Source organism: Cajanus cajan, chromosome 7, assembly GCF_000230855.2.
Source record: "Cajanus cajan strain Asha chromosome 7, NIPB_CcT2T_4, whole genome shotgun sequence".
Taxonomy (NCBI): Eukaryota; Viridiplantae; Streptophyta; class Magnoliopsida; order Fabales; family Fabaceae; genus Cajanus; species Cajanus cajan.
The window spans coordinates 46672257-46925629 of record NC_138523.1 but is presented as its reverse complement, the minus strand read 5'-3'; the positions used below and the strand labels follow the sequence as shown (position 1 = coordinate 46925629).

Here is a 253373-nt window from a genome sequence, read left to right as displayed (position 1 = left end):
TTTTATCAGACAAAATAAAATTATACGGTAAAATACTCTTTTAGTCCCTCAAAGTGTATAATATCGTCACATTAATCACTAAAGCTAAATAAATTTTAATAAGTTTCTAAAAGTGGAATTTATTAATTACAGTAATCTAAAAAATTTTAAAAATGGTTATTTAAGTGTAATACTAGCATACGATATGTGATTAAGTTTAAAAAATCAAATCAAACATATAAAAAAAAATTCAAAGACTTATTTAAAATTTGTTTAATTTAAAAGAGTAATATGATAATACGTTACACTTTTAAATATCAAATAATAATTTAGTCAATTTTGTAGGAAAAGAAAAGTGTAAATATCTGTTTTTGTGTTTTTATTTAATGAAAGTGTAAATAGGTATCTTCATAAAGCAATGAATGAAACAGCAGGCAAACGGATCTATGTGTATATCTATAAACCACACACATACATGATGACATGGTTATATTATATCTATGGGGTATGGACCAAAAGCAAAATAAATTTCATTTTATATCAATATCATGATCTAGCTACTCCTCGTGTCACATTTAAAAGTATGAGTTGTGCACTTTATTTTCAACAAATGTGACTTTCACAATTTGTTCACTCTTTATTATGTTGCATATATAAAAGAGGAAACCAATCTGCCCCAAAGCTGACGTTATTAAAGTCTACCCAAAAAAATATTTTATTATTAATTTTATATAAAGAAAAAGTCATATATATATATATATATAAGGGGAGATTTGTTTACTCGAAAAATAAGTTTATCTATACTTACTCTGTTTAAAACTCGTGTTCTATATTGAATTTAAAGTTTTTAATTCATAAATTAAGTTTGCAAATTTTTATAAAAATTTGAAAATTATTTGATACTTTGTTTTATTAATTCAAATTCACGGATAATCATAAAATTATTTTATATATTAATTTGAATTAATGAAATAAAATATCAAATGATTTTCAAATTTTTTAAAAATTTGCAAACTTGATATATGTATTAAAAACTTTAAATTTAATAGTTAGACTATTGAAATTTGATGTAAAACATGAATTATTAAACAGAATAAATTTAGGTAGACTTACTCCTAAAGTAAATGGTTCACTCATATATATATATATATATATATATATATATATATATATATAATATAATATAATATATATATATATATATATATATATATATATATATATATATATATATATATGGGGAATGCTAATATACTCTTACCTATTTTTTAGTGGGAGTATATTAGTAACCTATACCAAAATTTTAGAACAAAAAAACCACTCATTTCTTTTGATTTGGTTAATTCGTACAAAGGATATTATAGTAATTTAATTTAATTTTAAATGAAAATAAAATATTTTCTCTATCTTATTAATTTCATTCTCTAATTCATTTATTTTTTCTATTAATTAATTTTTATTTGTTTAGAGAGAGAAAGGAGGAGACATCATGAGAGATGAGAGAGAAATGAATTAAAGAAGGAATTTAATAGGAGAGAAATAAATAAGTTAGAGAAATAATTTAATAGGAAAGAGAAATGATTTGGAGAAGGAATTTAATAGGAGAGAGAAATGACTTAGAGAATGAAGTTAATAAGAGAGAAAATATTTTATTTTTATTTAAAATTAAATTAAATTACTGTAATATTCTTTACACAAATTAACCAAATCAAAAGAAATGAGTGATTTTTTTGTCCAAGAATTTGGTGTAGGTTGCTAACATACTTCCACTAAAAAATAGGTGGGAGTATATTAGCATTCCCATATATATATATATATATATATATATATATCATCTTACATCATTATCCATACAACTTATTCATCATCAATCAACTATAAAATAACTTTAAATAACCAATTTTTATCATGCAACTCACGTTTGACGTCACTTTAAGGACACTAACGCCATTGAGTTAAGGAACACTCTATCTCGCTCATGCTTGATGACAAACTACCCACATCTGACATGGTTGTAGCAAAGAGTCTTCCACTCTCTCATGCCTAGCGTGGTAAAACCCATGCTTGACCTCAAATCAGGTACAGGGTCTTTACTTGACTCATGTTTGACGCCATACACATTAGAACCTAACACGAATCCTAGCAGAGACGAGTGTCTCTCCTCATGCTCGACTTCATTCAACCCACAATCAACGTGATTCCAACTTGAGATGATTCTCTCTCTTACGCTCGACATCACCGATCTTATGCCTAACGTGAGTAAGATAGAGACCCATCTTAGGAGTCACGTTCAACACCTTGAAGGCACATTCAACGCGATATTAATTTTGCACTTATGCAAATACTATTTTCATGCAATCTACCTGAAATTCAGAAAACTCTCAACTTGCATTGCAACATAATACATATAAGCATCATGAGTAACTCAAAGCAAGGTCAAAAGTCAACATGCAACCATCTCATAATAAAAATTTTCCCCATCCCTCAAGTGCTTCAAGAAAACCCCAACACCCACACAACTTCATCGATTTAATCATTCAATTCTTCGTAACAACCAACAATCTACTCATTTGAGCAACACAACCACAAAATGCACAAAAGTATTCAAAATTACAACTTCCCTCACCTCTTGAAGAACCAATCTAAAAGAGGAAGAAGAGAAGGAAACTTCGTACGACTCCAAGGTGGAATTTCAACTCCATAAGATTCGATCTCACACTCAGCTACCTTGAATTAACTACAAGGAAGTAATGAATGAGAGTTTTCAGTTAAAAGAAGAGAAAAAAATTCCTAGGTTTTTTTAGAGAAAACTCTTACTAACCTCTCTTTAATTTTTCTAAAATTAGAAATTATAAGATTTTAGTTTTAAGAAAATCTTAAGTACCTTTTCTTCTTAAGCTGACTTAACTTAACCAAATCCATCACTCGGTATATACTCACACAATTAAAGTAAATAACTCAAAACAACAAGCATAACCTTTGATCATGTGATAATGGGATAGAAACTTGGATTAAGGTTCCATTTGATTTATTATTTAGAAGGTCTTTTATATTTATAAGTAAATAAATGAATAAATGTTTAATATTTTTAACCTTTTCAAAATTTATATTTTATTAATAAATCAAATAAAGTAAAAAAAACAATTTTTTTTCTATTGCAATCGGTTTAGTCATACATGCTATTGCTATTGAGACCCTCCCCAGTGAGGATTAATAAGCACATTAAATATTCTTTATATAATACTAGTCATTGGTCATGTGCTACATTGATTCAGAATAGTACATCATCCCCATGATCATCCCATTTACACACACCATGCTGTATCATTTATCCAAAAATAAATACATTAGTTCACTTTGTTTGAGATATAAATAAAATATGGAAAAAAAATGTTAAGAAAAACAAATAAATAAATGTGTTATTTAAATGGATACGATAAATAAATCCGTAAAAAAGGGGGAAAAGTAATCTTATTTAAATGAGTAAATGAGATAGTGAAAAAAAATATATTAGTTAAGAAAATGAATTTAACCCTACAAATTTAAAAATATTACCTTTTTTTTCTAAACATTAAATTTTTTTATTTTTATTTTTATGTTATTAAAATATTTATTTTCTAAAAAACCTAAACAAATGAAAATATCCCCCACTTTCACACCTCTAGATGACGGATTTTTTTATTTTTTTTTATCAAATAAATAATATTTTTAATGGTTTTATTTTCTATGTTCATTTTTTCCCTTCTATTTCCACAAATGCGAACAAAGACACTATTTTCTGTAAATTTCAGAAGTAAAAACGTTCCAATTTTGAAAGTTTAATAGAATAAAATTAAGGTATACTATAAATTAAATAAAAAACAGAGATTAATTACTATTGTGTTCTAATAAAACATGAATATTTGAGGAAAAAATATTTAGCAAATTCTGAGAATTTTTTTTATGAACTTGAATAAATTTATGAATGGTGTGCAAAACTCTAGTGACGTTATTAATAAGTAATAATAATATAAATGAATGAATACAAATTTTTTAATAAAATGAATAATATTCTAAATTTTTGAATATTTAATTTAATATAATTATGTGAAACTTCGGACCTTATGATATTAAATTTTGACTCTTTTGTAATTAGTCCTTCATTTGGGCCGATACCGAAAAGATATGGTCCACAATGCATGAAGGCTCATGATATATATACCTCTTTTTTTTTTATAAATACACCTCCTTTATTTTTTTTTAAAATTATAAAATATTTGTAATTTTTTTATTTTTCTAATTTTATATCTTAAACTTTTAATTTATTATTTTCTTTTTTCTTTTTCACACTTTTTTCTTTTTTAATTTTCACATACACTATTTCATCTCCCTGTAATTATTATCTATTATCGAGAAAGCTACATATACCTATAATATTATTAAAAACTAGTTCTACATTTTACATGTGTGTGAAAATTAAAACCGGGAAGAGAGAAGATAAGAGTAAGAAAATTAAAAGAGGAGGGGAGAGAGTAATGTAAAATCAAAAGAATTAAAATTACTTACTAAAATAGGTGAGGTGAAAGAAAAGTAAGGGGGTGCATCTGAAAATTGAAAAAATGAGGAAAGATGGGTAAAAATAAGATACTAAACTAAATATTGTGAATGTAAAATTTAAAAATTAAAAATAAAAAAATTAAAAATATTTTAAAAAATTAATTATTTATTTAAAAAAATGAAAGTGTACTTATAGATAAAAGGAGGTGTATATATCAAGAACATGCATGAATCCGTTTTCACTCTCTTCAAAACCCATGTTTGGCTTGCCTATTTCACAGCACTACCCACATTTTTCTTCCATTCGTTTTCTTTTCATGTGCATGAGTTTGAGTTTCAATGACACAAACCGTTCGGCTCTGGACACGTCCCGTCAAAAGTCAAAGAAAATTTGATAGTTTGTTTCGATCAAAATTTAGAAGTAATGTTAATTTTTTATTAAAAATAAAAAATATTTTTAATAAAAATAATTCTTAAAAAACATGTCTATCTTATATTTAAATAGATTTTTAATTGAGAGTGAGATAAGAGTGACTTATTTTAGCCAATTATTAGACTCAACATAATCGAAAATGAGATCTAAGTGATTTTTGTGGGCCAATTATTAGTCTCAAAGCATTTTTTGTTGCATTTAATTTTAGGAAAAAAAGTAAAAGAAAAATAGAAAAAAATAATTACTTTAGTAAAAAATTAATTCAATTAAATACATATTTGTGTTTAGAAAAAAAAAAACAAAGTTAATTCAATATCAAAAATAATTAATCAAAACATTTAGTACCCGACTAGAAACTTTTAACATGTTCAAGTTTAACAAATTGAACTTGATATATTTTAAGGATGAGTTTAAGTTATTCTTTTAGATTGTTCCAACTCAATTCATTATTTTGTATTTGATTTTTTTTAAAATTACTACGTGTTAATAATATAACATTTTGACTTAATAAATAATATTTTGTCTAACATGATATTATATTTATATTGATATTCAATCACTAACTAAGGACCTAGAGGAGACTCAACACACCTCAAAAGCCCACTCCGAGAGACACACCTACTCTAAGAGGATTTTCTAACAATGACCTACTTGAGCACCACTTCAAGATTTCCTTTGTGGGATCTTCAGTTTTCAAAATAATTTTCTTTCCTAAAGTCTTAAGTTAGCCAACATGTTTTAATGGTATACTGCATTTTCAACATCTACACTTCATCATACATCTACTATATACATCACATCTAGACAATGCATATAGAGATCAACAACATCATCCATACATCGCATATCAAGGCTCTCCAAAATCATACATCACACATATGCACAACACACATATAATCACCATTATCCAACACCATACAAAACATCTATACATGTCATATCTAATTAACATATGCAAAACAATTGGCATACAATATGCAATAAAACTTAAAACATCTATTAATGTTCACACAAAATCACAAAAACACACTAAACATCCAAGCATCTTGCACCCAACGCAACTTACCTTGCGCTTGGCATCATCAAGGCAAAGAGCTCTCTACCTTGCTCACGCCCAATGCCATCCAAACCGTGCTTGGTGTGACTAAGGTGGAGATCCCCTAGGACATCGTGTTTGTCATGACAGAACCCACACTAACCTCTAATTAGGTAGAGACTCTCTACCTGACTCACGCCTAGTGTCATCATACTAGCGCTCAACGTTATCTAAACAGAGAGATTTGGTTTGCCCACATTAGACATAACTCAACCTTGAGTTCGACGTCACTAAGTTAGAGATCTCCCAAAGCACTTACGTTCGCTGCCATTCAAACAACGTCTAGTGTCATCCCAACTCGAAACAAGTCTTTCATCTCAATCTCGATGTCATCGATCTTGCGCTTGGTGTGATTGAGATAAAGCTCTTTGGTTAAAACTATGTCTGGCGCTACAAAGGTGTGTCCAACGAGACATCAAAAATCTGCAAATGCAAACTTCAAAAATCTCCCCAACTTACCTGAAAAATAACCAAATTACACATGCAACAACACCAAACCCATAGGTACTCCATATAACTCATATCTAAGTCAAATAACAACATGCAACACCAATCATTTGAAATCACCCAAAACACCTTCATAGTTCAAAAACACTAAAACTCATCCCCTTTCAATCATATTTTCAATCACAATTTGCCCATAATTGATGAGAAAAATGACACAATTCTTTAATCAACTAACCAATTCGTTCTAGCTTCCTTTACCTCAAACTCTAAGCAATTTGAGAATGAGAAAAAAAGAGAAGATGAACTTTTGAGCTTCTACAAGCTTCACTACTGCCCAACTTAGATTCTCATCCTTCCAAATGCTTTGAATCCATTATCCAAACATAATCTTCATGCACCAGAGGGATCTAGGAAGAAGAAGAAAAGAAGAACTGGGTTAAAGTTCCTTTCTCTAGAAATCTCTCAAAGGTTTTGAAGGTTATGAGCTTATGAAGCTCAACTCAAAACATAACCTTATATACCTTTTTCTCTTTAGGTCAATTGGACTTCTGGCTAGAGACCTTCACACATACCCAACTTACCTGAGTATAGTGTTACAATTCTCCCAACAAATAATAATTTTTGTTTCTGAAAATGGACTTTCTTGGAAATAAGAATGGATATTAAGTCTTAAACTGCTTTTCAACCTCCTAAGTCGCCTTACCAGTAACTGCATCCCAAAGAACCTTCACCAAGCTGATGGACTTATCCCTAAGCTCTTTCAACTTGTGATCAACCATAACTATTGGCCTCTTCTCATATGTCAAGCTCTCTCTAACTTGCACCTCATCCATCTTAACCCACATGACTCAAATATTTGATATTCTTCCTCAGTTGAAACACATGGAACACATCATGTAGGTTGGAAAGAAACGAAGTCAACGCCAACTAATACACTACAAGACCTATGTGATGAAGGATCTAGTAAGAACCAATAAACCTATACATTAGTTTCTTGGCTCTCACAACCCTTCCCACTCCAATAGCGGGTGTCACCCTCACGAACACATGTTCCCTCTCTTCAAATTCTAGTGGCTTCCTCCTCTAGTCAGCATAAGACTTTTGTATGCTCTAGGCAGTTTTCATCCTCTTCTGAATTTGTTTCACCTTCTCAATAGTTTATAGAATCAACTCTGGTCCTACAACCACTGACTCACCTTCTTGATACCTACATAGTGAAGTCCTACATCTCGTGCCATATAATGCCTCCAAAGGTGTCATACCTATGCTCGCATGATAACTATCATTGTAGGTAAACTCTACCAAAGGCAGCACCTCCTCCCAATTACCTACATGATTGAGCACAACTCTTAACAAGTCCTCTAACGACTGAATTGTCCTCTTTGACTGTCCATCTATCTGTGAGTGATAGGTGGAACTCAACCTCAACCGCGTTCCCAAAGCTTGGTGTAAATTTTGCTAGAACCTAGAAGTGAATCTTGGATCCTTGTTAAAGATAATACTTGAAGTCTCATCATGCAATTGTATCATCTCCTTGATATACAATTGAGTGAACTTCTCCAAAGACCACTTCATGTTGATAAGAAGAAAGTGTACCCACTTGGTCAACCTATCAACAATCACCTAGACAACATCACTATTCTTAGTCAACCTTGGCAATCCAACAATGAAATCCATCATGATACTATCTTATTTCTACTCAGGAATCTCCATCATCTACAACAAGCCACCAGACTCTTGGTGTTCAACATTTGCCTTCTAATAAGTCAAACAGACTGCTGCATACTCTGTCACCTTCCTCTTCACACTAGGCCACCAAAAGCTCTTCTTAATGTCCTGGTACATTTTAGCCATATTAGAATGTATGCTAAAACCACTCTTTTGTTTCTCCTCCAATACAACTCTATATATTAAATACAAACTTCTATTTTGTACAAAAGTGTTTTTAGAAGTTTTTCTTCAACGAAAAAGGTTTGTAGAATTTTTTTTATAATTTTTTTCTAATTCAGATTTTATTTATCATAGTTATTATGAATTAAATATTAATATTTTAAAATAATTTAACAATAAAAAAAACAAAATTTTATTACAATACAAATTATTTATCATAAATTAAAAATATAATTTATATATTTCAAATATTTATATATATTAATTTTAAATATAATTTATATATTCAAATATAATATATATATATATATATATATATATATAATTTTATTTATGTATATTAAACATACATGTGGATTATACAAACTAAAATCCCAATAAAATTAAAAGGCGTTTTCTTTTATTTCGTCCACGACTTATCGTAATGATATTTTTCTCATGATCTAATCTTTGTATATTAAGAAGTCACATAGAGAAAAACCTAGAATATTCAATTATAGTAATCGATTAGAGTGCCAAAGCATAAGCATGACGTTAATTCTCCGCATTTGTTTTTGGCATCTCTCTATCACCTGATTTTTGTCCAAGTGAAGTTAATAAAAAAGCAGTTATTTAAGCGTTACGTGGCAGTTATTTGATACTCGTTGGTTGTGTTGTTCTCTCTGTCTTTCTCACTCAAATCTCAATCACACACTCAATTCTCCAAAAATCTCTTCCACCTTTCATGGCTTCCCTTACCCACTCTCCACCTTCGCTCTCTCACTTCTCTTCTCCTTCCCTTCACAGGCCCCGCCGCAACCTCCATCTTCTCGCGCCAAAACCATCTCAACCAAGGCCTTCTCTTGTTATCAGTTCCGTGGGTGTCGCTGACCCTTCTCCTTCTTCCTTTTCCTACGCCGGGGACACCTCCGATTCCATCTCCTCTTTCAAGCTCAATCTGCTGGTCACTTCTTGCTCCTTACACTATCTTATCTTATAATATTGCTTTTGCTGTTGATTCTTGTTTTTCACCTTTTTGGGTTCCCATTTCCCAAAAGGCCAAAACTTGATTCTTATGGTTTAGTGATGAATAAGTGCAGAGTGCGGTTTCTGGGCTGAATAGAGGTCTTGCTGCAAATGAAGATGATCTTCGAAAGGCAGATGATGCGGCTAAGGAACTTGAAGCTGCTGGAGGAGTTGTGGATCTCTCGGTTGGTCTTGATAGATTGCAAGGAAGATGGAAACTCATATATAGCAGTGCCTTCTCTTCTCGTACTCTTGGTGGGAGTCGCCCTGGACCTCCCATTGGAAGACTGCTTCCTATAACTCTTGGACAGGTTTCTTACTTACCAATCACATATCATAATAGTATGGTTTACTTGCTTGCATGTTATTTAGACCAGCAAAGGAAACCTTTTAATTTCACATTTAGTATTTGATCATGTTTCATACATGATAGCCTCTAAAAGGATAAATTATTAGATAGTTCAGAACCGCCAAATTTCTATGATTTTAACTAATTACTATCTATGCTTTTAAGTTTTTCAACGTACGAGAAAATTACATGTCATGTATGGATTAGTTGGGCATCTTTTGTTACAAGACTACCTAATAATTTCTCAAAAGAAAGAGGATACTTGTGAAAAACCAAAAGTGATGCACATTGGTAGAGCACGTTTCAGATTCTAATGAAAGCCTATGTTCCTCCTATTCTTATTGTCAACTTTAATTTTAATGATACAATTATTGGTTGCACTATGCTTCTTTTCTTGGATTGGAAGAAGTTGTATCAATTTGGCCCGGCAGCTGAGGGCTGAGCTAGATATTTGATTAATTTTATTCAATAGATAGTTTCCAAATGCTTAATGTTTATTGCATTAATGCTCTTCTCTGTTGATAGGTTTTTCAACGAATTGACATCTTAAGCAAAGATTTTGATAACATAGTGGAGCTTCAATTGGGTGCTCCATGGCCCTTGCCACCCCTCGAAGTAACAGCCACATTAGCGCACAAATTTGAAATCATAGGTTGGTTTATGTTTCCTGCTTTTGTTTATTATCTTTATATGTGTAGTAGTAACTTTTGTATGATTGCTGCTAATCGCTGGATATGAGAATTGTAGTGTTTGAGACTGCCTTTTTTTTATTTTATTTTTATCTTGTTTGAGTTTTGTAAATTCCCCAGGATCTTCAAAGATAAAGATAATATTTGAGAAAACCACTGTGAAGACGGCTGGGAATTTGTCACAGTTGCCACCATTAGAGGTACCTCGAATTCCAGATGCATTGAGGCCTCCATCTAATAATACAGGAAGTGGTGAATTTGAAGTTACATATCTTGATGCGGATACCCGCGTGACAAGAGGAGATAGAGGCGAGCTAAGGGTCTTTGTGATTTCTTGAGTTCCTGGTGTATGCACTATGCATTTTCTCTGTTGGACTTGAAAGAAATGTTCCAACACTTGTATCTGTCATTTTTTTTTCTTCTTTTTCCTGATAGTATTTGTTATAAGTGCTTCAATTTTGTAAACATGGATTTACAGATGGAACTAAACCCTACTATTAGCTTCAAGGAAACAGGATACTTTTTGTTTAAATGTAACATATTTCTTTTGAAGGAATAATTGCTTATAGATCATTAGATATGGACACTTGAATACACTGTTGAGAGAGTTCCTTTAGTTTTAGACCCTGTTCACATTGATACAATGTTTTTTTCTTTTGCTCTAATATGTTACCGTGTTTCCTATGTTTGTAAGTTTGTTCACCATAACTAAAATCCTTTATGGCAATCAAATTCAAATCCATTCTTTTACTGCTTAAAGTTTTAAAGAAAATATTTTTTAAAGGAAAGACATATTAAGATTGGTTTGAAATGTTATCAACCTGATGCTTCTTTGCCTCTGTAATATTCTTTGGAAATATTGGCCCTTTACTCTAGTTTGGGCCATGTCTTTAAATTCATGATCATAAATTCATAACCTTGCCGTTTTGTTTATTGTTTATTTCGAGGTAAGGACGCATTACATCTCAAATTTCAATATCCATCTTAGATGCTTTTTTATCATTTAGTTTGCATTTAATTATTTCATCTTGAAATGTTTGCTTATGTGATTCCTTGAATCAAATAAAACTTGCTTGTCATTCTCTTTTGGTCAAGAAACATCTGTGTCTATGATGCACCGATACGATACGCGTATCGGATACGACACGTATCTGATACGACGATACGATTATTTAAAAATATATAGGATACAATACTTGTAAGATACGTGTTCATCAAGGACCAATAATTCTATGTTTCTATATTAAACATGTTTATATATCTTATTTAGTTGCAATGGATATTTCATAATTTTTCAAAAATTTGAACACTTTATTGATACGTATCACTAATAAGTATCGGTGAAGTATCTGTAAGTATCAAAATTGAATAAAAATTTTATAATATTTTTAAAGGTTAAGATACTTTATTGACACGTATCGGTGAAGTATCCAAGAGTATCGTGTCGGATACGTATCGGATACGGATACGTGAAGCAAATTGAAGTATCCGTACTTCATAGATCTGTGTCTTACACTTACAACTCCCTTGCATTGCTGAAATCACAATGAGTCTCTTGCCTTGTTACTTTTTGTCTCGTGAAATATCAAATATGGTTATAGTGAATATGTAAAAGTAAAACAAAAGTAGTAGAATTATTGAATATTGATCATTTTAGTGCTTTTATTTTCTGAGTTGCTGAATAATTATATTCCTTTGGGCATTAATGTTGTTGACACCTTCCAAACCTTTGACTATCATTATTATCCCACATTATTCTTATGCACTAATACCAAACACCCGGAATATGTTTCTCTGTGTTCTTATTTTGTTACTGAATGCTGTCTTTAAAATGCGTCCTACACGAGGATTAGAGGATTTCGTACTTTCTTTCTACACATACTAACCTCTGTCCATCTTGTTGAAGCATGAATGTTCAAATATTGTCTTGTGAATTGAAGATTACCTGAAAGCTCGTTTCTTTTATAAAATATTCTCAATTACAACATGGAGATTTGTTGGATTTGCAGTATCTCTAACTTCATTGTTGGTCAATGGTCATTAACTATAACCCTTAATCCTGTATGTTCTTGAAGATACCTCATGTCCTATTACATTACTTTAGTTCTGCTCCTGCCTCAAGCATGCAAGGGGTGGATGATCTTTAATGTCTCATTTTAGGGTTTTCTCCAATTGGTTACTAAACATTGGTAGCTTCTCTCCTTGACCTCCTCATTAAGTTTTCTATCTTCCTTGTAAGCAATAGAATTTGGCAACAATTACCTTATTTGAGCATGGATTTTTTTATGAAATTTGTTGCATACATTTTAGGGAGATTTTTATGCTATCAGCTTTTATATTTATGTATATATAATTGAGGAATGCAGGCCACTAGATACACTTAGCAGCTTTGTATTTTTCAAAATCTTTGATCCCAATAAATTTTCTGTTTATTGCTTCTTTTATGCTACTGTTTAGTTTTGCAGATGTGATTAGTTTTTAGCTGCCCATGAGTATAGTTTTGTTCTGAACTTGGTTTTTTTTTCAAGCAATTACATCGGTGTTGATGAACTAATGTATCTTTCAACAGAAAATGCTTGTATGTTAGAGGTAAAAAGCTATTTCTAGTGGCTCATATCTTCTACATTAGATCGTGAATCATCATTATTTCACTTACGAGAATCATATATAGTGAGTGTGACTCAATTAGAAAACACATAATTGTGGATGGAACTCAATTTCTCATGTTTCATTTCATAGGATGTTGCATGTTGGTATCCGTTGAAATCCAGTATTCTAAGAAATTTTGAATCAAACTTTAGAAGTTTACATTCATGAGCATGTTGGTTCCATTAGAATTTTACATTCATCGTCACATTTAAAAACATTTTGAATATGTGAGAGTAGTGAAACATTTCAATTTTGAACTCCATGTAGATCTTGCTGTCCTACCGGTTAATTTTAACTTCATTGTGTCCTAACAATTACAAGCTACGGGATGGCAGAAGCTTAATCTTTGGAAGACATCAACGGTGAGTTGCAAATGATAGCAAAAATTTATGAAGAAAATGTTCTATCGAAACTTCGTTTGACATGAGCACCTATTATTAGAATGTGTGATTTCCAGTTAAAATATGCAGGGGTGGTATGGTATGATTGCTAAACCTCCGTGTGATGGTGAAGAAATTAGGTTTGAGAAGTTGAATGTTATACTAGTACTAGGATTCATGGATGAAGTGGATGTAAAGTGTAAAGTGCAATGGCTGTGACTTGTCATGGCTCAAACACTAACATGACAGGGACTTAACTCTTAAGGCATCACCCGTCAGAGTTCTTATATAGGTTCTTAATTTTTATTATCATTACACGTCCATGTGTTGAACCGATTCTTATATAAGAACTACATTCTTACGACAAACAAAGATGAAAGTGAATCTATTGTGGAATTTACATTAATTCAATTAAGAACCTAAGTTAGGTTCTTTCATTAAAAAAAAAAATCTTAAATCTTACATGACATTCAAAGATCTATAAAAATTACATTAAGAATCTAAAATTAGTTATACAATTTCTTACACGAAAAATACAAAATCATGATCGTTTCTTTTTACACTTCCATTTTTTCTCTACAGGCCTTACCATTGTTTTTGTTTTTGTTTTTTAATTTGGACATTTTAAAATATCAAAACTATTCTCCACACTTCTCAAGTGAATCTATTAATTTAAAATATCATACATCAATATGATTTGGTTGAATATTATTTAAAAAAAAAATGAAATGATAGATTTTCTTGAGATTATTTTTAAGAAAAATGAAAGAAAGGACCATGAATTTGTGCAAATAAGGTGGTTCATAATCTTAATTTTTATGCTAAAAAAAGAAATGGATCAAGTTGGCTCTTTGAATTGGTATTATTTTTTAAATTTGATTCCTACAAAAGATACATGTATTTTTTTTTATACTAATATATATAAAGGAGAGATTCACTTGGTTCAAATAAACTTATTTCATTTAATAATTCATGATTTACTTCAAATTTTGACGATCTAACTGTTAAATTAAATATTTTTAATATATAAATCAAGTTTATAAATTTTTAAAAAATTTAAAAATTATTTGATATTTTGTTTAATTAATTCAAATTGACGAATAATCATAAAAATAATTTAAATTTATATAAAAAAATATTAAATAATTTTTAAAAATTTTAAAATTTGTAAATTTGATTTATATCTTAATTTTTTTTAATTTAATGGTTGAATATTTGAAATCTGATGTAAAATATGAATAATTGAGTGAAATAAGTATAAGTAAACTTACTCTCGAAATAGGTGCATCCCTCCTCTCTCTCTCTCTCTCTCTCTATATATATATATATATATATATATATATATATTATAAAAGTTATTAAATTGGAAACTACTTATTCATTTATGAAAAAATTGAAACTTTGATTAATTATAAAAATAAAGAGGTTCGCTTGTATTTTTATTCTTTGTATTTTAATCTTGAAATTTAGTAAATATAGTCCGTTTGAATTCTCTTCTATTTAAAACCTTTAAAATTTCATTTTTAATTCAACATCCTTTATAAATTAAGTTGGTTAAATTACTTAAAACCTTTTCATACTCAAAACTCACGAACCAAAATATCATATTTTAGTTAAGATTAAAAAAAAACCCTCAAAGTTTTCCCGATTTCAAGTCCTAATATCATATCTTATAAAATCTTTAAAATTTATCATTTTCTTACTAAATTTTTAACTTCTAAACTGCTATAAGCTTATATCTCACTCGCAAATATTTAGATTAAAAATAATAATTTGAAGACTTTAAGTTAAAAAATTGATAATATGATCGTATTTGCATAATTTGAATTAGATACATTAAATAAGTTAAAATAAATTAAAATTTTAAAATTATATAGATTTTTTTTCTTACTATAAGTGTCTTCAAGTCTATTAGATCAAACAATAAACTTGTTTATAGTATTGTGATTATCGTTAATTTGGTAAGTTTTCACATACAACATAAATTAAACACAATTTTAAGTTAAATAAATCATTTTTACAATATATAAGTATGTGGTGCCTAGTAGTAGTCACTATGCCAAAATCATTAAAATAAAATAAAATCTTAAAATTATACACAATTGTTTTTTGTCCTACTACAAGTGTCTTGAAGTCTACTAGACACTAATCTCATTTATAGTATTATAATTATTGCTAATTTAATAAGCTTTCATGCAGAATATAGATTAAACATGATTTCAAATTAAATAAATCATCCTTGCAATATGTAAGCGTATGATGCTTAGGGTTTAGGGTTTAGGGTTTAGGGTTTAGGGTTTAGACATTATGCTTAAACACGTTGCGAAAATCACTTAAAAATTACTTTTAACATTGTACTATTTTAAAAAAAAAATATAATTTACTTTCAATATATTATTTTATCTTTAAAAACAAATTGTCTATAATATACTTAAAAATTAGATTATGTTATAATTAATAAAAAGCAATGAATTGAAATGTAAAAATTACATTGAAAGTACGTTAAAAGTATTTAAGTAAATTATAATATTTAAAAAGTATAATGTTAAAAGTAAATTAATGAATTAAAAAATAAAAATAATGTCAAAAATAATAAAAATAATTATTCATAATATTTTAAAAACTAAAAATAAATTGTAAAAACAAATTACAAGTAATTAACTTATTTATGTAAAGATTAAAGATCTTATTTAATTAAATTACGAGCTTGAAAAATAATATAATTACCTTAATTTAAAATGTTTTTTGTTATTTTGATTATCCTAATTAATATTTTTTATTTTGTTAACCAAGTCAACACTAAGCTAATTAGAGTTAATTGTGATGGGGCTTTTAGTTGGAGAAATTTTTTTAGTTTTATAGAAATCTTAGGTCAAAAATATTAGTTTTTTATGTGTAATATTTATTAAAAAAAAAGATTTCAAGAAATATTATTTTCTAAGAATTATTTTTATCCTACTTTCTCACAAAAACATTTTTATGAGAGATTAAGAATCTAACTTTTTTTATTAGGAGAAAAAATTTTAATTATATAAAAGACTATAATATCTCTTTTTTAAAATAAAAAATAAATAATTGAGTTTCATTATTTTAAATTATCTCTACGACTCTTTCCTTCTATTTCTCTTTCCTCCTCTCCTCTCCCTCTCATATTTCTATTTTTTTTCTTGTATCTTATTAATTCTTAATTTTGTCAATTTTAATAATATTATTAAAATTTATTTTATTTTTATAATTTACTAATATTTATTAATATTTTTTTTAATTTATTTGTTATTTTTAATAAAATAATATAAAATATTTTTATTTTTCTTAATTGTAAGACAATATTTTTCTTTATTTATTTATTTATTTTGTTAAATTCTATATTTAAATAGTTTTAACTATAAGTTTTCAACTTTTAAAATAGTTTAAGTTTTATCAAATGTAAATATTATTATATAAAATATTTTTTTATATATGCAATTAAATTTTTTATTATCTTTGAAAAGTAATTAAATCATAAAAAAGTAATGTCATATTTATAATAAGATTTGAGTAATTATATCTAACGAAGTTTTTTTTTAATAAAAAATATTTTTGTAAAAAGTATTTACATATCCAGAAATATACTATCATAATTAAACATGAAAATTTTTAATTTTTAAGAACCATGTATATTCTTAAGAACATTAATAAGTAATTAAATTAATTTTAATTATTCTTGAGAGTTTTAATTTTCAAAATTTGTAATTTTTAAAATTTATGTTTCCTAGATATAAAAAAACTTATATCTTATGAGATAAAAAAGAACATTAAAAAATATCAAAATTCTAAAATTGGAAATAAATAAATTATAAGAAGTAAAATAAGATAGAATCTTATTTGCTATTCTAAAAATATATATTTAAGTCAAATTAAATTAGTTAAAAAAATATTTTAAACATCTTATTGTACTTAATGTTGATTAAAAAGATTCAGATACTTTGTTTTTGAAAAAAGATTAATAGTTACTTAAAATTATTAATAATACTAAAATTATTACTTGATTGGTAACTAACTAAAAAGTAATTTTACCAAAAAAAATAAAAACAAACTAAAAAGGAAAAAAATGAAATTTTATTTTGTTTGATATAAAAATTCGTAAGATGCGTGTTCCACAATAAAAGATAAAAAAGACATTGATACTTAACCACAACAAGATGTTTAAAAATCAAAATTCAAATGATATTTTGTTAATTAATTTAATTTTTAAGATTAAAAAAAAAACAATTATGCTTTTATATTAACAATGATTTTTACAAACTATTTATAATTTCTTTTTTATTGTTTTACTTATATTTACAAACTCACACGAGATTTTCATCATCCAAATTTAAGGCAACAGTGTATCCCGTGAAATAGTAAAACAAAGATAGGATTTTGTTCAAATTTATTCTATGAAGGTCCATGCGCTAAACCTTATAATTTTTATTTGGACTCATTTCGTGAGTCATTTATTGTTCTTTAATAAATTAATTAATTTAGGTTAAATTGATTTTCTCGAGTGAAAAATAATATGGAACACATATAGACGTTGGAAATTGTAACGGCTACATTTTCTTTGAAATTTCAAAACCCTGACTTGTTTCTCTCTTTACCATCATCATCTTCATTTCTAGCTTTTGTTTCTTGCACGACATTCTTTCTCCTTTGTGGGTTTTAATTTCTCACAACCATGGCTCCCACCCCTTCTTCGAAACCAAACCACCCCACTCAGTTGAAGACTCCACAGTCCAAGCACCGTCTCAATTTCAATGGCCTCAAATCAGCACCGCAAACACACCCTTCTCCCAACCCCAATTCCGTTGCAAACAAGGAGCCCCCACCTGAACACCCAATTGAAGTCATTGCCAGGATCCGTGACTACCCAGATCGAAAGGACAAACCTTTATCCGTTCTTCAGACCAGTTCCACCTCGAGTTCCATTAGGGTCCGCGCGGATTTTGGGTACCGGGACTTCACGCTTGATGGGGTTTCTGTATCGGAGGAGGAGGATTTGGATGTGTTCTATAAGAAATTTGTGGAGTCAAGGATCCATGGGGTTAAGCTGGGGGACAAGTGCACCATCATGATGTATGGGCCAACTGGTTCTGGAAAGAGTCACACTATGTTTGGGTGCACAAAGCAGGCAGGGATTGTGTATAGGTCTCTGAGGGACATTCTTGGAGATGGGGATGCAGATGGAGATGGTGGTGAGCATCTTGGGGTGGGAACTTTTGTTCAAGTCACTGTTTTGGAGATTTACAACGAGGAGATCTATGATCTATTGTCCACCAATGGAGGAGGTGGGGGAGGAGGGTTTGGATTTGGCTGGCCTAAGGGGGGTAGTGCTTCAAAGGTAATATAATCTATGTTGCTTCTCCAGTGTATTTTGCTGGTTTTTGTGCTCCAGAATGTGTATGTGACTGTGGTTTTTATTTGGCTTGCTTTCGTTGTATGCTCATGAAACTTACATTTTGTTACTTATTTTCATAACTTGTACGAAATTGGCTGGCTAAATTTTGCTTGGCTGTGTGGTTATATCATTTATGCTTCTCTCTGAAGAAGGGCTTTGAAACATTGAAACATTTCTTACTTCAGAAAATAATTCTCCCTTGTTGGTATGCTTTCTTCTCAGAACAGATGAGTCTTGACTGGAAAAAACATGTGTTAGTAGATGCTTGCTAAAACTTAGTAAAAAAATTTATATTGTTTCCCTGAAAAGCTTGTTATGGAAAAGCATAAGTAAGCTGATTGCATTACTTAATGGGATTTGGATTGGAACTCGATAATGACAAAAGCGAGCAGTTTCTCTTATTTACACACAAACAAAAACGTGATGTGGATAATTAGATTTTAGTTTGGTTCTTTAATTAATTGTCTGTCCTTGACACTTAGATGGGGTTTGCTTTCTTACTTTTGCCTATTTCACTTTTAGGTGAAACTTGAAGTGATGGGGAAAAAGGCTAAGAATGCAACCTATATATCTGGGAATGAAGCAGGGAAGATCTCAAAAGAAATTCAGAAAGTGGAGAAGAGAAGGATTGTTAAAAGCACACTTTGTAATGACAGAAGTTCTAGAAGTCACTGCATGGTATGGGTTGCTTTGGAGGATGATTCTGTTACATTTATTAAGATCCCTTGGTTGGTTGGTAACTGATTACACTTCTTCTATTCTGATCAGGTAATCCTTGATGTCCCAACTGTGGGAGGGCGGCTAATGCTTGTAGACATGGCTGGGTCAGAAAATATTGAACAAGCTGGTCAAACTGGATTTGAGGCCAAGATGCAGGTAACATTTTTGCCATTTTTTATTCTCCTTCTTGGACCATGTATTTCTCTGCTGACTATTATACTGGCAATGAATAATAGACTGCAAAAATCAATCAAGGAAACACAGCGCTGAAGAGAGTGGTGGAGTCCATTGCAAATGGTGATTCACATGTGCCTTTCAGGGACAGCAAACTTACCATGCTTCTGCAGGTAAATAATACTGTCTTTTTAATTGAGAAAATTGCTGAATTCATCTTATATGTTATTTGAGGTTTTATTTGATGTCAGTAATTTTTATATCTTCCATTTTTAAGGATTCCTTTGAAGATGACAAGTCAAAAATCCTAATGATACTGTGTGCAAGTCCTGATCCAAAGGAGATACATAAGACAATCTCTACACTTGAATATGGGGCAAAAGCAAAATGCATAGTCCGTGGTCCTCATACTCCAGTCAAGGATGACGAATCTTCTTCTGCTGTCATTTTGGGATCAAGAATTGCTGCAATGGATGAATTTATCATGAAGCTACAAATGGAGAACAAGCAGAGAGAGAAAGAGCGAAACGAAGCCCACAAAAAACTTATGAAAAAAGAAGAGGAAGTTGCTGCGTTAAGAGCTAAACTGGACACTGTGAAAGGCAAAGGAACTGCAAGTGAGGAGGAAATTAACCTGAAGGTAAATGAACGAACCCGGCTTCTGAGACAAGAGTTGGAAAAGAAGTTGGAAGAGTGCCAAAGAATGACTAATGAATTTGTTGAATTGGAGAGGAAAAGAATGGAAGAGAGGATACTGCAGCAGCAGGAGGAAGTTGAGACTCTGAGAAGGAGACTGGAAGAGATTGAGTTGCAGCTATGTTCTTCAAGGCAAGCAGGGTGTAGTGAGGAAAATGACTTGAAAGAGATGGAGTCAAGTGGGTTTATGAGAAGGCTATTGCGTGTTTACAAAAGTGAGGATGATCCTGGAATGGTGAAGTCAATGGATTTGGACTTGGATGATCAAGAACCCCTTGGCCGCGAAGTAAATATTGTTGGTGGGGTTGTGTGCAGGAGTGATTACAATGTTAAGCAAGACTTTTCAAATCAACCTTGTCCGAATACTTTAAATGTTGTAAAAGAAGATGCTCATGTTTTTGCACCAAACTTTAGCCAAAGAGTGTGCCTTAGTACAGTATATGAGGAAGAGGGAGAAGAAGATGAAGACAAAGGGGAAGATGAGGAAGTGGAGAAAGAAGTCATAGAAGAAAAGAGGGTATGTAGTGTTGTTGACAAGGCTAGTGGTGCAGGCTCCTTGGCAACATTAAACCTGTCTAACACAAGTCCAATGAAAGATGATTGTTTTAAGGCAAATTCAGTGGATGACAAGGATCTTGGGTCTTCTAGACTACTGAGGATTCAAAATATATTCACTCTTTGTGGAAACCAAAGAGAACTCTCCCAGCACATTGGAACCCCAGTACCCACAAAAAAGATGCCTGATGAGTTTTCTCCTGCCAAGACAAGTGACAAGGACTCCGTTTTTAAGATCTCCAATAAGGAGAACTTCGAACCACAAAATGTTTTGGGAAATTAGCTCTAATGGTTTGTACAATTATCAAGTTTCTTTCTGGAAACGTGACTATTTCTTCGTTATCTAACACCCCGTTATTACTATGTCTTTTTGTGGTTTTCTTTTGAGAATTTGTACTTTTTTGTATACAGTTTTCATCCGATTGTTGTTTGTAGTTTGTGTACTAGTTTGTTCTATAAATATAATTCTGTCAGCCCTTCTTTGTGCTGTTTCAACTAATTTTGCATACAACTACTTGACGTGGTGTTTTTCCTGTTTAATCAATAGTTAACAATCATACTCAGCTCCATTGGGAATGATCAGTACAAAAAGAAAAAAGAAGTAATTTTGCACAAATCAGATTCATCTCAATAAGTGCACTTTATAATGAAATAGAAAATTTGTTACATATTTAGTAACAATTGGAATCCAGAATCACATGGATCCAAAATAGGCAGTGACACTATTTCAAAAATGAAAAGGCAAAAAAGGGCCGGACAAAATGGATGGAAGGTTTGTTATATGTATGGTTAATAATTAATTGTAATGGAAGCATAATGAATTTGTTGCCCCTGAAATCTCTCTCTAAACTGAATCTGCTGCTGGTCCACTATGACGGATGATCTCTACTGAGTTCCACTTCCAGAATCTGAAAAGGGGAATTCAGTTAAGGAACCTCCCTTGGATGCTCTTCGAGTTCTGGGTGCCCTCCTGGAGGAACCTTCCTTCTCCTCCGACGTCGTTTTGGACTTCCTGCGGTGCTGTTTTGTTGCTGCCTTCTCTTCTTCCGACGAGTGGCGGGGGGCCCTTCTTGTTACCTCCGACGAATGGGGTCGTCGGCTGGGCTTTGTCCCCTCCCCGGAGGCCGATATCTCTCTCCCCGGAGACTGCCCTTCTGTAGAACGAGCCTTTGGCTTTCTTACTTTTTTGCTACTATCTTTTTCTGCATCATACCAACACTTCACTCATATAATATCAAATATAAGCAAGATATAGTATACAATAGTCTCTTACAAGTTAAAAACATTTTTTCTTAGAGTTTTTCCAGTAGAGCAACTCTAAAAAATGTTTATAAATTTGTATTTAAACAGATTTTATGTTAAGTGTCTTTGTATACCTTCAGGTGTTGGCTTAGACGAAGGTTGATCTGATGATTCTTTGAACTCGGTCATCTGCAGAATGAGATTTAATTAATGATAAGGTACAAGAGAATGAGTTGAAGGAGAGAATGGTAGGCACTACCCACCCAGCTAGGTGTAGCTGCTACGGCATTTTCGCATCCAATGTGTGCCAAATGCTTTACGTCTGTTGGGAACCCAATTTGTATCTCCTTGTTTTCCTCCTCCTCGTCTACAATGCAACTTTATTCTTTATTTTCAAATTCATAACAATTTTAGACATGCATGCATGCATGCATAACGTGCAATTAGAAGAATGTGTGTAGTTACCAAATATTTGGGAGATGTATCTAAGCCCCTTCAGGAGGCCTTTCATCTGCCCTTTCACCTGCCCTTTCACCGCGCCTGACGTCATTGTTGAAGCTCTTATGTATTTGCACCTTCAAAACTCTTAAGTGTCTCTAATCTTCAATGGAACCAGCTACAAAATTCTGAAACCAAAAACGGAATATATTTGTTCTCTCTCTCCTTTCTATTTTCATACAAGGTCATGGATAGAATCATCATAAGCACTAAAAAGCTCACATACTTGCATATTTTCACCTCAAAACCAAACTAGAATGAAATTACACTTTTTATTCGCAGGAATTATAATGAAAATAACAGAATTTAAATTTAAGATCTTGTATATACTATTTCAATTTTCTATCATTAGATTATCCTTAGTGTTCAAAATAATGTTGCACTAATAGATCATGGGTTGATGTTCTCCCATTTCTATTTATTTTTAAATTGTGATTGTTAATGTTTTGCACTACCTAGTTATTTCAAAGGAACAAACAAATAAAATACACCATCTTGAGCACATTCAATATAGAAAATTCGAATTGAAAATGAAAAGACAGATAAAGAAAAAGAGATAGGAATGCATGTACCTGACCACCTCCAGGACAATGGTTGAATGAATCATATATATGATGTTATTTTCTCAGTGTTGGGACTTGGCAATGAAGAAAAACATGGGAAAAAATGTGATGGAAGTTTAGTAGTTCTTGATTGGATGTTTGGAAGAAGCATCCAAATCCAACCAAAGAAGAGAGAGACTTCAGGTTGGAAAATCAGAAAAGTGTTGAAATGAAAGCGCTGGAATTTGATTTACCGCCCCCTATTGGTGGCCAGGCAAAATCAAAACCAGTAACTCGAGAGGTATTTTTTATGGAACCATAAAGCTTTCATTGTAATTTTCGTCTCTATAACCTTATTTCGGACAAATCTTTTACTCCTAATTCTAGTCAATGTGCGACAAAAACGCCTTCAAAACCACAATCCTATGCCATTTGTGAACCTAAATTAAAAGGACAGTAACAAAAAATATATTTGTGTAAATTTAGCTGAATAATTGTTAGATATATAGGGTTAAAAATAATTGCTAGATATATTTATTAAAATAAATAGACAATAATGATACATGAAAAAAATATTCAATCTCAGCCATTTATTTATTTTATTATAAATAATATATTTAATGATTTTCTTTTTAACCACACACAGATGATTTAATTTTTTTTTTTACCCACCACACCTTAGAATTCACTGTAAATTCAACTTGGCCCCTTTACTAAACTTAGATAAAATGGCTCCCTGTGGTGCGGCGCATATATATTCACTAATTACAACTTCAACATAACGTCAAAGGTTCACAAATTTAGTCTAACTTGTGAGAATAATTTGGAGTTTTTTTTTTTTTTTTTTTAAGTTGCATTGATTAATTTTAAACTATTGAACATAATTAAAATGTGTCTAAATTTAATTATACAACTGAACTCAATTATGCACGAGATTTTCACTATTTAATCAATAAGTTTTAATATGGATGTTAGTCACACACTCACATTTACAACATACTTTAAAATTCTCTCTCTCTTTATATATATATATATATATATATACTTGTCTTTCTAAGAGTAAATTAGCGAGCTAAAATTTTAGAGTAAAATTCTGGGGACAAAGCATAATATGTTTCAACAAAAATTAAATGTATATTTACTTTACCTTACTTTTGTAAACAGCCGTCATATATTTTTGCTCATGAATTGCAATTATTTATTTATTTTTTATTATGCGAATCGAATTGGTAACAGGAGTTTTCAAAACTCACTCATGAATTGCACTTCAATTCTTTTAGTATTTGTTTAGAATAACAAAATTGGGAGAAAAGAAAAAGGGCGAGAGAAAACACAAATTTCTGAAGCTTTTCTCCTTAGTTGGTATCATAAAGGTATAAGAAAAAAAGAGAGGAGAGAAGTCAAGAAAGAATATTAGGCAACAACTAACTTCAAAGGTTTTTCTCTAAAATAAGAAGGAAACATGGAAATCAAGTATATTACCAACCCATGTCTCTTAAGTTTTCTTATCTAACATGTGTTTTTAAATTTTAAGAATATATTTTAACTTTTAAAAGAAAACATTTTTTTTTCTCTCATTACCTTTTATTCATCTAAACAAAAGAAAACTCGGCCTTTCTTTATATATTATTTTTCTCTCAAATCACATAATATAAAATTCCAGTCATTTTGACCTTTTTCTTTCTTACCATCTTCTTCTCCATTACTGAACAAAATTCTATTTTGAAATATGCGATTTTAAATTCCAAGTTATTAGTATTTTTTTCAAAGCTAATTTAGTTTATTTTTAAATTCAAGCAAATCTTATCATGTCACCAGTCTTATACTTAAAACTCCCGTGTGTGTGTGTTTTCAAATATTTAGGAATTTACAATAAATTTGAGATGTAAAATAATTTCAAAAGTTTTTAGCTTGCAATTTAGTGAATTTTTTTTATAAATATAGGAAGATTTTATTGGATGAGATTAGAGATTGAACAGGAAAAGATTGAGATTTTTTATTTTGGAAGAAACACAATGTTTTGATTAGTTAGTTGAGTAAGAGAAAATTTAAAATGGATTAATCAATTTGATTTATGAAGATTTTGAGTAAAAAAATGAGAAAAAATTGAATTAGCTAAAAAAATTAAGAAAGCAAAACCATGCATAATACAAACTAAGAGTAAGATTGAGCCTAAAAATAATGACTGTTTTTATAATAAGAAATTAAACTAGAGTTCAACAACGCTTAAATCAAGATTCTATACCACCAAGCAGAAAACAAGAAATTTGCGGAACATGATTAAAGTAATTGAGTTTTTATCATGTGAATGGGACTGGATGCCAACAAAGAAAATGGACTTTAAGGACTCAACATGAGAGTGAGACCAGGTCTTCATGATGCCTTCATATCATCCAAGCCAAGACGAGCCTGTGCCAGAAGAACAGTAAGTCTTTAAGTTTCTACATCCATTTAAAACTATCATCTTTGTCGTGGAGCTGCTAGATGTTATTAATTGAATTCTTAGATAACGGGATTAAATGAACTGCATTCGTTTTTAATTTAATAACACACACACACACACACCAGAATATATGTGGCTTAATCCAGAACATGATGCATGCAGTTCAATGTACTATTTCAGGCCAGTTAGATACATGCTAGTTATGATCATCGAAAAGCTAAATAAATCCAAGGCATCTTACCAGGAACTTGTGATTCTCTTCAAGGATTGGAGAAAAGTCAGCACAAAATTTCTCCATCTCGGCCCTAACATCACCAGTTCCACTTCCTTGTATCACCTCCATGAATTTCTTCCTATCAGGAGCAAGCTTCATCGCTACCTGTACGTAGAGCATTTATTACGTCACAAAAGAATGTCGAATACCATATACTACCCATCATCTAGTAGACACCTACAAAGATGAGAGTGAAAGTCGTGCACCCAATTTTGGAGTGTAAATAAGTTGAGATAGAGAGAAAAGAAAAAGACAGTGAGAAAAAGTAATAGAAGTAATAGATGATGTGATAGAAAAATGAGAAATAGGATAAAAATGGGGTTGAAAATGAGATGGATATTAGAAAATAAATGTATAATGAGTATTATCTTAGAAAGACAGAAGGCAGAGAGAGAAATGAAGGTATGATAAGTGATTTAATATGATAGATAAAGATAGATAAAAATAAACGATGAGTTATTCAGTAGAAAAAATCAATTGCCAGAAAAAAGGTAAATAAAAGCATAAAAAGGGACCAAAGACATTACAGTGTAAGTTGAACTAAGAAGTATTCTTATGTACTGTAAGGGTATTTATAAATTTAATTAAATTTTCAAAAATTACAAATAAAAATATTACAGAGAAAGACATTGAAATTATAAAGGAGAAATGTAACTAGTTCCGACAAATATCTCTCTGTTTCAGTATCAATCTAGATATCTATTATACATGTACATGTGTGTGTATAAAGGGGAAAAAATTAAATTATAAAGACAACATATTAATTTATTGAAAATAAATTAAATTTAAAATTATAAAGCAAAGAAGCTATAAAATGACATATATTAATCGTAAAAGGATGTATGGTTTTCAGAGAAAAAATCATGTGTTTGATGGAGAAAAAAATATATAAAGATTGTCTTACTTTCAAAGTTTAAATTGCATTTTAGTTTAAGTCACATAGACTTGTGCATAACTAAAAGATATGGATTTTAGTTTATTTATTATTATCACTATCAGAATTTAATTGCTTTTTCTGGCTGAGAATATCGTTCAGATCATTTCATCCGGCAATAAACTTGTACCGTGATATGCTACATCTCTAAATTACTGAATTTTAAATAAGCAAAATAATAACTTGAATAGATGAAGCAAGATTCTTCAATAAAAGGGTTCTGTTTCAATGAAGAACTTTCAAGATTATAAAAAGGAAGAAGAAGAAAAAAGCATCAAAAGAACATTACAGTGAAGCTTGAACTAGCAAGCCAGCCATGCCACTTCTTTAGAGTCTTGTTATAGGAATCTGTACAGACTTGTGCCATCGTCCAATCCGCATGATCAGTTAAGTTTTGGAACAATGCCAACAAAAAATCCATTGCTCTGAAAATTTTGCAGGTCAGAGAAATAAATGTATCATAAATTATGATAATTAAATGCAACCAATAACCATTTCTTGAGATCTCTGGTCACTAAATGAAAGTTAAAAACTACTATAATCATTGATAAATGTCCCCCTATTACGAAGGTTTACATTAGAAGAGCTAAGGGGAAGGTCATTGGATTAGAGGCCCATGAGAGCCACAATGAGCAGGGGAAGGGAATTAGATAGGAGTGACCTTCTCCAATGTAATTTGCCTGTAATGTGAAAACCGTTAGGTGACAATGACAGTGGCATTCTATTATTGGAGGAGGGTAGATTTAATGATGAGAACATTAAGAGGGTAGGCAAGCATTAAGTGGTAAGGTGTTGAAGGAAAGAGGTCCCACAAAGAAATTTTGTGCTTTCTTTCTTATGTTTACAGTACTTATCATTATCATCCTCATACCTTTAGAAAGGTAAACTCAGATAACAGAAGCTCAATAAATTAAAGAAAAACAAAAGGCTTTATTATTGAAGGTGGTGAAAGGATCCATCATTGAGCTGAAAAATAACAAAAACAATGTGAATTCTCCATATTCCATAACACCTTGAAAAGTGATTCAACCAAAACAGACAGGAAACAAATTCTGGCTTTTGATCGTTTAGAAGAACAAGCCAGGATCAGATTTTGTTGATCCACAACAAGAGTTACTGGAGAATATCATGTCAGATTTTTGATAATAAACGTCATTACAAATGCACACATTGTCATTCTTAATAGTATCTCTATTCATTATGGCCAGGTTCATGTTGCATTTTGGTCCAAAATTTGGAAAGGACGTGGCTTTAACATGACTTTTTCTTTTCTGTTATGAGATGTGTTGCTAAAATCATTATTTCCATGCACATCTAAATACCTTTTTCATCCTAATCTTTTTTCTTTTAGCTATACGTTTACTCATGGACAACGGACTCTGCCAGAAATATTACAAGTCAAAGAAATAGTCCTCCAAAATGTCATACCAGTAAGAATTACAAGTTAAATGGTAGCTACTTGGTGTTCTTTACCTGGTAAGCCAAAGAAGTCCATTGGTACAACTGGATGATGCCTTAGCCGTTTTAGTTTCAACCTCTACTTGTACCAAACTGTACAAGTAGTTGAATCTGGTTGTATTGGAGTTATATTTAGATTCCAATCTCTGCCTCAAAAGGTCAACACAATATAGAGTGAGAATATATAGTATTTGATGTTTTGAGCCAATATTAATTGTTTATGTATGTAATACATACCAAAAGCTGTATAAAAAGTAAAGCATAAACATGTTTATATCAGCCATTTACACATGAATTAGAAAAATGAACCACCCAAGCTATATAAAGCTGCAAGCATGCCTAAGATGACCGGTATATACCAAAATGATAAGCAAATAAGATAAAAACAGATGACGAAAACATACCGATATGTTACCACCTATGTCAGATTTAACGAGGGACATAGCAGCTCCAAACTTATCTGCCATAAGAAAAGCATTAGTCCATCTAATCATGGTACAAATATTAATCTTAATATTGTCATACATCTAACTGCAAAATGCATTTTATGTTTTAGAGATAGATTGTAACATACTACTTCTACAAATTAACATATGTATATAGTTTTTTGATCCTGAAGGGTTCATGAACTTACTGCTTTTTACTCCTTTTCCTCTTAATGAAATCTTTCGTTATAAATTTTAAGTATACAGAATTACAGACAGTTGAATAGCCAAGAAACATGTCAAAAGCATACGGTGATACTAAAAGCTAGATGTAATATGGATGCCAAAAATTGGTAGGTAATATAAGATCAACTTTTTTTTTTCTCCCGCGTTAGATACAAGTCATATAACAATACAAGTTTGGATAACTTTTAAGTAAGATGAAGATAGCAGAAGGCCAAGAGACTAAGGGAGCAGAACCCAGCCCACTAAGGAAAAAATCACTTATATCCTTCTTCCTATCTTGTTCAAAGAGAGAAAAATCCATTAATATCTAACAAATATAATGGTTTTTGTTCTCTTCACGTTGTTTAACATACTGTCGAACATTCAAAAGGAGCAAGGGACCATTCCTCTGTCAAAATAAAGCACAGCAAACAAAAGGAAAAAACACTCCAAAAAATGTCCAATTAACATCTTTGCCTTTCTATATCTTTGCCTCGCGACAATAACAATTTAAGGGACCAAGAACATGTACCTATAACAGGCAGTATTTGCTTGCAGGCATCCAAGAAAGGCTGAGTCAGAATTTCTCCTTGGTCCGATTTTACAAGCTTAATTCCTTCCAGTGCAGGAGTAAAGACAGTCCCCTCCATTTCGTGCTTTGCTACACTTAACATAGCCAAAACCCAATAAATAGATAAGTAAAGCACCGAACAAATCAACATTTAAGCCAATACTATTAAAGCATATAAATATATTCCCTTTCTTTTATCCATCTGATAAATTTCAGAATGTGAAATCAAGGGAAGAAAAATACAGCACTTGCATCAGTAGCAGACATGCATATGCGAAATTTAGACTTGTAAAGGGATGCAAAAGAAACCAATTTAATGAAAACTGCACCAACAGCGGATCAAAAACTTGTTGAAGACAATAACTTGTGGTGAGCAGCCCCTATTTTCAAAAATGCTTACAGCTATGTGCAATTGTACATCTATGATCTAACTCGTATGTGATCATCATAACATAATTAAACTCCACCCTTTTGCTCATCAGTCATCACCAAATGCAAATAGAAGGCAATAAACCCCATTGAAATTATATGGATCATGGATAGAAATGGAAGGTTCCGAGGTCAGATCAAAGAATATAAAATTTACTGAACAAAAGCATGAAGAAATAAGAATGTCAGATCTCGAATCGCAAGTGAATGTGTTCAGAAGCATCCCATGAACTAATTTTTTTTTTTAATTTTTTAAATCTCAGAAATTTTGGATATTAATTTTATAGGGAAACAAAAGAAAAACAAAGATTGTGGATGGAAAGGAAGAAACAATTACGATTGAGATAGACATACACTGAACGAGGAAGACCTCGGTGATCTCAGACTAAGAATAAAAACTGCAGGCGTATCACACAAATTTATAGCTATTTTTTTTAATTTTGTTTTCCAAAGGTGACGTCGAATTTATATCTCAGAATTTAAATAAGGAATTACTAGTTACGCTCTTAATCCATAATATACTTTGTCTTCAAAAATATAATAAATCATCTTGCAGTATAAAAGTCAGTAATTTTATAATAAATCATTATTCTTTTGATAATTTTTCCTTGAGTTCTTATAAAGAAAAAATAAAAGTATTTTCTGTAAATTAAAAAGAAAAAATATATTTTTTTGGTTGAATAGAGTGTTTAAATTAGTGCAAACTCAATTAATACTGAATTTAATTTTACAGATTAAAAAATATGAGAAAATTTTTACAAATAATAATTTATAAAGCGTTATTATTCATCAATAATTTTTTTTTAAAATAACACTTGAAAATACTCTAGTTGAATGACAAAGAGTTGACAAATAATTACATAATTTTGATCTGTTGTTTTTTCGTGTTTTTGGTTGTTTTAAAAACGGGTGTCACAGTTGAAAAATATTAAATAATTAAACATGGTATTATATATTCAGCTAATAATTTTTGTTCATGTTCAGATTTGAAACGGAACGTGCAGAGATGATGAATTCGAAAGTGGTACGTATAAAAGTTTGATTGAGGAATCTTCCTGAATTTCGTAATCTTACAATAATAGTGTATGTAGGGGTTCAGGGACCAAACCAATGAAGATCTGTTTCTTTTTTTTTTCATTTTTTTAAGCAAGGCTTTATTTGCCTCATCTTCTCTATCAAATTGTAAGCAAGCTTGTCAATAAGTTTTTGTTTGGATAATCCTAATGTTTTGTTCGGATAAGACATTTTAACCAGAAAATGTAATTTAAGTAGTGATTTTAAAAGAAATTGTATAAAACCTGTTTATATATAAGTTTAAAGTGTTTTTACAATTTTCTATTAAAAATAACTACTATTTTTTACAATTTTTTTATTAAAAATAACTACTATAGATGAAGTAATGATCTGTAAATAATCAATAAACAATTGATATATATATATATAAGTAGTAAGATTAATTAATTCAAAAAACAATCATATATCAATGGTAATTACTAAAATACATATGTATTTAGAATTATATACTTAAAATACTAAAAATAAAAAAGAGAAGATGATATTACATTGGGCCTGGAACACGAAAGGCCCATGTTAACGTGGATCCGAGTCCGACGTTGTTTTATAAAACATTCAGAAGATGAACACCGAAAACCCTAGTTACTAGTTAGTGTTCCATCTCCCACCGTCTCTGCCGAAAATGGTGATTCTTCATTCTCTCTTCTCTTTCGTTCTCACATTCTAACCTAACCTAACTCTGTTCCTTGTTCAGCCTTTCAAGAGGTTCGTTGAGATCGGGAGGGTTGCTCTCATCAACTACGGCAAGGACTATGGCAGGCTCGTCGTCATCGTCGATGTCATCGACCAGACCAGAGTAACCCACTTTTCAAGCTCTCTCCTTTTCTCGCATTTATGCATCCCCCTTTCTCACTATTGCCTTTTTCCTTTCTTCATAGGCTCTTGTCGATGCCCCTGATATGGTCAGGTCCCAAATCAATTTCAAAAGGCTCTCCTTAACCGACATTAAGGTTGACATTAAGAGGGTCCCTAAGAAGAAAGATCTTGTTAAAGCCATGGAGGATGCTGGTACCTTTCTTTTCTATCGCTTATTCCTTTCTTGTTCTTATTCTTATTAGGTTACAATTGAAAATGTTTGTGAATTAACAGATGTTAAGAACAAGTGGGAGAAGAGCTCATGGGGCAGAAAACTCATTGTCAAAAAGAGAAGGGCTTCCCTCAATGATTTTGATAGGTTCAAGCTTATGTTGGCCAAGATTAAGGTATTCTTTTCGTTGTCATTTTGTTGTATATGGGTTTTGTCAATGTGTGTCATTGTTTTATTGATGGTAACATTTGGCTTCTTAATTTATGCAGAGGGCAGCAGTTGTAAGGCAAGAGCTTGCTAAGCTGAAAAAGACCGCTTAGGCAGACATAGCTTTCCCATATATTGTTCAAATTTTTCTTATTAAGTTGCTTACTTTGGTTCATGTATCATTGAGACACTAGTGAAAAGCTTCATCTTCAGATATTTATATTAGGGATTGGTGACAATACTTTTTAAGTTTCCTAGTTTTGCCTTTGCTTGTGCTTGCAGATTTCTTAATATTATTTTTTTAAGATAAACTTTAATTGTTGCAACTGATTTTCCTCCATAATTTTATATTTTTAAGTTACATCTGCTTAACGCTGGTATAATGGTATTTATGCTATGTGAAGTTGAACAAGTGGTAGCTTGTGGGCATTGCGTGGTTGTGTATGATATTGAATTTCTTGATACATCCTTATATTAATTTGCACGTTCCCCTAACCCAACTACATGACTCAGTTTGTACTTCTTGTAACTATATATGGCCTTCTGTGTTTTCTAAAACAAACTCGACCATATGTGTATTTCGTTATATTTTCCACATCCTTAATTTTTGTGTTCTCGATCCTTCGCACACGAGTGATTGAAGTTTAGTTTGATGTGATAGATGTCCCTTGAGATTTTATCTATGGAGAGGCTGCTTACACTATATCAATTTATTTCGGGGTAGGGGACGGGTTGGTCACAACTCATAAGACTACCGCATTCTTAAATCTTAATAGTACATTGTGTTGTGTATTTTAGTTGAATAATCTTTTCTAATATTCTTTTTATCATTGGTTGAATATAACTTTTAATGAGTTTTTATTACTAAACTAGATTAGGGGACTCGTTATATATTTTATCGTCGAAATCTGTGGCATTGAACTGTAAGTTATATGCTGAACCAAAATTATGATGTGGAAAATAAATTATCTTTTAGCTGGAGGGAATCCATACTTGAAATATGGTCAAAATTTTGAAATCTTCAATTTGGAATGAGTTTTACCTAGTTAGTACCATTATCGAAATAAATTTGGTTTCAGGATTACGTAGTTTTTATTTAGTTTTATCTTGTTGCAGATCGTCCACATATTTTATTCTTCCTCAACTTTTTTCTTCTCTCTTCTCCTAACTACTATCTTATAACTAAATAAATTGTAATCTTTTTTTATCCCTAGAAAATCAACTAGAATATACATTTTAATAAGTGAACCTCTCACTTTTTTCAGTTTTTTTTTAATACCTCTGAATATATATTTCACACAGTAATTAATTGAAAATAACTTTCATTTCTTTTTAACCGTGTTTCATTTCAATATACTTCTTGCGATCCTGAATATAAGCTTAAAAAAAAATAAAAAATACAAGGGTGTTGGATTAAAATAAATAAATTTTAACTATTTTGATCTTATTTGACTATATCATTTCTAGAATATCTTCTTCTTCTTCAGTTGTTTTTACTTTTTTATTAATAAAAAAATAAAGGACTAATTTTTTATGTACTGAGGTGCGTTCAACATCGAGGTAAATCTATTTTATGTATGCTTTCTTCAACATATTTGTTTTAAATAATTAATATTTAAAAATAATCTTGTAAGACCATTCAAATTATTATTATAAATTTAAAATGTAACTTATATATTAATAATTTTAAAAAGACATTTGATATTTGAAAAGATTTTACTTTTCTAAAAATCTGACGTAAAAATGTTAGTTTTTTATATTTGGTTTATTATTTAAAAAATAACATTATTATTTTAAGAATGATTTTTACACATTTCTCAATTCTCACAAAAATATTTGCATGAGGCGTAGAAAACAAACTTTTCTAAGATAAAATTACCTTTATTTACTTATTTAATGCAGTATTCCCAAGTAACATTTATAAATATTTCTATAAATATTTACAATAAACCAAACATATTTTCATGATTCTTTGAGATTATGATTCCCATAAATCATGATTGTCATACATGAGAAAATTTGATGTGTACTAATCCTCCTAAAAATGTTAGATTGGGAGAAATTAAAAATGAAAAAATTAAATAATTTCTTGCAAAATATTTATTTATTTTAAATTTTAATACTCTCTAGATCCATATATATATATATATATATATATATATATATATATATATATATATATATATATATATATAAACAAAAATAACTAATTTCACATAGATTAAGAATGTTCATTAAATATATTTAATTTTTTTTATAATTTTTTTATAAAATATATATTACATTTTCTAAAATATTCTTAACCACAATGACGTGCATGATTAATAATGCTCTCATTTATCATCATAAGAGTATTTTTGAATTAAGAATATTAAGGGAGTGTATTGGTTTAGGATTTCCTAGGATTTTAAAAAACTTTTTTTTAGTAAAAAAATTCATTGATATTCAATCAATATTTTATGTCACTTAAAAACAATTCAGTGGTATTCAATCTGAATTTTCAAGATTTTTTAAAGAGTCCATTAAAATTCATTAGTATTCATTTAAGATTTTTTACAACTTAAAAACAATCCATTGGTATTCAAAAATATAACGATTTTAAAGGATTGTTGTGTGAGAGGGATTTTGAAGGACTTTCTAGTGTTATCTATAAATACCAAATTCATAAAACAATCCCATCCAAACCCATCGAATTTTGAAGGATTGCTTGAAGTGACTTTTCAAGAATTTTCAAGTGAGTTTTTCATCTTTTTTTCCCTATGTTCCTGTCTTCTCTATTTTTTCTCTGCTAATAATATTGCACTATTGTTCATTGCTCATATATAATATTGTAGTACTGTTCTCATCCTATTCCCCTATTTTTGTGAAACTCCGATATGTAAATGATAGTGTCGTTGATTTTGCTTTATTTTTCTGTTCGTTCTCTTTAATTGACTTGCTTTATTTTATTCTATGTAGTTGAATTTGTTCCTTTATATAACACAAATTAAAAAATGCTTGAAATTTCAACTTTTAAGTGGTAATTTTTTTTATAACACGTCAAGAATAGAAAAAGGTGAAAGATGAAATTTATATCATAATCTCTACAATATATATATATATATATAAGATGAATTTGTTAGGATTTCTGTGAGTAGAATGAGATGAAAATGAATCTTAGTTGGGGGAAGAACCCTCTCAGCATAAAAACTGCGATTTCTCTCCTTCCTTTAAGTTTATTACTCTTATCCCCCTCCTTTTACGACTCAACAATTATTTTATTTATTTTACTATGAATTTTTATTTTTATTTTTATATTGTGAAATTAGGACTTTTTTATATTTTAAAAAAAGAAAATTAACATAAGACATTGCAGTATCTAATTTTTTAGGGTTTAGGATTTATGTCTTCATTAGCTTATTTTTTAAAAGAGAAAATATTGTTAGAATAATTTACATTTATAAATATCATTAAAAATTATCATATAATATATAACTAAAATAATATATACATATATATATATATATATATATATATATATATATATATATAGGGAGCATATCAAGTGAGAAGAATTTATTATGAGAAGGTGAGAAGGTTAAAATATAACCCTTAGATTAATTTTCTCTCACTTGATTAATATAAGGGTTATATTTTAACCTTCTCACTTTCTCATAATAAATTCTTCTCACTTGATATGCTCCTATATATATATATATATTCTATATATCTAAATGTTTATTCTTTAAATAATAATAATAATTATTATACTAATATTATATATATTGCATATGTAATTAGGTAAATATTTTTTTGGTGGATTGTGGATTTCCTAATCAACGCCAATTTTTAGCTTCATTTCGAGGTGTAAGATATCATCTACAAGATTTTGCAGGTCAGGGTAATGACCCTAAAAATAAGAAAGAATTGTTCAATCTTCATCATGTGTCTTTAAGGAATGTGATCGAGAAAATATTTGGTATTTTTAAATCAAGGTTCACAATTTTCAAGTCAACACCTCCATTTTTATTTAAGACACAAGTAGAACTTGTGTTAGTATGTGCAACACTACATAATTCTCTACTTTCTACGTAAAGAATGTCGTTCTGATGAATTTCCAATTGAAGCGGTGGATGAACCTTCATCTTCAACGTTACCAGTTAATGAAGATCATACTTTTGAACCTATTATTCAAATCCAAGAGCAAGAGCGAAAAGACGCTAATGCTTGGAGGACTAGTATAACTATGAATATGTGGGTGAATGCTATTTAAGAGGATAAGATATTATGAAGAATTATTATTATTATTATTTATCTAGACATTATTATTTTTCATTATTTTTGTCTTTGACTCTTTTTAAATTTGAATGTATGAAATTTTTTTTTGAAATCTTATCAAATGTAAAAAATCCACGAAAATTTTACAAAATCTCACAGAATCCATTAAAATCCTGATTTAAAAGTCTTGCAAAATCCATTAAAATCATGATTTTAAGTTTTGTAGAATCCTGCAAAATCTTAAAAGTCATAAAAATCCTACAAAATCTTTCAAAATCCGCAGGATTTTTTTTAACTAAAAAAGTCATTTAAAATCCTAATCCAATACACCTCCTAAATAAAATTGACTTGATTAAAATTTGTTTATATTTCAGTCCAAAAATTTCAAACATTTTTTTGCTTATATATAAATTCAGAGGAAAACTATATAATCTATATAATAAATATATTTATTTATTAGGAACATTAATCATGTAAAAATTAAATATTTATTGTATAGAAACGTGTGCACATGAAATCTTGAAAAGTCAACGGAGTCATCTCTTGATAGTTAATGCTACCTACGGTTACCCACTTACAAATCGGGGAAAAAACAGAAATTTCGTATTGATCACTGACGGAACATTTGGCACGTCCACCCAATTAAATACTAGATTTAAATTTCATTTTTTTTCTGAGTTTACTTATTTTTCAAACTTTCCTCCAAACTTACAATTAAAGCTAATTAATTTTCTCATTTAATAAATCAAGACCTTGTGTTTCACTATTCGGTAGGGCTATCTTTGGGTCTAAGTTTTATTTTTTGCACAATCTTCTTCTAGATTCTGGCTCAAGCTTTGAACCAAGTAAGTAGTCAAAGGAGAAAAATAAACACACCTCCTTTTAAATTTTAATTTTAATTTTCTAGGCCAGGTTCATGTCATTGCCAAGTTCCATGTGAGTGGACTTTAACTGTTGTGTACGAATCATCAACTCATTAGAAGCACTTTGTTGTCAGTGCCAGGGAGGGAAGAAAATGTCAATCCCATTTGTTACTCAATTAAATTAAATATATATTACTAAAATTTTATGAAATTCAAAAAAGAATTAAGGCTCATTTTATTTTCTATTTGGAAAACTTGATTTGCTAACTTTTTGTAGTCCTCAGTTGCAAGTGCTCAAATTTTCCCTGATGAAACAGTAGGGCAAAACATGGGATTCTATCTTAATCTCAAACTCAAGGTTAGCCACTGTTCTTTTCCCAGTTCCTTTACATTAACCTTCTCTTGATTCCTTTAGAAGCATGTATTAATGAAAAACACAAAAAGGGTCTTGACCCTTTTGTGTATTTTGTTTTCCCTTCATGTTGTTAAATGATGAATCATATCGAGAATTGGTTATTCACAGCAAGAGCTAATCTATATATTGAGTTGAGCAGGCTTTCAGGCTGAAACAGTTTCTGCTAGGACATGGAGGCAGAAAAAGAAAGCACAAGAAGTTGGCAAAGCCTTCATGGATGGTGCCCATGAGATATGGTTATCATGTGGTGGAGCATAATATGATCAGTGATGGTTTTTCTGATGACTCAGACTTTGATTCAGTGGTGGCACAGAGAGAGGAAATAGATAATACAGAATTGTATTATTTTGGAATCTTTGATGCACTAATTGGAGACAGGGTTACCAACTTCATGCAGTCTCATTTCTTTGACAAGAAGCTTCAAGAGGTTATCTATCAGTTCATTTCTCCTATACAAAGTTTGCATCTAAATATTGGTTATTTTGTCATGAAATATTGTTAAATATTGAAGAAGGAAAAGTAAAATGAGAAGGAAGAAAAACATGTAATATATAGCAATATGATTATGTTCAATGATGGCATATGAATTTTTCTCCTCTTACTCCCTTACATAACCTTATTGTAAAATAGCGATCAAGGTTGAGATGCTTTATTCATAAATTCCCTCGTTTTCCCATATTTCTGCTATTTTCTGTGCTTCTAATGTTTTTTTATATTTGTATGTTAGCCTCATATAACGAGAAAAAGCAAAGAGGCTCTAAAGAGAGCTTACCTGAGTGTAAGAGCAAAGATCAGAGAGGAACACGGATTAGAGGAAACATGCAGAATGGGTTCAGCTTGTGTTATGGTGATCAATGGAGAAAAACTTGTAGTAGCCAACATGGGAGATTATAGAACTGTTGTGTGCAAAGATGGCATAGCTCATCAGGCAACTGGCACATACCAACAACCACGTAAACTACATTGGTCTCGCAGACTCTTTGCAGGTATATATAATGCTAAAAATCTATTTGTCATGAGAATTCTTGTTCACTTTGGGAACAGTGAAACCAAAATTAAGGCAAATGCATACTCATTCTCAGTGTCAATTCAGTTCCAGTGTCTTTAAAATTTAATTTATCTTCTGTCACACAAATGCTTAACCATGCATGTTTACAAATCCTACTGAGAACCCAAAACAATTCCTTTTGAAACAATGTTATGTCAGAGTGACATTAAATGATGAGGAAAATCAACGTGAATGTATGTTAGCACAGTTTGTTTTGTTTATTAGTAAATGGGCACACACATCTTTTTGATTCATACATCTCATAATGTATACAATACATGTGTTCGTTCACAAAGGACACATGCTAGCATGTCTATCAGGAAGTGAAGCAGGTGCAAAGCCTTCTAGAGGCTCTGAAGTTGTGGTTAGAAGTGAATGGATCGATTCTGATACTGAATTTTTGATATTAGCAAGCAATGGCATATGGGAGGTAAGCTGCAATATATGTATATTCCTTCAGTTAAATTGAATGTGAGATTTTCACAAGTAATTTCTTGGGAATAAAAAAGAGAAAAGTAATGGGAACTGAATGTTCCTGTATATGTGTGTGTAGGTGATGAAACAACAAGAGGCTGTGAATCTGATCAGCCATATAGAGGATCCACAAGAAGCAGCTGAATGCCTGGCAAAGGAAGCTTTGGTTAGGATGAGCAAAAGCAACATCTCATGCTTAATCATTCGCTTTGACTGACACCTTACCATATGCAATCCTTAGTGGCAGTGGCAGATAAATATGTTTCCTTTGCTTATACAATGCCTTGAAATTTTGTATACCAAAGCTTCATGCACCGTTGACCTTGTCTAAACCACTATAGGTCATAGTCATCAGAGATTTAATGGTCCCCCTTCATCATTACCCATCTTTTCATTTGACTTCAATCTTAGAACAGAAAATAGTTCTGCTGGGATATTTTCAAATGGATACAATACAAGGACATAACGTTTCCTCCCCCACCCCAATGCTAAGACGTGTTGAACTGGTTTTAAATTATGATTAACAAATAAAAATAATTCCCTTTTTTGGAAAATAATATAAATATAGTGTTGCTTTTATATATTATATATCATGCTGTTTTTAATGCCTAAAACTAGAATTGCACCAATGATAACAATGGTAACCATAATAGATAAAAATAAAAAAATAATAAAAATCCTCTTCACAATGCTGACATGACTCGTGTGATATCCGTTTTTGAAAAGACTATTTTGCCTGCAACATTGAAAATTTTACATTTTAACTCATCTTGGTTATAATGTCAAAGTAAGGCTGACCCCTGGAAGTGTTATCAAAATTGGTTTGGTGGCTATTAGCCCTCCGTATTTCTAGTTTGAACCCCAAATGCACAAAAATTAAGGTTATAGCACAAAAAAAAGTCTTATTAGCCGTATAGTGTTAGTACAATGGAATCGAGTTTGTCCTCTAGAAACTAGAAAGATGACATGTAGTCAACTTCTGAGTAAATGTTGTCTGTAGGCTCCACCAATTAGGCTGGGCTAGCCCATAATTAATATGGTCCATCCCAACGCCATTTCTTTTTCCTATCAAACAAGCGGTATAGTATTAACCCAAAAAAGGCTAACCTATCAATAATCCACACGTCATCACGTCCTTCAACTGTATTCTTCGTAGATTCTTTTGATATTTATACAGATGTAGATTATTGTATTTGCACTACTCAATTCGGATACACGACTAATAATTAAAATTCCAGCGACATTTTGAAAGTAATTAGTTAATGATTTAAATATAATTTTTATCGTTATAATTTACCGTTATTTTACTTTTGATCCTTGTAAAATTTTTTTTTGTTATTTTGATATATTCTACTACACCATTATCACATAAATAAATTGATCTTAATTTTTCTTAGACAATTTGAAAATACACCCTTCCAATCCAAATTTGATACTATATACTCTACCTCTCAATCCAAACTCCGAATCGAAAAATAACTCACATACAATCCACAGTCTAAACAGCGGTATCAAGTTCATCCTCAATGGTCACTATTGCAATGTTGTCATCTCTTCATGGAGAAGTTCAACCTCATGTTCGACCAGTCTATGAAAATTACTTATTCATAAGAAGTTTCAGGAAATTTTATAACCTTAATGGTGTGTTTGGATGAAGAATTTTACAAATTTAAGAAATTTTAAATTCTTGATATTTGAATTACTTTGATTTCAATTTCTATCATTCTTAAAATATTTTATTTGGATAAATCAATTCAAATTTCTCAAATTTTAAATTGTTAGGTTGGATATGATAATTTGATTCTATCATGATAAAATTGATTTTAAAAATATATTTATATGTTGAGATTTTTAAATTAAATTTTATAAAAACAAATATTTGCTAATTTTTAAATATTTAATAATTTTAAAAATTAATATTAGATAATATTTAATAATTTTAAAAATATTTTTGAATATTCAATAATTAAAAACATGAAGAGATAAGAGATAAGATAAAATATATAAGTGAAATAAGAAGAAAAAAAATATAAGAAATTTCAAATTCTTACTCTTTTGGGAGAATTTGAAATTCTACTATTTCAAGGAATTTCACAAATGCTTGAATTTCAAATTCCTTATAAATTCTTCATCCAAACAAGGTATTTCACCTCAAAGAATTTGAAATTCTTCAAATAAATGAATTATTCCATTTAAATTCTCCATCCAAACACACTATAATTTTCTCGGATTGTCTGTCCAATCTAAGACAAGAAACATGAAGCATACAAATGTGAATTCCAACCGGATAGAAAATTTGGTAATTAAGAAAAAAAAAAACCAATATCGGATCATGTAAACAAAAAAAAAATGTAGGATCAAAACAAATTGCTCAAATCTTCTTGTCGGGTATAATATTTGTCCCTCGTAAAATATACAAATTACTTGGGCATATGCACAACGAAACACATACAAAAACAAATTTCATAGCAACACATTACCCTGTCTTCTATTCTAGCTAGACAAAACTAGTGACAATTGAAAATAAATACATGAAACGAATCAAGTAAAGGGTCTAAGCTTGTCACTGCATCCATCTTACCAACAAGTCAATAACAACGTCCACTCTATCAAGCCATCATTATCTTCTTTTCACTGTTCTTGCTTCGAAAAGGAGATAACAAGGAGAAAGAACGAGAAGCTGCACAACAATATGTTTGCCAAATCCATATTCAGAAAAGGAATCTAGATGATTATGTAGCAAATAGGGTACGGATAAATTAAGAGTTGATTCAAGTCCACTTAAGAAAATTTAGGATACAACGAGTGCTTACACTTTTGTTGAGATGTGCTGGCAGTTGGAGTTTCATCTTGAGAGATCAAGTTCTTTAGAGTGTGAACTGAAGGATGACATGGAAATATGGTGGTCAGTTTAAGTACATATATGTCATAAATAAAATTGAATTTAGTGAACTTCTTCAGACACTAGTAATCATCAACCATAAAGGCAATTATAAAAATGAACAAACAAGTGTATGAAAAATCCAATAAGATCCATCAGTTCTAAAAGCACAGGTTATGATGTAGTATAGTAAAATACACTTGCCAGGGAAAGTGTTCCAGGGAAGCAGTAATATCTGAATACTAATTTATTATGCTGATGCCAATGATGAGAAAATTACCTTCGTTTGAGGAACCGCTAGTTCCAATCTCATCCACTTCAGAACCTTCAACGCTGGCATTATCTGATTCTGTGTTGCGTTCAGCAGCTGAGCTATGACTCTTTTTCCCAAACTTTAGCAGTCGTCTAAACCCTTTGGATGATGATTCCTTTACCTGAGGCTTCTCGTTTGCTTCAGGAATCTTCTCAAGTGTTGAGTTCCCAATGTTATACACATGTGCTTTAACAGTCTCCATACCAATTGCTGCAGCCTCTAAACTTGTGGGGGTTGCTTTACCATACTCACTATTTCTTGTACTAGGATCTTCCATAGAAGAAACTCGAGCATATGGGGCATGATATGTTTCCCCAGCAATAGAAAGACTGGATGATTTTGAAGGTTCTTTCTCTGTATTATCCATTTTGACCTGATTTTGGATGGTATTATAAGTTAGCTGATGGAGAATTTGAACAAAATTTGAGCATGTCTAAAATCAAATTACAATTTCTTGCCCACACAATTAAAGGTTTAAAATAACAGTACAGACTTATCTTCCGGATATAATATCTTACAATGTTAGTTGTATAAATTAGAATGCGTGGAAAAACAAAAAGTTTCAAACACTAGAAGGTATATTGCAGGACCAGATGATGAATCATGGTTCAAAAGTAAGAATTCTGATCTGTGACCTATGGGTTGAATCAGTGGAAACAACCTTTCGTACTCATTATCATGTTCATGTAGAAGTTTTTTACGCACATCAGAAAGTATGAACTAACAATGCAGTTAAACTATCATCAAAGCTAAGAATACATACCTCAGTAGATATGGGTTGCAGGTGTGATTGGCTCTCAGAGGTTTCTTTATCTCCTATATCCATGCTTAATGGTGAAACAGGAGCACGGATAACAACATAATTGGAGGTTGCTATCTCTGTTTTTTCTGTTACTTCATTATCATATTGTTTCTTTGGTACCCCTAAGTTTTCTTCAGAATGATGAACGGGAGGGGCATAAGGTTTCTCACACTCATGCATCACAACAGTCTTCTCAACTACAGGATTGTCATCTCCATCATCATTGGATGAAGTACCAATTTCATTTTTCTTCGGCATTGTACTTTCTGAATTCATAGAAGACTTGCTATCATTCAACTTATGTGCCTTCTCTTTGACTGATGTTTTGTTCTGAGGAATGTCACTTGCTTTGGAAGTTTTGATTTTCAGTTCTGGAAGGGCTGCTATCTTGCTTTTATCATGACTCACAATAGCAGATATCTTTTTGCTCTCAGGTCCATCAGCAGCTTTAGTCTTTGATATTGTTCCAGTGCCATGTGGTTTAACTGAGGAAGTCTGATGAATGGTACTCATTTTAGGTTCTGATAATCTTCTAATCCTAGCCATTGATGCTTTAGTATCAGTTGTACTATCATCCTTCTCTAGCTTAGATTCAGGCAAAGAAGACACTGATTGGCTCAATTTTTTATTATCCAACTGGCTTCTCGAAATCAATCTGCTGGTTTTTGAGGCTTTCAAAGAATCATTAGATCCAACAGATGCAGTTCTGACAGGGACTCTTTGAAGGGGTGAGGAATGTCCTGGCTCTGAATCACTAAATTTTGATCCTTTATGAGAGCTTGGTGAAAGTTTTGATGGAAATTGTTTCTTGGTCAGCTGTGATGGCGACTGTGCAGTGATTGTGCCACTCTTGGCAGCAATCCTCTTTTGCCTCTCCATCTTTAAGGCTTCTAGGCGTTTTATCTCTTCCTGTTCCTAGTTATTATAAACAGAAGGAAATAAACAACGTTGAATAACTGATGAATGGGAAGCATATAAGGTGAGAGATGAGAGCATGAGGAGCAAATCTCAATCATAAGTTTGAAATCGATGCTTAAGAGTAAAACTAATTAAAACAATCTTAACCATCCATGTATAACAAAGATTTACTCTTCTCACTTCTTACGATCTCACTAGATATGTCCCTCAGATGAATGACCCTAAAGATATAATTTTCCAATTAATCTAAATGAAAATGCACTAAAAACTATGTAAAGGTCTGTATATAAGGCCACTGATATTGATTAAATGTTTCACATCCATTATAAGCTAACTGTATGAAATAGTAACATGAAAGTGGGAAGGAAGGCTGGAAGCTTTGAAACAGAAGTGAGTACCTTCTCTTTCTTCAATTTTTGGAGATCAGCTTTGTAGTTCCTTAAGCTCTCAGCACGTGCCCTTGCTTCATCCAATGGATTAAGTTTAGAACTCCTCCCTCTCCTTATTGGCCCGCCTGTCTTTCTTTTATCAGAATTATTTAGGGTAAGTTTTGATTTTGGCTCCTTATCCAACTTCTTAGATCCTGGTTTGGCTTCCATCACTACCTCTTTGTTCTTATTTTGTAAAGTACCACCAGCCTGGGCCTGCATTTCATAGTCTAAAGCAGGGTCGTAGCTCATTGATCCCCTTTCAGCTCCTCTTTCAGGCAACATGCTTAATTCATCTGGCTCATAACTGATACGGTTTATCTCATCCGAAGACTTTTCTTCCTTATGCTGCCCCATTGGGAACTCAGAGTCCATGTCAATAGCATTTCTCTCAACATTTCCTGCATCATTGACTTCGATTGATCTATGCTCCAATATGTAGGAATCATCATTCATATCATGAAATAACTTCCTTTCTAGCTTTTGGTTTGAATAACCTAGGGTATTTTCTATATTTGCAGAAGGGTAAGCATTGCCAAATTGACTTTCTTGCTTGGGAATGATGAAATCATCATGGGAAGCCCTCCTATAAACACTCCTTTTTCCATTTACTTCTAAAGATTGTACATCATCAGCAGACCCACCATTACCAGACTGTCCTGCCCTTGCAGATAACAATAAATCATCATTGGATGTCTTAGGCATGTGAGTCAATCCTTTGCTAATGCTATGCATATCTATAGCAGAACTTCCTTGAACTTCATGCATTCCCCGCTCATCAAAAACTAAAGGATCATTGACTGCAACGTGTTGTTTTCTTCTCACGTCATTCATCTTTTCCAGATCAAATTGATCTTGGTCAGTGGTGTGTCTATCTTCATCAACATCTCTCAGTAAACAATTTTGGAATGCTTGCCAGTGGCCTCCATCTGCATCCTTCCCATTCTCTGTTTCTTCCCTGTCAGATGATTCCAATTTCTTCGAAGATTCTTTTCTGTTTTCCCTTCTCTTTGAGGACTTCACAGATTCCTGATTATCTTCATCAGTTTCAGAGGCAGAGTCTGAGTATGATCCACTTCCAGAAGAATTTTCAGGCTTTGTTATGTAATTGATGTTCCGAATGACCACCATGCCAGATTTCTGTCTACCTGATCGCCTATCCTTCTTCCGTCGATCTCCAGTCTGTGAACCTTCCCTCTCCATATCCACTTCCTCTCCAGATTCAGTATTGCTGTGTCTACTATCCATGGAATGCCTTCTGCGCCCGTTATTTTGACCCGCAATTAGCCTGGGGTCCTCCATAGGAGAATAATTTGGCTGCATAAATGGACCATTTCCAGGATATGCTTGATAGTAGGGTATTCCTTGCACTGGATATGGCTGAAAGACAGGTACAGTACCTGGGGGAGAATGAACAGGCCAAGGAGGGAACATATGGTGTGGAAATTGACCTTGAATATTATCTTGGTTGCCTACAGATGGTTGGCGGTCCATTGGAGGCACATCTGGAAAAGTGCAAACAAGAATCTCAAGACATATTTCTAATTAAGAAAAAAGCCAGAGATGGACTGTGGATCAACATTTAAAAATCTTAGTAGAGGAATCAAATCTTTATCACAAAAAAAGAGAGTTACAAGTCAGATATCATGCTCAAGTTCATAGTATACTCGACATGTCAGGTACCTGAACTTGTTTTCCCATTGCTCTCAGAGTCCAGTTCAGTATGGGATGAAGAGACCATATTGGGAAGTATAATGCCAGAGGCATTGAAGGCAGAGAAGTCTGAGCGATTGGATATAGTTTCAGCAGCTTCAATTTCAAGCCACTGTCCAGTTTCATGTTTTCTTCTCCAAAGATCCCTGAATTTTGTGCATGCATCCCTGACAAGCAACAAAAAATACATCAGCAAGATTTCCAGGTCATAACTCATAAGTATGTTACAAGTCAATGGGTGAAGAACCCAACACCTCACCCAAGAATATCTAAGGTTATAATGCTCTGAAAAAAAAAAGTTTTCTTACATCATGCGAGAAGCCCCGAAGCATTCACCAAATGACATCAAAGCTGGTATATTGTCAATGTCAAAACCAGCAGCAACAGCACGAGCAAATGCCATGCCTTGCTCTTTCTGCAGTGCTGACTTACGTGTCTCTAAGACTTTCAGAAGATGAACTCTGACACAACATTAGAAGTGAATGAGTTAACAATCTGTTCCACATAGTGCAAAGAAACTCAATAAATAAACTTATTTATCATATTTATAAACAAGCAGCTCAATCCAACTGAATATTGATTAAAAATTTATAACAATGTAGAAACAGTTGTCCCAAAGCTTAAGCTATTGTAGATGCATTAAAAAAAACCAGCTCAATTTGTATACCTGTTCAATCATCATAAATAAATAAAATGAATAGTTTTCCATCATGCTACTTTGAATACGGTGGATAACCAATTATCCTCAAAAGGCAAATATCAACAATACAGTTATGGACCTACGGTCAAGCTTATATATGATTCACCATGAAATTCCTTTTCTGCCTTATTCCTAACAGGAATTCTCAAACTAAAAGTAACTTCAACAGAATTTTATTTGATTTTTTTTTAAGTAACTCCAACAGCATCTTCCATGTTGATAATATCTTTACTTTATTCACTACACACATATTCTAGGAAAAAAATTAAATGATATAACTTCAAAGATACGGTCTAGAATGGACAGTCGATGAATTTCATTATTTACTCATAAACAATTTACGTTAAAAATATAATTTCCTAATCTGTGAGAGATGGTCATAGAAAAGGGTGAAAACAAAAGGACATTTAGAATTTACTTCGAGTTTCCTTCCGATGCAGTGTTTCCATTTGCTTGAGGTGGCTGTGCATCAGGCTGGCACATAATCATATTGATTAGAAAGTATAAGATCAATAGAAGAATAGGTTATTCATTATTGAATACCTACTAACCTTGTAAAGTACAATTGCTCTCTCCTCATTAGTATCCTGCTGAGTCTTCCTGCCTGTGGAAAGTAGTAAATTTGGTTAGTTGTAAACAATTATAAAACTTAGCAGGGATTTAAATACACCTATATTTTGTTCAAGACAAGTTAGATGTACACAATGACAACTTGCAATAGTCGTACTTGATCTTTCAGAGACACCTTCAGTGCATTCAACATGTTTTACTTGATTTTCTTCCACCTGCAGAAAAACTCAACTATTGAAACAGTTTTTTAAGTGCTGGGATGAATCAAAGTAGTGCTAGATATTTACATACAGCGCTAATCCCTAAAGAACTATTTCCTTGAATTGCAATGGCCTCTTCAATCTGCAAGATTTCAGATTCTATAGTATACACACGTTCCAATATCTCAGGAGTGCTCACGAAACGAACAAACCTATAGAAGCAGAGAAAATTAGTCAGCAGGCTAGCTTTAAGTCTCTAACCTTACAGTAACAAGTCGTAATATTTATGTTCAATTTCAAAGCATGGTTTCATTTTCATTTACTTTGGAAAGAGTAAAACAGAAGAGTTATAACAGAAATTCTGGTCTTGAGATCACAGCAACTAGAAGAGGGACTTTCAAAATGGCACTAAAGACCCACTGGATACAATGCAATAATACCAATGATAATCTCTAAGAAGCATATTTAAATCAATCCAATTCCAACCTAGTTTGAACCCAAAAATAAACCCCCAAAATAAAAGTCAAACCTTTCAACAGTTCCCTTGGTAAACCATGAGGTATCAGTGTTACCGTCAGGCTCAAGAACAATAGAATAACCACCCTTGGCCATCTGATCCTGAGCAGCCTTCAAGTGAGCAAGAAATGGGTTAAGCAAGCCTGAGGCAATCTTCTCCTTCTTCCCATTCAAAGTTATAACCAAGTCAAACCTGATTCAACGAAGAACAAGTAGCATGACGAAGAATCAAACATGCAAATGTTTTCAGTAACCTTCCACATAGATTAATTAAAGACAAAAGAGTTACTATCTATTACCTTGTTCTAGTGGGGGTGAGCTGAAACACAGCAGAATCCAACCTCCTTGAAATGTTCATTGTTTTGTCAAAAATAGCAACCAGAGAAGCCGAGACTAATAATCTAGCAACTGGGTTCTCACTTCTCACAAAAGATCAGATTGGAAATCACAAAGGGTGTCAAAAAATCAAAGACCCAAAACGAGTTCAGTGAAAAAAAGACAAACTTTTGTATATTAAAAAAAGAACCTTTAGCTGAAAGACTTAAAATAGAAAAGGTAAGAGAGTATGACGGAGAGAAAGCATCCAAAGATTGTTATTTGTTGTTCATCGTCCTCTTTGGATACCAATTCCAACCCCCACCAGGGTGACCAATTTCATCGATTTTTTCTAACAGGGTGGAAATAAGAGAAACCGTTGAGGGTATAATGGGAAATTCATTGAATTTGACAGAAACTATTGGAGGCGCCGAAGTGTGACAGTGACAGCATCAGACAGACACAGCACTATTTGTAACAATCTAAGAGGTGTCGCAAAATTACGGTAATACCCCTTCCTTTTTTAATTATCCACTCTACCCTGTTTGGTGACTGCCAAGTTGGCAACCAGTTTCAACCGTAACTTCATTATTAAAGATTAATCACTTTCACTTAAAATCGCTTTCCATTTTGACTTGTTAGTGTGTAATTAGGGAAATAGAAAAAAGATTCCTTGGAGGAAGTTCTGGTTGGCTATCTTTTTCAGTAAAGATTTGATCTGCACTCTCTTGATTTTTTTTCCCTAATGGACCTGTTTGGTTAATCTACTCTATCATTTAATAATAGGTTTAGTACTCATATATTATTTACAATTTTAAAAATAATTATCATAAAATTTCATAAATTAGATATATAAATATTGCGTGATTAGATGATTATGTAAAATTATTTTTATTTTGATGTAAATTTTTTACTTTTTAATAATCACCAAATCAATTCTTTGATATTGAAAAATTACCCACAAATTTTAAGGGATTTAGCAATGCTTTGAAGTTTAAATCCGCGAGAAATTGCTGATAATGATGCACTCGTTAATTATTTAACGAATTAAATCATTAATGCCATAATATTATTAAAAATATGTCTTCTCGATTTTTTACATTAATTATATTTTTATCGAATAATTCATCATAGAAATAGGAATAAAAAGTAGTGCACCATTATATTAATGATAGTACTCTTTTAATTATTGGTTAGATCCAATAATCAATCAAAAGCTTTAAACAAATGGAATTAGAGTATATATCATTGGTTGAGGACATTACAAAAGGAAAAGGAAGGAAAAATGAACATATTTTGAAGGCAATTGAAAATCCAAAATACCCCACGGGTTGTCAATGAGTTAATTATATTCTGAAGACTTTTTATTTTTATTTATAAGCATTTATATTCTTTAGCTATGTCGAAGAAACGGATCATGATGACCACCAACCCTCTCAATCATTGAAAATGAAGAGGAATATATTGATGATTGATGAAGAACATACAACACATTTATCTTTTCATATAAAATTGTATGTTTTTCCCTAGTGAGTTGCTTCCCACACGATGTTTCTAAAGAGATAATTCTGCTACCTTTTTTCTTATACGTGAAGATTATTGGTTTTTGTATGAAACTTGCTGAACATTATTAATATAATATTTTGATATACAGCTTGCATCTACCATGCTTGAAACGGAAATAATTGACAACGCATTATATTGTATATTGCAGTAAAATAATAATTTCAAACAAAACAAAACTTGTGCAAAAACTTAAGCATGCTTGTGAGATCTTATAAAGTTAAAAAAACTTAAGCATGCTTGTGAGATCTTATAAAGTTAATTATCCATACATTATTAGTATTTTACACCCACAATTAATCATATTTTTTAAATTATTTTATTTTATTTTTATTTAATTAAATAAATAAATAATATGTCATTATTAAAAGATATTAGTGTTGATAATGGAGAACACTAATATGACAAAAGTGTTGACATATTACAAAATTAAAGTACTTAGGTGTGCTTATGTCCGTGTTTTAAATAACATATTATTATAGGTGTAAAAAAAATTTAGCATATTATAAAGAAATATTTTTAAATTTCTTTCAAGAGATTGAAAAACAATTATGTTCTAAAATAATCCACTCAAACTTGATTCCCAAAAAAAAAAAAAAAAACTCTGAATACTAATTTATTTGATTTGATACGACCAAGATTTTTTATTTATTATTTTTTTTACCAATATGACCAAGTTTCTAAGAAACATATACAGAAACAGATATATTCCTTATCCACGCCAAAACTGATTAGAAAATTAATTAAATGCCAAATCTAAAAATAATAACAACATCAGTGTGAAATCCCAGTTCGACCGGCCATTGTTAAAAAAACAATAAGAAATTAAGGCACTTCAAGTTACATATAAATGGAGACTTCCACAGAAAATTATCTTAGATTTGTTCATTGACATTAGTGACCACATGACTCGGACATTGGACCAAATTTTAACCTCTTCTGTAAATGAATTAAAATGTTAGGTTAAGATATAAAAATATATACAATGACCTAAACATCATATCAACGCAGACTATTTTGCGCCATTAGTTAATTCACGAATTTAAAGTTGGACAGCATCTAGCTTTGTAGCCAATGGAAGTTGATGTATCTTTATTTATAATTTTTTGTTTGCATCCTACAAGAATCTCATGTTCTGCTCCCTCTACTTCCCCTTTAATAAAACCCTCAGCTAGCTCTTCTCTGAAGGCGTTGTGCATGGAGACGTGGCGCTCGCAGATCAGGAGCCTGAGGGCATTGCAAGCCTCCAAGGTTTTCCAGACGTCGTGCAACGACATCTTGTAGATCACCATGCACTTCTCATCGTTGGGGAGACACAGCTTATGCCACTCGGAGTGTGAGTGAGAGGAATGTAATTTTATATTTATTATGAAAATATTAAATAATATATTATTTAATTAAAATCTAACAAACAAGTTAAATATATACTTAACAAATATGAATATTAATTTTGTGATGTGACTTGGTCACAAAACATATTAATTTGTGTGTTTATTTTATTGGTAGTACTTATTATTATTAGATAATTAAACGGAGAAGTATGTAAGAGAAAGCTTCCAAATGAACGTACTTTTGCCTCTTCCAAACTGAAAACCAAACACACTTTACAACTTTTTATAAATCTCAAAATCTTCATCATTTCTAGTATTGTATAAAATCTTGTTGAATATAGTTTTATCTTGAGAAAGGCTAAATTATGCCTTTCAATTCCATTTGTTGGATTTAATTTTGAAATGAGGCTGGGATGGACCCTTGAGGAAAGACCATTGGCTAATGTTATAAATAATTTGGCCTATAAATTTTGTACTATTCATCTATTATTTACAATACTCATTGATTGTTTTTTATCTATATTTTTCTTTGTGTTTAAGGTAAAAATTGTACATGGATCCCAATCAATATAATTTTCAAAGTTATTTTAATTATTTACAAAAACAAGCATCACCTCCATTCTTTTTCGGTGAAAATTTCCAAAATTCTCATTTTTTTTATATACCTACCACAACCACCACACTCTACCAATGATAATTCTCTGAATTCCCATTTTTTTATGTATTCACCACCACCAACCAATCCCAATATGTTTTATAGGCCTTCAATGTTTTTTGAAAGAGTTGTGGAGCCATTAGATTGGGAAACATAATTACTAATTGGTTTAATATCTGAGTCTCAAGTTGGGCTAGATCACACATATGATGTAGGAGGGCAGCAAGGAGAAGAATTAGAATTATCTACTCAAAAAAAATCACGTGTTAGTTTCTTAGTGGAAGAGGAAAATCTCCTTATTCAATCATGGCTCAACATTCCGAAAGATCCAATTGTGGGAGTTGATCAAATTGAAAATAGTTTCTAGATAAGAATCAAAGAGAATTACAACAACAATCACAATCAATTTTCGAAAAGGAAACCAAGTCAGTTAAAAAGTCAATGGTTTCGGATCAAAAAATAGTTCAATTATTTGTCAAATATTACAAACAAGCTCGTGATCAAAGAAAAAGTGGTAACTCAGAGAAACACATCATGGCAAATGCATATAAGATTTACTCGCAAGATGTGAGTGATAAATTCAATTTTGAGCATGCATGACTATTGTTAAGAGACGAGCCAAAATGGAAATCTGAATCAATGGAGAGCTAGCTCTTCTAAAAGATCAAAGATCTCTAAATCTGAACATTACTCAACATCTTATAACACAGATGATGCAGTCAATGATTGTGAAGAATATGACCCAACAACACTAATGTCTCGTCCAATAGGCCAGAAGACCGCAAAAAGAAATAGTAAAGCAAAGGCTGATGAAACATCTTCCAATAAAAAGGAGTTGGATAATATGACAAAAGTAATGTTAGAAAGAAGTGTTATTGTAAAAAAATTGGCTGAAGCGAAGGAGGCGACTAACTTTAGTATGATGTATGACATTCTCATGAAGGACATATCTGCGATGACTAAGAAACAACTCAAAGATCACGAATTAGCCTGTAATTTTATTGGGTATTGTACTATTCGCGCCGAGCATCAAGCTCAAGCTCGGCACTAAGCACCACACGACATCGGACAAAGGCTACAAGATGTCGGCCAAAGCAAAGGCCCATCGTCTAAATGGGCCGCAACCAACTTCAGGCCTAGATCAACCATAACCTCGCCTAAGAGGAAAGTCCTAATTCACATCAAGGTACGTGCACTATATATACGAGACATTTACCCTATCAATGACTAACTTTAGCATCGAAGTCTCTTTTGCACTCCCATCTCGGAGCAGCTGACGTACCCAACAAAGAAGGCTCACCACTCTTGCCCAGTAGATCATCCCTCTCGACCGATCTCAGGTAAGAACATGTATAAATTAGGAGAATAGATATTATTGCATCTTATTTTCTCCCAAAACTAGCTGTTGCAAACTAGCTGTTATAACATTTCTTTTTATTATGTAATTTTTTTTGTTTTTAATATTTAATATTTCTTAAGATATTATAATAATTATGTGATTCTTTTAAATTTTTTATTATATTTATATATTATCCATAATAATTAATTTTTAAAAAAAATTATCAAAAAATGAAGTATGAGTTGTCAAAAAGTGGAGGTGCTTATAAGCAACTCTCATTCAAGCAAAAATTGTAAAAATATAGTATGAATTACTTACAAGTAATGTGATATAACGAGACCTATTTAATAAGCAACTCCCATTATAGATGCTCTAAGAAAATAATTCATTACTTTAAAGATAGATTATGATTGTGTTAAAATAATATTTTATCAACAAAATTATATTTTACGAGTTTAAATTAGTCATATTATCTAAATTATAATTAGTATTTTTTTATAATATATTCCTAACATTTTTTTTATACAGAACACTTTTTTATTATAATCTATAACAAATAAATATCTAATTCAGGATGATTATATTTAATAAATTTACTCATAATTCAAGAAATATTGTTTTAATTAGTAAGTGTGACTTATATTTTTAATAGCCCAAATAATACATTAAAAATAAATGTATGTCTCATTAATAATCTTAAAATATAAAAGGAAATCGGCACGTGAGTCTATATTTTTTATAATTAAGGAAAAAAAATGCTCCAAATTATTTATTATGTAAAAGACAGAAGGTAATATCATATTTAGAAAAGAAAATAGAAAATAATATGAAAATTTGTAGACATGATCTCCCTTTAGAACCAAAGTGAAAATTGGCGATCAAATTTCTTTTGGGTGACGGTGGTCCCAACATCAGAGAGGCATCTAAACTGAATCTTTTCACGATTATTTTGTCCTTTAGTGGGACTTCCACCAACAATCTTTGAGCACATTTCACTTACAAACCCTTTTGGTTTTTCCATGTCTTCATCCTCATCACCAGAATCAATCAAAATATTTTTCTCTTCAGCTGAGGGACATTTCCAGAGATGGTTTTTGGGCACACTCTTTACATTTCCTATGGAGGGTGAATGATGTTGTTTCTCATTGGAATCAAATGTCCATGCAGGGGTACTTGCGGTAGAAACTGAATAAAATGATGAAGACCCTGGTGATGCTTGCTCAGAAGTCAAAGAGCATGGTGATGATGATGGAGAATTCACTGAACTTCCAAACCCTTGTATTTCATTTGTTATTTTAAGAGCCTTCAAACGTGCTTCTCTCAGACTTTCTCCATCCTGTAAAAGATTCACTATTTTGTCTGATAGTTTTTGCATTCTGGACCCCCAGTTGAACCTGAAATAATTAGCTTTATTCATCTATTGTTGGAAACAAAATCATCACTTTATAAAATAATGTATGATTGCATGATCAAATCTGCTATCAGTATTATTTTCTGATCAGAATTTGAGTTTTGCATCAGTAAACTAACATGCATAAATTATTTATTAAACTTATTATCGAATAATTTTTTTAATTATAATTAGAGAAGTGCACCAACATGTTTGTTATTGTATTAGTTTTTCTTAGGTAAAAACCAATTGGGTCACGTGTTTTCAGTTTTGATTTCATGGCAAGGTGGACAGAAACATAAGAACTCATATGGTTAGATTTATTTTAAAATATGAATATATTCAAATCAATATTTAGGAATATTAACATTAGAACTCATCAATACTTCGACACTTTTGTAACTCTTGTCTTTCAATTTCCACCCTACTCTGAATTTTCCGCATGTCTCAAGTTTTAACCTGAATTGTAAAATAAACAAATAAAAACAAACAAATTGTGATACCATTTCGTGTGGTTGGTTTACCACAAATCAATGGATTCAGATTCGAAGTTTACCCTTTTTCATCAATATGGGTAAAACTTCCAAGTTCTTCAATAATTTCTGCATCACAGTGAAACTCTTGAGCAAAATCTTGAGGACCATGGGTCAACAAGAATTCCAGAAGAACGAGTGCTTTGTAAGATTGCCTCCATTGCTCCGAATCCACGTTGTATAACCTACACTTCGATGATATATATAATAAATGACAAGAGGATATAAACTCTAGAGGATTATTGACACATTTATAAAATTGAAATATATAATAATGTCAGCTTAGAAAATTAGGCCAAAGGGTGTCAATGAACAAGCAAACCTTTTATGAAGAACATCAACAATCCTCCAATATTCATCTATGTCAAATGATGCCTCAGCAATTTTAGTCATAGTTTTGGCATCTGGGCTGCAATCATCCTTATTTGTTGCTTCCTCAGCCAGCCTAATAAGAGTTACATTTATTTATCAGAAATTTTGGTGAGTACAACATATACATTATCACAAATTAATAAATCATGCATTAATTACTAATATCCATCCTTTAGTTTCTTAACCAAAGCCTTATGTTTACACACATACACACAATAGCACTTACAATTCAGCTTCAGTAACATCAGTAAATGTCATCCTAGCAGATTTGTACTTTTCTTGTAAAAAACTTGTTGTCTGCTTTTTAAGTTGCTCAAGCAATAGGCTACCCATTACTACTTGGATCAAATTTTCAACTGGTTGATTATGAATGTAGTTCTCTCATTATATACATGATGTAGTAGCTAGTTGGTATAACCAGAAACGATTAATAAAATATGAAACTCAAGGGCAAATGGAAGAAAAGAGGATAAACCATGAAAGTGAACTAATTGCATACTACAAGAACATGTTAATTTATGGATAGCCAAAATTATAGCTCAGACAATGCAGGAAAAGAGCTCATTGAGGAAAGAATAAAAGAGGAAACGAGAAAAGAGAGAGAATGAACCTATAATAGAAAGTTGACCGAATATAATTTATGAATTTACCTATAACCATAATTTTTTGTATAATATATTAATTGTACTAAAAACTAGGATCTTCACACAATAACGAACATTACGATTCACACTTTTATTGATACTATTTCCCCTATCACTAAAAGTGCCTTAATCAATCATTGAAAACTCACTTTTCATGAAGTGGAGAGTTTTTCATTGTCCTTATTATTATACGGGGAGCAAGTCTAGTGAACAATAATGAGACAACTATAGTCTTATGAATCTATAGTGGGCTCACTTATTGTCTTGTCATTAGATCAAAATTTCAAACGTCGTTCACCAAGTTAAGCTTCCTTTGTATTTGATTGGGAAAACTGTTATTAAACAGGCTTTCATTTTGTTTTCTTTTACTATTAATCGTGCACTCTAATAGTGATAAATTAGTTTTTAAGATTTATTGTCTCTTTTTATGAACAAAATAAGAAAATAGTTATTTTTCTTTTTTTTAATTAACTTTTTTTCTCCTTCCCTCTTAACCAAATAGAATGAGAAATACAAATTTTGTTCACTCTTCTCTTTTGAATCAAACAGTCTTTAAAAATAATTACAAATTACATATGAAAAGTTCAATAATAAAATTCAAATTAGCGTTTTTATTTTTTGTGATTCTCTCATTCTTCATTCTAATATCTTTAAGCTAAAACGAGAATAAGAATTCCAAATTTTGAATTTTATCTTGACTAAAACCAAATGTGTCCCTAATGACAATTTAAAATCTTGAATAAAAAGGAGAAAATTAAGATTCACTAAAAAAAATCACATGAAAAAAATAAAAAAATGACAAAATCTCAAATTGACCTTTTTATTAATCATATTCCTTTGTGATTTTTTTTTATCGCTATAATCTTTAAATAAATTGAGAATCAAAATTTAAATTTTGAACTCGTCTCGGCCGAATCCACAAATACCTTACATTTGTATAATACTTATACCCTTGTAATCACACCTCATTTATAGAAAAATGAATAAAATTGAAAAATAAGATTCACAGGGAGAAAAGTGAAAATCACACATGAAAAAGTCATTTATTAAAAACTGAAACATGGTTTATATTCGATATAAACTTTACTGATTCTCTATATCTTTACATCATAAATCTAGAATGAGAATCAACCTGACAAAAAATTAATACAAGACTTGACATAAAGACACTAATTCATAATCAATCACATAACTTTATTTTAGTTGTTTTTTTTAGAAGAACTTTATTTTTTAAGTTAAATCGTACATGATACAATAATTGTGACTATCACCAACATCATACAAAACTCATGTTGACATTACATAAATAATCTTTTAAAGTTCTAGAGCCTTAAAGCAAGATTCAATGAGTCACCATTAATGATAGTCCAATTAAAAAACTCATTGTTAATGATGGGTTTGTCCAACAAGTTGATATATGGCTTAGTTCCACTTCCATCAATTGGAGAAATCTCCATCTCCCTGTGGTGGATGAGTGGAGTATGCAAGTGCAACAATGCCATTTCAACATTATTATTCCATGCAGATGACATAGCCTGTGGTAGTGGTGTCTGGAAATTTCCATTGTTAACAAAGTTTTTTGTTTCTTGCATCATCAACACCATTTGTCTAGGAAAATTGGGTTGCAAAGGATTGTGAATCATTTCTCTTTGAGAAGTGACATAGTTTGGTGAATATAGTCTTCTAATGGTAGAGCTTTCTATAGCAAATTGAGATTTAATATGGGCTATGAATGCTTGGAAGCTAGGTAGAACATAGTTGCATAATTTGCATATAATGATGTTTTGGTTGTTTTGGTGAGAGTGTTGTCCAAAGTAAAAAACACCCAACTGATAGACAAAGTTAAAAACATTATTATTGATATTCATGGACATGGTTTAGGGAAAGAATTCACAAAAAGTATAATATGAGCACTTCAAGCACTCAAATGGGTCTTTTATACGAGAAAATTAATATTTAGATATGTATTCACATGAAAAAATTTAATAATTAATTTCAAGTGAATATTTTTCTTATATTCATCAAACTGGTATGAAGTTGTTCACTAACCCAGACCAAGCAATAACTTCTCATACTAGGATTTGTCGGAGGAAAATATCTATGAAAATTACCGGAACTTTATAAGAATAAAATTAAAAAGTTCAAGATTATAAGGCCAAGATTTTTATTTGAAACAGAAAACAAATACAGAATATATTGGGCTGAATTGTAAATACATGTTATATACAAGAACAAAAAAATTGATAGGAAGATTGTGATCATTCACTAGTCTTCCACGCTTCTCGCAGGAGCTCAAATCGTACAACCTTACGGCCACCCTTAACTGGAGCAAACTTTTCCTTGGACGAAACTGATGAGTCATCCACGCCAAGAGAAGAAAGTGGTGAATCCAATTCATCAAGTTCATCATCACTGGTATATAACTTTTGGAGCACAAATGACCCACTTCTTAGTGAAGTTTTGGTTTTCACTTCTTGAAGCATGCCCACAACTGAAGAAGGTGGAGGTGGTGCATAGAAAGTGGAACCAGCAGAGCATGGAAGGCTTGTAATGCACCCTTCATTATCCTCAATATCCTAATTTAAGAAAATCCAAAAAAACAATCTTTAGGCAAACATAGGATGTAGACATTGCAATAATCTATTCCTTAATCATACTAAGAGACTATTTGGATAAATTTCTCCAAAAATACTTTTGAAAAAAAAATAAGAAGAAAAATTGTAATAAGTTTTTCAATAAACTAAAACCAACTTGTACATAATTTAAAAAGAAGATTTTGAAAAAATTAATAGGAGAAAACTTTTAAAAATTGATTCATGCATAAACTAATTTTAACTTATAAAAACACTTGTTTCATTTTTTTTTTCTCTTCTGCAAGAGCTTCTGAAAATTTTTACTCAAACGGACTCTAATATTGCTTATATTCATAGGGAGTAAAAGCATGCTAAAATTAACCAACCTCGTTCAGGGCATCGTAAACCGCATCCGGGATAGGCCCTGGGGAGAATTCATCAGGAACAAAATTGTTGACAACTCGTTTTATTAATGATATACCAAATTTTGGGCAAACCTGCAGAGTTTTTTTTAACATTATACAAGTTTAGAATTAGTTTCTCAAAAAAGAAATAAAAAAAGTCAACAATAAAGAAGTTTGATCCAACCTCTTTTCTGGTAGATCCATCTGCAAGCATGTCCAAAGGAAGCATCATTAAATCACTTAACGCATTTAGGAGATGGAAAGGCTTGAAGGATGATTCGCATTTGGGTTCATCGTCTTCATTGCTAACTTCAAGGGATTCACTACTATCATCAATGCTAAATAAATCTGAAAGCCATCTTGACCAGTCACCAATCTGAGTACAGATAACAAAAAAGTTATCCAAGAGAATAAACATCTCATATCCTTCATGGAATTGCAACCAAGCTTATTTTATTAGTTAAGGTTGGTTACATTTACATGGACGAATCAACCACATTATTTTTTATCAAGAACCAAATTTTCGGCGGGAAAGGTCTATCTAAATGGTTTCTCAAGATTTCTAGGATTTTTATCCACCTTTTTTTATTGGACAAACTTTCATTTGATCCACTTTTTTCACTGAAGCCTCTACTGGTCTTCTCACATGATCAAATCAACTAAGCGAGTTTCCATCATCTTCTCTTCAGTTGATGCTCTACTATAACTTTCTCATGGACACATTCATTCCTACTCTTTCTTTTCTTATGTACACACTCATCCACCTCAGCTTGCTCATTTCTGCTACATTCAGTTCTTATTTTATAATTTCTATTAGCATTTCATTTCCCAACATGCACTACCAGCATCACCAATTTTATAACCACAAAATTTCATTCAATTTTGTGCCATCATGCAACAAATTTACGAGGGCAATGTATGGTATATATATAAACCAAATTTGAGAAAGACGTTTTTAAGATGAGGAGCTTCCCGCGTTAAAAAACAAAAAACTTCATAATGTTAAATTAATGCTAATTATAAATTCATCTACATTCAAAAACTTTGAATTTTAAGTGTCTTTAAAAATTTGAATGAGGTTAATGAATCCAAAATATACTCTCAAGACATCAATATTATTTATTTATAGGTGAACTTTGAAAAATTGCGATATGATTTTTCTGATCTAAAAAAGTAAGATTAGAGTTTGTCTCTAATATCCACTCCCTATATTTCAGAAGCATTTGTTTAATAAGATTCAACAATTATGACTTTTTTTGGATAACTATGTTATTGATATAAAGTATCTACAAACTTTGTCAATGAATAATGTCAGTCAGAACTTAACCATCTTTAGTGAAGTCTCCCCTCTTAAGTATGGTTTTTTCATACATGAGACTGAAACCCAAAACTTTGCTTAGGGAAATCGATTCTAGTATTACTCGAATTAATAACTTGTTGATATTAACCAATTATGATTGTGTTTATTTTTTAAACAATTATATAAAAACATCATAAAATACTTTACATCTTTGATCGGCTAGTGAACTTTCTCAAATCATCCTAATGCATATTGCAGTGGGTATAGAGGAAGCAAGCCTTACAGTGAAAAAATATATAAAGATTATGATGAATGTTGTAAAGAAAGAAATCACAACAAAAAAATTTCATAACTCACAGCATTCTTTAGTTGTGCACCAGCTCCAAAGCCTGATTTTCCAGCTGGAATAGGAAGAACCTTAGAATCACTGATGGGATCAGATATAGGATCCATGGGCATCTCTTCGGCGGATTCACGAAGAATAGCATTGAACATTGCCACATCAAGTCTACTAACCAACTGCTCCATCACCTACAACCACAAGAACCGTCCTATTTCAATCAGGCTGGATTTTATTTTATTTTATTTTTGTCTTTTTAAGATAGGAACAAATAGCCCATATTATCATCAAGAGAGAACAAGCAACATGCGCATCTAAATGACCTGGAACTTTTGAAGAATAAATCAATGAAATAAACAATTCTTCATACAAAAACTATTGACCATGAGTAAATAATAAAGAATGTATTGTACAGATGGGAAAAGCCCATGTTTCCCTCAACTATCAAGAATCAAATCATCCATAAAGCAGGTCCAGAATGGTTTTTAACTCTAACAAATGGGGTCTCCTCATACTGAAGGCCTTTGATCCTAGGCATGGATAAAGAACATGTCATGTAAAAAGTCAGTTTATATTATCAAGAACTGGCATGGTGAAGATCGAAATCATGACCACATGGTCAAAGAGGGTCTATTCCATGTCAAGAACCAAATCAACCAGAAGCTTAGGATGTCAGGTGTTGGCCCAAAAATGTTGTTTTTTCCTCTCTAACAATAACAAAACAGCAGGATGCTGGCACAGTCTATAAAGGCATCCAAAATTCAATACCATCTGTCTATATAATAAAGTAAAAATAGTCTACAATAAAACTAGGAGACAATCCAACACTAAGAACTATTCATGGACAGAAAAGCTATATCACATACGTTGATTGTCAAAAATAAAGGAGAAAAAACTAAATAAAGATGCTTTAAAGTTTGGAGTAGATAAGTTCTAAAGAGTACAATGATAAAACAAAGCAAAGAAAGCAAGTAAGCCTAAGATACTGCCATCTTCATAGCGGCAAAAGGTACTTTAATATTTTCTCCTACTTGTCAGCTTTGTATACTCAAGTGCAGCATTTCCCCTCATGGTTTCTAATTTAGCTTTTAATTTATGTATACTAGCATCTTTACAAGCACATCAACACCACCCCTTGGCAGTTTTTAAAAATTTTGAGAATAGAGAGAATATATGATTTTAAATAAATCCCCCTAACCATAACTTCCAACATTTTGAGATAAGATTCACCGCATATTATATGACTACATCTACATCTACATCCATACACATGTATTCAAAGCAGAATATCATGAAATCCAGCATTGCAATACATTGCAATAAAAAATATCGATGTTAAATTGTACCAATCTAGCTATCACAGGCAAGCAGCCACACTCATGCCCTCCAGCTCGAATAGGGCAAAGCCTATCACATGCATCCTTGAAAGCTCTTTTCCATAAATCAATAGAAAAACTTCCCTGATCTGGATCACCAACACGATATCTTTTCTCATAGGCTTTCATACAACTAGAGCTCTTTGTAGCTGCAGACTGCATATATGGTGTAAGAGTCTGGGAACAAAAGACACCAAAATATATCAGGAAAAGGTACAAGGGCATTCAGTTTCTGATCGAAGTTTTCAAACTGTAGATCAAGAAGCAGAAGAATCAGAAGAAATAGGAGGAGAATATGAAGGATTAGGATTCAACCTGCCACCACACAGACTCAACAATTCGAGAGAATATCCATGCTTCAACCTTTTCCAATGCGACTATAAATGTTTTTGGATCCTCCCAGCTATCTGTATTGTCTTTTTCTTCTTCATGAAGAGTGTTACCAGTTACATCACATTCACTGTTGAAGCATGGACCACCACCAATGTGTATATTTTCAACTCTTTTGCTTACAATTGCTCTCAGTGATATTACATTTGAGAACCAAAATATCAACCTATTCATGGTTAAGAAATAGTAAGCTAAGAAATGGTACAAAATAAATGAATGTAATGTAAATTATCAACAGGTCTATTTGAAAATGATGTTAAATCAACCAAAATTCAGTAGATACAACAATAGATACAACAATTACTCCTTATCCCATTAGTTGGGGTTGGCTACATTAACTAATCTATGTCATTGTGTTTAAGAAAAAACCAATTTTTCACTTACTGAAAATTTCTCCATTTAGCATCTTAGATCAATGCCTTCTGTAATGATTTGTCCAAATGTTTTCTTCCTTCACATATTTAAAAATATTAATTCAGTTCATTTGATCCATTTCCCTTATCAGAGACTTTGCTGGTTTTCTCCTCACATGACCAAGCCACCTTAGATGAGTATCAATCATCCCTCAATAAGGTGTTTCCCCTACTTTCTCCTACATTCGTTCACAATCTTAACCTTTTTGTATGCCCAAACTTGAATAGACAAGAAAACACTATAGCAGCTTCTCACAGATAAATCTTCATATGTCAGAAAAGCAAGTTAGTTATCTTATGTTCAGCTTTTATCAAAGATTTTTGCTGCTCTTTAGATTCATAAGAACTAGATCTTCAGTTACATACTCATGAACTTTTTGTTTCATTTCAGAACAGATAAGAAAGTTATGAAATCAAGTTTTATATACCTTGGAACATCATTTCCACATGCTTTTGAAACCAAAACAAATCCTGAGACAGCACTCTGGGCTGCACTAGCTATTGTAGCAGGGGACCCAACTCTACAAGCATGGAAATAGAGTCTAGAAAGGCGCCGAGCAGGTGCATGGACCTTGTTTGATGAGCTACTGTGTTCAGCAATAACTGAGTAAATTGAAACTTCAAGAGCAGCAGCTTCCCTCAGCTCTTCTCGAAGCCTTTCAACTTCAGCCTTCAATTCAGTTTTATTGTCAAGAAAGCTGCCATTCACATTATCATCTTCATGGCAAGCAGTATCAACATGAGCATCATTCATAGTTTTAATTTCCTCTGCCTGATTATCGGTCTGATTTTTGTTGAACAGCCCATAGTTCTCAGCAGATTGTCGAGGAAACTTTACATTTGTGACGTCCTCTGTTTTATCATTCACCAAAATACTTGTCTCCTGTTCATTTGGTTTCTTGTTTAGCATAAGATTAGCACTATTTAATTTCCTCTTTGTAGAATCATCATCAGAATAATCATTAACAAGCTCATTTTCTAAAACTTCATTCCTCATGGTAAACTGTTCTGGCCCTTTCCTTCTCTCCTCCATTTTCTCTATATAGTTCTCGGCAGAGTGTAGAGGAAACTTTACATTTGTTACGTCCTCTGTTTTATCATTCATCAAAATACTTGTTTCAAGTCCATGTGACTTCTTGTTTGGCAGAAGATTAGCACTATTTAATTTCGCTTTCTTTGTAGAATCATCATCAGAATAATCATTAACAGGCTCATTTTCTAAAACTTCATTCCTCATGGTAAACTGTTCTGGCCCTTTCCTTCTCTCATCCATTTTCTCTTTATAGTTCTCGGCAGAGTGTAGAGGAAACTTTACATTTGTTACGTCCTCTGTTCTATTATTCATCAAAATACTTGTTTCAAGTCCATGTGACTTCTTGTTTGGCAGAAGATTAGCACTATTTAATTTCCCTTTCTTTGTAGAATCATCATCAGAATAATCATTAACAAGCTCATTTTCTAAAACTTCATTCCTCATGGTAAACTGTTCCGGTCCTTTCATTCTCTCCCCCATTTTCTCTTTGTCCTCCATAACTTCAGTGTTAGAAATACTGCTAACTTTCTCCAGAGCAGATTGCAGAGGAAACTTTACATTTTTCATGTCCTCTGTTTTATCATTCATCAAAATATTTGCTTCATGTTCACGTGACTTCTTGTTTGGCAGAAGAGTATCATTATCCAATTCCCCTTTGTTTGTAGAATCATCACCAGAGTAATTGTTAATGAGCTCATTATCTAAAAGTTCACTCCTCAAGGTAAACTGTTCTGGTCCGTTCCTTCTCTCCTCCATTTCCTCTTTGTCCTCCATAACTTCAGTGTTAGAAACATTGCTAACTTTCTCCAGAGCAGATTGTAGAGGAAACTTTATGTTTGTCATGTCCTCTGTTTTATCCTTCATCAAAATACTAGTTTCATGTTCATGCGACTTCTTGTCTGGCAGAAGAGAAGCACTATCTAATTCCCCTTTGTTTGTAGAATCATCATCAGAATAGTTGCTAACAAGCTCATTTTCTAAAAGTTCATTCCTGATGGTAAACTGTTCTGGTCCTTTCCTTCTCTCCTCTGTTTCCTGTTTGTGCTCCATAACTTCAGCATTAGAAACACTGCTAACTTTCTCCAGAGCAGATTGTAGAGGAAACTTTACATTTGTCACGTCCTCTGTTTTATCATTCATTAAAATACCTGTTTCATGTTCATGTGACTTCTTGTTTGGCCAAAGAGTAGCACTATCTAATTCCCCTTTCTTTGTAGAATTATCATCGGAGTAATTATTAACACGCTCATTCTCTAAAAGTTCATTCCTCATGGTAAACTGTTTTGGTCCTTTCCTTCTTTCCTCCTTTTTCTCTTTATAGTTCTCAGCAGATTGTAGAGGAAACTTTACATTTGTCACGTCCTCTGTTTTATCTTTCATCATAATACTTGTTTCATGTTCATGTGATTTCTTGTTTGGCAGAAGAGTGGCACTATTTAATTTCTCATCATCAGAATAATTATTAACAAGCTCATTTCCTAAACGTTCATTCCTCATGCTAAACTGTTCTGGTCTTTTCCTTCTCTCCTCCTTTTTCTCTTTGTCCTTCATAACTTTAGTGTTAGAAACACTGCTAACTTTCTCCCGAGCATCTTTATTAAATCTCTGATCTCTTGTGCCATCTTCTTGAGTCATGCTATCCTCTTCAGTCACTTGAGATTGGAAAGATCTTTCAAAGTTTTGTTTCATACTTGATGAAGTGTATGAAGTAGAGGATTGTTTGCTTTCAAGAATTTCAGAACTTGCATCAACAAGTTTGACACTTTTCTCAGAAATTTTAGGTAATAAAGGCCTGCCATTTGAAGCATTTCCCGCATCTGAGCACAGAACTGTAGGCGAAGGAGATTTGATGTCACTGAACTGTGTGGATGCCTCGCCCTCTGTGTTTCCACGTGAGTTAGAAGTAGTACTTTCAGGAGGTAGAACAAATTCTCTATGAGACCCTTCTGTTCCTCTTTCACTGATTTTGATGCCGTCTGAATCAAATGGCAACAAGCTATTAATATGACAAAACTAGACAATTGTGTTTCTATATAAATTATTATTTGTCTAGAGATCAGATAATGAATAGAAAAATTGCATCATTTATAGCATAGTTCTATCTAGTTTCTTCACTATATATCTATTTAAACTTCAAAAAAAAAACACATTTAGAGTTCAAATATATGATCATTTTACCTTGGAGCTAAATTAACAATTAAAAACTGACTTTAGAGGCAATTGATATATAAATGTGTTGAGCAAAAAAAATAGTATAATAATGTCATCTCATCTCCAGAATATAATTAGTAAGATCAAAATAACCTGAATTGCAGCAGCATACTGCATACCAGTGCACATATGATCAATGGATGTATGCATACCAAAAATAAAGAGGAGTACAAACATTCAATACCATTACAAAAAGTAAAGCATCATAGCAGTTTTTTGTTGAGCAAAATCCAACTCAATAAGGTGACAGCAAGAATTTGAGGTCAATACTACCAAATTATAACAATGGTCTGATAATATCAAAAAAATGTAAAAAAATAAAAATAAAAACACAATCCTTTTGTAAAGGAGATGATGGTTTGATCTATTTGCATTAAGCACAATCAGAAGATAAAAAACTTAGTACTTTTTTCATTTAGAAGGGGCAAACCTCCAGTAATCTTTGAAGTAGATCTGATAGTTTGGAAGGTGTTTGAAGGGATGTCATCAGTGTCATCATCAGTAAAAGAGGCAATTTCAAGATCTTCGTCATCTTTTACTGAATGTGAAACAGATTCACTTCCTTCCTTGTCTGGTGACATTTCTTTTGACAAGCTGCTGCTTGGTGATGAGCTGGAACACTCTGTATCAAATGGCTGAATACTAACAAAAAGATATGGTTGTGAAGAATTTTTGGAACTCTTCTTGATGTTCAACAAAATGTTTAAGGCTTTAGTTTCCTTAATAATTCCAAAATCTGCAAAGTTAATTGTGGCTGATCCCAATAGGTGACTCTTTACTGTTTTGTCATACAAGTAAAACTCTAAGTTGTTCTTCTGGAAACTTTCACGGTGTTTGCCTTTCTTGGATACTTCTCTCCACATAGTCACTGAAAGCCTGAAAGATTCATTAAATTCGATTTTTCCAGTGCCAGCTGTGGATGCCAGAGACCCAGAAATTTGATCACCATTTTCCCATTGCAGTATTACCGATTGAACAGACCTCAGTGATTGTGAAGGGGGCCACGGCTTGATCTCCTGAACATGGATGATGTATTGAACTTGGATTGAGACACTTTTTCTACTCTTTGATCTTAATCCTAGTACCATCTTCACAAAATAATACCGCTGCTATTCTTGGCAGCTATTCTCTGTCACTCTAAATGATGAAACCTAAACATAGAACAAAAATTAGAGAAAAATGAGATGTTCTCAAACATTCCAAACACATTTATCTAGAATAGTAACAAAGGAACATACAATACATGATGCTAAAAATGACCAAACCAAAATAAATTATGAAGCCAATGCACAATGCTTTCCTAGTTAAGATATATTCGTTAACACCCCAAACAGAAACAAAAGGTAGAGTGAGAATAATTCTAATTCTTCTTCTGTTTATTTATTATTAATAAATGAAAGCTCAAATAGAACATTGACATCAATGAAATTTAAGGTAAGAGACAAAAGCTACCGAGTGGAATGAATGATGGAAGAAAGAAGGAACCAGGTATCCAGATTCTAGAGAAAACAGCTAAATGCATGCAAATTGTAGTAGAAAAGCAAAAACCAACACTTGAAAACTTGACAAAGCCCAACTCAGCATTAACTGTGGGAAAATTAAATAATGATTAAAAAAGCGGCCATCAATTAACAAACCAATTAATTAATTAATGCAATTGAAACGCAGAACGACGGAAGAGAAAAAGAAGCTAACTTGGAAAGATATCAACAAAAAAGAAAACCAAATTAATGGGCCCAATGAAACAGATAGAAGATGGGACCCATTTGAAAATAAAAAATGAAAAGGAGGAATTGGGGTGTGTTAGGGGAAGGGAAGAAGAAGAAAGTGATTGTGATTGAAAATTTCAATTGATTGGAATGAAAGGGGTCAAAGGTTGAAAACTGGGAGCCTAAGAAAAGGAAAAGTAGAATACAAGGAAATACCAGAAGCGTGTCCTACGCAGAGAGGGACTTCTGCCTGGCCCCACCCTTAATTTTTTTTATTTTTTTTATAACATTATTTCATATTTTATCTCTTTTTTTTTCAATCTACTTTTAGTCTATTACAGTATGCGAAGTTTATGTCATAATACAATTTCCGGTTAATTTTATTTTTTTTTTCCACCTGTTTTATGTTCGCACGTAAGTTTTGATTTCCCCACTAGTGTCGGGGTTGTTAGGGTATCCGTGTTACCATGTTGTTGCTTTTTATATATATAAATTTTCAGAACCAATAACAAAAAAATTAAAAGATGCACAGTTCGATAACGATTAAGGTTTACTTGGTGCCGGTTTGTTTGCACTTTTGTTGCGGTGGCACATCATTCACCAAAATTCGGATAATTTCTTGTTTCAAAGACTGGTTTAGATTTCGGAAAATTTAAAACAAACGGATAATTAATTACGTAGGGTATAATTCAAACACAGTAAATGAAAATGACTGTGTTTAATTTTTTATCATTAATGACAATGATGCATTACATGTTCTTGTTTGTCTCGTGTCTAACCTAATTTATTTAATAAGTTAATGATAATGATGCATTAGATGTTTTCATTTGTCAAGTATCAAGTATAATTTCGTAAGATTTATTTAGAAGACTAATTTAATAAGTTAATAAAGAAGAGGTTGAGTATTTTTTTACTATATAAATAAATTAGCTATCAAACAACCTAAAAGAATACAATTGAAAACGGTTTTTAACTAGTTGCAGTGGAAAAAAGATTAACCGGTTTAGTCGCTAAGTAGCTCATGATCTGTTAGCAGGTTCAATTATGAGTTTTTTAGAATTATGGTAGGGTCCTTGAAAATGATAGGATTGTATGAAGGATTGGTTAGCATTTAGCAATTTTGAAATTTGTAACTGAGGCTTGAATCCTTGACATTATTGCGTGAAGACTCGACCATTTCTTGTTATACATATAGCATTAAATTTCATGGGAGATTATGAGAAATGGATTTCATGGTAGTTGTAGCTTGTAGGAATTCCAATATTTCATAAAATAATAAACATGCCGAGAAATGACCATACTAGAATTTCTGAATTCCAATACTAGAATTTCGTGTGTTGTTATTCTCTCTATCCCAATATGAATTGCTCATAATTTTCTCAACTTCTCTTTTGATTTCTTTTTCTTGTTTGGAGTATAGTTTTTTTGTTTTTCAGCTGTACGTGATTTATTCAGATGAGATTATTCAAACCATTTACAGAACCTGTCGCTTGACTTTCTCCATTCAAAATTCTTCTCTTCTTTTTTCTTTTCTGTTGAAATATTAATAAATTAATTGTTTAGTTAATTATCTGTTTCTTTTCTCTTTAATAGTCATTTATTTATTGTTTGAATTATTGGGTTCAAAATTGATAACGTTTATTATACTCGTTGTATTTTCTTTAAAAAAAGTTGAATATCGACAACAATGAATGAAAATGGTATCACTATTTGTTAAAGTATGAGATATTAGAAGATTTATTATTATTATTATTATTAAAAACCTTAAATTGAAATTCTAAATTGTTTTATTATGATTATAAGGACATATTTAGTTATTTTACCTTAACTTGAAATTTAGTAATTAATAACAATATATTTTCAAATAATTATCTTTTCTATATTTCAAAATATTTTATAATTTTAAAAATTAGGAGCATGTTATTTTATTTTTATTAAAAATAATTTTATTAAATGAAATAAGATAATATAAACAGGTTTACATTATAATTTTGAAGAATTTATACTATAAAGATACGATATTTGATGTGAGAGTAAGAAACAATAATAAGAATTCCTTAATATTAGTACTTTATCAATCAACTGAGCCGAATCCTTTTAAACTTATAAAGTTATAAGTTGAAACATATATAATAACTTATTTTTAAAGAATGTTATAAGCTAGTAAAATAAACCTACTTATTGAACAACTTTATTTTCGCGGAAAAAGTTTTTTAAGGTAATCAGATAAGCTATAAACTAGTTAAACTACCGAAACACATTCTTGTACTTATTTATCAAACATCGTAATTTAAAAAAAAAAACTTATAAATTAGTGACATGTCAAATACACTATAGGACTCTAATATCATTGTAAGTTCAAGCATGAAAATTTATATAAATTCATGTACTTATTAATCTTTTTAATATAACTGAGTAATTTAAATTAGTAGTGTTTTTTTTTGTTTTTTTATATCAAGATCTAAAATATGAGACGATGCTTTAGTTCTGGAACGAAACTGAGTAAATGCATTCATCTACAATTTTGAGGACTTAAAAAGCATCATTTCTATATCCATAAACTGAATTTTGTGTAAACAAGTACGTTCCAAATTCATTCTGGATGCATCTAATCATGGGCAGAGAGATTTGAATGATTAATTGATCCTAAGCTTAGGAATCACTGGAACTGCTTGCTTAGAGGCCTGATTTTGCAAGAACCAACTTTAATATATGCAACATGTGCAGAGAGACTCAAAACAATAATGATATCAGAACTAGGATATAATAATGACTCTACCTTCAAATTATGAAGATTTTAGCATTAACCTGAACAAGTTTTAGCCCATATATAAAAATATGGGAGCAAAGTCTATCTACTTAGTGTGACTATACGCCTTGAAACTAGTAGACAATGAACCATTTAGATCCCAGAACCAAACAGTGATGATGTGGTGAACCGTGGACATTATCACCGATCATTCATTGGTATACACATGATTTACTAACAGTACACAAAATTGCGACAATGATGAGAGTAGAAAACAAATTTCATAATCAGTACGATGATTTTTCTGGCTTGATAAAGTCATCACATCTACTACATAAATCTTATGAAAGTACGGATATAGTTAAAGACCTGAGCCACCTATCTTTCCAAATCAAGACACTGACTGATGCATTTGAGTTCTTCATACAAACAAGAAATTATAGGGTTCAAATGCAAACAAGTAAGGAATCATGTTTAAGCTCTTTCCGTGCATAGCTGAAAATCATCTGTGGAAGAAAATATGCACAAAGTTTTGATGATGCCAAAGCATTGAAGAAAATAAAGGTCAAGTTAAAGCAAGCTGATCAAGAAGCAAGATCTCAAGTAATAACTAGATAAGTCTTGACTGCTTAGCTTAGTATGTAAAATGAATTTTTAGAATTTGCAAATTTCACTTGCCATTAAAATAAGAATTTCAAGAAAACCTAAACTTAATAATTTTGAATATAAGAATAAGTTGTTTGAAAAGAAAGCAAAAAGAGTATTCAAAAGATTAAACAAAAATATTTTTAACTGGAAAATAGAAGCTCTTTATATCTTAAGTTTTCATAAGCCAAAACAAGTGACATGTTTCTGGTAATCAATTACCACTTGCTGTAATCGATTACCAGAGAAAGAAAACCTTTCAAAATGTTAAAATGCTCTCTGGTAATCGATTACCAGTGATTGTAATCGATTACTAGAAGAGAAATTTTCAAAAATTCGAATTTGAATTATACAACGTTTCAAACATTTTGAACTTAAACCGTTGTAATACCAGAGCCTATTTTCTGAAAAATTATAGAGAGTTACAACTCTTCATGAAAAGACCTAACCCAAGAAACAATTGTCTATAAATACCTATAATTTTTCAGAGAAAAGTGACGAACTCTATTTGTGAAAATAATCTTTACAAATCACTTGGCCAAAATCATTTGCAAAATCTCTAAAGAGTTCATCAAAGATCATGAAAGTGTAATATCCACTCTTCAAGAGAGTTATTCTGTAATACTTAATAGATCATTGGATCTGTAAAGGAGAAAGGATTTTTCTCCTTGTTGGTGTTTGAATCTCAACACAAGGAAAGGGAATTCCGAGGTGTTGGAGGATTTATTTTCTTGTAAGGTTTACAAGAGTAGTGGAAATCTCAAGTGGGAGACTTGAGGACTGGATGTAGGCAGGATTGGCCGAACCAGTATAAAATCAAATTTGCAATTCTTCTTTCCCTACACTTTTAATTTCTTGTTATTAATTATAATTGTGTAATTTGCATCATCATTCATTCTTTACATACAAATTTGTCTAAGGAAATAAATTGATTAAGAAGTAATTGGAAAAGTTTTTATAAGAGGAAATTTAGTAAACTTAATTCACCCCCCCCCCCCTCTTAAGTTAATTGAGGCTAAGGGACTAACATCATCACCAAGTCACAGAAACAGGGCTAGTGGAGAGAGATTTGGGCACAATGGGTAGTTTACACTTTACAATTGGTTGCTTGATCTATAGAACCAACCTAGCCTAGTGGAAAAATGCTTTAGTGGTTGTTACTATTTTCAATATTTTAAGTACAACTGAAATTTTCCACGAAGAACTCTATCATATTCATAGCATGGTATTTAAAGCATAGAATTTAAATCATAATGTAGTCGATATTTCACAAATAACTCTTACACAATACGTTCATATTCCCATGTAATCACAACTAAAGCATAACACGCAACATTAACCTTGTAGCAAAATACTTCAACAAGAACTTCAACCCAAGTCGAAGCTAAGAAGAAAAAGCTTAATGACCATGTTAAAATTACAAAAATAATTCTATTCCACATGTAACTTGCGAGAAATCCAAGCCTCATCATAGAACACATGAACAGAGTCAAAATGGATTCATTTGAAATTCATCATAAAACATCTAAACAATGGAAAATGGAACATCATGCCATTTCACTACTCACCATTAGATGTCCAAACATAACCTCAGTATATAAACCATATAACAAGATATGATGGTTGGATTTCCATCTATTATGGTTGCCCAAGCGCCCAACTAGCGTGAATATAAAAGAAAGCTGGTCCTAAAATATGGCTAGGTACAGACTGGTTTTACAAGAACCTTGTGCTTGTGAAGACATTTATTTTTGTATCTTGAAGCAGCAATCCATATGATACCCTCTGCAGAAGGCCCAACGAGCAGTTTATGTTAACAACTGGTCCAATTAAATACTGATGGATCAGGGGCCCATGGCAGCTCGTGGACCTGTGGTATTACTAGAAACAGTGGTTTGTCAACTGTTTTCCTGCATACCCAGTTCTTGCTCTCTGCCAGAGCTTTGGGGTTTATATGGTATTACCATTGCAAAGGAGGTGAAAGTTCCCAAAGTTATTATTGAATCAGACTAATGCTGCTCCGCATCTAGTGGCTAAAAAGTGTGAAGGGACTCACCATTGCTACAAGATTATCTAGGATACCAGGGTGCTTGCTAATGGTTTTAAAGCAATCCAATCATCACATACCTTGGGAGAGGTCAACAAGTGGGATATAAACTAGCTCATCAGGTCACTTCCTAGTTCCTATAATTGTGATTCCATCAATCTATTGAGATGCCAGTCAAGCTTGTCCTGATTTTTTCATACGACTCTGGTGTAATGTTTAAAGGAGACATTATTTTTTAGAGAAAATAATTGCCTCGTTGAACTTGTTTCCTCAGAAAAAAAAAATGTATTAGGTACCCTAAGCTCATTATTGACCATCAAATGGATCATAACATAACATTATTTCCTCTTTGATAAAAAGAAAAATACCAATTTTTCATTAAGGAATTCATAACAAAACATTATTAGAATGATGTAATAGTAAATAATTTTTTATTAAGGAAAAATGAATGCCTTTACCATGTTCGAAGGACATGCAATCATACACAAATACGTATAAATAAGACTTGCAATCCACAACTTAGAAAACAACATGACTAACGCACCTGATACAAATTATAAAAAGATTTTATCACAGCTGTAATAGAAGTCATACCATTCACTTTGTACATATGAGCAAAATTGCAGAGGCAACATTAGTTGCTTAAATGCAATTCTTTAGCTGATCTCCTGCTCCTTGGAAGAAAATATAAGAAAGAGCAAAATCAGCAATGAAGATGCCTACAAGAGAAATAACCACAGCAGACGTTGTTGATTCCCCAACACCTTTAGCACCTCCCAAAGTTGTAACTCCCCAAGCACAACTCACAATAGATATGATAGCACCAAAAACCTGTGACTTGATCATTGCACTAATAATATCCCACGATCTGAGAGAACGCTGAGCCGAATCCAAGATAATGTTGATGCTCACCCCATAAACACCATCAGCAAGAAGGGCACTAGATGCCATCCCTAATGTAAAACACAACAGGGTCAAAAGAGGTAGGGCAATACAAGTGGCTAGCACTCTTGGTGTCACCAGATAATCAACCGGATCCGAACCAAGAACCCTCAATGTATCAGTTTGCTCAGAAACCTGCATAGTTCCTAACTCTGCTGCAAAAGCGCTTCCAATGCGCCCTGCAACCACAATTGCTGTAACCACAGGACTTAGCTCCCTAGAGAAAGCCAGAGCCAAAACCCCACCTACAGATCTATTCAATCCCAACCTAGTGAACTCTCTTACAAATTGAATCGTGAAGGCCATGCCCACAAAAGCCGAAGTTAAAAGACACACCCCAACTGATCTTGGACCAACTCTCTCCAGCTGTTGAAGAGTGTTCCTCCAATGAATCTTTCCCTTTATAGTCTTGACAATCACCTGCCCTGCCAAGATTAAAACTGATAGCCCCCTCCACAGGTACCTCGGAGGCGACCAGTTGCTTAAAAACGTCGGTGACATTCCATTTGGAGCATGGTTTGTGTTCATTTCATCATCCACCGTAGAAGCAGATGGATGGCTATCACTTGCATTAGGAAGCACAAACAATCTGTTCAGTTTCCCATTGAATTCACACTTGCGATCCAGTTGAGAGGGATATGGTGCGCCAAATTTCACAGAACACTTGGTCTTCCCATTAGTACTGATGTTTCTGCAATACAATTATGTTCCATTTTACATTTCAGAAAACAGACATTACATTATAAAAATCTGGGGAAAAGGGTAAGTAAGTATAAACCTGCAAGAGAAACAGAATAGAGGATGACTATACGATGTTGTCTGCATGGTGAGATCCTTGACTAAATGACTCTGTTTGAATTTTCCGCGTAGCAAAGAAAAAAATAGAAAATCCAATAAATTAAAATCAAAATTATATAAAGGCGAATTTAACAAATTTGAGAAGGAAGAAAGGGACACACAGAACGGAAACGAAATTAAGAAGAAGAGGAACACACCGGAAATCGAAGGCCCACGGGTTCAACCTGGCAATCAGTGACTAAGATTTGGGAAACGAAAGCATAAGGATATAGGAATAGGAAATGAAAGAGAAAAAGTGTTAAAGTAAAGTTACCTGCGTTAGTGTTATTGTTTTTTCGACTCTCTATTTTAATCCTACAATTTTCACCAATCCCTTAATTTCATATTCAATATTTATTGGAAATGTTGATGGAACATGTTCAAGATACACTATATTCATCCCTAAGCCAAGTGTCATTTTGTTGGATGAAACAAAAAAAAAAAAAAAAAACCACAATTAAAATAGTACGAGATTGAATTTGTGAAGAAAAAACACGGAATCAAATTTGTGTCTACGATCTAACGCAATGTATCTTCTATTTTAAAAAACAAAATAAAATTCTCTTTACAAAGTTAATAAGTTTTACTTTAACTCCTTATAACATAACTTTAGAGATTAAGGTATTTTTGTATTTTTATATTTTATTTAATAAAAATATTTAAAAATTATCAATATTTATTAGATTAATTGGTGATGTATTTGGCTCATGTTCCTTATTTTTACCAAAAAAAAAAAAAAAACTGCTGATGTATTTAATAATTTTGATTCTCAAAGCTTAAGTGCCAAGTTTAAATTTTGTGTTTATAAAAGTAATTAAATTTTAATATTATTTTTTATTATTTAAAAATTTAAGGATAAATCATCTAAAAATTATATATACCAAAGTAAACTATATTTTTTATATATTAAATGTTTGATGGTCACATGAAGAAATTAGTGAATACTACGGTTACTAAAAAATAATTTTATAAAATATATTTTTTAAATTTTAATTCTTTCAAATTAAAATCACTCATTTTAGTCTCATGATATTCATTTTAAAGTAAATAAATTATATTTATTTTATAAAGTTTTTAAAAAAATGAAAGGTATATTACTTATTGACATGTCACATAATCACTCAACTTTTCTTTTATTAAATCCATAAACGTGTTTCACATGATAACAAGGACAGGAATTAATGATTTCATATTTTTTGAGATGAAAATCAAAGATTCTTTTTCTTAAAAATTAAAATCCAATCATTTTATTAGAATTAAAATATATTTAAATTTTAAAAAAATTACAATTGAATCAATCAATAATAACATGTTCAACTTACATAAAACTTTTTTTTCCGATTGAAGGAAGTACATAATAATACTTTGATTTATTCTTAATTTTATTTTATTTCAACTTATTTATGTTTTTATCTTTCTAATATTATAGTTTTGTGATTTTGATTTTTAAAGTTCTACTTGAATAAATTTAGTCCCTCAAGTATTATAATTGTGTAATTTTAGTCTTCTAAATTTTAATTAAACAATTTTAGTATCTCAAATATCGTAATTGTATAATTTTAGTCACTCAAGCATTAAATTATATTATAATTTTCATTCATGTATTGAATAATATATATTATTATTACTAAAATTATTAATAGATATAACTTAAATAGATAAAAAAAAAAGTGTAATTATAATACTTGAGATTAAAATCATACAATTAAGACACTTTAAGACTTAAAATTACTCGATTAAAAATTGAGAGAATAAAATTACATAACTTCCATACTTAAAGAAATAAAATTGTTATACTTCAGAAATCAAAAAACATATTTAAATCTTTTATATTTTAAAATATTGGAGCTTTTCAATTGCATCGTAGACTTGTTTTTATTTTTTACATTTTGGAAAGTAGTCAACTTTCTTAAAGAAATTTTGGAAGTAGACAACTTTAATTTGTGTCTTGCCTTAAATTTGCATGTTCAAGTGCCATCCTTCTTCATCCGTAAGAACACCATGTTTCGGGAAAGAGGGTTCTTTCAAATCACTAGTTTGCGTTGTTTATATTTATCATTTTTCTAAATCTTTCCTTCATTTTTCAGTCTTCCTTTGCGCGGTGGATAAGTTTGGTGTAGCTCAAGTGGAGAAATGGGTTTGACAAAGGAGAAGGAGATTGAGATTGCTGATACTTGTTCGAATTTTTAGTTATATGGGTTTAACAAGTTAATTGTGAGTGTGAAATGTACTATGCAGGCCAGGGACATCCTAGGATGAGCTGAATTATGTAAGACAAGTTGTTTGTTGGTATAAAAACTGCCTTATTTTTGTTGAACTTATAAGCAACGGTGTCAAACAACATTCCTATTTATTGTGAATGTCATCTTACTCCAAATATAAGGAATCAATATGTATATAAACAATTAAGTTTATGTTTGAATATCAGTTTAAAATTATATTGAACATAAAAACAATCATTATAATAAAAAAAAAGTAAAAATTTGTGAGTGTAACTTTTTTTTCAATTTTAATTGACTTGATCTCAATTAATTTTCAAGTGCACTCTATATGATGAATCTTAATAATAAATTTGGCTCAAATCAAATTACAAAATGATTGAAACAATTCAACGTTAAAACTAGGTAGAAATACAATGATGTTAAACACAATCTAACTCATATATCAAGTTTACATATTTTAAAATAATGAACAATTAAAATTAGCCTCTAGTTAATCATAAATATTTTATCAACAACTATAATTTTTCTTTATCTCCCTTTCTATCATACCTACTTTTCCCTGCTTTTTCTCTATTTCTCCACGTGCCATGTAACATATAAAGTGTCATCGAATATGCAATAATTTTTGTTTTGGAATTGATTGGAGACAATTTGACTCGATATCATTTTTTAAGATAAAATATTATTTAATAATTTTTATTTTTTATGAACATAATTTTAAATATAAGTAGATATTAATCGTAACACTGTATTTGTTGAGCCACCTTTTCTATTGACTAAGTTTATGTTAAACGACCTAAGGCGGGATAAGAAATGCTTAAATTTGTTCTTCTTCCTTTTAGGTTCCACTTAGTCGTAGAGCTACGATTCTAGGGATTGAGTATTTCTTCAATCTTCATAACTCATTTTCTTTCTTCCACCTTGGAGTTATTCTGTTCTTCTTCTTCTTCCTCGGTTTCACTTCAATTGTAAGGCAAAGGAAGCTAGAATTCTTGTTTAATGGAGTTGTTAAGTTGTTAATTGGATTATGAGTTGAATGTTGTAAGAATCTTTTAGATTCGTAATTGTGCAGATTGATTTCAGAGTTATTTGTATGTTAAAATTGGGGTTTTGGGTGTTCTCCTACATGAGTTGAGTGAAAATGGATGATCTTGATGTGTTAGTGGTTGTATGGAGTGCTTCATGAATTTTTTTAGTTGTATAATGATTGTAGATGGCTAGTTTTGAGTTGCGTGCAAGAATCTTGTTGTTAGATGAGTGGACTTTGGGAAGGATTCAAGTTGTTCATTAATTGTTATGTTCATCTCTAAACTCGTACCTATTTTCTAGGTCCAATTACTTGGAGCATCCATCAGAGGTCGTTCAAAGCGAGCACACAACCAAATCAAAGGTCATCTCTAACTTGGCTCGCTTTGAGCGAATTATGATTTCTTAAAGCAAGATGCAGAGGCTCAAAGCGAGAATTCACTCGCTTAGAATGGAGTGACATGGTGTTGTAGGGGTAGTCTCTATCTACCTTTACTTATAGTGAATTCATGAACGTTCTAAGTGACTTACGCTTGCTTAGTGTGAGGGTTATCTTGCTTGAAGTGACTAGATCGAATCTCCCTGGGTTGTTCTTTGTCTAGGATCGCTTCAAGCAAATTCTTGAGACTTAAAGTGAGTTTTTGTTACTCAGAGCAAACCTAAGGGCACTTGAAGCGCAGGTTCACTATACATTTCGAGTTTTTTTTACATAATGTATGATAAGGAATTAATGTTGTTTATTTGTATATATCAGTTGATGAATATGAATAAAGTATATTGATCTATTACATGTGTTGAGATAAAATTATTGCTCATGTTATACATGTTGATTTGTGAAGATGATGGTTAGGTGTATATTATGTTAGATGAAAGCAGAGTTGAATTGTATGATGTATTCTTGTGTAACTGTGTTAAAAATGTGGGATGTTGTTGTGTTGTTGAGATGAAAAATGTTGAGAATGCTTTAAGCATTTAGGCATGGTGTTGTTGAGTTGTGTTGACACCTAAGATTAGAGGAGAAATTATTTTTAAAGTTGCATATCTCACTGTATGAATATTGGGTTGTGATGCTTTGAGAGTCCAAATTTTTGTTGAAAACCCTTTTAGGGAAGTTGACTTTGAAGAGGATAGTTGAGATGGATCTCTTCTAGGACCTTAGTTGGTATCATGTGTGGGTAAGATCGAGACACACATGTATAAAACAACCAATCAAGTAAAGTACAAAGTGGGAAATCTTGTTCTTAACATAGTATCAAAAAGGTTTAGTGTTTGGAGGATAATCAATGAACTAATCCTAAAGGAGACTTAGTTGAGCTAGTTAATTTGTGGTAGACCTATACCAAATTGTTCTACTCTAACAATAGTACTAAACTTCCTTGTTTAAGTGACAACATCCGAGAAAGCAAGTTATTGTGTTGTGGATTGATATCTAACTTGTTGTTGATCTAGCAAACCAAAAAGATCATCTTGTGTTGTTGGTTCAATAGGGTCAAGTCACTTAAATTGTTCATCTTATGTTGTAAGAAATGTCATAGTTGAAACGTGTAATGACGCATATAGATATTGTATTGTGCATTTGATGTGTTGTCATATAGATATTGTATTGTGCATTTGATGTGTTGTTCAAATGCAATATTGATCTATAATGAAACATGTTGAGGTGTTGAATTAGAGATGATGTATCTTACCTGTGTTGATTTTAGGTTGTTATATACTAAATAATTTGTGTTGATAGTGTTGAATGTTGTTGGAGTAATTGATATTAGTAAATACGAGATGTGATGACGACTAATGTTGCTTATAATTCTATTGTTATATATGTTGTTTTCTTTTAACCCTAGTTTACCTTGTGTGTTTTCATGTAGTTTAGACTACGATGATCATACATGATATAAGAACATAGCAAAACTAGATTGTAAAAGTATACAGTGAAGGACACATAGTAGTGTTGGAGTCGACATTTCCTTCTAAGACTACCTCTTAGTAATCATTGTATAGTCATATTTGACTAATACTTAGAAATATTTTGATCATATGGAGTATTTATATATAATGTAATGTATTCTCTTGTTAATAGATGTAAATATGTATATTTATACTAATTGTTAAGGACCCATTTGATACATGATAATATTCTTAAGTCTTTAATTGATTATTTTAATTCCACTGCTTAAAGTAGATTTGTTAAACATAGAGATCATGACGAATTGTTACATTAACTACTACTTGAGTCCTTTTTAGTATAAAATTACCTAACTACAAATGTTCGATTAACACTAAATTTGATGTGTGTATATATATAATTCTCTCTCATTTCAATGTTCAAACTATTTTAAAAACATATATTTTTAAAGATTTTAAACTTACACAGTCCAATTGGATCATACTTTTTTCCCAACCTGACCCACTTTAGATTACAATTACAAAAGAATAAGCACTTCATAAATAAAGTCGGAGCGGAGGATTGACATTGCTATCAATACATACAGAGACTATAAATGATCAGTCTACTAGGACGAAATATTCAAATTAAATCATTAATCTTAAATTTGAATCCCATCTATGTGAATACTGAATACATAAGAATGGTAAATAGTTTATCATAGCAATACACAAGTTACCTAACATAATCATATGTACTATAAGAATAGTAAATAATTTTTCCTTTGAATGTCATAATCTGTTTAATAAATTATCAAATTGAGTTGATAAAACTTAAATTATATATTTCTCTAGGAAAAAACAAAACACTACGGATCTTTAGGAAAAGGATGATATGCCATTTTCTCTTCACTGTATAACAAAAGAAAAAACTTTGAAAGTTTAATACAATTGACCGTGATGATAAAATTTGTAAAGGGAAAAAATAACAAACATGGAAACATAAAACTCAAGGAAAAAAAAAAACTCCACAATTTTTTTTTTACAGAAATTTAATTTGTTACGGATAATTCTATGTATATGAACAAGAACAATAATCTGCACCTGCTCGTACCTTGTACAAGGCACTTGCTATTCTTAGTTTCTTACTAAACAAATATCAGGGGAACCTCTCTCTAGAGCACACATGAGTGGACATTTACCGTCAACATGGCCTCTTCCAATATTATACCGCTTGCACATTCAGGGGCTAGTATCCACAAGCATCCATAACCTTTCATTCACCTGCAGTTATGTATACGATGATATCCATTTAGGCCTAATAAAACCAAATGCAAGAAATAGCATATCCGCTGTTATGATGACATGCAAAGTTTTTTTATGTTATTATATAAGATTTATCATACCATCCAAAGAAAGCTTCCCAAACAAACTGTCGAACCAACTTCGCTTAATATTTCCAAATTCCAACATATCATCCCATTTAAGAGGCCATTAGGCGTTACAGTAAAGACAAGAGCCACTTCATCTCAGAGAAAATTAATTTATTTATGAAAAATGGAGATGGTAGGAGTTCAACACTTGTGGCCGGGTCAGAAGCACCAATATTATTTCGAGGGCCAACTTTCCTTTAATCTTAAAACCCATTTGATAGTCAGATATATATAAGAGTAGAATAAGATACGAACATGATAAGTTTTAGTCCTATTCATGATAAGAACAATATAAATTATGTTCAAATGATAAAATTACTGTTTCATTAAAATTTCCCAAATTTAAAAAAAGTAACTTTAATTTAATTTTTATAAATTACAAAATTATATAAAAGGATTATAATTTTAAAAATATTATATATTTTTTCTGATAACAATAGTAGTAGCAAACTAGTAATGAGTGTTTCACAATAAACCTAAGTTTTTTTACAATAAAGTAAGTTTGTTTTAATACATGGAGAATGAACTCAGGTCAGGTGCTGAATATTATTTTCTATCCATAAGAATTATAATAACATTGATAGACTTCGAATTTAAGATCCTGCATATACAATTCCATATTTCCAATCTCTCATCATCATTATGCCGGTCTTAGTGGTTCAGGTGCTGAATATTATTACTAAATGCAAGCTTATAAAATACCCACAAAGCAAAAGAATTATCCCACCAAGTGCAATCAGCTACCTGGATCACGTCATTTGGCTCGTATCAAAGACAACAAAAAATGAATATTGGAGAAAAATGAAGTCTGTAGTGTAATTACCAAATCGATGCTTAATTAGGCAATGCCAATATCATTATAAGAGATATAAACATCCAGCTGCTTGAGTAAACCACGTTAATTAAATGAATATATAGCTGTAAACCAACCTAATTAATCTCAGAAAGGGGCCTCTAGTGATTCTTCCCAGACATCTCCACTGGCATTTGACATATCTTCACCATCTTCTTCCATGGAAAGCCTAATATACTCTCTGTGTGCAAAACGATCCCACTCTGTCAAATTTGGATCCTCGCGTTCCTAAACCAAATGCCCTCCTTGTAATCAGAATTTACCAACAAACATTTCTGAAAGCTTAATTGTCAGTGATATAGGACCACAAACTTGCTTTTACCTGACGTATGAGAAATGGATCACGAGTCTCAAAAGCAATAAACTTGTTGAGATTGAAAAGAATATTGAAAACATTTCCAGAAAGTTTGCTGCCTTTAACATCTCGTAATGTGATATATCCCTCATTCTGCAAATTAGGACAGTTACCATTTGCTAAACTGCAGAGGAATGAAACAAAAACAAGTAAAAAGAACAAGAACAAAGAGAAACCTCTGGTCCAATCATATCAACAATCTGACACAATATATCTTCGAACAGTACAGGCTCTTGAGCCATGCACTCCATCCGATGCAACTGTTCCTCATAAAAGAACTGCATTTCATTTGGCGTCAGCACTCCATTTCCATCCAAATCAATGCATTTGAACCTACAAGAATTAAAATATATATATATATATATATATATATATTAATATTGAATTTGTGACCATTCACCGATATAGTAATGTTTTTAATGAGAAATAATAGACATTTCTTAACATATATTGTGCACTAATGTAATGTATGCATATTTTTTTAAGTTTAGGTTAACATATCTAAATCATATCATATTTTTGAATTTTTAAGAATTTCTCATATCCCCATATCAGTGTTATGTCTCGAGTAAAAAGCATGCTTATATTAAACTGCAGGTCAATAGATCACAAGAATTGTGATTTAATAAAATTACCAACTGAACAATTACAATGAGAAAGAAGAGCATAACGAAAATGAAGTATTGTAACAAAAGAACTAAACCACTGATGAAGTACCTATTTCACAAAAATAGCATGATGTCTTATAAAAGAAACTTATAATACAAGGCAGGAAAATGGTATATTTAGAACCAAAGAAACCAACATCAAAATTTTCCATGTTATTATTATTATTAGAAAATTTTCAGTTTAAGTCATACAGTTGAGAAAATAACTTGCATCCATCTATGATCCAAGCTGTCATATACTCATATATCAGTCAAGATGTATTACTTTCTATTGCTGCTGAAAGATCTCCAGTATTTAAGAAGGGTAGGAACTAGTAAGTATACCAGTATTCTAGACTAGGCTCAGATGACTTATCTTCCTCAGCAAGTATAAAATAAACAAAATCTTCATAATTCATCTTCCCTTCAACTTTACTGGTAAATTTCCTTGGAACCTGGCACAGTTTAGGCAACATAATAGAAAAAATAAACTAAAAAACAGAACTGATTTGATTTATTCAAATAATCAATTCTCTTGTTTGGAAGCCATTCTTCAAGAAAGATAATTGAAAGGGTTTGCAACTCAAATTCCATATTTGGGATACCTCAAAAATTAATGGAACTCATTTTGTTTAAGAAATTTAATTTATTACCCTAGAACATACAGAAAGCATAAACTGATAAAGGCAAAATTATCGATTCAAATAATTAAAACTAAAATCAAATCAAACCCAACCAGCTTTGAGTGGATTCTAACCACATGCAACTTAAATCAAAAAGGATTTCAAAATCAAATAAAATCAATTTCTATATTATGATTGTCCAAATAAAGAAATTTATTTATAAATCAAATCAATTCGTAAAATTTGTTGTTCCACACACTATCAATTTTCAGAATGTGTGTTGCTATATCTATACACAATAGAGCTAAACTTGGCACACTGGCAAAGATGTAAAATACCAACAGACCTGGGAAAAAATTCTATCAACAATCCGATAGGTAAGAGAATGGTTGCCATATTTAATAAGGTTCTCTCTATCAATGAAAAAGTCATGATCTGTGTCGAGCTCCCAAAATTTGCAGTAAATGACATAAAAGTGCTCATATGAGAAGTACCTGAAATTCCATAAGAGAATCAATGAAGAAAATACACACACACAAAAAAAAAAAAGAATTTTACAGAGAAAACTCAATTGAAAATGAAAGTCAATCATGGACTTGCAAGTTGCAACATCTTTGGGATCAAATTACTTGAGTGTCAAGATTGAACATTGACCAAGCACAACATGTAAGAAGAATAAAGGAAGCTGCCCACAAATTTAACGTTGCTAATTTGCACCCAATATTGAAATGGGATAGAGCTGTTTTAGTGTACTGACTGTTCTGTTATTCAGTTAGAATAACAACTGGTAGTGGTGATTCAGCTCAGTTAGATGGATAGATTTCTGTTAACCTTCAGTTAGTTAGATGTGTGTGTGTGTATATATATATATATATATGCAAATCTAGCTAACACAAAACACAATTAATCAGAATCAGAATTCAGAGAATCTGCATTTTCTCCAAACTTCTCTTTTCATTTTACTAAACTTTCTAGCATTTTCTCTTCTGACCTTGAATTCTATCAAGCTATGTTCTTGATTTCTCTTTGGAATCCTGTTTGTCAATGAGGTTAAGAAAGTTTTGACCCCTAAAATTAAGGACCATAATGTGGGCGATGAATTATGGGAAGAGATTGGTCGCTAAGTAGGTTGATCAAATATTCCAGTATTATTCCTCCAGCAGTTTATATGATAGGAACTGAGATGAACAGTTGTTGCAGTTGTGTAGAAAATAGCTGCTGGTAGTTAGTTTTTTGTTAGAAACTGCATGATGGCAGTTATTTGTAGAAAATAATTGGTGGTAGTTATGTATTAGAAGTATATATCTGATTGTAGGTTGTGTAATTAAGCAGTGTGAAGTTATTTGCAATTTGTGGACAGAGAATATTCTATGTAGAAGACTTCTGTTGCTGGGACAGCAATGGTATTGTTGTATTTTGTATGATTTCAGTGTTCAATATGAATGTTTATTACTTGTATTAATTATTGTTCTATCGTCATATATATCTGATTGTAGGTTGTGTAATTAAGCAGTGTGAAGTTATTTGCAATTTGTGGACAGAGAATATTCTATGTAGAAGACTTCTGTTGCTGGGACAGCAATGGTATTGTTGTATTTTGTATGATTTCAGTGTTCAATATGAATGTTTATTACTTGTATTAATTATTGTTCTATCGTCATAGATATGAAAGCATAAGCCAAAGGCAATTGTTCCTGTTAGGATGATCAAATATTCTTGTGTTATTCCTCCAGCAGTTGGTATAAATTGAGATTTGAGGCATAAGCTTGAGGCAATTGCTTGTTCGTCAACCTGAAATGTTTCTATATATTGTCTCTCCCTATCCAACTCTTCCAAATTTCTCTTTTCTACACAATTTTTCAACACAGCTCAAGGCTGTTTCGAGGGAATAGCTCTATATATACAAAGATTGGTCAGCATACTGTATTCATGGGGCTTCTTTAATTTAAGAACATTTATTATTATTATTTTTAGTTACAAAAATGGTACCTTATTTTCTATTTTTGAAGGTTTGTATAGGAAGCTTTTATTTTATTTTATTTTTTTCAACGCAGCTCAAGGCTGTTTCAAGGGAATAGCTCTTATATATGAAAAGATTGGGCAGCATATTGCATTCATGGGGCTTGTTTAATTTGAGAACATTTTGTTTTATTTTTAGTTACAAAAATGGTACCTTATTTTCTATTTTTCAAAGGTTTGTATAGGAATACAAAACATTTTCTCAAAGTAAACAGACCCTTAATTTTCTTTGTTCGTGTGTTTTAAGGTAGCCTTTCACAATACAAGAGTAGGAGGTAAAAACAATTCATTGAATTCAACAATGGCAAGGAGTAAGATCATTTTCACAGGGCAAGGGCATTATTCTATAGGAGTTCCTACTTCCTACCAACAAACAACAGAAGGAAATTTCCAGGACAACAAGGACATGCTTTCAATAGAAAATCTAGTGATTTGTCAGCTAAAAGCCTTTACCTCAGAACTTTGTTAATGTCCTCTTCCTCATCTACATGTAGCATTGCATCAATTAGGTTCCCACGTTTCAACTCCCTCAGTGTGAGTCGGCCATTTCCTGATCTATTCATGTAGTAAAATATTCTATGTATGACAGTCTCAGCTGTTTAAGGACAAAACATGTATCATGAGAAATACCCTGAGAACTTTTTTGATAACCCATAGAAAAATAGTGAACATAATACATTAAAAATTTGAAATTCTTAGATTGAACCTCAGTAAGACAAAAAATTCCTGAGACATAATATACCTATTATGGTGATTCAATTGTGCTAATTATATTATGTATGAGAACCACCCTGAACTAAAGACACTTGAAATCCCAAATATAAACCCTAATACCAAATTATAATTGTTATAACTATATTTTTTTGGTTTCCCAGATCATCCTCCAACTAGGTAGGTGAGAAACTAATTTCCCAAGGTTGAGTCAAGTGCTAAAGCAAGCACCCCTTCCGGTAGTCATTTTTCCATACCAATGAATCTTGGGATTAAACCCAATACCACATGCTTAATGGATCCAATCTCCTTCTACTTGGACCAACACACGTGACACATCAATGCATTATAACTTGATATAAATATCATAAAGATTATTCCCTCAATGAATTAAGATAAAAGGGCAATAGTACACATGTAGTGAAATATGGTAACCATAAAATCTATAAAATATATATATATATATATATAAACTTAAGAAAGAAAAAAAAAAAAAAAGAGACTTGAAGGAGGCACAATATATCTCTGCAAATGAATTTTTTTGTTTATATACAAAGTATCACTGAACCACGTTATTAATGTGTTAAGAATAAGGGGTGTTTTATCTCATAATAGTGAGCCAAAAGTCAGACATGCACAGATATAATCCTGTAACCCTAGTTTATACTTGAATATATACACAGGCACAGGGAACCTAATTTTTCAAATTAGTCAATGACTCTGATACAATCTAGTAACCCTAGTTCATTTTTAATTAATATTTTTCTTGCACTCCCTTTCTAGGTGTTATCTAGAGCTGGTTTCTCTAAGGAACCCAAGCTAACATCAGCTGCAGTGAAATAAATAAATAACAAAAAAAAAAGATCAAGTTATCTCTTAAAAGAGGACAAAAATCCTCTCCTTAGGCTCTCTACAAGGTGGATAATGGCCTGATTCAAAACAGAGAAGTTACAAATATAATAAATATTAGGACAAAATAGTGTTTTAGTTTAGGTTGAGTCCAGGAGTTTTGTTTGTTTCTGCTCTGTTTTTTAAAATATCGAACAAAATTAAGATTGGTGTTGATTTCTTGATGTGAGGGTGCTGCCCTGTTCTTGTTGTGAATGTGCTCTTATGATGTATTGGTATTTATAATGATATTTTCAATTCCAAACAAGGATAAAAAATGTATTCCATCTTGACTATTTTACAAGTAGAATGTCGGTCGTGGGTCGTCAGACAGCCTGCATTCTATCATATGCCCACTCCAAAAGAAAAAAGTGGGAAAAAGAAAATACTAAAGGAAATCATATCTTAATTGGAAAGTCTTATTGCCAGACATTCAATCAGAAAATAGCCCCAAAATAACAAATATACCAATAGCAGACATTCCAACCATGCCAATCAGAACTAAATGCCCTTCAAAAAATTTAGGTGCTAGTGACTAGGAGATTATTGATTTACCTAAAACAAATTTTTAGAAATAAAGGCACCCAATACACAATTATTAATTTAATTAATATGATCGTACCATATCTTTCCTGAAATTCAGGCGTGCTTTGCAAAAACTCCAATCCAGGATGAGTTGACAATAAATCCCTCAGGACAGGTTTGAAATCATCCTACAACCAAAATAGAAAATGTGAATGCAATTAATATCTATTTTAAAAGCCCTTAGTAATTCATGTTGAGAGATAGCAAATAGCAAAAATACTTGGGAGTACAGGTATGATAGCTTATAAAACAAAGCAAACCTGTACAAGATATGATCGATATGGTTGCTTCAGTATGGTATATATTTGTGTGGCTAAATCCATAGCTAACATATTGCCCCGAATCCAATAGTCTATAAATTGATCCCTGCAATATATGTGAAGAAATAGAGACATAAGTTCAATAGGCAGTAACACCGATACCAAATATACTCAAACAGCTTCATAGTAAATTACGATATCTAATCTAATCTATTAACAATCCATTACTCTAGGAAAGTCGGACAAGATCCATTAAGATAAAACACATTTTACACAAATAATAATAATAATAATCATCATCGTCATAAAAATCACAGTGGAAAATAGAGGGTGATATCCACTCCAGCTACATGTTGAAAATAATAATGCAATTCATCTCAAAACAGACAAAATAAAACTAAAAAAATAAAACAATGAACAACTATTAAAAATATCTTATAAGCACATTCAACTTTATGTCCATATGGTATCGAGCAGGCAAGGAATTTCACTCCTTAATATTCTTTTGCATTACAAACTAATTAGTGGTATGAAATAAATAACAGTGACAATGCAAATATCAAATGACTCGCATAAGCACAATATACTTCAGACTCAAGAAAAACTTAACAACTGCATTGTACACTCCTGCAGCTAGATATTCATGCTATAGCATTTTTCGGGGTGGCTGCTCTGCACCACTATCCACTATTGACTACTATGACCGTGGTTGAGATTAATTTTAACATACATTCTAATTGCAGTCAACAGTTAAAAATTAATTTTATCAAAATGGATTCTACCCAGTTTTAAAACAAAACAGCTCTTCTGCATTGAATTCAGACAACAAAATGTGAATTTAATTAAATGAGTCTTAAAAAATAATTCTGAAATCGCCTACCCCAAAAATAGTCAAATTATCAACTGAGGTAGTTCTTTCTCGGGGTTTATGAAGCACACATAAATAGTCATATAGCATAACTCATTCATACAGCAAGTAAACAATTTTCAATAACTCATTATGTGTGCAAACATCTGGCAGATCTGTTATTTTTTACCACTTATATATCAAATGTTACAGAAGTAATATATAAAATAGATTTAGAGCTAAAACTAATAAAAATTCAGAATGCTTCATCTGATGCAATAATCTCATTAAATGAAATGATCGAATAAGGAATATGGTACCTTGTTATGGTTCCAGTAAAATTGACATCAATCTTTTTGAAAAGAGCTGTGGAGAAAAATGAGGGGAGTTTGCATATCTCTTTTGTAACAGACTTAAACTCTGCAAATTAAAATACAAATTAACAAAAGATGAAAAGAGAACTGGCATTTCTGAAGAAAAATCCGTCACAATTGAGAATATAGAACTAATTAACTCACAAATATCATGTTCTCAGCGAGAGTTTCTCACCATGTAACTGCAGACCATCCAAATGACCATAAAATCGGCCATCAATTTGATACAGGAATCTCTCTTTAGTTTCATTTGGAGGTGGACGACCATTTTTGAAGTAGAACTGCAAGCATATTCAAAGTAATGCTAATACTGTAAAACAAGGAATGATTCTTTGCAGATATAATCAAAGAAAAATAAGAAGAAAAAAATAAAGAATTAATGAAGACCTAGACAGAAAATACCTGCGGAATGACCTCCCTTACAGGTTCACTGACTAATTTTAGTGGAGACCCTAATGAAGGACTATTTCTCTGTTTTGTGGTACGTGGGGAACCAGATGAACTGCGTGGTGAAAGTGGTGGTGTACTCCCAGCAGGAAACAAGGAAGGCAGAGAATTGCTTGACAGAGCATTTGTATTTGTTGAGTTCTCAAGTGCACTCAAAGGTACTCCTGACTTTGCATCAGCAAGCAATGACTTAACCTGTTTTCATAATGCATCAATTAAAAAATTAAACAGACATAGATGAAAGAAGCATATCAAAAATACACCTAGAAGAATTTAAAATAAAATAAAATAAAAAATAATGGTGTTTTGGAGATGGCAATTCAAAAATAGAATAAAACATCTCTAGTAATATTACTGCATAACTTGGGAACCTTATACTCTACAGCCTCACTATTAAATTTACACTATTCATCGGGAGTTTATTCCTGTTATATGGTTATTTAAAGTTTTATGACAACATTTAGTGCATCTAGAATAAAATGCCCACTTCTGCTTACAAGCGATTTTTACAAAACATTTATTCTACAAACACACATAACTCAAAATTCAGCCTGGTGTTGTGTGAATCATGTGAAAGTTAAACCACTTCCACCACAATTAGAATGCATGAGAATATTGAACAAAGGAAGCAATGAGCAGCAGAAACACAAGGAATATTCATCCCAGTCATCAAAGGCTGGAAAAAAGTCTATTGGCATCCAATTATTTAATTTATTAAATAAGCATAAAAGACAAAATTTTCCCTAATTACTTATTCCAGGCCAGGCCAACTATTGACTTTCCAGGTATCACAGAAGACTTGTTCATTGTCCTAAATAGTTTTAGGACGAGAAAAGTAAATAATAAAGAGCAACATATCCCCTTAACCTAATATTGACTAAGAAAATAAAAAAGAAAGCCTTGGTTTTTCATTGTCAACACAATGCTAAAAATGTCATATCCAACACTGTTACTGTTCAAAATTAGAGTTTAGTTTTCCTCTTTTTGTTATTGACATAGATCTTTCTCCTTTCTCTAGTTAAACTATTATTCATAAATATTATTTCTATGAAATTTGTACAATGGAAAAAATAAACTTATGTGTGCATGCTGATTGCTCTTAAAAATCTAAATTTAACTAAATTATGAATACCACACTCCTCCGTTTCCAGATGAAGTACTGATCAAAACTTAATATTTAGCAACTTTTAAATAATTCAATTTAATTTAATTCCTCTGAACAAATTAGGGCTGTAATTGTAAATGAACCTTATTAGAGATAATTGGCTTATACACCAAAGCATCACTTGGAATACCTTGTACTAACATTATCCATTGGCATGCAATAAACGCTAGTGCTTAAGATGCCTAATGATAAACTACAACCATCAAGCTACAAAGTATCAACAGAATCTCTCATCAATATCAGTCTTCTCCTCACATGATCTAGCATGAAAGCATATCAGCATAAGAGCTGTATAACTCCTAAACTAAAACCCCTCTATCAGGTGGTGATTAAAATGAACACAAAATAACAGTTGATTGCCTATTGTCAGAACTATTATTCAAAACATTAAAATGGAGAACACCTTTTCTATGGTTGGGTCATTGGAACCTAAAAAGTTCAATTTGAGGCATTGCCGCATTGAAAGGGTCATTTAATGTGTTTAACTTTAACCTATAAAAGCATAACTGGATAGTACCATCTCGAGATCAAAAATCAGAAATCCCTCCCAAGTGGCAATGAACTGAGGGTTTGTACTTGGCACCGTAAACTAAAAGTCTACTTTATAAGGAAGAAGGAATGGCCTAGCAACAAGTTATTCACAAAAGATCATATACAGAAGAGTAAATGAAAACAAATGATGTTTTAATTATAATAACGTAGCTCAAAGGATTCACAGTCTCCAGCAGGATAGAAACAACAAGTCATTAACAAAATAAGGATTAGCAAAATTATTATTCAAAGGACTACTGTACTATTACAGAAGCTTTTTATCTTCAGTTGTTTCTTTTTAACATCTCCAGTCACATTTTAGTTCAATTCTGGTAGCTGAAACCCCCATGTAACAAAACAAAAGCACTCTCAATTTGAGAGTTAAAAAACTCTACACAGCTTTCTCTGCACCATGTCCACTAGTCAAGTGAATAGCCAAAATCATTGATTCATAGAAAAGCATAAGCGGTTCAGTTCAAATGAAGTAGGCATGTATGTATGTATGTACCAGGCGACAAGTATCTGGAAGCGAAAGCCACTGTGTGTATAGCTCATCAACAACATAACGACTCGATTTCAGTGCAAAAGGAGACACCTCTTGAAGCTGCAACAAATCTGTGTCCAGAGACATCAAGTCCTCAGTTTCCTCCACATCCATCACAACACAATTCTACCACTCATGCACTCAACAACAACCCAAATTCAATCACAATTTCACAACCCCGCCAAAAACCCTAAACCCCACTTTTTCAACAATCACTCCGATTCTTCGCCCTACCCTTCTCCTACCACTTGGGTGAGCAAAACCCAGTAACCAAGTTAGCAACTTTCAGCTAAAAACAATCATGGGCACCCATCAACTACGAGTGTTGCTTTGCTTCATTCAAACCCGTGTAGAAAACAAAGGCGCCCGAGAATTGATAATTCCAGGGAATTTGAATGCAGGAGAGGGAAAAGATGGTTGTGGTGAGAATCAGAGAAGGAGAATTCGGGGAGGGAGAAGAAAATTGGAGGGTGAAGAAGAGGGAAAATGAGAAATTAAAAAAAGAAAAAGAGAAAAAAAGAAAACCCTTGTTTGGTTTCGAGGTTTGAAAAGGGGAATGAGGAAGAAGGAAAAGAAGACGGTAGTGAGTGAGTGATGAAAACAGTAGAGAGAGTTGTATTTATCTGTTGTGTGCTGTGCACGCGCACTGTACCAACTGAAACTGCCGAGAACAACGATTAAGCCTAAACCTTTCTTTTCTTTTCTTTTCTTTTCTTTTCTTTTCTCTTCTGGAACAATTTTTTTGAATTTCTTCCGGTGGGAAAATAAATTAAAAATAAAATATCACTATTTTTCAGCCTTGGTGGTTTACTTAGACGAGAGTGGAAAAACTTTAAACCATTTAGTAATAACATGTTTATATTTTCGCTTTGAACTTTAAATAGTAAACTTTTTAGAAAAGAAAAATCATTTATTTTAATTGTATTAAATATGCGTAATGAAATACAGTTTACTTTAAGTTTTCTTTCTTAATGCATTGCAGCTCCAAGGAGTTGCACCAAAAAAAAAAATAAAGTAATCGCTTTGACCTTAAATTTAGAAGCTTTTTTTAGTTATTTATATATATATTTAAAAATTAAAATGACAATGATTGTTTTTTTTTTTTTCAATTTCATCTTTAACATTATTTAACTTTTAATTATTGAATCATACACTATCATAAATATTATCAAATATTAGTCAGATTTTTTATAAAAAAAATAAGTATCAATTTAGTTGATTAATATTTTATACCAATAATTTAATTATAAGAAGAAAATAAATAAGTATTGAAATATTATTTTTAAATAGAAAATAAGTTTTATATTAAAAATACATGTTCACATATAATAGAATCATTTATGTATATTACTATAAAATTATAGTTTAAATTTATTTTAAAAAAATCAACATGTCGTAAGTTTTTTTTTTTAATTATTTTATCCATTACTTTAAAGTCAAATAATAAATTATTACGAAAATCGAAGTTTAAAAAACTTTTAAGTAAACTTATACTTTACATATCCTCATCGCACATGCTTTGAATTTTTTTTTATTTATATATGTTTTGGATATTTCGATACATTACTAATGATTATAGCACTAATTATTTGATAAACATGACGGGAAAGAAAAAAATAATTAAATTAGAGCATTACTAATGATTACATTGTTATATTGTTAAGATGATAAATGTTGAAAATGTTTTAAATATGTAAGCATAGTGTTGTCAAGTTGTGTTAATCAACTTAGGACTTATACAACTCATTTATTAATCAACTAACAACTGAAAAACATGAATATCATCATATAACGTATCAAGTCACAAGATATAGATTCATCATTATATATTATCATTCATACAATTTATTCATCATCATTCAATTATTAAAATAATAACTTTCATCATGCAACTTGCATTCGACGCCACTCACAGATGTCCAACACCATTGAGGCAGGGGACTCCCTATATCATCCACGTCCAACGATAAATTACCTGTGCTTGATGTGGTTGAGATAGGGACTCTCTCACTCTCTCAAGTCTAGCATGGCAAAACCCATGCCCAACCCCAATCAGGTAGAGGGTCTTTACCTAACTTACATCTGGTGCCACTCAGATTAGCACTTGATAAGAATTTAGGCAAAGATAAGTCTCTCTTTTCATGTTTGACGTCATTCAACTTACACACGACATGATTTCAACCTAAGATGATTCTTTGTCCTCATGCTCGATGTCACCAATACTATGTCTGACATAAGTAAGATAGAGACCCCTTTTTGGAGTCATGCTGTCACCTTGAAGGTATGTCTGTTGCGATATCAACTTTTACACTTATGCAAAAACTGATTTCATCGAATCCACTTGAAATCCAACCCAAAACTCACATGTAAAGCATTATATAACATATAAGTATCATGGATATCTCAAAAATAACTTTATTTATAACATGCAACCACTTTAGAGCAAGAATCATCGTATCCTTCTCATACAAAAACCTTAAGGACACCACAACTTCATAAATCATCAACACATGGATTCAAACCATAACAACAAGGAATTTAAAGGTCCTAAACAATAATCATCATCATGCACAAAAAAAATTCAATCACAAAGCTTCCCTTACCTCTTGGAGCACTAAAACAACAAGAAGAAAAAAGAAGTATAATTGTAGAACATTTACACCAGATGCAGAATTAACACACAACGAGTGCAAGCAGAACGGACCATTTTGGTTTCAGAACGGGCCGTTCCAGATGCATTAAAGAAGAAAGAGGAGGAGGAGGAGGAGGACAACAACATACATATGGAACCTTGCCACCTATGCATTTACGTGACATCCACGTGGCCAACAGTGAACTCCGTTTAAGAAATTTGGACAGAAGGTCCAACATTGCAGTCATTTAAATTATTAGGGACTAAATTGAAATAAAAAATTAAAATAAGACTAAATTAAAACTTTAAAATATTATAAGGAACTAAATTAGGTTTTTAATATACTTTCAAATAGTTATTTATCCTTTTAGTTTAGTTATATAACTAATATAACAATATCATTTAAATTCATATAGCAAAAATGACCATTTATTCTTATTCCAACACTTGGTTCAAATCTTGAAGCAGTCAACCAAATAGCATTGATTGTTATTTATGGCTTGGATGGCATAGAGTTATTACATGGCAATAGCCTAGCTTCACTATCAAGGCTTAGTGTATATCTTTGTTTCTGCAAAATTAAAATCAATCATTTTCATTGGTCCTGCATAGTAAATCATACGTTGATTTTATATTTGGATTTTGTGCTGTGTCGAGACATAATCAAACATACGCGTTTGGATGAACATTTGAAGTTTTGATTTTTATATAATTTATTTTATTTAGAAAAATATTTATATTTAAAAACTTTAATGTCAAAAGCGGATAGGGATGAGCTACAGTTTGAAAATAACTGCAGGGTATGCAGTTCAGATTTTCACCATACATATACATCAATGTTTCGGATTCATGCCATTCAAATATAAACCGCACAAGATCTTGATCCGTGAAAAGTAAGTTTGTGGTCAAATTTAGTCTAAAATTGTGAGTATTATGCAAAAAAAAAACATTTATGTAAAAATGCATATCTGAATGTTAAGTTTGTTTTTAGGTATTCCTTGATTTACAATGGTCCTTCATTGACAATCCTCATAAAATACATTTTTAAAATATTATTTCATTATATATAACGGTTATCAATAGAGAACTATACTGGTAGTTATCTAAAAACCATTTTATAGAAAATTGTAATAAAATAAGGAGTTAAAAAAGAATTCAAATCCTACTATGCACAGCCTTCAATAGGGAAATCAATCATCTTTTATAATGTTGAAGTTGTCTTTCAAACAAATATTTTCATGTGAATTTGAAACCTTGCGAGCAAACAAGATCAGTCTTGTTTATCACTTAAAATTACTCCTTGTAAGTGACCTTTTTAATTTAATTTTTGAAGACGATATGTCTGTTTTGAAAACAATATCATTACGATAAATAATGATTATTTTTTAAAATTTTATTTGCGATTTGTCTATGTAGCAAAGGGTCAGAAGAACAAAAGAGAACATTTGAATTTATTCTTTGTATTTCAGGGAATTAGTTATCAATAAAAAGATACTTTGGGCAATAAATAAATAAATAAATAAAATCAAGCTTGGTTTGTTTTCGGTAAGAATATGACACCTCCTTGATGGGTTAAAAGTTTAACAATGATTCAGACTCGGCTCAATCTCCAAATATTTATTTTCAGAAGTAATTATTTGTTTGCTTAATGAAAAAGGTTTATTTCCTAAGGCATTAAAGAAATTTATTAGTTAGTTTTATTAAAATAAATTTATTAGATATCCTAACTTATTTAATGATTTATCACTTAATTTTAAAATGAAAAAAAAATTAATTTTGATCTCTATAATATTTTTTTTGTTTATCTCTAAAATTTAAAATTACTATTTTTTACCTCTAACAAATTTTTTTAAGGTAAATAACTAACATTTATTTTAAGAATTTATAACTTTTTAGAATATTACACTAATATAATATTATAAACAGTTGTGAGTACAACTTAGATTAGGATAGTCACTTTACCTTTTAATAAATAAGTAATTAAAATAATCATATAATAGTATAAATTAAAAATAATAATTTTAAATTTACAAAGATGTAACTGGTAGTTAAATATTGGAAAACGCTCTAATGAATAGTAAATAAATTATATAAGTAAGTTTAACATCATATTATAATTCAAAACTTTAAAATATTAGGTTCATGAATTTTTCTCACTTATATACTAATCAACATATTAAACTTATTAAACTTTAATCGATATAAGACTTTATTTATACTTGAATCCCAATACTCTCCTCAAAAGTAAATGTTCTACAATAACTAAAATTAAAACATGTTCATTTTATAGAAATTATAAACATATTTAAGTTTTTATTTTTTTTCTCCATTTTTACTCATTAATTTATTTGAAATATTTTTTTTATCTCATACACCCAAAATATTTCCTACTTGGTGCATGTACAACTAACCATTCAATTAACTACTATTTTAACTAATTGTTTGATTTAGTTTCAGCCGTTATTAACAAATTTTTAAATATTTTTTCATTCAAATTTAGTTAACTATTTATCAATAAATTATCTATGTACTTAAGTACATCATTAATTAATAGGCAATAATCTATTATTGAATAAGATAACCTCCTCATTAATTATTGAGTTTAGCTTTAAAACAATTTATTTCAATTTTGAATTTTCTTTCACACACCCTATGAATACACCTTCACTCGGACACTTTGGAGGCATTTTCTCAATCTCTTTTAACACACATAAGTCAAACTGGCTAAAAGCACGCCAATATCTTTCTCTCTTATCCATAATTGGAGCCAACAAATTGTATATTAGAACAAAATAGTCGGGCACGAAATATGCATAGAAAAGGTGCAAATCTTCCAAAAGCATTCTTTTCCTTTCCTTCAACAGAAAAATAGAGAACGTATTTATTACAAGTAGCCATATATTAACAAATTCCTTAAGTAACATAATATCTCCTCACGAATGGGTCCATGCTGAAATAATCATGGAAGAACATCTGAAGAGGTATAAGAAGAGTGCCAAATCTTCATGGAGAAGTTTCAATGAACTTTAGCCTTGAAAGGACCCAACATGGATGCAAATATACAGAGTAATCAACATGTGTAGACATCTCAAAGGAAAGTGTGAAGGCAGAACTAAGACCCTTGACACAAGAAATCTGCTAACCATACAGTTCTTCATTTGCGTTTTCCAGTAGCAAGTGAGAGGAGTTCAAAGCTCCTGAGTGTATCATCACGCCCACCACCCCTTGTCACCGAAGGCCGAGTTAAAGATGATTTGGACTCAAAACCAGGTTGAAGTCTCTGAGTTGTTGATAGTCGGCCACTGCTTGAGACCAGTCGGCTAGCACGGCTTTCACTAGGCTCACCAGAAGAGCTCGGCCTGCTGCTTGACAAGACAGGCTTTTTTGAAGAACTTCCGTTACGAGAAGAGCTGCGAGGCCTATCCGAATCAGCTTGCTGCAAATGACAAGTGACGTAACAAGAAGGCTAAGCATAAGCAGTCCCATAGCAAGTTTGAGGGTAACCAATTCATACACAGAAAAACAATAACGCCACCGATACTAACCACGTCTTTGGAAGATGGCACATCATCTGAAGACCTATTATGCCTAGAATGATCACTATGCAGACCAAGTCCAGAGCTATTCCTTCTTGCAAAGGCCTCAACTGCACCTGAGAATCTATCCCGGATCTCTGGTCCCCCTAAAATGTAGGTATACAAATCCTTAGCTGTGATGTAAGCCTTTCTCATACAGTTTGTAAAATTGAAATAATACGCTACTTAGTCGTGGAGAACGTACAGATACATTTTCAAAACAGATGAAAAGAATAAAAGCACATAAACATGAATAATAAATAGAACTTTAAGGATTATGAATATTCATGACATGAAAACAATTTATCAGCAGAAAAGTAATTACGACAGGAAAAATAAAATTCAGATGCAGCTGTTAAAGGATGAAACCTGAAGGCCGTTCTATTCTCTCTCCGGATTGTCCTGGGTTTATGACTGGTTTCCCACTTGGCTGTTGAAGATGCAGCAAAAAAAAATGATTAACAAGAACCTTTTGCTAGAAACTAGAAAAGCAATGAAACGACTAGTTAAGATACTCACTCGCGCTCTAGAACTGGATCCAATTTGGGGATACTTCAACATAGTCCAATCAAATACATAATCAAACTGATAACCTGCAAAAACAAGATTTTCAAAGCCTTTAAGAATCTTTACTGCTCAATAGGAAACATTAAAGCTTATATATATTACGTTAACCTTCTCGGATGAATAGGTCCCGAAAGAGTCTCTTAAGATAGGAATAATCAGGCTTATCTTCAAACCGCAACGATCGGCAATAGTGGAAGTATGATGTGAATTCCAATGGATATGACTTGCATAAGACCTGTCTCAGAAACTTACTGTAAATTTTTTTTGCAACAGATATTTTGGAGAAAGGCTTAATTTATTGCACAACTAATTGTAATTGGTTAAAGAAAAATACATACATGATGCAGAAAAATGCCAATAGTGAACAAATTCTACTGATGACTAAATCAGCAACAAACCAGCTATCATCCTAACATGAATAAAGCTTTTTCCTTACATATTCTAATCATTAAAACGTTCACATGAAAGCTGCCTGTGAGCAAGTAATAATACCTCTATTGGAGTAAGCATCTTTTTCTCACTTATCTTGTCATATTTTTGCTTTTTATTGCCAGCTTTCAAGCCTTGCCATGGGAGACTGGAAAAAAGTTGCCAAAGTTAAAAAATACAATGATAAAGATTATTGCAGGGAAAAAAAAGCATCTCAACCAACCTTCCTCTCAAAAAGTACATGAGCACATAACCAAGAGATTCTAGATCATCTCTTCTGCTTTGTTCTACAAGAATTATCAGAACAAGATATATTATAAATTTATGTCCATTTTGAGTTTAAAAAATTTAAGTAAACATTATTGATTAGTATCTGCAAGCCCTGTAAACAATAGCCCCACTCACCAACTCCCAGATGAGTATTAACACTTGCATACCGAGCAGTTCCAGTGAGGTTTTTGTTTTCCCTGAAAAAATAAAGTGCAGTGACCATTCACAAAGAAAAGGAAAGGAATGTGAAGAACAATTATTATTTTATATATTAAAAGACACGTTTAGAGGAAGAGACATGAAGGCCACAGGTGCAGGTTCAAGGCTCAAGTTTTGAAATATTATTTTGGATTTTGACTTGGGTTAAAAGCTGGAAAACTCAATCCTAGGCCCAGAAACTATTACACTAATAATTGCAACCACCAGCTTAACCCCTAGCAAACCTTTTAGGCAGCAATCCCAGGCCCAGCACTGCAGCTATATGATAGGACAGTTATGTGATGTGTCCATAAACAGTTATGGATTTGAATTAATAGTGTTTGTGTAATAGTGTCTTTAAGCAATTATGCATTTTTGACATTGTATTGTGTTTTATATATATATACTCAAGGATGAAATGAAAACAAGCTGCGGAGCCCACCCAAACAAAATCTCAAATATTATACCTGTATGGTATATGCTTATGAGTCTGAAGATCCCGATACTTTTTTGCAAGGCCATAATCAATTATGTATACCTGCAATGTATAAAAAAAAAAAAAAAAATTCAGGATTTGACATAGAATTTCAGTTACTGATATTATACAGTGGTAGCTGCAACATAAAACAAAACCAAATTAGTTTTTTAATACATGACACTAGTCTAGAAATAAGCAAATTCAGAGATACATTTGTATGCCAACATCCTTTTTTCTTACTTACTATTTATAGACTTCAGTTCATATGTCATTGTTAGGGTCTGAATTTGTTTGGTAACTTTATTTATAATGGTCTTCCATTAAGTTAACCGGAATAGTGAATAGTTTGGTTCTTGGGCAATATCAGGAATACAACGTTGACTTGTATAAACTTCATTAAATTATTAAAAATTAAAAAAAAATTTATTTAGATGTAGAAACAAAGGTGGAACAATAGAGTGAGAAATAAAATCAAACATATGCTGGAAAAATACCAATAAATAAAGAGAAATAAAAATAAAAGTAACAGAAAGGAGTATAAAAGTCCAATTAACAGATTCAATTATCTAGTTACAATATTACACAGTTGAATCATTTCGAAAGTACGTTGCTTTCAATATTCAAGACTACACAATAATATCTAAAATATTTGAAAACAAGTTTGCAAAGGATAAAGGTAAAAAGTTATCAATAAGTAGCTGATAGGGGATTCGCAACACTATAGTTGGACTGTTGGTTTATTCAGTCATTTGCCAGAACATATGGCCCAGAAGTAACAGAATGTAACTTGGAATTAAAAGCGCAATCTTGGTGCAATAACTAATTTAATTGTGCTGTTGAAAAAAGGAGAAAAATAAAACAATTGATTATGTGGAGAAAAGAGAGAGCCAGAGAGAGAGAGAGAACATTAATGAAGCCAAGGTAGAAGAGTTAAAGGGTCTTGCATCAAAGAAAGAAATGTGTTAAAGTCCAAGAACGATATATTTCACTCAATTAGAGACACGAATATCAAAGAATAAGTTATACAACTGTTGTGAATATTTATAGGCAAGAGATGTCCAGCTAAGTGAACATTATACCAAAGAAGAGAAATTAAATAATTATAATGATCGTCCCTTGAAGAATAGAAATATCGGAATAAAATAACACATTGTGCAAGTAGGAAAACTCCCATAAAGAAGATTTATAGCAGGACGAATGAGAGGAGGAGGGAACAGAATAATAGAATCCTAATGAGTGGGTAGCAGTAATTACAACCCAATATACAATTATTTGTAAAAGTCAGAAGAGAATAAATAGGGTTTGCTCGAATAAACAATTAATTGTAACAGTCGGGATAGAATAAATAGGTATCAACCAATAGATGATTATCATCAACAGACAGACAGGAGAGAATAAATAAGAAGCAGGGAAAGTTAGTAGGTTTTCTTGTGTGTTTGTAAAAGGATTTGGCTATTGAGAGTCCAAGTATTTGGTACCTGGGTGGTTAGTTCATTTTTATCACCTGTATTCTTCCATTTTTCTCTCAGGTATTGTATTTCATTCAAACAAAGCTAGAGCTTCCAAATTTCCTCATAAAATTTTACTTTTCCTCACAATTTCCTATCCAGTTTATCAATATGATTGTCATCCAAGCCTCTCACTTTAGTTCTTGAAAATTTATCTCTCAAGGTCACTCTACCTTAAGAGGATGTTTGATATACGGAAAGTTTTACTATCCTGGAATCTGACATCGAGAATGTCAGTTTCCCGTGTTTGATTTGTTATTAACATTTTTAAGAAACATTGTTTCCCGGGAATTTTATTCCATAGATTTCTTACGAAATTATTCTAATAGGAGACGTGGAAAACTAACTTTTTTTAGGTAAAAGTAAAATTTTAGTGGTAAAATGTCATATAACTTGTATTTACTTATTTAATACAGTAAAAAATTTTGATTCCCAGGTAATATTTAGAAACATTCCCAGAAATATTTATAACCAACCAAACAGATTTTCATGATTCCTAAGAATCATTATTCCCAGAATTTATGATTCTCAGGCATCAAAAAATTTATCGTGTAGCAAACGCCCCCTAAGTCTTTGGCTCTTTACAGGAAGACAGGTTTATATTAAATTTTGGGAGGTCCTATGAGTAGGAGACATTCCTTTTATGAGTGCCTTTCCAACCCTGTACTGTCTTGCTTCTTTACATGATTCTCCAAGTCACAATATTTCCATTGCCCAAGTTTTGTCTTCTCACCCAGATAAAAGGATTTAGTCCCTTGCTCCTTCTGGGAGATTTTCATGTAAAACATTTTTTCAGTTTCTCACTCATTCCTTGGATAAGGATACTTTCCTTCTTTGATAAAACAAGGTGGATATCTAATGGGAAGCTTTGTTAAAGTAATCTTCTCTTTTTCACGATTTATGCTATGTTTTGATTAAAGAAGGATTCCATATCCTCACTTCTTTTTTTTTCATCCAAATAATTTTCTTTTCTCTATAAAAAAGAAATGTAGTAAGGCTAATTAAATAATCCCAATGCAAAAGCCAGGTTATATCGATATTGGATATGATGAAGGTAAACTTGTTTACATTTGCAGCGTTCAAGTTCTGAATAATAATTTACATATCCTACAGCTTATACACAGTAGAGATCATTAGGAACAACATTGAAGTCTCCATATATGCATAATGTGAATGAGTGATCTTTGGTCATATTCTTAATTACAACTGAAACTACTTCAGAATACAATTGAGATGTCATGCATAAATTTAAATACCCAACCAAATAAGGCTAAATTCGAATAAATGTGGGATACACAATATACCTGATTTGCCTTACGGCCTAAACCCATTAAAAAGTTGTCAGGCTTTATATCACGATGCAGAAAACCCCGGGAGTGCATGTACTCAACTCTGTTAATCTAGGTGACCCAAATAGAAGAAAAGAGTAAAAATAAAGAAGTTGTCTGTTTGAAGTATACTTCTTTTGAAATTAAAGTCATACTTACTAGCTGATCTGCCAGCATCAGAACTGTTTTCAGAGTGAATTTCCTATTGCAATAGTTAAACAAGTCTTCAAGACTTGGCCCAAGGAGGTCAATAACCATGACATTGTAGTCTCCCTCAACTCCAAACCATTTTAGATGGGGTATACCAGCTTCACAAAAGGGAAAAAAAAACTCAGACTACTAATTTCACTTTATGACAGTAAAGTAAATAATGGTGTGTTTGGATGAGGAATCTTACAAATTCAAGGAATTTAAAATTCTTGGTATTTGAATTACTTTGATTTCAATTTCTATCATTCTTAAAATATATTGTTTGGATAAGTTAATTCAAATTTCTTAAATTTTAAATTGTTGGGTTGAATATGGTAATTTGATTCTACTATGATAAAATTGATTTTAAAAATATATTTATATGTTGATATTTTTAAATTAAATTTTTAAAAAATAAATAATAGCTAATTTTTAAATATTTAATAATTTTAAAAATTAATATTAGGTAATATTTAATAATTTTAAAAATATTTTTAATATTCAATAATTAAAAGAATGAAGAGATAAGAGATAAGATAAAATATATAAATGAAATAAGAAAAACAAATATGAGGAATTTCAAATTCTTACTTTTTTGGGAGAATTTAAAATTCTATTTCAAGAAATTTCACAAATACTTGAATTTCAAATTCCTTATAAATTCTTCATCCAAACAAGGTATTTCACCTCAAAGAATTTGAAATTCTTCAAATAAATGAATTACTTCATTTAAATTCCCCATCCAAACACACTATAAATGCATGTCTTGACAGCAAGAAAAAAAAAAATTGAAGTATAAATTGGAAAGAAAAAGGAAAGGATAAAAACTTACTTCCCCCTTGAAGAAGCATATACAATTTTGACTCGTAGTGAAGCTGGGGATGCTTGGTCTTCACAGATTCCTGATAAACACAGAGAGTTAGGGGGAGAATGGTGGTCATTCTTTAACTTTGAAACAGCTATGTAACAAATTGTCACAATATTCAGGCTGATTGAATAAATAAAAGTCAGTATAAAACCAAGACTTGCATTAAAGATTTAAAGCAATCAAACATTGCAACAACATCACAGCAATAATTGTTTAGAAGGTCAAGCTAATAAGAAACATGCTGGCCAAATAAATTTGCATTAATATTGAAGCATGAAACAGAGTTTCAAATAATGTATGCAAATCAAATCTTAGACTCTGATCTTTTTATCTTCTCCCCATTTGCCAATATATTTCCAAAAACAGTCTGATAATTATATAATCAGCTAAGGCATAATTACTGAAATAATATCTGATCAGTGATCACGCCTGCTAAAAAAGCATATGACCTTTCAATTTATTAGTGTATCTCTATGGGATTTTCACTGCTGTCAGATGTCACAAAGGAATCTGCCAATCATCAGCAACATTTCCAACTCAACAGTTATCCTAACCCCTTTCTTCTAAAGGCAACTCATGGAAAAAAGAAGCATGCACAATATTCACAAATATTCCCCGAGCTGAAGGTCAATCAACCAGTAAACAAAAGCATACCAATCACTTCACTCCCACAACAACAAAAAAATCCATCTACGCACTATGAAAATCAAAATAAAAACAAAACATCAAGCATTTAACATTTCCGAAACACCCAATAGAACTCAATAATTGCACTCACCAGCTTGACAGCAACTTCCTCTCCACTTTGTACATTAACACCTGAAACAAACAAATGCACCAGAAGATCAAAAGAGGCATGAAGTCCAAATCATTAAAAGTGAACAAAGCTACTAATGTTACAAAAAAAAAAAAAAAACTAAATAAGGTGCACACCTAAGTAAAGCTCTCCAAACGATCCACTGCCAATCTTCCTCCCAAGCTTGAATTTTCCACCAATAACATGATCCATGATACAAACCCAATCTCTTGATCCTTGTTAAATTACAAAACCACTCTACTACACACAACAACAAAAAAATACACTTTTTTTTTGCCTATTCCGGGTATTGCATCAACTATTCATCCTTATTTACAGCACAAACTCAGATCCAACGAGATTTAACATTAACACAAAGATCCGAAAGTGTATTTAATAACTTAAAAAATAGGCTATGCTTACACCGGTACCTCAAAAATCAGCAAAAAAAAAAAAAAAAAAAAACTTTTGATCAATGAAAATAAGATCAAGAACTAGAATCTACAAAACACCCATTGCTCGTTGAACCAAAGCACAATCGCGATTGTGGGGTTATTCAAAGAAACCCCTTTTCCTCTTCTTCGAAGAAAAGAGCTAAAATAGTGAAAAGGGTGGGACAAAAATCGGAGTGAGAGTGAGTAGATAAGCTATATTGTGCTCTATAGCAGTGAATAGTGTGAAAAGAATTGCAAAGAGTGTAGAAGGAAGAGGAATCTAATGGGTACGATAATCTGGGGCGGAGAGGGGCAATAGATTTGGCATCCGCTTTCGGATCTGTCTTTGAGGACAGGGAGTGGAATTTGTAGGGAAAAAATGAGATTCCGGAAAAGAAAAGAAAATGAGATGAGAGATAGAGAGAAGCATACAAAGAAGAGCTAATGTAAGGTTACAGGACGAACAAAATGGACGACTCTCCACACTCAACCTACTGTCACCAAATTATATTATTTATTATTTTATTATTTATTTTTACATAAATATTTTGTATTATTTCAATAAATAAAGAGACTTGCACTGATTTTTTTTTTCTTTTTAGGAGTGATTTAGTGTGAGAGAAATTTTTTATGATTTATGAGAATTATAAATTTCAAAAATATGACTAAAATTTGTTAATCACTTGTAAAGATTTTTAAAAATATTTTTATTAATTTTTTGAGAAATAAAAATTATCACATTTGATTATGATATTACTTTATTTAAAATATTTTTATAAAAAATATTTTTTTATAAAAAAATGAGTTTTTTTTCTTCTTTTTTATAGAGTATAACTATATCATAATTTAACATAAAATATCATATTTAACTTAAAATAATAAATTAATATTTTACATATAATTAAACTATACACAAAATACAAAATAAATTAGAGTGTAAAATATAATTTTTATGCTTTATCATAATGAGAAAAGTTAAATTAACAATCAATATAACAAATAAAATATAAATAAACTAGAAAACAATAATAAAAACATATTTAACATTATTTTATTTAAATAATTAGTTAAATTTATAAGCTAAATACTGTAATAAAAAATTGGCATCGTAGTTTTATAATTTATAAATTTTAAATGGTTATAAAAATATCATATCTTATGAAAATTATATAATTATTTGATTTTTATTATTAGGTTAATGAGAAAGTGATAAAAAAATATTAATTCCTACTTAATAACAATCACGTATTTTGTAATAAAAAAAACTAATAAAATAATTTGTTAAATGTTTATAAATAAAACATTGCATTGATTTTATTTTATTTTTTCTTAAAAAATAATTTAATTAAAAGTGATAAAATAAATATACCTAATTAATTGGTTAACTTAATTTATATTTTAATTTGTTAATATAATTAATGTGTTTTCTGTAACACTCATGTGTGAGGTATTTGTTTAAGTGATTTTGTTTAGTAGAGTGTTAAGGTTAGTAAGTGAATTCAACTTTATGAAGAGTTTTATATGGGTTTTCTTGAGGGGAGTAGTATGTTTTCATAAAACTTTTAGGGGGAAAGTCAAAATCTTCTTCTTCTCTCTTCTTAAAATCTCCCTCATTCTCATTCTAGTGTGTTGGATGAGATTTTTTCCCAATTATTTTATGCTCATAAATAAATAAATAAATATATATATATATATATATATAGAGGTACATATATCTAGGTGATGCAAATATATTAATCTTAGGTAGTTGTAGTTGCTTTTTGCTACTAGTTGTATGATTCCATTAATTGTAGAGATTGTGATTGGTTGTGACATTTTTGTGTTTGTTATTCAAGTAAAAAGAAAAACTAATTAAGTTTTACATATTGAAGTTATATTTAATGGAATCATGAAAACACACAATTTAACTATTTAATCAAATAGATATTGGCACAAAATCAATTAAACAGGAAATGATGAAAATAATGAGTGTTAATCAATAAATTATTCACATCACATTCACACATAGACAACAAGAGATAGGAGTGAGAAAGCAAGAGAGAGAGAGAAATAAAGACTTACATGCAATTCGTGAGAGAATGGACAATAAAGTTATCTCTTTTTCAATATTTCAAAAATGTACTACGAAGTGTATGAGAACATGAATATTTTGAAAAAAAAATTGAATTCTAACTTTTTTATATAAAAAAAGGGATACCGTATTTTTTTTATATACATAAAACTTGTATTTAATTGAGGAAGATTGGATTCTCATTCTCATGAGAATGTTTTATAAGAAAGTAAGATAAAAATGATTATCAGAAAACTATATCTCTTGGGATTTTTTTAAAAATATCTAGTAAATGTGGGAAACTAGCATTCTCCATTTAAAATTTTTAGGAAAGTAAAAATATTTCACATATCAAATGTCTAATAAGTCATTTTAATATTTTTTAGAGGAAATTGGTGTGATTACATTTATCTTTAATTTAACTTTTAAATTTTAATGTAAGATAACTTTTAGTTCTACTTTTATTTATTTACTAGTATTTTAACTTGTGTAATGTATAAACATGTTTATTATATATAATATAATTATAATTTATAATGAATTATATATAAATACCATATTTTAATATATAAATTATATTTAAAACAAGTATACATAAATATTTTTAAATATATAAATTATATTTTAAATTTATGATAAATAATTTGTGTTGAAAAAAAAATATTTTATTTATTAATAATTTATTTTAAAATATTAATATTTAATTAACAAAAATTATGATAAATAAAAATTGAATTAAGTAAAAAAAAAATCACTACAAACCCTCTCGATGAAGAAAAATTCTTAAAAATGTTATAGATAAATGTTCGTATTTAATATATAATAGTTAATTTTTTATCTTTCAATTTATTTATTAAATTTTAACAAATTATTTTTTTATTACATTACACTTCATTTGTTACAAGTAATAATGAAAGGATTAATTGTAGGAGAATTTTTTTAATAAAAAAAAATATATTATTCCTTCTTTTAGTTTTAGGAAACTAAAGGGAAAAAATTCATTTGTAACATTTGTGGATGGAAAATATGATTGTCTTGGTATCATTTTTTACCATTTAGAATTATTTTGCAAATTAGTTTTTTTTTTTCTCCATTCATCATCAAACCATTAGTTATACGAGAATTACTTTATTTGCGGTAAGCTAGTTTACATTAGGTTAGTACTAATTAATCGGCTCACAATTAACACAAGAAAAAAATTCATAAATATCTTTAGTATGATTGGTAGAATATAATTGATTGTCATAACACGTATTTAACTAAGTTAAATATAAATAAATATTTTATTAGTTATTTTTAATCTTTTGGATGGAGTTTCAATTATTTTACTTGGATGAAATAATATTCTCTTATATTATAGGATAAATTAGGTTTTTATTGCCTATCTTGAAATAAGGAAAGTTAGCTATGTATTTCTTCAAAAGATGTATGCTCTTAATATAAAAAAAATAAGAATGCACTTTTTGAAGTGAAATCAAATAGGGATAGATACACAGGTCGATCAAGTTTATTTAAGGTCTGACCTATGAAATCTATATTTTATATGGATTAGACATGTTTAGTCCATAAAATAAATAGGCTTTTTTTCAAATTCGTATCTGACCCTTCAAAATTTACATATAAACATACTGCTCCATAGATCTAAATAATAATTTTGAGAAAAAATATTTTAAAAAAATATAAAATACATAAAATTAGAACAATTTTTTTTTTAAAAATAAAATCCACCACACTAAAATTTATCAACATTTATAATCAAATACATTTTTATTCAAATTTTTGAAAAGCGCAAAATAATGTACACTTAGGAATCGAAGACCGTAATTCATAAATAAGCCAATAAGAAGATCTACACAAGTTACTTAAGGGAGCGTTTTTTAAGCTCCTTTTTTAGTTTTTAATAAAAATAAACTTTTTAAAATAGATTTTGTAAATAAAAAAATGTTAGGTCAGAAGCTACTTTAATCACCCACTGCTAGAGAGAAATGTTCTCATTATCAAATCGGCCATCGACTGAAAATAAATACTTAGTCAATAGGTTACTACAAACTAATAAGTTAGTGGTCGAATAACTTGAATGGAATAAATTACATAAACACAAATGTGTGTTCTTGTATATCTCAATACAAAACGTGGCTTAATGGTAGGCTTTGCTTTTGTGGAATAAGTTGTAAGTTCAATTCTTGAGAAGAAAATTTTGTATTTTTTATTCTCTTCGTAAGAGAACAGTGCATATATGCACGTGAAAAAAAAAAAGCAATAATAAATAGGCAAGAGAGATGGATGGGAGTTAGAAAGCACGCGAGACAAAGTTGCATAAAATGTAAAACATGTCGTGGTTAGGGATAAATGAACATTGCTTTAATATATAGAAATAGATAATAGATTACTCTGCTTCCATTATGCTTGGCTAGATGCCATTAAGTTAGATATAAATGAACTTCATGGAAATCCTATGTAATCTCACTTTTATTAAATACAAGTTTTATGCATGATTTTCTGATTTTTAATGTTTCCTAATGACTCATCATTGGTGAAATGATTTAAAGAAACGCTTATAATGAGAAATCTTGTAAATGTCGTTGAAATTGAGATTGATTGCCTTATTTTGAGATGATTCTAAGGATGGAATTTATTGATGCATGTGTTCTCGCAGATTTCCTGATTTAATGATTGGATTATTCTTTGTGAATCTTACAAATTAGAGCACTAAGGTTAGTTTAAAGAGGCTTTATGCCAAGAAATTAGACTCGGTCTATTTAAGCTAATATAAACTTATACACCATAAAAAAAAAAGAAGCTAATATCTACTTCACATATCATTATCTCACATTAGCAACTGAAAATCACAAACAATGGTTATTTTAGGTTTAATTAATATTATAGTTGATTTATCATCTCCATTACATATTATCATCGTATCTTATTCTTTAAGACACGTGATCATTTTGCAAATAAAGTTACGTGGTTAGTCTTGCAGCACTCCATTTGCATTTACATTTCAACCACCTTGATAGTAGATACTAAACCAATCTCGTGATAACTATTTTATCTTGAAGAAATAATAAATAAGGAATTAATGTCGGATATCCAAACATTATGCAATCTGACATGTCATAAAATGTGGCATGAAATAAAGAAGAAAAAGATGAACATAAGAATTTAATTTGTAAAATTTAGGCATTCTGAAGTGAGATAAAACAGAAAATGTTACCTTACAAACTAATGAATTTCTACATGAAAGTAAAAGAATGTGAGAATTGCACATCCTTGTCAGCACTTCAGCAGTAACTTAATTACAAGAAATAACTTCGATCCTTAACACATTGCAGCTTGATAAATGGTGAAAAAAGAATACACCACCAACCAAAAATGTAAAGAATATACACCATCAAAGATTTTTCTAGAGACAAATATCCCAGTAACCCAAACTCAGCTATATTCAAAACCACAAAGTTTCAGAGCCTTTGCTCCCCATAACTAACCACGCCAAACTAACAAAAGAATGTGGGAAAGACTAAAACAATCAGTATTCAAACCGGTATTTGGTCATACCTCAATGGCCATGTAAAAGTCCTTTAAAACATTGCTAGTTGGGATCATTGAGATTCACTCTTCTCAGGAACTTCTGGTTGAGTAGGTAAGGGTTTTAAGAAGCTCCCTTGGGCAGTTTGATTGGCAGCTGTAGCCGATTCATCATCTGTGGCATGCAATTAGCTTAAATTATCAACCACAAAACAGTTAAAGTTTTCAAGCTTTTGTGCCTCAATGTTAAGTAGCTTTTGTCTCTAGATGTAACGGTAAAGCCATCTTTGCCTTTTGCTCTTGATGTTGATCCTCAACATCAATAATAGCATAAATTTATTGTACTAAGCATAAGCAACATGAATGCCCATTTTCAATAGTTCTGCATACTTTTATCCCTGATCCAGGATCCAATTAGTGTTACCTTATGCGGATATGTATATTTTTAATGTTTTTCCAGGAATTGCTGATCTATTACTTGAGACAACCTTATAAACACAAATGTCAGTTATAGTCTATTATCATTAATATAATGTTTAATTATCACCAGATTAGAGATTTAATATTCTAAAATTTCAGGGATGTGAGAAACTGCCCCATAATGCTATGAAGAACGTATAGTTCTACAATGTAGCTATATAGTATCACAACATTACTTACAACTGAAGTGAAAGTGAACCACTAGATCGCAAGCAAATAAACAAGTTTAGTCAGTAAAAGGCATAAAAAAATGAACACATGCTTACCAAATAGGGTCTTAATAGATGGCCGCTTAGGTTTTGTGCTCTTCTTCTTCAATTCAGCTGATAAAACATACCCATATTATTTCTGAAGATTAGTGCAAATGATGAATTAAATAGGAAAAGAACAATAAATTTGTGTTGGGGTTAATAAAAAAACAAAATGTATAAGCTATAATAAACAGCAAGGTTCAGCATCATTATCTTCAGCAAAATATTGAAATTATAGTCAATTGATGCATCAACAAGGAATTTGCAAGGGGTAGCAATAACATATATACTTTTCTTTCTTTAGTAAGCTGTGCCATTTTTTTTTCAAAGGCTTGTTGAATTAAAAGCCTCAATAAAATGGGTTTAAATAAGCTGAATATTGTTGATAAAACTTAGAAAATGTGCCCACTAGTACATTAATAATTAGAGGGTAAAATATATTTGCACAAACTATGCAAAGTATGTGCACATTCTGGAACATTCAAACTAACTTACAATTGAAGAATGTGTGTGTGTGTGTGCAAGTTTATCCAAGTACATTATCCCTAAGCAACAAAAACTTCGTGTTCAGCCCCACAATATGAAGCTCAATTAGACAAGGTTAAGTGATATAAAATTGATAGAGCACAAAACCTTCCATTAGAGTCACAAATGTCACAGGAGCAAAAGAATCTAAGTATCAAAAGCAATACATTAAAGAGAGACATTCTTATTATAAAACAAACATTATGAAAATGAGATGAAAGGCTTTAAACAAAACAACATAAACAAATATATACATAAAACTTAAAATGTACGAACCAATTTCAGGTAGTTGATCATCATTCACGATTTCATAGTTCTTATACGTGTAACCGACAAAGTTTACATCTTTGGACGACAGCATCTGCAACAAATAACATGTCAAATTACAAATCCAGACACACATTCCTCATCAACACTAATGATCCATGACTTCCAATGAAGAGGTATTTGTATTCAAAGTTACCAAAACTTGGGTCAAAACCCAGTGTCATCTAAAGTAAATAATTTCATCTGCAAACTAAAGGGTTCCATCAACAGCTTGCTACAAGCATATCAACAAAAGTAATCCAAAGACAACTAATTAATCAAATGAAAGTAAATTAGTCAAACTATTCAAAGAACATCATTTCTTGCTTATTACATGGCATGCTCTATGTCCAAGATATTTATCTGTTTATATAGTAGACAATAGTGCACCATAGCAATGTTATAGCGGGTGATGAAGATCAAGGAAGGCCATCAAGTGAAAAAGGTATAGCAAAGAAGGAGGATCCTTTAATTGGGCAGGTAGGACTTATGACTAGGGCGAAAGCCAAGAGGGGAAAGGAGGCTTTATAACAAGAGGTGATCAACATATTCAACCTCAAGCAAAATATGGAAGAATTTAGCATATTGAGAACTTCGCTCCTCATAGGGTTCTTGGGCTTGGATCTTATCAAAGGTTTCTCACACCTTTGAGGCAATTTTACACAAGGCTTATCACTCTTCTTGGATGCAGTGCCATTCTTGGTCATCTTATCTTTCCATCTTCTGTTTTTCCTTTTCTTTACTTGTTCATGTAAAAATTTAAAAACCAACTCAAGGAAGATCAAATTTCCTTTTATACATTCTTGAATCATATCAGCGGTTTAGTAGAGAGAAGCAGACCTGAGCCTCTATGGGACTCAAACAATGGATTGGTTTTTAATAGTGGCTGCAATAGCATCTTTTCCCACGCCATGTTGACGCAACCATGGTATAGGCTTCAAAAACCCATTTTTATCACTGGAACATCTCTGTTTGGTTATTTATTTATTTTCGGGGGGGGGGGGGGGGGTGGCAAAATATTTCACAAAAAGTTACCTCTGCTTCAACCTCTATTCTTTAATACATTATAGGACCATTTCTTTATCCTGTGTTCCATCCTTTTTTCTTCCTTCAGACTTCCCACCGAGTTAACATTATACTATTTTTTAATCTACTATGTTATATTCTTTTCCTATTGATTTCAATATCATCTTTCACCTTTTGACTTTATCACTATGTTCTTATTGCACCTAGATTGATGGCAATTGTATGCATAAATCATGACTTGGATAGGAATGTCTTATTTTAATAACTGCTATGGTTTTAAAAACATTGGATAGGAGCATAAGACAGAATCTTTACTTTTGACACAAGCCCAGTAATCTCATATGTTATGTTTCAAAGAAGAAATGGGCTACTGAAAGCCACATAGTAAATATCATGCCAATTAAGTTAACAATGCCACAATTACTGCAACTATAATACTCCAATAATATACAAATTTTCAATAATGAGAGCTAACCTTTCTCCATGGGCCTGATTTTGAGGAAGATTGAGTTTGGTTGTCAACCTACACAACATTAGTAAATTAAGCAGTGTGATTCTGGTTAGTGACAACTAATAACAGACAAAAACTACTTCTATATCCCAAGAAAATAAACATATACAACGTACCTCTTCAAACTTCTCAAAATTTTGAGTATCTAATTCATCGTTAACCTCAGGAATAAAAGCAGCTTTCATTTGGTACAATTTGTCCCATTCAATACCTCTGAACCATGGGTGAGCCTGGAAATAATAGACCAGCCAGTTATATTGTTAATATGTAACTGTAATCCAAAAGTATATTACAGAATTCAGAAAAGAACACACCACAACACCTTTATTTCATCAGCCCCTTTGGTTCCAAGCCTCTGATCCACATTACATAGCAGTCTACTAATGAGATCCTTTGCCTCTGCCGAAAGTTTAACTTCTTCTGGAAATTTTAAATAATTTCTCCAATTTACTATCTGCATATGTGAAGGTACGAGATACAATATGATCATAATTGGTGAAGATAAAAAAATTACAGTAAAAGGAACACATATAGGGAATCACTATGGACATGTTATAAAGAATTAATAACTAAGACATGCCATCTATTATTACTAAAAAAATATCAACACCGGTCAACAGAAGAATGGTCCAAATATATTGTAAACAACATGCTACTACAAGAAAGAAAAAAAAAAAAAGATAGATCAGGTCATAGGAATAGAACAATGCAATTCTTAAAATTAGTAAATAGGGCACTTCTTTTTCAGACAAAGCCAGTAATTTTAAGCCTTTCAGAACTATCTGTGAGCAAAATATCAATGATAAAATTGTAAAGAATATTGGCAAGTTTTTCACTTCTAATTTAGCAATACAGGGTTTCACTAGTCACGAGAGCCTACAAAAACATAATGAAGTCAATGTCCTATACATGTTAAACCTCAATCCGTACAATATTCATTCTAATTCATCAACAGTTGATCCAGACATTACCTTTCTACAAGTCAACATTGGTTCATCTGAATAAAAGGGCGGATACCCAACTAGCATTTCATACATAATAGCTCCTAGGGACCACCTGGAAGCATTAGCAAAATCTCATCAGAATAAATTGAAATAATATTTAGTTTATAAAATCCAAGGGAATCTCAAGGTATTTTAGAAAAGGAAAAGTGGATAAACACATTAGACAATACCAATCACATTCCATGCCATATCCTTTCTTAAGAAGGACTTCGGGGGCAATATAGTCAGGTGTCCCAACTGTAGAATAGGCCTGCAGTATTGAAAAGGAAAAAAAAGCTTCAAATGCCATAGTTTGTCAAAACAGGAGTTGGCATCTTGCTGAAACAGAAGTCAGACAAGACAAGAGGTTACCAAATCTATATGCACAATGAAGAATATCTAATGAGAACAAGTCATCTTACACTAAACAATATATAATATATGGTATGTCAGATAACACAGTAAGAAGTAAGACCAACTCTTAACCTGATAGTTCATAAGGAATAAAGCAGTAATGGCTGTTTATGTATATTGGGTGACTTACAAGCATTCGCCTATTTTTTTGCCAATGCAGCAGTTGCTCCTGTTGGCTTCTTTTAGGAGTCAGAGGACGGCCATCGCTCTGGAGGGCTCCACTTCTGTTGCTTCCAATAGAGAAGTCCTTTTCCTGAAGTGTACTGCAGTCTAGTGGTTTACATAATCCAAAGTCTGATAATTTCATGTGACCATTTCTATCTAGGAGCAAGTTGTCAGGCTTGATATCTCTGTAATGCATATCAAAATTAAAATATCACATTTTTTGACATGCAAGAAAACAAAACCACAGTAATAAGATTCTCCATCGTATAACATTACTATTTGCAGCTTGAGCTTACCTATGAATATAGTTATGTTTATGAATTGACTCTATAGCTAGGACAGTCTCCCCAACATAGAACCTGGCCTCATCTTCTGTCAGTATATCCTTCCTCATGAGCAAGGTCATCATATCACCACCAGGTAGATACTCCATTATGAGATATAAATACTCTTCATCTTGAAAGGAACAATAAAGCTTTACAATGCAATTGCTGTCAACTTCTGCAAGTAAATTCCTCTCAGCTTTTACATGTTCAACCTAAACAGGATAAAAAGTAACCAATGAGTATAACAAGAGAATTTTCATTTTAACAATAGAGCAAGTTCTGATGATTTGTTACCTGGCCTCTACGAAGCATCTCTGATTTCTTAAGTTTCTTCATAGCATATACATGACCAGTTGCCTTCTCTCGGCAGATTCTGACCTATATACAAAAGAAAAAAATTGCAAAGTCACAAATCATCTGAAAATTTTTGTTTGAACTCAAAAGAAAAGTAGTTACTGATGCTATAAGAGACCTGAATTATTGCAGCAAGAGAATAAAAAAATTCATTACGAGCAGCCAAAGAGTCTATGCAATCAATAAACTAGTCTCCAATCAACCTCCTAATGATAGACTATGGCCAAGGCCAAGGAATCCAAGAGGTGATACATTGAAGGAACCAAGAGGAATGGGATGATGGACCATGGGTCAAGGGCCCAATCTCTAGAGCTATGGCCACCTTGAAGACCAGTGGACACCTTGAAGACCAGTGGACACCTTGAAGACCAGTGGGCTTTCCAAGCCCAAGGTACTCTTCAATTTGGACCACTCTATCATGAAGAGAAGGCATAATTCTAGTTGTAAATATTTTGTACATAGTTCTCTTGTATAGGCTTATTTTTGCCTTTGTATTTGTGAGGCACTTTAGTTTCTTTTATTAGTCATTGTATATTGATTATAGGGTGGGTTACTTGGAGAGTTTGACTCCATTTAACCTCTTTTATTGATATACTCATTTTCTATTTTTTTAGTAGGAAAAGAGGGGTGGCATTTAGCAATGCTTGAGGGTGTGACTAGTAATTGGGCCAGAATTGGGCCTAGGCAAAATTTTACATATTGGACTTATTTTACTCCTAATTTTTCATAGATTTGATTTAGCTAGGTTTCATCATCATTGGATGAACCTAACTAAACCAAATCAAACATTTTTTAAATTAATTCAAGGAGCCAAAAGAGACCAAATCCGCCCACCTTGCCTAGTCTCCTTTCTTTGACCGAATTGCTTCTCTAACCTTTAAGGAGATGAGAAGCTTGTGCTACAAGCTTCTCCTTAGCTTGCTTCCCAAGCAAGCTAAGTGAGAAGCTTGCTCCACAAGTTTCTAAACTCACCTAGAAGGTCAACTAACCTTACCATGGTTCCTAGTGAACCATGGTTAAGGTTAGCTTGCTCCTTAAGCTACCTACCTCTATATATTTGTAATTTCTACTCTTGTAATCACTTTTGACATTTATGAGACTTAGAATTCAGAAATTCTCTCTCATTTCAAGAGTCCAATTTCGTGGAGAATCTTCTTCTCCTAGAAGCTTCACAAAGGAACTTCTCCTTTGTGCTTGGTTCCTCAAGTTTCTTTCCTTCAAGAGAAACCGAACCACCTTGGGAAGCATCTTCAAGCTTTTGAAGCTTGAACTCATCCAAATCTTCCATTGAAGTGAAGAACCTCAAGAGAAGAAGGGACTTAGCATGGTTCAACTTGAAGAAACATCAATCTTCTCCAAGTAGTTCCATCACCTAATAAAGCTCCAATGATGGAAACACCTAACATGCAAAACAAGGACCCAAGGTTTCTTTTACAAATGAAATAACTCATAAATTCACTATTATGAATTTATGACAGTTAAGTAGTGACAAGAATCAAATACCAAGTTAATCCAGATTGTAATTTTAATGATTCTTAATGGTAAACCTGCAATGCTATTGCCAATTTTTCATTTTTAAAAATAAACATTCACTGCCACAAACAATTTTGAGGTGCTACTTCACCCTAGCTGGTACACCTTAAGCTACATCTTCAGTTTCCATCTTTCCACCACAAGCATTATAGCTTGTACATATGTATCAGACTCCAACAACAAAAGTAGTTGCTTATTACTCTCCATAAAATTAGAAAACCTAGGACTCTCGCACTTAATAACAATTAAAACAATAAAAAAAATTGCAGGAATGATGCAGATGTCAATGAAAAGAAAACAGTTAAAGTTAGATATTTGAATTTGATCAACATCTCCATTCCTCACATAAACATAGCATTCAATCTCTTCTATTTATTTGAGGAAATAGTATGTTATCAGTATCACCAAGAACTGTGAGTCTACAGTATAAAGATTAACATGATTAAGGTCAAAGTAACATATGTGAAAAATCAGAAACATAGTTTTTTTTTTTTTTTTTAACTTTAAAATAAAGGTAAACTATACCTCTCCAAATGCACCCTTCCCTATCATAGTCAGGGGCTCAAAATCATCAGCCCCCATTTTATGCCTCTTAAGGCGCATGTATTCCCTCTCCTTTTTCTCAAAATACTTGAGCAAATTGTTCTGCTCTTCCTCAGAGACTTCAGCATCAGCCAACTTTTTCTCTAGCATATTGCGTCTGCAAGAATAGTGTGTTTAGCCTTATTATTAACTTACAACAGTTTCCATCTGTAGAAGTTACTTGCACATAACCTATAATAGCACGTCAGAGACCATATAGAACCATATATCAAGAACAACAAAACAAATTTGTCGTGAGCTCTTGTTTGGGATTTAGACATGTTTTACAGGACAGTATATCAAGAACATTTTTTATGACGTTATACTCCAATGTCAAAAATAGCTAATTGACACCTTATTTGGCTAGGACAACAAAAAGCAAGGACACTAAAAAAACTTTCATTTGTATTTCTCTGGAGATGAATATAAGTATGTTAGAACAACTACTTTACATGGTACAAAACTCATCACTAACTTTAGATTGTACTATTATAATGATCCAAATTATAAGTTAAACATACCGTTCCTTTCTCTCCTGCAAGTCCTTCATCTGTTTCTTATAATGATTTTCTATGTACTGCTTTGCAGCTGCAACCTTCTGTTTGGTCACATTTGAAGGTGCTTCTTCATTTGTTGGGGGTTTTGACCCTTCTTTTGCAATGCCTCTAGTTTCCTTGTTTTTTGAAGGCTGTGATTTGTCCTTTGACTTGAACTTATTAAACCAGCACCTATCCATAGTGGAAAGCTTTGCCTGCTGTGTTATGCACACTCTATTTCACCAATCACTAAAGATTAGAAGTTTTCTCAACCAAGAATCTCATTTTGCCAGCAATGAAAATCAAGAAGCCATTGTTCACCATAAGAATCCAAGGCACATTAACTCTTATCTTACTTCTGCCCAAACATGAAAATAAATGGCAACGAATCAACGAAATTAAGCTGACAACCACATTTTTTTAGCTGGTCAGAAACAAAACTTGAACAAACACCAAGTGTAAAATACTCTAGAATCATTAAATCGGAAGAAAACAAGTGGGTACTAAAAAATGAAAATTGACAGAGAAAATTATGGCTCACTTCATTTGGTAAAGGGATAAAAGATACAACACAAAGGGAAAAATGATGATGATAGATAATCCAATGACAACTAGATCAAATTCTCAGAGCAAGTGAGCAAATGCAGTACTAAGAAATGTAAATAAACATAAACATTGCAAATGTGGATCAACCAACCATAAAGTTCACAAAGTGCGAGCCATCAACTAAGGAATTTATTAAGCAGCAAATTAGACTTCAAAAACAAAATTCTTGATCAAACTTGCAATGCTTGAAAACTACCAAAACCAAATTAATCATACGCTGTTTAGTTCGAAAGAGTTAAACCGCAGAATTGAAGCAGAAGTAAACTTTTTTAGATTTCCCAAAAGCCTAAAACAACATGGAATGCAAAGGTTCAGCCCCGATCTTCGGTCCAACCCGTGATCCCCACACGTTCATCAAGCACACTCAATTGCACACAGCACAAGTCAAATCTCTCAAATGGGTAAACAGAAACAAGGTCAAATTACAATTTTGAACAACCACAACCACAACGACCCCATCACCATCACCATCACCATCACCATCACCATCACCAACGAAAAAAAATTGACTTTCACTTCACTTCTCATTGCACTAACCAACCAAACACAAACCCAAAAAGCGAGAATTCAAATTGAAGATAAGCATCACCGAAATCGAAATCAAAAGGAGTTGAGCAACAGTTGCCCAAGCAAAGCAACGTGGAATTTGGAGTGAAAAAGCAAAAGGGTGTTAGAAGAGAAAACCTGAAATTGAGAGAAATCAGGAGGTTGTGGCATGTGGGAGTGAAAGGAGTGAGTCAGATAGAGAAAGAGAGAGAAATGAAAGAAGCGAGATTATCGGTGTCAAGAAAGAAGGTGGAGAGAAAGAGAGTGATAGAGGACCACTTTGCCACCATCATTCCCTCGTTTACTCTTTTTTTTACTTTTTTTATGTTAAAAGTTGGAAACCACTTTATTTTCTATTACCCATATTTCATATTTGATATTTATAACATTTTATATTGGGCAAAAAGTATACATATGGACAACGTAAAGAGTTTTGCCACTATTATTTGATCCAATTTTTACGTGTTTTTATAAGTTTCTCAATTTTTATTACAAATTTTAAAAATATATATTTATCATAGTCTCTTACTGTTGATAATGTAAAAAATATATATATATATATATATCAACGATGTATTTTAATTGGTTTCATTTAGTATTTTACATATTCATTGTACTTAAATATGATACTTTTAGTGGTTTTCTCATGTGAATTTAATAAATAATTATAATGAATGTAAAGATTCGAAAGATATGGTAGTGGTAAGTTTTCCTTTCTTTTTTTTTTAAGGAGCAATAAAGAAGAGAACATAATAGATGAGAGGTAAAAGGGAATTAAAAAATTGTGTATATCAATAAAGGTATAATCTTTATTATTGTTTATGGATCAAATATGACATTTTTAACAATTTTTTCACCCAAATGTATCAAATGATTATAAAGGTTGCTTACCTTATAGTTATATTCAAGCCTCACATTGTTATTATAAAAATAATAATTAAGATTTATGATAAAGTCAATTTTTTTCAAATTAAAATTAAAATTAATAATAATATCTATCATTGATATTTTAATTAATAGTTATTATCACACTTTATTTTTTAAAATGTAATTCTCTTACTTTAAAGGAGGTAGATCTGAATAATTAAAAGCAATTATTAGAATAGAAAGAAATATAAGAGTTTTTTTTTACCTATTTATATGATTACTTAAAAAAGTTATATATTTTAAAAAAAACTTGCATAATATATTTATTTTAATTTTTGACCATTATAATTATCTAATAGTTAATATTTATTTATATTTTAAAAAAGTTTATCTCATTTTTGTGTTTGTTATTTCAATTATTAGTCGAGTTAAAGACAGTTATTTATTGTTAACAACAGAACTCTTAATTCTCAAAATAATTTATTTACCTTTTGATTTTATATAAAAGTTACTTATTTTATTATTTCAATTATTACATACTAATGTTGGTAAATATTTGTGTTATCTATTATGAGGAAAGAGGCAACAAAAGACCTATCCTATCCAACTCTAATATAACATGGACAATCTCTCTGGACAACATAAAAAAAAAATATATAACAAAACTAACATTTTGATTCTAAATGTTTAAAGGAACAAGTTTTGCTATCTAAAATCATTAAAATATAGCAAAATTAATTTTTGGAAAGCAAGAAGTGTCATCATTCTTAAAGTTATCATGCATAACATACCCTGGTGGAATGGATGTAAATAATTCAGCAAAATGAGAATTGATCTCCAAATGTAATGCTTTCAACAAGAAACACAGAACGTGTCTGACAGAATTGATCGTTGCAACAAATAACTGATCAACACACACCAAAGGGCTTTGAACAAAAAACCAAGAACTAGAGACGTATGAAATAAAGAATGAACCTGTGGAACAAACCAACAAGCTTAGAGTCCCAAGAAATAAAAGAACGCAATACTTAAAGCAATAAAAAAAATCATGATTCAAAAAGAAAACCACAAATTAAGAAACTTAAATGAGAATAATAAGAAAAGTATCGTGAAACAGAGTAGGAAGAAAGGAAATGTGAACTAGATAACTAAGAATGTGAGTGAAAGAAACGAAAACGTGAATGAAAGAATTGAGAACGACTCACGTGAAACAAACTTACTCAAATCTATTTCTTCACGTAACATCCCTCTAACTTGTAACTCTGTTAATTTTTTAATTTTTTTTTTATCGTATCCTAAATTAAAATTATAGTGTGACAATTTATTAAATGATGTTGTGTCTAGTAGTTGAAAAAACATGATTAACCTGTATTTAGTACCATGTCATTCTAACTAACATGGATCTATTGAAAGCAATGAATATTTGCTTCTACATCATTTTGATATTTTGAATGTGAATCTTAATCACTTATCCAAACATGCTCTCAAGGAAGAGAAGATTTTTCAATTTCTCTAATTTTCATTTTTTTTTTAATTTATTCAACATTTCAATCTCAATTTGCATTTAAATTAGAACGTAATAGAAATAAAATGGTTGTGTAACAAAATCATTATCATGATTATTTTTTTTTAAGATAAGGGGTAAAAACTCTCACAAAGATCAATTAAAAATCACAAAAATACATAATTTGAGTAATATCAGCTCTAGCAATGAAAACAAAAAAAGGTAAAATGAATATAAAAGAAGACACTTAGTGCATTTTAAAATAAATATAAATAAAATTAAATAATAGTTAATGATTATTAGTTGGAAAATTCGAACAATTTTTTAATAATTATAAAAGGTAAAATGAAATATAATATATAAGTTAAAAAGATAAAAATTTTCCAAAATTTCTATACACCATAAGGAAATATTCCTTTATTATTAGTCAAGAAGTATAAATTATTAGTACAGATTTACTCTCTAAAAAAAAAAGAGATCATATAATGATTATTATTCATAGTTTTATCTGTATTTATTTGTCCTAAATTAGTTTTTTCTTCATATTATTAAATTAAAATTATTTATAAACTATTCCTTTACATGTTATAATTATGTATGTATCGTATATTAGTATATATGAATTACCTGGACTGCTTTTATAATTTATAATGTCAAATAAAGTAATTTTGAAAACTTGTTAATGTATTAAAGTGATTGTAATGATATTCTCCTGCTAAGATATAATAACTTGTGCATCATATTGTAGCCCTCCCCAAATAAATAAATAAATGTTACCACCTCCTAGTCCTAGTCCTTGCCATGGCACCTCATAAACTGTCATGTTATCATATTCATTGACTCACTTTTGATCATACTTCCTCCAGGCCTACCATTAAAGGACACTGATCACATTCTTATTCTCCGTTTGACCGTAAAAAACACTCTCAGGGTCTACTTGGACTAGGGTAGGGTCAGGTTGGGACTCTTGTCAAAAAGATTTATCGTCTAGTATGTATCACACAAATTAATAATTTCATAATAATTTGTCATGCAAAATTATCTTATAAAAAGTTTTATACTTAAATATATATTTATAAAATTTCACAATTTTTAACAAAAAAAACTCATTTATTTAATATTTATAAAAACAGATAAGCACAGTTTTTATATGATAACTAACATTATGCAAACTGTTATGAAGAATGAAAAGATCCATTTGATGCACAGATCTCAAATCTACAAGGAAATATCAATATCATGAGAAAAGATCTTTTCCGGTAAAGAAAATGACATTATCAAATATCATGTAATTAAATGTTTGATCTCTTAATATGTGTATAAAAAAATCTATTAAAAAATTTCATCTTATTAAATAAATATCAATATTTTGAAATGTTAGTCCCTAATTTCTTATTGAAGAATAACTTGCTTCTAATTTTCATTTACATTTCTTGGCCTCTGGCTATTCAGAACTTGAGAAAATTATACTGAACAAAATACATAAAAATATCAAAGAACAAAAACAAATTGGACCCTAGGCAGAAAAGGTATGTATATATATTACATAACTTATATAAGTGACTTCTATGTCTTGATTATTAATTAGCTTACATAATCCCCAAATTCAGGCAAAATTTTGAATAACCTATAAAAGCGTGATGCCTATGTATGTCTTAATCACATGAATAATCATCATCCCAAAAATAAGAATCAAAAGAAGGAAATTAAATATGTAAAGAAAGCAACATGTAATGCTACAAAATGAAGTTGTTTACTGCTTCACCACTTGAGACGTGCTTTGATCCCTTGTAGCAGCAGACAATAATATATAAGAAAATGCAATGGTTGTCCTATTCTGTGTCCCTAAAGCTTCCACTAGTCAACCACAATTTCTTCTGGATGATAAAAATAACTTCATCACCATCTTGGATAGAGTGAGAACTGGAATCAATTGCTTCCCAATGCAAAGCACTTAGGTACTTCTTTATAAAATCAATCACTGGCTGTTTATCTCGGATGATTGCAAAACCAGTAGGCCGAAGCATGCGATCCATCTCAATTAATAGATCCTCTGCACTGCAACCTTTCTTTTCTACGTCAGAGAAGACAGTCCATGCATGAAGTAAATCATATGTCCGGGGGTATGTTGAAAATGCTTCACACCTGTTTAAGATGACCACATCAAAACTCTTTCTATATCATGTAATCCTTACTAATCAAGGAGGCTGCATTATTCACTTCATACTGACACAAAATTGTAATCCCTAGAGATTATTGCAGTCATGACAAGTGAGATGCGGCTTAAACTCTTTGATCTTATCTCCAAAAAAATTAGCATCATGCATCATTAGTATCCTTAAACTAGCCATAGAACAGAATGCAAGTTAATATTTAATTTCAGAATGTACTTTTTATATAAATTGTAAGATATATAAATCAATAATCTGGATTGATTGTAAATAATGCTTTTTGACAAACACTTTATTTAAAGATTAACAAGAATACTATTTCATATTTGATTAAATTATTATTAAGATAAATACTGTACAGTGTTTTTTAGGAGTAAATATATAAAAGGCTTAAATATGTTTTTAACCCCTAGGATAAATTTTTTCTTGATTCTCAAATTTAAAATTATTGTTTTTAGTCCTTGTAATTCAAAAATCTTATTTTAGTCTCTCAGGTCATTAATAACATATTTGAAAGTGACAGATTGAGATAGTTATGTATTATTAGCTAGATTTAATGTAATGTTTTATCTAACAGGAATACTAGTTGGTAGATTTTATGTGATAATATTTGACAAATTCTTTAACAAAATTTGAGTATAAGGATTAAAATAACATATTTAAATTTATATAAAATGTGACTGTATGTAATATATTATAGGAAAAATAAAGGCCTAATTGGAAAACGAATCTAAATATCAGATGTCACAATAAAATCATATCAGAAATTAATAGTTTATGAAAATGAAATGCCTCAAATGCACAATAGATTTATAATTCAAGTAATCTAGCTTCAATACCAGTCATGAGTAGTGCCTATGAGGCCTCTGTCGTATACAAGCTTAAGTGTGTTTAGTCCATCCTGTGGTACAACATTCATCACCCAAACATCCTTGTCTCTAAGAGCAGCTGCAAATGAACCCATGTTTGCTTTCATATCCATAATATTCCTCAATGTGTTTGATGTGATTTTTGGACTCAAGAGATCCCAGTACTTCTCAACTCTCCTTTGCCATTGTTCCTGCACATGACAAAATTTAATCCAACAATTGGTTTATCTAAAAGTACATTGTTGTTATACAAAATGTCTATGCTGACGGAAAAAAAATTAATTATAGTCATCAACAAGAGGATCAATTGTAATTTCTGATTACCGTGTCCTTTTCAAACATTTCATTTGAATAGCCAAAGTCAGCTAATCTAGGAGGAGGACTAGTCAATCTTGCAGGCCATGGAGCTAATCCACTACCCTTGGCTTTGTTGTCATCTGTGATGATATCAACAAAAGTTTCAGTAGTTAAGTTTCATATACATCTCTTTAAAATGTTCTCTTCTTCAATCATTAAACAAAATAAAAATAATGCCGGATTTTAACAGAATAGGAGTTGGGATATAGGCTGCATGCACTTAAAGCAAATTCAGATCTTCTACATCTAGCTAGCAGCATGAGGCTCCCACCATTGTAGGATCTGGGGAAGGTAAGACGTATTGTATCATCCAACCTTACCTCTGTAAGGGGAGAGACTGTTTCTACTTTCTACCATTATAACTTGTAACTACCAAGTCAGAGGCAGAAAGGCACACTGTCGCATCCATCGAGTAGCATAAGATGGAAAATTATGAATGTACTCCAAATTAATAGATATTAAGGATTTTGGTAAAGTGTACTCACAGCAACAGCTCATAGCAGGTCATTTGTGGACGGTATAAAACAAGAAGATTGGTTAATGGGAAATGCAATTGCACTCATGATGTACAACAGGTAGGTCTATATTAAAACAAATTTTATATCTCCCTGTTTTTCCTTGGAGAGAAAGGAAATAAAACACTGTCACTCCCTGTTTAAAGGAGTTTTCCTAAGTGAATATTCCTCTATTGAGAAAAAAGTAGTTCATGGACAGAGTCTCGGTATGCAACCAAACTTCCCTTCATCTATTTTATTTACTTCAAGGAAATCAAACAATCCAGTGCAACTAAAGGAAAAGAACTATTATAGCCAGAATACACCAGAAAGGGGGGGAAAATATAAAACAAAAATGCATGCCACTAAAGAAGCAACTATGAATTGATACTAGCAAGGAAATCACTAGAATCCATGGAATGCAAAAACCATCAAATAACACTGAGAAAAGAGTACTCACGATCACTGTAAGGTGTTATGCATGCTTCCATATTTACTCCCCAAACTGCATCTGGGTCATCATCAGACTGGCAAAGAGGAGGGCGAGTACCAGGTTCTCTTTCCATATAACAGTCATTTGTCAGAGGTTTTTGCCAGACAACAGTTTGGTTCTTCTTTGCAGCAATTTTCCAACACATACGCCCCACAAGGTCACTCATTTCTCTCCATATCCTTAGATCCTCTTCATCCTGAGCATATGCTTCTGGAGATGAGTACGCAAAATAACCTCCTGGCCTGAGCAACCGATCTAGTTCAAGAAGTAGTATTCCATCTCTTTGAAGCCAATCAATTCGACAACGAGAACAATGAGCAAATTCAAAAGATCTGCTTGGGTAAGGGAGTCTCTTAGTTCCCAGGACACCAAGATATGCAGGAATTCCTCTTTCTAGGGCAAATTGAATTTGATTCTGATGCACATCATTTGGTGCCAAGGACATTGCAATGATATTAGATGATAGGAGATATCCTCCAAAACTTGCAACACCACAGCCAACATCAAGTACTGTCCGCAACCTTCCTTCGTTGTTTAGATTATTGTTTGAAAAGTTAAGCATCTGGCAGTGCAAAGTGAGATGTTGAGATAATGATTTGTCCATGAAATGCAAGCAAATCGAGGCAAACAGAATATATCAAACAACCAGCACAGTTAAACATGGTACTGACGTAGAAAATCATAATAACTGATTTCAATTTTAAGGAATGAGTGTATCATATCTTTCAAGTATCGGTGTTTCTAAAAGCTTAAGCTATCGGGTAGACCACTGGATACACATAAAAGGTTTTAGCTCTCTCATTCAATTCTTCATACAAGCTTGAAGCAAGTATAATACATGGGCCCACTTTTGACTTGTGATAAAATTTAACATTAAATTATTAAGAATTGGGCAGCAATAATCAAACTCATGATCACTTGATACAATGTAAAGGACCAGTTTCTCTAAAAGCTCGTGCTGGGGACATATGAGCAATTTACAGTATCCACATCTGTAAATAAAAGCATATTACACAACTAGATGCAAAAACATGTACTTGTAAATATATAAAAAAAAATATATATATTAAAAAGTTGAAATAGTGAGAAAATGAAAGAATAGGAAATAAATAAATAAATAAAGTGGACATAAAATACAAGGTGTATTTATCTCAAATAAATTGTTTTAATATCATTTTAAATTAACCAATTACACTTGATACCTAATGTTTCATTAATTTATTAAAAAATAAAAAATAAAATATTATTTTTAACTTTTAGGCCATCTTTACTATTAGTAGTAGGCATACAGATAGATACTTGCATAAACATACATAAAATCCATACAACTCCCAATTCAAAAATAAAACATATATGCTTTCATTTCTCTATAGGCAAAACCAGTAAAGTAAGATGCAGACTTACATTTGCTATTGATGCAATGTACTTATCAGCTCCATAGTGAAAATGAGTCCCACCCCCAGGAAACACTATTTTTTCACCTTTTACAACCATCCAATTCTGGTCAGACTTTTCATGTGCAAGGTGAGTGTGTGGGATATTTGCTTTCCACACCTCATCTCTGCTTTGTGGCCACTTAATAGGGACCTGCAAGATTATAGAAATAACAAATGTTGGACTAAATTAATACATATATCAGAGGGTATGTTGAAGATCATATCTTCACCTTGTATCCAGATGGAGGAGGAATCAAACAATTGTACCGCCTTTCTGCAGGAGGGCAATGTCTCTCGTAGTGTTCCATCACAGAAAGGTCCAGCTTCATCCTCATTTGATAAATAAGGTGTCTATCTAAGCAGGGAATCAACTCAGAATGCCGATCATCACAAACCTTCAAAAGCATAAACATTGTAACCATGAGTTGCTGATGAACCAAAAGTATAAGCATATTTGAATCATGTGCATGAAGTTGTTTGTGTCCACTTATGAACTCATGTTGCTTGGTTTGGATATTATTGTGGATATGGAATTAGTTTTCTTCAACTTTTTCTTTTCCATTTATGATACATTTTATGCATCTTACATGACTCATTATTTTCCAGAATTTTACTAAACTCTTACACTTGAACTAATGACTTTGGCAACCTGAATTCAAATTAAACAGTATAAATAGGGTTCATTATTATTAATACGACTGATTAAACCAAAATACCAAATAGCAGTAGCAAAAATAAAAAAATTAAAGATAGTAACAGTGATAAAGTATGTTGCATGAAGAACGAGTGAATGTGCCCTATATCTAAGTTTACAAAGCAACTTACAGGGAAACTCTTTGGAACAATATTGTCTTCCCCATCTCCCTGCCTGAAACTTGATGAAGATTCATCTTGCTTGCCATCAGTGTCATCCTCTGCACCCAAATATGATGAGCCAAGTCTTTTCAATGATCTGCTGCCATATTCAAGAGCAGTGGAACCACTACTCTGAGAACCAAAGATGGATCCACCATATACATACAGAAAACCAAGAAAAATTGCCACGGCACAGATGGAAGCCACTAAACGCTTTTTTTGAGATCCATCAGATCTTCCCCTCGACATTTATTAGTTGAAAGTACAAATCCAAATTGCAACTTTCACTGCTCTGTTACAGACTAAAAAGATTTTGTTTCACAAGACATTCAATGTCAAATTCACCACTCAAAACCCCACTTATTGTAGCAACTCCAATACTTCAAATTAGAAACAACGACAGACAGATTCCTCACAATACACTTAATAAATGATTAACCTGCAAACCAGGGAAGAGAAGTCAGCAAAAGAGTTACGGAAATTCATTACTTTGTTGTCATCGTTTGACTTTTGATGAAACCGTAGTGCTTAGAGTTAAAGGAATAAAGACAAATGAAACCATAAATGCAGGTAATTATTATACTTTTCTACTATGAAAATGTCTAAACTAAATTAAGGGAAACGATCCAAATATAAACCAATTATAAACTTCTTTGAGAACAGATCCATCCATGTGTAGAACCTTAAAATTTCTTTATTCCCTTGTGGGACAAAGTTCCATAAGAGATGTAAGTAAGGCAACCAACCAGCAAAGAAAGCTTTTCACAATTCAGAAAAAAAAAAGAGAGAAGATAATAACAATCTCTAGTTCTAGTACTCTAGGTCAAACAAGAACAAGTGGCCAATGAGCAATAGCCAAATCACAAGGAACTCAGGATTTATAAATTGATAAGATATTGCGCAATTTACTTGATGATGAAACCTGTACAATCCTAGAGTGTGACTCAAGCTATTACAATTTAGTAAGTGCCGACAATAAGTGACAACTTAATCCACAAGATTCACTCCTAGTTTTCAGCAACGTTTGTAGGATTAAACGTCGCAGTGGAGAGGATATTAATAAATAAAAGTAAAGAGAGTAGTGATAGCAATCATGCTAGCTATCCAGTAAAATTACGCCAAACCAGTGAAAACGGTGGATCCGAATCACCCCTTAAAAGAAACATGAACATGATCTAAGGAGACAAGTAAACCATTGGTTTTGCACATATATGATTCCAGAAACTTCGATGGATTTAAATGAGCACTATTAGCCACACAGTTAAACTAAACTTGCAGATCTGGCCCAACGCAAAATAAACATCATTAGCATTAAAACGAGCAACACTCATTAATAATAACGAATCAAATGATAGAGTCTTCTAACTTCTAAGGTGCATTCAATAGGCGGCAACCATCACCACCGCGGACACTAAAACAACCAAATCAAACACACCCCATCTTGCAACGTCCCAGATCCATCACAACCCCCACATCACACACAAGCAAAGTGAACATACCAAATTAGAATGACATGAAAAAAAGGCTTACTGGGTTCAGATCAAAATCCAATTGGGTGCAAGGAAATAAAATAAAAATCCCAACTTTGTCTCACAAAAAAATAAAACAAAAAAGCTATATAAATGTATATAGAAATAAATAAGAACAGAAGAGGGAGATGAGATCTGAGTTGAATTTGTAGAGTGCGTGTGTGACAGTAGAGCAGCAGTGTTCCTCGTAAAGAAGGAAAATTGACCTGTGATTAAGGTGGCAAGACTTTTGTGGTATATGATGTGGGTAGGATGGGTTACCACTTACCACTGAGATTCCATTTGGACAAAGTGGGTTTGCACTTATCATTTAACAACCACGCCACACGGTACAGCATTTTACAACTCTTCTGCCAGTCGGTGGAGTTTATTTTATTCAATAATTTCAAAATGAGGTCAAATTGTGGAGCAGAATTCGTTAAAAAAATAAACAAAAAAGAAACCAAGTCCAACTTTATCTGCTTGAGACTTTACTTCACAAGTGAAATAATAACGGTTTTGGTTTTGGTTTTGGCACAGGAAATTGCCACTGAACTCGGGATGGTATGGGTTGAAATTTGAGAGTGAAAAAACAGAATGCTCATTCTCTCTGAATTTATTGCTAATATTTTGATTTTAACGCTGGGAATCGAGATTTAGCTTTTACTGCATGTGTTTGTGTTCCTTCAAAATTCACATCTAATTTTACCTCTAGTTGTATTGTAGGATTCCATTGGCATCATGTAGATTTAAAATAAAAAATTCCTTATACAAAGTTTAAATATTGATTTTGTCCAAGAATTTTCTTAAAATAAATATTCATTTTCGTTATCAAGAAAACCCGTTTAAGTTTATGCCTTATTAACCAGTATTTTAAAAACATTGGTTAAGCGATTAATAAATTGAAAGTTATTAAAACTGCAGTTAAATTAATTGGAAATTACAATAAGAATATGTTAACAAATTTCTAAATAAGAATTTAATTAAAATGTATCGACAATATCCTTGTGCATGATAAAGTTGATGCCCTTATTTATTTTTGTCAACCTTATTTAAACTTTGGTACCGTTTTTCTAATTTTTCATAAGCTAGAAAAGTGAGGAGTACTATATGTATTTAGAGTTATGAAAATCAAATTAACTTGTGTTATTTTTTAAATATACTCCAATCATATTATTCTTGTAAATTATAAGTTAATTTGATTTATTGTGGCTCTCTTTCTTATATGAGGAAAGGTGTGGATTTTGTCACACCAATCGTGCAGTCCAAGGAGTTCCTTACCTGAGTCACATCAAGCATGAGTTGAGTGATGTCAGACATGAGCGTAGTAGAGAACTTTCCACCTCAATGGCATCGGACGTGAGGTAAATTGTGTCAAACGTGGATTACGTTGATTATACATGTTGTATGATGTATGATGAATGTTGAGTCTATATATATTGATTTGTGATGATGATGATATATATATATATATATATATATATATATATATATATATGTATGTATATATATATATATAGATAGATAGATAGATGTGATAAGATGTATTATGATGGTGAGCATTGATATGTTATGTATGATTGATATGCTATAAATTGAGCATTGGTATACTAGTCTTGGATGATTTGTATAACATTGGTATGCTAATTACGATTGATGTGATTTAGTCCCTATATGTCTTGACATGTAGTAATGTATATAAATGATATATGTTGAAGCATTAATGCTAAAAATGTTGTAAGCATTAGAGCATGTTGATTAGCTTAGGTTTAAAGGAGAGGATGTTGTTTGAAAGTTGAAGATCCCGTATAGAGAATATTGTTTTAGCACTCTAGGAGGCCAATTATTGAAAATCCTCATTGAGTGAGTGTAAAACTCTTAAAGTTGATTTCATTGAGTTACCTCTAGGTCTTTATTTAATATGGAATAAAGTACGAAGTTGAGGGGTATAACCCTTAACTGATTATTGAAATGGTTGTGTGATTCCTTGCAAATAGTTAGTGACTAACTCCATATGTGACTTGGTAATGCATGACAAGGTCATGGTACGTTTATACCCAGCTATACTAGTCTTGACAGTGGAACTAGGTTTTTCTAATGTGAGAGGTGAGACCTAAGAAATCAAAAGTAGGAATTGATATTTCATTTTAGTTGTTGATCCATCAAGCATATTGGATGTGAAAGTGATTGGGTTGGTTCAATAAGGTCAAACCACTTAGATTGCTTAGGTGTACTAGGAGATCTTCATAGTTGAATGTATGACGATGCATTAGTTGAGATGAATATATGATGTGTTATTTGATTGGTGCATTCATATGCATTGGATGAATATTCTACTATATAATACTACTTGGTGTGAGTTTGACTACTTGGTGTGAAGCTTTCAAACAGGTTAATTGTTGTATGATGTGAATCATAAATTGTTACTTGTTGGTTTACATGTTGGTGAATATTTGATTACTTGGTTGTTGATGTTTTCAAATATATTGATTGCAATATGGATGTTATTTTCCTATACTTGCTTTATTTTTTAAATTTAACTTACCATTGTTTGTTTTCATGTAGATTGAACTGCAATAATCACACTTGATATAGGAACAAAGTATGGATAGATTTGCAAAGGTGAACAATGGAGGCCATCAGGTGGATGATGGTGCTTTTGGATGTTTTATGCTACCCTCATATGACAATTGTATATATAGTGGTGTTTGACCAATATTTAGGGTGCATAGTTTACTCTTACTATATATATATATATATAGTAAGAGTAAACTATACACCCTAAATATTGGTCACTTTTATATGCATGTTATATATTATGAGTTAGTTAGTAGTGAAGGTATGACTACCTCTAAGTAGTAGTAGTTTCGTTGCTAATTGGTGATTCCACAAAGTGTAGTGGTCATGGTGGATTGTTACATTACTAATAAGTTATTTTCCAATTTTATTTAATTTTTAATTATATTTTTAACCTTTTTATTAGAATAATATTTAATTAGAACAAAATTTTCATTTACAAAAAAATAGGACTAATTATGTTTTTAATCCTTCAAATTTAAACTATATATTATTTTGGTCTTTAAATTTTTAAATTGTTTTTATCCTTAAAATATAAAAAATTATTATTTTGATCCCTCAATTGTAAAATTTATCTTTTTAGTTTTTGTAATTTTAACAGAATATTATTTTAGTTCTTCTATATATTTTTTATCCTTAAATTTAAAATATATGCTTTTAATCTCTAAAATATAAAAATTATTATTTTAATCCATTTACTCAAAAGTCATTAATAAATTTATTAAAGACCTATATTATTAATTAATTAATTTCTAATCACTTTAATTCTCTTCACTCTATTTTTTTACTTTTTTTTTCATCATATCAAATATATCCATAATGATAAATTTCTTTAAGAACAAATTATATAGATTGTTTGTTAAAAACATAATTTCACATGAAAAATTATTTCCTTTATATATAACTAGTAGGATATAAACTAGTAGGATAAAGGGAGGCTTCTTACCTCTTAATGTTTAAAAAATTATAATAAAATAAAAATAATAAAAAATTAAATAGATAGTTGTAAATGGTTATTAAAAAAATATAACTTTTTTTATTCTTAATAATTGAGGGATATAATTGTGAAGAAAAGAAAATTTACATATCTAGTATCCCTTTTATAATAAATATAGATATATGTCAATAACTGCATTATTTATTTATTTATTCCCAAAACGCCAATTATTAATGTACTTGAATTGTTAAGGAAGAAAATTAAGAAATAAAGTAATATATATTTATCAATTTAGAGTATCTATCTTATTATAAATTCAAATTTTCCATTTAAAAATTATTTTATAAAAAAATAATGTATATTTTAATTATTATATATAAGTATTAATTTTTGCATTAATTAGTTTACATAACAATTAATTTTTAATATGTATAGATTTATATGAAAAATCTCACATCTAATAAAGATATATTATATTCATTAAATTTAATAATATATAATAGTTAAAAATACTATATTTTGTATTTTTTAGTTTGTTTACTTTAAAATATATGGAGCATAATAAATACAAATAAGTATTTTTAAATGCATAATAAAATTTAAAATAACCCATAATAATTTATTTAGAATAAAAATTTAGGATACAAATTAAAATATAAATTATCATATATATTAATTTCTCAAAATAAACATTTTATATCATTATATATTCTAGTTTTTCTATTTTAAAGTATTTTTACCAACTATTTTGAAAGTGTAAAAATATTTAACGTATATATAATTGATAATTTTTTGATAATTATTTTTTATTTCATAATAAATTATAAATATATAGATATACTTATTTTCTTGACACCTATATACATATACTTATTAAAATTTACATGTTTAATATATATATATATATATATATATATATATATATTTATATTTAAAATATTTAATATTAATTGTAAATTTAGTTGTCTATTATATTTAGTAAATAATTAAATATAATAATTAATATTCTATTAAAAAAATAAATTTATTGATCCTTTTACATAAATACTAAATTATAACATTAAGTGCAGCATTAATATTTTCAGGTGTATTTTTCATTCGTGAATAGATAAATATAAATTATTATATATGTTAATTTATCAAATGTATATTTTATATTATTATATGTTTGAAAACTTCTATTTTAAAATCTACTTTATAAAATAATTTTTCTAACCAATAATAAATTTTATCTCATTTTTCACTATATAGTTGTTATATTTTGCTATAATTATTACCCGTGAAAAAAGGTATTATGTGTCTTTGTTAAAAAGAGATGAAATAATAAATTTATTCTAATGGTTTAAAAAATTATTAGAGGTTATATATAGTTATTAATGATAAAATGAGAAAAATAAAAGTAGACACTAAATGAGAAAATTCCTTTTATTATTAGTACAAATATAGATTCATTTAATAATATTTTTAATATATATATATATATATTTACTTTTCTTAATAATTTATAATTCACATTAAATTTTAATGATCTATGTATTAAATTAAATTTTTTTAATGCATAGATCAAGTTTACAAAGTTTTAAAAAATTTAAAATTTATTTGATACTCCATTTCATTAATTCAAATTGATGAGTAATTATAAAAAATATTTTATACGCTGGTTTGAATTAATGAAATGGAGTGTCAAATAATTTTGAATTTTTTTCAAAATTTTGCATACTTGACCTATGCATTAAAATTTTTTAATTCAACGGTTAGATTGTTAAAATTTGATGTAAAATATAAGTTATTGAGTAAAGTAAATTTAGATAGATTTATTCTTGAAATCAACAACTCTTAATTTACTTGTAGAGGCTTGAATTAATAAAATTTAATGCGTTCATATAGTTATTGAAAAAAAAAGTAACTTTACTAAGTTACTCTTGAAGTAGTATTTTTTTCACCATATTATTGTTACAAAGTATCTATTGAATTTGCCAATGACAAATATCTATTGAAAAACCTATAATGTCTCTCTATTTTGACATCTTAACGACTACACCATACAACATTTTATATAGTGACATTTCACTCAACTTTTTGTTGATCAGAACTTTTCACTAATTAGAACTATAATAGTCAAATGGGCTAATTAACTCAACCAACACAAGCCACATGGTGTCTTTAAGCTAACTTGTCCTAACCTGAATTACATTTGTGTTGGTGATTTTTTGGCCCAACCTGATCTATGTCAAGCCATTAGACCATTGGGCTAAATTAATCCTAAACAAAAACAAAAAAAAATAAAAAGAATTAGGTTTATTTTTTTTAAATTAAAAAAAGAAGAAATTGTTTAGTGAACTAAATTGATCCTAAACTATTAAAAAAACTACATTTAAGACATAAAAAAATTGAATAATGAATAGAAAATTAAAATTATATTCCTCAAACTTACGTGAAAAGTAAATGATGAGAAAATCCTCCATGATATTAGATGAGGTTGAGTGTCTCTTGATGAAGTAGTAGGTAAGATGAACTTAATTAATGTACTTGTTTGCTTTACATGTTCACTAAAGAGATTATACAATCCTCTATATCACCTTGTTCACTTTATCTATGTAAACATATGGATAAAGCATCTTATTACTTACTTAATATTACTAACTATTAAATTATTTTTGATCGGGTCAACCTAAAGCCTACGGGCCAAACTAGCCTAAGGCCATTTGGCCCGTTGAGCTAAGCAAATCTGTTTCTATTTAGACCATCTTTTTTAAGTTCAACTTATCCTATTTAGAAACCGAACTAAAATTAATAACTTTATTCACAACCCTCTATGAGTAATCATTCTAATGAAATGTCCAACCACTTTTACAATTAACGATTATTCCTACAAATCTACACGAGACTTTTGTATTTTGTCTTCACTCACTTTCTGGGAAACTTCTCAAGGTCTCTCATCCCAAAATTGTTCCAAGTTATTCTCAACTATATATATAGTCTCACACTCCTATAACCTCTAGATCATTCTCATTTTGGTGTGTCTGGGATATTACAAACTCATCAATTTTTACTTAAGTCGTCTCTGAACCACACTATGCTAGGAGAGGGGACTTAACTTTGATACCATTTATCCCTTCAGATCCAATAACTCAACAACTACACCCCATGATACTCAATACAATGACACTTCACTTAATTCCTCTTTAGTCAAAACATTTCATCGATCAGAATCTTTCATGGGTAGTCTTTTTTGATATGCTTATATGCTTTAAAAATTAATGACTATATCCACAAACCTATACAAAACTCTTTATTGTTCTTTATTCTCACTCATAAGGTCATTCATTTCTAAAGTACTCAAATCCAAGATACTTAACTATGAAGTTGAGTTACTAATAGTAAATGCATCTTGTTAGTATATATAATACTAATTAATTCATTTAAGTCATCTTTAATTAATAGTCTCATACTTGTACAACCTGTAAATTTCTCTCATTTTAGTGTGTCTAAAATGTTACAAATTTTGATTGATCTTTTAATGAAGTTTCTTATCTCAATCATATTTTTTTTATCATTCATCATTTATAAATATGTAAAAAAAAAAACACTTATTATATCAGTAATTTTTTGCCATATACTCATAATGTATAAAATAAAATAATAAATATTTTCTACTTAATTTTATTTTTTTCTTTTCTTAACATTTTCTTTTTGTATTATTGTCAATCTTTTTTCTTATTTAAAAACATAATAAATTAATTACTATTTATGCAATCATATTTTTTAAAATAATAATTTATTCATTTAATGTGTGTAAACATTATTTTCTCGTATAAAGTCGTATTTGGGTGTATGCATGAAGTGTTCATATATGTTTCACATTCTGTGAATTCTTGCTCTAAAGCATGCCCATGAGTGGCAATCAAAATGGTTTTAGATGCACATTGTGCAATCGTGTTTTCCCTAGCTTTCAACCACTCATATCCCACATTCAAATCCACTTTGCTGAAGAAAACCATGTGATGAGAAGTCTATATTCGCCAAACCATGTCAACTCTCAAAGAGGAATTATACCCAATCGTTTACAACCTTATTTTCCAAGGCCAATGGTGATGGACCAAACCATAAACTATGTTAACAACAGGGCTTTCCAGCCACCACTGCAACAACGTAGGGTGATGCCTCGACTTAGAGCAAACTCATTTTCCTCTATCCAACATGTGGTTGCTGCTGCACAACCACTTCAAGGTCCACCACAGACTAGGAATAATGCTGCTGAAACAACATTATCTCTTGCTCCACCAATCCACCAAAGGGAGATGGAGGTTTCTCCAGTTGATGGAACGAAGCCATATATCAACCTTTTGGACAAACCCGTCAATAATCCAGCTATCATTAATGCTGACGCATTAGATCTCGCATTAAGGCTTTAAACTTTAAAGGATATTATTCCTTAGGTATATTACGAATTATATATGGTGTTAGTCTGTATTTTTAGTTTAAAATACAGTTGTGTCTTCAATTATGAAAGGCTCTTTACGACGAGTTGTGTATTAAAGTTCATCGTCTTGATTCTCATTCTGGCTTAAGATGTTAAAGACAAGGAGAATGAGAAAATTCATGTTGAATAACAATACCAGTTTAAGTTTTTATGAATGTAGCTTTTCTATCAGTAAATATTAGTTTTCACTTTTATTCAACCTTTAAATTATAGTCACAATTAATCACAATTGAGGTGTGGCTACACGAGCATACGCCATCAGCAAATGCAAGGGTTTTGGATTTTCGGCCAAGATAACTCTGAAATTTAAAATTCACATTCCAAATTTACTTAAAGTGCTAATGTTACAAAAAAGGACAAATAATCGCCAAGAATAAAATGTCAATTTGGGTTTTTTTTTATTATTGAATATTTTGGGATGCATTTTTCTTTTTCCGATAGTGGGATAGAACAATTATGAATAACAAAATTTTCTATTTTAAGTATTTAATGTATAATTTTGATTTCTTTAAGCAAACTTGGTGGATCAATCCAATTCAACATAAGTTCTGGTCAGGACAGGTTAGAAATAAAAAATTATATCAATTTTGATTTAAATTTCAATCTGACTCACTTAACGCGTGAGTTAATTGAGTATATGTTTAAGTGGGTTGAGTTGGCCTATTTAATCCACTATTAAAAAATAAAATAAAAATATATGTTTATGTTTTATGTAGTTATTATTTAAAATTTTGATTGATATATTCTCATATATTTGCATTTGAATCAGTGATAGATTTGATTTTTTTATATAAAAAATTATAACTCTTTGTTTTATTTATTAAAAATGGGAACATGTAATTAATTTTTTTCTTTTTTTTAATTTTTAGAAAATCAGGTAGAGAACTACATCTATATATATCATCTCATATCAATATAGAACTACATTGTTAATCAACACACAACGTTAACATGCAATAGATTCACCAATCACATAAATGTTCAACAAATATTCATATAAACAACACATTGAAATAAGGTAATTCGCACATAGAGTCATCCAACATGTGTTCAGCAACATTGAAGTAAGGAGTTCTCTACTTTGTCCACGCTTAGTGCCACTCAACCCACGTCTAACGTGGCTGAGGTAGAGAACCCTTAGACTCGCACGCTTGACTCATGTCAGCTCGAGACAATTCTCTTTTCTCGTACTCGAAGCCAATATCTAACTCGAGGCAATTCTCTCACTACAACCACCAAATCGTTCAAAATCATCAAAATCTATTTGTACATGCTCAAAGTACTAAAACTTAATCAACATCAAACATTTAATCCAAATCCAGTCAAAATGATAATATTTTGATGAAAACAACCAACAATTCATTCCTAGCTTTTTTTTACCTTAACTCTGACCCAAAAGAGAATGAACAAGGAAGAAGAAGAACTTTGAGTCACTACAAGTTATGTGCCTACACCACTTTGATTCTTAGTTGTTTAGCTTTGAACCACCACTTTCACGAGGATTCTTACGCACTTAGAGAGTTTAGAGGAAGAAAAAGGAAGGATATATAGAATCTCCAGAGGCTCTCCATCAAAAATCTCTCTAAGATTTTTTGATAATTAAACTTATGAAACTCAATTCTAAAAAAAAAATTATATACTCTTTTTTTTTAGTCATCTGAACCTCAATCTAAAGAAAGCCTTTAAATATTTCAACAATTCTTCAAGAGTTCTTTAACTCTCTAAAGCCTTTCAACCACACCTCAAATAACAAAACACAATTATTATTAAGAGATGATAATTAATTAAAACTTACGGTGTTACACATATTAAACTTTAAAATTTCATGATTTAGTATAAATCACCCTTATCTAATTATTTTTATTATGTTTTTAAATTACGAATAAATTATTAAAAATAAGTTTGTTTACTCGATTCACCTTCTTAGTTAACAATCTATCTAAGATTATATGGGATAAATTTTGTCTCAAAATGAGTTAAACCTAACTTAAATTATTATTTTTTTACAAGTTGACCATTTTACTATCCTAATTATATGCAATTACAGCTAATACAAAAATCAAAATTTAAAATTTATGGCAACGTTTTAGCTTAAAGATTATTGATCAACAGAAAATGAGAGAAATATATAAATAAAAAAAATGAAAACGTCTATTTGGAGTTAATTGCAACATTTTGTGTTAGGCTTAGTACTACAAATTATACGAGTTCATGCACACATGTCACAGCTACGTGACATGTAGAAACCCAAAAATAACCAATAAAAATATTATCCTATTTTGCCAGGGTGGGTCCATTTTTAGTGTTGCAAATTTGAAACATTTTTCATTTATGTATATTTTTATCTAAAGAAAAAACACAAAACTTACTCTAAATAATATTATTCAACTTAACAATTTATGATTTATATTGAATTTTAATAATGTATTTTAATTATTAAATTAAAATATTTTTATGAATAAATTAACTTTATTAATTTTTATAAAATTTAAAAATTAGTTAATATTTACTATATTAATTTACATTGAAATTTATTTATAAAAGTATATTAAACATCAATTTAAGTTAATATAAATAAAATCAAGTCTCTTAACTTAGTAATTATAAAATTTGTTATAAATTACATTTATTCAACACGATGCTTCCAAAAATTCATCATAAGCTGTGATTTTTTTAATCCAAGTTTGGCATCAAGCTTGCCCTCATCATCATCTGCTAACAAAAGTGATGCGAAGATAAGTGGAGCATAAAATCAAAGGAAAAAATCCACCACAAATTAAATAACAAAAATCACACAGCAACTGCCTTCATGGTCAATCATGACCCCCTTTGGATCATGTTCCCTTTAGTATATTACAGCAAAATTGTTATTATTACTCATAGAAACCAATATCAGTTCCTTATATTTATATCCTTCCTTCCTCTCTTTGCGAACCCATTTTCTTTTTTGCAAATGTTTTGTCCACTATGCAACAATATATGAATATGACTTAATATTGAGGTTTAAATTCCGTTTGTTTATCTTTTTCTAGTGCAGGAAGGGAAAAGAAATTCATTTCGGACTTTCATGCAAATGTATTAGCAATTCATGCAAAATATAATTTGCAGCAATGGAAATGTAAAACAAAGCAACAAACGTATCACTTAATTATTCTTCTATATCCATTTTATACACTTTTTTTTTACAACTGCACTACAACAAAATTTATTATTATTGGTAATTATTTAACAATAATAAATTAATTGTCTCTATTTTATTATTTTAATAAAAAATATTAATAACTAATATATAATGATCACTAAAAAAATATGTATTACATCATACCAAAATTTGTTATTAACGATAATTATTTATTGAAAAAAATTAAGTCTCACATCGAATAAAAATAAAATAATTAAAGAGTATATAAGTGGATGATAACTCTTACCTTATAAGTTTATTTTGTAGGTTGGAGTTAGACTTATAACTTACTATTCTAAGTTGATATTAAATTATTCATTATTACCAAACTAAATAGAGTTAAACTTGAGGGAATGTATTGGGAAAAATCCAAGAAAAATTCAACTCTCACATCCCGACTATTACAAGAATCTTGCCGTTAAATATTTTAGTTACACTCTCATGTCTTACTAATTCTTCAATATATCAAACAATGTATTATTAGTTATATATTAGTTAAAAATATAAAACATGTCATAAATTTTAGATATTTAATATATGTACCCAAAAATTATTAATCTTAAATCCCACGTATTAGTAGTTTTTTCTGCGGGGTTGGAGGGGAGCGGGGGACAGAAAGTATGAAAGAGGAGAGGTTATTATACATTCATACATAATGGAGTAGCAAAGTGGAACACTTTACTTAGAAAGTAAAAATATGTGAAAACAGCTCGAACTTCCATGAATTACATCCTTAATTCTCAATCGTAGAATCTATTCTGGTCAATCCTGTAATCATTTAGTGTGTTTATATTAGAATAGATCAAGTTTTTCCACCAAACCATTAAAGCTATTTTGGATCAAATGTCTTGTTCAGCTTTATTTTATTTTTTTTAAGTAATTTATAATTATTTATATATATACTTAAGAATTGTTTTTCTTCTGAAAAAGTTAGCCGCGACAATTGTACTTAAATATACAACATATTGGTGTTATGGAAATTTAATAATTGAGAATAAGTTGTGGGGAAAAAAAATTGATAATAAGTTTAACGATGATATGAGAACAAATTTAATAGGGGGTAATATCTTAAGTTTACGATGAAGATGTCTGTTGTCATGTTTATTCTTGTCATTATTGTGAATCCATTAATACAAGTCTCGTCTACTTTCGGATCTCCTTACCCCTACAATTGTGTGTATGTTTTGGATTAATTTGTGTTTCAATTAATTATTTTATTTGATATTTTACATTTAAAAAAAATATCAACTAAAAATATGTAAGATGTTTTAAAAAATTAACAGTTATCTAATAATTATGTTAAATTTTATTGGTAAACAAAATTAAATCCTAAACTTATAATTATATATATATATAAAAAGAATTATAATTACACCGATATAACTTTTATCAATAATTATACCACTTAATAATTTTATATTAAATATAAATTTTATAAATTCAACCGTTTAAAAATTATATCAATCTTTATATTTATATATATATATATATATATAATATAATATAATATAATATAATATAATATAATATAATATTTATGTACAAAAAGGAAATAATTCCCTTAATAGGACCCACATTATAACCCATGGTAAAACTAATAAAATAAGGAACTGGTGAATTGAGAAGAAGAAGTGAAGGCTGGCCCTCTGCTTATTACATGATTTGGCACAGTAAAGGCACTACATAGAAAACTAATATAAAGACATTGCTTTAATAAACTCTTTCAACAGCCTTTAACTTTTATAATTGAAGAGGGAAACATTTCGACACACGTAGGGCATCTGTATGAATGATCAACATTTAGTGCTAGTTGGGAATCCCAATTAAATCCTTCATCTCAAATGCATCTCTATAGGACGTATTATGAATCACACATTCTATACAAACAAATAATAGTGTTAGCTACATATCTTTTTAATACGTACTTTAGCTATAATTGATTAAAATTTATAAATTACGAGTAGAATTTATTAAATGAAAAATGATACCAATTAAAATTTATCAATAAAGTTAATTAATAATACAAGTATATATTCAAAAATATAATAAAAAAATGTGTTACCAACATTTTAGGGAATTTATTCGTTCAACTTTTGGCAATAAACTTTCTAAAGTACTATCCTTGTTTTCACACAAGCATAAAATAAATACTACTAATGGAAAACGGTAATTATGTAACAAATATATAAAGAAATTGTTAACGTTCACAATTTCATGTGAAAACCAACAATATCTATCTTTTTTTGTGAATAAAACAATTTTTTTCATCAAATAAATTAATTTTAGACGCATATTAATAATTTAAAGAACATGAGGTGTAAACGAATTAAGATGAAAAAAACACATGAATTCAATTTTAAAGAAATTTTTATTGATAATACTGAATTTAACTTGTGTCTGTTTAAACATTTGTGAATGAAATTTCATCATCAGATATTTATTGGTGTTTAGACATTAAATTATATACTAAATATGTTAAAATGTTTGACATATAAATTTATTTATTGAGTGAAATAATAAATACAAAAAAACTAATGCATAAAACAATTAAAGAAATTTTTTTAAATGAAAATTGCTTAGGAGTTAATTTTATTATACTTATTTATTATTTAACTCAAATGTATTTTTTATATTTTAAAATTGTATAAATTTATGAAAATGCATATTATAATTATGTTTATAAATAATATTTTTATAAAATTGTTATGTTTGGCAATTGCTATTTTTTTTATTTAATTAAATATATTCACAATATAGTTAGATGCCCTCTTGATGTACCAAAAAAAAACATGCTCTCTAGTTTTTTTTTTCATTTATCATTTTTCTTTCATTAAAATTAACAATCTTAAATTGCCAAAAGTACCTTTATGATTACCAGGTGAATTCATAATTAAAAAATATAATAATAAATCAAGTTTCTCCATTCTTTCAGTTTCTTTTTTATTCACCATTCTTCATTTATTTATTAATTATACATCTACTTTATATCACTATCTTTCTCCTTCTATTTGTTTTGGTATATTTATCTCTCTCTCTTTTTTCTTTTGAATTATTTATTTTTCTTGTATATATAATGCCTAAGTGTTAAATCATTGTCTTATTCTTAAGCAACGGTACTAAACAAATTTCATCATCAGAAGCCAATGAAAAGACGGAGACAACTACTGAAATAGAGATCCTTCTGCAGATAATATTGTATCAGAAAAAGGATATCCACAATTTTATATGCAAATTATAGGAAAGAAAAATAAATATGCAACTTAAATTACATGTTTTATGTGTAATTTTCCTGCATGCTTGTGTCACACTTTCCAAAGCTATCTATGTATATGAGTTATTCTTTAATTGAATTATACATAATGCCAAGCCCAAGGAATCCTGTGTATGTTACTTTAAGCATTATTTGGGAATATATAAAAAATCAGAAAGAAATATGCAATTTTCTTCCACCATATAATGATATACAAACTAGACAAAACAAGCAATTAGTAGCAGAAGAGTGTCTTACGAATACATTAATTTTATTTTTATTAAACCAAAATGCCAGCGACATTTTAAGTTTGTATATATTGCTTTTAAAACAAATCAGTATGTCAGGTTTCGTGTGGTCATGCTGCAGTGCCATAAGAATTTCATGCCATCAGGGAAAGAGCACACTACATGAAAATATACAAGGAAAAAATAGTCACTTTTTCTGGAGAAGAAAATAACTAACACGTGTTTAATTTCAGCATTTATTTAAAAATACTTACTTGTTTATAAATTTATTAAACTTAGACAAATATAAATGTTAGTTTTAATTTTTAAGATATAAACTCAAATAAGTACACACCAAGAGATATATGTATATGTATTAGATTAGATTACTGTCAAATACCATCCATTCGGTTCTACTTAATTAGTATATTATATCAAAATATAAGCATGATATATCAACAATACAATGAAAAGAACTACATAATTAAATATGGTTTTTGCATAGTATGTCGCCTGTTCCGAGTTTCAGGCTTTGACCAAAAGAAAACAAATAGCACTGTTATAAGGGTATTTAAAATTGCCTAGCTATAGTGCAATCTCTTTTCTCCCACTCAAGTAGACAATACATCAGAATTGATTCAGAGATAGTTCGTGTGCACACACTTCAAGGCACTTACCTTATGATGCCTACCAATTGCATGACAGTTTGAAGCTAGACTCGGTGTTCACACTGCGTATTTATAAATCAAATTACACGAAATCATATCCCTCAACTAACAGAACAGAAATTACCTGACCCTTCTACTCAAATATATATAAACGAAGAACAATGCTAGACAATTAAGTTGATGATATATATATATATTCTAAACGCAACAAAGCAAGTAAAGGAAAAGAAACTAGAACAAACTGCACTTTACCGCATCCAATAAATGAAGGTATATACATATATGGAAACTAACACGATCTTGAAACCCTTTATTTTCGATCGTCACGAACATGTTCAAGAAGAGTACATTACATACATACACATTTTATTTTATTAATACAAATTGGACGATGTTGTAATATTGGTCTGACTGTCCCAGACACACACACGCACAGCCCTCCACAGTCTCTTTTACTGCCACTACTACTTAAATTACTGCTGCATCTACCAAGAGTACTGCTGTTTAGGTTTACACAATACCTCCTATAATGCAATTGCAAAGGGTGTCCCCATATTGCAGTGCCCCAGCCCATTGTCAAATCACAACTTCTGCATAACAAGTAAAAACACCAATAAAATAAAACACAATTTTCATAGATATATGTAAACATGTAATGCTAAATGCTAATGCTAAACTACCAATGGCATGTGAAATTAATTAAATCTAAATAATTAGAAGAACACAAATACATGCATGTTAGTTTTGAGTTATCTAAGAATTTTGATCGACACGAGGGTTTCTCCTATAAATTGAACTAGAGACTAATCTCACTTTGTGATACTGATATGAAAACCCGCTGAGTTAGAGATTAATCTCGTTTTGCGGTACCGTAAGAATTTTGGTACATTTGTTAATAATGATATGAAAACCCTTGAAATTTTTGTTGTTATGAGGTTAGTTGTGTGGCCTTACTAACTTGCATTATTTGAGGGAGGAGGGTGTTGTTGGGGACGCTTGCGCTTCTTCTTCTCGTAGCTGATTCCTCGAGCCTTGGCTTGTGAATCACGCACTTCACGAAGGTAGAGTCTGACAGCACGAGCACCGAAAGGGTTAGCGTCAGGTTTGCCTCCATTTTCTTCGAAAGCAGCTCTGAGGCGACCTATGAGAGCGTCGAGGCTGCCCCATGCTTGGCGTAGAGGGCAAGGGCATGGTGCAGGTGGGTTAGGGTGCCCGAAGAAGGGACAAAGCTGAGTGTGAACCTTGGTTTTCCCGAACTGGTCGAGGTACCGAAGGAATTCCAGCACGTGTGCGCCGCTGCAGCGTGAGAGCGAAAGAGGGGGTCTGTGGTTCCTCAGGTACTGTCCGAACGTGTTCCAGTCGCGCCGCTTCTGGTTCTCGTAGCGGCTCAGAGTGGCGGAGGAAGACGGCGGCGATGAGGGTGGTGCCGGTGAAGGGAAATTGGAGGTGGTGCCTTCTGTGAGGCTGATGCCCTTCATGTCCGTGTTTGCTGAGGGGTCGAATTCTTGAAAGGAGTTCATGATCTGTGAGAGATGCTGTTGTTGGATCTAGTTTGTGAGGCCAGTGAAGGGTTTTTTTTTTTTTTTTTTTTTTTCAGTGAATTTGCTTGTTGGGTCGTTGAGGGCGTGTGGAGATTGAAGAGAAGGAAGAAGAGGAATAAGAAGAAGATCTGTGAGGAGTGGAAAGCATGGAAAGTGTAAGAGAGAAAAGAAAAATGGCTTTGGTGTTTGATCAGATTTCGGCAGGGTTTGAACTTTGAACTGTTGTTGAAGGGAGAGAGAGTGTTGAATTGATGGAAAACGGTGGAGATAACGCAACAGGAAGGAGGGTAAAAGAATAGTAGAGAGAGAGAGGGAGTGAGGTACCCTATTTTCCTAATAGCTAGGCTACCTTCAACCCCTTATGTTTTTTGATAACTCCTAGAATACTTGAAAGCGTAGTGATGCAAGGTGCTTTTTGTTAACCCTGTTTTCAGAAACCATTTTAGGAATTCACAGTGGTTTTCTTTTTTTTTTATTAGGTGGGGGAAGAAAAAGGGTATGCAGCAAGCTGGGTTGGTTTGACCTATGGCAGTGCAAAGAGAGAGAGAGAGAGGAGAGGGGCTTAATTGAGAAAGAAGCAGTGTTTTGGCCTTAGGGCTTTTGTGGAAATGGAAATAGGTTGAAAATGACAGTGAGAGATGATTGATGCAGACAGATAAAGGTGATCAATAAAAAAATAAATAAAATGGTTTTGGTGCTTCTCTCTCTCTCTCTCGTTGATTGACAACACCTTTTCTGAAATTACCTACTTGCCCTTTTATGTCTGATACGACTAACTTTACTTTGGGAAAAATATGGGATCATCAACCATAGTTGCACTGCGTGCTAGTAGGGCTTGTGAACTTACCATCATTAGATTGATACTTTTCAAGAAGTGCTAATCCCTAGATATCTGTGTGCAGATTATAATGATTTCAATGATGAAAATCATTGACGGCAAAGGACTTCTTTAAACCACCTACTAAATTAAGATTAAAAGTGACACAAAAATAAGTAATTTTACCAAGTTTATTATCAGAAAAAAAGTTTTTAATACGGTATCAGAAAGTTTATTATCAGAAATTTTTAATTTTCAACTTTGTATGTTGTTAAATTAAATCTGTCGTATTACACGAAGAAGACAATTATATTTATCACCTTTATATAATTATTCATTTTCTTGTATATACACATTAAAAATTTATGTCCTATATTTGATTTTTTTAAGTAGTTTCTTAAGAAAAATATTATCTGGTGCTATGAGCAATCAAATCCTCTAATAGGTAAAATAACAGTTAAGATAAATTTCACTGCTAGCATTATAGCATATTTATCCTTTTTTTAATTTTTTCTCTTAGAAAAATGTGGTAGAGCGATAAAATATTCCTATATTATTAGGTAGGGTTTAATGGTATATTGAGATTGTTAGTAGAGGTCTATCTAGCAAAAAAAATGATACACAAATTTAAACTGTAAGTTGTTTTATTCGGTAGTAATTACTCAATTATTAATTTCTTGAGCACTAGGGCATTTCCTAGAGAAGAGCTGATGATTAGTTAAAGTAATGATGGAAACGTGTTTGGCCTTTTATGGAAGAATTAATTTTATGTTTAAAATTGATTTGAAGTTAAAGCAATTTTAAGTAATTTTTTTGCATAAGACCAAAAGTTTATAGTGAATTTTACTATTAACTTATTTTTACGATAAAATATTCAAACATAAATCACTTTCTTTTAAAAATTAATTTTATTCAAAAATCAATTTTATAAACACTTACCTTAAGTGCGTATAAAGTAATTAACACCCGACTAGAGTAATTGACCCGTTTGATATATTGAACACTACTTTTGTCTCCATATATATGATATTTTTTAACTAATTAATTTATAGAATTTTTTTAAAATTTTTTTAGTTAATATCATTATATTTTTTTAATAATGTGTTATTTTCTAAAATTACCACTAAGATTATTGAGACTCACCATTTTCCTCCATCTTCTTAATTAATTAATATAAAGAAAGAGAATAGTAATTTGATATTTTATCTTATTAGTTTATGGCTAGTCATTTTTAATTTTCTAATCTTTAAAAGAAAAAAGAATTTTATCGATTTACAGTATTCATTGTTAATAAACTAAAAATACTAATAAGAGTATTTTGTTGAAAACAAGAAATAAAATAAAATGAAAAAATCATATAATTGAACCAGAAATAGTATAATCAAGCCATGCTTATTTTCGGAATCCAGTTGTACCATGGTCGTTTGGAGAATGTCACTTCCAATTATAGCATGCAAAATTAGTTGGCAGGAAAATCACATCTGCAAAGCAATTTGCTTTTTAAAGGTGAAAGTTTTTGACCTCAAATGGCATGCTCATAGACCTATAACCTAACTCGAGAGATTTAAGAATCGCTAGTGGGACATTCATAATTAGAGAATGTGAAGTTTGTGATGATAGATCAAATCAAATTGAATACATAGAAGAAACAGGCTGAGTTGACTCCAAGGTTATCTTGAGATTTGATATGCCAACAAAGATGTAACTCTACTTCGTAATGTTTTAAAAAGTAAAATTAATATGCTTGTATTAGTTTAAGTTTCAACGAAGATTTAAATATCTTTACATGTTAATTAATACGAAACAAATAATATTACAAAAAGTTTAATGATAAAAATTTAAAAAATTATAAATTAGAGATTAAAAAATTAATATTAAATTATAGGAGCTAAAAAAATTTAAAAGATATATAAAGACTAAAAATATCTATTTTAAACTATAAAAATTAAAAAATAAATAAATAAAACTAATTATATGGATTAAAAAAATTGAAAAAGAAAAAAGTATTACTTTCAACTAATATAAACAAATATTGGGTTTGTATGTTTCTCAAATCTAAACAGATTTTTTTTAAGCAGTAAAAAGTTTCGATTAAATATTATCAAATTTTGATATATCTTAAAAAAAAATTCTCATAGGTCTAGTTAAATAGCATGGAATTTAGGTATATAATTTAAGTCGCAAAATACTAGAAGACTTTTTCATGAAAATAAATAAATAAATAAAACCTCAATCTAATACATTTCAGTAAGTTTTTAGAAGAATGTTTTTCACAAAATATTATGCAGGCCATTTAGTAAAATCCAAGTTATAATTATTTTTTGAAATAATAAAAAAAATGAGTGCCTTTAAATTATGTAAGATGGTTAAGTTATAAGGATAACTAGATTTCATTAAAATACTATTAGAATTTATAAAAGTAAAATTATTTTGACGACAATCATGTCATCCTACTTAACATCATTTTGTAGGTTTTTCATTTTCCGACAGAGTATATATGGTAAATGTATATGGATAAGATATTGAAAGAGATAATTTCACATTCAATTGTCATTTAGTTAGAAAGTATTTTTGGTGCAATTGAAAGGGGGGAAACTGTATTAATTAGAAAGAGATTATTTGACATTCAATTGTCGGTTAGTTAGAAAGTATTTTTTTTGCAATGAAAAGAGGGAAACTGTATTAATTAGAGTGACTCAGGAGTATAATACATTCTTTTAATAAGCTTCTCATTAAGGTAATTCTTATAAAGATAAAAATATTTTTAATTGCAACTATAATATTAGAAGTTCTGTTTTTATTATAGTCTTTTAATAATAAATGTATATGTGGTGTTCGAGAAGTGGTTGAATAATTTTGAGAATTATGAAATTCTTAAAAGTTTGGTTATTTTGAGAATTTTTTATTTAAGGTTTAGTTGTTCCTACGAGAAAAAAATATATGAGATTTCTTTTGAAAATGAGCCTAAAAAAATTTAAATCTTAGAAAAACTTAGAGAGAGAATTAGAGAGAGAAGCTTTAGTTTCTGAATTTTTCTTCTTTTTTTTTAGGCTTCCCAACAGACCTCTATTTGAAGCTTGAATGTTGATCAAAGGCCTTAATTGAAGGTCATTCGTATGGAGGTGTAGTGCGGAACTTTTCAAAGTTCAAAACTAGCTCCTTCTTTTCTACCTCTTCTTTTGCTTGAAGTCAGTGTAAAGGAAGCTTGAATTGAACTAAGTTGCATGTCTGAGTTGTATGTGTGATTTGGATGTTAAATGGCTAGAATTTTATGGTAGGATTGCATAATTATGAATGGTTGTAGTTGAACTTTGGTGTCTTGAGCTATAGAGATAATTTTGAACAATTTGCTAATTGCATGTTGTTGTTTGGATAGGAAATGAAATGCATCTCATGCATATGTATGAAATGTTGCAATACATGCTTGGTTTAAATTATAAAAATTAAAAGATAAGGTAAGTAAATTATAAAGATTAAAATTATATGTTAACCCAAAAAAAATCTAAGAATATCTTTAACAAGTGTATCTTAAGGTGTGTTTAATTTTAGAAAACATTTTCTATTTTTATTTTTAAAAAATAAGTTTCATTTTCTAGTTTTAAAATTTAGAAAATATATTTGGTTTGACTATTTTCAATAAAATTTTATGAAACGTTTTTTTTTATAAAATTTACAGTCAAAATTACTTTCTATATATATGAATTATAATAATATTTTATTTTATAAATATTTCACTCTTTTCACTGTATCTTATATTTATTCTCATTTGAATACTTTGCTCTCATAATAGTTAGATTTAACTCTAAAAACGTACAAATGTCTCTTATATATATTTTTTTTTTGTATCAAATGAACAATTTATTATCAAACAAATAGTAATTATATATCAAAATAAAATATATTTTATATTTATAAATAAAACAAAATAATATATATATATATAACTAATACTACTTATCTTAAAATATACCCACCAAAACTTAATCACACTAAATATTAATTATATTTAATAATTAATATTTAATTAAAATTATTAAATAATATAAATAACATCTAATTAAAATTCTATAAGGGTTTTAGGGTTTAAACAGGCCTTTAAATATCTCATTTTAAATATTTGACTATCTTTCTTATTTTAATTGGGTCCTATAATGTCATTATATTTAAACAATCTATAAAAAAAATTATATATATTTAGTTCTAATAGTAAATCTTAATAAGCAACCTACGCTTTCATGTATATTTTTTTATATTTACCTAAATAGATCCTTCATAAGCTTCTTCCATCTCTTTTTTCAATGTTATGAAATTATTTTTTATGTGTAAGCTACCATATCTTATATAAGATATGTAACTTATTTTTATGCTACTCTTAGTGCTACGTAAACCAACTATGCAGAAGAAAAAAAAACAGAAACAATTAGTTTTTTTTTAAGCAATCTATAAGATACTCTAAATAACCGACTTGTTTTTAAAGCTCGAGTTATGTAAGAACTAAAACAGTGATGTCAGAGACTAAAATGATTTATTTAATAAGCACCAAAGTAGGGGGGGGGGGGATTAAGACGACTAAAATAAAATAAAACCATATATATTATTTAGCACAAAAAGTTATATAAGCTTAAAAACAAGAAAGGGGTGCAAATCCAAATAGTAGACATAAAATACGCAGGTTTGAAAACAAACCCAGGAATCCCGAGACCACTGTATTCCATTCACAATCTCTTAGATGTAGAACCAGAATTGGACAATTGAGGGCTGCAAAATATACTAGTTTCACAATTGACCTTCCAGAAATGCTAGTTTGAATCCACAAGCACATAATGAAGCATATGAAATTTCAGATATTCACAAAGACCCATGACGTATTTGGATTCTTCTAGTATAGACATTTTTCTCTTTGCCATTTCTAGCTGAAAATTTTCAATTTTTATGACATGTGTACTGCTACTTATGCAACATGTATGAACAACATTGCTAACTTCTCCACAACGTTTCAAAGCTCAAACATGGTATAGCTTTATGATCTGGTCTATCTTAGACCGACATACAGGGCAACCCCATTTCTTTGATTTCACCTCGTTCAAGCAAGACATGCATCCAGCAACATGGCCACAGGGTATGCATGCCCCTTCTGCTGGAGCATCTAGACATATCACACATGAACCGCTTCCACTAGCATTATTTTCTTCTTTAGGGAGCTTCTCAACATCTGGAGATGCTAAATCAACAGGGCTTGAATCAATTGATGGATATTGAATGGGGCCATCTGTTGGAATCTCATCAGTGATTGGTGGTGCCGATGGATTGAACTCCAAACCCGGGTTAGCATCATGTACCAACTCACTATCACTTTTATCTGGATTTGGTGTGCCCAGAAAACTATGATTGCCTGTATTCACTGCATTGCTGGAAGAGCTTGCTTCAAAGTTTGACTGGACATCAGGAAAGGGCGGCCTCTCCTGCATGGCAGACTGAAGGGATGCACTGATGGCCATAGCCAACTCTGTGTCTTCTGCAGCTGGTGGTGCTGTGGGTGGACCTGTAGCCACATTATTTTGCAAGAATGCTGGACTTGCCTGAAAAATCCCAAGAAAGCATCATGCATCGAAAATTCATTATCTGCTAACCTTTGTAAAAATTTTGGGTTACAAATGAACTAAGGTGGAATAAAAATCAGATTTTTTTGGTAATCCCTTTGGATGACACCTATTGGAAATTGGATACAAGAAAAATGTATGTCAAGAAGATAAAAGAAATAAAGAAAATGAAAATGGATGTAGTTTTTGCTTTGAAGATTTGAATTGGTACTGAAATGAAGGTCAATTGGACAACTACTGGGCAATAAACTAAACAAACATTCTGATGAAAAGGGAATCAGAATGTTATTACCATTCTGACCAAACTGAAGCAAAGAATGTTTGCACTTTGCATCATTCTTTGGTTCTCTGGAAAATAACGAGATAGAGAAATCTTCCACAATTAATTACATAGTAGTACTGATTTGGTAGATGTCATGAAGCAAATCACAGTGATTTTCAATGAGAGAAAAGAGATCCCTCCATATTTTAGGATCACAGCATCAAATGGCGTGCAAGCAAAATACAAAAGATTTAATTTGGCCACCCAATAATTTTCCAAAGGGAAAAATATCCAATTACCTGATGATGGTTTAAATAATATCAACAATGAATTAAAAAATTATTTTGAGAGAAAAACGCAATTTATCCAGCCTCTTTCATCACACAATCATGGAGAGAAATTAGGCTATTCACTATTGGCAAATTTAAAAGTTATCTTTAAAACCAAATTTTCAGCAGCACATCATTGATTAGTTTTTACACAACTTTGTATTACAGGATTAATCTCTTGACCCTCTTAGGCTGTTCTTGAGCCAGACTTTTTTTCCAATTCCAAACCTATAACTTTAATAGCACTACTTTCCATCTAGATAAACCCATTTAGAAGTCCAAAACTCCCTCTAAGGTCAAGCACTCAAGTCTTTTATTTGGAATGTGGTGCCTAATGGGATGACCATTGATAACATGTTGTAGGTTCTCAAACCCTTGTGTTATGTGTAGCACTTGCCCATAAGTGGCCCCTCACGTGTTCTTATGATGTTTCTTAATAGAACTCTTTTTTTTTGCCAGTTTTGGTGAATGTGGGCTTACCTTAGGTCTTTGTCCCATTTTTTTTTATGATTAGTTTTCAAGGTTTTCATAGCAGCAAAGAGACAAGATTTTATGGCAATGAACAATCCACAGCTACATTTTGGTGCATATAGCTGGAGTGTAACTCTCACGTCATCAAGGAGATCACTTTGGCACAACAGTTGATTTGGAATAAGATTAGATATGGATTCTGTTTGGGGTAACAAACATGGTTGTTTTTAAGGGAGTTTCCCTAGATTAAAAGGAGGATTTTCTATCCTCCAAATTCATTGAGATTTCTTCTTAAAAAAAAAAAGGTAATATATGCACCAACAGTGTTACAATTTTTCGCATTGTCATCTAATCACAAATTGATATGTATGATAAGTTTGTTCCCTTTTATAACAACTATCTTAGAAGTCATATTTTTAATTAGTTGACAGTGTATGTTGATTGTTCATGCCTAATTGCCTATTAAACTTCAAAGGAAAAAAATTTACTCCTTAGGGATCAACATTCAAGTTACATAGACAATTATCAAGTACTACATTACAAAGAAAAACTCTCAAAATAAATAGAAGAGTGATTTTACAGCTACTGTTTATGTAAAAGCAAAGCTTATAATCATTAATAGAATCAGTGTACATAGCATGTAACACACCTGTGGAATTCCTTTGCAAGCATTAGAAAACCATGTAAGTTGTTGCTTGTCACTCTCACTTGCAGGCCCAAGTTTAATGCGTGTTTCTGGATAGAAGCAAACAAAATTCAACAATGTCAACGCAAGTCAAGAAGAAAGAAAGCATTTCTTGCATGGAAAAAAGGTTGTACAAAACAAACTTAAATCTCTTGTGAACACAATTTTTCCCCCAAACTCGATCAAGTTCAAGTAAACTTCGCCAAAAATCAGTTAACTCAGATTATACCAGAAAGTTTTCAAGTTAGGATTTGCACATGGTTTGGGACACAAAACACGCAGCCTTCATTGATTTTGTTATGCACTTCAATTGAGTTGCCTCCATTCTGTAGTATGTATCAAGTTTTATGAAGCTAATTTTATGTTTTTTATCTTCCATTTTTTTTTGTACTGTTTTATTAAACAATGAAATTGAGATATGGTTTTCATTTTATAACTTGTTTGATTTATTATGTTGAATATTGATTATGGATATACCATTTAATTATATTTGGGTACTAGGATGTATTTTCTAAATGATTTTTTAAAGTATGTAAACTTCTACAAGTTTAGATCCAAGTTTACTATTCTCCATGAGTTTACCCAACTCTTTAGTTTGACAACCTTAGAGAAAAGGAGAAAGAACAGAGTATAAGAAAATACTAGTAGTGTGATCAACAATTGACACTGATGGATCAGACTGGTGAAGCTTTGGTTCTTGTAAATGGGCCTTCCACAGAGAAATGATTGTACGTGGTTGTGCATCCTGCTCATTTAACTATAAGCTTTAGAAAAGACAAGCAAATACAGATGATGATATGGAAAGAATATTCGGAAAAACAGAAGCGTAAAGAACCAACTCAAGTCTTGTGTGTTAATTTGAAGTGCAAACATATATTGTTAATTAAAAAAAATTCCATGTAAATGTGCATGAAATACCTGCAAATTAGAATATATGGCAAGCTCCAACTTGTAAGGTCTGGTAAGATTACGGGAGCCAACTGGTAAAACAACCACCCAACTGAAAAGAAAAATAATCAACAATGAGCATTATCACTGATATTGTACTAAAAAGTTCGTTCATAAAAAAAATTGAAAAAAATACTTTGCTGGTTGTGTGAATACAAGTCCAACTAACAAGCAACAAACCTAGAAAAAACAAGCCATAAAATAGGAAATGTAGAAGTAAACTTAGATGTTTGAACAATATACCACATGTTACTCACACTTTTTTAGATACCAACTGAGGAGCTACTACTTCTAGAAACCCAGGTCCGTGAAACTCCCGCAACCAGCCAGAGAACAAGCATAAATGACTCTACAAAACAACAATCATCATTTGAAGAACTTAGATGCTTCAGGTATCATGATAAAGAGAAGAAAACGAAAGAAGTCAGGCCATTTAACTTCATACAGCAACAACTTGATTTTACATTACAAAAGTTTTGTACCTCAATTGCGCGAACAACATTGCTGTGCCCTTTGGCCCTGGCAACCTCAAGAGCAGTTAGACAATCATCATTCAACACTAAAGGATTGGCTGCAAAGTTGATCAGTAAATCCCTATAAATATCATTTATTGCAGTTTCTAAAATTCAAATGAATGGAAATAGTCATGTTTTGCTTAAAACACCTGACCATACCTCCATGCAAAAGAAGTAACTTAACAATACTGTCAAAGCCCCTTTTAGCTGCATGATGCAATGGAGTCCCACCATGACGACCTAAACAATGGTTGAAAGTTGAAACTAACGGATGAAACAAAAAGGAAAACAATAAACATAAATCAAGTTCATTGTTTGATTTCCACTACAACACTCTTCTGAAACATAAACCAAAGGATGGCAGCAGAGACAAGCAAGGCAACCATTTCCTCTAAGAAATTTACATGCCCTGTAAACATCTAAAACTGGGCACATCATTACCATAAAACTCAATGAGGATTAATATTAGGATAAAACTTGGGTACAGTTCCCTAGGTACTTCTAATATTGTTCTTTAATCAGAATTGAATTTTTACCATGTAATTTATGTTGACATTTAATGCAAACCTATATTGTATGGATTATTAAGGTGAAACTCCAATCTTGATTAACACTAAAAGCATCCAAAGAACTATGCATGTTTTGTCCTTGTTATTACTAACAAGTACCTAAGTTTTGTCAAATGGCAATTTACCACAACATGCCCGTTTCTCAAAAATTGTGATAATTTTATATATATATATATATAAATAAGAATTACAATGACACAACTGTGTTTGAACATGCCTCCCTATACGTACTACTCCAACCCCTATCCCAATTAAAAGCAGTCAGCACCATTCCCCTCAGAAACCATAACAAACCGAAAAGAGAACAATACCAGGACGGTATGCATTGACATTGGCTCCAAGTTCTATCAATGTTTTAGCAACATTATAAAGCTGGGGATTCATACAAGCAACAATCAAGGGGGTCTTTGCTTCTTTGTCCCTCCACTGCATCAAAGATCAACACAATCAACAGAAAAACGCAACGGATCCAAACCCAAAACCATAAAAAATATTAATAATAAAACTCCCGTTTTCCCGAAATTTTGGCGTAGCTCCATACCTCTAGGCCTGCACCTTCTCTGTGAAGGGTTTTGATGCCTTCGCTGTTCCCATAACCGACTTGCTGGTAGAGCACTTCGTCCTTGGATTGCCCTTGCCCCATCGGAATTCAGAAGCAAATGAGGATTTTTATTTATTTATAGTTTGTTTATGGATTTGGCGGAAAATATGAAACGGGTGTCCTGGTATGAGGGAAAGGAAAATCGGGACAGAATGAAATGAGAAATCTTTCCAGGAAAATTTTGAACTTTCCTGGAAAATGTACGTAGCAGTGTAAGGTAAGAGATAGTGATAAATATGAGAATTGAGAATTGAGAATTGAGAATTGAGAATGAAGGAGAAGAATTGGGGAACGCGTGGGGCTAAAAGTGTAAATAAGCAAATATGGCAAATGATAAATAATTAATTTATATTTCTAAATTCTAATGCAAAGGGAACCGCGTTAACGCTGGTGATAGTGATTGATTTCTTAGGAAAGAAGGAAATAGAATTTGGATGGACGCTTTCTGTGAAGTTGCAGCAGCCTACATCTGCACTCCATCCATCTCTGTCCAGACTTTTACCGAGGTTTCAACTTTTAACTGTGGCACGGAGTCTTCCTGATATTCGAATTTTAATCTATAATGTATAATTATTAATAAAAATTATATGTTTTTTTTATATATTTTTTAAGCTTAATTTTATTTTTAAATTATTATTTCATAAATTATAAATCATTCATACTTTTTTAATAATTATTTCATTCTATAATATTTTTTGTTTTAATTATTTTTAAACAACTGAGATATACTTTCTAATAATTTTTTAAAATAAGAGAGACACAATACTTTTTTTTTCTAGTTTGTAAGAATAAAAATAATAAAAATCACAAAAATTGGCTGTAGATAAGTAAAAATGGATAATTATAAATGTATTTATAAGTTCAAATAATTTATGTTGGATTCATGATAATTTTTAATGTTATAGCATATTTGTTAATTATAATACTGACTTTTTGAGTTGCTTACTTCAATTGTATGATAAAGTGGTAAGTTAATGTTAATTAAGTTGGTTCAGTTCTAAGAGGTCAACTTTGAGATCAAAGTGATCAACCTTGAGATCAAAGCTAGTTGACCTGAGATCTTGTCTCAAATTTGTACAAAGTTTTTCTCTTTTCCCATGTTCTTGTTAACTTATTTCTCCAAGAGGTAAAGGAAACTATAATTTAATTGTTAGTAGATTGTGGTGTTGCATGTGTCTTGATTTTTGTTGCATGTTATTGGTATGGCAAATTGGTATGTTGATGTTGCATGTCTCATTTTCTTCAAAACTTAAATATCTTATTGTGTAGATATATAATACGGTGCTTTGAGATCTCGATTGAACCCTTCAGTAAGTAAGTTGACTTCTGAATGGGTAAGTTGTTTTCAATTGTCCCCTATAGGATTTATGTGGTATCCATATAGTGATCAATTCAAACCATACGTGTATGAATTAACCAATTGAGTAAAATATTAGATCAAAAACTTAGTTTTTAACTTAGTATCGAATGGATGTAGTACTTGGAGGATAGTTGATGGATTAATCTCATAGGTGGCTTAGTGTTACAAACTAGTGTCATGGTAGACTCATAACCAAGTTGTTTTATCCTAAAAGTAGCACTAGAGTCCCTAATTTAAGTGGCAAAACCTGATAAATCAATATAACTTATGCTAATCATTATTTCTAGATTTAAGCTAGCCACTATTTTTTTTTACCACAATTTCAATCATTATTTCTAGTTATATATCAACTGATGCAATTTGATAAGGTCTAATGACTTAAGCTGCTCACCTATGATATAGGAGATCTCTATAAGTTGATATGTGTGACGATACATTAGTTGTTTAAGGTTGTTTATGTTGTGATTGAAGTTGTTTATGATTGAGAATGTTATATATGTTGCAAGTTGTATTAGCTATTGAAAATTGTGATTCAATTGTTAAGTTGTTTAGTTATTTTTAGTTGATTATTGAAATGTTGTTCCGCTTGATGCTTAAAATTGAAAAGCTAACCTAGTGTTAAATTGTTACATTGCTTTAGTGTTTTTAAGTTGACATGCTACCAAGTTATGTTGTGTTGTAAGTTGCTATGTTGTCATTATATTATGTCGACATATTGTCTAGTTGAAAGGATTATGTTGTCATGTTGCCATGTTGTATAAGTTGTTAATTGATAAGTTGTATTGTTTATATGCTAAGTGGTAAGTTGTCAAGGAAGTTATAAATTCCATGTTGTATGTTATTATCTATTGATATTTGATTTTTTTTTTTATATCTACCTTACCCTTGCATATTTTCTTATGGTTGAACTACTATGATCATGTTTTTCATGGGAGTTGGACAAAGTTAACTGGAGACAAATAATGGTTCTGGTGAGGCCATGTTGGTGTTTGATTTTGCTATATCTATTAGGTTACTCTGATGTAACCAATTTGTATAGATGTTTTATAATCAACAACTAGAGTTTTTATTTTCACAATTGGATTATTGTACATATACTTATATATATGTGTGTGTATTTAGTTTAGTTAACGAGTGTATGTATATATGCTATAATGTACTTTTCAAGTGTTGTGATTATATTAATCTTAAGTAGTTATAATTTGGTTGATGCTGTTAATTGTTTGATTTCATTAAGTTTAGAGATCATGAGAAGTCGTTACATCAATAATATGTAGGTTCATACATGTTTAATTATTTCAATTTTGGGACCATAATTTTTTTAATCTATTTTTGATATTAATAATTATAAAATATGATAAAATATTACTCTTAAATATGGTAATATTTTAATTTATAAACTAACTTAATTATTGTTTTTTTAAAATTGTTGTAAATAAATTTGTAAATTAATTCACAAGTTTGGATGACTCTTGTTGAAAATATATATGTTCATAGATATTTGATTCAACTATAGACATAATAGTCAAAATGAGTCACAACTTGTGAATCAACTAAGTCCACCATGAGATTTGATTCAAGTTGGATTCAAAATTTTTTACAAATTTCAATAATGTAAAAAACTCAATCCATTAAGAACTCAACTCTAATTACATATCATAATTATTTTTCTATCCGATTTCAATATTAATCATATATAAATCAAATAATCAATCAATATTAACTACTTATAAAAATGTTCACAAATTAAATGTAATCCAGACAATTTTATTTTGTTGGTAAGCATTAATGAGTTTTCAATAGCTACTTTTATTAAATATGTTTGAATTTTGAACTTATTTTTCTAGTGAATCTATATTATTAATAAAGAATATATGTATTTTTAGTATACATTTTGTTGATCATTCCCTTAAATCTCAAAACACTCTTTCTCTTTTCTTTTCATTTTTCTCTACTTTAACATAAATTTATTTTTCAAACTTTCCATACTCTCTAAATAACTATTAAAAATTACTCTCATCCTCTAATGGTTAACTACTTACACATATTTAATTTTAATTATTTTTTCATTTTTATTTTTATTTTTAAACAGACATATAATGTCTTTTTTACACCAGTTCTTAATAAAAGTAGCTATCACGCATTTTTTACTTTACTATAGTGTAATCATCTTTTTTCTAGTGAATTCTTAATAAAGGTAGCTAGCACTTTTTTTAACCATTATGATATTTTTTTTAATCTAAATCACGTGTATCATTGACAAAAGGCAATATTGTTTGAGTTGGGAAAAGTCATTATAGTCAACAAAGCCTTCAAGTTATTATAATTTTTTTTTACCTTTATTATAGTATGATAATTTTTTTGTTACCACAATTATAATCACTAAATATAAGAATTTATAACTGCAAAATATAATAAAAATCATATTCTTAAATATGATAGTATTTTGATTTATAAATGACTTTGTTCTTACCGGAAATCTGCTGTAGAGCTGATCTGGCAGGTAAGATCGGTGAGCCTCCTTCACGGGTACGCTGGTGCTCCAAGATGGGGGTGGTACCTGCCAAAGAGACTCCGATGCTAAAGTTAGTATTTGTGGGAGTATGAGTCTCGTATAAATAATGCACGTAGCTTTGTGTGAATTAGGATTGTGTTGGGCCTTGGGCCTGATATCTGTTATGATCTGATTAGATAGTAGATCTCGTCTGGAGCGAGATCCCCGAGATCAGTTATGATCGGATTAGATTGCGGATCTCATCTTGAGCGAGATCTTCGAGATCAGTTATGATCTGATTAGATTGCGGATCTCATCTGGAGCGAGATCTCCGAGATCAGTTATGATCTGATTAGATTGCGGATCTCGCTTAGGCCGAGATCTCCCCGTGCGTGCCCGAAGTTATTCCACGCTGTGATACCGAGCTCGAGCTCGGCATGGCAGTACGGATAGTACAAACTTAATTATTAATAGTTTTAAAATTTTAATGCGTATAGAGAAGATAAGTTCATGATATTTAACATTCTTATTTTTCAAAATGTAAAAATTATAATTTAAGATAATTATGAACGACTTATTTGATTTCGCGAATTCATTATTAGTGTAAACACATTTGTGAATCTATTCACATGTTCCGCTAATCTATATCTATTTCACAAAAGTTTATCAAATTATTTAAAGATTAAAGAAAATTATTATTAATTTTAAGTATGGATCATGCACGAATTCACATCAAACTGATGACGAAATCAAGGTAAATTTTTTGGGTTGATTTGGATCATTAATTTAGTTTGAATTTTAAAATTATAAGCTCAATGACATTGGTTTTGATGTATTAAATCTGAGTTTATACAACCTAAACTAACCCAAACTCGTACTATTTAAAAATATATATAACTTTTTATATTGTGCAATTCTATAATTTTATGTTGTGTAATTCAATTGTTTTTCTATTATGTAATTCTACGTAGCTTTCGATATTATTTATTAGTTTAATTTCTTTCATTTTATTACGAATTTCTATTTTGTACATTTTTATTTGTTTTATTATTTTTATTATTTTATCAAGTAACCTAATGACTTATCCAGTTGAATGTGATTGAGTTGGTTGGAATTGAGTTACTATTTTATTTATTATGGAAAATTTAGGAGCAATTTTAATGGTTTATGGTGTTTTAAGAAGGAAAAAAATCAAATTTCAAATCCTGTTTCAGTTAAACTTGCAAGCTCTCACAGGTAGAGTTGTTACCATTGCCTATATATGACGACTCACCTTACCCTTTTTTTAACCCACAATTGTCTCTAAAAGAGTATGTTGTTTTTTTTGTCCTTAAACATACATCGTATTTTTTTATGTGGGATCGGACCAAGGTTGTATGTGAGCCAACCCATAATACAAATTTCTTTTAGATAATTAACGATTAACATTTGCTCATAAAAAATAAAAATAAAAATAAAATATTTTACACCAATCAACTGTTCAGTAAGTTGTTTTCGTTAAACAAGACTTGTTACCGGAGTTTCTTTTTCAATACAATCACTTCTTATTGACAAAGACGTGAAATTGAAGTTTTTGTTTGTAGTTTTTGACTTGTAATATTGTATTAGTGGTTGGTTAAAAAACTATTTGTCTCTTTGTTACTTTTAGTTCATCTTATTGTCCTTGTTACTTATATGTATCTTCCACAATTAGATTCTTGTCATGTTTTCTTAAAAAAATTTATATCATTTATTTATTAGAATAACAAATATGAGTTAATTAGGTCATAAAAGCAATCCCTATATTTTATGAATCAAGTTGGCTAATTAAAAATAAATCTTAAATATATTTATAATCCTTAATAAAATGAGTGACTTTTGATTTTAGAACTTCTAACTTTTTTTCTTTGATTTTCATCTTTCAAAAAGTTTAAATAGTTGTTTTTAGTTTATGTTATTAGATAATATTAATTAACTGATTATGCAATTAATAAAATATTGAGCGACTACTTCACATGATCACAAGTATTTATAGTATCATGTCATAATGTGATTATTCTAAAAGTTTTTTTTAATACTAAAATAAATATTATTTTTCATTTGGGACAAAATTAGTAATTTCAAATGATTAAGGAATATAAATAATATATATATATATATATATAATTTCTATATTTTAAATACGAACCTTTATCTTGCATAAGGGTATTTTTAGGATTTTTTTAATGAGAGCATTTGTAAGAATTTGTTTAACTTCTAATTTAATTCAATTTTTATTTATAATAATTATTTATAAATTAAATATTAATATTTTAAAATAAATTATCAATAAATAAAAATAATTTTTTGTTACAATATAAATTATTTATCATAAATCTAAAATATAATTCATGTATTAAAAAATATTTATATATACTAATTTTAAATATAATTTATATACTTAAATATAATATTTATTTATATAATTTATTATAAAATTTAATTATATAATAAACAAGTCTATGTATTGTAAAAACTAACATACTAATATATATGTATATTAAATATATTTTTAATCTCTATAAAATTAATAAATTTTGATTTTAGTTCCTGTAAAATCATTTCTTTATTTTTTATTCTTATAAAAATTTTTAGGAACTAAAGACATATTTAAATATACATATATATATATATATATATATATATATATAACAAAAATAAAATTTGTTCATATTAATGAAATTAAAAATATATTTAAATTTTAAAAAATAGATCAAATTTAAAATTCGCGTACTTAATGTTTTCAAAATAAAACCAAATACTAAATTGGTCAAAATATTAATCCAAATTTCAATAATTATGATTCAATTATTGTCTAATTATGATTCAACCGGTATCAATAAAATAATTACAAACAAATAGTATTAGAAAAATATAATATCATCATTTTAGACTACTAAAAACTGTAAATAAAATGCCATTATTAAACAAACTTTTCCTTCTTATAAATGTTATAAAAGGAAGAAAAATAGAGAGAACAAATAAGACAATGTAAGATAGAGAAAATAATCTAACTGGTGTATTATCTTTGGGAGAGGACTAACCTATTTATAAGTACATGTGGTAACTGAACAATTACAAATAAAGGGAATAATACATAACATAAATATAAATGGTAATGATTGATAATGAATATTGGCATCCAATAATTAAGCAACTAATTATTATTCATAACACTCCCCCTTGGATGTCCAATATTTAGAATGTGTCTCGTTAAAACCTTATTAGGAAAAACCCTATGGGATAAAAACCTAGTGAAGGAAAAAGAGTACATCATTCATAAATATTTATTTCTCCCCCTCATGCATACAATCTTTAAGACGATGGAGTCCAATCTTGTGTATCAATTGTTCAAAAACTTTTCTTGGAAGTGACTTTGTAAAGAGATCTGCTAGGTTGTCACTTGAGCGGACTTGTTGAACATTTATATCACCATTCCTTTGAAGATCATGAGTAAAAAAGAATTTAGGTAGAATATGCTTTGTTTTATCTCCCTTTATATATCCATCTTTCAATTGTGCAATACATGTAACATTATCTTCATATATAACTGTCGATGTTATTTTTCTAGAAGATAAACCACAAGTTTCCCATATGTGTTGAATCACAAATCTTAGCCAAACATATTCACGACTTGCCTCATGTAATGCTAAAATTTCTGCATTGTTAGATGAAGTGACTGATATGGTTTGTTTTACAGATCGCCATAAAATGGCTATACCACCACTTGTAAACAAATATCCTGTTTGTGATTTACCATTATGAGGATCTGACAAATAATCTGCATCTACATAACCATTTAGTTCTGGTTTGGGAACATTTTAATATAATAACCCCATATCCATTGTACCTCTAAGATAACGAAGGATTTGTTTAACTCCATTCCAATGTCTTTGTGTAGGTGAAGAACTATATCTTGCTAACAAATTAACAGCAAATGCTATATCAGGTCGTGTATAATTATTAATTAGCAGGGTACATTAGTGCTCCTATAGCACTAAGATATGGTACTTCGGGACCAATTATTTCTTCACCCTTTTATTGGGGTCTAAATGGATCTTTGTTAACATCTAAAGATCTTACAACCATGGGAGTGCACAATAGATGTGATTTGTCCATATAAAACCTTTTAAGCACCCTTGTTATATAAGCTTCTTGATGCAGAAGAATTCTATTTTCTAAGTATTCAACTTGCAGTCCTAGACAAAACTTTGTCCTTCCTAGATCTTTCATTTCAAATTCTTTCTTTAAGTAATCTATTGCTTTTGAAAGTTCTTCAAGAGTTCCAATAATGTTTATGTCATCTACATAAACTACAATTATGGCAAATTCATTTTCAGATCTTTTTATAAATATACACGGACAAATTACTTTAGCCCATATAGAGACTTATTCAATTTGATCGAATAATCTTCTCTTAGAAATTGCATCTTCAGGCAAATTAAATCCTTCTAGGAGTTTCATATAAATGTCAGCATCAAGAGAGTCATATAAATATGTTGTAACTACATCCATTAGATGTAAATTAAGTTTTTCATGTACAATCAAACTAATTAAATATCAAAAAAAATTTGCATCTACTACAGGTGAATCTCTCTTCAAAATCAATATCGAGTCTTTGTGAAAAATCTTGAGCAACTAGTCTTGCTTTGTATCTCACAATTTCACCATTTTCATTTCGTTTTTGTACAAAAACCCATTTGTATCCAATTGGTTTTACACCTTTTGGTGTATGTAGTATTGGTCCAAAAACTTTTCGCTTAGCAAGCGAGTCTAATTTTGCCTCAATTGCATTTTTCCATTTTGGCCAATCATTTCTTTGTCGACAATCGTTGATGGACTTTGGTTCTTGATCCTCAATATCATTTATTTCATTTAGCGCTATATTATATGCAAACACGTTATCAATATTGACATTGTTTCGATTCCATCGTATTCCATTCATGACATAATTTATTGAGATCTCTTCATTTTCAATAATTTTAGGTACCTGAGTTTCTTCTGGAACTGGAATATTAGTTATGTCAAAGGAATCTTTTTGAGTTTTTACATCCTCAATTTAGTCATTTTGCTCTTTAGCTCCCTTTTTTATTTGAGGATTTTTATCCTTGGAACCAATTGGTCTACCACGCTTCAGGCGTATTTGTGACTCGTTTGTAGTATTAAATTGTCCAACAGGGACTTCGACTCTTATTGGAGCATTAGCTGCTGGTACATATGACTTAGTCACCCTTTTTGGATCTGTGAATACATTTGGTAATTGGTTGGCTAGATTTTACAAATGAATTATCTTTTGAACTTCTAGTTCACATTGTTTTGTACGAGGATCAAGATGAGATAGTGATAATTCATTCCAACTAATATTTTTTTCCAACTGTTTTTGTTCTCCCCCTAATGTTGGGAAAATCAACTCATTAAAATGGCAATCGGCAAACCTAGCCGTAAATAAATCGCTTGTTAATGGTTCAAGATATTTTATTATAGATGGGGATTCATACCCAACATATATTTCCAACCTTCTTTGAGGACCTATTTTGGTTCTTTGAGGAGGGGCAATTGGAACATATACAACACACCCAAAGATTCTCAAATGAGAAATATTAGGTTGTTCACCAAAAACCAACTGTAAAGGAGAGAATTTGTGATAACTTGTTGGCATGATGCGAATTAATATTGCGGCATGTAAGATTGCATGCCCCCAAGTTGACATTGGAAGTTTTGATCTCATGAGTAATTGTCTTGCAATTAGTTTTAAACGTTTGATAAATGATTCTGCACACTACTACAAAAATACTATTTAACATCACCATATTTACATCGAATCTAGTAGAACCGATGTAAATCATAAACGCGATAGCAAACTTGTAAATAAATAGAAAATATAAATATATTTACATCGGTTTTTCTTATGACCGATGTAGAAGTGAAATACGGAGAGTTATTCTACATCGGTTTTGTTTATGACCGATGTAGAAATGGGACCTAATTTTCTCGCGCAGTGCACACTCCCCTTTCACTCATCAGGGACGTATACCTAGCCGCCTCCTCCCACTCCCAATCCCAATCCCACTCCCAATCCCTCTCCTCCATCCATCAAACCCTAAACCTCATGCTGTCCTCCAGCCTCGCCCCCGACGCAGCCACCCTAAACCCTAAACCCTAAACGTAATTATGTGAATCCGATTGGAGGGTCTCACTCCGCTGGAGAACGGAGGCTTGGAGGTGGAAGACGTGAGGAAGGTGCTGTGAGCAGCGCAAATCGAAGCGGTGAAATCGAAGCTGTGGAGGATTCCGCAGAGTTGCATAACGTATTCGGAGTTGGTTCGTTTGTGCAGTGAGAACTGTTCCGATGAGGATCAAGCGCTGAATGTTGCGAAGATGTTCGACGATTCAGCTTCTGTGATTATAATAGGAGATGTCGTGTTCCTCAGACCTGAACAGGTTAATTTCCTTTCCTCTTTTTTTTATTTTCAGTTTTAAATTTTAATTAAAATTATTATTATTCTATTGTTGTGTTGGGTTGCTATGTTTTAATGCGTGAGATGATACAGAGAGGGTGACGGTGGAGAATAAGATGTTAAGATCCCAGATAGGTTTCTCCGCAGTATCGATATTTTTTGAGACAATGCCATATAGATTGAATGAAGGCACGGGATACATTGACATTTCATTGATATATTCATGTCACGCTTTTTAGTCATCTCAAGGTTTTTGTGATGGGAAAATCTTGAAATGTGGTTGGAGAAATCGGCTACACTCTTCAAGCCAAAGCTGATTGTTGCTGGAGCACCTAAATTTCTCAAGGTAGAAATTGAGGAATTTCTCAAGGTGATTTTCGCTCTATTTCAAGGTATATTACAAAACTTGCATTTCCTAACATTAGATATTCTTGTGAAGACAACTTCATTGGTGGTAGCATTTGAATTTAAACATTATTTGTTCCTGTGTTTTTCCTCGTGTTAGATCTGGATTTCACTTTCTTGGAGATGAATCCTTTCACTTTGGTCAATGGAAAACCATATCCTCTCGACATGAGAGGCGAGATAGATGACACTACTGCTTTCAAGAACTTCAAGAAGTAAGTTTCTTCCCTCTAAAGAATATGAACTGTTATTTAAAATTTTAAAGATGAATATCATATCTCTAGACTCTAACTCATCATGTATAAATGAATAATGTATCATAGTAAACAAAAGAAATTTAAACCATGCATGTTATTATTATTTGCAGATGGGGAAACATTGAATTTCCAATGCCATTTGGAAGAGTTATGAGTACCATAGAGTCTTTCATTCATGGATTAGATGAAAAGGTGCACAAATATAATTTTCTCCTGCATCTACAGTCAGATTCACTTCATTTATTACTTTGTCCATAAGCTGCATATCTTAATCCATTTTGCTCCTAACCAGTACTGTTAACTTTTAACACATGGTCTGCAGATCTTCAGGGTCAATTGAACTCCTTGTACTAACCTCTTATCAGTATTGTTAATCGTAACCATGGTGCTATGAATTCTTTTTCTTAAAAGCTTATGATGTTTGTTTATTTTGTGTTCCCAGACAAGTGCATCTTTAAAATTCACGGTGTTAAACCCAAAGGGCCGAATTTGGACAATGGTAGCTGGGGGAGGTGCTAGTGTCATCTATGCTGATATGGTGTGTTTCTATTACTTTAAAAATTAAATTCCTTGCTAAACTCTATCATCTTGTACAATTAAGCCATAGACTTATACTAATTTATTAAAACAGGTAGGAGATCTTGGTTATGCTCATGAGCTTGGAAATTATGCAGACTATAGTGGTGCACCCAAGGAAGATGAAGTCTTGCAGTATGCCAGAGTTGTGATTGATGTAATTAGTTCTTATCTCAAACATTATTGTTGGCATGTTTATTATGGATAAAATATTATTGCTTTAAGTGATCAGCCATTCCTTGTTTCGGTTGTGTGAAAATAGCTTATCAAATGCATGCTACTTTGAAACATGATATAGTGATACTTATATCTATGATAATCTCCTTGCAGTGTACAACTTCAGACCCTGATTTTAATATTACTATTTTTTATTTAATTATCCTTTTAGTTTACATATTTTCATAAATTTTATCATTTAATTTTTATGATTAAAATCATTCCATTTAATCTTTACGCATACCATTTTCGTCCATGTGATGTAATTGCATAAAGCTTTACTTTATAGTCTTATAGATAAATGATAAGAACTAAAAAAAAAAATGATATAAATAGAAATTAAAATGAAACGTGTTTTTTATTCTCTATATTAAGGTCATTATTGTAGCCTTGTTTTAGCTGCCTAAATCAGGAGTCAAAGGCCAATTGCCAACTTTGATCTCAATAAATATATTACTGGAAGAAGAAAATAAGCATATTTTTTTTTTTAAATACAATCTACATCGGTTCTTAAGAAAATCGATGTAGATTTAAGCATAAATCTACATCGGTTCTCCAGAGAACCGATGTAGATTTATGCTTAAATCTACGCTTAAATCTACATCGGTTTTTCAGAACCGATGTAAAAATGTATACTTTTTTTACATCGTTTTATTCTACATTGGTTTTAGAACCGATGTAGATGACTTTATGGAACCGATGTAAAATGTGCATCTTGTAGTAGTGGCAAGTCCATTTTGTGTATGAACATGTGCTACTGGATGTTCAATATCAATTCCAATGGATATACAATACTCATTAAAAGCATGAGATGTGAATTCACCAGCATTATCCAAACGAATTTTCTTAATTGGATAATCAGGAAAATGAGCTCTTAATCTAATTAGTTGAGCTAATAATCTTGCAAACGCCTAGTTGCGAGTTGATAATAAACAAACATGTGACCATCTTGTTGATGCATCAATTAAAACCATAAAATATCTAAATGGTCCACATGGGGGGTGTATTGGTCCACAAATATCACCTTGTATTCGTTCTAAAAATAAGATAGATTCATGCCCAATTTTTGCTGGTGATGGTCTAATTATTAACTTTCCTTGGGAATAAGCGGTACATGAAAAAATATTTGATTGAAGAATCTCCCGGCTCTTCAATAAATGTCCGCATGAATTTTCAATTATTTTTTGCATCATGATAGTCCCAAGATGACCCAATCGATCATGCCAAACCTCAAATTTATTTTGATTTGTAAACTTCTGGTTTACAATAATATTTATTTCAACTGTATTAACATACGTGCAATACAATCCATAAGAGAAAGCAGATAATTTTTCCAATACTTCATTTTTATTCAAGTGGATTTTCGTGATATAAAGATATTCTACATTCCCTTCATTGTTTGTTTCAATATAAAACCCATTTAAACGAATATTCTTGAAACTTATTAAGTTTCTATAAGACTTAGAAGAATATAATGCATTTTTAATATGCAACTTCGTTCCTCCCGGTAACAATATATTAGCTCTTCCGGAGCCTTCAATTATATTTGTAGTACCAGATATGGTACTAACTTTGATTTCTTGCATCACTAAATTTGAAAAGAATTTATTATTCTTGAGAATTGTGTGAGTCATTGCACTATCAGCGAGACACATATCTTCATTATTGATGCTATTGTCAATATCCATTCTTCATAAAATTTAAAAAAATATAAATAAGCAATATGATAAAAGACAACAAGAAAATAATTTCTGGAAAAAAAAAATCTAACAATAATTTGTATATTAAAAAAAATTCATAATCCAATAACATCAAAACATAAGAAATACCCAAAATCTAATAAATAAAATATGAAGAAAAAAAATTATTTCTGAACACTCCCGTCACCAATAAGGTGATCAATTTTTTCGTTTGGATTAGCAAAGAAATCAGCAACATCTAAGTGAGTAACATCCATACGACCATAATCTGAATCACCATCTTCATAAGCAAAATGTGTCTCTATCTTTTTCTTCTTATTAATTGATTCTTGGTAAAGTTCAACAAGATGCTTTGGTGTACGACAATTACATGACCAATGACCCTTGACACCACAACGATAACATTTGTTTTCCTCGTGTTTGTTATCATATCCATCCATTTCCTTCTTATTTTTCCCATTATTTTTTCACTTCTGGTGTGAAAATTTGTTTTTTACCTCATGACCACGACCACGACCATGACCACGACCACGACCACGATTATTTCCACGGCCGTGACCATAGCCACGACCACTAGTTTCTTTATCATGTGTTGCAACATTTACTTATGGGAATGGAACAGAGCCAGTTGGTCGAACCTCATGATTTTTTAATAAAAGTTCATTATTTTGCTCAGCCACAAAGAGGCAGAAAATTAATTCAGCATATTTCTTAAACCCCTTTTCTCGATATTGCTGCTCAGGAGCACATTAGATGCATGAAAAGTGGAGAACGTTTTTTCTAACATATCTTCATCAGTAATTTTTTTTCTCCACACAATTTCAATTTAGAAGTAATTCTAAATATTGCAGAATTATATTCACTTACAGATTTAAAATCTTGTAACCGTAAATGCATCCAATCATAACGAGTTTTTGGGAGAATCACAATTTTTTGGTGGTCATATCTTTCTTTTAAATTGTTCCAAAGAACAAGTGGGTCTTTTATGGTAAGATATTCAGCTTTTAACCCTTTGTGAAGGTGATGACGAAGAAAAATCATAGCTTTTGCCTTAGCTTGGTTAGATGCTTCGTTTCCTTCTTTAATAGAGTCTCCAAGACCCATTGCATCTAAATGTATTTCAGCATCTAATATCCAAGATAAATAATTCTTTCCCATAATGTCAAGAGCAACAAATTCAAGTTTCGCAATATTTAACATGTTCAATACTATCATAAAAGAGAGACAAAATTAGGAAAAATAATAATAATAATAATAATAATAATAATAATAAAGGTATCATAAATAGCCATAAAATTATAAATTAATAATGCTTTAATTATGGAAATCAAATTGTCTCTAATTTAATATATATATTATTGCAGAATATTTAAATTGATAACATAAACAAAAAATATGTGTCATAATAATATTATTATTAGGCAGAATAAATATATTCATCATTCCATATATATTAGGCAAAATAAATGTATGTAATATGTAGAATGTATCGCATCAATAAAACGTAGATTTTTCTCACTTCTGATGAAAAAAAATAAATTAATAAAATAATAGAGTTTGAACATTCTTCTTTGACAATGTCTTCTAATCATTTCAAAAATGTATGAAGAATTTCTTTATTTCATAGTGTTTTTGGGACTACTATAATGTCTTCAGGACTACTTTGATTCATAATAATGTAAATAATATAAATATTTGATAAAGTTCTTATTATGAAAGATGAATAGCTAACCTTAAAATATTTGTCTTGATAAATATGATCTTCTTGAAGAAAATTCTTCACAGCTTTCTCTTGTAGTTGTAACACCAATTAAAAGACTATCGTGCCGATAACGTGTTATAAAAGGAAGAAAAATAGAGAGAACAAATAAGACAATGTAAGATAGAGAAAAGAATCTAACTGATGTATTATCTTTGGGAGAGGACTAACCTATTTATAAGTACATGTAGTAACTGAACAATTACAAATAAAGAGAATAATACATAACAGAAATATAAATAGTAATGATTGATAATGAATATTGGCATCCACTAATTAAACCACTAATTATTATTCATAACAATAAAATCATAATTGATAAGCTATAATCAATATTATAAATCTCTTTTATGAAATCACCACATGCATTCGCACTCAATGACAATCTTCAATTCTCACACATTTCACTTTGCATTGACCGGTTCTTTATCAATCTGGTTTTCTGGTTTAATTGGACTGAACATAGGACCAGTATTACAGTATCCGATTTTTAAATCACAAATATACCTTTCAGTCCTGTGATTTTTTTTTTTTTTTTTATATAGCTCTAACTCACATAAATCAAAACTAAATAAGATGAAGTAGAGCATTTTAACAACTAACCAATTCGCTAGGATAATAAAAAAGTAATTGACTCTATTCTTATTACCTTATTATAACAAGACTTTGAGCTTGATACGTGATAGTTCCTACGAATTGGAAAATGCTGATTGGCACGAACACATAAATCAGTGAAATTATATGTACAATTTTGTGGTTATCGTTATACTTAAAGTGGAAACACGTGGAAATATTATCATATCTGATTCACTGTCAAACACAAACAACCTAACTACACTGTGAGTGAGAAAATTGGATTTATATTTTAAAATAGAAAAACTAAAAGTTCATGCCGGCACTTCACATATGGTGGGGTTCACAGAAGTGAGCTTTCCTTATAAACTTAGCACACAAGGTTGCTTCAACGCTGTCAATTATGCCGAAAGCGATATACTTAGACTAGGAAATTGCATCCTTTTGGATTATGTTTGATTACATTTCAACTTGTGCCTATCTTTCTTGACCAATATCAATGCATATATGATTTTGTTTGGAATTGTTAAAATTGGAACTGATCTAATTTGATTTGATTATCGAATATATCAGAAGCATATAAATATATGAAAAGTATCCTTTTAATTTTTTTCCTTAACCCTAATTAGAATAGGTATTTTTATAAGTATAAAATTATCAATATATTAAAACTAAAATCAGAATCAATGAATTTTCAAATACATGAACTTTAAATTAACATGGTTTCTAAATGAAATCTATTCATATTTTAAACTTCCCAACTGAATAAAATGATCATATATAAATCAAAATCAATTTCCTTTTGATTAGTTATTCCAAACAGACTGCACGCTCCACGTTCGATGCAATACAAATCAAACATATGTTACTTGAGTCCTTCCTTTGACTAATGATGTGGCAATGTGACACTACGAAGATAATGGAAACTTGATATGCAAGAAATTATATAAAACTACTGTGCATGAAAACTTCCTTCCCCATAAAAACAATTTCTTAGTTCTAACTCTCCCACATGTGAAAGTGAACCTTGTTCCAATCCATTTCTCCCCTTCTTTCTTCTATCACCTTTCCAACCAAAAGCTTTTGTTAGGATGTCTCGTCCGAGGCTAGGTAAAAAGCTTCAACCTGCTAAGAAGGCTTGGAAGAGCTTTTCCAACAAACTGCAATCAAAACTCCACAAACTCAACATTCGAAAAGCCATCAAAGCCACCTTCAAACGCCTCCTTGACACCTTGAATTCCCTTCGCCACTTAATACCCTCGAAGGGTCGTCGCTCTCTCACCAGTAGAAGACCAGATGCTGCTTCTAATTACCATGTTCATAGCAAGAACATATCTGCCATACGCATAGATGACCTCTTTACTGAGCCTGCTTCTTCCATGCATGTGCATGCCAACAAGACTCATGTACAAGGGGAAACAAGCAGAGGCAAAGAGGTGATTGGCAAGAAAGATTTGGCAGGAGGGAACAATGATATGAATACTATTGAAGATGTATGGAAGGCTGTGGTGGCTAAGTCACCTCAGCTGCAGGTGGATGAGAAGGCAGAGGAGTTCATTTCCAAGTTTCGTGAAGATATGAGGCTTCAGAAGGAGAGATCCATGCTGGAATTTCAGGAAATGCTAGCCCGAGGTGTCTGAAATTTATGTCCAATATTCTGTCACGCAGTACAAGATTCATAGTGACTTTTGTCTATAGAGCATTGTTTGGGATTGTGTTCTTTGCTTTGGATTCTGTTGAAGGTAGACTAGTTAAAGTGGTCTCTCTTTTTTTTGCCAAAAATCTGGGACAAGATATATTTATTCTTTTAGGATTTCGTCAGGAATATTTTTCTTTTCTCATCGTTTTTATCCTTCATTCTAGTAACCCACAAATATGTAATCAATTGTGCATTAACATGTATCGGATAAACAGCTTGTATACCTGTATGCATTTTATCTAGGTTTTTTTTTTTTTTTTATCGTCTATTTGATCTAGTTTTTCTTAAAAATGTAGTTGCAGGACATTCTTTTTAGTGTTAAAGATAAGACTTCCTCTTTGACATATGTAGGTAAAAAGTAAAGCAGAGCATGAAGACCTGAAATTATTGTTGATTATTGACAGAGATTAAGCGCCTCTTTGACAAACCATCAGAATCAATTCCTCCTATAAAATGTTTTAATGTAAACCTGGAATTGGAGACTATTTCAGACAAACAATTTACGATCAATAATTCAAAAAAAAATTTACTCTAAAATAAACGAGTCTAAAATGAGGTTGAAGAATGGAGTCATTACTATACACATTCTTGGGGTGGTACGTGCTTGTGCTTCCAACCCATAGACCAAATATTTGCAGTGTCCCATCCCAGTTACAACAGATTGGAAGGCTCTAAAAAGTAAAAACGAATATTTAAATCATCAGCTAGAACAAAATCATCGCAGCCTCACCTCACTGACCCCTATCTCATTTAAAAGACAAATTGATGACCTTCAACGGCTTAGCAATTGTTTTACGTTTTTTCAAACTCATATAGCAAACACCCGAAAGAAAAAAGACACCTAATGCAGAAAATCTTTCATGGGATCATCGTGATGAATCTTTTTCATGCGATATGCCTCCATCTCCTCAGGAGTGACCTGAAAAACGCATTATCGTGTCAAACACAGAAAATAAATCTCCTCAAAAGCTGAGTGCATTGTGGATTAACAAACAATAGCAAAATAGAAACATTACCTCATCATTCCATCTAACATTATACTTGCGTTTCCTTTCATCTTTCTCCTCCCTCTTTCTTTCATCCTCCTGACCAATCAAAAACGATTGCTTAATAAAGTAAAAAGGATGAAATCATTATTCATAACAACATATTTTCAAAATGTCAAGTTCCAAAACTTAGGAGCAATGCCAGTGAATTGCATGATATCTAAATAGGAATGGAAACTCAAAAGGTAAATGAAAATAAATAAATAAATAACTAAAACAATAATGACCTTTTTAAGTGCCTCAGCAAGTTTTTTCTGGTTCAGAACCAGGTCAGCTGGTAAATCAGTTCCCCAACTAGCAAGCCTTTTTTCCTCTGCTGGAGCATGAGTATCTGCATTTATTTTTTGAAACACATGCATGTTAATATAAGAAGTCACTCTGAATTATATTACATTTCATCGTATGATATAGCAAGCACTTAATACAGTCGACAAACAACATAAATCATACCAAATTCAAGGAGTACTAATGTACTATACAAAGATAATAGAAAAGAGGACAGAGGGAGATGAAATAAACAGAATACATGATAATCACATGGCAACGTTGCAAATAAAGAATGATATCACAGAAGAATGTTCTAAAATTGGATAAATAGGAAGACTTGCCTTCAGATGCTGCTTTCCGATCAATGTTTGCCATCATTAAATCTGCTACTGCCTCAGCAGCCTCAATTCCAGCTGCCCCAGTGCAGTAACTGTTCCGTATAGTTTGCTTACAACATTTGTAGCCCCATTGGTGATCCTTCCACCATGAACCCCATACACTTGTATGATTATTAATGTATATATCTTCTTCATACTTGCTTTTTGGGATAGATGTTTCCTACAGACAAAAAACCAAAAATAAAATCAACCACCAGAAATCTTTTTTCTTTGGTTTATTAGTCGGAATTGTAATGAAAACAAGAAGATCAAAACTTAGGACCTGCGCATACTACTCCAATCATACACCATTAGGTTGACCCTAGTGGTTACCACTAGAAACCTTTTTGGATTATAATGATTAATGACAATGTAAGGTTTAAAAACAATGGATAAATTCATCACAATAGAAGATTTTGCACAATAAATTACAATGAAAAACAGTCAACACCATTTCATTTTTCAAAAAAAAAGAAAAAAATACCAAGCACTGCATAGATAATGAATATGCGAAGAGAATTCGACAATTTATCAGTTGCTAGTTTAAAATGTATGCGAACTAAGGAATGCAAATACAAATAATTTATTAAATCCTCTAACAGAACTTTAGGCTTTAATTTCAGAAAGCAAAGACACAAAAGACAAATGATCATGCAAAATCACCGAAATCCCAAAGAAATCTTATCAAAGTCTCCAATCTTTCCTCACTGAAAGATAACAAATGGAAACTAGTATTTTATACCCAATGGTAAGTCAGGCACTGGAAAAAAAAATGAAAATATGTTTAATTCATTAAAAGAAAATCAACATGAATTTCATATTGAATAATACCAGGCCTTTTATAATTCTGCCAGCACAATCATATTCTACTTGTCTCTCTGTTTGTCCCAAAAGAAGCTCCTTTGGAAGCTCTTCTTTGGATGCAGCATTTCCATACTTCTCCATTATGGCATTTTTCATTTGTGACGTCAACTTCTCTTTAATTATCTTAAAATTCTTATACAGCAATTCAGCTTGGGAAGGTGCAGCTTGCATGTGGATATCCTGGCCTTTCTCAAATGCTTCCCAAGCATGAATGTTAAGTTGCTTGAACTCCAAAGCTTGTCCACTCATTCTATATTGGTTATCTCCCTGCAAAAAATAAGAGTAAACACTACATCAAGTAAAGAACTTTCAGAGTTAGATGGATCTAAAAACCAAAAAAAATCCCCCAACTCCCACGATACTCACCCCATAGAACTTTTCATTAGGATCAGCATCAGGAAGGGGATCCTCTCGCATAGAACGGGTCTTTGGGTCATAATAAGCAGAATTGACATCAAGATTCAAAAGGTATTTTGCAATGTCCTCCCGTATACGCAAGTTTCTGAAGCAAACAAATAGAATCAGAATAACAATCACAAAATATGACATTTTTGGGGCAAGGGATTATGGTTTAGACACTGATTCTGCTCTGCTAAGTAGAGCAAACAATTTGGAACACAAATATAAATAGAGGAAACACACCTTACAGTTCCTGTACTGCCACCACCTGTAGTTCTAACGCGCTTCTCAACCTTGGCAAAGTCCACCTGTTTGCTCTCATCAACCTTAGCCTCATCAACCTTCAACACGTCTTCATCTTCTTCATCATCATTTAATTCATTTTCCTTATTTTCCTTATTGTTTTTCTCCTCCAATTTCTTTAATTGCTGTTCTTTTAAGTACTTCCTTCGTGCCTCATCCCTTGCCTCATATCTTTCTATGACACGTGCATAGGTTGCTGTATCATAACCATTCCATCGATCTCGCTTGCCATCATAATCAAGTTCAAATGTTTCAATCTTCTCATCAGGAGCAATATGCATGTTGGTCCATTTTGCTCCTATCTTTCGAGGCCTCTCCATGCATGATTTCGAATTATGCGTCATTGCTCCACAGCTTAAAGACAAATAAGTGGATGGAAACTAATGTCAATCACAACTAGTAACGATAATAAGTCAAATAACAGATACTGAGAACACAAGTTGAACAAAATAAAATATTGACAAAAAATGTTAACAACACCACATGTATTAAATCATTGCATATTTAATTTATATGAATGAATATTGGTGACTGGAAGACCTACCAAGAAAAAACAACCTCACCCAGGAAATAAAAGAGGAAAGGATAAAGAGAGGAAGAAAAAAACCATGAACTAGGGCAAGCTTCCTTCTATTTTAAGAACCATTTCTTTGATTAAGCCATTTTGTAATTAGCATTGAAAATTTACAACATTTTGACTTCATTTTTCATGTTTACAATATATCATAAATGCTTCTGAGGACAAAGACAATGACTAGAAACTTATCTTGCATGTTTAAAATTCTTGATTACAGAAACAAGATTAAGAGACACTAGACTATAATGATGAAAAGATCACATAACTAATATAATAGAAAGGCTACAAGGAACAAAATTCTAAGCTAAAGGTGAGGATTTCTATTTAACCCAACTATACTGTGAACATTATAACTAGATATCACATTGACATGAAATGATATAATAGATGCTAGCTTTAAAAGTAAACTTCTCAATAAACATATTGATAGCAACATCTAACAATTAATTAGTTATTTAGTTAGATCTAGTTAGTTAGAAAGAGAATTAACATGATATATGTTCAAATTGCAATTTTAGGTAGAGAAGGAGGAAGAGAGATGAAGGAGAATGAAACACTAGTTGATATTAACTGAGACATATTACCTATGTCTTGCTGTGCTTTATTTGTTTATAAAACCGAAAGCACTCACTTTTATTTATACTAATCATACACCTAATTAATTAGGAAAATAAATCATGATAAGATAAGGACATATGGAAACTACTCCGAGGAGAGAAAAAGAAAACAGAAAAACTAATCCTAGAGGATAATCTAACATATCATGAGAAAATTTTGGATATTTCCATGTATTCTAAAAATCCCCCCCTCGAGCTAAAGCTTATTAAGCTTAAAGCATGCTGTGAATAAACCTATAAATAAAATAAATCAAACAATATAATTTGAGACTGGATTGGAGAGACTAGGATGATTCCTTGAAAATATTTTACTGCCAATTGATACTTCTGGTAAAGTTACAAGACCAAGCTCATATTTTTTGGGAAAGTTGCAACTGCAAGTTGATGTCTCTCAGACAGTCATGGGGCCAAACAAACTGATGTCTCTAATCTCACAGTGCATGACTTGAACTAGAGGGCATAATGGAGTAGAGGAGGTCATGAGTTAACAAGAAGAGAATGGAAACCAACCAAATAGTAACGCAAAATGCTGGAAAAAAGTCATTAGTGCGAGATTAAATTGAGAGACAATTAATTTGAAAGTTGATACTATGAGAAATGATTAATTTGGAAGAAGAATCATGAAATTTAAGTAGAACAAAGCTACATTACACCAGGCTCAGCATTTTGATCAAACTGGAATAATATCACAAAAGTAGGTGTACTATGAAAGGACAAAATGACAAAGATAAATTCATTCACTGAACAATAACAATACATCATGCATGAGTTTACCAGAATAATAATCATTGCACCCCATTGCAACTACAGAAAACAAACCTGTTTTTTCTTTTCAGTTAAAATTCTTCATGCAGCAAGACACCATTTCCAGATAACTGCAGAGAGATAACAGAATTAGAAAATTTGGATACAAACAAAAAAGTCCACTTACTTTTCACATGCTCCCTTCCTGTACTTGTCTGCCTGAAATATTTTTGCACCTCTATCATACCAAGATTTTGTATAATTTGGATCTGATTTCCATTTCCTTTGATGTTTTAGACTCTAAACAAACAGAAAAAGCCACTCAGAATACAGAGCTTCACCATCATAACAAATACGGGGTTGAAAAAGGAAGGTAGATAGTGGGTCTATTTAGACAAACTTCTCCATAAACATAAACTAAAATTAACTTATTCATAAGTTAATTTGTAGAAGTTCTCTCATACAATTTCTCTTTAAAAAATTAAGACTTACAAATAAACTAATTTTAACTCATGAAAAAATTTATTTCATTTTTTCTTCTTATTTTTTTGCTCCTACAAGTTTGTCGGGAAAAGATTATCTACACAACCAATGTTGAGTTAGGCTACTTACAGGTTTCTCAGCATTCAAATACCATGGAGCAGAAGACATGTACTGAGGGATATGAGGGTTAATCTCCTTTCCATCTTCATCAACCTCAACTGGAGCAAGCCCAGCTTTACGTGCCTCTTCCAATTCAAGCTGTTTTCTGTGGTGCTCCCTAGATTTGAAAGTTGCTGCAACATGAGAGCAGGTGTTTATAAGCATGTCATTTTCCTAAGAATCGTCACAAACCTTCCCATGCAATGTATATAACATGACTCAGAGGTATTTACCTCAAAAAATTATTAATTAAGAAGATGGCATCAAATCAATTGTGAACTATTCAACACTATTCTAACATCGGAGCTAAAAATTTCTCACATTCAAAACACTCGTAAAATTTAAAGATAAATCATTCACTAGCTACATAAAGGCAATGGAGAAACCGTCCAGAAACACTACAGGGTGGTTGCGTCAAATGCAAAGCCATTTTCTGGGTAAAACATTTCGCGCCATTAAACGAAAACAGTATTCATTGAAATCTGAAGCATGAAAACCGGGAAAAAAAAAATGGAACTTTGAAAAGCAAGTACCTGATGCAGTTGCCATGTCTGATCAGAATGAGTCAATGAGAGAATGGCAGGAACGTAGAGACAATGTAGACGTATGGAACATTCCACAATGTTCGTGGACATTATTATTCAGACACTAATAGGGAAGTGGGCTTGGGCTTTCAACAGGCCTTCTGTTGGTTTATAAGCCCAAGCTTTTCCAAGTTGGCGATATTGCTTTTTTTTTTTGAAGCATTTGGGCCTGGAATTCGGAAAATTTATTATAATAATATAGTTACCTCAAAGATTTTGAAAATTTGATCTAGCAAAAAGGTTAAAAGAAAGTATTGAAGTGTTTATATAATAATACATTAGGATATTTTTTAAAAATGTATCAATAATTTTGGAATTTAATTTCTAAAATGATAAAACCAAAACGTAAAAAGGGTATTACTAGAATATAAAAAGTTAAAAAAAAAAAAACGGATATGAAGGATATGTGTGGGGGGGTGAAGCAAATAGAATCCCTAAAAATAATATGGCCATTTGTTCGTCCGATGACCCAATTTGACTGAAAAGTAAAAAAGAAGAATTTATTGGGCCCATTGACATCATCTAATTTTGTGAGGAAAAAAAAGAGGGAAAGTAGTAAAATAAAGTTAAAAAAATAATGGAAAATTTTGAGTCTTGATAATTATTATCCCAAACCATCATCACACTATCGAGGAAAATTTATTTTACTACAACAAATACTTAAACTTACAAATAAGTGGATTGACATTTTTTTTTGTTTACCTTTAAAACATCTTTTTCTTGTTTTCGTGCTAAAATCACAATGCATATATTTTATCTTGCTTTTCCTCGAGCATTTTATCACTTGATTTCAAAGTCTCTCAAAAGCTAAAGTTTATAATTGACCTCTTTTCTTAATTTCTCAGTCAAAATTATATCATGTGCAAATAACATGCATTTAGCTAGGGATAACCTTTTATAAGTTCCCAATGAGGAAAACAAAGACCGAATTAAATAAGGACTTAATGCTGAGTTTTGATACAAACATATTATTGAAGGGGGAATATTTACTCTTATCTTTACAAATTTCTACAAACATGCATATTGGTTTATATTTTCATGAACTTCTCGTAATATATATATATATATATATATATAAATATTTAAGTCAATAAAAACTATATGTTAGACTCACTTTCTTTACTTCAATGTCTTTCCATTAACCATCCTAATAGATAAATAACTTTAGTTATAAATCTTAATATAAGTTGATTTTCTACAATCCCTGTCTATACTTTTAATTGTTGTTCAATAATTTTTTCTCATAATTTCAAAGTGTATTTTATTTTTTTTAATTTATCTTATATAATTTACAAAATGTTGAATATCTTGTCCTTATACATTGGAAAAAATACTCATTTTTTACTCCTCAAATATTTTCTATATTTTTAAACCTTATTAAATAATTTAGTGAATAAAATAATATCTTATTCCCTTGGATATTTTCAAATGAATAGAAATACTAGCAGAATTTATAACAATTCGATAGGTCATTACACTTATTATAGATATCAACAAAGCGAAAGCTAAAACATATTAAGTCATCTAGACAAATCAACATCAGAGGTATCGGGCTATTTATGCATAAGGTAAAATATATGAAATATATAACTTATAAAATCAAGAACATATACTATATACATCATAATCTAAACCAACTACATAATGATCCTTTAGTTGACCTGTTAAGAACTCCAAAAATATGACTTCATCAAAAGAGTTATACAAAACAAGTCATCTTCAACATTACTCGACACTATCATTCCAGCTAACCATCTAATATTACCTTGTTCACATACCAAATATGGCCATAGCAGTTCCAACCACGAGAAAAAAGAGGGTAAACTTACAAAAGAAATACATACAACAATACGACAAGGGCAACAAAAACATATATCAACAATAGCACACTCACAACTTAACAACGTATTCAACATTTATCAACTTCAATGTACTCAACATCTTAAGATATACATAGATATATTGATAGCTAATGCGTCGTCACGCATATCAACTAAGGAGATTTCCTACAATAAAGGTGAACAGTTTAAGCAGATTGACCCATTTGAACCATAACATTAGACTTATCTTAGCCCAAAAAGGTACAATACAATGTTAGGCCATAAAGAGAGTCGTGTATAGAAAACTTAGTTTGATTTCTCAAGTTTTGTCACTTAAACTATGAAGTATAATATTGTATCATGATAGAACAATTTGGGTATAAGTCTATCATAACATTAACTTGCAATACTAAATCACTTTATAAGATTAGTCCACCAACTTTTCTCCCAATACCACAATCCTCCAATACTTAGTTAGAGACTAAGTTTTTGACTTTGTATTTTACTCGATTAGTCATTCAACTAGAATATGGTCCAACTATATCCATATCAGTCCACATAGACCCTAAAGGGAAACCAACTTTTAAAATAACATAATTCACCTTTAGCATTTAGGTATCTCATTTAAGACATGTAACTCAACCACATGTCCATAGCTTCACAACTTAACAGCTATACAACATACAATTTACATTTTAACATTATTAATTCATCTATCAACTTACAATATAGGTATTCATCATCACATATGAATATACATACAACTTAATCATCAATATTCAATTATAATTCATTATAGAACAACAAATCAACAACAAGCATTTTGCGGTCGATGCCTCAAATGGTGTTTGACGCCATCGAGATAAAAAGTTCCTTGTCTCGCCCATATTTGGTGTCACACTAACCACACCCAACATAGTTGAGATAAAGAGTATTCCACTTTCTCAAGGCCAACATGGAAGGATCTACATCTGACCTCAACGTGTAGGGTTCTCTTAGAGGTCGCACGCTCGGTGTTGTTTAGATCATGCTTGGTGTTAATCTAACTCAAGGCTATTCATTCTTCTCATGCCTGACGTCACCAATCATGCTCCAATGTGGAGAAAGGGGAACCCTCTAGTTGTGTTGTGCCCAATGGGGTGAAGGCACACCTAATCCAACACCAATTATGCACTTATGCAAAACTGACTTTTGACCAAAATCCTACACACAACAACCCAACAACCAACATTTTACAACACACAACAACTATATTGTACCTGTCTGAGGGTACACTCGTAATCTTCAGGTGGGTAGAGGGCCGAACGGGAGCTTCAGGTGGATGCTTCAGAGGGGGGAGGTACCTGCAAAAGGCACTCCAACGCTCAAGTCAGGACAAGCACGAATCTCTAGGATAAATAATTGAATAGTGACATACCTCGTTATGTGTGACCTATTTATAATACCTGACATGGGCCTGAACATGGTGGGCCTTCTCTAACACTTACCAAATTAGGTAATACGATGTTAATCGGCGGGTTATGCCTTAATTGTGCTTTGTCCTTTGTTAATCATGATCGTCATTCTAATTATTCTCTCTGTTGACCTTCGGCCGAGCCGATACGGACGACCGAGACGTCATCTTTGGCCGAGCCGATAGGGGATGGATGCGGTTCTTAGTCCCTTACCGAGTCAGAGTGATATCTGAGCTATGTCGATATATGATAGGATATGACGTGCTGATCCACGTGGTCGATCCTTGTGGCCGATTGCTGAGCTGAAGTGATCTGAGTTGTGTCAATATACGATAGGATATGACGTGCCGGTCCACGTGGCCGATCCACGTGGCCGATAGGATCCTTCCGGTACACAAGCCCCCCAGCCTTAAGGAGTGAAACGACGCAAAGGGTAGAAATGGTCTTGTGATGGTGACAGTTGGGTATGAGTGTAGAATTGTAACCGTTCGGGACTTTATTGTGGGAATTTGAAGTGTCGTAACCGTTGGGTAATAATGACGGGGATTTGAAAGGTTGTGGCTCGTGGATCGTTGGATCAATTTGATCCAACGGTTCCCAAGGGATGTGACGGTTCGTATGCGCTTCCAGAAAGCGCTATAAATAGGCGTGGTGGGGACCAACATTGATGTGTCTATTGGTTATAGCTTGCATTTGCTCCGAGCCGACGTAGGGACCACGTTTGAGCGCTTGTTGTCAACTGAGATCGACTTCGCGAAAAGGTACGTTTCAATGGCTGATGTTGAGATAGATGTAGATGATAGGGTGTCTCAGGTCGACTCTGCTAGGGATAGCAGTTCAGGTTCTACCGGCACGGGTTCTCGTGGGCCGGCAGAGGAGCAGGGCATGTCGGCGTCGGCGTCGAATAGGTCGGCTAGTGTGGAAATCGTTGAGGGGTTTGAGCCTTCACAGAGTGTGGAAGAGGCTTCTTCTCTCAAAGTGAGTGAAGGCCGACCGTTGTTAAGTCTCAATTATACTTCTTTTTGATGAGACTTATTGAACAATTCCACTCATCCTCTGAACCATTGCAATATAATTGTTCTCTTTTTGGTTCATTTTGTGTGCAAATATAACTAACCCAAATTTAGCTAACAATACCTTAATACACCTCATTTTTGTGCAGGTATTGAGCTAGATAATTGAGGATTGGAAACACTTAGGATTGGAAATCTAAGAAGTTAAGGAGCAGAAAAGAGGTTCTGCGTCGGGCGCACGATGACCCGCGTCGGGCGAGCAAAACAGAGTATCTCACCTCTGGAAGCCATTGCGCCGGGCGTAAATTGAATTGCGCCGGGCGTGTCCTAAGGCAGAGAGTATTTGGAAGGCCATGCGCCGGGCGCAATAACTTATGCGCCGGGCGCGTGAACCCTAATCTGACTCCCCATGCTCGTATTTGAAGCCATTTTCGAGGGTTTTTCCCTCATTCACGCAGGGGCGCCTCCAGGAGCTGCGAAAGGGATTCCTAGGGCTTGGGATCGTTCGTGTGTGGATCTTTCCTTCGGTTCTTCATTTCCTCTTCCATCTCTATTTTTTATTTACCCTCATTGTTGAGTGGTTCTATCCATTTTTGTGGGGTTAGATGTAACCAACGTACTCTATTGTAATCCTTACATTTTTAATGATATATATACATGTTGTTTCATTCTTTGTTGTGTACGTTTCGATGTTTAATGCTTGCTTTGGATTGATCACCCTTTGCATGATTTAAGGTTCCATTGAGTATTGGGAAATACCATTGAAACTAGTTCTGAAACATATGCCTAGTGGGGATTGTATCAAGGGATTGATAATTATCCACACCTAGGCTCTTTCTCTAAGGGATTAGGTTTGAGTAAACTTATGGGTTGACTAAGCAATGTATGTAACAAGAGATTAAGGATTCATTAGTCTGACGTTTGGTGAAATCTGACCCCACAACCTCACAATACCATTATACCATTTCTACCCTTATCCACTCACAAACAAATATTTTTATAGCTTTCATTCCAATAGTCATAACTTTTGATTCAACTTGCATGACAAACTATGAATTTGGAATCATTCTTTAATCACAAATAGTCAATAAATGCTTATGTTACCTTCTAATCCCTGTGGATACGATAACTTTACTACTTGAACGGCCGGTATACTTGCCGTGTTTGAGACCGTTGACAAAACAAAAGTAATTTAAAGTGATAACAAAAGTGGTTTTAACGGAAATCTCAACAACCGTCTACTCGATGAGTTGGTTCGGCCTCTCGTAGCTTCGGCCCTATAGAAGTCCCTGGTTACAGATGGGTGCATGGAGAAGTGGGTAGCGTTTTTTTGCGTTATACGGATAAGGGTTCGATCGCGCTGTTGTTCGATGCCGAGAACTTCGTTACGCTTCCGGAAGATGAGGTGCCGTCCGGTTTCTTTTTCGAACCATGCCGAAATGACGGCTCATGGGAATCAGATTTCGTCTTCCTTGGCCGAGAGAGGTGTAAATACAATTTCTTCTATGTATATGACTACCTGTTCAGCGATCTGGGGGTTACTCTCCCTTTTGACAAATTTTTTGTTGGGGTGCTCCGGTTACTGAACGTGGCGCCGACTCAACTCCACCCCAATAACTGGGCCGCGATGCAAGGATTTCGGTAGTTGTGCGTAGCACTTGGTATTGAGCCGACGCTGAACCGCTTCTTGTACCATTACGCCTCTCGACCAACGAGGAAGGCTAAGTGGCTATCTCTGTTTCGAGGGGATAACTGCTTACTCCAACCATTCATGACTTCCTACAAAAGATTTAAAGTAGGGTTCTTCAAGGTTATGATTCGGCCTGCTAACGACAACAAGTATTTCTTTGACGCCGAAGGGAGGCCGTTATTCCCGCTGTATTGGACTCGAGTGCCGACGAAATATGATGTTGTGTCCAAGTCTAAGATGTCTTCAGAGGAACGAGCCGACCTGAGCATCCTGGAGAAGTTACCCCGGCCGCTGCCGTGCCGAGAGCTAGTTCGGTTGATGAAGTCTACGCGTCTGCTTGATGATTTAATTGGTATAGCATCTGTCTTATGTTTGAATTCATGTGTTATCATTGATTTTGACTAATTTGTGTGCAGATATCATGACGAGCTGCAGGAGCGACAATTTGGATATTCGCAACCTGATCCGTGGCCGAGCGCTTACGCCGGTGCCAACTGGTCATGGAGATAACTGAGCGTCGGCCCATGAAACGGCCCGGCCACAGTCGAAACCGAAGGACAAGGCTGCTCAGGATGCCCAGAAGGCGAAGGCGGCTAAGAGGAAGGCGGACAAAGCGAGGGCCGAGGCCGAGGCGCGGAAGCAAAGATAAATGTTGCCTATGCTCGTGCCTCCACAAGGGCTTGTGAGTCCTAATTTTTTGGCGTCGAATGTCAGTGCTCAAGACTATTTTAGTCAAGACTTGACCTCGAAGGTAGGGCAACATATGCTAGGCCAGATGAGTGCGGCCCATAAGTGGACCTTTTTCTGCGAGTTCCAAGCTCGTTCCCTAGCCTTGGCTCAGAATCTTATAATGCAACCGAGTGCCGAGGCCGAGGAGCTGCGTCGGAAGCTTCTTGAGTCTGAGAAGTCTGTTCAAGAGTCTTTGGCGGCTCTGTCTGAGGCGCAATCGAACGGGAAGAAGTTCGAGGCCGAGATGGTCCGCCGTGGCCGTCAAAATGATGATCTAATGCTGCAAGTGCAGCGATTGGAGAATTCATTGAAGGCCGAGGCCGAGAAGTCTTCTACGCTGGCCGGCGAGTTAGAAGCCGAGAAGAAATCCTGTGGAGCATACTGAGAGATGGCTCGGCGCAAGGTTCTCTCGCAGCATGAAGCCGGTTTTACCCAGGCGGCACGGCAGGCCCGACATTTTGGAAGCCTGCCTTCGAACTTCGAGTTTGATATGGCTATGGATTTCTATCGAGGGGACTATGTCAACCTTACCCAAATCCCCCCGAATGAGCAGCCGGATGTTGAAGCGCCTGTTCGCCACCAGGCCGGGCCGAGTGGCAAAGACCAGGTGCAGGCAGAAGTGGCCGAGCAGGAGGCGCCGACCAAAGGGGAGCCCGAAGCACAAGCTTAGGGTTATTTTTAAACTTTGTATGCAAGGGCCGATAGAGCCCCTTTAATCTTTTGTAATTTTGGGCCGGTAGTGCCCTTTTCTTTTCAATGCAATTCTATTTCTTGTCAAATATAACGTATTCCAAACGATCGTTAATGTAGCAAATCAAATCGTGCCGAGTGTAGGTTAGTTTATACGAACATGTGTCCGGGTTGAAGGAGAGTCTCGGAGGGAAAGACTTTAACGCCACGCCCCGGCCGAGGGGGTTTCTCAGGAAGGGAGACGTAATATTAAAGATGTAATATTAAAGTCGCAGCCTTGGCCGAGAGGAGTCTCGGGAGGAAAAACTTGTAAAATAATTAAAGCCACATCCTTGGCTGAGAGGAGTCTCGGGAGGGAAGACATAAAATAATTAAAGCCACATCCTTGGCCGAGAGGAGTCTCGGGAGAGAAGACTTGTAAAATAATTAAAGCCACATCCTTGACCGAGAGGAGTCTCGGGAGGGAAGACTTGTAAAATAATTAAAGCCACATCCTTGGCCGAGAGGAGTCTCGGGAGGGAAGACTTGTAAGATAATTAAAGCCACATCCTTGGCCGAGAGGAGTCTCGGGAGGGAAGACTTGGTTGAAAAGCCACATCCTTGGCCGAGAGGAATCTCGGGAGGGAAGACTTGGTTGAAAAGCCACATCCTTGGCCTAGAGGGTTCTCGGGAGGGAAGACTTATAAAACTTTGCGAAAATGTAAAATTGAGTCAAAAATAGCTGAACTGTATTGTTTATTGATGAATAGATGCCTCGTTAAAAACCTTGCCGGCCAAAAACCTCTTTTCACAGTTTTTTAAGAGGAAAAAAGATCGGTTCAAGGAAAAGAGTGCATCATGAGACAATTACAGATGTACATAGAGTTAAATTCTAACTGTAATAGGTCTTCAAATGAGTAGAGTTTCATGTCCGAGGGATGACCTTGTCAGATAACTCTTCTAATTTATACGTGTCGTTATTGAGAGCGTGTCGGACCCGGAATAGGCCGTCCCAATTTGTTGCCAGCTTTCCTTCAATCGGGTTGCGCCGTGCCGAGCCGGTTGCCCACCAAGCGAGATCACCTTCCTGGAAGTTCCTTGGTTTCAAATTGGAGTTAACTCGCCGAATCATTCTCTGTTTACATGCCTCAGCTACGATTTGTGCTTTCTCTCGGACTTCATCTAAGATGTCCAGCTCGGCTCAGATTGCATCATTGTTAGAGTCTTCATGGAAGTGCTTCCGTCGGAATGAAGGTTCGCCCACTTCAACTAGTATCATAGCATCCGTGTCGTATGCCAATCGGAACGGTGTCTCTTTTGTGCTTGATTGGGGCGTGCATCTGTATGCCCAGAGAACTTCGGGTAGCTCTTCGGCCTAGGCTCCTTTGGCTGTGCCGAGCCGTTTCTTCAACTCGGTGAGGACAACCTTGTTAGCGGCTTCGGCTTGACCATTGGACTGTGGGTGTTCGACGGACGTGAACCGGTGTCGGATGCCGAGGTTTTCAAGGAAGAAGTTGAATTTCTTATCCGTGAATTGAAGCCCATTGTCGAAGATGATTGCATATGGGATGCCGAACCGGGTGATGATGTTTTTCCATACGAATTTTTGGATATTGGCGGCCGTTATAGTTGCAAGCGGTTCGGCTTCTATCCACTTGGTAAAATAATCCACAGCTACTACCAAGAATTTGCATTGGCCTTTGGCGAGTGGGAATGGGCCGAGAATGTTGATACCCCATAGAGCAAACGGCCAAGGGGCACTGACCGCGTGAAGCTGCTCGGCTGAGGCGTGTATTAAGTTGTCGTGTTGCTGGCATTGCTTGCATTTCTTCACGTACTCGGCACAGTCGGTCTTCAAGGTCGGCCAGTAATAGCCGGCCCTCAGCACTTTAGCAGCTAGTGTTCTTCCACTTGAGTGTGATCCGTAGATTCCTTCGTGAATTTCTCGTATAACATACTCGGCTTGCTGCTGGTCGATGCATTTCAACAAGGGTGTGGAGAACCCTCGTCGGTATAATTCCCCGGCCACCACAGAGTAGCGTGCCGCTTGGGTTCGGATCTTCTTAGCTTCAATCGGATCGGCCGGTTCGGAATCGTTAATAATGTAGTTTGTGATGTGGGTCATCCACGAACTTGAGGGTTCTTCGACTGGCATGCACTAGCTCCAAGTGGATGGTTGACCGGAGTTGTCCTAGTTTTCGACTACTGTCCAGTCGAGCTAGCTGGTCGGCTCTTTCATTGTTACAACGTGGTGTGTGTCGGACTTGTACATCATGAAACTAATCCTTCATCCCTTTGAACAGATGGTAATACTTCAACAGGTTCCCGTCCTTGACTTGAAAGTTATCATTGACCTGTTCGGCCACCACTTTCGAGTCGGTCTAGCAAACAATTTTTGTGGCTCCCATTTCAGCAGCTAACCTCATGCCGGCAAGCAAAGCTTCATATTCTGCTTGATTGTTTGACGTTTTGAAACTGAAGCGTAGTGATTGCTCGAGGGTAATACCAGATGGGCTTTCCAGGATTATGCTGGCACCACTTCCCTGCTGATTGGACGATCCGTCGACATGCATGGTCCAAGCATTATCTTCAAAATGGCCAAGTGGTGATAATTCGTTGATGAAATCGGCCAAGCTTTGTGCTTTAATGGCCCCCCGAGGTTCAAAATGGATGTCGAATTCAGACAGTTTAATCGACCATGCCATCATTCGGCCGGCCAGTTCTGGCTTTCGCAGTACTTTGGCGATCGGACAATCCGTTCGGACCACCACGGTGTGGCTCTGGAAGTATTGCCGAAGGTGCCTAGCCGCGTATATGAGTCCTAGCGCTACCTTCTCCAACAGTTGGTATCGGCGCTCGACATCTTGAAGCACTCGGCTTATGAAGTATATGGGTTGTTGTTGGTCGTCTTGTTCTTGTATCAGACCGGCGCTTATGGCCTCGCCAGAAACCGCCAAGTATAGGACTACTTCTAGGCTGGGTGTCGGCTTGGTTAGCACAGGTGGAGTGCCGAGGCGCTTCTTGAAAAGTTGAAAAGATGCTTCGCATTCATCCGTCCATTGAAACCGATTTGCCTTTTTCAAAAGGCCAAGGATCGGCTTGGAAGTCTCGGCCATACATGGTAGGAAACGAGACAATGCTGTCAGTCGGCCAGCCAACTTTTGGACCTCTTTCAAGTTCGATGGGCTTCTCATGTCGATAATAGCTTGACATTTGTCCGGGTTAGCCTCGATGCCCCGGCTTGACAGCATGAAACCCAGGAACTTGCCGCCTGAGACCCCGAATACACACTTATCAGGATTAAGTCTCATCTGGTGCCTCCGAAGTGCATGGAAGACTTCGGCCAGGTCCGTTACATGGGAAGGTGTGTCGGCCGATTTGACCACCATATCGTCTACATAAACTTCCATAATTTTTCCAATTTGATCGCCGAAGATCTTGTCTATGAGTCGTTGATACGTGGCGCCGACATTCTTCAAGCCGAAAGGCATTACTTGGTAGCAGTAATTGGCAGATTCTATGACAAATGTCGTTTTGTCCTCGTCTCGGGGATGCATTTGGATTTGATTTTAATTTGAGTATGCATCGAGAAGTGTCAGGAACTTATGACCAGCCGTGCCGTCAACCAATCGGTCTATGTTCGGCAATGGATAGGCATCCTTGGGGCAGGCTTTGTTCAAGTCTGTGTAATCAGTGCACATTCGCCATTTCCCATTTGTCTTCTTGACCATGACAACGTTGGCCAACCATTTTGTGTACTGGATTTCTCGAATGAAACCCGCTTCTAAGAGCTTGGATACCTCCACTTCAACTGCCTTCTTTCTCTCTTCCCCCATTTTTCTTTTTCGTTGGGCAACCGGTTTTGCCTCACGGCACACTGAGAGTTTGTGACATAGGAAATTGGGGTCGATACCTGGCATATCGGTCGGCTGCCATGCGAATAGGTCTTTGTTTTTTCTAACGACTTGTCCGATTTCGCGCCTTTCCGTCTCGGATAGGTTAGAGCCCAGGTAGGTCACGTGTAGGTCGGTCGGCCCGATAACAATAGGGTGTCGGTCTTCAATCGGCTCGACCCTCTCGTCCTGCTCCATTCGAGGGTCGAAGTCCACAATTGTGTCAAGTTCTTGTGCCACTGTGTGCACTCGTTTCACTCCACGCGGTTCGGCCGTTTCGAGTCGAGGCAACCGAAGACTAGCGAAATAACACTCCTTAGTCGCTTTCTAATCGTCATGGACGGTAATGATCCGGCTCGACTCGGAAGGGAATTTCATGGCTAAGTGTGGAGTTGACACGATCGCACCCAGCTTGTTGAGGGAGGGCCTTCCAAGAAGGATGTTGTATGACGTGTTGGCGTGCACAACCACATACTTCACCGGGATATCTCGGGCTTCGGCTCCATCAAAGCAGAAGCGAGTGGATAACTTGATGTACCCTTTGGTTTGGACACGTTCACCGGAGAATCCAACCAAGGGCTCGTTGTAGGGGACCAATTTGGCCTCTGGTATGCCGAGTTGTTTAAAGGTATTCCAGTAGAGGATATCAGCCGAGCTTCCTTGATCGACCAACGTCTTCCGAACAATACAGTTGTGGATCTCAACACTGATAACCATGGGGTCGTCTTGATCAGGATCGATACCTTTGAAATCATCTTCGGTGAATGTGATGGTCGGTAACCTCCGGTGAGTGCGTTCGACCGAGTGTACAGCTCGGACGGCTCGTAGGTGTCTTTTTTGAGTTGAAGAGGTGGGGCTGCCGCTGCGAATCCTCCGGCAATAGTGTTGATGACTCTTCGAGGTTGGGTTGCCGGATCGTCCTCCTTTCGGCCCCTCAACCGGCTTCGTTCCCTGTAAGGACGCCTATCGAATCTGTCTCGGTCATGCTGTTCCCCACGATGCCGGCGATCGTCGTGTCGGGGAGAGCGAGGTCGATCGACAAAACGTTGAAGCTGCCCTTGCTTAATTAAGTCCTCGATTTTATCTTTCAGGGCCGCACATTCCTCGGTTGAGTGGCCTCGATTTCGATGGTACTTGCAAGACTTGGTTGTGTCAGCGCGCGGAGGGTTCGAGGCTCGCTTCGGCACGGCCAGGACTTCTGATGCGAGTGCCTGGTCTAGGACAGTCGATCGACTAGTGTTCAACGGGTGTAATGAGAGTATCTCGGCCCGCAGACAGGTTTGTCTCGGGGGACGAGTTTTTTCGGGCGACGCCGATAGCTGCTCTCGGCAGGCTTCTCGGTCTTGACAGTTATCTCCGCTCTTGCTTGGTTGCGGAACTCAGCTAGTTCCTCCATCTGCATGTATTTGTCGGCGCGCCGACGCAAGTCATCCATGTCAAACGGGGGTTTCTTACAGATACTGTTAGCAAACGGTCCTGGTTTCAAAGCAGTGGTCAGATGGTGAAGAGCAACGGCTGGATTTAGGTCTCGGATCTCCAATGCCGCTTTGTTGAATCGGCTCATGAAGGTCCGAAGGGATTCCTTCTTTTCTTGTCTTATGCTTACCAACGAGAGAGAGGTCATCTGATGAGGTCGGCTGGTAGCAAACTGGATGGTGAACTGGGATGCCAAGGTATTGAAGGAGTCAATTGAGTTGGCCGGGAGCCATGTAAACCAGCTCAGTGCCCGACCCTTCAATGAAGTTGGGAAGATTCGGCAGAGGGCGGCATCGTCAGTAGTGCTGAGGGTGACCTGGGTCAAGAAAATGTCGACATGTTCGTCAGGGTCGGTGGTTCCGTCATACTTATCTAACGGAAGGGACTTCCAGTGGTCGAGGAGGGAGGATTGCATGATGTTAGGGGTGAAGGGGTGTCGGTGAGCTCCGGTCGGCGGGGCGTATGCGGGTCGGCCGGTTACTTGAGCAGTCGAGGCATGGTTCCCCGGAGCGACAGTGGAAGTGTGCGGGAGAGAAGTATGATGTCCGAGCGAGTGAAATGACCCTTGGGTGTGAGTCGGCTCAGAGGGTTTCCAGGTGGGATCTTTGTTTTGGTTTCTCAGGGCGGCGTTCTCTTCCCTCAAGGCAGCCATCTCGCGAGCGTCCTTCTCTCGTTGCTGCTTCATGGAGGCCATTTCCTCCTTCAGTTGTCGTACCATCTCGGCCATGTTGGTCTCGTCGACCGTCTCGACATTGTCAGCTTCAAATTGGTGCTCATCTTCGGATCGGTGGTCTTTAGTGTGTGTTCTCCTTGTCTTTGCCATGATGTCTTCGAAATAGTGCTCAGTCTCTTCTTCAAAAGCTATCGGTTCGGCCCCACGGTGGGCGCCAAAATGTACCTGTCTGAGGGTACACTCGTAATCTTCAGGTGGGTAAAGGGCCGAACGGGAGCTTAAGGTGGATGCTTCAGAGGGGGGAGGTACCTGCAAAAGGCACTCCGATGCTCAAGTCAGGACAAGCACGAATATCTAGGGTAAATAATTGAACAGTGACATATCTCGTTACGTGTCACCTATTTATAATACCTGACATGGGCCTGAACATGGTGGGCCTTCTCTAACACTTACCAAATTAGGTAATACGATGTTAATCGGTGGGTTATGCCTTAATTGTGCTTTGTCCTTTGTTAATCATGATCGTCATTCTAATTATTCTCTCTGTTGACCTTCGGCCGAGCCGATACGGACGGCCGAGACGTCATCTCTGGCCGAGCCGATAGGGGATGGATGCGGTTCTCACTCCCTTACTGAGTCATAGTGATATCTGAGCTGTGTCGATATATGATAGGATATGACGTGCCGATCCACGTGGCCGATCCTTGTGGCCGATTGCTGAGCCGAAGTGATCTGAGTTGCGTCAATATATGATAGGATATGACGTGCCGGTCCACGTGGTCGATCCACGTGGCTGATAGGATCCTTCCGGTACATATACAATACATATGCATCAAAGTTTCAAAATCAAAGTAACATGCAACCATACATCAAGGATTCACTATGAGCAAAAGATTCCCAGCTTCAAGAATCTCCAACCCACAACTTAGCTACCTAGGAATCAACAACATAATACAAAATTAGTGACCTTGAGTCATCCCAAACGACATGCATACCACACTAAAATTAAGAGCAAGCTTCCCTTACCCCCTTGGAGAACCAAAATCTACTAGAGAGAAAAGGGAAGGAAGAAGTTCTACACAATTCCAAGCCTATTCCACAACACAATTATTCGAAATTTCTTACAACTACTGGCCATCTACATAGGATGAATAATGATTTTAGGAGAAAGAATAAAGGAAAAGCTCTCTCTGCCTCTATCTCTTAAAACAGAAACATGAGACCATAAAGAAAAAGAAAAACCATTCTATAAGTCCCTTGAGCTCAACTATAACGGATTCAAACAATCAACCACACTAATCAATTTTAAACCCAACTAATATAAGTGTTACATAGTTAAAAATTTTATAATGTTACCCATTTGTTATAGGTTTATTATGACAAATTTAATATTGTTAGGTGTTGGTTGAAATTAGAGAAAAATGATGAATAAGATTGTGATGAGGAGAAGGTTCGACCCGACATTAATGGGTGAGAATGTCATTCATATAAAAAGCAATAAATAAAGCTAAAAGTTCTATTGTCTCAATCGAAATAAAAAAAGATGAAGTCTTCCTAAATACTTTTTATTGGACTTAGTACAAGCCTACAAGAACATAATGACTTATAACTTCTTATCATGATTTCAATTTACTTTAAACATTGACTCCAGTTCTTAGAATAATAGATTAAGCCTAACTCAATCCTACAAAAACCGGCTTGTAAGGTGAGGGTTGTTTTCCACTTATATACTATTCAATTGCCTAATCTCTAGTCGATGTGGGACTTGGGTTTTTCCCAATACACCCCCTCACGTCCAGCACTATTGGGCTTGGTACGTGGATAAATGGTGGGTGACCCTTTTTAATGATCTAGGATTGGCGGGACTTAGGTTTTTTCCAATACACCCCCTCATGCCTATGAGGCACCTTTTTAATGATCTAGGATTGGCGGGACTTAGGTTTTTTCCAATACACCCCCTCATGCCTATGAGGCATGCATCAATGGTGGGTGGCCCATTTTTAAAGTGGATCTAAATGGCTCTGATACTATCTTAGAATAGTAGATTAAGCCTAACTCAACCCTACAAAATCGGCTTGTAAGGTGAGAGTTGTTTTCCACTTATATACTATTCAATTGCCTAATCTCTAGTCGATGTGGGACTTGGATTTTTCCCAATACCAGTAATATAAGTTGGATTTCATGTTACACAAATTTAGATATATATTTTTTTGGTAAAGTTAACTCGCATTTCTTTTTGTTAAGGACGCAAATTTAGATATAACACAAGTACAGTTAATATTATTAATTTCAATAAAAATTAACACTCTATATCAATAATGGCTAATATTTTAGTTATTACAATAAAAACAGTGATTATCAAAATAAAATGGTGATTTTAATTAAATAATATACGAGAAGACTTACTTTGGAGAAAAAAAAGAGAGTAAATTATCCACGGTAGGACTCGGACGAAGGAAGGTATGAGAAAATGAAAGAAGAAAGACTTAGTGAGTGTTGTGTGCGATACAAAAGACATTAATTTCTTTCCAGGATCACGACTTGAGTGCGGAGCTTTAATATTATTTTAAAGTTAGTAGTTCTGGCACCAACAAAGTTCAGCAATACAATGACTTAGTTACATATATAAGAGGTGACATTATTTGTTTTAATGCACATTTCACTTTAAGTTGTTTAAAAAAATTAAATATGTTTTAATAATTAAAATTGGTGAATTTTATTTTGATCATTCTAACTTATTTATTTATTTTTATCTTTCTAAAATTAAAAATAATAAATTTTGTCGCTACTATTATTTGAAACTCATTAAAAATAATATTAACATGTGATACTTCAAAAAAAAAAATTTCAACATACATATATTAACTATTATTTTTCTTAAAATAAATATAAGATTTTATATATATTATTCCAACTTTTCACCTTTAAACTTATTCTAATAGTGCTCTATAAGTGTTTTTTCAAGTAATCACAAGATAAATTTTTAGAAAATAAAAACATGTTCAAGAGATAAACCACTTTTAAATATATTTAAAAAAGACGAACTATTTTTAAAAATAATAAACAAGTAAAACCTAAATATTCATAAAATAATTCTTCTCCATACTTTTATTTATTTTTTCTTTCCTGTCTATCTTCAAATCATCTGAATTTTTTTTTTCAAAAAAGAATGGGATAATTTGAAATAAAAAAAATAAAATAAAAATAAGATGGTACACAAACATAAAGGAGTGATATATATAATAGTTTTGATAATAAACATCTTTTATTAGAGACAATTATATTTTATTTGAGTTAAATAAGATAATTATAAACAATAAAATTCTACTTTCAAATATTTAACACAATTAAACATTCAAAATTTGAATAATCTGTCAATTAAATTAAAATAATTCTTTACCAATTGATTCACATGTTCATCGATATAAAACAATATATAATGTTATAACAAAGTCTTCTTGCACAATTTTCTATGCCTAATAAATATTTTTTAAAAATTAAATACACTGTATGTTGTCTTTTTATACATAAATAAAGGCTATTAAAGCATGAGAACAGGTCGAATTTTACTCTTGAAGAAAACTACAGTTTAAAGCACTTAAATAAGAGAAATAAGGCAAACGATATATTCGATGAATTACACAGTCTGGAGTGAGAGCAGAGCAAGTTGCATCAAATTCTTTAGTTCAAACACGTTCATTAAAGTTTTCTACAAGAAGAGTGAGTGTATAACTATTATACATGACAAAGGAAACATAGTAGGCATGACACAACTTATTCATCTTAGAAATTAAGTTGCTTTCACCCACTTCTGTAGAAAACTATGATTAACATAAATATTATTTAATCTTAGCATCTGTCAAGCAAGATTATAAACAGTATTTCTTCTAGCATAACCTTTTCAGGGCAGAAGAGTAGGTAATTATAGTATTAACCTCTCCAAATTAAACCAATAGAGTTTACTTTTACAAATTTCCTTTTTTCATAAACTTGAAATGATGTATAAGTTGAGGTTAGCACGCTAGCACTCAAGTAGTGGAAATCTTCCTGATTATACAAGCTCTCAGACAAAAAGAAATAAACTAATAAAAGAGCTCATTTTGAGAACATAATAGAGATTAGATAATCAAGCAGCTTAGCAGAGGATATCCCAACAAGATTCTCAACCATTTTTTAATGTTTAGCAATATGATTGCTGGCTTTGCTGCAAAGTGCTGAATTCTTTGTCATTTTTTATATTAATTTGATAAGTATACCGATTGTTATAGGTAGTAAAAAGGATAGAAGTTCAATACTAAATTTACAGGAATTTTAGTTTATAATTATTTAATATAATTTTGATATTATAATTAGGTGAATAAAATGAATTTAAAATTGTTTACAATAAATTATAGAAATTTATAGAAAAACATGTAAAAAACAATAAACAATTTGAATTTAGATAATGATAAAAATAGTTAAAGATTTATTTTATTAAATTTTTCTACGTAAATTCTCTCTAATTTTCATTCAACATTGTAATTATATAATTAACTCAACAATTCATAATTATATTTAAATCTTAATTCTTTAGACGATAAATTTTAAGTTACTTAAGAAAAATCTCAATTTTTTGATAATTTTTGTTAAACAATATTGCATTAAAGTCAAATGTCAAAAGTCAACCGATAAGGTTTATCTCAATTCCTCGATAATAAATATTATAACTTTTTTATCTAGTTGTAATTCTAAAAAGGTTTTCTAACTTCGGTTAAAATTATAAATTTGTATAGGCCAAAAAGTACAAAGTAGATTAATTGTATAAAAATAATATATTGAATGAAAACAGAGAAGATTAAATAACAGTTATATTAATCTTTAAAACAATAGAATCTCATAAGAACTTTTTCTAATCTCTCTAAAAATATGCTAAGAAGAATAAGAATGAATACAAAGACCCCTAGAGTCTTATTTTTATAATATTTTTTAAAGGACTTTTAGGTCATATATGCTCTCTTAAAGTGACTCGCTCTAAACGGGCGTATGCATGCTTCAACGATGCTCTCTATTCTGATTTGTTCAAAGTGCTCAAGTAACTTGCTCTAAGCGAGCTAGTGTGATCCTCTAAAGATGCTCTTTATTGTTGCTCTTTTCAAATGATAATTTGGTTGTTCTAAACAAATTTTACTAGTTTAGAGTGGTCTTTTATATAGCTTGAAACTATGGTTCTTCTTTGAAATTTGTAACTTCTAAATTATTTCTCTCAATGTTATATCTCAACAAAGAAAAATATTAAAAAAAATACTTAATATTTAAATAATTAAATTATAAAATTGAAATTAAATCTTGAGTAAGTGTTTTGTGGTTAAAAACAAAATTTATAAGCATATAATATATTAATAATTATTTAAATTAAATAAAATATGTAAACATATTTGACAATTATCACTTTTTTTTTTCAAAAAAAAAGACTTAAAAGGTTAATTTTTTTTTATATTAGCGATAATTTTCTTTAATATCCTCCAATTGTAGTTGGACTCTTTCAAGATGTAAAAATTATCGAAATAGATTATTTTTTCAACAAATTTTTTTCCACACATATGATTAATAATCAAACTTTTACGATATATTTAAAGAACTCAACTATTGATCGTAGAATTGAATAATTGTAATTGTCTTCTTAGTAGGAACCGAAAGTTAAGTGCCCTTAGATGCTTGCTCCAATAATTGAAAATGCTCCAATAATACCTTTTCTCTTATTGAGTTAAAAGAAAGCAAGAAAAGAAAAAGGAACGGTGGGATCATACAAATATTATTTCTACTCATTGTATAGAGAAAGAATATAAGATAAAATTTTCTTAAGTAAAAATTAAAAGATATCTTTGTTTATTATACATTTTTTAATTGAGATATTTATGTCATTTTATATACATATCTCTGTTTTTCCCTTCTACTTTTTATACAATCAAACAACCTTAAAAATCATCTCTCTTTCCGATCCTTTACTTTTCTTTCATTTTCTTTACTTTATCTTTCCTTCTTAAATCAAATAGAGGATTACAGAGCTAGCCTTCTACTTATGTTTGAGGAATATACAAATAAAAAAAAAATCTATAATTAAGACTTGAATCAATATATAACGAAGAGATCTCTATAGGTATACACCTTCCTATATGTTAACAAAGAAGAGAAAAAATTAAAAGAAAAAAAAAATGGATGTTCAACATTTTAGTACATAATATAGATAACATGTTCAAAAGTTCATATTATAGATAATGTAAAATAGTACATAATAATTCTAACTAATTTTATTTACTTTTGACTATTATTTTTAAATTTTAGTGAAAAGTAATAATTGATAAGAGTTTTATTTTAAAATGACATCTGTTCATCTGCCAAGTTTGATACGCAAACAAAATGGCCAATTGATTTAAGTTTGAAGACCAACAAATTTTTGGAAGTCTTTCAAACATGCACCTGGTCGTATGAAGAAATAAACTTGTCGAATAATATACCTTCAACTTGGTTGATTGGTTCGGAAAAGTAAAAAGAGCCCATTTTCTTATATCTAATAACAAAGTTGAATGGAAGAGACACTAAAAACACTGAAGTGGTAACAATCAGTTCCATTGGAAAATATTTTTCATGGCCAAACATTTAGCTCACCGTTCATTATGTGTGGAAGTGGAACTCGTGTGAGATCTACATACATTAATACTTATTAATAAAAAAAATTAATATATATACTTGTAACTGATGTGTGCTGAAGCACTGTGAAGATAAGATAAGATGAGCTCACTTGATCTAAGTTAATAAATAGATTTTCTTACACCTCTTTGATACGATGTGGATTTGTTGTTTGAAGTATACTGAGGTTTTCCCAGCGCATTATTACTTTTTACCACTTTTTTTCTTTGAATCATTATCCTTTTAAATATTCAACATTGGCTGATCCTTAACCTTACCAAGCATTTGACTCACCCTTTGTGTATATATGCAATTATTCTCAAATTGTTTGCTAAATTATGGTTCAGCTTTTTTTATTTTATTATTATGATGATCTAGTTTGATACTAAAATAATATCTAATTACATTTTAAGTTTCTATTTAACGTGCAGGTTGAAATTTGTGGTCCAAAACGTACTGCCACTGCCACTGCCACATCCACATGTCCCAATGAACAGTTACCTTGGCAGCCAAAAATTTTGCTTTCCGTCATCTAACAAATATCTTACAAGTTGCAATAAAACCAAATTCACGATGGACTTTTTCAAATTTGATCACCCATTTGAGTGAAAACTCATACTATTAAAACTGAAAGAAAATGGACGAGAAAGCTCAACAAGGGGAATAAAAGTTTTGAACAATTCACATTCAAAGTACATCCTTTATTGATATTACAATCAAGAAGTAACTCTAGCCTAATTAAAAACTAAAATTTAAAATACAAAAATGTTAGAGAGAATTGCTGTTTTCCTCTAAATAACAAAGTCAGTGTTTCACTTGTAGATTACATGTGTACATTACATATCATTAGCCTTTCCCATTACTCTGTAGCTGGTTTTCTCATCAATGGATGAGTCTAGATCTTGCAGCTGGTGACAATGCTGTCCCCACACCGGAAATCAACACACCCTTTTGATGTAACGGTCAAGTTCAAGTTACCATGTCATCTAAACTATTCTAGCTGCCAACTTTAATAATACCCTCATTCAACGTGTCATATGAAAAATTCAGAACTCAGGCAATTCTATTGAATCCGAGGTCCTGGTGAATATGTCATACCAGAAATCCATGCCATCATCAAAGTTTGAATCATAAGCATGACTCTGTTGGAAACTTTCCTCATAGTTAAAAGGGTATTGAAGTGGCATGTCATTTGAGATTGTCAAAGACTGTGATGACATGGTGGGGGTTTCATCCATTGCAGCTTCTGACCAAAAACTCTCGTCAATCACAGGCATTGTCTCAAGAGATTCTATGTCTTCACTCTTGATATTTTTGCTATCACCAACTGTGACTGATGAAAAATCACTAGAACTAGTGCATGCTGATGTTGTGTCCATTTCTCTGAAATTAAGATTGGCAGGTTCTGATTGAGTTATAATGCTGGAATTGGAATCAGAACGTTTAATTTTTGGCCTAGTGACCCTTTTGGAATGTGAATTTGGATGATCTGTTTTCTGCAGCCTCTTCTTCAAATTGGTGTGCCACACATTTTTTATTTCGTTGTCGGTTCTTCCTGGTAATTTTGCTGCAATTGCTGACCACCTGAAAATAAGGATCAACATGGTTAATATTATATTCTTGAAATAGTTGCACGAGATTCGCGTTCACTTTGTTTATTGTGGTGGATCAGAAAACAACAAGCATTGATGTTGTCTTAATTGAAGATTACATGGGGACACAGTGAATCTCATGCTCAATGCTCATATTGCCATGTACGTCTAACACACGTTATAGCTGCATGTGCCATAAACTGCCACACCATGTTTCGTGCAAGGCAGATCTAATCAGAGATTCTTGCAGTCTCAGACCCACTTGTTTTTATTTTTTATTCATTGGTTATGATGTTTTGTGAATTGATTTTCTCTCTTTCAATGATGGCAACTTATTGTCACGTACTCTTAGTACAATTTCTGGATGTACATAATTAGTTATACCTAGCTGCATGTGTCATACATGTATATATGTATGTATGATACATCTTTCATCATCATCATTCCTCCCACACTCTGTATGATCGATCACTTGCACCGTCAAAGGTGGGATCGTACCTCTACTTTAGTCCCCATTATTGAAAAAATATTACTAGTGAACGCATCCTTTTCATTTTAATTTTCTTCAAAGTTGACAATTATCGCCCCTGGCCCCCACCACTTCAGATAAACATGGCAAAAGAAACACAACCGCACATTCATAGTTTCACCAAATTAACCAAAAAAAAAAAGAAAAAAAGAAAGAAAAAAAAAAGAGCATCACGTGTAAACCAGGATAGGTGGCATATGCATGATCCTTTAATTTAACTTGACAAGCTTTAATTAGCATGAAAAAATGTCATATGGATCCAAGGAAGGAAAAATGATGAATGAATACCTGTTCCCCAGCATGTCATGCAGCTTAATGATAGTTTCTTCTTCTTCTGATGTGAAATTCCCTCTCTTGATATCAGGCCTCAGATAGTTAATCCATCGCAGTCTGCAGCTCTTTCCACACCTTAACAAGCCTGAGTAATTGATCACAGAAATTAGAAGAAAGAAAATCAATATACATATCATGTCATTACCACATAGTATCCTGAACAAATTATATATACAATATGCTTTGTGAATTGAACCATCAAATCTAGGGAAAGCTAGACCTGTTATATATACATATAGTATATGGGGTATAAATTAAACATGTCATAAAGTGAATAGGATATATATTAATGAATTGAAGTATTAGTAGGAGAAGAAGAAGTAGTATACCTGCTTGCTTAGGGAGGGCACGCCAATTGCCATGGCCATGTTTTTGGATGTAAGAAGTGAGGATTTGATCTTCCTCGGGGGCCCAAGGGCCCTTCTTCAAGCCCATTTTTTCACAACAAGGAGCTCTGACCATGTTTGTGAAGGAAGGTGGAGGAATGTAGTAGAAGTAGAGGTATATGGTAGAGTCTCACTCTAACTCTAGCAAGATAGCTAGTTCCTTCTTCTCTTTATCCTTCAACTTCGTTTCCAAAGACCCGTGCAGCTATTTATCCTTGGATGTGCCGCACGCCATGACTAGAATGGTCCAACGATAGGAAAAACATATTTCCATATTCAAACTACATAGCAGTTTCCGCGGAGGTTCCCTCTCTCTCTCTCTCTCTCTCGCACACACAAAGGGAAAGAAAATCAATTAATTATTTGTTTTTTTATAAACTACGTATAAAGTGAGACTCGGGAGTTGCAAAGACTTCGTGCCCTCTCACTTTATTATATGACTAAGGACAAGTTTGGCTCACATTCATGCTAATTTGATTTGCCAATTAATCAATTGTTGCATACCTTTCTATATACTAATATATTGTATACGGCGTTGTTTTATGTGTCGACTCCGGTCTTTATTAGCTAGTAGGCGAGCAAAACAATATCTCATAATGTTCTTCATTTATTCCAAATTTTACCTAAATAAGTTTATGTTAAAACTCACACCAGCCAAAATACCTTTGCTTTAAATACCTTCAATTTTTATGCTTGGAAAAATATTGCCACGCCTTTGGCCGATTAGTGTAAAATATATTTTTAATCTCTTTAAAATTTTTAAAGTTCAATTTTAATTTCTAAAAATAAATTATACTACTTTGCTCTCTCTAATTTAAAAGTGGTGCATTTTCTACTTAGATGGATTAAAATGATGCATTTCTAATAACTTTAGGAAAAAACATGACAAAATAATTTTGAGGGAAAAAAAATTGAATTAGAGACAATTTAAAGGAAATCAAAAATATATTTTATTCCGTCAATTATTTGTCATAAATTTTTTTTACTTAAACACTTTTTATGAAAAATTGACTCAACTAAAAATATATTTAAGAGTTAAATATATATTTATTATTGAGGAGTATTTCTTGTAGAATACAGAAACAATTTTGATTGAAAGTTTGCAGAAATTAAATAAGTAGATATTTTCTTCCAACTTAAATTTTCTGCCATTCATAAGAATCAGGATTCAAATTTTAACCACTTGATTAAACGACGTGAGTACTTCATCACTTGCGTCAACCCAAATTAATAGAATTAAATATGTTTTTAGCATTTGTAAATAAAATATTGTTTATTTTTAATACCTAAAAAATATATCACTTTTTTATCTTTTATTTATGAAAATGTGTAAAATTAACCTCTATATATTAAACGAAAATAATTATATTAAGTAACAATACTTTTAGAGTTATTCTTTGAACATTTTTAGAAATTTTATTAATTTTATTTTTTTATTTATCATATTTATTTATGTATAAAATTTATTTTTAAAATAAATTATCAATAATTAAAAATAAACTTGTATCATAATATAAATTATTTATCTGAAATATAAAATAAAATATCAATTTTAAAATATCTATTTATATAATTTTAAATATATAATATTTTTTTGTATATATATAAATTTTAGTTATTACAATAAACATTTGGCCACTAATATACATGATAAAATATTAGTATTTATAAAACCTTGTTCTTTTTAAAAGTAAAGTAAAATATTTTTTTTTTGTCTCATTTATGAAAATAAGGACCACTTATGAGACATGTTTAAATTAGGGACCAAAAAAGATACAATTTATACCGGGGATTAAACTAGACGTTGCCTTACTCATAAGGCCACTTATTGTTATCAAATAACTATTATATTTTCTTGCCACGTGTCATTGATAATTAACAGTATGGAAGGAACGAAAACTTTGTAATTAAAAATAGGTGGACCAAAATACAATACAGTCTTATTAATAAAGAAATTAACTATTAATATTGTTATTAATCTTAAAATTTATTTGTGAGAGAGAGATTGAGATTTTAATCACAATTTTTAACTATTGATCTTCTAATTAATAAATAGTGTATTTTATTCTTAAAAATACATTATCATTAAGTCGTTGATTTGAGTACTTCTTGATTCGATCTCTTTAAATAAGATCAAGTTTGAGTTTTGTATATGTAAAAAGAAAAATATAATTCAAAGAAAAAATCTTACTAAAAAATATCTATTAAATTATTCAACAAAAATTAATTATTGGTGAAACTAATAAATTAAAATATATTTTTAAAATAAATCAAAATAAAATCATATTTATGAAAACTAAAAACATAATTTAACGAATTTATATCCCAAAAGTTGATTTCTTGATTTGCTTTGTCTACGAAAAGGGTCAAAGAGAAGGGCTTGCATATCCCATACATAGTTGCACTGCTTTCACACTTCATAGTATTAATTAGTAGCAGCCACTGTGCAGTCACGTGATTTGATTTCAACGAGAATGGATACCAAGATGCCCATGCAGTATATGCTCCCTTTTGTTACTCTCTCATCCATAAGGGAAAGAAAATATAAAATTAAATTAAAATATGCCAAAATTTATCAATCTTTTATTTTTCTTAATACATCATCTATGGCATCAATTTCTTTTTCTTCTCTTTCTTCGATATCATAGATATGTGTATAATTACTGTTACATGATAGACATTTTAACGTGATTATAATCCTTAATATGAATGGAATTATACTGATATTAAATGATTTTTTTTATAATCTTTAAAAAGCTTTCTAAACTAGGTAGTCTATTTTTATAATAATTTTTTTCTTCATAAAAACATATTATATGTGAATTTGATTTTATGAAATGAATATTAAATAACTTTAAAGTCTTGTAAGTTGTAAAGAATTATAAAAAAAAATTATAAGAACTTTTAGTATAACTTTTTGGATTGTTTAAATTTAATATATATAATAAATTATTGAATGAAATAATTTTTTGAGTAACTTAATCACTTATCTCTATTTACTTGTGTATCTCTCTCTTTCTCTCTATATATATATATAACGAAGAGTAAAATATTTTTTAAACGTTATAAAAATTTGTAAAATTGATATATTCAACAAAAAAAAAAAATATTTAGCTTAATAGCTAGTAGTAGTGTGTTTGGATTTCAATTGGCAAAGAAAGACAAATATACATTCACTCAAAAAATTTATTTCACATAATTACATAAAAATGTATATTATCAACAAAACAAACACACTATATTATTGAAATTTTATGTATACCAAGAATTATCACTAATGAAAAATATATCATTAATTATTTTTACGATAAATTTTGAATTGACATAAAAATAAGCCTTGTACATCATACGTGCGAAATTTTTATGTCTATTATTATATTAATCAATGTATAATATAATTTTTTTAAAATATATTTGTTTTAAACTCAAACCAAAACTTGTAATATAATAAATTACCCCATGCTGATGTAATCGTATATAAAATGATCCAAAATAATTATATCCTCATAAATAATAAAAATGACATTAAAATAAGTTAAAAAGTTAATGTTCCTTTAAGTTACTTGTAAATTACGTCTAACACTCGTCAATTAAACAACAGAACATGACATTTCATACATAACTAATAAACTGTTATAACTTAAGCTAAAAGACCCTAAAAACATACGATTATAAAAGCAAATGCATGAAATTCTACATGTTCTCAATTTGAAGAAAATATCTTACCCATGACTCATCATTATTTTAAAATTTTCGCCTAAAATAGTGGGTGTTCTTCCTTAAACAATTAGAAGATACAATAACATATTAGTGGTCATACTCATAATTATTTTTTTTCCTTATTATACTAAAGTGAATGAATTTTTTTATATTTTATTTGGTTTGATTTTTGTCTTAAAAATCATTTGAATCAAACAAGAAAATCAAGTATGCTTTGATTTAAATGAATTATAAAATTTGAACCAAATTAAATTGTTGGTTTGATTCAGTTTTACAATTTTCAAAATATTATTTAAAAATCAATTAAAAATATGTAATATCTTATTTGTTTAAGAATATATGTAAAAAAAATAAAGTAAAAATATGTCAATACTTAAATATTTCAATCACTTAATGTATTTAATACTAATTATTATTTTATTATTTTAATAAAAATATTTTTTCACTATAATTTTAGTTATCATATTAAATAAATTTTTCTCATATATATAGTTTGTCATTTAAAAAAATTATTTTTGAATGTTATAATTTAATCATAATTTTGCATTCACGACAAAAAAATAGTTAAATGATAACATATATCTTATTGTGACATAATACTTGTTACTAAAAGTTACTTTTACTTACCCTATAAATATAATATATGTTGGTATATTTTAAAAAAAATATAAGTATATGTTATAGTGACACACAATATATATTGTTGAATCTCATTCAAAATCAACACTAAAATTGTGTGTAACTATATGTCAAGTAAATTTATACTTATGTATATTATATCATTTCTTTGTATATAATTATATGTAATATTTCTTGTAGTAATTTTAAAATTCACTTAATTAACTTATAATTTTATAAAATATCTTTTAAATATTATAATGTATATTTGGAAATATATTATAACACCTTAAGTATATTATAATGCATATAATTATAACACCTTAAGTATATTATAATTTATAAAACACCTTTTATGTTATATGTCAATTTTATATATATACATGTACTATGTATTTAGAAAAAATATATATACTTACAAATAAGTGCGATTTGATTTGATTTATAGCATTTTCAAATTCTAATCTAAAACACCTTTTTTTCTTTTTTTATCTATAAAAAAGATTATAACGATAATAATTAAATTTAGATCTTCATGCATTTACTTTAACTCTCTTTCGACTACTACTGGGCTACCCTACTAATTCCTTATTTATATGATATAAAGTATATCTAATCAAATTCATTAAAACTAGGTCTAATTCATTTAAATTAATTTAAATATCTTTTACATATAAGGTATACCTAATTAAAACAATCAAACTTATAAGCAAAGTTTCATTAATTTAATTTAACTTAATTTCTTTTATTTGAATTTATCTTAAACTAAGTTTATAATTAATTTAATTAAACATACTATAGGTAAGTTTATAGGGTAGAACTTAATTAGTTTAATTACACTTAATATACGCTGACTTTAATTAATTACATTTAATTTATGTAAACTAGTTAAAATTAATATAAGCTAAGCTTAAAGGTATAGCTAATTAAACTTTACCAATTTAATTACTATAATTAATAAAAGTAAATAACTATAATTCTAAATTAGCTTAAATAAAGATTATTCACTAACTAAATAGTTACACAAACTTATTTTTTTTATTAGGGGTGTGCAAAAAATTCAAATTGATCCGAACCGATCCATAACCGATTCGATTCATATTGAAAAATCCGATCCATTTTGAAAAAAAATCCGAACCGAACCATTTTATAAAACCGGTTCAGTTATCCAATCCATTTTTACAAAGTGGATAGGTTCGGTTCGATTTGGTTTTCTAAAAAAACCGATCCATATATGAGTAAAAAAGTGGATAACTGCACCGCACCGAACCGATTCAATTTCAAAAAAGATGATTCATATTTTAAAAAAACCAAACCGATCTACTTTATAAAAATGGATCGGTTAACCGATCCACTTTTATAAAACGGTTCGGTTCGGTTTGGATCGATTTTTTAAAAAAACCGATCCATGAACACCCCTATTTTTTACTAATTAACTACCTCACTTAGTAGCTAACTAGTAGAGTAAAATAATTTAGCTTTTTATTTTTACTAAATCACTAAACTAATTTAATTAATAAATACTGCACTAACTATTTAGTTAGTCTATCTAACATTAAGGTAAGGTGTATTTAGTTTAATTTATGGTACATAAGTTAGTGCCTAAACTGAGCCATAGGTAGATCCTTGTGCTTGAGATAGTGTGGCCAAAGTAAGGTAAATTAACTAAAAGTCTATTTGGATATAACTTATAACCATTTTTTAGAATTTTGTTATAAAAAATAAAGAGTATTTTTTGGTAAAAATATCTTAAAAATTATTTTTAACTTGTATGTACACGCTCTAAACTAAAACTACTTTAGGCATTTCTACAAATAACTAAAGTGTAACAACAAACCAACCAAATCTAAGCAATACCAACACATATAATGATCCTAACAATATCAAACATCAACCAATCATCAAACAAAATGCAATGGACATATAATCGCACAAAAAAAAAATGTGAAGGGACAAATTTAAGTGTTTTTGGTGGAGAAGTAGTGCAAGGGGTTGGTGGAGAAGTAGTGCAAGGGGTAGAGAAGGGCCAAAACATGAGCAAACTACGTGTGAAAGCCTTCACAAACAGTGGCAAACACAACCACAGGGAATGAAGGTTGTGAACAACAGAGGAAGAATGGCACAAGTGCATAGCAATGGCAAAAGGGAAGAACACAAAGACACAATAACAAAATTTAAACAATTTAAAAATTATTTAATATTTCATTTTATTAATTTAATTTAATTTAATAAATAATTATAAAAATATTTTATACGTTAATTTAAATTTATACATTTAAGTATCATATATTTTCAAAATTTTAAAAGATTTATAAACTTTATTTATATATTAATTTTTTTAATTTAATAATTAAATCGTTAAAAATTATATAAAATATGAATTACTGTATAATAATTATATCAACTCTTACTAATTTGAGGAAGTGGATTTCTTCCCTACTCCTCTCTCTCTCTACATATATAAACATTTTGGTGAAAATTAAAATTGATTTGTAGAAGGACTTTTTCTAAATATATATATCAGATGCACACAGTTTAGACACGAACGTACGTGTTGATAGCAAATTAGGTAGCTAGGGAGAAGAGATATATATCCGAATTTCCTCCCAACTTCGTATATCTATTTCTAACGTGAGATCTAAGGTTGCTAATAAGTGAAAACAAGACATATGCATGGCATAGGAGCCATATGCATGTGTCTCTACGTAGTGGTGATTGGTTTATAACATATGTCATGCACCTATCGAGCCAGATTATTGGTCTAACTGTCATATTACACAAGATATGTCTCGACTAAACCCACCTTTAGACCAGGAAGAATCAAATTTAGCAACTCCAGATGAGTGCCAGTTTTGTTCCACTACTAATATTTAAATTTAACCATAGTATCAATAATGGTGAAATCCACATGAACACAAAAAAAAGTTCCAAAAAACTTAGAAGAAAAGAGAAAGCATTGAGAAGGATCAATTTATCGATTAACTCAGAATGTGAAATCAGTTACAAAATTAGTTAGAATTCCTTTATATACAAGCTAACTAACTATTAACCATTATGGTTAATTAATTAACTAAGTTAATCAGCTAGCTACTATTAGTTAAGACAGACAGATTTTTTTAATGGATATCTTAAAGACGTATTAATGAATTTTTAAAAAAAGAACTTTGTTAAAAATTATAGCACTGTGAACCATCATTAATTTCATCTATATTGGGCTTCTGGTAACCAAATTGTGCTCCTTCTAAGAAATAATATATGCGAATTAATTAACATGTTTCTGCTAAGACGACCTATCAAGGTGGAGCACACTTGCAATGCTTCATGTGTTGCCAAATTTGCTCATAGGCCGAAGAAGTGTGGCTCCATGAGATCATCCCAAAAGTGATTTACAAGTTTGTGATATATTCTCCATATTAATTTATTTAACGTTTAAAGTTTTTAAAATATAAATTAAAAAATATAATTAATATTTTACGTTTTATAAAAATTAATATGGAATTTCTTACCATGATAATAATAACTTATATTATCAACACTGCCTATAATTGAATTTCTTACCCGCATACAGTCAAAGAGCCGGTGATTAAATAATATTTGAAAGATTCAATTAACACGAGTTTGGTAAAATTCTTTATATACGCACCAAGTGAAGAATACAACGAAAATAAATAAATTTTATTCCAAAATTCAACCCAATAAAAAAATACTATATAGCAGGATATCTCCGCTATATAATTTGTATCATTACTTCAACGTCGATCGGGAAATAGAATACGGAACAAATTAATAATGAAGTTCACATATTTTGACTTGCTCAGTGATGTTAAAAGAAATAGTGTATTCAAAGGGTAGACTTGAAAACATGACATGTGCAGACGAACTATGTACATCCTATCATGGGCCGAAACACGAATAATTAATAACGATGGACCTTAGACTATGACTTATTATTGCACCCTCATCATCAATCACTATTTTATGAAATTATTTTACGAGCAAAAAATAAGAAAATATGGCCAATTGAAGTCAAACATGTTGGACTGTAGTTAAAATAAATTATTATAAAGTAACAATTGTGCTTATTGAAGTAAATACTGTGATTTGAATTTTATTTTCCTCCACCCTGTTGCTTGTTTGCCTAAGAAACAACGCACACGTGAATATGTGGTTTTTTAAATTAACAATGTGGTTTGAACCTTTGGTATTATTATGAATAAACTAATCTGGCCTCGTGGTTCAGTTTATTTATTTTTATTCAATTCATAGTTTCGCTTGGAGATTGATTTTGTTATATAAAAGAATATAATCCATTTCTTTAATTCACTATTATTATTATTGTTCTATATATACATCCATTAAAATTTAGTATCTAAAGCATGTTTAATAATTAAGTTAGGGGAGCGAGGAGATTTCGGAGTTGTACTTACTGCTGGTTGGATAGTTTCATATATCCATGATCAATTTGACCAACTCGAACCAAAATGGTAAGGAAATGTTGAAATTTTAGCCTTCATCAAAAAGTGTGTAAGAATCGTGGAGACGAGCATTAATAGATTGTTAGGATGCATGTTTCATGTTTGGAACTGCATCAATAATTAACCTGGTGCCATAAATATAATGGGGAAGCTACAATGTGTGGCGTATGATTGAATTTTAATGTATACTTCTTTCTCTCTAAACGCAGCTCTATACATGTATTCTATTTGTTCATTTTGTATTACAAAACATGTCACGGTATTATAAGTGAGTCATTGTTATTGTCAAATTTATTATTTAAATATTAAATAATTAATACTATCATATTTGTGTCCTCGGAGGTTAAGTATTGTCCGATCCAAGGTTATTTTTCAGCTTTTTACTTTTATTAAAGTTTGAGATTAGAGAGTTGATTATCTTTCTGGGTCGTAAATCCAGAGTTAAGTAAAATAACTATATTCCAAAGGCCAACACATTGATTTTATTAGTCAATCGACCTGTTCTTTGATATAGGCCGGCATTCCTTGAGATGCCCGTTTTAGTTATGATGTTATATGAATAAATTATTCATCAATTTCATTAAAGGCTAATTTCTACTTAAAAAAAAATTAATTTTTTAGTTTCTTAAATTTAAGAGAAATTTATTTTTATTCTCATAAATTTAAAATAATTTTTTTAGTCCTATAATTTTAAAAATTTTATTTTAATCTTTCATTTTCAACTTTTGTTAGAGAATTTTCATATACTATTCTATAAAATTTATTTACTAATGTTTTTATTAGTAAAAATATTTTATTAAACTCAATTAAAATGATCAATCAATCACTTTCAAATATGTTATTAATAATTTAATAAATTATAATAAAAATTTTAAAAATTATAAGACAAAAACAAAATTTTAAATTTGAGAGACAAAAATAAATTTATCTTAAAAATAAATGATTAAAAACATATTTATATTATTTTTTTAATAAAAATTCTCCTCTCAATCAAATTTCTTTCTAAACTCTAATCCCTACACCTTTAAAAATACGTTTTACAATCAAAGATGAGAACAAAATTTGTCCTTTCCTTTAATACACGAAAAAAAATTATTTTTTCATAACTTTGAAACTAGGAATGTTATTTTCTTGTATTTGATTTGTTATTTAAAAAATAACATGTCTAAAATACATTATTTCTTATAAATACTTATTACATATATTTTTCATGAAATTATATTTATTTATTTAATATAATAAAAAAAATTAATTCTCAATTAATATTTATAAATATTTTAAAAAAATATTTATGATCAACAAAATAAATTTTATTTATCATTTCATGATTTTCATGAATCATGATATCACTTATCAAGTTAGTAAATATTTTATATTATTATAAAAAAATTAATATAAAAAGAAATTCCAAACGTGAGCGGGTATTTTGAAGCAGTCGCAAGTCGCAAGCAAAAAAGTGTTGTCAGCTCAGCTCAGCTGCCTCTTGACTCGTACGTGCGGTGAGAGTGCTGCTTTAACTTTTTGCCTATCATTTCAGTTGTCAAGCAATTCAATTTTGCCTCTTCCACGCAATTATATCCATTTTTTTATACTATATTTACGTACCTCACTTTGCTTACTAAACTTTTTTTCTATAATTTAACCAACAAAAGTTTCCACCTTGCACTAATTTAACACACATTTGGTCTCAAGAGTTTAGATAAATTAATAGCCTAGCTTGCTCATATTTTATAATATAATTCTGTATAAGTGGAAATATGAATTCATATTATATGTTAGTAAAAGAGAATAATTCCTTGATCCATTTCATTAAAATCATCTATTTATATATACATTATACATAGTATAATTTAGATATTATATAGAGTATAATTCGGATATTATACAGAGTATAATTTGTCTAAAATTGGGAAACAAATTAGCTATAAATAAGGAACTAAATATACGCCTAACATATATTATAATAAATCAGAATATATTATTATATATTCTAACACATCCCGCAGTCGAAGCAGGAGGTCGTCGAATGTTAAGACTTTCTCGAAAATCCTCAAATAACGGAAGACCCTTGGTGAAAACATTTGTAATTTGATAACGTGAGGGGACATGAAGCACTCGAACCTGGCTGCGAGCAACCTTTTCTTGAACAAAATGTATATCCATTTCAATATGCTTAGTGCGTTGATGCTGAACAAGATTTCCAGCAAGGTATATGGCACTAACATTATCACAATATACCAATGTAGCCTTTTGAATTGGACAATGAAGCTCCAAAAGTAAGTTTCTCAACCAACATGACTCAGAAACCACATTGGCAATCCCTCGATATTCCGCTTATGCACTAGATCGTGATAAGGTAGGTTGTCGTTTGGTGAACCAAGAGATTAAGTTATCTCCTAGAAAAACACAATAACCAGACGTAGAACGTCGTGTATCTGGGCACCCACCCCAATCAGCATCCGTATAAGAAAGAAGGGTGGATGTAGAAGATGAATATAGATGAAGACCAAAATCCATAGTACCTTGAAGGTAACGCAAAATGCGTTTGAGAGCGTGCATGTGCTCCTCCCTTAGGTCATGCATGAATAAGCATACATGTTGTACGACATATGTAATGTCGAGTCTTGTGAATGTAAGGTACTGAAGAGCCCTTACAAGACTTCTATAAAGAGATAGATCCTCAAAAGGTGTGGTTGTAGCAGCACTGATCTTTGGTATGGTATCAACAGGAGTAGGAGATGGCTTACACGATAACATGCCAGCTCGGTCAATGATCTCTGCAACATATTTTTTTTATAGATAAAAATAAGCCACCTACATGACGAGTGACATTGATGCCCAGAAAATAGCTCAAAGGTCCCAAGTCCTTCATAGCAAATTTCGAGCTAAGACAGGATATGATAAACTTACGAAGCTCATCAGAAGAAGCAGTCAAAATTATATCATCCACATATAACAATAAATAAGCCATAGAAGTACCTTGATGATAAATGAACAAAGAATGATCCGCAGTACTGTGAGAAAACCCAAGAGTACGGACATAGTTAGCAAATCTCTTATACCAAGCCCGTGGGGCTTGTTTAAGCCCATAAAGAAATTTCTTTAGAAAACACACATGATTAGGTCGATCAGGGTCCCGAAACCCCAAAGGTTGATGCATGTAAACAATTTCCTTGAGTTCTCCATGTAAGAATGCATTTTTTTACGTCAAGTTGATGAATAGACCAAGCTTTAGAAAGAGCCAAACTAAGAACTATGCGAATAGTTGCTGGTTTGACCACCGGACTAAACATTTCACCACAATCCACGCCAACCTGTTGAGTTTTACCATCACCTACAAGACGAGCTTTATGCCTCTCAAAAGAACTATCAGATTTGTCTTTATGAGAAAAAATCCACATAGACCGAATTACATTAACATTAGGTGGACAGGGCACCAACTCCTACGTCTTATTATTAATAAGAGCATCATATTCATCATCCATAGCCTTTTTACAATTCGGGTCACAAAGAGCAGATACAGGGTTACGAGGTAGTGGGGACTTAGACACAGAGGTAAGAAGAGTGAAGGGCTTTTTAGGCTTATAAATCCCATGTTGGCTTCTAGTAACAAACCTTTTTGGTGGGCTTGGATGTGAGCTTGGAGTTGGGCGAGGAAGAGAGATGGGTAGGATAGGAGGTGGGGTGGAGGGGCTCGGCTTAGTCGGCATGGGAAGGCTTTGTTGCTGGTTGGGCAAGTCGGTTGCTGGATCCGGCAAAATGGGCTCTAGAGAGTTGGGTAAGGGAGTAGCTTGTGGTCTTGTTTGAGTAGAGAAATGATAGACCATGTAGGGAGATGGTCCATCGTCTAAAAACTCATAAGTGTGATTTTGAGGAGTATGTAACTGTACAAAGGGAAATTGCGTCTCATCAAATATTACGTGACGGCTAATGATGATTTTTTGAGATGATAAATCAAAGCATTTGTAACCATGATGATTCGGAGGATACTCCAAAAAAACACAAGAAGTAGACCGAGGTTGAAGTTTGTTTATGGTTGTAGAAGGAATGAGAGGATAACATAAACACCCAAACACCCGAAGATGAGAATAAGATGGGTCCTTTTGATAAAGGATTCGGAGAGGAGATTGATAGTTTAATAACTTGTGGGAAGAATATTGAGAAGGTAAGTTGTCATTTGCAAAGCGTGATGCCAAAAAGAAGGGGAAAAAGAAGCATGGGCCAATAAGGTACGGACAATGTTGTTGATTGTACGGATTTGTCTTTCAGCTTTCCCATTTTGAGGGGATGTATGAGGACATGAAAAACGAAAAGAAATACCATTAGCTTTACAAAATTCCCAAAAAGGCCCATTATCAAATTTTGTGCCATTATCACACTGTATATTTTTTATGTCTCGTTCAAATTGAGTTCGGATGAGGGATTTAAAATAAAAAAATGTGTAATAAGTTTGTGATTTTTGCGATAAAGGAAATGTCCACAAAAATTTAGAATAATCATCCACAAAAATTTAGAATAATCATCCACAAACAAGACATAATATCTATGACCCGATGAACTCAAAATAGGTGACGTCCAAAGATCACTATGGATAATATCAAATGGCATAATAGTGCAAGAATTTAAAACATAAAATGGCAACGTAACATGTTTTCTAAGAGGACATGAATGGCAAATACGAGAATCCTTAATTTGATTACACTTAATCAATTTATTCTTCTTAAGGGAGGTCAAAACAGGGGCTCCCGGGTGACCCAAACGATCATGGAGATGGTGTTACAACAAGAAATGTATATGGGATTTGTAGGCTTGGTGATGGGATAAAGCTCGCCCTGACTCTCACACCTCATTACAGGCTTCCCCGTCTGAAAATCCTTCACAGAAAATCCAAAGGGATCAAATTCAACAGAAATAGAGTTATGAGTTGTAAACTTTCTAACTAACACCAAGTTTTTAACAAGTTGAGGAGCATGAAGGACATTGTTTAATGTTAAAGGAGGACACGGGGAAGACAATTTGGTGTGACCATAGCCATGAATTGGAATTGAATGACCGTTACTAACAATTATACCATGTTTGTTGCTCATATTAAAATAAGACGTGAAGTTACCTTGTGCGGATGTCATGTGAGAAGTAGCACTAGTGTCCATGTACCAATTTGCATCCGGAGGACTGATGCCGAGAGTATGCATTGCGACTTTTATGTTTGTTGGAGTTGGTGCTGCGGTGTAGGCTTGCAGAGGTCTGGGCCCAAGTACACCAGGCTGTTGACGCTGCTGTTGTCCAAATTTGGGCCTAACCCATGAATTAGAAGGGTACGGACAAGGAGGTATAGCCCATGGAGCCATCCACTGCCAAGGCCACGGTTGTCCGCAAGGCCATGGGACATTGGCCGGAGCTTGCTGACTGGCTTGCTGTTATCCACCACCGCGACTATTGCTGCCTCTGATTATACCCCCACGGCTGGTGCCGCCACGACCACCATTGTTGCGACGATTTTTCACTCCATTATTATTGCGATTTTTGGCTCCTCTTCCCACCATTATTGTGGTTCGAAGAGGGATAATCAAAAACATCAGGAGAGTCATCCGAGTCACAAGCAATCATGGCGGATGACGAGTTCTGTGCTACCTTTTTGGTAAGGCCGGCCTCTTCAAGAGTGAGCATCGAACGGGCTTGATAAAATTGGGGCAAGGGATCACTTTGGCGAATAAGGGTGGCCACACCGTTGTAGGGCTCGGTGAGACCAGAGACTAGTTGAAGAACAAGTTTGTTGTTGTCGACGGGAAAATCGACATTCTTGAGTTGATCCAACATAGATTTGAGATGTTGACAATATGCAGAGACATTTGGAAAATCTGCCATGTCTGTGTGAATGAAGTCATACTCTGTCTGAGGAACTTTCTCCTTACCTTTCGCTGGAGGAATAATATGATCAATTACTTTATGGGATCGTGCGTGAATTTTGAAGAGTTCCGCCCATGTCATGTAGAAGATTTTGAGTCAGACATGGAGGTTGATAGGAGGATGAAGAAGACAAAGAAGCAGGGCGGAACGCTAGGGCGGTGAGTGAAAGTCAGAGAAAAGGTGAAGGATCTTTTCCTAAGAAATCTGATACCATAAAAGAGAATAATTCCTTGATCAATTCCATTAGAATCATTTGTTTATATACACATTATATAGAGTATAATTAGGACACTATACAGAGTATAATTTGGTTAAAATTAAAAAAAAAAAAAGCTATAAATAAGAAACTAAATATACGCCAAACAGATATTATAATAAATCAAAATATATTAGGATATATTCTAACAGTTACCTATAGGCGACCAAATGTTAATTTACTATCTTTTAGTAGTAGGCCACGTACGCGAATTTCTGTTGAAAGATATTTAACAATAACAAGATTTTAATATTTTCAAAAATTTGTTTTGAGTCTTCGAAATCGAAGGTTAACTCTAACCTTTCACTGCTTCTGCCCCAGCTAATAGGAAATTTCATATTGAAATTTAGGATTTACATAGGAGAAGGTTAATTTAATGAGATATAGCCACATTAAAATTCTAGCAGCTATAATATTGTTGTAAACGATATTGAACATACGTAAACATATATATAATAAATAAGTGCAAGCAATAAAATACATGAAAATGATCATAAAAACAGATAGAAGAAAGAAGAAGAAAAAAAGGTTCTCTTGAATGGCAACATAATACATGTGTTGAGCCAGTGAAGTCGAGTAGGACTAGGACTAGGAACATAATTTGTTGGTTTACATGCTTTTATATAATATAATTGCTTTTTACTTTGTTCCTTTTTGAAGTCAAGAATTGCTTCTTGCTTGAATTCACGTTAAAGTAGGATTTTGAATTGAAATTTTCAACTATTAATAATTTTCCATATAGTAGCAGGCTAGGGGTATAATTAAAAATATTTGATTTGAATTGCTGTCAAAAGGCATACTTTTTGCTTGTATTAGAGGTAACTGTTTAAAATCATTTATCTCATATTTTAGATATAATTAAAAATGCAATAATGGGCCAGTTTATTCTTAAATAATTTTGAAATAATCAAGATTAAATATGATCTAATAAATCAAAACTAGGTTTATTACCATTTTGTTTTTGCGTATATGTAAATGTTAAATGCAAGAGAAAAAGTATTTCAAACAATGATGAATTAATTAAACGTAAACGTCTTATTTATCATATGAATAAACTTTAATTAATGCGTATGGGTACTGACAGTTATGTTGTTAACCAATTCCATATGAGTTTAAGGATTATATACTAATGCGGAATAATTTTACACTATTAACTAATAAATATTATTGTTGATATAATATTTTATTTAATTATGATAAAAATTAACAATTTATCATGAATAATAATTTATAATTAAATATTATTACAAAATTATGTTTAGTATGATTTATCATAAATCATCATTTATGATTGAATATCTTTATAAATCCAAAAAAAAACCTGTATATTATAAATATTTTTTAGGAATAATGAATGAATTTGGGTTTAATTTTAATTCTAAATTAAGAGTTGATTCAACACCAATGACTTGGACTTATATATATAGCTAATAAAGTAATCGTATTAACTTTTGAGGCCTAATTTATTTATAGTTTTTGCTAACTAATAATGTTTCGTTTTTTTCTATTGTCCTACATAGAAAATTAAACTATGCGGCATGTGTTATATTTTATTTTCTCTTGAGAATGAGTTTCATTTTCCTGTAATATGATATTGTATGTCGTTAGCAATTTATATATATAGTTTAACAATGCACGTGTTGATTTTAATGATATCAACACTATCTAATTTCTTTTCACCAACTGAGGGCTGTCTTATAGAAAATTGTTACTAATTTTGTCTTTTGGGTACCAAACTCTTTACACTTGGACAAATTCATTGAAAAATTGTTTAATTTACTTACATAGATAAATCTGAAGCGTGCATGCAAACGCTAGCATGTATTTATATAATTTTATGCAGTCATTTTTATTTTATATAATTATAATCTATTTTATTTTAAAATTAATAAAAAAATTAAATATATTTTTAATCTTTTAAATTTAAAGTAAATTTATTTTTAATTTCTCAAATTTAAAATTAATCTTTTTAATTTTTCAAATTTAAAATTAATTTTTTTAATTTCTTAAATTTAAAATTAATCTTCTTTTAATCTTTATAATCAATTTTTTTAAGAAGTTGTCGAATACAATCACAAAAATTTATCTACTAGTATTTCTATTATTAAAAATATAAATTAAATATAGTTAATATTGTATAAGTAAATCAATTTATAACTTTTAAATATATTATTAGTGACATGAAGAATTAAAACATAATTTTTAAAAATTATAGGACTAAAAAATTAATTTTAAATTTAAAAGATCCTAAATTTAAAGATTTAAAATCATATTTAAACCTTAATAAAATTATATAAAAATATAAAAACCTTAAAAAAAATATAATAAATCAAATTTAATTTCAAACTGTGCAAACACAATATAACCCATTCAAAAATCCGTCTAATTCGAAACGATGTTCAAGTAAAAGATGGCCTAAACTTATAATCAACCATACGATTCGATTAGATATTTTTACTTGAACCGTCCGATGTCAAATTCTTCCATATTAATTATGCAACAATAAATTAGATTTTTTTTGTTCGTCTCTGGAGTATCCACCGCATCTCCTCGCTATGTTGGAGGCACCTCAAAGGGTGAGATAGCTGGCCCCAAAATTTAACGCGGCTGCATACACAAGACTATCATTGTATAGCTGATAAAATTATTTTATGAGAATTATTTTTATAAGATTATTATACACAACTCTATAATGATAAAATATTATTCATTTTGGACTTAAGTTCTTACGGTTTTGCTTTTAGTCATTACTTAAAAAATTTCTTTAACATTAAAATATGTGCATACTTTATAAATTGTTATTTTTTTTTTAATTTTATATGAGACTTATTTTTACTCTAACGTAATCTTAATATTTTCGCTGAACTTACACGTTAGTATTCCAATTTGATTAATTGGTAATATATTAGTGTGACTGTATATCTTGGACTTCACCTTAATTTTATCGACCATGATTGTGACTTGCAACATACATTCCCCATTCCCGATTACTCTTGTAATGTTTATTGTTTTATTTCTAGGAACTAGGAATGCTACGATTTTTCTTCCCTGATATGATATATTTTTGCCCTCCTTTGATGTTTTGTTTCTTTCAAATGTCATCAACCTCTGTCTATTCATTGAGCACCCAATTAAGGTCTTCATATCTTTTCCGATAAATATAAAAAGTCTTAGTATAAACCAATATTTTCCAACATACATCCTTCTTTGGCTGTTTCTTAACGTTTATATTGACTGGGAAACTTTCTTTGCGACTAATAATCTACCAATTGTAACAGAGCTTGGCTAATTTAATAACTTTGATAATTGACTTAGGTACTGGTCCATTTTGAGATATTCTTTTTGGGATTAGATTTGAATACGGGAATCTGTCTGATTTTGTTTGCTAGCTACTGTGGAAACTTTAATCGTGATGACCAATATTATGCTCGTGTTGTGTACTAAAGTTAGGACATGAATTGAAGGAAAGTTTACAAGGAAAATGCTTTTGATTATTGGCTCAAAACGTAGTAAGTTGGTTTAAAAGTATTAGAATAAGTTTGGATATGGGGGTGATATAATTGATTTTTAGTAATAGTGAGTTAAAAGTAATGTAATTTTTTTTAATTACAAACGATATAAATTTAATTTTTATATTGAATGTTGTTTGAAAGCTTGTTAATAAAATTGATTTAAGTATATAATTATAAATTTAGGTAAATAAAACCTCATAATTAATTATGTTTGATGAAAATATTATTAACAATTGTTTCTAAATAGATATGAATTTTCACATCTTGAAATCAACTCTTTTAATAGTAAATCATGCTACAACATGATTTTAATCATTTTAAATGCAATAAAATTAATTTTAGACATATTTGATGTAGAATCAAATATACTCTTGTGATATGTGATTGAAATTGATTTTAAATATTAATTAATCAAGTATTGAATGAGACCACGAGAATTACGAAGATGCAACATCAAGTAATATTAGCATTAACGGATGTTATTGTGTATTTTTTTTTTCTTTTAAGATTAAATTATTTAAATTCTATCTAACATAAATAATGTTGCAAGATAGATAAAATAATTTTGTTATTTTACCTCTTTAAGAGTGAAATATTATAATTATTTTATTATAAAAATTAATAAATGATTTTGATCTTTCACTTTTTAATCAATAAATGATTTTGATCTTAAAAATTAGAAGATAAATATAATAATTAAAACTTAATAGGATATTTGATCTATTTAAAATTGTCTTAAGCTCAATTTTTTTTATAAAAAAACTTGCCTATCCAAGAGATGAATAGTAATAGAAATCATGCATGTAGAATATGAGTTTAAAATTCACCCTCTCGAATATAGCATTTGATATGAGCGAAAGAGAAGAGAAATATTTTTATAAAATTCTATTTTGGTTCACAAGTTTATGTTGAATTGTTAATATATTTATATCAAGATATTGTATTCTCTCTATTTTTAATATATTTTACTTCTTTTCACATTTTGAGTCCATTGTCTTATTAAGTCAAACGAGATGTACTTGTAAAAAATACTTTGGTATTTAAGTAAGTAACTCATTCGGTGTAATAAATATGAATATCTTATGATTAGATTTCATAAATTAAAATTAATTTATATATAAATTAAAATTAGTTTATATATAAGTAAATTTATAAAAAAAAACATTTTTATGTTAGTTTTTTCAAAACTTTATTTTCATCTTACTTTATATGGAAACTAAATTTCTTAACAAAATTTAACAATTTACAAAATTCGTAAATATTTTATATGAATCCCAATATAATATGTTGACGCAAAAGAAAAACTGTATTTGTAAGGGCCACGAGAAATCACAGAACTTTATTATTTATCCAACAAAGTTCGTGGGCTTTTAAAACACTGTTGTAAGCCTGCCTGTTCATTATTGAATTGATTATTGATTCGCTGAATATTGTCGCAAAAATTATGATTAAATAAGCCTGTTAATTAACATAAATTAATTTTATTTGATAATTACAATATATTTTGATCAAAATAAATTATTATCAGCTTAAATTGTTATATTTATTTTTAATTAATAAAATATATTATCATGATAATAATAAAATTTGAATATAAGACTTTATGTATATTACACCATCCTTAATCATCCAGACCCTTTATCAACTTAAATTGTCAGATTTATATTCACCATAAAATTCAAAATTTCAATTAAATCATTCGATCATCTTTTCAACATTTTAGATTTAAAGTCCAGGAAAATATTAACTAATTCCTATACTATTTCGGGAATTGAAATTGAAAGAAAATTGTTTAAAATTAATTAAAATTGTAATTCCTATTTATAGATAATCATATGTTGATTAAAGATCAGGAAAATATTAACTAACATTGGATTTAAAATTGAGTTCCTATTTATAGATAATCATATGTTGATTATTTAAAATTGTTTTAAATTAATTAATGTGATTTTGATTGATACGTGAGATTATTAGAATTCGAATATGTTGATTATCTCGAAGATTATATGTCATCTCAAAGAGAAAAATTAGCATATCCTTGAGAACTAGTTTTAAAATTTTAAAGAAACTAAAAATTATTCCATAAAAAACATGTGTAGTTTATTTTATATCATGTCATGGTTTACAGTTTATAGTTTATACATTGCTAAAAAAGGTTTGGAAAGTGTAAACTCACGACTCACACTAGGCTTGGCGTTTGCTTTTGCACCTTTCTTCGGTAAAAAAAAAAAAAAAAAAAAAAAAAAAGGGAAATTTATTTTTATATAATATCTTTTACACATAAATGATTTAACCAAATTTGTTCCTATCTGTGTTTTGTTTTCTCCACACAATCTCTCTCTCTCTCTCTCTCTACAAACCCTTCTTTCTTCTCTTGGCTGCTCACTGTAACTTGGCGAAGCCATGGCTTTCAGAGTCGGAGAGGGAAGGGTAAGCTTCATTTTTTCTTCTTCTAATTTTGACCGCGTTTTTTTCACGCTCTATTTTTGCTCATTTTCCCCCCTACAAATTCTGGCGTTGATTCCTCCTATTTTGGGTTTCGGATTTCCTTATTTTGTATCTGTACTCACGTGTTTCTAGTTTTTTACACTCACTTGACATTAAATCGATGTTGATCTTGGTATACAGCTATGTAGATATTGCAGGTTTTTTTTTTTTTTTTTTTTTTTTTTTTTTTTTTTTTTTTGCGTTTTAGTGTTGTCTTTGGTTTGGGTGATGGATGCATGTATTTTGATGCATTTGAGTTGGTCCTCTCGTATATGTTATGTTTTCAGTGCTATGTTGGGTTGACTATGAGTATGGCTTAGAAATTGGAAATGAGAAAATCTTTGATCTTTCCCTTGGCTTAAATTGCAATTGGTTTGTGATACAAATGATCTCATAAAAAGGTTAAGAAATAGTCCTAGATTATTTGCTATCAAATGAGAGTTTATTGAATACTTTATTCCTTCCTCATGCATGAAGTTGCTTTGTGTTGCAATTAACTTTAAGGTTGCCTGTATCAGAATTTTCTCTTAATTCAGGGCATTGGGTTTTACTGGCACATCTTGTGCAGTAAATTTGATCCTTTGAAATTCAGTTTTGCTTTTTTGAAAAAAAAAAATAGGGCGTTGGATGCAGGACAAGTAAGTACGGGTTATCAATTTTGATATATTTTTTTACACCCATAGTGCATATGCATCTCGTGTCCTGGAGTAAGAGGACTTGCACGACTTAGTTGAAGTATTTTGTTTGAGTACACATAAAGGAAATAGCATTTTTGTCCCCTGATTGATTTTGCTGGAAGGACATTATCATCATTATTACTATTGGTTATATGGTTAAAATATTGAATTTGAACAGGACAATAATTTAGAAATTATATGTGGCTTCAATGTAGGGAAACGCCTCCTCTGGCATGGGTGTTGCTGAGCATAGCGTAAACACATTCCTGGAGTTACAGAGGAAGAAAGTTCATCGCTATGTGATTTTTAAAATCGATGAGAAAAAGAAAGAGGTTGTGGTTGAAAAAACTGGAGGTCCTGCTGAGAGCTATGATGATTTCACTGCATCCTTGCCTGAAAATGATTGCCGATATGCTGTCTTTGACTTTGATTTTGTGACATCTGAGAACTGCCAAAAGAGCAAGATCTTTTTTATAGCATGGTTAGTCACCTAGTTTCTTGTACAATGATAGAAGTTTTGCATATTAATTCATTCAAATTTTCCACATTGATTGCTGTATTCACTGCTTTACATATGTTGATATAGCTTTTTACTGTTGTATACTTGCATTTACATATCTTGCACTCAAGTCTTAAAATACAGATGATTTATTATTAGCTAAGACAAGAATCTGGGAGGGCATCATGATCACTTTGCTCATCTAAAGATGCATTTATGGGTAAAGTGGAAAGCAGATGACAAAACGTAAATTCTGTACAATGACGTAATTCTCTAGTATGTCTTCATATAATTCCTTTTGTTTAATATCTTAATGTAACTCTTTTTTATAGGCAAATAAATTTTTATTAAAATGAGTACAAGGGGGTACTCAAATCTTTTACAAGAACCAGACCAAATAAATCAAGTGCAGGTCCAAAACTAACAACATTGTCCTAAACAAGTTTAAGTATCCAGGTACCAGTCAGAAAAAGACAACAAATCCATTCTATTCTCCTGGTAAATAATGATCAAGTTTGAGCATTTATGAGATTCATCAGCCTACCAGTGAGCTTTATCTCCCTTTTGGATCCAATCATCCCTCTCATTTAGATAGTGAAATGAAGGAAAGTGAAGGACAAAGTTCTACCAAAAGATTTTCCTTCCACACAAACAATTTATGCCTCTACCTCCTCTTTCCACTCACCCATGTCAGTAATGAAAGGATCTTCATCCTTTGAAATTAGAAAAACCTATGGATGCTTGACGAGTCTTTCCATGTATCATGCCAAAATTTAGCCTTCTCTCCACTCCTTAACCTTCTCTCTACCGTGAGAGAAAACCATAAAGGGGAATGTTTGTAACACATTCAGCACTACGTAACACGACAATCAAAACTAAGTTAATGCAGTTAGTATTCTATTCTTGATCTTGTCAAGGCCTATCCTAAATGCACCAGAGAGGTGGAGGCTCAAGACCAAGTATTTCGAAAAATTCTTAAATCTGAACTGGCTTCTTTTGCATTCTCTCCATCTTGTTTACAAAATTTATATTGAATTGTTTTCTTGAAGTTACAGGGTGGAATCTAGATCTTGGTTAAGCTATTAAGTTTCTCTTTGTTTATTATTTAGAAAAAATAATACACAGTATAAATGGAGTGCATGGAGTCATTCGTTATAGCATGAGAGGTTGGTTGTTTCGACAGTTAGTTTTTTAAGGTAGAAGGACTTCTAATATTTGATTTGGGATCTGGGTGATATTTGGTTGGTGCAAGTTTTATCAGATCGCTGAAAACCTATTACCTGGGTATATATCAAGTTATATTTTCAAATGGAGTAGGGGTAAGTTGTAAAAGATTTGTTTATATATTTTCAAGCAAAATTGAACTTTAATTATTACTGTAACACCTTGTTGAAGTGGGGACTGTATATGTTTTTCCTTCTCTGCTAGACTTATTCACTGGTATGTTCCTTTGTTAGCTTTGAGACCCTTTTTTTTTTTTTTTCCCGAGTTGGTTGTTTTCTCCTCTTATTTCGAGTACTTGATATGTATGGTCTTCTTCACTAAGTTTATGTTATAAGTGATTTATAATCAAAGATAAAGATAGATTAGCTATTAAAAGATAAGATAGATTAGCTACTAGAAGATAAGAATAAATTATTCATTAGAAGATAAAGATAGATTCAGTTAAGAAATAAGGATTATAAATAAGATCCTAGTGTAATCAGCAAATTATCAATAATACAATTATATTCTTATATTTCCTCTTCTATTCTCGTGTGAGATTGAGAGAGTGAGTGGTGTTAGAGGAGAACTCCAATTCTCATCTAACAGTTTATGTGATAGTTTTTGTTTACCATTCACTTAACATGAACTAGTGTCCGTGTGTATACATATGGTTTGTTAAACCATCTTAACCATTTCTTCATTGTTATGTTATTTGTCTTTTTAGGTGTCTTTGATTATATTACACACTGAGCATGATCACAAGATATATAGTCTTGAAAGAATTGTTGGGTCAGTGTTAAAACACGATTCACAGTTACTGTTGTTGGCACAGATGTTATTGCCTTTATTCAGAGGAAGTTTCTGTTAAATAATTTGGCACATATGTTATTACCTTTATTCTGCTTTTCAGTTTACGAATGGATTATTTTACAGGTCTCCTTCAGTAGCCCGCATTCGCCCTAAGATGCTTTATGCAACATCCAAGGACAGGTTCAGAAGGGAGCTGCAGGGCATCCATTATGAGATTCAGGCAACAGACCCAACAGAGATGGATCTTGAAGTCCTCAGAGACCGTGCCAACTGAGCACCGTTGTGTCTAGGTGATGTAGTTAGGATATCTGAGTCCTAAGGGAATGATGTTGACTGATACCCTTTAGTTCTACTATGGTCTTTGTTTCAACATAAATAGCTGACTTGTCATTTATCAAGTAAATAACCTACACCTGTGAAGGCTGATTAGGGGTTCCTGCCTAAGAAACCCCACTGCGGGGGAATTTGAGCTCTTCCTTATTGCCATGATGCTTCTCAGGTGCAGATTAATATATCAATTACTATTGAAAATTCGACTTATCTTCTATGACTTTCAAATGGAAGCATTTGGTGAATCTACTTTGTGACATGTCAATTCATGTATGGATTCATTTTTGTGCCTTCAGTAGAAATGATGGAAATTATGCACGGCAAACAGTGTATTTGAGGTGTTCAAAACTCAAGTATGTCGTTTTAAATCTTTAAACTAATAAAGAAGAAATATGGATCAAACTATTAACCAAAACAATTTTAAACCGAAAAATCTAGAATTCTTTAGGTTTGTTTCCGTTTTTAATATTTCTATTGTTAATCTGAATCAAATCAAATCACACTATTAATATGTTTATAATGTTTTCTTGTTATATTTATAATTCATTTTTTTTCTTAAATCGTAATGTATTTTTAATAGATGTCATTTTTAAAAATTGATCAAAACTTAAAAGATTATTAGATTTTTTTATTAAAAAAAACGAAGGATACATAAAAATAAAATTATAAATCGAATAATCGATCTAAATTTAGCTCCAGAAGATTGATTTTTGGTACATAATCTCTTTTTTGGTACATTCAGAGAATCAGGATACCTCTCTAGACCTTTTGGACGAGATCAAGTGTAGAAGATTGATTTGGTTTAGCATGCTTTAATAATGTTTAAATAATTTATAAAAATTGATTTTGAATTAAATACAACTATATATTATTTATTTTTAGTTTGTTTTTTGTGTAAAAATTAAATTCAACAACTAACATTATAAATGCATGTGAACTAAAAATAGAAAAATATTTCCATAGATTTCAAATATTCTTTCACGATAAATTTTAGCGTATTAGAAATTTTGAAGAGTAATGGAATTGATTTCAGATAGTACGAGTTTTAACCAAGTATGTATTTGTAGATAAGAGGTTGGAACGTAAGTAAAAAAAGAACAATAAAGATCATATATTGTTATAGGCAATGTGCTTGCTACTCTTTTTTGCAATAGAGTTGTTTCTGTTGTTAGCTATAAGCATATTTTGCGGGAGACAAATTCAAGTGACTCATATCCCAGTCAGCGATTAGCTTTTTGTAAAAAAAAATTCATATTTGTTTTAAATGGTGATATTTTTGTCCTTGTCACAAAGAATAGGTGTTTGGCTGCGGTTTCATTAATTTTGACTAATACGAGAATTGAGTGAATTTGATATAAATGTGAATCTAACATTTACTTCATTTTTATTATTACTCTAAAAAGCCACTATTTTAAAACATCTGAAATTATTAAGTTATATCGGAATCACTCCCTTTTCCCATTTGTCTTTGTTTTTACTCTCCCAACATTTTCAGATCATAAATGTCATGGTGGGAATGATTTATAAATAAGGTTGGATGATGAACTGGGCACTGAGTGATATTATTATCCAACTGCCAGTGGCTCCACAACATTATTGCTGGAAACATCTAGATTAAACACTTATTTTAGTTCCTACTGAACTCTATTGCATTAATTTCAAAAAATATTTAACAAAATCTCAAATATGTATCTAAAAGATTAAATAAATTCTTAAATTTGTTATCCTTTTGTCTTTAAATATATATTTAATAATATTATTTTATATTTTTAAAAATTTTGTATTTGTAAAAAAATATTAATTTATAGTTTTAGGGACTTATTTGATATATTTAGTTTCAAAAACTAATATGTTTAAATTTAGAGACCAAAATGAGTATTTATTCAAATATTTAATATGATTTCTATTTCATCTCTTGTACCTGCTTAAGGATACACTCGTAGTCTTCTTGGTAAGAAGGGCCGAACGGATACTTCAAACGGATTCTTCAGAGGGGGGAGGTACCTGCAAAAGGCACTCCAACGCTCAAGTCAGGATAAGCACGATATTCTAGGATAATTAATGAACAGTGACATACCTTGTTGTGTGTGACCTATTTATAGCATCTGACATGGGCCTAGCGTGATGGGCCCTCTCAGATATTTACCAAATTAGGTAATACGGTACTAATTAGTTGTTAGGCTTTAATCATGTACTTACCTTTCTTAATTGTGATTACCGTTATGACTTGTTTAACTCTTCGGCAAGAGGCCGAGCCGACTATTCAATACTAGTCGGAACGGCAAATGACCGAGCCGTCTAGTCCGTATACGGCAGCTTGTATACTTCCGGTACGATCTATGTCGGAACGGTACTTGACCGAGCCGACTCGATGAGTGATGATGGTCCATATTGGCATTAACCAGACTGATGTCGGTTCTCGACCTCATGCCGAGCCGACGTTGATGGTGATGCTTGTACGTGGCTTACTATGCATGAGTGTCTGACGAAATGGCACGTGTTGGCCCACGTGACCGATACGGTCTCTCCGGTACACAAGCCCCCCAGCCTTTGAGGAGCGAAGCGACGCGAAAGGTTAATGAAATAAAAACAGGATTTCTCAGTTGGTGTCTTGAAGAAGAAGCTAAGGGTTACAACTGATGGTGGGATATGAAGGGTTGTAACCGTTGGGCATTTGATGGCGTACGCGAGAAGTTATGGTGGGAAGCGAAGGGATATAACCGTTGGTCATTAATGACGCATGCGAAGAGTTGCGCGCCCTAGACCGTTGGATCTAAATGATCCAACGGTAGGCACGAGGGGGTGTCTCTTCAGTTGCCTATTAAGAACGCCTATAAATAGATGTGTAGGAGGAAGGGTTTCCACATGCAAACTTACTAGCTGCTCCGAGCCGAAGATATTTGAGAGCGTTTTGAGTACTCAACAGCAATTGGTCAAGTTCAATCATCAGGTACGTAATGGCTAACCTGGACATTGTTCATGTTGACTCCTCTGGGGACGAAGAGGAATCTAGGTTAAGGACGACGCCGAACCAGGAGGTAGCGTCGGCTTCAGCTTCGAATGGGGGCGATTCCGCAGAGTCGGCTTCGGGGTCCGATCGGTCGCAAAGCGGGAATGATTCGGCATCGGCTGTGGGTTCTGAAGATCAGCCGAGTCAGGGTGGGGAATCGTCAAGAATTTTTCCTCCCATATCGACTCCCGGGTATTCGTGGGTACATGGTGAAGTTGGTAGTGTATACTCTCGGTATACGAGCAAGAAGTCTCTTGTGGACTTCGTATCAGCCATAAAGTTTTTAAACTTTCCCGAAGATGAAGAACCTTCTGCTGTCTTTTTCCAACCGTGCCGAGATGACGGGGCTTCGAATCCAGACTTCGTTTATTTGAATCAAGGATCGTCTAAATACCCATTCTTTTACGTGTATGATTATATGTTCCGGGATCTGAAGATATCCCTCCCTTTTGACGATTACTTCATGAGTATACTTCGACTTCTTAATGTGGCGCCGAGCCAACTTCACCCGAACACCTGGGCCGCTATGCAAGGGTTTAGGCATTTGTGTCTAGCCCTCGGTCTCCAACCCACTCCACATCTATTCCTGCACTTCTATACGTCTCGGCCGACGAAAAAGGCTAAGTGGCTGTCGTTGATTCGTCACAATGATTGCTTGCTGCAACCTTTTACCACCTCGTACAAAAAATTTAAAGTGGGATTTATGAAGGTGATGATTCGGCCAGAACCAGGAAAAAAGTATTTCTTTGATGCCGAAGGGAATCCCCTATTTCCCTTGTATTGGACCCGGAAGCCGCGCAAGTATGACACGGTTTCCAAATCACGCATGTCCCCGGAGGAGAGAATGAGTCTAAGTTTTTTAGACAAACTACCTCGGCCTCTACCATGTCGTCCTCTGATCCGGTTGTTTGAATCGGCCGATGTAGTCGAGGAACTAATTGGTATAGTACTTTTCTTATTTAATTAAATTTGTGTGTTATCATTGATTTTGACTAATAATGTGCAGGTATAATGGCTGCCCATGGAGATGACGATCTAGACATCCGTAACCTGATCCGGAATCAATTGGCGGCGACTATTGGAAACAAGACTTCAGCCCCGATGGGTGGGAATCAAGCTACCGTCCAAGCTGGTGGGGTAGGGTCTTCGGCTCGGAAAAAGAAACCCACTCGGCCCCAACCTGAAAAAAGAAGGCCGGATGCAAGGGCCAAGGAAGAAAGTCGCCGGGCCAAACAACGCCGAGTGGCTAGCCCCCCTGTTCCAGAAGGTCTATCTTCGCCAAGTTTTTTGGCCGGGAACGTCAACGCTCAGGATTTCCTGAGTCAAGACTTAACTTCTGAAGCCGGCCAAGGGATGCTGAGTCGCATGAGCTCGGCTCAAAAATGGAGCTTCTTCTGCGAGTTCCAAGTGCGGGCCGTGGCAATGGCCCAAAGCATAGTTATGCAGCCGAACGGCGAGGCTGATGGGCTGCGCCGGCAGCTTGCTGAGCAGGAGAAGTCTCTTCAAGAGACGCTGGCGGCTTTAACAGACGCTCAAACATCCAACAGCAAGTACCAGGCTGAAATGGATCGCAGAGGGCGGGTTGCCGACGACTTGGCCTTGAAGGTTCAGCGTCTCGAACTTGCTTTGAAGACCGAGACCGACAAGGTTACTGCACTAGGGAAGGGGTTGGATGCTGAGAAGACCGCTTTCGAGGCCTATAAGGAGAAAGCGCGTGCCAAGGTCCTTAGCCAGCATCAGGCCGGCTTTGCCCAAGCGGCTCGGCAAGCCTGTCATTTCGGCGACTTTCCGCCAGACTTCCATCTTGACATGACGAAAGATTTCTTTCAAGGGAAGCTGGTGGACCTCACTTCTATTCCTCCTGATCAACAAGCCGACGAGGAAGCTCCGGCTCGGGCGAACGAGCCAAATGAGGATGTTACAATTCAGGAGGAAGAAGCGCCTGAGGCTGGTCCGATTCCTGGCGAGGCGGAGGTAGTTTCTTAGGTTTTTGCGTTGTAATTCCAGGCCAATAGTGCCCGTTTTTTTTTTTTTTTTTTTTTGTTGCTAGGCCGATAGTGCCTTTTAATAAATTCGATTTTTCTCTTCGTATACTGCTTTGAATTCTTTTCGCAATGTTTTTCTCATTGGCCGAGAGTCATCTCGGGTTAGAAGATCTAAAACTAAAGCTGCATCCTTGGCCGAGAGGCATCTCGGGAGGGAAGACGTAGGATTAAAAGTCACATCCTTGGCCGAGAGGCATCTCGGGAGGGAAGACTTGTAGGATTGAAAGTCACATCCTTGGCCGAGAGACATCTCGGGAGGGAAGACTTGTAGGATTGAAAGTCACATCCTTGGCCGAGAGACATCTCGGGAGGGAAGACTTGTAGGATTGAAAGTCACATCCTTGGCCGAGAGACATCTCGGGAGGGAAGACTTGTAGGATTGAAAGTCACATCCTTGGCCGAGAGACATCTCGGGAGGGAAGACTTGTAGGATTGAAAGTCACATCCTTAGCCGAGAGACATCTTGGGAGGGAAGACTTGTAGGATTGAAAGTCACATCCTTGGCCGAGAGACATCTCGGGAGGGAAGACTTGTAAAAACTAATGTTAAAAATGTATAGTAAGTCAAAGATAATTGAACTGTGTTTTTATTGATTGGATGCCTCATTAAAAACCTTGCCGGCCAAAACCTCTTTTCACGATTTTTTAAGAGGAGAAAAGACCGGTTCAAGGAAAAGAGTGCATCATTATACATAGTTGAAATGTAAATACATGATGTTGATTCAACTGTAATATGTCTTCAAATGAGTAGAATTCCATGTCCGAGGAACGACCTTGCCGGACAGCTCTTCTAACTTGTACGCTCCATTGTTGAGGACATGCCGTATCCGGAAAGGGCCGTCCCAGTTGGCTGATAGCTTCCCTTCTGAAGAGTTGCGTCTGGCTGACCCGGTTGCTCTCCATACAAGATTACCTTCGTGAAATGTTCTCGGCTTAACACTTGAATTGAAACGGCGTGTCATGCGTTGTTTACATGCCTCGGCCACAATCTGTGCTTTTTCCCGTGCTTCATCGAGGACATCAAGCTCGGCTCGGAGCGAAGCATTGTTAGACTCCTCATGGAAGTGCTGTCTTCAGAATGATGGCTCTCCGACTTCAACCGGGATCATGGCGTCTGCGCCGTAAGTCAGGCGAAAGGGTGTCTCTTTTGTTGTTGATTGTGGTGTACATCGATACGCCCAAAGGACCTCTGGCAACTCTTCGGCCCATGCCCCTTTTGCCGAACCGAGCCGTTTCTTTAATTCGGTGAGGATAACCTTATTGGCCGCTTCGGCCTGGCCGTTCGACTGGGGGTGTTCAACTGATGTAAACCTATGCCGGATGCCAAGGTTTTCAAGGAAAGAGTTGAACTTTTTGTCCGTGAATTGTAGGCCGTTATCCGAGATGATGGCATATGGGATGCCGAAACGGGTAACTATGTTCTTCCAGACAAATTTCTGGACATTAGCGGCGGAGATGCAGGCAAGCGGCTCGGCCTCAATCCACTTTGTGAAGTAATCGACAGCTACGAGGAGAAACTTAACTTGTCCCTTCGCCACCGGAAATGGGCCGAGTACATCAATGCCCCATAAAGTAAACGGCCATGGAGAGCTGATGCTATGCAGTTCAGCAGCTGAAGCATGGATGAGGTTCCCGTATTTTTGGCACTGAACACATTTTTTGACAAAGTCGGCGCAGTCCCCCTTCAGAGTTGGCCAATAATAACCGGCCCGCAAGACTTTAGCTGCTAAGGTTCGTCCTCCGGAATGGGAGCCACAAATACCCTCATGGACTTCCCTCATCACGTAATCTGCTTGGTGACTATCTATGCATTTGAGCAGCGGGGTGGAGAACCCCCGTCTGTAGAGGTCCTCGGCTATCATGGAGTACCGAGCCGCCTGTGTTCGCAACTTCTTAGCTTCCAACGGGTCGGCCGGTACTGCGCCGTTAGTGATATAGTTCCGAATGGGTGTGGTCCATGAGGGTGATTCATCTATTGCCATGCACTCGGTTGTTACGCTTGGGGAGGGAACTTCAAGATGAATAGTGGTGCGCAGCTGTCCCGGCTTCCGGCTGCTGGCGAGCCGAGCTAACTGATCAGCTCATTCATTATTGCTACGCAAAACATGGCGAACCTGAACCTCGCTGAATTCATCCTTCAATTTTTGGAATAGATGATAGTATTGTAATAAGTTCGCATCTTTAACTTGGAAATTATCATTGACCTGCTCGGCCACTATCTTTGAGTCGGTCCAGCATATGACTCGCTTCACATCCATCTCGGTTGCCAACCGCATCCCAGCTAGTAGGGCCTCGTATTCCGCTTGGTTATTGGAGGCACGAAAACCGAACCGAAGGGACTGCTCAATTGTGACGCCTGAGGGACTAGCCAGTATCACTCCTGCTCCGCTGCCTTGGGCGTTAGAAGACCCATCGACATGCAAGGTCCATGATTCGTCTTCAAAACGCCCCGAAGGGGTAAGCTCGTTAACAAAATCAGCCAAGTGCTGCGACTTGATTGGACCTCTCGGCTCAAAGGACAAATCGAACTCTGACAACTCGACCGACCATGCCATCATTCGGCCGGCAATCTCTGGTTTTCTTAATACTTTTGCCACTGGACAATCGGTCCGAACAATTATCTTGTGGCTATGAAAGTATTGTCTCAGTCGACGAGCAGTGTAGATGAGTCCTAAGGCTACCTTTTCAATTAACTGGTATCGTCGTTCGGCCTCCTGCAAAGTCCGACTGATGAAATACACTAGTTGTTGCTCTTCTCGATTTTCTTGTATTAGCGCAGCGCTAATTGAGCTGTCGGAAACCGCTAAGTATATAATCATGTCAATGTTGGCAACTGGTTTGGAAAGGACTGGGGGTGTACTAAGGCGTTCCTTGAAATGTTGGAATGATGTTTCACACTCCTGGGTCCATTGGAATCGCTCGGTCTTCTTGAGCAAGAGGAGGATGGGTCTAGCTATCTCAGCTAGGCAAGGAAGAAAGCGGGAGAGCGAAGTGAGCCGGCCTGCCAACTTCTGAACTTCTTTCAGGGTACTTGGGCTTTTCATGCTTAGAATGGCTTGGCACTTGTCAAGATTTGCTTCAATGCCGCGACTGGACAACATAAACCCTAAGAACTTGCCGCCTGAGACCCCGAATACGCACTTGCCGGGGTTGAGTCTCATTTGGTGGTGCCGAAGCGCGTGAAACACATCAGTCAAGTCCTGTGCGTGTACAGATACGCTACTTGACTTTACTACCATGTCATCAACGTACACCTCCATACATCGCCCAATGTGGTCACTGAAAATTTTGTTCATCAATCGTTGGTAAGTGGCTCCGGCATTTTTCAGGCCGAAGGGCATAACTCGGTAACAGTAATTGGCTGTTTCGGTGATGAACGCCGTTTTCTCTTCATCCTGAGGGTGCATTCGGATTTGGTTATATCCGGAATATGCATCCAGGAATGACAGGAATTTGTGGCCAGATGCCCCATCGACGAGCCGATCAATGTTTGGTAGCGGATAGGCATCCTTCGGACAGGCTTTGTTCAAATTAGTGTAGTCAGTGCACATGCGCCATTTCCCATTCGGTTTCTTGACCATTACTACATTAGCTAGCCAAGTTGAGTAGTGTACCTCCCGGATGAACATGGCTTCTAGCAACTTACTCACTTCGGCCTCTATTGCCGCCTTCCTGTCCTCCCCAGCCTTTCGACGCCGTTGAGCGATCGGTCTTGCTTCTTTGCTTATGGATAATTTGTGACAGAGGAAACTAGGGTCAATGCCGGGCATGTCAGAGGGATGCCAAGCAAATAGGTCACTATTTTTGAGGATCACTTGGCTGACAGCCAATTGTTCCCGCTCGGACAGGTTGGCTCCTATATAAGTGACTTGTGACTCCAACACCCCTACTTGAATCGGTTGCTTGTCATCAACAGGTTCGACTCTTTCGTCCTGATCGATCCGGGGATCAAGGTCCACAGTCGAATGATGGGACACCGAGTGAACCCCACTCGGCCTCCTAGGTACCTCGTCTTTTATTCTTGCCAGTCGCAAACTAGCGAAGTAACATTCCCGCGCCGTCTTTTGGTCGGCATGAACCGTGACGACTCGTCCTGACTCGGCTGGAAATTTCATGGCCAAATGAGGGGTAGATACGACTGCTCCGAGCCGATTCAGTGATGGTCGTCCAAGGAGAATGTTGTAAGATGTGCTGGCGTGTACCACCACATATTTAACTGAAACATCTCGGTATTCGGCGCCTTCAAATCCGAACCGAGTCGACAACTTGATGTATCCCTTGGTCTTGACCCGTTCGCCGGAGAACCCGACCAAGGGTTCATCATACGGAACTAGCTCGGACTCCGGGATGCCCAACTGCTTGAACGTATTCCAGTAGAGGATGTCGGCCGAACTTCCTTGGTCGACCATCGTCTTGCGTACGATACAATTGTGAATTTCGACGCTGATTACCATTGGATCATCCTGGTCCGGATCGATGCCTTTAAAATCAGCTTCTGTGAAAGTTATAGTGGGAAGGCGGCGACGAGCGGATTCGATGGCATGAACATGCCGGACAGCCCGCAGGTGTCTTTTTTGTGCAGATGAAGACGAGCCACCTCCAGCGAATCCCCCGGCAATGGTATTGATGACTCGCCGAGGCTGTGCCGAAGGCTCATCCTCTCTTCTATCTCTAGACCGACTACGTTCTCTACGAGAACGTGTTTCTGTCCTTTGTTCGAGTTGGTCGCGTCTCCGTGACCGGTCTTCGTATCTCGATCGGTTTGGACGCTCAACGAAACCTTGCAGCTGTCCCTGCTTGACTAAGTCTTCAATCTTATCCTTCAGAGCCAAACAATCGTCAGTTGAATGCCCACGGTTGCGATGATATCTGCATGACTTGGTTGTATCGGCCCGGGGAGGGGTTGATGCTCGTTTTGGGATGACCAGTATATCCGAGGCCAGTGCTTGTTCTAATACTGCTGACCGGCTAGTATTGAGGGGCGTGTATTGTGAGTACCTTGGTCCCCGAGGAGGCTTCTCGCGGGGAACCAACTCTTTCGGTCGACTCCGAAAACTCGGCTCGGCCAGCTTGTCAGGTTTTGTTGACACTTCTACTCGGGCTTGGTTCCGGAACTCGGCCAATTCCTCCATCTGCATGTACTTGTCGGCTCGCCGACACAAATCATCCATGTCTGTAGGGGGTTTCTTACAAATGCTGTTGGCAAAAGGCCCTGGCTTCAAGGCAGTGGTAAGGTGGTGTAGAGCTACAGCAGGGTTTAAGTCTCGAATTTCGAGCGCCGCTTTGTTGAATCGGCTCATGAATGTCCGAAGAGATTCCTTCTTCTCCTGACGAATGCTGATTAGTGCCAACGAGGTCAATTGATGAGGCCGACTGGTAGCAAATTGAATTGTGAACTGGGAAGCCAACGTACTGAACGAATCGATCGAGTTGGCCGGAAGCCGAGTAAACCAACTCAGTGCTCGTCCCTTTAAGGATGTTGGGAAGATTCGGCATAGAGCAGCATCATCGTTTGTGCTTAGAGTAACTTGAGTCAAGAACACATCCACGTGTTCGTCTGGATCGGTAGTGCCATCATACTTGTCTAAGGGCAAAGACTTCCAATGGTCAAGGAGTGCCATCTGCATGATGTTCGGGGTAAAAGGATGCCGATGTGCTCCGGCCGGCAAAGGCTGGATCGGTCGGCCGACCGAAGCATGCGCAGCTGGAGCGGCGACGGAGGTGTGGGGAAGAGAAGAGTGAGGGCCCTGCGAGTGGAACGACCCCTGTGTGTGAGTTGTCTCAGATGGTTTCCATGTGGGATCCCGGTATTGATTTTTCAGCGCAGCATTCTCTTCTCTCAATGCAGCCATCTCGGCAGCATCTCTCTCTCGCTGTTGTTTCATGGCGATCATTTCTTCCTTCATCTGGCGCACCATATCGGTCAAGTTTGTCTCCTCAACCGTCTCGGCCCCGGACTGATGTTCGTCTTCAGACTGTTGCCCTTCAAAATTAGTATTCCTTGTCTTTACCATGATTCTTTTACTCGTAAACTTTCAGTGCTTCTGCAATGCTATCGGTTCGGCCCCACGGTGGGCGCCAAAATGTACCTGCTTAAGGATACACTCGTAGTCTTCTTGGTAAGAAGGGCCGAACGGATACTTCAAACGGATTCTTCAGAGGGGGGAGGTACCTGCAAAAGGCACTCCAACGCTCAAGTCAGGATAAGCACGATATTCTAGGATAATTAATGAACAGTGACATACCTTGTTGTGTGTGACCTATTTATAGCATCTGACATGGGCCTGAGCGTGATGGGCCCTCTCAGATATTTACCAAATTAGGTAATACGGTACTAATTGGTTGTTAGGCTTTAATCATGTACTTACCTTTCTTAATTGTGATTACCGTTATGACTTGTTTAACTCTTCGGCAAGAGGCCGAGCCGACTATTCAATACTAGTCGGAACGGCAAATGACCGAGCCGTCTAGTCCGTATACGGCAGCTTGTATACTTCCGGTACGATCTATGTCGGAACGGTACTTGACCGAGCCGACTCGATGAGTGATGATGGTCCATATTGGCATTAACCAGACTGATGTCGGTTCTCGACCTCATGCCGAGCCGACGTTGATGGTGATGCTTGTACGTGGCTTACTATGCATGAGTGTCTGACGAAATGGCACGTGTTGGCCCACGTGACCGATACGGTCTCTCCGGTACATCTCTCATCTTCATTTTTTCTTTTCCCCTTTTCATTTTTCATTATAATCCTTTATCAAATCATGATTTTTTTTTTCTCTATCCTTTTTTCTTTTCACGTACACCCTCAAAATAGAATATACCTTTATCATTATCCCATTGCCTAGCTAGCACATTTCCCTGTCCTTTTTTTTATTTTTTTATTTTATGTCTTAACCCAAAAGTGGAAGCATATATGACTACTTTATATTCTCAAAAGTACTATCTCTTATTTATTTTCTGTTATTGTTTTGAAGCATATGTCATGTGAATTATTATCATCATATTGCTAAAAAAAAATAAGGAAATGGTAAAAATAAATTGCAGGCATGATAATAATAATAAGACAACTCAAAAAAGATTTTAACAACAAAAAAAAAATCATTTTTATTATCGAAAGAGTAGTCTTAATAACAGAAATCACATCACAACCAATATCCTGATTAAACAGAAGAAAAGAAGAAAAAAAATAATACTACTACAAGTACAATATTGTTATTAAACTTGTGAAGGAAAACTAATTATAAAATAGATTATTATGTCAAAAATATGTTACAATTTTTGAATCAAAATAAGATCTATCTTAATAAAGACAAATCATTTAATAAAACTTTAATAGTAGGAGTTGATATATATCATTCTTGATTTTAATTTTAAAATAAAATGTCTAACTAAATTCATAATTTCAATAGGTGATACTCAATAACACCATTTTTCTATATTGTAGTTAACAAAATATTATTTTCCTTATTAGACACTACAAAAAGTTATTTAATAATTTGACATTGCCAAACAATTCACACACAATATAAAATGTCTAGATATAATTAAATGATAAATATATAAATAAATACTCATTTCGATCTTGAATATAAGGGAAAAAAAAACTCTCATACACACTATAGATTGATATAATTAAATAATAAATATATAAATAAATACTCATTTTGATTTTGAATGTAAGAAAAAAAACCCATTTTATCAGTCACAAATATTAACTAATCTGAATTAATTTTATTCTATTTAATACTATAATGTTCAAGATAACATTTTATTTACTTGAGATTATATTTTGATTTTTTTTCTCTTATTTTTAATGTCAAGTTTTTAGAAAGAGTAATTTAAAAAATAAGTTTTTTTAAAATAAAATTAATGAAATGAACTAATACAAACTAACTTTCTTAATGTAAATATATTTTTCTTCTTATATTTAAAATCGGAAGTAGTATCGTGAGTAAAAAAATTGAATGCAAAGTATGTGTTAAAAAAATAGACACGTTCATCAACGTAAATTTCAAACTTTTAATACTTAATTAAGAATGTCATAAATTTGCGGGCTTGAATTTGTAGGTCCTGTCATTCTAACATAAAAGTGTTTATATATAAAAATAATAGTAACATTGGTCAATGATTTATGTTCTTTATATGAGGTGTAGGGTCGAAATTCTGACTTTGAATATAAATTTGTTGGAAGAAAATTCTCTACCTTGTGTGTATAATAAAAATATTAATAATTTAATTTATTTTTAAAAATAATATATATATATATATATATATTTATATATATTTATTGTCTTTCATATTTTTCTTCTTTTTTATTTTCTTTTTCTGTTGTTTCATCTCTTCTAAATATAGGGTAAAGGAATCACATACCACCGTAAAAATTAATTAAATAAAATATAAAATAGAGTAATATTGCACTGTACAGCTTAGATATATTAAATTTATTAGACCTAGCAAATATACATAGTATATTTAAATTGCTATAACGACTAAAAATTCATTAATATATTTCATTTATCTATTGTTCGCAGCACATCTACAACTAATTAATCCATGATTAAAAAGTATAAGCAATTCTCTTGATATATAGATAGTAAAATTAGATTTCAAGTTCATAGAAAGTAAAAATAAAATTAACTATTATGAGATGATAGTTGGCCATAATGTATAAATATAAAACAATTAAAGCTAATTAACATTATTATTTACTATAAAGGTAGTAACATTTTATGTCTCTAATAGTTATTTACTAATAAAATATTAAAAAATTATGTGTAATTATTTAAAAAAATTTAAGATTTTTTTTTACATTTAAAAGTATAATAATCCATTAAAAAATAGAAATCAAGAAGTGATTACATCTCTTATATCTCTTTATAATAATTATAAATTACTTATGTATGCACTTGTTTTACTATTAAAATATGTTAATTTAAGTAAAAGGGATTACTCTTAACTATGCGATCTTAAAATTGATTTCGAAATTTACCAGTTTAAAAAATACAATTCAAATAAATATTAGTTTGAATAATTCTCATAAGATTACTAAAAAGAAAAACATATTTTTGTATAGAATTTCACGAATTGCCAGTTAACGTAATCCTCGTGCCCAATAAAAAAAATCTTGTTACAGTTCTAAATCATTCATGAAAGTAAATCATACACGTCTTTTACAAAGAAAAAATAATTTGAGTCTGATTGCATTGATATATAACACAAGTCTATGTCATCATTATCTTTTACAACGTCACAACGTACAACTGTTGTGGTTACGCCCATCAAGTTTTGGATTTATTGAGGATATTTTTATGATGTTGTGGTAAAAATTTGGTCCATTTTCATGAAGTTGTGGAAGCTGCTGGTAGCCTCTAGTGACTTGTTCAATGTTCTTATCCTTTCGCCTCTGTTAATCATACGTGTCTGTCTCCCACTATCGTCAGTTGCACGTACCATGTGATCTTCCACACGTGATTACCCACTAATTAGATCCTCAAAACACAACCCTCCTCCCCAACACACTCCATGATTCAATCACTGTTGCCTCCTCTACTGCCTATGTATTATTTATTACTACCTAAGCCTTAACTTAGGCTGAATCTTGATTTGATTTGGTGCTTGCTTGTCTGGTCTTCACCTAAACTTTGATGGGGTTATGTTATGTTATGAATATTAAAAATCTAGCTTGTGGGTGTTTCATATCTTCTTTATAAAGGCAAAGTTTGAGGTGGATTTGAAGAACTTTTCAGTTACTCATCTCTTATCTTCAAGGATTATTTTATTATATATTATACAATATTGAATATTCCAGCTCAAGTGGTTTGTGGATATTGTTCTTTTTTATTTATGCTTTTGCAACCTTTATTTATTATTCTTGAGTCGCTTTTGTTTCTCGATTGGAAAATTTCCTCTTTTCTTTTTTGCTATTTTAACTGGTGGTCTTTAAATTGGAGAGTGAGACATGTGGGGATCGGTTCTCTGAGTAGGATTTAGGTTGGATACCTCACACAAAGCAAAGTAGCATCCAAGTTGGACATCTTGATAAGCTACATGTTTGTTGGTCTACTTTGTCTGTGATTTGAGGCTCTTATCCCGTGCTGCTATAGATATCTTTATATTTTGCAAAAAATCCAGATCCAACCTTTGTATCTCATATCTGGGATATCAGTCTTCATATATTTTATTTTGGTAAGGATCTTCATTAGGAGAACCGTGAAGTTTTGAGGTCAACTTTGTGCTTTTTTATTGGGTATGAGAAACTTGTGGTGGAGAAGATGCTCGGAGGTGTTATATGAGGTTTAAAGCTTTGTCTATGCCATGAAAAATTTGAAGTGTTCAATATGGGTAGCAACAGGACTATTGTTTGGTTTAGAAGGGACCTTAGAATTGAGGACAATCCTGCATTAGCTGCTGCTGCCAGGGAGGGTTCTGTGTTACCTGTGTTTATATGGTGCCCTAAAGAGGAAGGACAATTTTATCCAGGAAGAGTGTCAAGGTGGTGGCTGAAGCAATCTCTTGCTCACTTGGATCAGTCACTGAAGTCTCTTGGAGCCAGACTTGTGCTCATCAAAACCCACAGTACAGTCACAGCTCTTTTGGAGTGTATAAAGGCCATTCAAGCAACTAAAGTAGTGTTTAACCATCTATATGGTAAGTATGTAGCTGCTGAAGAATTAACCTTCTTGCTTAAGTGTTTTAGCCAATTTTGATGTGCATCATATCATACATTTTATGTTTTGGATCTCCAAAAGTTAAAGAAGCTTATAGGCCTTTTTCTGTTGATAATTTAGAGGAGGTTTAGGACCACTTCAAGGTAGGATACTCCTTGAAGGCAATTCTCAAAACTGAATTAGTATTCTAAAGGTAAAATGTTATTTTCTTCCTATTGCTTTTTGCGCTGGTTCCTAGGCATCAAAGGGATACTAAATTAAGGAGTTTTAGAAAGAAAAAAAAATGTTTCTTTTCCAACAAATATTGAATTGTCAAAATCGATTCATTCACATTTGCATGAAGTGGAGTAGACATTTGAATGCAATTCTATGGTTTCTCTAAATGCCACTATAGTTCCTTAAGTGCTTCAATTAACAGATAAAGTAGATTATCTGTGTGAACATCTTAGTATGTTCTCTGAGTAACAACTACTCGAGGCGTTTTCTCGTCCTTACTATTTTTGTTCTGTGTTTCAGTTTGATAATATGTTACTGCAAAAATGAAGAGTGCATGGCTGTCAAAGCTCCAGAATTCTAAAAACTAATGCATCCATTCTTTAAATGCCACATCAAAAATCATTATATAGAAGATGAAATGAAGTATTTGTGTAAAACTGTATTTTTGTTTGTTTAGACACAGATGCATGTAGGCTATGCTTTACTTGTTTCAAGCATTCTAGTACTCCTAATTTTCTTTTGTTTGTCATATAAATTATTTAGTTTTTTAGATGGCAGCTTTAACCATCTGAGATATGAGAATTGACTGGCACTAGCAGGATTGCTTTTATAATGAACAAAATAACTTCCTCCTATATTTCTTCACAGTCCAATGCTAGTTAGCTGACCTATATTTCTTATCCTAATTGTTTTACCAGATCCAGTTTCACTTGTACGTGATCACAACATCAAAGAAAAACTAGTGGAACAAGGCCTATCTGTGCAAAGCTACAATGGGGATCTCTTGTATGAGCCATGGGAAGTATATGGTGAGAGTGGACGTGCTTTTACTACCTTCAATGCTTTTTGGAAGAAATGCTTGCACAAGCAAATGGATATTGTTTCAGTTGTTCCTCCATGGCAATTAATTCCAGCTGAAGGTATGATATGACTAGATTCATAATGCATTTTACTTCACTTTTATTGTTTCTGGATTATTTGATTGTTGATATCAGGTTACTGCTAGAGGTTAAGAACTAGGAAAGAGGTCTAGTTCTAAGACAATTTTATTATTGAAAGTTGAAACTAGCTGCAATCTCATCAATTTCTTCTCTTATATCAACCTGTCTACATAACAACTTGTGTACATTTGTATATAAAAACATGTGAGAAATTGTCTCTCTTCCCGTGGATGACAGGAAAAATTGGGGAATGTTCACTGGAAGAACTAGGTCTTGAAAATGAATCAGAAAAACCAAGCAATGCATTACTAGGACGGGCATGGTCGCCGGGTTGGAGAAATGCTGACAAGGCTTTAACAGAATTTGTGGAGCAGCATCTACTTCACTACTCCGAGAGAAGGCTGAAGGTTGGTGGAGACTCCACGTCACTCTTGTCCCCATATCTTCATTTTGGAGAACTGAGTGTGAGGAAAGTTTTTCAAGTTGCACGTATGAAGCAATTATTATGGACAAATGAAGGCAACAGTGTTGGTGAAGAGAGTGTAAATCTTTTTCTCAGGGCAATTGGACTTAGAGAGTACTCGCGCTATCTTTGTTTCAACTTTCCCTTCACCCATGAGAGAGCACTTCTGGGGCACTTAAAGTATTTTCCTTGGAATGCTGACCCTGATACCTTTAAGACTTGGAGACAAGGGAGGACTGGCTATCCTTTGGTTGATGCAGGAATGAGAGAACTTTGGGCAACAGGATGGATACACAACAGAATCAGAGTAATAGTTTCCAGTTTTGCTGTGAAAATGTTGCTTCTACCTTGGAAATGGGGAATGAAATATTTCTGGGACACACTTTTGGATGCTGACCTTGAAAGTGATATCTTGGGTTGGCAGTATATCTCAGGAGGCTTACCAGATGGTCACGAGCTTGAGCGCTTGGACAATCCTGAGGTTTGTCATGTTTTTTTTCATTCAAAGGATTTACAATTTGCGTGATATCAATCAGATGATGTGATTATTTTATATTCCACAGTTTTATTTCTATGTACTTTTGAGTTTGTTTCATCAACATAATGTGTGTAACATATATGTACTTTTGAGTTTGCATTTGATTTTACTGCAACACCCAAAATTGGAAGATATTAATTTTGTGCAGTGAAGTAAAATCTTCCTCAATGTAAGTTACCTTCTTGTTAGTAGAAAAATGAGAGACTTACGTTTTCATATTTTTTTCAATTCATTTTTTACCTGGTGAAGTTCATCTGTTCATATTTCTTTTACAAGTTTTAAAAGGAATAATAGTTCAACACTTGAGTTATATCTCGTTTCTGTCTGACAGATAATTTGAAGTTCTGATTCATGTATTAGTATGGAGCATGTCAGTTTATAATGAGATTTTACTTTGTTTGTCTGATTGAACATCCATGGCTTTTTTGGTCCTATTTTCCTTTCAAAAACTCTGTAGATTAGTAGTCCTTGCAAGGAGTTAATTCTACCCTTTCAGAGTCTAGAAAATAATCAAAATATATGTAAAAAATCTCACATCTCTAATTTCGGTGACAGATTCAAGGGGCTAAATTTGATCCAGAAGGTGAATATGTGAGGCAATGGCTACCTGAGTTGGCAAGAATGCCAACTGAGTGGATCCATCATCCTTGGGATGCACCGCTTAGTGTGCTTAGGGCATCAGGAGTTGAGCTGGGTCAAAATTATCCGATGCCAATAATTGATGTAGATTTGGCCAGAGAAAGACTCACTGAAGCTATATTCAAGATGTGGGAATATGAGGCAGCAGCAAAGTCTGCTGGCTCTGAACCAAGGAGTGAAGTTGTTGTAGACAACACTAACAGTGTTGAAAACTTGGACACTCCTAAAGTTGTCATTCTGGGAAAGACACCATGTGCTACCATTTCAGCTAATGATCAGAAGGTGCCAGCACTTCAGGATTCCAAGAATGAACTGCCTAGGCGGAAGAGACAAAAATGTATGGTAGAGGAGGGGCAGAACCAGGATAACTCTCGAAATCATAACAAAGATACAGGGGTGTCAAGCATGGACCAAGACATTTGCTCCACAGCTGATTCTTCATCATGTAAGAAGCCGTGTACCAGTACAAGCACATATTCATTTTCAGTTCCTCAACAGTGTTCCTCATCTTCTAATCTAAAATGGCCATGGCAAGAACAGATTGACATGGAGCAGAGTTCAAGCAAAGATGGTTAGTATATTCTTACATTTCCAAGAGAGAAATGAAATGAAAATACAGTCGCAATCAAGAAACATCTTTACAACAGTTATTTGAATTGTCTCAGAAAATTTCAGAACTGCATTCATTAAAAGTTTTATTGAGTCTCAGTTACAACATTTTTTGGTATACAAAGACAGGCTGAAACCTAAAACTTAGTGCATACTATTCGACCCCTTTTCCTAGTTGACCGACCCTATTATGGTGGTTTAGTCTTGGCTACAACTGTATACAACAGCAATGAAACTTTAAGAGTCACTAGAAAGAGAGGGAGTGTGTAGATTCATGCATACCCCCTCACGTGCCTTTTCTTCCTTCTTATTTTCTCTTCCTTTAGACCTTTACACAATCAAGTATCCAAGCCATTGGGAAATCCTCACTTAAATGCTTGAAGTCGACAATTAAAAGAACCAAGCCATAAGTACTTTGCTGAACATCCCATAACGGTTGATGTGAGACTTAGGCACCTCATAATACCCAAGTCCTTATTACATATACTCACAACCATTTATCTTTCTTCTTTGTACCATTGCTCATATGAAACATAAGCGACCCCAATACAGTTTCTTAGTTAATTAGGTTCTTCCCAGTAATTTCATAGCCTTGTGCCACATGAGCAGTTTATCCCATGATTCTTGAGTTTACAATTATGTTGATCCTGCCATTGGAACTAAGCATGTTCATTATGCATTGTGCACGGTTGGTTATAAATTATTCATGACTTCTTTAATCAGAAATCTTGACTTCTATTAACCGATTCACAATGAGGTTCTCTTTTATTATTATCACTATTTGACTTTGCCCCCTTTTGGTTTTGGCGTGCTACTGATAAATAAGAATTTCCATGCAGGAGCTATGTGAGGTTAACGTTCTCGTTCAAAAAATCCAGTAGCAGCTACATTTCTCAAGCGGAAAGAAAATGGTGCCACCTTTAAGTGCTACAGGTTGTTTAGCCTATGCTATCCATGCCTTTCTTTTCCGTGGCTATATTATCAATCAGTTGTGTAATAGGTTGTGAAATCCAACAAAAAGAACACGGATTAAAACAATAGCGAACATTGTATATTATTAACTTGTGCTGATGGGCTGTTCCATACGCATTCAGACAATCCCGTAATTACAAACTATATAAACAAATGCCCTACACAACATAATATATTCCTCTAATATCGCTTGCCTTTTATTCTTATTACACGATATTTTTTTTTAGCTTTTTTTTTGTTTCAATTAAACAATTTTATTTAAAATGTTTAAACCATAACTGATAATTCGTAATTCAATTGAGGTTCCAAGGATGAAGGGTGAGTCGTGTACCTTTTTAGTAAGGAAAATACGGTAACGACAACTATATATGATGTGCATGTATGTTAGGTCTTGAAGTGAATGGGTTTATAAAGGAGAATATCAAACAACTGACGATTCCCTATCTGCTGGGAGAAGGCTCTTATTTTCGAGCATTGATTGTCACATTTTTAACAAAGGTAGTTTGTGCTATAATGGGTTGTTCTTTGATTTTTATGACTTATATCGAGGAGGAATAAAACTAAAAAAATAATTCAAGATGTAAGATGAATATGTGCTCTATGTCTATATGGTAGCTCCATCAAACAACTGTGCTATTTATTTTTTAGACATACGGTAATTAAATTTTAGAGGCTATGTATAAATGTAACCTCACTTATTCATCACATTGACCTTAAAATACAAACCCCGTGTACCAAATTTTGATTAGAGTAGAATAATCCAATTCTAAGTAGAAGAAGTAAAGTTAAAGTTGGCACAGTTGGTGTGTTCCAAGAAGAGGGAGCGGAACCCAAGCCTTGAGGTTGCTAAATCAAATTGCAGCAAGTTGTTCTCCAACTGATGTGCTCCAATTGTGATTGAAGTCATTGGGTGAGAACCACCCACCACAAACCCAACTTGGTCCGTACTTGGGCCTGATCCAGCATCCACAAAGCCCAAGCAAATTACATCATTAAGCTGCACCATTGAGTTTGCACCAATGATGTTCCACACCACTTCCTCATTGTGCAACACCAGATCTATGGCAGGCACACCCGGGCCCATTCTTGAAAACCCAATATCTTTGGTTGCAAAGCAAGTCCCAAATGGAGCCACAGGTGCAACAGTAGGGACCCCAACCGCTTTCACAAACGCCTCAGAGACAGCTTTGTAAATTGTGGTCTCCATAACAGTGTATGGATTAACAGTGCTAATCTTGGTCCCACCAAAGCCATTTCCATCTATAGACAAAAGGGTTGCATTCAATGGCACATTTTTGCCAGAGACTCTAATAGATTTCACCCCAATGAAATATTCCACAGAGGGTTCCCCCAAGAAAGCACTTGGAGCAGTGCTAACAGGGTTTGTAATGAGAGGAGTGAAAGTGAGAACCTTGGAGACATCCATGTTCAAATTATAAGGGCCATCACCAAAGAACATTACACCATTTGTCATAGGGGAAGAACTCAAGCAAATGGCGAATTTTCTGTGGAAGCTGAAAGCTGAGGCAAATTGAGAAGGAAAAGAAACTTTGGTCCTGCCAAGACCAGCCATGCCTGTGACCCCACTAGCAAGGCCTTTTTGCACAACATTTGATCCACATATGAAGAGAAAGTTTGGCACAGAAACCACCCTACCAGGGTTGTTTCCATCAGTGGAATTGATGGAAACAACGTCTGCATGAATGTCACCAGATGTGGAAACACCAGTGACAGTGTTGCTTGGAGAGCGACCGCATATTTTCTCTCCACTGCAACCATGTAGCCCGAAAAGGGAGCACTGAGCAGAGCCACAACGGGCTGGTTTAGAGGTAGATGAGACATAACCCTCTTCACAGTTCACCCAAAAGTAGCCACCACCAAGATCAAGGGTTAGCTTCACAGGCACAAGTGGAGTTCTTTGTTTGATTTGAGTTACATACTGAGGCGATGGGGCAGAAACATCTTTGGTGACTGGAAGAACAAGGGCCTTTGGTCTGAAGGAGGTTTGGGCTATGGAGGAGGAGATTAACAATGAGAGAAAGGACAAAAATAAGAGTCTAAATGTGAGAGCCATTGGAACCAGCATGGGGGAGGTAGAGATGTAAGAGAACGTGTTAAAGATGTGAATAATGAAGATGGATGTGACATGCTTATTATATAGGTTTTTCATGTTGGACTTTTCTTTCTTTTGGATGAGCTTCAACAAGTGGAGCACACAGATTGATAAGTTAAACGCGTGTCACTGTCAAAAATGGCAACTGGTTCATGCAATGGACAACTCAACATGTTCATTAATTCTTTCGTGTGATAAAAAGGAATTTGACACCCGGCAGGAGTATTGAGCAGAAGTGGAAAATGAGTTATTAATTAAATTGTATGATTGAATTATTATTATTATTATTTATTTTTTTAAAATATTTGTCACATATATTTTTTATTTATAAGTTGTAAAAAAATTCATATCATATAATAAAAAAAATACATAAAAATTGTAATTAATATTGTATTGAAAGAACAATAAAATTATAAATTATTGAAACGTATAAATTAATATAATTTTAAGTTAAAAAATATTATACAAATTATTTAAGTTACATAAAAAAAATTGAACCACATAAATTAATATATATATATATATATATATATATATAATCACATAAATTGCTAATATATTTAAGAATATAACTATATTAAAAAATTTAATTATAAATATAATGTAATTCATA

The 253373-nt window shown here is 32.3% G+C and overlaps 25 protein-coding genes across 46 annotated transcripts; 8 read left to right on the top strand and 17 right to left on the bottom strand.

The window, feature by feature from the left end:
* The first annotated feature begins 9016 nt into the window (after positions 1-9016).
* Positions 9017-10997, top strand: FIB4 (Plastid-lipid associated protein PAP / fibrillin family protein). Its single transcript, XM_020350327.3, has 4 exons — positions 9017-9324; positions 9461-9697; positions 10261-10387; positions 10545-10997. Exons 1-4 carry the CDS (start codon positions 9106-9108, stop codon positions 10760-10762), a joined length of 801 nt encoding a protein of 266 aa, XP_020205916.1. The 5' UTR covers positions 9017-9105; the 3' UTR covers positions 10763-10997.
* A 7049-nt stretch (positions 10998-18046) lies between these two features.
* On the top strand, positions 18047-21513 carry LOC109806512 (P-loop containing nucleoside triphosphate hydrolases superfamily protein). The gene is made up of 5 exons (XM_020368941.3): positions 18047-18812; positions 19392-19547; positions 19638-19745; positions 19826-19936; positions 20041-21513. Exons 1-5 carry the CDS (start codon positions 18150-18152, stop codon positions 21295-21297), a joined length of 2295 nt encoding a protein of 764 aa, XP_020224530.1. The 5' UTR covers positions 18047-18149; the 3' UTR covers positions 21298-21513.
* A 122-nt stretch (positions 21514-21635) lies between these two features.
* RIC5 (ROP-interactive CRIB motif-containing protein 5) lies at positions 21636-30562 on the bottom strand. Of its 4 annotated transcripts, none has more exons than XM_020351383.3 (10): positions 30410-30562; positions 29588-29721; positions 28810-28865; positions 28421-28551; positions 27237-27372; positions 25981-26118; positions 23327-25705; positions 22722-22882; positions 22520-22623; positions 22391-22445 (listed from the first exon to the last, which is right to left on the bottom strand). In XM_020351383.3, the coding sequence occupies exons 2-7, from the start codon at positions 29703-29705 to the stop codon at positions 25670-25672; spliced, it is 615 nt and encodes a 204-aa protein (XP_020206972.1). In that variant the 5' UTR covers positions 29706-29721; positions 30410-30562; the 3' UTR covers positions 22391-22445; positions 22520-22623; positions 22722-22882; positions 23327-25669. The 4 variants fall into 4 exon arrangements, with proteins under 4 accessions (XP_020210700.1, XP_020206972.1, XP_020206984.1 ...); XM_020351395.3 differs by having other exon boundaries at positions 29588-29716; positions 30410-30517; XM_083059878.1 differs by lacking the exon at positions 30410-30562 and adding an exon at positions 29960-29976.
* Positions 30563-31632: 1070 nt separating this feature from the next.
* On the top strand, positions 31633-32689 carry LOC109792021 (large ribosomal subunit protein eL14). The gene is made up of 5 exons (XM_020351407.3): positions 31633-31754; positions 31824-31925; positions 32008-32137; positions 32219-32331; positions 32426-32689. The coding sequence occupies exons 1-5, from the start codon at positions 31752-31754 to the stop codon at positions 32474-32476; spliced, it is 399 nt and encodes a 132-aa protein (XP_020206996.1). The 5' UTR covers positions 31633-31751; the 3' UTR covers positions 32477-32689.
* A 4626-nt stretch (positions 32690-37315) lies between these two features.
* On the top strand, positions 37316-39864 carry LOC109789683 (Protein phosphatase 2C family protein). 2 transcript variants are annotated; one of them, XM_020348712.3, is made up of 6 exons: positions 37316-37465; positions 37768-37841; positions 38038-38325; positions 38626-38884; positions 39243-39376; positions 39500-39864. In XM_020348712.3, the coding sequence occupies exons 2-6, from the start codon at positions 37812-37814 to the stop codon at positions 39635-39637; spliced, it is 849 nt and encodes a 282-aa protein (XP_020204301.1). In that variant the 5' UTR covers positions 37316-37465; positions 37768-37811; the 3' UTR covers positions 39638-39864. The 2 variants fall into 2 exon arrangements, with proteins under 2 accessions (XP_020204301.1, XP_082916003.1); XM_083059877.1 differs by lacking the exon at positions 37316-37465 and having other exon boundaries at positions 37516-37841.
* Positions 39865-41755: 1891 nt separating this feature from the next.
* Positions 41756-49203, bottom strand: LOC109789677 (COP1-interacting protein-like protein). 3 transcript variants are annotated; one of them, XM_020348702.3, is made up of 14 exons: positions 48988-49202; positions 48761-48880; positions 48475-48654; positions 48037-48157; positions 47903-47960; positions 47727-47779; positions 47594-47649; positions 46784-46936; positions 46446-46642; positions 44733-46267; positions 43378-44331; positions 42582-42987; positions 42234-42299; positions 41756-42100 (listed from the first exon to the last, which is right to left on the bottom strand). In XM_020348702.3, the coding sequence occupies exons 2-14, from the start codon at positions 48817-48819 to the stop codon at positions 42030-42032; spliced, it is 3909 nt and encodes a 1302-aa protein (XP_020204291.1). In that variant the 5' UTR covers positions 48820-48880; positions 48988-49202; the 3' UTR covers positions 41756-42029. The 3 variants fall into 3 exon arrangements, with proteins under 3 accessions (XP_020204291.1, XP_082916001.1, XP_082916000.1); XM_083059875.1 differs by having other exon boundaries at positions 43378-44325; positions 48761-49203; XM_083059874.1 differs by having other exon boundaries at positions 48761-49202.
* Positions 49204-54386: 5183 nt separating this feature from the next.
* LOC109789675 (ENTH/VHS family protein) lies at positions 54387-56507 on the bottom strand. Its single transcript, XM_020348700.3, has 4 exons — positions 56186-56507; positions 55910-56032; positions 55611-55772; positions 54387-55058 (listed from the first exon to the last, which is right to left on the bottom strand). The coding sequence occupies exons 1-4, from the start codon at positions 56290-56292 to the stop codon at positions 54518-54520; spliced, it is 933 nt and encodes a 310-aa protein (XP_020204289.1). The 5' UTR covers positions 56293-56507; the 3' UTR covers positions 54387-54517.
* A 2195-nt stretch (positions 56508-58702) lies between these two features.
* On the bottom strand, positions 58703-68519 carry LOC109789681 (uncharacterized). 5 transcript variants are annotated; one of them, XM_083059869.1, is made up of 10 exons: positions 68339-68518; positions 68096-68230; positions 67074-67794; positions 63828-66408; positions 62912-63152; positions 62567-62773; positions 61238-61411; positions 59765-59956; positions 59563-59673; positions 58703-59179 (listed from the first exon to the last, which is right to left on the bottom strand). In XM_083059869.1, exons 3-10 carry the CDS (start codon positions 67729-67731, stop codon positions 58862-58864), a joined length of 4482 nt encoding a protein of 1493 aa, XP_082915995.1. In that variant the 5' UTR covers positions 67732-67794; positions 68096-68230; positions 68339-68518; the 3' UTR covers positions 58703-58861. The 5 variants fall into 5 exon arrangements, with proteins under 5 accessions (XP_082915995.1, XP_020204299.2, XP_020204296.2 ...); XM_020348710.3 differs by lacking the exon at positions 68096-68230 and having other exon boundaries at positions 68339-68519; XM_020348707.3 differs by lacking the exon at positions 68339-68518 and having other exon boundaries at positions 68096-68267.
* A 5688-nt stretch (positions 68520-74207) lies between these two features.
* Positions 74208-75913, bottom strand: ABCI14 (trigalactosyldiacylglycerol 1). 2 transcript variants are annotated; one of them, XM_020348704.3, is made up of 4 exons: positions 75847-75913; positions 75731-75771; positions 75514-75584; positions 74208-75426 (listed from the first exon to the last, which is right to left on the bottom strand). In XM_020348704.3, the coding sequence occupies exons 3-4, from the start codon at positions 75558-75560 to the stop codon at positions 74436-74438; spliced, it is 1038 nt and encodes a 345-aa protein (XP_020204293.1). In that variant the 5' UTR covers positions 75561-75584; positions 75731-75771; positions 75847-75913; the 3' UTR covers positions 74208-74435. The 2 variants fall into 2 exon arrangements, with proteins under 2 accessions (XP_020204293.1, XP_082915998.1); XM_083059872.1 differs by having other exon boundaries at positions 75731-75888.
* A 5797-nt stretch (positions 75914-81710) lies between these two features.
* On the bottom strand, positions 81711-93607 carry LOC109789678 (serine/threonine protein phosphatase 2A regulatory subunit B''beta). Of its 2 annotated transcripts, none has more exons than XM_020348703.3 (13): positions 92948-93603; positions 90699-90938; positions 90472-90577; positions 90243-90342; positions 89076-89181; positions 88853-88943; positions 87085-87226; positions 84959-85106; positions 84335-84444; positions 83519-83675; positions 83310-83435; positions 83065-83215; positions 81711-81985 (listed from the first exon to the last, which is right to left on the bottom strand). In XM_020348703.3, exons 1-12 carry the CDS (start codon positions 93095-93097, stop codon positions 83075-83077), a joined length of 1617 nt encoding a protein of 538 aa, XP_020204292.1. In that variant the 5' UTR covers positions 93098-93603; the 3' UTR covers positions 81711-81985; positions 83065-83074. The 2 variants fall into 2 exon arrangements, with proteins under 2 accessions (XP_020204292.1, XP_082915997.1); XM_083059871.1 differs by lacking the exon at positions 81711-81985 and adding an exon at positions 82598-82878 and having other exon boundaries at positions 92948-93607.
* A 4839-nt stretch (positions 93608-98446) lies between these two features.
* On the bottom strand, positions 98447-106738 carry LOC109789676 (casein kinase 1-like protein 10). Its single transcript, XM_020348701.3, has 14 exons — positions 105959-106738; positions 105804-105844; positions 104990-105059; positions 104128-104276; positions 103945-104040; positions 101122-101192; positions 100592-100653; positions 100410-100473; positions 100250-100334; positions 99866-99992; positions 99710-99783; positions 99560-99620; positions 99161-99297; positions 98447-99051 (listed from the first exon to the last, which is right to left on the bottom strand). The coding sequence occupies exons 1-14, from the start codon at positions 106032-106034 to the stop codon at positions 98770-98772; spliced, it is 1395 nt and encodes a 464-aa protein (XP_020204290.1). The 5' UTR covers positions 106035-106738; the 3' UTR covers positions 98447-98769.
* A 4758-nt stretch (positions 106739-111496) lies between these two features.
* Positions 111497-121276, bottom strand: LOC109789674 (uncharacterized). 4 transcript variants are annotated; one of them, XM_020348696.3, is made up of 14 exons: positions 121113-121276; positions 119808-120180; positions 119230-119404; positions 117112-117195; positions 116788-117029; positions 116457-116676; positions 116104-116183; positions 115901-115985; positions 115252-115383; positions 115046-115159; positions 114894-114941; positions 113363-113447; positions 112577-112633; positions 111497-112005 (listed from the first exon to the last, which is right to left on the bottom strand). In XM_020348696.3, exons 2-14 carry the CDS (start codon positions 120020-120022, stop codon positions 111905-111907), a joined length of 1638 nt encoding a protein of 545 aa, XP_020204285.1. In that variant the 5' UTR covers positions 120023-120180; positions 121113-121276; the 3' UTR covers positions 111497-111904. The 4 variants fall into 4 exon arrangements, with proteins under 4 accessions (XP_020204285.1, XP_020204287.1, XP_020204286.1 ...); XM_020348698.3 differs by having other exon boundaries at positions 119808-120177; XM_020348697.3 differs by having other exon boundaries at positions 119808-120056.
* A 3578-nt stretch (positions 121277-124854) lies between these two features.
* Positions 124855-131962, bottom strand: LOC109789670 (putative methyltransferase PMT3). Of its 3 annotated transcripts, none has more exons than XM_020348690.3 (8): positions 131818-131962; positions 129991-130459; positions 129396-129560; positions 129134-129316; positions 127697-128291; positions 126710-126822; positions 126356-126576; positions 124855-125490 (listed from the first exon to the last, which is right to left on the bottom strand). In XM_020348690.3, the coding sequence occupies exons 2-8, from the start codon at positions 130267-130269 to the stop codon at positions 125178-125180; spliced, it is 1869 nt and encodes a 622-aa protein (XP_020204279.1). In that variant the 5' UTR covers positions 130270-130459; positions 131818-131962; the 3' UTR covers positions 124855-125177. The 3 variants fall into 3 exon arrangements, with proteins under 3 accessions (XP_020204279.1, XP_020204278.1, XP_020204280.1); XM_020348689.3 differs by having other exon boundaries at positions 131756-131906; XM_020348691.3 differs by lacking the exon at positions 131818-131962 and adding an exon at positions 131551-131749.
* Positions 131963-147083: 15121 nt separating this feature from the next.
* On the bottom strand, positions 147084-148946 carry LSH4 (LIGHT-DEPENDENT SHORT HYPOCOTYLS-like protein (DUF640)). Of its 2 annotated transcripts, none has more exons than XM_083059865.1 (2): positions 147806-148946; positions 147084-147441 (listed from the first exon to the last, which is right to left on the bottom strand). In XM_083059865.1, coding segments are annotated over exons 1-2 (567 nt in total). In that variant the 5' UTR covers positions 148372-148946; the 3' UTR covers positions 147084-147440. The 2 variants fall into 2 exon arrangements, with proteins under 2 accessions (XP_082915991.1, XP_082915990.1); XM_083059864.1 differs by having other exon boundaries at positions 147810-148944.
* Positions 148947-153784: 4838 nt separating this feature from the next.
* On the bottom strand, positions 153785-159652 carry LOC109789672 (putative E3 ubiquitin-protein ligase XBAT35). The gene is made up of 9 exons (XM_020348692.3): positions 159130-159652; positions 158900-159014; positions 158179-158259; positions 157987-158075; positions 157762-157853; positions 157475-157556; positions 157199-157301; positions 156521-156606; positions 153785-154788 (listed from the first exon to the last, which is right to left on the bottom strand). Exons 1-9 carry the CDS (start codon positions 159229-159231, stop codon positions 154213-154215), a joined length of 1326 nt encoding a protein of 441 aa, XP_020204281.1. The 5' UTR covers positions 159232-159652; the 3' UTR covers positions 153785-154212.
* Positions 159653-169611: 9959 nt separating this feature from the next.
* On the top strand, positions 169612-171123 carry LOC145949576 (ATP-citrate synthase alpha chain protein 2-like). Its single transcript, XM_083059863.1, has 5 exons — positions 169612-169911; positions 170025-170139; positions 170292-170373; positions 170624-170719; positions 170813-171123. The coding sequence occupies exons 1-5, from the start codon at positions 169794-169796 to the stop codon at positions 170963-170965; spliced, it is 564 nt and encodes a 187-aa protein (XP_082915989.1). The 5' UTR covers positions 169612-169793; the 3' UTR covers positions 170966-171123.
* Positions 171124-175769: 4646 nt separating this feature from the next.
* On the bottom strand, positions 175770-183170 carry LOC109788736 (pre-mRNA-splicing factor SLU7). 4 transcript variants are annotated; one of them, XR_014427910.1, is made up of 12 exons: positions 183074-183170; positions 182511-182674; positions 182086-182198; positions 179901-180314; positions 179625-179760; positions 179226-179525; positions 178359-178575; positions 177978-178081; positions 177721-177789; positions 177282-177623; positions 177083-177173; positions 175770-176788 (listed from the first exon to the last, which is right to left on the bottom strand). XR_014427910.1 is itself a non-coding variant. In XM_083059861.1 (10 exons), exons 1-10 carry the CDS (start codon positions 183087-183089, stop codon positions 177546-177548), a joined length of 1611 nt encoding a protein of 536 aa, XP_082915987.1. In that variant the 5' UTR covers positions 183090-183170; the 3' UTR covers positions 177257-177545. The 4 variants fall into 4 exon arrangements, 3 of the variants coding, with proteins under 3 accessions (XP_082915987.1, XP_020203155.1, XP_029126201.1); XM_083059861.1 differs by lacking the exons at positions 175770-176788; positions 177083-177173 and having other exon boundaries at positions 177257-177623; XM_020347566.3 differs by lacking the exons at positions 175770-176788; positions 177083-177173; positions 182086-182198; positions 183074-183170 and adding an exon at positions 181974-182029 and having other exon boundaries at positions 177257-177623; positions 182511-182644.
* On the top strand, positions 176097-176927 carry LOC109788761 (uncharacterized). Its single transcript, XM_020347582.3, has one exon. It carries the CDS (start codon positions 176097-176099, stop codon positions 176643-176645), a length of 549 nt encoding a protein of 182 aa, XP_020203171.1. The 3' UTR covers positions 176646-176927.
* Positions 183171-194719: 11549 nt separating the features above from the next.
* Positions 194720-195109, bottom strand: LOC145950048 (uncharacterized). The gene has a single exon (XM_083060971.1). It carries the CDS (start codon positions 195107-195109, stop codon positions 194720-194722), a length of 390 nt encoding a protein of 129 aa, XP_082917097.1.
* Positions 195110-203858: 8749 nt separating this feature from the next.
* LOC109791192 (transcription factor MYB14) lies at positions 203859-206411 on the bottom strand. Its single transcript, XM_020350461.3, has 3 exons — positions 205991-206411; positions 205617-205746; positions 203859-204791 (listed from the first exon to the last, which is right to left on the bottom strand). The coding sequence occupies exons 1-3, from the start codon at positions 206121-206123 to the stop codon at positions 204254-204256; spliced, it is 801 nt and encodes a 266-aa protein (XP_020206050.1). The 5' UTR covers positions 206124-206411; the 3' UTR covers positions 203859-204253.
* A 13960-nt stretch (positions 206412-220371) lies between these two features.
* LOC109812449 (uncharacterized) lies at positions 220372-220848 on the bottom strand. The gene has a single exon (XM_020376419.1). The coding sequence runs from the start codon at positions 220846-220848 to the stop codon at positions 220372-220374; it is 477 nt and encodes a 158-aa protein (XP_020232008.1).
* A 5952-nt stretch (positions 220849-226800) lies between these two features.
* On the top strand, positions 226801-230789 carry LOC109788075 (actin-depolymerizing factor). Its single transcript, XM_020346716.3, has 3 exons — positions 226801-226965; positions 227915-228180; positions 230338-230789. Exons 1-3 carry the CDS (start codon positions 226939-226941, stop codon positions 230486-230488), a joined length of 444 nt encoding a protein of 147 aa, XP_020202305.1. The 5' UTR covers positions 226801-226938; the 3' UTR covers positions 230489-230789.
* Positions 230790-237679: 6890 nt separating this feature from the next.
* On the bottom strand, positions 237680-241612 carry LOC145950047 (uncharacterized). The gene has a single exon (XM_083060969.1). The coding sequence runs from the start codon at positions 241610-241612 to the stop codon at positions 237680-237682; it is 3933 nt and encodes a 1310-aa protein (XP_082917095.1).
* Positions 241613-244965: 3353 nt separating this feature from the next.
* On the top strand, positions 244966-250831 carry CRY2 (cryptochrome 2). The gene is made up of 5 exons (XM_020380934.3): positions 244966-246249; positions 247184-247405; positions 247664-248370; positions 248983-249637; positions 250515-250831. The coding sequence occupies exons 1-5, from the start codon at positions 245940-245942 to the stop codon at positions 250523-250525; spliced, it is 1905 nt and encodes a 634-aa protein (XP_020236523.1). The 5' UTR covers positions 244966-245939; the 3' UTR covers positions 250526-250831.
* A 397-nt stretch (positions 250832-251228) lies between these two features.
* On the bottom strand, positions 251229-252910 carry LOC109816076 (putative aspartic proteinase GIP2). The gene has a single exon (XM_020380946.3). It carries the CDS (start codon positions 252815-252817, stop codon positions 251414-251416), a length of 1404 nt encoding a protein of 467 aa, XP_020236535.1. The 5' UTR covers positions 252818-252910; the 3' UTR covers positions 251229-251413.
* Between the last annotated feature and the right edge of the window lie 463 nt (positions 252911-253373).

Coding starts and splice junctions, on each gene's coding strand:
- FIB4 (XM_020350327.3), top strand. CDS start 9,106: ATGGCTTCCCTTACCCACTCTCCACCTTCGCTCTCTCACTTCTCTTCT. Junction 9,325..9,460: donor CTTTCAAGCTCAATCTGCTG/GTCACTTCTTGC, acceptor GAATAAGTGCAG/AGTGCGGTTTCTGGGCTGAA. Junction 9,698..10,260: donor TTCCTATAACTCTTGGACAG/GTTTCTTACTTA, acceptor CTCTGTTGATAG/GTTTTTCAACGAATTGACAT.
- LOC109816076 (XM_020380946.3), bottom strand. CDS start 252,817: ATGAAAAACCTATATAATAAGCATGTCACATCCATCTTCATTATTCAC.
- ABCI14 (XM_020348704.3), bottom strand. CDS start 75,560: ATGCAGACAACATCGTATAGTCATCCTCTATTCTGTTTCTCTTGCAG. Junction 75,427..75,513: donor CTATTCTGTTTCTCTTGCAG/GTTTATACTTAC, acceptor ATTGTATTGCAG/AAACATCAGTACTAATGGGA.
- LOC109789675 (XM_020348700.3), bottom strand. CDS start 56,292: ATGGGTAGCCTATTGCTTGAGCAACTTAAAAAGCAGACAACAAGTTTT. Junction 56,033..56,185: donor GATGTTACTGAAGCTGAATT/GTAAGTGCTATT, acceptor AACTCTTATTAG/GCTGGCTGAGGAAGCAACAA. Junction 55,059..55,610: donor ACCCATATTGATGAAAAAGG/GTAAACTTCGAA, acceptor TAATTATTTCAG/GTTCAACTGGGGGTCCAGAA.
- LOC109789674 (XM_020348696.3), bottom strand. CDS start 120,022: ATGGATAGGTGCTGGTTTAATAAGTTCAAGTCAAAGGACAAATCACAG. Junction 119,405..119,807: donor TTGCAGGAGAGAAAGGAACG/GTATGTTTAACT, acceptor CTATTCTTGCAG/ACGCAATATGCTAGAGAAAA. Junction 115,384..115,900: donor CAATGTTGACTTGTAGAAAG/GTAATGTCTGGA, acceptor TCACATATGCAG/ATAGTAAATTGGAGAAATTA.
- LOC109792021 (XM_020351407.3), top strand. Junction 31,926..32,007: donor ATGTCATCGACCAGACCAGA/GTAACCCACTTT, acceptor CTTTCTTCATAG/GCTCTTGTCGATGCCCCTGA. Junction 32,332..32,425: donor TTATGTTGGCCAAGATTAAG/GTATTCTTTTCG, acceptor TAATTTATGCAG/AGGGCAGCAGTTGTAAGGCA.
- LOC109789676 (XM_020348701.3), bottom strand. CDS start 106,034: ATGGATCATGTTATTGGTGGAAAATTCAAGCTTGGGAGGAAGATTGGC. Junction 99,993..100,249: donor AGATGCTTACTCCAATAGAG/GTATTATTACTT, acceptor TTTCTGAGACAG/GTCTTATGCAAGTCATATCC. Junction 99,621..99,709: donor GATCCAGTTCTAGAGCGCGA/GTGAGTATCTTA, acceptor CATCTTCAACAG/CCAAGTGGGAAACCAGTCAT.
- LOC109791192 (XM_020350461.3), bottom strand. CDS start 206,123: ATGGTCAGAGCTCCTTGTTGTGAAAAAATGGGCTTGAAGAAGGGCCCT. Junction 205,747..205,990: donor TGCCCTCCCTAAGCAAGCAG/GTATACTACTTC, acceptor TCAATTACTCAG/GCTTGTTAAGGTGTGGAAAG. Junction 204,792..205,616: donor CATGACATGCTGGGGAACAG/GTATTCATTCAT, acceptor CCTTATTTTCAG/GTGGTCAGCAATTGCAGCAA.
- LOC109789677 (XM_083059874.1), bottom strand. CDS start 48,819: ATGAACATTTCAAGGAGGTTGGATTCTGCTGTGTTTCAGCTCACCCCC. Junction 46,643..46,783: donor TTCGGGGCTTCTCGCATGAT/GTAAGAAAACTT, acceptor GTTGCTTGTCAG/GGATGCATGCACAAAATTCA. Junction 42,988..43,377: donor TGCAACCCATATCTACTGAG/GTATGTATTCTT, acceptor ATCCAAAATCAG/GTCAAAATGGATAATACAGA.
- LOC145950047 (XM_083060969.1), bottom strand. CDS start 241,612: ATGGTAAAGACAAGGAATACTAATTTTGAAGGGCAACAGTCTGAAGAC.
- LOC109789678 (XM_083059871.1), bottom strand. CDS start 93,097: ATGGATGTGGAGGAAACTGAGGACTTGATGTCTCTGGACACAGATTTG. Junction 90,939..92,947: donor TTCCAGATACTTGTCGCCTG/GTACATACATAC, acceptor TTATGAAAACAG/GTTAAGTCATTGCTTGCTGA. Junction 88,944..89,075: donor ATCGATCATATCTTGTACAG/GTTTGCTTTGTT, acceptor TTTTGGTTGTAG/GATGATTTCAAACCTGTCCT.
- LOC109806512 (XM_020368941.3), top strand. CDS start 18,150: ATGGCTCCCACCCCTTCTTCGAAACCAAACCACCCCACTCAGTTGAAG. Junction 18,813..19,391: donor AGGGGGGTAGTGCTTCAAAG/GTAATATAATCT, acceptor TTTCACTTTTAG/GTGAAACTTGAAGTGATGGG. Junction 19,746..19,825: donor GATTTGAGGCCAAGATGCAG/GTAACATTTTTG, acceptor AATGAATAATAG/ACTGCAAAAATCAATCAAGG.
- LOC109789683 (XM_020348712.3), top strand. CDS start 37,812: ATGGGATTCTATCTTAATCTCAAACTCAAG. Junction 38,326..38,625: donor TTGACAAGAAGCTTCAAGAG/GTTATCTATCAG, acceptor TTTGTATGTTAG/CCTCATATAACGAGAAAAAG. Junction 38,885..39,242: donor GTCTCGCAGACTCTTTGCAG/GTATATATAATG, acceptor TCGTTCACAAAG/GACACATGCTAGCATGTCTA.
- RIC5 (XM_020351383.3), bottom strand. CDS start 29,705: ATGGAGGGGACTGTCTTTACTCCTGCACTGGAAGGAATTAAGCTTGTA. Junction 28,866..29,587: donor GCAAATACTGCCTGTTATAG/GTACATGTTCTT, acceptor TTCTTATGGCAG/ATAAGTTTGGAGCTGCTATG. Junction 25,706..25,980: donor AAGAGAATCACAAGTTCCTG/GTAAGATGCCTT, acceptor CTTCTGGCACAG/GCTCGTCTTGGCTTGGATGA.
- LOC109789670 (XM_020348690.3), bottom strand. CDS start 130,269: ATGTCGAGGGGAAGATCTGATGGATCTCAAAAAAAGCGTTTAGTGGCT. Junction 126,823..127,696: donor CATAACACCTTACAGTGATC/GTGAGTACTCTT, acceptor ATATCATCACAG/ATGACAACAAAGCCAAGGGT. Junction 126,577..126,709: donor AAATGTTTGAAAAGGACACG/GTAATCAGAAAT, acceptor TGTCATGTGCAG/GAACAATGGCAAAGGAGAGT.
- LOC145950048 (XM_083060971.1), bottom strand. CDS start 195,109: ATGGTTATCAGTGTTGAGATCCACAACTGTATTGTTCGGAAGACGTTG.
- LOC109788736 (XM_083059861.1), bottom strand. Junction 179,761..179,900: donor GGCAGTACAGGAACTGTAAG/GTGTGTTTCCTC, acceptor TGTTTGCTTCAG/AAACTTGCGTATACGGGAGG. Junction 177,624..177,720: donor ATGTTAGATGGAATGATGAG/GTAATGTTTCTA, acceptor TGCGTTTTTCAG/GTCACTCCTGAGGAGATGGA.
- CRY2 (XM_020380934.3), top strand. CDS start 245,940: ATGGGTAGCAACAGGACTATTGTTTGGTTTAGAAGGGACCTTAGAATT. Junction 247,406..247,663: donor GCAATTAATTCCAGCTGAAG/GTATGATATGAC, acceptor CGTGGATGACAG/GAAAAATTGGGGAATGTTCA. Junction 248,371..248,982: donor AGCGCTTGGACAATCCTGAG/GTTTGTCATGTT, acceptor TTTCGGTGACAG/ATTCAAGGGGCTAAATTTGA.
- LOC145949576 (XM_083059863.1), top strand. CDS start 169,794: ATGTGGTTGGAGAAATCGGCTACACTCTTCAAGCCAAAGCTGATTGTT. Junction 170,374..170,623: donor TTCATGGATTAGATGAAAAG/GTGCACAAATAT, acceptor TTGTGTTCCCAG/ACAAGTGCATCTTTAAAATT. Junction 170,720..170,812: donor GTGTCATCTATGCTGATATG/GTGTGTTTCTAT, acceptor TTATTAAAACAG/GTAGGAGATCTTGGTTATGC.
- LOC109789672 (XM_020348692.3), bottom strand. CDS start 159,231: ATGGGGCAAGGGCAATCCAAGGACGAAGTGCTCTACCAGCAAGTCGGT. Junction 159,015..159,129: donor GAGAAGGTGCAGGCCTAGAG/GTATGGAGCTAC, acceptor TCTTTGATGCAG/TGGAGGGACAAAGAAGCAAA. Junction 158,076..158,178: donor GTTACTTCTTTTGCATGGAG/GTATGGTCAGGT, acceptor TCAACTTTGCAG/CCAATCCTTTAGTGTTGAAT.
- LOC109789681 (XM_020348710.3), bottom strand. CDS start 67,731: ATGGTACTAGGATTAAGATCAAAGAGTAGAAAAAGTGTCTCAATCCAA. Junction 59,957..61,237: donor GTGCACAACTAAAGAATGCT/GTGAGTTATGAA, acceptor ATCTGTACTCAG/ATTGGTGACTGGTCAAGATG. Junction 59,180..59,562: donor TTTACGATGCCCTGAACGAG/GTTGGTTAATTT, acceptor TTCTTAAATTAG/GATATTGAGGATAATGAAGG.
- LOC109788761 (XM_020347582.3), top strand. CDS start 176,097: ATGTCTCGTCCGAGGCTAGGTAAAAAGCTTCAACCTGCTAAGAAGGCT.
- LOC109812449 (XM_020376419.1), bottom strand. CDS start 220,848: ATGACATGGGCGGAACTCTTCAAAATTCACGCACGATCCCATAAAGTA.
- LOC109788075 (XM_020346716.3), top strand. CDS start 226,939: ATGGCTTTCAGAGTCGGAGAGGGAAGG. Junction 226,966..227,914: donor TCAGAGTCGGAGAGGGAAGG/GTAAGCTTCATT, acceptor GCTTCAATGTAG/GGAAACGCCTCCTCTGGCAT. Junction 228,181..230,337: donor AAGATCTTTTTTATAGCATG/GTTAGTCACCTA, acceptor ATTATTTTACAG/GTCTCCTTCAGTAGCCCGCA.
- LSH4 (XM_083059864.1), bottom strand. CDS start 148,371: ATGAACTCCTTTCAAGAATTCGACCCCTCAGCAAACACGGACATGAAG.